Genomic DNA, 273,632 nt, shown 5'->3' with positions numbered 1-273,632 from the left:
GGTTTGCAGTGAATGAGCTGTCCTGCCCCCATTATCACGGCTACATGCTGTGGTAGCTTCCCAGCAAGGAAAGGTGGGGAGTGGTTGGGTCCTGCTTTGAGATCCAGGGTCCTGGGGAATCTGAGTTGTTTAAGTTCTTGTGGCTCTGAAGCTGGCACTGATCCCTGTTTGTTTGCTAAGTGTTTCTGACAAACAGAAAATAGCCGAAAAGGAACCACAGTAGCTACCTGTGAATGGGTGAGTCTGGTGAACACTGGCACTGAGGAAAAGTACAAGGCGGAGAGGCAAAGCTCCCAGAGTTTCTACTAGAATTGTTTCAGTGCAGTGCTGTCTATTTAAATGAGAAGCAGCAGAACAGTCTGAGGGTCTGTCTGCACTGCAATTAAAACCCGCGGCTGCTGGCCCAGGCCAGCTCACTTGGGCTACGGGGCCCAGGCGAAGGAGCTGTTTAATTGGGCTGGAGCTTGGGCTCGAGGACCTGGCAAGATGGATGTGTCCCAGAGCTCAGGCTGCAACCAGAACATCTACACCGCAATTGAACAACCTCTGAGCCGGTGTCCAACCTCAGCCGCCGGTGTCTAACTGCAGGGCAGACACACCTTGGCCTAAGGGACTTTCCAGTTAGGAATCAGGAGTTGTTCTCCTGATCCACCAAAGACATAGGTTGTAGTGCACTGGTCCAGCACAAGAGTGATGCTGGAGGAAACCAGCTCACCAGTTGGGAAGAGGCATTACAAGCCATCCAGAAAATGTCTCTGGAAGGCATAATAGAGCCTTCAGTCAGCCCTTGGGCTCACCAGAGGGGTGGGTAAGAATGGGGGGGCAGCACCAGATGCTGTGTGAGCCATAGAAAATTCAGTCAAGTCACTTTAAAGGATTCTTGTCCATTACCACGAATAGGTGATACCCTGGCCACTGTAGCAGGTTCGGTCTGGTTTTCCCACACTGGATCTTAGCAGTGGGTGCTGGCATGTGGAAATGGATCCAACAGAGAGGGAACAAGCTGCCTGCACAGCAGGGCGGGCCTGTGGCAATACAAAGTGATGGCTTTTGGTCTGTGGAAAGCAGCACATGTGAGAGGCTAATAGAGACTGTGACAGGGCAGGCCTCTCCCCGCCTGCCTGCCACACCTAGACGCTACATGACATCCTGGTGCTGCTGAAACCTGTGAACAGGACCCGGTACATTTATAAACGGTCTGTACAGGCTGGAAGCTGAGCATCTGAAATAGAGCCCCCGGTAGCCTACGGCAGGCACCCAACTGGTGAGGTGAGAATTTCCACAGACAAAAAGAAAACCAAAGCTGTACGGAACAACCAGTGCCTCAGCCACTCCCAGATGTGCTGAGTTTGACAGGACTCTGCTCCTATTACAGAAGATTTATTTGTGAGTTTGCCAGTATAGTAAAGCTGCTGCATAGGTGGAGTGAGAAAGGGAAACCATTCCAGCAGCCAGCACAGTGTGATCTGGCATCTGCAGAGCCAAAAAGGGCTCTTGTGACTGCTCCTGTCTTAGCTTAGCCATGTTTCAAAACCTCGTTCATGTTGGACACAGATGCTAGACTTTTGAGTTGGGGGTGGTATTGACACCAGAACACAAAAGACAGGAGAGGGTGGTGGCTTATCACAGCAAAAGACTAAATTCTCTTGGAAGAAATGATTGCACCAATTGAAGGACTGCCTGGCAACAATTACAACTATAGAACGTTTCCACCACTAGCTGTCTAGCAGAACTTAACACCTGTGGTCAGGCCAGACCAGGCATCCTTGCAATGGCTCTTTAGATTTAGGAGTCTTGAGGGGCCGCTTTCCAGGTGGCTGGAGAACCATCAATGTTGTGATTTCACAATCACACACAGGCTTGGACACAAGCATGGGAATGCTGATGCCTCGGTCCAGCTGGCCTTCTTGAGGGGCTAGTTGCAAACACTGCCCTTAGCAGGAGAGCAAGGAACTGGCCATTCAAGGGAAAGAGGGTGCTCAGTGAGAGACCCTCGCCTCGCTCTCTATGCTCCACAAAGTGCAAATGCTCCTGGCTCATCCCTGGGACGGTGGATGTAGGCTGCAGGAATGAACTCCAGAGCAGTGAAAAGCTTCCCAAAGAGACGACCCTGAAATCAGAATAGTGTGTGACTGGGAAAGCAAATGGCAAACGCAGCCACCCTGGAGCGTCTAGTATCCCCTCACTATGCTGGTCAGGATGGGAAAGCTTGGAGCTTAAAGATTAATTATGGTATAGAACATGGGAGAAATCAGTGGGTAACAAGTACAGGTATCAGCTGGTTATACATTGAAAAAGGAGGCGCTGATGTTATGTCAAGATTAAAAACTGCTGGACATTTTGGGGCTACCAAAGTTTTGGCAGAGCAAAGAGAGGGATGATGGGCAGAGCTGAGATGGGAGCTGGTGTTATGGCTGCCATTTGGCAGGTTGCTGAGCTATTGACAATCACAGATCTGGTTAAAGGCGATAGGTATTCTTCTAAGCACCTTCCTTTCAGGCTACATGGAGTGAGCAATTAAATGTCCGTTGTGTGGTAATATCTGGAAAACAATAAGCTACCATCCAAGGCACTGAGCCACATGGCAACGCCAAAGAAAGCTAAGCTCTGTGGTTTGAACAGCTTCCCTTGGACTGATTGCAAATGCAGTGGCTGGGGGATTGATTGGTTGAAGCTGTGTATGTCTGTGTGGGTGACTGAGAGGCAGAAAACCAGCAGGCAAAACGAGAAGCAGTCATGAGCATGGCCATGGGAGGGAGCAGAGAGACAGAGCTCCTGGGGGCATGGGACTGCTGGAGAGGCAGGCTTGGAAATTGTGAGCAAGGAAACTGCCGGCTGCTGTTTGTTTCTACTGTGTTTGGAGAAACCAGGCTTTGTGTGCATTCTTTGTAAATAAACAGAACTGCACCAAAGAAATACCCGACTTGTGGTACCAATTTTTCCTCCTAAAAATACCCTGTCCATCGGGGAGGATATTGCAGGAGCAGGCTTGGTTGCTTGACTGATCCAGGAATGGGGTGTGGCGGATGGGGCTGGCTGAGGTTTAGTTGCTTGATTGGTGCTGGGCTTACTCTGGGATCCTGAGTTGTTGGGTGTGGAAAGTGATTCTAACAAATCTTTCTACCTTCCAAAAACATCTTGCTTTATTTAACCCAGGCAAAAGAACTTCTCATTGTGAACATACCACTTGGAAGGTTTTGGACTTCACCCTCAGCAAGTTTGCAGATGACACTAAACTGGGAGGAGTGGTTGATACGCTGGAGGGTAGGGCTAGGATACAGAGGGACCTAGACAAATTAGAGGATTGGGCCAAAAGAAACCTGATGAGGTTCAACAAGGACAAGTGCAGAGTCCTGCACTTAGGACGGAAGAATCCCATGCACTGTTACAGACTAGGGACCGAATGGCTGGGCAGCAGTTCTGCAGAAAAGGACCTAGGGGTTACAGTGGACAAGAAGCTGGATATGAGTCAACAGTGTGCCCTTGTTGCCAAGAAGGCTAACGGCATTTTGGGCTGTATAAGTAGGGGCATTTCCAGCAGATCGAGGGACATGATCATTCCCCTCTATTCGACATTGGTGAGACTCATCTGGAGTACTGTGTCCAGTTTTGGGCCCTACACTACAAGAATGATGTGGAGAAACTGGAAAGAGTCCAGCGGAGGGCAACAAAAATGATTAGGGGGCTGGAGCACATGACTTATGAGGAGAGGCTGAGGGAACTGAGATTGTTTAGTCTGCAGAAGAGAAGAATGAGGGGGGATTTGATAGCTGCTTTCAACTACCTGAAAGGGGGTTCCAAAGAGGATGGATCTAGACTGTTCTCAGTGGTAGCAGATGACAGAACAAGGAGTAATGGTCTCAAGTTGCAGTGGGGAAGGTTTAGGTTGGATATTAGGAAAAACTTTTTCACTAGGAGGGTGGTGAAGCACTGGAATGGGTTACCTAGGGAGGTGGTGGAATCTCCTTCCTTGGAGGTTTTTAAGGCCCGGGTTGACAAAGCCCTGGCTGGGATGATTTAGTTGGGTTTGGTCCTGCTTTGAGCAGGGGGTTGGACTAGATACCTCCTGAGGTCCCTTCCAACCCTGATAGTCTATGATTCTATGACCCTGTATATTGGCTAACCACTTGAGCCAAAAGGAGTAGTGGGAAGCAGTGCCACCTAGTGGACAGAGCACTAGATGATGACTTGGATTCAATTCTTGGCTGTGCCACTGGCCTGCTGGGTAACCTTGGGCAAGTTGCTTCCTGTCTCTGTGCCTCAGTCCCCCCATCTGTAAAAGGGGGCAATGATACCAATGTCCCTTGTGAAATGCTATGAGAGCAGCAGATGAAAAGTGCTAGATAAGACCTAAGTATATTATAATTACCACGTGTGTGGGCTGCAGTTGACGAGGCTTGCACATGGAGAGTTCTCTTGGTTTAAGGCCTCTGCGTAGCTGTGACATGACGGGGAGGGATGCAAAGCTATTTGCAGACGCAAGATTCACTCCAGGTGAATGGTTTCCAGCACACAGAGCCTTATGCACCTAGCGCAGGCTCAGAGACCCCATCTCTGACCCCCGGCTGGTGATGGTTTGCCAGTACTCCACGGCCTTGGACTCCAGCCATGGGCACGTTGCTGTAAGTGTCCAATACACTCACGACTGGCCTGCCGGTGATTCACAATGGTGGGACCAGTGCCTGTCTTGCTTCCTAGAAGTGGTGACCCGGACAGGTGCCTATTATTAATTAATAATAATAATAAATTCCCTGGCCTCCGGGATGGATTCTGAGCAGGTGGCCAAGAAGGCGGCTTTGCGAGAGCCCAACACCTCTCACAGCAGTACCATCCCCAGCTCATGCCCCCAAGACCTTGGATTCCCTTGACTGGCATGGAGCAGTATGCCCCCATCCCCCACAAAGCACCCTGCTCTCAGGGTTCTGTTTCCCAAGTCCTATTGCATAGAGCAGCACGTACTTTCTGCTTCCTAGGAGATGTCCTTGGACACTAGACTAGGGTTAGCCTGGTGCAATCAAGTCATAAACAAAGGGTTTGATTCTGCTCCCACCTGTGCTGGTGCAACATCAACAGGATAGTGCTGCTGCAGAGCCGCGTACGGGAGAGCAGAATCCAGCCTGCAAGGGCAGGGGCATTCCTGAGCTATCAGAGGGGACATTGGCCTTCACGAGCCTGGAAATGCTGGTTGGGCAACAACCACCCCCCATCCCCACATGGGAGTACAAGTTCATGGAAAAGGCAAGTCTCCTGGCTTTGCCCTCCTCGCTTGACTAGCAGTTATCCCCCAGCCACTGTTCATTACCCTCCCTGGCCTATAAACACCACAGCAGAGACTATCTGAATGTTATTTTCCCAGGATCAGAAGCCAGCATATAAACATCTCTCATTAGTAGCAGTTAGCACTGACTGATTGGCTTGACAAACCCAGAGGGATTTGTCTTATCTATGCTGTTTGTTTAGTCTGCTCTCAGCAAGGTTAAGACCCTGAATATTCCCTGCAGACACATGTGTAATGGTAAAGTTGATGTTTTGTTCATATATCTAAAGGTCTTTAGTCGGAGATAAGGCAGAAGGCTGCTTGTAACAGAATGTGTATGTCATGGGTGGCTGTGCATTGGAACGGGAGTTTGCTGTGGCGTCGGTGAGCACGTGCGGATATCTGATGCATGGTAGGGAAGACACACGAGCTTAGGTCAGGATGGATGTTCATATGGCCTTAACTGGTGATCTCATGGAGTGTTATGGATTGCGTTAACTGGGAATGCACTTAGCTCTCAGCTGCCAATGTTTCTTATGTGGGAATTTTTGAAATGGCATGATATGTATCAGCCCAGATTCTAACCAACCACGTTGGCAGGATGCTTTTGTCAGGCCTTTATCAATGCTTTAAAAGACAAACTGCCAGGTTAAAACTCTTACTTTGAAAAGCAAAACAGGAGCCCCACTGAGAGGATTCAAAGGGAAGGTTTAAAACCTAATCCCCGTGTCACTTTTGACGCGGTTTGGTTACTCTGTATCCACTCAGCTCCAGTGATGAATCGAGACAGTTTCATTTGATATCTAGGTTTCCATGCACAAGCCCAGGGCTGCAGAGATTGCAAGGGGGAGAGTTGAGTTCTCTTTTCAAATAGTTTCTATAGGAGTTTAAATCATTAGACCATTTGTATTGTGAAAGGGTCATTTTTTTACATCACCTCACTGGGGGCTCAAATCTGACCTGATGGTACCTCTGGTGGGGAAATTTCTGGTGATGCTTAGTGGGGCTAAGGAGTTTGTCTTGCCTGAAATTCACTGCAGTGCAGAGGCGCCAATACAAAGTCTAGGCACAACTTACAGGGACAAGACTTAGGCTCCACTTAAGTTAGTCCCCCTTTGGCCCTTTGGGTTGAAACAGGACTTACAGATTCCAGGGCCAGAAGGAACCATCATCTTGTCTGATCTCCTGTCCAGCAACGGCCAGAGAACTGCCCCAAAGTAACTCCTGGGGAAGATCTTTTAGAAAAACCTCCAGTCTTGATTTCAATATTGTCAATGATGGAAAATCCACCACTTTGGTAAATTGCTCCAGTAATTAATTATTCTCCCTGTTAAGAATTTATGCCTTATTTCCAGTTTGAATTTGTCTAGTTTCAGCTTCCAGCCTTTGGCTCGTGTTAGACTGAAGAGCCCGTTATGAAATACTTGTTCCCCATATAACAAATTACAGACTGGGATCAAGTCACTTCTTAACCTTCTCTCTGTTAAGATAAACAGAGGGAGCTCTTTATAACTAGAAGGCAGGTTCTCTAATCTTTTAATCAATATTGTGCCTCTTCTCTGAATCCTCTCCAATTTATCAACATCTAGGGACCGAATGGCTGGGCAGCAGTTCTGCAGAAAAGGACCTAGGGGTTACGGTGGACGAAAAGCTGAATATGAGTCAACAGTGTGCCCTTGTTGCCAAGAAGGCTAATGGCATTTTGGGTTGTATAAGTAGGGGCATTTCCAGCAGATCGAGGGATGTGATCATCCCCCTCTACTCAGCACTGGTGAGGCCTCATCTGGAGTACTGTGTCCAGTTTTGGGCCTCACACTACAAGAAGGATGTGGATAAAGTGGAGAGAGTCCAGCGGAGGGCAACAAAAATGATTAGGGGGCTGGAGCACATGACTTATGAGGAGAGGCTGAGGGAACTGGGATTGTTTAGTCTGCAGAAGAGAAGAATGAGGGGGGATTTGATAGCTGCTTTCAACTACCTGAAAGGGGGTTCCAAAGAGGATGGATCTAGACTGTTCTCAGTGGTGGCAGATGACAGAACAAGGAGTAATGGTCTCAAGTTGCAGAGGGGGAGGTTTAGGTTGGACATTAGGAAAAACTTTTTCACTAGTAGGGTGGTGAAGAACTGGAATGGGTTACCTAGGGAGGTAGTGGAATCTCCTTCCTTAGAGGTTTTTAAGGTCAGGCTTGACAAAGCCCTGGCTGGAATGATTTAGTTGGGGGATTGGTCCTGCTTTGAGCAGGGGGTTGGACTAGATGACCTCCTGAGGTCCCTTCCAACCCTGAGATTCTATGATTCTATCCTTCTTGAATTGTGGACACCAGAATTGGACTCAGTGCCACAGCAGTCGCACCAGTGCTGAACACAGAGGTAAAATAACCTGCCTGCTCTGCCTCGAGGTTCTGATCCCAGCCTAACATTCGCTCTTTGGGCCTGTGTCACACTGGAAGCTCTAGTTCAGCTGATGCTTCACCACAACCACCAAATCTTTTCCAGAGTCCCTGCTTCCCAGGGCAGTGTCCCTCGTTCTATGACTATGGCTGCACTCTTTGTTCCTCAGTGTCTACATTTACACTTAGCCATATTAAAACGCATAGCGTTTGATTGCGCTCAGTTTACCAAGCAATCGAGATCACACTGAATCAGACACCTGCTGGCTCTTCGTTATTTACCACTCCCGCAGTTGGTGCATCATCTGCATACTTAATCGTGATGGTTTTATGTTTTCTTACATGTCATTGATAAAAATGTTGAATAGTGTAGGTCCAGCAATAGATTTCCATAGGACCCCACTGGAAACACACCTGCTCAATGACAATTCCCCCTTTACAATTATATTTGGAAACCTACCAGTTAGCCAATTTTTCATCAGTTTAATTCATTTTATATCATTCTAATTTTTTAATTAAAATGTTGTGCAGTACCTAACTCTTGTGCTTTGCCTCAGAACTCCCTGTAGTCAGTTGTTAAAAAACCCATAACTGTTCTCACTTCTTCCCCTTCAGTGTAGGCCACGTGCTTCTGTGTTCTGCAGGGAGATCACTGCCTCTGAATTCCAAGGTGACCTCTAAAACTCCTGCCAGGACATGTACAAACCTGCAATATCCAGGAATAATCTGTGCCCAGGGCAAGACAGAGGGAGTCTTGATGAAATGTTAAGCAGCAATTTCCTGCCTCCGAGCCAGTATAACAGGGCAGTACGTGCAGCACATCCAGTGCTCTACCTGACCATTCAAAATCAGTGCCGCTGCCCCCGTGGCTAATAATGACCTCGTTTTACAAGGGAGGCTACCAGGGCCATTTGCAGTACCCAGCTTTGCTTGGCCAGTTGGTTTGTTTGAAATTGTTGCGTCTGGCTTAGGAACAAGCGCAGTTAAAGGGGTTAGGGAGCTTCCCAAGCACTCAGGCCCAGATCTACAAAGGGACTCAGGCCTTGCCATGCTGAGCATCACGCCACCAACTCTTGGGTGTCTAGAAAACTCACAGGCACACCACGGCGATCTCCAAAGTCTGAGTTAAGCAGCCAGTGCGGGGAGGCAGGCGCCTTAAGTGGGATCCACAAAGCCAGCAAGCTAGGTGCAGAGCATCCTAAACTAGCCAATGAGCGGAGAGCAGCCTGAGTCCTCCTCCCGCTCCCCCACCCCTAGCTAGAAGCCTGCATCTGGGCCTGTTGCTGCTTAGTGATCAGCGCAAGTCAGGGGGCTTCTGAGCCACAGACATTTGTTGCAGGAATGAGACAGGGGCCACCTCACTCACACCACACAAAAGGCCGTGGCAGAGGAGGGGATGCCATGTTGTAACGTCTAGCGCACTCAGCGGGGCTGTGGGAGACCCAGGTTCTGCCTGTGGGGAGGAAGGATTTGAAGAGGGACTGCTCAGGAGCATGCTCTCCTAGGCGCAGACTCCACGGGTGCTCCAGGGCTGGAGTACCCACATGGGGAAAAAATGGTGGGTGCTGAGCACCCACTGGCAGCTCCCCATCAGCTTCCTCCCAGGCCCCAGTACCTCCTGCCCACCAGCAGGCCCAATGGATCAGCACCTCCCACAGGCCACAATCAGCTGTTTCACGGCATGCAGGCAGGAGGCTCTGGGGAGAGGGGGGGAGGAGCGGCGCACTCGAGGAGTGGGGCCGTGGGGGAAGGGGTGCAGTGGGGGGCCCGGCCTGGGCCAGAGCTGGGGGTTGAGCACCCCCCCGGCACTTTGGAAAGTCGGTGCCTGTGCATGCTCTAACCACTGAGCAATGGGGGATGGCTCCCTGGTTTCACCTCTCCTTCCACTGTGGATAGATAACGAGTGACTCTGGAGCCGAGTGGTGAGGGCACGCCCACAAAGCGGGAGACCCTGTGCCCAGTCCCCTGCTCCCGTCAATCAGCAGTAAGGCTAAGATTTTGTCCCGGGTATTTTTAGTAAAAGTCACCGACAGGTCACCGGCAAAACAGAAAAATTCACAGAAGCCGTGACCTGTCAGTGACTTTTACTAAAAATATCCCTGACAAAATGGGGCTCTGTGGATCCCCACATTGCCTGAAGGGGGGCAGCTGTGCAGGGCCTAGGAGCCACTGCAGCAGCTGGGGGCTGTGGAGTACCCCTGCCACCTGTAGCTCCAGAGGTCCCCCACTGCCCGTGGGGGCCAGGAGCTGTGGGATGCCCCCACCATCAGCTTATCAGTGATCAGTGCGAGCTTGCCAGGGGCTTGGGGTTTGCCCCCACTGCCCAAGAGCTCAGGGGCTCCCCTGCTGAACTTGAGGGGTTCCCCCGCTGCCAGCAGTTGCAAGCTGTAGGGTACCCCACCACGGGCAGCAGCGTATCCCACAGCTCCCCACCACTGAAGTCACGGAGGTTGCTAGAAGTCACAGATTCCGTGACTTAATCATCAGTTATCCCCAGTAGAACAGCAGACTGACAGCGCCATGTCAGACTCACCCCAGTGGTGCGAGGTGGGAGACCCCTCTTCATACCCTCTGCCCCCATCAGGCAGACTGGGGAATTGAGCTGAGGTCTCCCACACCTCCACAGAGTGCTCAAACCTCTGGGCTAGAAATGATAAGGGCAGCAGCAGTTCCTCAACCAGATTTTGAACTGGATCCAAGCCAGTAGGGGCCAACCTCTGAGCATGTCTTCGGTGTCAGGCTCCACCCATGCTTTGTGAATTGCTCTGGGATGGAGGTGGCAGGCGGGTGGGTGGATGCCTGGAGGGAAGCAGCAGGGCACAGGCCTAGAGGCAGAGTTTGGGTATGTGGGAACTCCAACCTTGAAACAACACAGGCACCAAGCAAGTTCAGATGTTTGTAGAGTGTAGTGGGGCTCATGTAGGGGCCAGCAGGCCTAGTGGGCAGGCTGCAGATGCAGCCCAGTCCCCAAAGTTCTGGGGTGGCCTTATCAGGCAATCTGGAGGCCAAGTTACAGTCTGTCTTTTTTCAGGTTCTCCCAATCAGACAAGGGGCAGAGGGTCAGGTATGGGGATGTGACACTTTGTACCTCAGGGGAACACCCAGCACCCCCATGTTCATCCTTGTAAAGTAATTGTGTGGTATCCAATGCAAAGTTTGTCATGTCGGGTGTCTTCGGAAGGCTCATGATGCACTGAGCATTGTTGTTATAGTAATGTTATAGGCTGTAATTTCATGTATATAGTTATGAGGCTGAAAATGTGTCTTCAAGTCTTAAAATAAGCCCAGGCAAAAACTCTCCAAGAGCAGAGAGGCAGTTCACACCTCATCAGGGCAGGTATGGGACAAACCCAGCCCAGCCTCACAGGAACAAAGGACACTGGCCTAGGCAGCAACAAAAGGATCTGTTAGACTCTGAACGAGTCACCCCCCTTGGTTTGGTCAGTTTTGGACTGTGAGGAGGTGATGCTCACCTGACCCTGAAGGGTGGGGGGGCGCAAAGCCAAGAGGGAAGAAAGAACATGATAAAAGGGAGAGACGTTGGCCAGGCTCTTCCTCTGTCTTCCACCTCCATCTACAGACACCACTCCAAGCGACTCAAGCGCTGATCACAAGGGAGAGCCTGGCTGAAGAGCAACCAGCCAGCCTATAGTGAGAAGCATCTAAGTTTATAAGGGCACTGAAAGTCTTACATCAACTTAGAATGCATTTCGCTTTTATTTCATTGACCAAATCTGACTTCTTGTGCTTTGACTTATAATCACTTAAAATCTATCTTTATAGTTAATAAATGTTTGTTTATTCTACCTGAAGCAGTGTGTTTGGTTGGAAGCCTCAGAGACTCCCCTTGGGAACTGTTAAATTGACGAACTCATATAAGCTTGCAGCATCCAGCGGGCATAACTGGCCCCTGTAAGACAGAGGTTCTTAGGGTTGTGTCTTGGACCGGAGATATTGGCTGGCATCATTCGGTTGCACAATCCAAGGAGCAGCTTACATGCTAGAGGCTGTGCATGAACAGCCCGGGAGTGGGGGTTCTCACAGCACAGCAGGGTAAGGCTGGCTCCCAGAGTCAAGGATTGGAGTGACCTAGCACATCACCAGCCCAGATAACACCATAATGTCACAGTGGTTCAGTGAGCAGGGTGTATGTGCAACTTGTTACTCCAAGTGAAGTTCACACTTTAAGCACTGATATTTGTGATTTTAAGTGAGTCTTAAGTGTAGTGGCTATGAACAGTCAGAAGGAGGTCACAGTTTTGTTATTTTCTGTTGGATTATTTTGGGAAAGGGAAGTAGGAACAGGAAAATGACTGAAAGCAGTGAAGCGATTGCAAAGTTGGAGCTTTTTAGGCTGCAGGTTGCAGAAAAGGTGAGGGAGCATCAGAGATTATTGCAACAGAAAGAACTGGAGATAAAAGAGAAAGAGAGAGAAAGAGAGAGTGCGTGAAAACACCAACTGGACCTGCTAGAGAAGCAGAACCAGAACCCCCCCCCACCCAACCCCAATGACTCCCATCACTCCAAAAATCCACAAGTGGGAACACTTATGTCCTGCATACAGTGAGGATGATGATATTGCTGCACAGCTGACTACCTTTGAAAGGCTGTGTATAATACATGAAATCCCTGATAAGAGAGTTCCTACCCTGATTGCAAAATTAACTGGTAAAGCTTGAAATGTATTCAATGGAATGGCTATTGAAGAGGCTTTAGACTATTGTAAATTGTAATTAGACTATTTAGACTATTGTAAATTTAAAGATACTGTTTAATTTTCACTGTAAACATTCAGGGAGAAGTCCTGGCTCCACTGAGATCAACGGGGCACCCCCCCGGTTTCACTGGGGCCAGGATTTCCACCACAGGCTTTGCTGCCCCTTCGCCAGATGCAGCTCAAGACTACAGCGCTGAGACAGTTCATGGATCCGAAGGGTGTGGAGGCTGGTGAATTCCCCATGCTCTAGGCTCGTCCCTCTCCTGTCAGAAGCTTCCCAGCAGAATGAACTCGCTTCCTCCATGAAGCTTCAGACACAAGGAAACTCAGTGGAGCCCAGGCAGCTTCAGAGCACTGGCCAGTGCAGGCTCTGCTCCCACAAGCCCAGCCAATGACCTGGCTTCTCAGTCCTAGGAAGAGGGAGCGATGTCCGCTGCTGTCGGAGTAGAGCCAGGTCAATAGCCTTCATCAGCCCAGGTGACCGCATAGTCTGGATACTCGTCTTTCAGGATCTTTGTGGACACAGAGTGTTTTGCTCGACCAAAGCCCTGGAAGAGGAAAAAGGCAGCGCTGTGAACTGCGAAGGGTTCAGGAAGAGTCCTGGGGACAGAGCCCTGAGCACTAAGAGAATCCGAGAGGATGATCTGGGTATGGAAGAGGCCACCAGCACTTTGCCTAAAACTCCCAAATGACCCCCATCTACACCTGGCAACAATCCACACTGAACGCACTGCAGCTCAGCACAAGGTGCCCAGAACTGGAGCATCAGGGCAGGGCAGTCCTGGCCCAACCATGTCCCTGCTCCTAGAGGAGATTAGGGTTGGGAAGACTCTGAAGAGTGGCAGCATCCTTGGGCCACACAAGGTACCTCTCTCTTACTGGGTTTATCTAGGGCAGGTCTGGGGATCTAGAGTGTTTCTGGCAGAGGCAGTGAAGGGAGAAAGTTTAATCTCCCTCCTGCAACTTATTCTGCACTATTTCCCAGAGCTGGGTGGGACCCATACAGTTCTCTCTGCTCCAAGAACGAACAGTGCCACGTGGTCACTGTTAGCCCTTTGAACTGCTCCTTGGCAACATCTGCTGCTCTGTGCCCAGTGTGATGAGCAGCAGTCCAAGAATTTATTTCAATTCGGCTTCTTTCTTTGCCCATTTGGCTTTTGCTCTCAAAATGGAAGCAGCCACAAGCACAAGCCTTAATTAGGTGGGTATACTTAAAGGAACACAATCCCCCAGGAGGAACACGGTCACACCAGCATAGATGTGCTTGTACTGGGATAGCTATTCCATAGGGAAGGCGTACAAGCTATACAAGTATAAGGCACCTTTATACAAACATTTCTGCATTCATATCAGGGGGATTGTACTGCTTTAACTATACTAATGTAGTTAAAAGCAATAAAGAGTGTACAAGAATAACTAGATCAGTAGAAAGTTACACCCCTAACTAACACAGTTATACTGGTACAAAAACTGTGTTTAGACCAGGCATTAGACTACAGCAGGTTAACAGGCAGCAGGTTTAAAAAAAAGCACATAAGGAAATACTTCTTCGCACAAGGCACAGAACCTGTGGAACTCCTTGCCACGGGCTGTGTGTAGTGAAGTATACGTGGGCTCCCAAAAGGAGACCAGTTCATGGAGGATCGGTCCATCAATGGCTGTTGGCCATGATAGTCACGGAAGCAACCCCACACTTTGGATGTTTTTTCGGTCTTATAGCCCCAGCCTTCAGGAAGGGCTATTGGTTACCAGCCTAACTAATAAGTCAATACCTTTAAAGCTTCACTACCTTATACCCATTAGACAGTGGTAAGATGCCAGCTTCCATGTCAAACCTGCACGGACTGTGAGTGGGGGGGTTCCAGGCTGGTGCTGTTGCTCAGATAGCAAAGATACCAGCATAGGTGAAATGAACCCCTCTCCACCCATTCCCTTCAAGGCTGGTTACAAGTTTCTCAATCAAACCAAGAGCACCCTCCCATGGCTCCTTGCTTACCACAGAATATCCATAAACGTGGATCTTCTTCTCCTTGCTCTGGTGGGAGATCCTGCCCCCGCCCAAGCACTCGCAGTCGTAGCCTTGCTTCTCCATTTCTGCCGCAGTCTTGTCATAAATATCAGCTAGGGTGGGAGACATTGTAGGATGAACGTAAACAAAAGTCTATTAAAGTTCCTTCCCTTGGGGATATTCTTGGTCCATATGGAATATATGGAACACAGAATTCACACATGTGCTACCTACCCCCACACATACAATTGCAGGTTGAAGACATGCTTCAACTCTACCCACAGTTAAAGGGATACAGAATTGGTAGGAACCACAATCTGATGGCTCAGCACTATAGGTCCCATTTCACAGTTCTCATCTTCAGACCGTTACCATGGATCAGATCTGAACAGACTGTTCCTAGGCTTTACAATAGCTGGGAAGAATCCCAGCCCATCAAACTCGTGATCAACTTTCTGCTCAGTTATCAACAGCACCATTTGCAACTATTTGTATTCAGCTGCACAGTGATGGGGGATCCCTCCATACACTAGCAGTCTCCTGAAAGGCAGGTACCATTACAAGGCAAATTGCGATCAGTTTGGTGCACTCAGATCTAAGTGAGGCCCTTTGGGAACCCTGCCGGCAGCCTCAGCATTGAGCCACATCCCGTGTGCACCTCAGCTATGTGGGGCCCTGGGCCCTGAGGTGGCCACTGTCCCCCCGGAGGAGAACACTTTGCTCATCCCCGGAGCTTCGCACACACCACTGCCCACAGCCTGCCAGGAGCCAGTCACGCTCCCCACATTGCAAACAGGGGCCCTCAGGGGCACGGGGGTGGAGGGAACAGGTCCCTGGTGAGTTTGAGGCGGAGCCAGGCATGGAACCCAGGAGTCCTGGCTAACGGTGCCACCTGTCTGCGCTGTGCTGAGTGCCCACAAGCCCAGCCTGCCTGGCGCCCCCTGAGGGCCCCAGCACTGGGGGCGGGCAACTGCCAAGTCACAGCCAGGCTGTGCTAGCCCTGGGGAGAGCGGGCAGCGGGAGCAGCCCCCGGGCAGGAGCCACCAGGTCACTGACAGCCCCGCCCCCACCCCGGTACGCGGGCCCGGTAGCCCCGCCCCCACCCCGGTACGCGGGCCCAGGTAACCCCGCCCCCCACGGTACGCGGGCCCGGTAACCCCGCCCCTCACCCCGGTATGCGACCCCGCCCCTCACCAAGGTACGCGGCCCAGGTAACCCCGCCCCCCCCGCGGTACGCAGCCCCGGTAACCCCGCCCCCAGCCCCGCCCCCCCGCGGTACGCAGCCCCGGTAACCCCGCCCCGCCCCACGGTACGCGGCCCCGGTAACCCCGCCCAAAGCCCCGCCCCTCACCGTGGTACGCGGCCCAGGTAACCCCGCCCCTCACCGTGGTACTCGGCCCAGGCGTGGCCCCGCACGATGTCCCTGGCGGGCCCAGGGCCCCCCGCCGGCCGCACGCGGATCAGCACGTACTTGAAGACGCCGTCGGGGTCGATGTCCACGCTGCGGATGCCGCCCAACTGCTCCGCCGCCATCTTGCCGGCCCCGCGCCCCGCTAGCAGCGTCGCCCTGCCTCCGCCCAATGACGACAAGGGGGCGGGGACTGCACAGCGCCACGGCCAATCACGCTGCACAGCCGTGAAGCTCTCGCCCAATTAGAGCAAAGGGCTCTTAAAGGGGACGCGAACAGTGTAATCCTTAAAGGTGAGGGCGGGCGCCTGCGATTTTGCCGACAGACTATGCCGGTCGCTGGGCCGATTGGAAGGGGCGGGGCGGGGCGGCCGGGCGAGCGCGGGGAGCTCCGGGCCGGCCGGGCTCAGCGGCGCCAGGGCAGCGCCGGCCTCCTCGGGGAGCAGCGGGAGGGGTCCCGGGGGCGGGGCCTGCTGGGCGCTGCAGGCCCGAGACACCAGGCGTTGTACGAACACCCACAGCCGGGCAAAGGCCCTGAGGCCCGGCCTGACACCCCCCCCCCACCCCGCTCCCTGCCAGAACCGCCCCCGCTCCCTGCCTCTCACCCACTCCCTGCCTGACACCCCCCCCACCCAGCCTGTCACCCACCCCGCTCCCCGCCTGTCCCCCAGCCCCGCCAGACACCCCCCCCACCCCACTCCCTGCCAGACACCCCCCCGCTCCCTGCCTCTCACCCACTCCCTGCCTGACACCCCCCCACCCAGCCTGTCACCCACCCCGCTCCCCGCCTGTCCCCCAGCCCCGCCAGACACCCCCCCACCCCACTCCCTGCCAGACACCCCCCCTGCTCCCTGCCTCTCACCCACTCCCTGCCTGACACCCACCCACCCCGCTCCCCGCCTGTCACCCAGGCCCGCCAGACACCCCCCCACCCCGCCTGTCCCGCACCCCGCTCCCTGCCTCTCACCCACTCCCGGCCTGACACCCCCCCCCCGCTCCCTGCCTGTCCCCCCCCCGCTCCCTGCCAGAACCGCCCCCCCTCCCCGCCTGTCACCCAGCCCCGCCAGACACCCCCTCCCCGCCAGACACCCCCCCACCCCACTCCCTGCCAGAACCGCCCCCACTCCCCGCCTGTCACCCAGCCCTGCCAGACACCCCCCTCCCCGCCAGACACCCACCCGCTCCCTGCCTCTCACCCACTCCCTGCCTGACACCCCCCCACCCGGCTCCCTGCCAGAACCACCCCCCCGCTCCCTGCCAGACACCCCCCCCGCTCCCTGCCAGAACCGCCCCCACTCCCTGCCTGTCCCCCAGCCCCACCCGTCCCCCATCCCGCTCCCTGCCTGTCACCCAGCCCTGCCAGACACCCACCCCACCCCCTGCCTGTCACTCACCCCACCCCGCTCCCCGCCAGAACCCCCCCACACTCCCTGCCTCTCACCCAGCCCTGCCTGTCACCCACCCTGCTCCCTGCCAGAAACCCAGCCCCACCTGTCCCCCAGCCTTGCCAGACACCCACCCCGCTCCCTGCCTCTCACCCAGCCCTGTCAGACACCCACCCCAGCCTGCTCCCTGCCTGTCACCCACCCCACTCCGCTCCCCACCTGTCGCCCAGCCCTGCCAGACACCCCCCCACTCCCTGCCTAACACCCCCCCGCTCCCCGCCAGAAACCCCCACTCCCTGCCTAACACCCACCCTGCTCCCCGCCAGAGCCCCCCCTCCCTGCCTAACACCCACCCCACCCCGCTCCCCGCCTGTCACCCAGCCCTGCCTGACACCCACCCTGCTCCCTGCCTGTCACCCAGCCCTGCCTGTCACTCACCCCACTCCCTGCCTGTCACCTACCCCGCACCCATACTGACACCCAGCCCTGCCTATCACCCAGCCCACTCCCTGCCTGTCACCCAATCCTGCCTCTCACCCAGCCTGCTCCCTGCCTGTCATCCACCGTGCTCCCTGCCCGTCACCCAGCCCTGCCAAACACCCACCCCACCCCACTCCCTGCCTGCCACCCAGCCCCACTCCCTGCCTGCCACACACTGGGCCCTGCCTGACACCCAACCCCTCTCCCTGACATGCAGCCCTGTTGCGGTGCCTGACACCCTGCCCTGCCGCCTGGGACCTGCTGGTCGTGTTTTCCAGCAAGCCGAGTGGCTGCCTACCCTGGGGAAAGGCTGGGGTGTGGCACCGGCAGAAAGAGCCCCATGTGCCCCGTCGATTAAGCCCCTGAGAACTTAAATGCGGTTCTCCCCGTACGCCAGTGTCGTGCTCCTTTATGTTTTTGCATTAATAACGGGGGCCTATAAAGCAAGTGCAGCCAGTGTAACGCAACCTGCTTCTGCCTGAGCCTCCTGCTGCTGCCGTTCAAAGAGTTAACGGTCCCAGGATGAGCACGAGGGAGCAGTGGGTGGGTGCATCACGCCAGGATTAGCTCTCATCATTTCTGTGCCCCCAAGGTGGGGGTCTCAACACTGGCGCCCCTTGCTGCCTCCCAGTCCCTCCCTGTGGCATAGACTGGTTTTGGGCCCTGGGGCTGTTACTTTGGTCTAATTTTGGTAGTTGGCAGGGGCATGCACAGGAATTTAAATCTGACCCCTTTTGAGGGGGCATGGAAGCTCCCTGCCCCCCCGACCCCGGGGGAGCTCGCTGCCCCCCTCCTCCCCTGGCCCGGGGAAGAGTATGCTTTCCCCCCTCGCCACCAGGTCCCGGCAGGAGATCGATCTTCTCTCCCTCCACCCAGCCCCAGCCCTGGCAGGAACTTGATCTTCGTGGCCCCAGGCGGGAGAAGTTCTGTGCCCCTCCCCCCCCCCATGCCTTTGGTAGCTGGGTTTGGTGGGGAGGTGCTGCGTGTGTCTGTGGCCTGTGATCTACAGGTGAAACTGGATGATCTGGTGGTCCCTCCTGGTCTGAAGCACTATGATAATATGGGAGGCCTGGGACAGCCTGGCTCCTCCTTGTTCCCCAGAACAGAGGGTCTGCACCTCTGCTCATCTGGGTAGCACAAACCGATTCACTCACTGAGGATGAACATCCCTCCTCTGCAACGGCCAACGCGTGGTTTGTGCATTGCTTAAGCCTTCAGAATAGAACTGACGATGATCCTCTGTACCTGGGCATTTTCTTGACAAGTTTGTGCTCTAGTCACTGGCATCACCTATATATGGGTAAGGATGGTGCTGTAGTGTACTGGCTTTTGGAGTCTGTATGGGGGATGCTGCCCTCTCGTGGCTGGCTACCACTTCTGCCAGCTTTTGGAGTTGCCTCCCACACAAGTAGCAGAGGCGTAGATGTTTGGGGTGGATGGACCAGGCTCTGATCCCCGCTCCCCAGGCATGTGTCGCTTCTGTCTGCAGCACGTCACTTTGTCACACTTACAAATGGTCACTCACCCATCACTCCTCTAATGTCCCAGAGCTTCTAATAGTTCCTTTTCTTTGTATCTCATTCCAGCTAAGTGTTTTTTGGCCCCAGGCGGACTCTGTCTTGATGTTAGCAGGAAAGGTTTCCCCTGCCTCCCTCACAAGATCAGCACCTTCCTCACAAAACTATTGCTGCCCAGTCAAGTCAGTAAAGGCAGACAACGGCTGTACATTCAAGTTATACTTTATGGATATTCAAAGTAAATAGGTCTCTCATAATAAGTTTACCTCAGAAACTTTGCCGTGGGACACCAGCAGGAATGATACAACGAAACGTGAGAAAATACAGACCTAGTTCTGCTCTGCACAAGAGGAGTCGTGATCCGACTCTTCAATATGATGCATAATTTTTAAAAAGGAAATAAATAGAACATGCATTTATCAAAGAATTCTGTCCCGTTTAGGTAAAACCCTCCAGGGAGCCCAGCTGAGAAGATGCAGTTTCAGTCTTTTTATTTATTGTTTGTTAGATTAGGAGGCTGCAGCTATCAGGATCCACCATGACCTTGAAGCTGTGTAGCTGGAGGAGCTGTTTGGATCTTGGCCATGAAACATGGTTAAAGCCTGGATAGGATCCCAGACAGTGCAAAACCAGGACAAAGATGCTCCCAGTTTCCCCTGCTGCCACAAGAGGAGGAAGTCACAGCTCTGCAGGTGAAATGGGGGAGGGAACTTACGATGACTGGGATGGTGTGGAGGAGAAAAGCCCACCTGGCCTTATGATGAAAGGCAGGAAGTCCCACTGACCGCAGCGCTGCTGGGGAGGAACTCAGCTGGCTGAGAGGCAGGAGTCCCTGACTTTTGCCCCAACTATTCAGCTTTTACAGAAGACAAACGCGCATCTACTCAGCTAATGGGCACTATCTAGCTGGTGCAGTGGGGTGGTAGCTCCCCACAACAGTGCTGTCGTTGAGGGTGCCGCCTCCCAGCGGTGGCATGGACACCCCTGGCTGACCCAGCAGCCTGGCACAGGAACTGATGGTTTCCATTCCAATGCTAGTTAATAACTTCAAGTGTTTTTGACTTGATCCCTTGATGCTGGGCAGGCCCAAACTCACTGCTCGTGGCTCTGGTGCATGGTCAGAAGTTCCCTGGCCAACAGGTGAAATCCTAGACTGATGCGCTCAGAATGGAGAAGGGCATGAACCAAAACCAGGGATCAGCATGCACAGCTGGATGTCTCTTTATAATGGGCACCACCTGAGCACCCTGCCACCTGGGGAGGTTTCCATTTGGCTCTGCATGTGGAACCTCCACCTTTGAATCAGGGGCTTGGGAGATAGGATGTTTGGATCCAGGGATGTAGTTCTGGTCCATCTCTCTAGATGGCAGCAACACTCGGTGGTTCCCTGTGGTCAAGGACAGAACATTCCCGTCACCCTCCATAGCAAGGTCATTTTCTCCCTCTGCTCCCCATATTGTAAGGTCAGAGGCCTTTTCTGCAGCCACAGTAGGACAGTTGCAGCCATGAGCGAAGAAGCAGAGAGTCACATCCTCGCATTGCCTCTAAATTACATCCAAACAATGTAATATGGGGCTGTGAAGAATGTGCTCCTGTCCTAACAGTGCCACCACCACCAGATAAAGAAACAGAGCTTAAAATGTTTAAAGAAAACGTTGACAGCATTCTGCCTCGCAAGGAGTCACTTCTCAACAGTTGTGTTGTGAAATCTCTACTTCTATTGTTTTGTCTTTACAATGCCCAGTTCTCTACTGTTTATCTGTAGGGTCTCTGTCTGGTTCTTTGATCGTTTCTGTCTGTGGCATAACTAGTTTTGCAAGATTTAAACCAACTCAGGTGCTGGGCTCTGACTGGGTAAAGAATGGTTTCGTAATGGGCTAGGATGGGTGAAAAATACTGTCTTGCAGCACTTCAGTTTACAATGGTTGGTGACGGTAGAGCTAAGCAGGACTCAAGTTTCACTGTATAAACTGGGGTCCAAAAGGAAGTTCGTTAGCACCTAACTCCAGGACACAACCCGAGATCAGAGCTGCCTGACCTCAACACCTGCCAATCAGACTGTGCAGAAGCTGGAACCCCAAATGACCTGATCCTGCCTGGCCACCAGGAAAAGTTTGTTTGCCTTATTGGGAGTGGTGAGCAGTGCCTGCTTAGCGAGTGTGTTCTGTTTTGGTAGCTGTTAATAAATAGAGACTATTGTTGTGTAAGGCTCCTTCACTGGTAAAAGACCCTGCAGACCCGCAGAAGATTATGTCCTGAGCCCTAGGAACTGGGTAAGGGTGGGTGCCTTTCGCCCAGAGCATTAGTCACTGGGTAAGGGCAGGTGCCTTTCGCCAGCGGCAGCTCCAGGCACCAGTGCTCCAAGCGCGTGCCTGGGGCAGCAAGCCGTGGGGGGTGCCCTGCCGGTCCCTGCGAATGCGGCAGTCAGGCAGCCTTCGGCGGCGCTCCTGTGGGAATTCCACTGGTCCCGTGGATTCGGCAGCAATTCAGCAGTGGGTACGCCAAGTCTGCGGGACCGGGGACCTCCCGCAGGCAAGCTGCTGAATCCAGATGACCGGGGACCTCCCGCAGGCAAGCCGCCGAATCCACGGGTCCAGGGACCTCCCGCAGGCACGTCGCCGAATCCGCGGGACTGGGGACCTCCTGCAGGCACGCCGCCGAATCCACGGGTCCAGGGACCTCCCGCAGGCACGCCGCCGAATCCACGGGTCCGGGGACCTCCCGCAGGCACGCTGCCGAATCCACGTGACCGGGAACCTCCTGCAGGCACACCGCTGAATCCACGGGTCCAGGGACTTCCCGCAGGCACGCCGCCGAATCCGCGGGACTGGGGACCTCCCACAGGCGCACCGCCGAAGGCAGCCTGCCTGCCGTGCTTGGGGCAGCAAAAAAGCTAGAGCCACCCCTGCCTTTCGCCCCGAGCATTGGGAACTGGGCAAGGGTGGGGGTGCCGGTGTTACATCTTGAGCCCATGGAAGTGCCTCGAGTGGGTAACAGAATTGTCCAGGGGAAAGGTCAGTTCTCAAACTCCCTTCTCCATTTCACATGGCCAGTAACACATCAGCAAATGGGGCTTATACCCCCCAGTTTACAACAACACCCCCCCCTTCACCTCCAGGGAGGCTCCAGGCACAGATCCAAGGCCACCTGTGGCTCCAAGCTTCGGGGGTCAAACCCTAACAGCCCCAGCATGAACCCCAGGGAGTTGAAAGGGTCAGAGTCAAACTTGGCCGCAAAAGAAGGGCTGGTAAGAAATGAGCATTGATGAGATGGCAGAGGACTGGGCGGTCCCAGGAAAGACAACAAAACGGACTGGTCTCTAAAGGCTGGCACACTTCCTTGGCAACCCAAACACAACAGCCCTCAGCTAGAGCATGGAAACTGACCCTGACCCGTGGGTTGCACGGCCTGTGCTGAAGGGAAGCCAACAGCATGGAGAGGGAAAGCTTTAGGATTCCCTCTAGGTCAGCGTTTCTCAAAGGGGTCTGCGAGGGCACTCCTGTGGGTCCTCCGCCCCTCTCAGTGCCTCCTGTTCCATGGCCTGCAGGAGGGCCTGGGAGGAAGGGGGAGGAGCGAGGACGGGCATGCTTGGGGGAGAGGGTGGAAAGAGGCAGGGGGCCTTGGGGGAAGGGATGGAGTGGAGGCGGGGCCCGGGGCTGAGTGGGTGGCTTGGGGGGCCCTTGGTTTGCTAACGTTTGGGAACCACTGCCTAGGTGAACCTCCCCAGTGCACCTGTAACACAGCAATGGGCACATGGTGTTCCCTGGGGCAGATCCTCGTCTGGTGTAAGTCAGCGTCTCTCACTTGACATGGATGCTGACTAGGGCAGCTGAGGGTATGGGCTGGGAATGCAGGAATTTGGTCTCAGCTCCTCGTGTCCAGTGTTTGGCAGCTGATCGGCGTCTCTGCACTGCTCCCCTCTTGCTGCTCACTTCACCTTTGCATTGTAAATGAGGCAGAACTTGTGCCCCCTTCTCTTGTTGGCTGAGGCAGCCCCAAAAGGTGGGGCTGCCCTGGCTCAGAACTCAAGCCCTAGGGACAAGGAGAATATTGCTAATACCTATCGCTCAGCAAACACAAACGTCTTTGCAGCCTCCCCCACCCCTCGGGGATAGGTAGGTGATTCTACCCCCAACTTATGGGGGAAACTGAGGCACAAAGTGGTTAAGTGATTTGTCCAAGGTCACGCACTGCATCAGTTTCAACTCAGGACTTAGAACTCCAGAGCACCTGACTCTGTCTCAGCTGCACTTTCCCGCGGCTCACTTGACCCCAGTCAGCGGCTTGACTAGGGGCAGCCCTGGGGGCACCATGCAGGGCCCATCTGCAGAGGGAAGAGCAGGGCTAGAGAGCAGACACGCTGCTACCCGTATCTGGGCCAGCAGCTCGCCCTAGAGCAGCAGCCTTGCGGAGGCGGCAGGGGCTCCCAGCAGCAAAGGGGCAGCAGTTCCCATGCACTGGAACCTGCTCAACTCCTCTCTCATTCCACCTCAATCAAAGGCGTGGGCCAGTTCACACCCAGCCCCCCCGAGCGCTGAAGGCAATGGAACTGCATCTGCCGCCAGCGGGGTTCAGGCTGGCCCCTGAGTACGCAACCAGCATGTGGCAGTACTAATGCTGCACAACAGGTCTCCTGCCCCTGGCTTTGCATGCTCACTGGGTGCCGATCCTTGTGCTCTCCCACCCGGGTCAGGTGGGAGCAGAACAGGAGCTGTTCTGTTCACAGGGTGCGCACTATGCCTGGGCACAAGGGGTGAGTGGATCCACCAGGGGACCTGTCGGCAGCTCCCTTTTGCTTCCCTAGGAAGCACCAGCTCCAGCATGCACCCAGAAGGGAGGGCTCTGAGGAGAGTCGCAGGTCTGGGAACCCTGCTGCCAGTGCGGTCAGTCTGGATTTACACCAGGCTGGCTTCCCTGTGCTCCCTGTGACATGCATCCGATGAGGTGGGGATTCACCCACGAAAGCGCATGCTGCAATACGTCTGTTAGTCTATAAGGTGCCACAGGACTCTTTGCTGCTTCCACTAGAGGACAACAGCCTCCTGCTGCTATCGGTAGTGGAGTTACTCCTCCAGCTCAAGCAGGCAAGGCTTGTGGGTTGAATCTAAAGGTCCTGCTCACAGCCCATGGCGGGGCGGGGCGGCATGGGCAGGGCCTGGCCTGGCCCGTGGAGGGTGGCTGCATTCACCAGGACTATCAAGCAGCGCGTTCAGCAGCATGAACTGGTGGCTGCACACCGTGGCCCAGTGGCTTGGCTTTGCCACGCAGGAGCTGGGCGCTGGATGCAGGGTCACTATGTGCTGGGACGGGCAACACCGCCCTGCCCGCTCAGTGAGGGGGCCCCCGGAGCCAGCCAGCCTTGTCACTGGGCAAAGAATGAAGAGCCAGGGCCGGCAGCCGCCTGAAACCCCAGGGGGTGACAGCAACAAAAAGCCCCCCCCCCCCCCCCGCTGGTGAGGTCAGGGCCCTAGAACGAACAAACGGGGGGGGGGGGATCCCAGCCGACCCAAACCTCAGCCAAGGGGGTGAAGCCACAGAACATGGGCCAATGACTGAAGCAACCAGGGCACACAGCGCTCCAAGATTGACAGCCCTGGAGGCTGCACCCCCAACCTGCAGGTGGGTGCTGTTCACAGGGCCCCCCCGGGGTGGGGAGGGCAATTCAACCTCGTCAACCCTCCGCCTCGGCCCGTGCCAGCAGAGGGATCACTTGGTGCTTTGGTTTTAAGCCCAGCTGATGTTACACTGTAGCCAAATGCTGGACTTGGCATCACGTCCGGGTTGTTGGAGTCCCACTGCATGAAAGAGACGACCCCCCGGCCTGCTTCTGCCATTACGTTCCCATCCGCCTGGAGAAGCTGAGATCGCCACAGAAAAGATGCCAGGGAGAGGGAAAGCTGCTGGCCTGGCACCTGTGGCTTTGCTGGGTGATTGCACAGCTGAGATGTTTGGAATCCAGGCCACCTCCCGCCGGCTCCACCTCGAATGCCCCCAGACAGGCGCTGCAGCAGGGGGCTGTTGCTAAGGTACATTGTCCTGGCCACGCTCGCTGGGCGGCTGGCATCTGACAGTCTGAGTGCACCCGAGAGACGCCAACACTCATAAAAGTCATTCGCCTTGTCCAATGGGATTACCCCCCCCCCGAATCCATATGTGGAGCTGCACCCGTCTTGGGCTCTGGCGCGAGGGCGAGCTGCAAACCCAGCAGAGACCCCATCTAAAACACGACTAGTGCCAGGACCCCACCAAAAGCAGGGGTGCGGAAGGCTCTCAGATGCATCCAGCCAGGGGAGGGGACCAGAGACAGCAAACCCACCATTTCACTTGGCACCGGTGGGCCCCCCGGCCCAGGAGCGAGTGGCCGTATCCCCGCAGGTCAGGGTGGGCTCTCTGGTCGAGGTGGGGCGTGGGGAGGGGCACCTGCTGCTTCCAGCCACATGGTGCAGCCCTGGGATGATGGTGGAGCTCAGCTGAGCAACAGGGGACGGGGCAAGGTGACAGCTCGTCCCTCGTCCTTTGGGACGGAGCAACAGGGGACGGGGCGAGGTGACGGCTCGTCCCTTGGGACAGAGCAACAGGGGACGGGGCGAGGTGACGGCTCGTCCCTCGTCCTTTGGGACGGAGCAACAGGGAACAGGGCGAGGTGACGGCTCGTCCCTCGTCCTTTGGGACGGAGCAACAGGGGACGGGGCGAGGTGACGGCTCGTCCCTCGTCCTTTGGGACGGAGCAACAGGGGACGGGGCGAGGTGACGGCTCGTCCCTCGTCCTTTGGGACGGAGCAACAGGGAACAGGGCGAGGTGACGGCTCGTCCCTCGTCCTTTGGGACGGAGCAACAGGGGACGGGGCGAGGTGACGGCTCGTCCCTCGTCCTTTGGGACGGAGCAACAGGGGACGGGGCGAGGTGACGGCTCGTCCCTCGTCCTTTGGGACGGAGCACAGAGGAGGAGCTCCCTGCCCAGGAACAACTGGGCCCAGAAGGGCTGGCGCATAGGCAGAGCCACGGCTCCCCACTGCCCCATTCTGGGCTTGGCTGACTGCATGGCAGGGGCTTGCTGCACCCAGGGGCGCTGGAACAACTTGTACAGTGGGGGTGCTGAGAGCTGTAAACCTAGATGATGGAAACCACTTCAAGCCAGCAGCCCCAGCCCCAGCGTACCTTAAACAGGCCCCCCACTTCTCCCCCTCGCCCATCCTCAGGTAGCTCTGGGCAGCTCCACCCCTCCTGCTCCAATGCAGCGCTCAGCCGGCTGGTCGCCTGCCAGCCCCTGGCTCTGGAGCTTGGGCGTTTGGGGGTAGGATGGGCAGGCCGACACCATGGGGAGCTCCAGCCACGGGAGCGGGTTTGCTGCATTGGGGGCAGTGCTGGAGTCTGAAGGAAGTAGCTGGGCTGAGCAGAAGCTCCCTGGACTCCAAAGAGACCACGACTCTTGTGTGGCCCCCGTCTCGGCCCGTCCCCGAGTGCAGGGCACTGCCACAGCCTGGGGTGCTTCGCTGGGACCCCGAGGCTGGTGTCATGGACACGCTAGCACACGAGGGCCCCTGCGGGAAATCCCGTGGCCCAGGCAGGCCGGACACGCCTTGGGAAGGTTAGGCAGCACCTGCTGCTGCTGCAGAGAACAGGAGGGGAGCTAGCCGAGCGCCTTGGGCTCTCAAGATGGCGGTGGGGGGCGGGAGATGGGGAACACACCGCAGGCAGCTGGCTTCAAACAGCAAGTTGGCTGGGCAGTGCCACAGCGGGGTAGGGGCTGAGGTTAGAGCTGCTAGGTTGCAAGGAATTCATTAGTCCTAAGGCTGGCAAGGGACCCAATCCGGAGATACCCGCCCTGGCTGCAGGGAGGGGCCTTCCGTGGCCCTCCATCCCTCAGCCTTCCCTCCATGAGCCCCGTTTTACGCCAGGGAGCACCCTGAGGAGAGGGAGGGAAGAGCTCCTCTGGCACACAGCCCTGCAGCATGTGCAGGGATCCTGCTAAGGGCAGGAGATGCTCCCAGGCAGGATTTGGCAGAGCCCAAGCTGGCAATCGTCCAAGCTCCTTTGCTGGGACAGAGGAGAAACAAGGATGGCAGCAGCTGTGAGCGTCCTCATGGGTCAGTCACCTGCTGCCTGGACCTGGCAGCGACTCCAGCACCAGCCCAATGGCAGGGAGGCCAGAGTGAGAGGTGCTCATCCCCCGTCTTCCGTGCCCTGCGCCTGCACCCTCTGGGAGAGGCTCATTGCTGCTCCCAGCCCACCAGCAGGGAGCTCCGGGGATGCCCTCTGCATGGCAGGGCGGGGGAGCTCCCACAGGACGCCTGGCTCCGGCCTGTGGGCAGGGGGCAGTCAGCGGGGCTGTATTTACACTAGGCCCAGCTGATTTCCAGCCCTGCGCACAAGCACAGCAGCCCCTCCAGAGAAACTGCAGCCTAAACCCAGCCTCTGCCGTAAGGACTGACCCAGCTGGGCAGCCCCTGGGAAACCCCCCTCAGCCCCCCTGCTTTAAAACACAGGCCACCCCTACCCCCACCCCTCAGAGCCAGGTTCCCCCAGCAGGTGTGTGCTGGCATAAACACCAATCCCACGAGCACGCGTAATCCATGCCTGTACCTCGCACGATCCCTGCCCCATGCACGTCCATGCCATGCCCCCTGCACGCCAGCGTTCACTCCCCTCCCCACTCAGCAGCTGCGCTGGACTTCGCCTAGAAGTGTAACCAGAAAACATTTGGCACTTTCCCTGAAAGCACGTGCGCCACCCCCCCAGGTGTCTGCACCCCCCAAACAGACCCCTCCCTTCACAACAGCTTTAACCCTTTGAACCATGGGGTGGCTGCTGCAGAGCGCAGCTGTCCCGCTAGCCCAGGCCTGTGGCACACTCAGAGATGGCAATAACAGGAGAGGTGGAAAAACAGCCCCCGGCTGGCACTGTGGCCATCCGATGCCAGGGAGGTGCAAAGGCACGTGGTGGGGTTAATTTAACCCTGGACTTGCTGGGCTGTTTGCAGCACCGGAAAGGGCCAGTCCAGCACTCCGATCTGCCTCCGGGATTGCTCTTTGGTGATCCCGCTGTTCGGGCCCTGGGGCCCTGCAGTAAGCAGTTCCCGTCACTCAGGAGTGGGGCCCGGCCTAGGGCAGTAGCTCCCTGGCAAAGATCACAGCCTCCCTTTGCTGGGCAGGGAGACACCTGCTCCCCCCGCCCAAGCCAGAGCGAGCGGAGCTCTCCCTGCAGCAGGCTGGTGGGTAAGGTGCCGGCTAGGACGGGGAGCGTCTGCTCGCTCTCTGCACGGCCCCACGAAGGAGCCTCCCCAAATAAACCCAAGGGCTGCTGGCGCGGTAAGTCCCGAAGCCAGAGCAAGGCCATAAGAAAGAGGCTGTTCCAGGAAGGTGGCCCCCGGAGAGCCGCGGAGAGCCGGGGCTGGCGTGCAGCAGGATAAATCCTGGCTCGGGACCCGCTGGCTCATTTACCGAGGAGCTGGGCAGGGGGCGGCAATGTCTGGGTGGGGCGGCTGAGGCCCTGCTTCCTGCCCCCTGCAGAGAGGTGCAGGGATGCCTGGCAGCGGCTGTCTCCGGGACAGAGCCCCCGCACGTGGCGCTGCTTACCCCTCCCCAACTGACATTAGCTGGCCTGTGGCCACCCTCTTCCACCACCACAGCTGCCTCCACCGGGCCGGGCCTGGGGCTCACTCCCGCCTTGGGCCATCAGAGAAAGAATTACTGGGCTGTGCAATGCTCTTGGCTCAGGCCCCACCTCAGCCCTGCACTAGGCTCAGCGCTCGTTAATACCATCAGTGAAGTTCAGGAGCGGGGAGCGGCAGCATGGCTTTGAATTCCACTAGGGACACCAAATTGGGCAAAACTCCAGATGGGTTTGAGCCCCTGGGGGACCCAGGTGGCATCGCAATGCCTGGAGAGGAGCAGCGGCGGAGACGCTACCAGAAACAGGCCACCCTTCTGCAGTGCTCCTCCGGCACGGGGTGCTGAGCCGCAAGCAAGGGCAGCCCAGGGGCAGGAGTTCTCCCGCTGGGCCTGTCTCAGGAGTTCTATTCTCGATGAGAATGCAGAGACCAACCTCGCTCTAGATCCTGCTGCAACATGGGCTGGCCCAGGATTCACTGGAAAGCCCTAGGCCCCATGGCTTCCAGGGCCCCCGCTCCCCCAGGATTCCTGCACTACGGGCAGCCAGCACCGGACCCACCTGGGCCTGGGGCCCCTCCATTCCCAGAGGAGCTGGCCACACACAACCCAGGGAGCGCAGCCCTCTCAGAGCTCTTCCTTGGCTTTGCACACAGGGCCAGGTGGGTACCAGGCTCCCTGCCCAGGTATGCTGGGAGGGGTGGGAATGCCCTGCTGCAATGGAGAAGAGGGAGGTGGGCTTGGGCCTTACTACTGGGGGGAGAACTGGGGGCGGCCGCTGCTGGCTTTGCCCTGGAAGTGGGTTATTGTCAGTTACAGATAAAGTGCATCAAGTGTCTTGGAACTTTTACGCCTCACGGCCTCCACCCTAAGTCAGGCACTAGCAGATTCCCATGCTGGCCTGGCACAGCAAGAGCGTCCTGCCCCAGTCTACACGGCGCTGCAGGGCCTGAGCACCCCACAGGACGGGGCCCTGGTGTGGGCAGCTGAGGCTGACTCAGCACTTGGGAGGGGCTGGAGAGGGACCAGGGGGATTTTGGCAAGTGGAAGCAGCATGTGGGGACAGGTGGGCAGCTGTGCACAGGCCTGAGGGGAGGGAATGCTACTGCCTAGAGACCACCTAGAGCCTCATACTGTATGGAGAGCTCCAGAGCCGCATGCCGCATAAAGACCAGCTCTGTGGCACACCGCAGAGACTCGTACTGTAGAGACACTGTCTAGCGTGCACTGGATTGAGCCTATTGGATAGCGCCCGTACCGAGCACACATTGTATGGAGACTCAGAGCGTATCGAGCCCACACTGGACAGCAGGGCTGTAGCCACGAGTGGACCTGGAGGGCCGTGGCCCACCCACGTAGCATCCCGGCCCATCCCCCAGCCCCAGCTCTGCTCCGGCCCCAGCTTGCCTCACTTTGCCTGCCCGCCCAGCACTCCAGCCGCGGAGCAGGGTTGGGGCGCAGGGGCTGGCTCTGCTCCACCTGCCTGGTGCTCCTGTGGGCAGTGGGGGGCTTTCCCCTTTGCCCGGCTGGAGAGCGGGGTTGGGGGTTTACCCCACTCTGCCCAGTGCTCCAGCCAGGGAGCAGGGTCGGGGGCTTGCTCTGCTCCGTCCGACGCTGCAGCCCCAGCGCCCCACTCCCCAGCTGGAGCACCCCCCCACCCCAATCCCGCTCCCCGGTGGCAGTGCCCATTTTTCTGGGGCCCTCCAATTGTTTGGGGCCCCTGGGCGTGCCCCTTTGGCCCAGTGGCTAATCCACCACTAGGAGGAGGGCGAGCTTCAGGCGACCCAGCGGAGGCAAAGGAGTCCTCAAAAAAGGTAGGTCTGCCACTTGCGGGGGCCAGGCCCGGCCTGGGGCGGTGACAGGAGCCATTGCCACTGGAGAGCAGAGTCTCCTCCCGGAGCTGGGTGCGCGCCTGGGGCCCCAGGGGGCCCCTGGCCAGAGCATCCATCACCCCCGGTAAGGTCCTCCCTCCCCGTCATTGCCCACCCACCCAAAGTTGGAACCCACCCAAATGTCCCATCCTGGCTACGCCACTGCGGTATAGAGCCTCATGCTGCATAGAGACCGTCTAGTGTTCACGCTGGTCTGAGACTCATCCCATATAGAGCCCACGTGGGGGCTCACTGTATAGAGACTCGTCCCATATAGAGCCCACGTGGGGGGCGCACTGTATAGAGACTCGTCCCATATAGAGCCCACGTGGGGGGCGCACTGTATAGAGACTCGTCCCATATAACGTGCTATATAGAGACTCAGACGCATAGGGCCAGATTTTCAAATGAGAGACACAAACGTGTCTGCATAATCCAAAGCCCCTGGCATGCTCCCAAGCCCCCTCTCCACTCACCCCCCGTGCCGAGGCATGGCCCCGAGCCCCCTTCCAGGTACAGTTATGCAGCCCTGCAGACAAATGGGAACCGCTGGGCTAAGACACTGGGGCTACTTGCAGAGGCCAGGTTGAAAACATGCCCCTTCCTGGCTGTCATCAGAATTAAACAAGGCGGCGAGGGGATGGGGGAGAGGAACTGGCCGCGTGGGAGTTTGGTGTCTAGGCAGTGGGATGGAGTGGGCATGGCAGGGAGCTCTGGCCACACTTGCTTAGAGGTAGCCGTGTTGTCGAGTGGTTAGATTTAGGAAGTAGGACCAGGCAGGGCCGCAGGTTCTAGGCTGAGCTGTTACTAGAACACCTGCAGGCCAGTCACTTGTTGCCCTGTGCCTTGGCCAAGCCCACCTGGGAATCAGGTTAAACAAAGAGAAGGCAGTGAAAGACCCTCACTGAGAGACAGACCTGTGGCACTGGAGTTACCCTCCACGGAGCAGCCCTCTCCTCATAGCACATCGCCCCACCCCTCTATCCCCACCAAGGCCAACCAGGATCTAGAGAGCACAGCAGATCCTGCCCTGACTAGTCAGTGGCCACAGAGGCAGGTGGCCTGAGTCCCATGGAGTCCATGGATCTGTGCCACCCCATCAGGACAGCAGCTTTCCCAGGCCTCCCCGGGACCCACGCACCAACAGTTATCTGCTAGAAAGGGTAGGAAGATTCTGACTGACCAGTTTAGTGCATCAATAATAAAATACCTGTCTACAAAGGGGACTAAACAGGAGGCCTGTGTGGTGCGGCAGCGCTGGTCACATGAGGTCGTCCAGGAGGTTGGGGCTGGCGACCCAGTCCAGGGTCCGTGGCTCAGAGGCGGCCATGATCATGCACATGAACTGCTTTCCGGTCCGCCTGTCAATGGGGTAGATGGTGGTGGGCGTGAACCTCTTGTTGCTCTCCACAAAGTCACACAGCTGCTCGTAGATTTTGGGGAACTCATGGCGCAGGAAGACGCCTCGGATCCGCAGCTCCCGCTGGATGTTGATGAAGCAGACCTCCCGGGCCTTCCGCCCTTCCTCCCCCTCCTTGTCGAGGTCCGCCGTGCCAGGCGGGGGGGTCAGGATCAAGGTCTCCATGTCCCGTTCCTTCTTCAGGATCTGCTTCTCGGGGCTGGAGGAGGCTAAGGCCATCTTGGCGTATTTCCTGACTGTCGGCACCTGGACCTTGGGGGATGGCCTCACAGGCACTTTTTGTCCAACGGCCACAGTTACATTCAAGAGGAAACATTCCTCAGGGTCGTACTGGCTGCCAGACACCCCCAACTCCCGGGCATAATCCCCCAGGCTCTCCGCGTAGCCCTCCAGCTCCCGCAGGGACAGGTAGGTGGGAGACATCAGCAGGCTCTCCAAGCCAAACTGGAGGAAGTTCTCGGCTGAGCCTGAGCTGGGGAAGCCCAGGAACAGCACCCCTCGCCCCCGGGAAAGGTACCCCACCTTGGCAATGCGCGAGAAGGCCTTGTGCACCTCGGCATTCTCCCGGCAGAACTGCAGCACGTGCCGGCAGATGCTCCCGATACGCCCATAGACGCAGCTCTCCTTGTGCGTGTCCCAGTCCTCGCGGCGGCAGCTCCGGGAGCAGTAGTATGTATAGCAGCTGTGGCAGGACTTGAAGTAGAGGCAGGCATTGAACATGGTCTCCGTGCGCTTGCACTTGGCATTCGAACACATCATCATGTCGTCCTCGTCCGCGCTCAGCTCCGGGGAGCAGCCATCCTGCTGCTTCTCAAAGCTGCTGCTGGAGGCAGACATGGCAAGCGAGCGGCCACCCTGCTCCCTGCGTACGTCTCTGTGGAAGGAACTCGGGCCCGGCTGCTCCTTGGTGGGCCTGGGACCACCCACCAATAAAGGCAGCGGCTTCCTGGCCTCCAGCTTCCTGGCAGGCCCGGGCGCGTCACTGTCGATCAGCCTCTTGAGCTGGTCTGTCAGGCTGTCCCCGTTGCTGGGGCGGCGGCTGGGCGGGGGCTTGGAGTCGATGACCAGGTCTGTGATCAGCTCGTCCAGCTGCTCCAGGCTGCGCTGGCGGGCGGAGCTGCTTTGGATGGTCTCTTTGGCAGTAGGATCCAAGTAGCAGTGTGCGGCGCGGGAGCGATGCCCATCCCGCCCGGCATCCAGCATATCCCAGCTGGCCGAGCGCTTCTCGCTCTTGCTCAGCCCATTGGCTTTGATGTCATTGTCGGTGATGGTGATTTCTGGGGTGACAAACCAGGAGCGGCCCAGGGGGCACCGCCCACCGTCTGCGTGCATCTTCTCCATGATGGAGTTCTCCGAGAGGGAGAGCGCGGCATAGCGCTTGGGGGAACTGGACAGATTGATCACCACGGGCTGCCGCCGGTCGTCAGGGGATAAGGCACGGTGCTGCTCCCGGGCGAGCAGGTTCTCATAGCTGCGCCCGCGGAACATGGGGTCCTCCCTGCGGACACTGGGCGCCAGGATGTTGTCCCAGGATTTGGAGTAATGCCGGGTGTCTGTGCCTAGGCGGGGCTGGTTGGCGCTGTAGCTGGCATGCCAAGAGGAAAGCAAGGCCTCCTGCCCAGAGGGATGAGGTGCAAAGCGGGACATCTGCAAGGTCTGGTAGGGCAGTGCACCCCGGTCCGGGCAGTACCAGTCGCTGAACTGCAAAGGCTGGGTGCTACGGGCATGAGGGTACGTCCGCGAAATGGATTCCCTCTCATGGTATTTGCCATAATCCTCAGTGTAGAACAACCGGGAGGAGGTGTTCAGAGCAGGGTACATCCTGGGGTCCTCTGCATAGAGGGGTTTGGTGGGCATGCCCCTGGAGGTGTAGAATCGAGGGTCTTCTCTGTAGAAGGTGCGGGCAGGGGCTTCCTGGATGGGGTAGGTCCGAGCTTCTTCCACGTAGAAAGTCCTGGGTGGGATGGTGTGGATATTACCTTTGGCTGGGTCCTCCGGGTAGAAGGGCTGTGGAGGGAGGTGGCGCCCTGGGTATGGGCGAGGACACGCCTCGTAGCCAGAGCTTTTCAGTGGAATGCCGAGGCCAGGGCACCCGGCTGGCTCCTCTGTGTAGAAGAACTTGGTGGGCACGTTAGGAGCGGAGAAGGTCACACAGCCCCTCTCGGGATAGTCCTGCGGGGAGGGCACGGCCTGGTAAACCTGGCCTCGGGGGTCACCTTCGTAGTACTCGTTGGGGTAGGGCAGCCTGTGCTCCCCGCTGTAGGAATCGCTGGGTGTGGGAGTGCGGGACACGGACACCTGCCTGCTGCTTGGGATGGTCAGGCTCCGGATAGCGCCAGGCGGCCTCGGCCAGGATGGCACCTCCATCCTGCTCTGGGCCTTCAGGCTGTGTGCCGCGTGCACCAGCACCGCCTCGTCTGGCTTCATGTCCATCCGGCACTTGACATGCAGGCTTGTGGCCGGCCTCCCACCTGGGGCCTCCTCCGGGCAGTTGCTGCTGACACATAGTGGGGAGATGCGGCTGGTGCTGCTCCGCTGGGGCTGCAGCTTGATGGGGTGCACCTCGTTCATTGGGGCCTTCATTGGTGCGTATCCGCTCCCCCTGCGCGGGGACGTCTCCGTCCTCGCAGGCTCCCTGGAGAGGCGCAGAGCCTCCCGTCCCCGCCTGGCCGGCATGGGGGGAGACGAGGACGACATCTGGATGGGAATGGGAGTGAAGGTGGATTTCACCCGAGGGGCGCTCTTGGACCTCGCTCGCCTCTTTGGCTCCGCCCGAGCCAATGGCTCCTTGGGGCCTTCCCTGCCATGAGGGGGTGGCCTGGTGTTCTGAACGTCCGGCCTGGGAGGAGCCTTCCTGCCTCCGGAGCCTGAGGAAGGCTCGGGGGTGCCCGGGTGCCGGCAGTGGCGCTCCATAGCAGGAGCAGGGGCCAGCTGGTCGTCGAGCAACTCAAGAAAGTCAAAGCTCCTACAGTGGCGCTTGTTGAAGGGCTGCGGGTCGCGCGGCAGAGACGCCGACATTAAGGCGTCACATTGTGTCAGTGGCTGGCAGACGATGGGATCCCTGGGTGCTGGGCACTTCACCTCTAGGTCTTGATACACTGTAGACACCAGTATGTCAGGTGGGTCGGTTCGTGTCATCTTAAACAAGCTCTTCCTTCTCCAGCTCCTCTTCAGATCATCTCAGGGGAAGCCAGCCAGCCCTGCAACAGGAGAGAGAAGGGACCTTGAGTCTCATTCTGCAGAGGCTGCTCTAAACAGGTTATTTTTGAAAGCTCCTGAATTTTAGCCAGACTCATGATCCCGCAATGCTTGGAGTTGGCAATGCTGGTGAGTCTAGTAGGCACATGTGCAAAAGTGTCCATGCTGGGGTAAGAACTGGAGCTGGCCGAATGGTGCAGAGACAGTGATGGGGAATTCCCTACAGCCACGGCCTGGTTCAGAATTGGCGAGAACAAGGCTTATTCACACGCCTGGTGGCGGGGGAGGGGGCTGTTGCTTTAGGAGTGCCCAGTCTGCTTGTGACCAAGGGCATCCAGTGCTCAGACACTACAGTGCCAGAGGCCAGGGCCATACCAGAGACACCACGAGCATGCATGGCCCAGGATTTACAGAGAGGATTGAAAATCTGAATTTTCATTCTGCAAGAAACTTCACTATTCCCACATTTGTTTAATTCTGAATCAGGCCACAGCAAAGTTGATGTATCAACATTTTTTGCCAAATAGAAAGTTTTGATTCAGAAATGTTGCCACATTTTGTTTCAGCTTAGTTTGACCTTAATCTGTGCCTATCTGAGGTGTCACAGTGACGCATGCTTCCATCCTCCCCTACTGGTTGAACTCCTTGACTGGACTACACCTCCCATGATGCACCATGGTTATGTGACTCCTATGATGCACACAGCAGTTCAATCAGAGGGAGGCTGTGATGCATCATGGGTGATGTACTCCCGCCAGAGAGCTTAACTCATAGAGAAGAAGTGGGGGGGCATGAGACACCACAACAGCTCCAGTGGACACAGATTAACATCAAACTGATCCAAAAGGAATTACTTTATTCTGATTTTTCTGAAAGCAAATTGGAAAGTTTCAGCAAAATTGAGATTTTCTTGTGGAAAATGTCAATATTTCAGGAAGTGCAGTTTTCATAAGAAAGAAAGAAATTCCCAGCCAGGTGAATTTATCAGTGCCCGTTCATTCCCTGCTGCCAACCCACCAAGAGGGAGTTGATAACAGAACATCCAGAGCAAAGAGAATCATGGAAACAGAGAGGCCCTGTCCTAGTTGCTCCCTCTCTGGCTTCCGGCCAGCCTGCTTTGAGCCCAATCCTCCTCTTGTTTGAACCGCAGAATGGCATGGACCACAGTGGAATTACTGCTGATTTACACCTGTCTGAGTCCCAGCTGGACCAGCCTTGTGCTGATCTGATTGCGCCCATGGGCTCTGGGGCAGGGAGTGGATCTCGTGCCCTATACAGCACCAAGCCCTTCTTGTACAAGTGCAGCAATTCCTTATTCTCCTTTTTGTAAGTTTCAGTCGCCCACTGAGGAAGCAAACACAGCACCATGTGACTTACGCAACCAGTGGTACATCACAGATAAACAGTGGCGAGTATGCAGACAACCCCAGCCAGCTGAGCAGAGGGCAGGGATTTGTTAAATCAGCTGGCCAAATTCCACACATCGCGTCTCTGCAACCAGTAATCTGACCAGCTCTACACAGACCCACACTGCCATGTGTAAACCAGCACCTGCATGCATGGGATAAACAACCACGGCTGTATCGGGGATGATGGGCATGGCTAATTACCTGCCTGGCATAGGCTTATGTAAACATAGGATGCTTGCAATGAAGCAGTGTTGGAGAGCTCAGCTCTGGGGGACCCCCCAGATCCCCCTAAGGTCTAAGCTCTCTGTCTAGGGCCTGTCAAAGCAACGTTATGCTGCTTGGGATACAGGGCTGGTGGTGTAGTCAGAAGTCCCTCCCCCTTGGTCTGGGCTTAGAGATCTGTCTGGTGGCACTAGGCAGCACAGACTGTGTTCGTCTGGAAGCTAAAGAGCCAGAGAGAACCACAGGGACCGTCTGTGTCCAGCAGCCTCAATCAAGAATCACCTTTATGGTCCTTGTGTAACCCGCTTCTGGGGGTGGGGTTCTGTCCCATCTAGTGGCACTGAGACCACGTAGCGAGAGAGAGTTAAACGAGTCTGCTCTGCCGCCTTAGCTAAGAGCCAGGTGGCTTTTAGCTCATGCGGTAGCGGCTCACACACTAAGCTCCAGAAGTCCCTGGTTCAATCCCACCCACCAGCAACCGGGGTCTGTCAGCATTACACTTGCAGCCCTGTCCTACCTCTCCCAAGAATCACCCCCAGGGCTGACAAGAAGAGCTCGGCAGGGTGGTCTGTACACAGCCCGGTCGAGGGATGTCCCAGATTTGTCTTGTGCACCTCACTTAAAAACTACTTGCTTACAAATCAGACATAAAAAGGGCCCCAGCACACTGTTACTGAAAAATTGCCGACTTTCTCATTTTACCATATAATTCTAAAATATCAATTGGAATATACATGTTGCACTTACATGTCAGTGTATAGTATATAGAGCAGTATAAACAAGTCATTGTCTGCATGAAATTTAAATTTTACTGACTTCGCTAGTCCTTTTATGTAGCCTGTTGTAAAACTAGACAAATCTCTACATGTACCCCCGGAAGACCTCGGAGTACCTGCGGGGGTACACATACCCCTGATTGAGAACCACTGTCCCAGACACCATGTGCATAGAAACCTTCCATTACAGTGCAGGTCCCTGAACCAGGTAGGATGAGAGCTTGCCACACACTCACAAGAGTTCTATTTCTGCAGGGTTGTTTTTGGCAGGGATACCCCAGGACGCAGACGTTCTCCTGGCTAGAGTTCTCCCCCGCCACAGGGAATCTCTCTCCACGTATCCCTGGGGCCAGATTTTCAGACCCAGGTGCCTGAATGGGGAACCCATGTGCAAAGATGTGGTTATGTGTGCAAAATAGGAGTGCCGCACTGCAGATTTTGCTCAGACGGTCACCTGCTTTGCGTACCCAGCTGTGCAGTTTGCACACCTAGTTATATGCCTGCGTCCATGTGTTTTGCATGAATGGCAGCATTTCTGCATGTGCAGACACCCTCTGGGCCTGTGCACACAGCATGGCTCAAGGGTGGCAGTGGTACTTTGCATTTTAAGCACAGGCATTTGTGTCTAAAATCTGGTCCCTGAGGATGTAGTGGGGCTTCTAGGGAATCAGCAGGGGACCCAATGCAGCTGGGAGCTCTGCTCCCTCCGGGGAGCAGGGTCATATGCACCATACACTGGTATGCTGTGGGCATATGCCTTGCTCTAGTGCTGGCCCCTGCAACTACTGCCCACAGCCTGCTCCTTACAGCTAGTTCTCGCTCAGCTCATGGGTCAGAGGCTGGTGCTTTGGAAGCTGACCCCATCGCAGATGGTGGTGCTGTGGGCAGATGGCCGTGGTTTGTAATGCCAGACCAGTGTGAGGGGCAGGGAGCCAGCTTGTGTTAGACTCCAGAGAACGTATTTGGTCTGAAGCCCTGGTAAAGGTTTGAATCATACGTTCAGTCCTGCTCTCCCCGTTATTACTGTGTTGGGGAGCAGGACAGTCTGGGACCAGGGGGACTAAAGAAATCAAAACTCGCCTCAGATGCCTGAGGCTGGGAAGGTTTCTGGAGCAGGAAGTGAGTTGGGGACAGCATTTTTGTTCCTACCTGGTCTGATGGCAGTGGTGTGTATTTGGATGGGCAAAGCTGGCACAGGCTGCTGTGTCAGCTCCATGCTGGGATCCATTCTGGGGCTGGAAAATAAAACACATCAAATGAATCCAGGAAGTTACTGCTCAGTCTCCTGAGGGCAGGAGCTGGGCCTTCCATGCACCAGCCCCGTTCAGCCCTGGGGTCCCTCCTCTGTGCCGGTCCACACTGCATCTCCCTGGGGAGCTCCGTACAGACACGGAGATCTTGTGGCACTTTACACCCCTGGGCGGAGAGAGGACCAAGCAGCTTAAAGTGACATGGCCACTATCCTGCCAGGAGTAAGAGCCTCTGCTCCAGAGTCCTGGGAAAGTGGAGAGAGCATGTCTCCCTCTAGGGGCCACAGCCAGCATAGAGGATATCAGCCTACTACTTGGTCACAGCAAGAGGAGTTTCCCCAGCCTCTGAAGGGGCAGCGGCTTGTGCCTTTGGTGTTGGAAAGCCCAGGTTCTTATCCTGGCTAGTGTCTCATGGTGGGTTATCAAAGACCTTTCCTGGTGGGTGCAAATCACTACAGCATGGCCTCCCCGGGGTGGGGTCAGAGCTGAGACTAGACACCCCCTTTTCCAGGCAGTGAATTAAGATACTGGCCCTCTCCCCCATCTCTGGGCTGTGACTGGCTTCAAGAGATCTGCTGCTTGCACCCCTTTGCCCTTCCTGCAACATCTATGCTGGATCTCTCCGTGGTGACTAGTGCTTCATTTGTAATGAAAGAGGAACCAGCCCGGAGGGGCCAGGGCTCTGAACTGCCAGGCCTCGGCACAAATTAAACACTGGTGGTGACGCTGCTGGGGAAAATAGTTCCCATTGACAAAAATCTTTCCTTCCTGCACCTCCCAGAGTGCTTTGCAAACTACACACCATCAGCTGTCACGTCAGCCAGCATTAGCAGGCAGCCACCTCTGGAGCAGAACACCAGAGCTGTTTCCCAGCTGTGCTATGGTGCATTCTAAGCAGCTGTCCAACTGGAAGTGCAGGGGAACTTTATGAAGAGGGAAGCTAAGTGAGCTGGAATTTGGAAGATTGCTGGGAGAAGTGCCAGGAGGAGTTTTCTGGTGACCAGTCCTTGATCTCGTGAAAGACAGCACGAGGAGAATGCCATCATCTCATGTTAGCTGTCCCTGGAAGTCTCCCAGCCAAGTGCTAACAAGGGTGACTCTGCTAGTCGGTGGCTAGTTGTAGAGACTAGCACTGCAGCGTGTGAGCCCTCATACAACACACCTGAGCAAGGGCTGATGAGTGGTGGAGTCAGAGCATGGGGCACAGCCCCTCAGCACCCAAGGCCAGCGAGTGCCTATGACTCAGCCCCCTGCCCTCTGCTCTCCAGATACGTGTGCCAGTGGCCCCTACAGATCACCCCACGTGCTCAGCCCCGGGGCTTGGATGGAGTTAAAAGGACCCCCCTCCCCCCAGCAGCACCTCTGCTGTGATGCACTGAAGCCCCCGAGGCCCTGAGCTCCCCTGCCCAGGGGCTGAGCAGAGCGAGACTGAAACCCAGCTGCCTGGCAAAGGCCAGTGAGTGGCACCCAGCCCAGCCGGGTCCTGGGGTCCTTGGGAGCAGGTGCTGAGCTCATGGTGCTGGCATCCCCGCTGGAGCACACAGTTGCCATGGTTTCGCTGTGCTATTTCTCTCTGTGGAGGAGCAGTGTGTGCGGGGGAGGCACAGGAGGAGGGCCTGGGTGTTGCAAGGAGAGGTTAACATTGCTCACAAGTGCGGCATTGATGTGGGGGGAGGCAAGGTCAGATTAACCCTCCTGTGGGCCGTGGCTATTAGATTTTGTGGGGCCCTGTATACGAGTCTTTTTCCTAATTTAAAACAAAATTATCACAATTATGGCATCGAGGCTATTAACGCTGTGCTGAACTTGCCTTTTAATTAACAAACACGTTCTGTGGTTACATTTCACTCTTAAAACATGTAGAATATAGTTAAGCTCATTCACAATAGCCTCCTTCTTACCTTAGAACAGCTGTTATATTAGTTTCTTTCTGGGAGGGAGTTTGGTGCAGGAGGGAATTCTGACCTGGGGCAGAGGGTTGGGGTCCAGGAGAGGGTGAGGGGTGCCGCTCTGGGATGGAGTTTGGTGCAGGAGGAGATTCTGACCTGGGGCAGAGGGTTGGGGTGCAGGAGAGGGTGAGGGGTGCAGGCTCTGGGATGCAGTTTGGTGCAGGAGGGGATTCTGACCTGGGGCAGAGGGTTGGGGTGCAGGAGAGGGTGAGGGGTGCAGGCTCTGGGAGGGAGTTTGCTGCAGGAGGGGATTCTGACCGGGCAGAGGGTTGGGGTGCAGGAGAGGGTGAGGGGTGCAGGCTCTGGGAGGGAGTTTGCTGCAGGAGGGGATTCTGACCTGGGGCAGAGGGTTGGGGTGCAGGAGAGGGTGAGGGGTGCAGGCTCTGGGAGGGAGTTTGCTGCAGGAGGGGATTCTGACCTGGGGCAGAGGGTTGGGGTGCAGGAGAGGGTGAGGGGTGCAGGCTCTGGGATGGAGTTTGCTGCAGGAGGGAATTCTGACCTGGGGCAGAGGGTTGGGGTGCAGGAGGGGGTGTGAGGTGCAGGCTTCGGCTGGCAGCACAGCAGAGCTCAGGCTGCCTGCCTGCATGCCGTGGCCCCACACCGCTCCCAGAACCAGCTGGCTGCTGCGTGCCCCTGGGGGGAGGGGGACAGTGTGTCTCCGTGCGCTGCCCATGCCTGCAAGCGCCACCCCCGCAGCTCCCATTGGGCAGTTCCCAGCCAATGGGAGCTGCGGGGATGGTACTGGGGGCGGAGGCAGCGCGCGGAGCTGCCTTCCTCCGCTCCCGCCAGGGGCCGCAGAGAAGTGCCAGCAGCCGCTGCTTCCGGGAGCAGTGTGGGGCCATGGCATGCAGGTAGCCTGCCTGAGCCCTGCTGCACCAGGGCCCCCCTTAGCCCGGGGCCCTGGGCTGCAGCCCCTAAAGCTCCTGCATTAATCCGGCCCGGGGGGGAGGCTAAGCGTTCACTGGGCAATGGGGATGGCATGGGCAGGGCCACAGGTGTGCCCCCCACACAAGCAGCGGCCATGCCACTGCCCCGGGGGCAGGACGGGAGCTGTGCTAAACCTGCCCGTGGTTTGGGGCTTAGATTGGGCAGATGCCCAAAGTGCTGGGCTGGGATCTGCTGACTCAGGGCACCAAGGCACTGAACAGAATTTCTCTCACCAGCCTGCCCGGGCAGTGGGCACTGGCGGGGGCAGGCTCTGTGGCTCACCCCCAAGCTTGCCAGGCCCCATGGGAATGATCGATAACTAAGCTGCTCAGAGAGGACACCCAGCTGTAATGCCAGGCCCAATCAATCAGCCCTGGGTGCCCACGCGAGAGAAGAGGGCCACATCCCTGGGAGGGACGGAGCTCATTACGCCCTCACCATACAGGGGCCATCGGGGAACTTTCCCTGCCGTGGCCATGGGTTCACGTGACCCTGAGTCTGGCTGGCAAAGGCTTTGCCGTGATTGCTATGGGCATGGCCACAGCTTTACACATCCCGGGTTGAGTGGGGTGCGGGCAAAGGGAAGCACAGATGCCAGCTGGGGCCCTCTGAACCCGCCCCCCCGAGGCCTGTCACAAAGGGGCTGGTGCGTCACTAACTCTATTCTACAGATGGGGAGGGGAGCGATGTGCTCAAAGCCACCCAGTACAAAACACTGGCACCTGGGTCAGAGCCTCCTCCAGCAGCCCAAAGGTCTCCCCTGGCACCTGAAATGGCCCTCAGTACCCCAAGGGCTCCCACTAGCTCCCTCCTCCCTTCAAGGCCAGCACAACCCCCAATCTGCCAACCCCCCAGCACAACCCCCAATCTGCCAACCCCCCAGCACCTCACAGCAGAACCCCTAACCTGCCCCTGAAACTGCCAACCCCCCAGTACCCCCCAGCACAACCCCGAAACTGCCAACCCCCCAGCACCCCCCAGCACAACCCCCAACCTGCCAACCCCCCAGCACAACCCCCAACCTGCCCATCCCCCAGAACAATTCCAGACCTGCCAACTCCCCTGCACCCCACAGCACAACCCCCAACCTGCCCATCCCCCAGCACAACCCCCAACCTGCCCATCCCCCAGAACAATTCCAGACCTGCCAACTCCCCTGCACCCCACAGCACAACCCCCAACCTGCCCATCCCCCAGCACAACCCCCAACCTGCCAACCCCCCAGCACCTCCCCCAACCTGCCCATCCCCCAGAACAATTCCTGACCTGCCAACTCCCCTGCACCCCACAGCACAACCCCCAACCTGCCCATCCCCCAGCACAACCCCCAACCTGCCAACCCCCCAGCACCCCACAGCACAACCCCCAACCTGCCCATCCCCCAGAACAATTCCTGACCTGCCAACTCCCCTGCACCCCACAGCACTGCCCTGACCTGCCAACTCCCCATCTAGGATGACCAGAGGGCCCGATTTTATAGGGACAATCCTGATATTCGGGACTTTGTCTTATAGGTGCGTATTGCCCCCCACCCCATCCCAATTTTTCACACCTGCTATCTGGTCACCCTGCCCCCAGAACCCCACAGCACAACCTGCCAACAGGGCCGTCTCTAGCTATTTTCTGGGGCCCTACGCAGCTCCCCTGTGGGGGGGAGGGCAGGCCTCTGCGGGGGGAGGCACTGGCTTGGGGGGCAGGGGGGAAGTACCCCCCAGCACTCACTGGTGGCACGGCTGGGGTGGGGTCCCCGCACTTCCTGCCACCGGGGAGTGCAGGCCTGGCCCTGCTGCAGTCCTCAGGGGCGGGGCTGGGGCGGAGCAGGCAGGAGTTTGGGGAAGGGGTGGAGTGGGGGTGGGGCTCCGGCAGAGCAGGGGTGGGAAGAGGTGGGGCAGGGCCGGGGCCATGGGGAAGAGGCGGGGCAGGGGCTGGAGCAGTATGCAGCTGCGAAGGGCAGCAGGAAATGTGGTGCCCTAAGTTTCCTGGTCCCCTACGCAGCTGTGTACTTTGCATATGGATAAGGACGGCCCTGCCTGCCAGCCCCCAGCACTCCCCATAGCACGAGCTCCAACCTGCCCCGACTCGAGTTGGTCCATCTTCCCGTGGGAAATGGGCCTGCCCATTCCACCTGCTCCAGCAGGAAAGCAAAGGCTGGCGGGCCCTGGGAGCAGGGCTTGAATTACAGGGGTCCCGTCCTGCAGCACTTCAACGCATCTCACCCCCGGGGAGGGCAGAGCGGCCCACGGAGCCCAGCCCACCAGCACGGCCACGGTGCCCGCTGCTGACAACCACCACAGCCCGCTCACCTTCCGGCTCACGTTATGGGATGCAGGGATTGGCAGTGCAGGGGCAGGCCAGGGGCTAGTGTTATGGGGTGAGGGAGGGGTTGGCAGGGCTAGTGCTATGAGGAGGTTGGTAGGGCAGGGGCAGGCCAGGCCCGGGACTAGTGTTATGGGGCAGGGAAGGCTTGGCAGGGCAGGGGCAGGCCAGGGCTACTATTATTGGAGGGGGGCGGGTTTGGCAGGCCGGGCCCGGGACTAGTGTTGTGGGGTGGGGGAGGGGTGGGCAGGTCGGGGGCTTGTGTTCCGAGGAGGTTGGTAGGGCAGGGGCAGAGCAGGGGCTAGTTTTATGGGGGGGGGGGGTAGGATGGCTGGGCAGGGGCAGGCCAGGGCTAGTGTTATGGGAGTGCAGGGGTGGGCTGGCAGTTTGAGGGGCAGATTAGGGCTGGGCATTTGACCAATCCAAAAATAATTGGTCACTTGATCTGTCAAATCACGTCATAAACAGTCACAGATTTTAAAGTGCTAATTTCTTAGAACAGTAACCAGAAAGAGCAGGACACTGGGCTCCTGCAGGCTCAGCCGTAGTTAGGTCCTTCCGCCTCCTTACAAAGGAACAAGTGACTTCTGGAGTGACGGTAATTCAGAACAACACAAAACAAGACTAAGGAAGCTGCAGGGCCCAAAGAACCCCGCCCAGTGTGATCAGAGCCGGAGGCTGCCGCCTGCAGCATCAGGCCATTCCATTGCATTCATCCTGGGACACTGGACAATGTCTGACCATGGACAAATAATAAGCTGTCAAGTGACATTATTTGACCAGTCAATTTAGTGACCTGCCAAGCCTAGGGCAGGTAATAACTTGTTAATATTTGGTATAAATAACTTGATAATACAGTAACTCCTCACTTAAAGTTGTCCCGGTTAACATTGTTTCATTATTAGGTTGCTGATCTATTCGAGAACATATCTGTTTAAAGTCGTGCAATGTTCCATTATAAGGTTGTCTGGCTTGCCCCATTCCACCTGCCTGGCACTCCTGCCAGGGAGCGGGGTCTGGGGCTTGCCCACTTCCCGGCTGGAATGCCGGGTGGGCGGAGTGGGGTAAGGCTGGAACACTGGCTGGAACACTGAGTGGGCGGAGCAGGGCAATCCCCCATGCTCCGACCCCGCTTGTCACGTTATTGATTTGAACTGGGGCTATACAGAACATGGTCGCAACCAAAGTCCTGTAGTGGCACCAAATCTTATGTAAAAGGGGTCATATAAGGTGTCTAAAACCAGGTTATATATTGCTGGTTATGATTATGCTGTCTGTATGCATGTGTCATTTTTGTAGTTGAAGTTATGAATATTGGCTCTATACTGTCTGTATTTCAAACTTATGCTGTGCTTCTGGATAACATCCCAGACAAGTTGGTGTTAGCTCTGCCTAGCCTGCTTGATGGCCCATTAAGGACCATTAGCTATACAACTGACCCATGGAGAGAAGGCAGATACGCCTTGCAACTCAGCAAAGTATGCAGGGATTTGCCCATGTGACTCCAGACTCCATTTTGCTGTAATTTTCCACAGTAAGAACAAAGAGGTTCTTACACCTGGAAAAGACTATAAAGGGCTGATGCCTCATCTCCATCTTGTCTTCAATCCTGCTTCTTACCTCTGGAGGGACTTTGCTACAAACTGAAGCTCTGAACAAAGGACTGAGGACCCATCCCAGCTGTGGATGTACTCCAGAGACTTGATTTGAACCTGCAGTTTATTCTATCACTGCTACAAGCCTGAACCAAGACTTTGCCATTACTGTATGTAATTGATTCCATTTAACCAATTCTAGCTCTCATCACTATCTTTTTCCTTTTATGAATAAACCTTTAGATTTTAGATTCTAAAGGATTGGCAACAGCGTGATTTGTGGGTAAGATCCAGGGGCGGCTCTAGGAATCCTGCCGCCCCAAGCAGGGCGGCGCGCCGCGGGGCGCGCTCTGGTGGTCGCTGGTTCCGCGGCTCCAGGGGACCTCTGGCAGGCATGCCTGCGGGAGGTCCACTGGTCCCGCTCCTCCGGTGGACCTCCCGCAGGCATGACTGCGGAAGGTCCGCCGGAGCCGGCTGCCGCCCTGCCGGCAAAATGCCGCCCCAAGCGCGCGCTTGGCGCGCTGGGGTCTGGAGCCGGCCCTGGTAAGATCTCATTTGTATATGGACCTGGGTCTGGGGCTTGGTCCTTTGGGATCGAGAGATCCTTTTTTCTTTTACTGGGGTACTGGTTTTCATAACCATTCGTCCCCATGATGAGTGGCACTGGTGGTAATACTGGGGAACTGGAGTGTCTAAGGGAATTGCTTATGTGACTTGTGGTTAGCCAGTGGGGTGAGACCAAAGTCCTCTGTCTGGCTGGTTTGGTTTGCCTTAGAGATGGAAAACCCCCAGCCTTGGGCTGTAACTGCCCTGCTTTAAGCAATTTGTCCCGAATTGGCACTCTCAGTTGGGTCCCGTCAGAACCAGCATCGTTACACTGCTTCACTCCTGCCTCAACCAAGCTTCACAATCATCATTGATGAGTACAGTATTAAATTGTTTGTTTAAAATTATTTAAACCTTATACTGTATATAATGGCCTTTGGCAAAAAAAAAATCCCTGGAACCTAACCCCCCCCCATTTACATCAATTCTTATGAGGAAATTGGATTTGCTTAATATCGTTTCGCTTAAAGTAGCATTTTTCAGGAACAGAACTACAACGTTAAGTGAGGAGTTACTGTATTTAAAAACCTGTCATACAGTGCTGAAACCTCCCCTGCCCCCCCTCTTCCCCGAGGCCCCACCCCCATCCACTCCTCTTCACCCGTCCTCCAGTTGCGAGTGGTGCTGAACAATTTGTAGAGTGGAGGTCCTGAGAGCCACTGAACCAAACTGTAAACCCTGCATATGATGGAAACCGCTTCAAGCCAGGGGGTGCTGCAGCAGCCCCCCCACCTCTAGTTCCAGAACCTATGCCCTGCAGCAAGGACTAGAGGAGCGGGTTCGAGGGCACAGCGGGCAGAACCTCCCGGACAGAGAGAATGAGGCTCCCTGGGCAGGAGCCGAGGGAGCAAGGCCAACCTGACTCCCCCCGCTGGGCCCTGAGGCAGGACCTGCTGGGAAGAGCCAGCACGGGGGGGGGGTGGGGGGGTGGACAGCGAGTGCCCAGGGTCACCGGCGGGGCCAGACCTCACAGCAAAGCTGCCTGCGACTCCCCTGTCTGCTCTCTTGGGGGGGAGAGTGGCACCTGCTGCTCCAGGGGAGACCCCCTGCAGGGCCCTAGGCACAGTCCCTCGCCCACCGCCCTCCCTCCAACCCCTCCTGAGCTGACCCACACACGAATGCCATCCCAGAGCCCAGCAGAGACCCCAGGCCAGCTCTCCTATGGAGCCCAGTCCTGGCAAGCCTCAAGACCTTGATTTAAGGGGCTCCCGTTCACCTGGGGTACACGGCCCCCCCACTGCCCTCCACACTCCCTCACTGACACCCACCCCTCACTGCCCCTACCCCCTTGCTGCCCCCACACTCCCTTCACTGCTCCCCCATACCCCCCACTGCTCCCACCCCTCACTGCCTCCACTCTCCTCACTGCTCCCTCCACACACCCCTATCGCCCCCCACCCCCTCACTGCCCTGCCCCCTCATTGCTCCCACACTCCCCTCACTACTCTCTCCACACCCCCTCGCTGCCCCCCAACCCGACCCCTCACTGCCCCCTGCCTCCACACTCTCACTGCTCCCTCCACACGCTCCATTGCCCCCACCCACTCACTGTTCCCTACACACTCCCTCACTGACAGCCACCCTCACTGCCCCCTACCCTCGCCCCTTCATTGCTCCCACACTCCCCTCACTACTCTCTCCACACTCCTCGCTGCTCCTATCCCGCCCCTTCACTTCCCTCACACTTCTCCCTCCACACCTTCTCACTGCCACCCCATCCCTGCCCCATCACTGCTCCCCACCCCACTCACTGCTCCCACACCCTCACTCTCCCATTGCTCCCAGCCCCTCACTGCCCTTCCACCCCTGCCCCCTCACTGCTCCGCCCACACCCCCTTGCTACCCTGTCCTCACCCCCTCACTGCCCCCAATACTCCCACTGCTCCCCCTGCCCCCACACCTCCTCACTGCTTCACATGTTCCCACACTGCCCCCTGCCCACAGCCCCCTCCCTGTTCCCCCACATCCCTCACTGCTCCCCCTGCCCCCACAATGCTTTCCCCAAACCCCTTCTCACTGCTCCCCCTGCCCCACACCCCTCTCACTGCTCCCCCTGCCCCCACAATCCTCTCACAGCTCCCCCTGCCCCCACAATCCTCTCACAGCTCCCCCCCACTCACAGGCATTGTGACATCCCCAGGGCACAGCTCACCTCCCACATTCCTCCAGTGCTCCTCTTGCTCACTAATGCACACACATCTCACACCTCCGGTCTTCCACAGGCACAACCTTGTTGCTCCCGTGCTCCCCACCCCTATCCACTGCAAAAAGACACATGAGATTCCTCTCACCTTGGCAGGGCAGATCCAGACAGCCCAATATAACTGCAGGCCTGGCCCCACAGCAGTGCAGGCTGGCTCCCCGGCCTGCTTGCTAAGCATGATTCCACTTGGATCCAGCCCCCCATGTCCCGTGCCCGCTGCCACTAGGTGCCATCCCCTCCTCGCAAGGCAGCTGTTCCGACAGCTGCACTGTGTCCCTCTGAGGCCAGCTTCAAGGCTGGGACAAGAGTTTCAGGGGAAATCTCCATTGATCATCAGGAATTCGGGGCTTGTCCCCGGTTCTCCGGCAGCTGATTTGTTACAGGCCCAGTCACTTTGAAGGTGTTCCTGGCTCTATCGATTCTGTTCCGGATGTCCTGGCTCGTTCCACCCTCCTGGCTGATGGTGCTTCCCAAGTATGTGACTGTTTCTACACTGGTGAGAACATGATCCTCTGTCCATATTGCTGATGGCGAGGCAATATTAAGGGTCATGATAGCTGTCTTATTGCAGCTGATTTAAATACAGTCTTGAAATCATCAAAATACAGCACCACAACCAAACTCAAGGTTTATCAGAGCTGTGTACTTTCAATGCTACTTTATAGAGCAGAATGCCGGGGAATGAGAAAGTACGACACGTCCAAACTGTCTTCATTCCATACCACCTGCCTCAGAAAATTCCTCCGTATCTTTTGGCCCAGAACAATCTCAAACCAAGACCTATTCACACAGTGCAGCCAAGAAGACAGGAGCACCACCATTAGTAGGAGGTGTTGGAGATGGATTGGCCATGTTCTTTGGATGGAAACTGATTCCATCACCAGAATAGCAATAAGATGGACACCTGAAGGCAAGCGAAAACAAGGCTGCCCAAAAGCAACATGGTGACAAGCTGTGGAAGCTGAGCTGAAAAACCTGGGGCACAGCTGGGGAACCATTGAAAGACTTGCCAGAAACAGACAGGAGTGGAGAAGCTTTATCACTGCCCTAAATGCCAGAGGCATAATGGGCACTAACTCACTAACTGCCACTTCTCCCCAGGTTACCAGCTTCAGTCTCAGCCTGCTCCTCGGGGGGCCGGGGCAAAACTGGACCAGAGGCATAAGAGTTCACACCAATCTCTCCCTCCCTAGTGTAAATGTACACACAAGAATATGCCCCCTCCACTCCCCCACCCACAAACACGTACTCCCCTCCCAGACACAAATACACACACACATATAAGAACACAAGAACAGCCATACTGGGTCAGACCAAAGGTCCATCTAGCCCAGTATCCTGTCTTCGGACAGTGGCCAGTGCCAGGTGCCCCAGAGACAATGAACAGAGCAGGGAATCCTCACGTGATCCATCCCCTGTCACCCATTCCCAGCTTCTGGCAAACAGAGGCTAGGGACACCATCCCTGCCCATCCTGGCTAATAGCCATTGATTGACCTATTGTCCATGAACTTACCTCTACCAGCACCTGTACTCTGACACACGGGCCTCCTCCTCCTCGCTACCAATTCCATACGCACACAGCTGAACACACAAACCCTCCCCTGCCCCCTACTCCCACAGCCCAATTCCAGGCACACAAGAAGGAACCGTGATGGGTGGGGGAATTCCTCAGAACTCAGAGCTGGGCCTTCCGCCTCCTGTGTGTGGGCAGGGAGATATGAGGAGCAAGGATCCAACAGGGATTCTGGTCTCTCATGCTGTGTCCTGCCTCCTGGGGGCTCAGACGGACAGACAGACTTAGGCCCTTTTCCACCACTTTGAGACACAGCCCATGCAAAGGGCCCAAACTAGCTATGGGGCTCAAAGCTGCAAACTTCTGAGCCCAGTTTCATCCCCTCTCCTGTCCCCCTTCAAGTTCAGGGGCATCAGATCTGGGCTTCCATCAATGACTGGCTGCTCCACAGAGAGGGGGCACCACAGGGCAGAGGCACACTGCCATGGAGGGGGTGCCACCGGTGGGTGCCACAGAGGGGGCAGTGGCACAGTAGGAGGGGCTGACACTACTGGGCAGGACAGGGGCAGGGCCTGGGACCACTCAGAGGTCACCAACAAGCTTTATGTCCTCAACCCTTTGCAGAACCCAGGCTGGCACTGACAAGCCCCCTGTTCCCAGCCATGCTAGCCTCTGCTGGACTCCTCCTAAACCAAACACTGCAACCTCCGAGCCTTGCTCTCCCCACCTGTCTGCAGGGAGCACTGAGGCCAGGCAGCAACTAGCACCTACCTCCCCCAAGAGACAGCCCATCCATAAAGGGAAGATGCAGCAGAGCCGGCTGAGCTGGGCTTGGCACAGGGACAGGGTGGGCTGGGTAGAGAGGCCACCTTTGTGCCTCCCGTTCAGCCTCTGGCACAAGTTAGAGCAGCCAAGGGGCTGCTCTATAGCTGAGAAAAGCAGGCATGCATCCGGCTCTAGCCATGCCCCTTCCCCACCTGCAGCCCAGTCCCTGCACCGGGGCACACCACCAGCCTGGCAGCTCTCTGACATAAGAGGGATGGTTCCCAGGAGCATTTCTGCCCCTTCACCCCACTGGAGCAGCACAAAGGGGATGGGGGAATGGAGCACTGGCCTCACAGGCCCCTGGAGAGGGCTTTGTACCTAGACACTCCAGCCATGGTCATTCAAGCGAAGGGCACAGCTGAGCCCCAGAACATCCTGGGCCATCTGGGGAACAGGCCCGGCTTGGAATGCTCCTGAGTGCTGGGCAGGGCTCAGCGAGCTGGGAGCCCAAAGACCCAGGCTGGCAGCACCCCTGCAGGGCTTGGCCCCAAACAGGGCCTGCCTCTCTGGCCTGGGTAACGAGAGCTCAGTGCTAGGGTCCCTTCGCAGCGGGCGCCTTCCTCACAGCCAGACTAGTCGCCTTTCCCTGTCTCTGCAGCTGCCCAGAGCTGGCCCACCACTTCCTGCCCTCAGCCCTCCACCAAACCCTAGTGCCAGGGCCCTGCCGCAATCAGGACACTCTCACGAGAGAGCCCCCTCCCCGTCTGAGCCGGCATCGACCCCGCTCCCACCCCCGGAGAGCCCCCTCCCCGTCTGAGCCGGCGCCGACCCCGGCTCCCACCCCCGGAGAGCCCCCTCCCCGTCTGAGCCGGCGCCGACCCCGGCTCCCACCCCCGGAGAGCCCCCTCCCCGTCTGAGCCGGCGCCGACCCCGGCTCCCACCCCCGGAGAGCCCCCTCCCCGTCTGAGCCAGCATCGACCCTGGCTCCCACCCCCAGAGGCCCCATGTCCATTTGACCCAGCACCAACCCTGCTACCTGGCCTCAGGGAGCCCCCTCCCCATCTGACCTAGCACCAACCCTGTTACCCCGACGCTAGGGAGCCCTCTCTCTATGTGAGCCTGGCATGGACCCCAATACTTCTGGGGACCTGCCCTCGGAAAGCAGAGAACCCCATAGTCCAAATGGGCCTAGTGCAATGGAGACAGAGGGACGTAGCACCCAGCACTGCCAATGGACTACATGCCCAGCCCCCATGCATTCACCCCCCCATAGCTCCCCTCCCTGCACTCACCCCCACACCCATGCATTGAGCCCCCCACCTCCACACGCTTAATCCCCCTCACATTCCCTACATCCCCCAAAACACTCACCCCTACTTCCTACACCCCCACCCCCTACACAGTCACCCCCACCCTATGTGCTGACTCCCCCACACCAGTTCTCTCAGACACATGCCCTATGCTGGGACACACACGCACTCTGTGCATCCCCCCCACACACACCCATAGACACACACATACACACACACTCCCTACACGTAGGCAGGCATCCAGCACATGCCCAGCCCTTCCCTCCCTCCATGCACACCTCACCACAGACTCCAGAAGTCACCGTCACACTCACAGCCACACCGGGTGAATTTTGTTCTGTTCAGCAGATAATACCCCAGATGACTCGGTTTCCCTGCTCACCCCGTTTAATGCTGTCCTGGCCCTGGGGGAGCTCATCATTCCCTGCACACAATTAGGGGGAGACACAATGAAACCGATCAGAGCTCAGGGGAGTTCTCCCCTAATTGAATTTCTGGCACTTTCCTGCTTCAGGAACGTGAGGCAGCTCCAGGAGCTGGCAGGGGAGGGGGTGCCCAGAGCCAAAGATCACATTTGGGTCAGCGTTGTCACAAGGCACATGGGGACTCAGAGGACAGAGGCCATAGGCCTGGGCCATGGTTCTGCCCCTCCCCGTGCTGACTCAGCAGCTCGTGGCAAGCCTTCAGCAGGGGGAGCAGAGGGGGTGGGACACTCACCTCCGAGCCCCCTCAGCCTGGTAGCTTGGGGTCTGACGAATGGGGCAGCGAAGTCTGTGTTAACCTGGAAGTGCATGGGGCTGTGGGGCGGCAGGTCCTGCCCAGAGCCTGGGGGGCGGGTGACTAGAGAACTGACTTCTCCCAGGAGGGGTGGCTGTGTCGATCCAAGGGAGGGGGGCGCACAGCTCCCTCCAGGGGTGGGGGGCAGAGCTCCACCAAGATGCAGAGGAAGGGGATGAAAGCCCATCTGCACAGAGTGGTGGAGGTGGTGGGAGGGAGCAGGGGGATTGTGAACAGCTCCCGTTAGACCCCTCCATGCAATTCAATCCATTCATTTCTGTAGCTGGTTATCACCCCAGTCATCTCCATCACCCCATAGCCTAGCATGGCACTGGGCACGCAGACCCCTCCCTGCCCAAAGAGCTGTGGGTGTCACTTGCCCCTACACCCTGTAAGCTCCAGTCCATCTGACCCTCAGCCCAGCAAGACTCAAAGACCCCAGGCCAGGGGACCCCAGAGAAGTAACAGCAGAGGCGGCTTGTAATGAGGGAAAGTCCGTCCCCTTAGCACAGATACCACCCGCCCCTGCAGCTCCGGGGCCCAGGCCTGCTGCAGCTTGTCATGTGGGGTGGAGTGAATCTGGGATAGCATGAAAGGCCACTGGCCCTTCGTTCCTGCCACCACAGTGCCAGCCACCGACCACCTGCTGAGCCACGCCAGGGCGCCGTGCCTCAGAGACACAAAACCACACACCCTGGCACCAGCTGCCCCCTGAGCCAAAAACAGCCTCCACCGGCACACCTGGGCCAGCCCAGAGACCCCTGGCCCCGCATGGGCCAGGAAAGCTGAGCTGTTTGTGCAACAGGGAGAGTCCATGTCACAGTATAGGCCCCCGGCCTTTGGTGCCATCCGCGAGGGGCAAGGGTCCAGCTGCGTGGATCCCACTGCAGGATTGGGCCATACAGCTCGGCCCAGCCTTAGCTTGGGATTTAAGCTGACATGCTGCAGGCCACATAATAAATCATCATCATCCCTGGAAATGGCCAGTGAATGGGGCAGGCTCCTCTCGGGCTGGGCAGGGCAGGCTGGGGGCAGGGCAGCCCTGGCAGGAAGCTGCCAAGCAGACGGGGGAGAAGCCCCGTTAATTTACTGGCAGCATCCTCTGGGAAGGGGCCCCCACCTGCCCCCCAGGTCCAGGGGGCTCGGCACTCAGGGGGACAGGCATGAGCCGCATCTCTCTCTCTCTCTCACACACACACACACATTTTTGGATCCCCCTAATATTTGCCATCGTCTCCCCCAGCTGCCGGAATCACGGCCCGGTCCTCCTGCCAAGCTTAACCCGTCTGCGGGAGCCTGGCTTCCCGGCGATGGCACAAACATGGCCCGGATGCCTGAAGGGAGGCCGGGCGGGGGCCCCCCAGAGCGCACCCGGGGGCCCGTCTCCGGGCCGTGCCCCCCCCCCCGGGCTGCAGGGTCAACTCCGCACTGGGCAGTGTCCTCCCGGTTCCCGCAGCCCCCAGCCCGGACACCCCCCCCGGTCCCTGCAGCCCCCAGCCCGGACCCCCTCCCGGTCCCTGCAGCCCCCAGCCCGGGTCCCGCAGCCCCCAGCCCGGACCCCCCCCCGGTTCCCGCAGCCCCCAGCCCGGACACCCCCCCCGGTTCCCGCAGCCCCCAGCCCGGACACCCCCCCCGGTTCCCGCAGCCCCCAGCCCGGACCCCCTCCCGGTCCCTGCAGCCCCCAGCCCGGTTCCTGCCGGCTGCAGCCCCCAGCCCGGACACCTCCCCCCCGGTTCCCGCAGCCCCCAGCCCGGGTCCCGCAGCCCCCAGCCCGGACCCCCGGTGCCCTCCGCCGGGGATGCCCGCAGGTGGCCGGAGCCTCCTCCCCGCATGCAGATGCGCCCGGCGCAGAGCCAGGGCAGGGGCTCCCCGTACCTCCGCCTCCTGCCGCTGCGCCCGCTCCAGCCCCAGCCCGAGGCCGGGGCGGCGACGCTGCAGCCGGCTCCATCCAGCGCCGGCCTGGCAGGGATCGTGCCCGGCTCCCCGCCTACCTGTCAGGCTGCGCCTGGCTCCTCGGCCGCTTCCAGCTCCTCATCGCCCCCAGCGGGCAGGCGCAGCCTTAAAGGGGCCGCGCCCGAGTCCCCGGCTTCTCCCCTGGCGCGGCGCCCGCGTCTGTCCGGGGCTGAGCAACGCGCCTCACAGGTGGCGCCTGGCCCTGGATGACCCCCAGCGCCGTCGCTCTGCCAGTGGCGGCGTCCCCGGCCCGTGGGATCCCCGCCCCCGCACGCACCAGCCCCCGCAGTTTTCCCCGGCAGGATTTTGTGACGAGCCGCCCGCTTTTCGCAGGGTGTTGCAGAGGCTGGTTTTCGCCTCCCCCCCCCTGGGTGCCGTACTCAGAGCAGCTTCCTCGGGGCGGGCCTTTTACAGCCCATCCCCTTTTCCGGAGGCCGGAAAGCGGGGGAGAGCTGCAGTATGGCTGAGACTTTGGGAACTGGGACTCTTCTGTCCATTGCAATAGAATCAATGTGTCTAAATCCCCTAGAATGCTTGGAACATGACCCCAGTCCCCTCCCCCCCTCGTTCTCCCTGGATGCAGCGCCGCCCTTGTTCGCATAAGGGAAGTGTCTGGGATTTGGGTCTGGCTGGGCACCAGATCTCCTGGTGGCCTTGGGAAAACGGGATGGGCCCAATGTTCAAATCTGGCTGTGACATTGCACCCCATATTCTCCCCAGTGATATTATCATGATATGATTATGGCCTAAGTCTGATGCATTTTGTACGAGATGGGGCATGTGAGGTGTCATTGGAAAAGTCACGATTTGCTGACTATGAGTATCCTATTTGTAGTCATGTATCATTTTTGTATCTGGGTATTGTCTAGGTATCTGTATTTCACATGTAGTCACATGTGAGTGACACCCACGAGGCAAGACACTTCCCGTCTAGAGAGCTAGTTGTGAAGGGCCCATTCAGGGTAATGGGCCATTAGGGAAAACAAGAGGCCTTGGGGAAAGCTTAGCCCCCACCCAGTGAGCTTCCTGTGGACATTTCAGACAGCCCCTAAGTAATGGCTGCTATGACTCTGCAAGGGCATGTGACCAGCCCACCTGACTCAGGACTCCATTTTGGGGAAGGGTTTTTGAACCAGAGGTTCCTGCCATATGCTGAAGCTATATAAGGCAGGGAGTGACATCATCTGTTGTGCTTCCCTCCCCACTCAAGAGAACTCCTGGAAACACCCGAGGAAGAAAAACTGAACTGGGGAAAGTGCTGGACCCAGGTGAAATGGATTTCTAGCCTGAGTATGGAAACCTGGGGATCTGAAGCTGCACAGAAAATGCAGTTTGTCCCTTAAGAATCTGCAGTCTGCTTGTATCATCAGCCAGGGAGAGAATTTGCTAATTCATATCTTATTTTTCTAGTATCTCAGGTTTAGTTTGTGGTTTTGTTTATTTGTTAGGTAATCTGCTTGATCTGTTTGCTATCATTTATAATAACTTAAAATTTACCTTTTTTGTAGCTAATAAACTTGTTTTATATTTTAACCTTAACCAGTGTGCCTTTAAGTGAAGTGTCTGGGGAAAAATCTCAGCTTGTTTGCCATAAGTGTGCATATTCCTCTCCACATTGAGGGAGGGGTGAACATATTAGTAAGTGTACACTGTACAGATCACTATGCAGTGCTCACCTTCAGTGAGCAGGCTGCTTTTATTTAGATGGCCCCAGCTTGGGAGATGTTGGCCTTACCCTCTCTGGTCCACTGTGCAGTGCAAGATGATATAATTTTGGGTTTATTCTCCAGTGGGGGTGGGAGGAGGTATGTGCCTGGGGAGCTGGGAAATTGGCTGGTGTCTGATGTTGGCACTCAGGTAGCCCAGTTTGGGTGAGTGGCACCACCTGCTGTCATGATAATAGGGCCTGAGTGAGGCTGGCTGTGTCCCCAACACAGTTGTGTGTCTGAGGGCTTGGCTACACTTGTGAATTACAGTGCATTAAAGCAGCCCCGAGCACACTAGCCAACACTGGCAAGGCACATAGAGCACTCTCAGACTCAGCGGCTACTGCACTGCTGGTACTCCACCTCGGTGAGTGGAATAACGTTTTCTGCACCCTGCTGGAGCGCTGCGGTGCCAGTGTGGATGAGGTGCTGCATTACTGTGCTCTGATCAGCCTCTGGAAATGTCCCATAATCCCCTTAAATCAAGTGGCCACTCCTCCATTGTTTTGAACTGGCTGTAGGAATGCGGATATGCTGTTTGAAAGCTCTGTGCTCTGTTTCTGACAGCCGGCTGCTTATCTGCTCAGAGACAGATAAGTGTGGAATGCTGTGTGTGAGAGAGCGGGTGGGGTGGGGGGGGCCTGCTGCTGTCTGAACTCACAAGACAGCATGCTGACATGCTCGCAGCCCCCCAAAAATCCACTCTGTCTCCCCCCACATACACACAACACACTCCCTGTCACATTCAACCCCCCCCCCAATTTGAAAAGCATGTTGCAGTCACTTGCATACTGGGATAGCTTCCCATAATGCACCGCTCCCAATGCCGCTGCAAATGTGGCCATGCCAGTGCGCAAGCAGCTGTCAGTGTGGACAGATTGCAGCACTTTCCCTACTGCGCTCTCTGAAGGCGGGTTTAACTCGCAGCGCTCTACATCGGCAAGTGTAGCCATGCCCTTAGAGAGGCACAGCAGTTCCCTGAGCTCCCAGTCTGCACCCCAGGGGTGACAACCCGTCACACTACTGGCTATCTCCAGTCAGGCACCTAAATGCACCTGGAAGTTCCCTGCTAAACAGGACCTGACTTCTGAGCTGCAGAGCACTGGCAGAGCACCTTCAGTGAGCAGGCTGCTTTTATTTAGATGGCCCCAGCTTGGGAGATGTTGGCCTTACCCTCTCTGGCCCAGATCCTCAAAGGCATTTAGACACCTCGCTCCCATTGATTTCACTGGAAGAGAAGAGCCCAAATAACTGTGAGGATCTGGAGGACCTTTGTGCCTTATAGTCCCCCCCTTTGTGAAACAGAGCTAGTGATCGTCACCGGTGGTGACATTCGGTTCACTAGCGCTCGTGAAGAACATTTCAGTCCATTGGCGAACGGTGCTGTAGGATTCCTAGGTGCAGAGGATTCTTTTCCATAGTTCTATTTTAAAGAGACACCATTAGGTTAACAATGATATGTTATAAAAAATATCTTTGTGTTTTAATAATGCCTTCAGTTATTAACAATGAAAAAATCAACCCTTTCCTGTCCATAACTATTCCTGTGTGTTTGATTATTACAGGCCATTGAGTTTCAGTGAAACCTAACTAGCCAGTTTCACTTTTGTTGGTAGCCAGTTTCACTTCCGGGCTCACTCCAGGACGTTTGGGTTGCAGACAATGCCGAGGAATGTTTACCTCTAAACAAAGCCTGTTTTTAATGGACTGGAAGAGGGAAAAAAATCACAGAAATAATTCTCGTGCTCTTTGATTGGGTAGAACCTTGTTGTTAAAATGTTGGTCTTAAGGCAACCTGACAGTTGCTCCACCATTGTTTGCGCTGCTCCCTGAGTGGTTGGAATGGGGGTCAGAAATGTTATTAATTATTAATTATTATTAATTATTAACGTTGTATTTATTCAGAGGTTTTCAGAATGTGACCTCCCAGCACCAGGCTGTGCCGTCTTGGCTCCCCTAAGCTCCTGACAGATTGAGAGAGACACGTGCAAAAAAGATTTCTTGCCCATGCTGCAGCCTAGCAGGCCGATCTTTGGAGAGCTCAGTTCATGCTAGAAACACTGTCAGTTTTGTGCACCTCAGTACCCAAAGCTGAAATTATAACGTATTCCAGGGATCCAACTTCTCTTATTAAGAGGCTGAAGTTGGCTTCTCTTATTCTAGAATTCAAATGATTCATTTTAAAACACTGATCACCCTACAGTGGCGTAGGATATTTATACTGTGTTCTCGGGCCTGATCCAAAGCCCACTGAAATCAATGAGAGTCTGGCTTCCATGGGCTTTGGATCACGCTCCATGTTGGCAGGGATACAGCTCTGAGACTAATCTGTAAAATGTCTTGAGTGAGCTGGGGGAGGTGACTATTAACAAAGTGTGATGAACTGTCTCCTTCCATTCCTCTTTGCATGGTGCATGCTTAAGAGGATCATGTCAATTTAAAAAATCATCTGTTGTAAACAAACATGTCTTTACTGCCTGATATGATACCAATAATACCTTTTAACTGCCTCTCTGCATTTATAGCACACAGAGCAGAGGAATGGCTGCTTAAAAACAATGTTTTCCACTGGAATAATATGAAAATAATATTAAAATGGAAATGTTAATTTCATAAAAGTTTGGGCTGCAGACTTTTAAAGCTCCCCAGAGGAATTTATATGCCCAATTTGCATCACAATTAATTGGAATTAAGTGTGCAAATCCCAGATGGGTCTTTGAAAATCTCCATTATGGTCTGCATATAATTTCAGTGTAAATTGACAGTGGTCCTGTAACAATATCACATCTTGGCTTTGGGGTAAGCCTCTAGCCTCTGTTTCTGAACAAGGTCCTGATTAAAGAACTGGGAGCTGGAAATAAATAACCAGCTTCAGTCACCTTCTTAATGGCAAACAATCCCTGGCTCCATTAGATGCCAGTGGAGTGTGTAATGCCATCAGATGGGCTGCCTCAGCCTTGTGATTCTCCGAGAGGGGTTAGACTGGGGTATGAGGTGCTCATGAGAAATCCTGTTGGCCAGCTCCCAAGTAACGTACATCGCTGAAGGCAAACAGGAGCTGGTAGCCACCAGAATGCCTTGCTGGGTCACCTTGGAATAGCTTGGAGGCTTGCCTTGCTCAGGGACACGTGGTCCCTGGGCTGTTACTAAATCCCCCAATAGTCCAATCATGGTGTTGTATCAGGCAGGCAAGGTACTAACAAGCTTCAACAGGACTTTATTTGGTTAAATTAACACCATCTTTCAAATGAGCTTGTTGCTTTAAAGTAGCTAAGTCTATATGGTGGGCTCTGTTGTGTGAGATTGAGAGCCCTCTGAGAAAATGCAATGATGTTCAACTTTGTTAACAGAGAGAGAAACTCCCTGAGCAGCTCTCCAGGGCAGTGTTTGCTTTCACAACTGCTGGTTCTCTTGGTAAGGAAAAAGCTGTACTGTTGCAGAGAATCCTGCAGAACGGAGTGGTCTCAGGACATGAACAGTGCAGCAGATTCATACTGCCCAATATTAATCCATTGGAACGTACGGAGAGTTCTGTTGCTGGGATAACTCGACCATTCCATGTGTAAAAGCAGCAAAGAGTCTTGTGGCACCTTATAGACTAACAGACGTTTTGGAGCATGAGCTTTTGTGGGTGAATGTCCACTTCGTCGGATGCCCATGAAAGCTCATGCTCCAAAACGTCTGTTAGTCTATAAGGTGCCACAAGACTCTTAGTCTGGATCTGTAAAAGCAGCAAACATGGCTACCCCTCTGATACTTCATTCCATGTGTGTTAGACTAATTGCTCAGCTAGAGCCAGGCATAGTGTATACTTCCACTACACCTCTCCGCCGATGCATCTCACTCCTAATCTGTTGAAGCCCCTGCTATTCCAATCCCACGTGGCTGTATCAGTGCACCCTGGTAATCTTGTTCTGAGCCCCAATCCAGCTCTCTCAATGCATTTCACCCCCTGCTATTCCAGTCCTGGGCTCCCCATGCATAACTCTGCTGATGCCCTGTCCTAGATCACTCTAGAGATGACTGTGGATCTGGCTACACTGCAATGTAAGCCCACGGTTAGCAGAACTCGAGTTATCAGACCCTGGGTTTGTTAACCTAGGACTTGAGCATCTACACTCATTTGTAACCCCAGGTTAGGAATTGTTGAACCCTGGGTCCCACCCTGGGATTCCAGCATCTACACTGCATTATGTAGGTGCAGGCCCAGCCGCCCGTACCCCAGACTTCCTAGCGCCCTTCCAAAATATGGCCACTCTAGCCCTTTGTTCGTGGTTCAGTGTGGAAAAACTTGACTGTCCACCAAACCTGACTGTCCTGGGGACAAAGAAAGTCAGCCCATGGGATTATGGGATACTTTTAGCTGGAGGGGACACCTGGGGGGGGCATGCGGGGTCACATGCCCCCCAGATTTTCTGCTCAGCTTGTACTGAGCATGCGTCACATGGACTGAGCATGCTCAGTAACACTGCTGAAGCTGGTTGCCCTCACTTTGCTCTCACTGTTGGCAGGCATTCTGCTTTTAGTGGACTCCCAGAGCATGGGTCCAGTGGAGCTGTGTCTACACTGCAAAGCAACAGGGCTTGAACCCTGGGTCCTGGCTTGGCTCAGACCTCCACCACTGTGGGGTCCTGGGACCCTGCATCTGAGCCCTGGGTTAGTGCGATTTGTGTGTATACATAAGTGGGGTTAGGCTTGAACCCGAGTTCGCACCCTGGGTATACATTGCATTGTAGACACACGCTAAGTGTGCTGATGTGCGTGGCAGTTTCCTGACGTGGACAGATAGCCACTGGGGACTGGATGGAGATCCTTCAACTCATTTCAATTGTATCCTAAGAGAAATACCCAGGGCCATAGCAGAGAAAGGTGAGGGCATTGGGCTCACCTCGCCAGCTGGTAACCTGCAGTACAAGCCAGGGACAGGGAGGGAGCTCTGCTGTCAGTTATTTTCCTTGGTACAAAATCTACAAACAAGCTTCTTTTCCAAAGCAAAGGGGCCGAGGGTTTCCCTACTGCCCTGGGGCACTGCACAGGGGCAACGATCCTGCCCCATCTCACAGGCTGTGAGGCCTTTGTGAAGATTGTACAGTGTGGGCAATATTCAGAGAGCCAAGGAGCCTCCAGCCAGACTCCTGGCTCTCATTATGCTTTCCCCTTGGAAGCACTGGTCCCACTGCCAGCAAGGTCATCCCTGCTGCTCAGCCTTCTCACTGCTTCCTGTTCCTGTCGCCCATGCTGCTCTGATCCATCTGTCCTGCCTGCTGCTGCTCCCAGCACAGTGTCCAGGATCTGAGTGCCAAGGGGGCATGGGTCGAGCTGTCCTCGCAGTGAGCAGGTTGTGCTGTCCCGGTGGTCTCGGGTGCTGCTGAAACACCATGGAGAAGGGCCCTGTGTCTGCTAATGGAAATTCACAGCAGAATGGGCTGGGTTCCAGCTTCGTGCGCCAGGTGCTGTACGGAGGGAACCTGCATCCCAAGGCTGCCTTATGTGCCAGGTGCATTGCAGCATCTCTGACATATTCTGTTGCTGCTCGGAGGCTGCAGCAGAAAGTAGTAGTAAAGGAGTTGACATTTGCTCTGGAGCGTGTAGTAAGAGCCTGTGAGGATCTCAACAGAGAGAGGTTCTGAATAGGAAGAGGGGTGACAGAGGGGTGCTGCCCCACCCAGGGGTTGGGTGGGGCTGATGGACTTTTGCTGTCTGTTTAAAAATACAAACCAGTCACTGCACTGGAGCCCCTACAAGAGCCAGAAGAGATTTAATAGCGCACACCAGTCTCAGGCCTTGTCTACACTACACGGTTTTGTCGACCAAAGTCAGCTTTCATGGACAAAACAATGGAAGTGCACACACCACAATGCTCCTTCCGCCAACAAAACTCTCCCTGCTTTGCCGACAAAATAAGCGCTGAGAGGTGTAGAGCTTTTTTGTGGCAAAGTTATACCGACAAAGTGTCAGTGTAGACACTGCGCTTGGTTATGTCACTGTAAATGGCCTCCAGGAGGTGTCCCACAGTGCCCATCCTGACCACTCTGGTCAGCAGTTCAAATTCTGCTGTCCTGCACCCAGGTACACTTCCTGTTTGCTCAGCATGGACAGCTCACATCGTATCTTCCCAGCTGACCATGGCGGCTCCATGCAGCAAATGCTCTCCCGCTCGGACCATACATGAGCTGTTGGATCTGCTGGGTCTGTGGGGAGAGGAGGCTATGCAGTCCCAGCTCTGCTCCAGCCATAGGAACTTTAATACCTATGGTCAGATTTCTTGTGGCATGTTGGAGAAGGGCTATAAAAGGGACACACATCATAGAATCTTAGAACTTAAGATCAGAAGGGACCATTATGATCATCTAGTCAGACCTCCCGCAAGATGCAGGCCACAAAAGCTGACCCACCCACTCCTGAAATAATTCTCTCCCTTGACTCTGCTGTTGAAGTCCCCAAATCCTGATTTAAAGACTTCAAGTAGCAGATAATCTTCCAGCAAGCGACCCCTGCCCCATGCTGCGGAGGAAGGCGAAAAACCTCCAGGGCCACTGCCAATCTACCCTGGAGGAAAATTCCTTCCCGACCCCAAATATGGCTATCAGCTGAACCCCGAGCATGTGGGCAAGACTCTCCAGCCAGACACTCAGGAAAAAGACTTTCAATATCCCAACATTGACCCTCGGTACTAATTACCAGTGGTGGCACGTTATTGACCTATTGACTAAATCACGTTATCCTATCAAACCATTCCCTCCATAAACTTATCAAGCTTAATCTTAAAGCCAGAGAGGTCCTTCGCCCCCACTGTTTCCCTCGGTAGGCTGTTCCAGAATTTCACTCCCCTGATGGTTAGAAACCTTCATCTAATTTCAAGCCTAAACTTCCCGACTGCCAATTTATATCCATTTGTTCTCGTGTCCACATTAGTACTGAGCTGAAATAATTCCTCTCCCTCCCTGGTATTTATCCCTCTGATATATTTAAAGGGAGCAATCATATCTCCTCTCAACCTTCTTTTGGTTAAGGAAAACAAACCGAGCTCCTCAAGTCTCCTTTCATACGACAGGCTTTCCATTCCTCGGATCATTCTAGTGGCCCTTCTTTGTACCCATTCCAGTTTGAATTCATCCTTCTTAAACATGGGAGACCAAAACTGCACACAGTACTCCAAATGAGGTCTCACCAATGTCTTGTATAACGGGACTAGCACCTCCTTATCTCTACTAGAAATACCTCGCCTAATGCATCCCAAGACCGCATTAGCTTTTTTTAACGGCCACATCACATTGCCGACTCATAGTCATCCTGCGATCAACCAGGACTCCGAGGTCCTTCTCCTCCTCCGTTACTTCCAACTGGTGTGTCCCCAGCTTATAACTAAAATTCCTGTTAGTCATCCCTAAATGCATAACCTTACACTTCTCACTATTGAATTTCATCCTGTTACTAATACTCCAGTTTACAAGGTCATCCAAATCTCCCTGGAGGATATCCCGATCCTTCTCCGAATTGGCAATACCTCCCAACTTCGTGTCATCCGCAAACTTTATCAGCCCACTCCTACTTTTGGTTCCAAGGTCAGTGATAAATAGATTGAATAAGATCGGACCCAAAACCGAATCTTGAGGAACTCCACTGGTAACCTCCCTCCAACCCAACAGATCACCTTTCAATACGACCCGCTGCAGTCTCCCCTTTAACCAGTTCCTTATCCACCTCTGGATTTTCATTTCGATCCCCATCTTTTCCAATTTAACCAGTAATTCTTCATGCGGTACCGTATCAAATGCCTTACTGAAATCATCAGGGCCATGCGAAGATAAAGGAGCTGAGGCAAGCATACCAGAAGGCAGGGAGTTGAACCATCATTCTGGTGCTGTGCCAAAGGCCTGCCCCTTCTATAAGGAGTTGGATACCATCCTTGGCAGCGACCCAACTTCCACCACCAAGAGCCCTGTGGATACTTCGGCAGGGCTGGAGGCAGCAGACAGTGTAATCAACCTCAAGGATTCATAGATTCATAGACTCTAGGACGGGAAGGGACCTCGAGAGGTCATCGAGTCCAGTCCCCTGCCCTCATGGCAGGACCAAATACTGTCTAGATGAAGTATCAGAGGGGTAGCCGTGTTAGTCTGGTTCTGTAGAAGCAGCAAAGAATCCTGTGGCACCTTATAGACTAACAGAAGTTTTGCAGCATGAGCTTTCGTGGGTGAATACCCACTTCTTCTCTGCTTGCATCCGAAGAAGTGGGTATTCACCCACGAAAGCTCATGCTGCAAAACTTCTGTTAGTCTATAAGGTGCCACAGGATTCTTTGCTGTCTAGATGAAGTTGTGGATGAGGAGATCGAGTTGGAGGATGACCTGGGACAGGCGACAGGGTCGTCCAGTATCGTGGTGAGTCACAACCTCGATCCAGAAGGGTTTGAGCCAGTCCCCGCACTCCGTCTCTGGCACGCAGGATGCAGGAGAGGGGAGCTTTAGGAAGTGATTTTTGGAGTTGATGCTGCTGTGTTATCTGAGGTAGAGCTGTCGTTGCTTTGTTACATTCTAGAAGTGGGTGAAGGAATAGAAATGTGCAAACCTAGCTGTGTGTGTGTGTGCGTCATGTTCCCCTGGGTCTGGGAGGGCAATGGCCAACCCACTTAGCATCCTGGCCCATCCCCCATTCCCAGCTCTGCTCCGGCCCCAGCTTGCCCCACTCTGCCCGCCTGCCGGGCACTCCAGCCACAGAGCTGGGTCGGAGTGCGGGGGCTTCCCCGCCCCACCTGCCTGGTGCTCCTGCAAGCAGCAGGGTGCTTGCCCCACTCTGCCCAGCGCTCAAGCCAGGGAGTGGGGTCAGGTGCTTGCTCAGCTCCACCTGCCCCCCCGGAGCACCAGCTGGGGAGCAGGGTTGGGCATTTGCTCAGCTCCATCCACTGGCCCGGTGCTCCAGCCTGGGAGTGGGGTTGGGGCACGGGAGCTTGCCCCACTCTGTCTGGCACTGTAGCTGGGGAGCGGGTCTGGGGCTCACCCCACACCACCTGCCCAGTGATCCAGCCGGGGAGCGGGCTCAGCGAAAGCCCCCGCACCCCACTTTTGCTCCCTGGTGGGGGCACCCATTTTTATGGGGCCTCCCAATTGTTTGGGGGCCCTGGGCATGCCCCTTTGGCCCAGTGGCTAATCCACCACTAGGAGGAGGGCAAGATTCAGGCGACCCAGTTGAGGCAGAGGAATCCTCAAAAAAGGTAGGTCTGCCACTTGCAGGGCCATGCCCGGCGTGTGATGTGGGACGCGGATGGGAGCCATTGCCTCGGGAGAGCGGAGTCTCCTCCTGGAGCTGGCCAGAGCGTCCATCGCCTCCACCAAGGCCGGCTAAATGGGGTAGGGTCCTGATCCCTCCTCCTCCCCCCCATCATTGCCTGCCCACCCAAATGTCCCGTCCTGGCGACACGACTGCCCTGTAGCAGCTAAGCGGTGCAGCAGAACGCTGTGTTAATGCACACTGAGATTTCATGGGAATCCTCCAGAGAAATCTCTAGAAACCTTTCCTGGAGGTACTCACCAATCCTTTGCTGAAGGTTCTGTGGCAGCTGCTTTTGTGGCAGCTGAGCACCCCCATATTTACCAGTCATATAATTCTGTTTTGTACAAAGTGTGCCTTCCGAGGCATCATTGAGCTGGTGAACATTAATATCTCATTGTATGTGAAGTTATAAAGTTTTGCTGTGTATGTGTTACTGAACGTGAAGTTGGAAACACCCACAACTAGCCTTTCAGGTACAACACTAAAGAAGCTAGACAGTGCTAATGGCCCATCAGCAAAGACAATGGACCATGGAAAAAGCTGGTATTCACCTGGGAATGCTTCCGGCAGCCCATGGATAATGGCAGGGGTGAATTTAGAGTTAGAGGGGCCCTGTGCGCAGCTTCATTTTTTGCCCCCCCTCCCCCCCTCGGGACCCAGCCAAGAAAAAGAGCATTCGCTCTTCTCCCCCACCCCCTGTTTTTCATTCTTTTTGTCTTCATCCTCCTCCTATATTATAAGTAATAGGAAATAAATGAAAATCAAGTGAGGTACCTTGATTGCTTTTGTAGTCTAACTTTTTTTTCACAGGCCACTTGAAAATTGCTGAGGGACTCGCCGGACCACTTAATGATCTTTCCAAATGTTGTTTGTACCGTTAGCTAACTATTGTAAAGTGCTTTGGATAAGAGCGCTTTATGGAAAAAAAACTTAATAACCTTTCATAGAATCATAGAATCTCAGGGTTGGAAGGGACCTCAGGAGGTCATCTAGTCCAACCCCCTGCTCAAAGCAGGACCAACACCAACTAAATCATCCCAGCCAGGGCTTTGTCAAGCCAGGCCTTAAAAACCTCTAAGGAAGGAGATTCCACCACCTCCCTAGGTAACCCATTCCAGTTCTTCACCACCCTACTAGTGAAAAAGTTTTTCCTAATATCCAGCCTAAACCTCCCCCTCTGCAACTTGAGACCATTACTCCTTGTTCTGTCATCTTCTACCACTGAGAACAGCCTAGATCCATCCTCTTTGGAACCCCCTTTCAGGTAGTTGAAAGCAGCTATCAAATCCCCCCTCATTCTTCTCTTCTGCAGACTAAACAATCCCAGTTCCCTCAGCCTCTCCTCATAAGTCATGTGCTCCAGCCCCCTAATCATTTTTGTTGCCCTCCGCTGGACTCTCTCCAATTTATCCACATCCTTCTTGTAGTGTGGGGCCCAAAACTGGACACAGTACTCCAGATGAGGCCTGACCCGTGCTGAGTAGAGGGGAATGATCACATCCCTTGATCTGCTGGAAATGCCCCTACTTATACAACCCAAAATGCCATTAGCCTTCTTGGCAACAAGAGCACACTGTTGACTCATATTCAGCTTTTCGTCCACCGTAACCCCTAGGTCCTTTTCTGCAGAACTGCTGCCCAGCCATTCGGTCCCTAGTCTGTAGCAGTGCATGGGATTCTTCCGTCCTAAGTGCAGGACTCTGCACTTGTCCTTGTTGAACCTCATCATATTTCTTTTGGCCCAATCCTCTAATTTGTCTAGGTCCCTCTGTATCCTAGCCCTACCCTCCAGCGTATCAACCACTCCTCCCAGTTTAGTGTCATCTGCAAACTTGCTAAGGGTGCAGTCCACACCATCCTCCAGATCGTTAATGAAGATATTGAATAAAACCGGCCCCAGCGCCGACCCTTGGGGCACTCCACTTGATACCGGCTGCCAACTAGACATGGAACCATTGATCACTACCCGTTGAGCCCGACCTAGCCAGCTTTCTATCCACCTTACTGTCCATTCATCCAGCCCATACTTCTTTAACTTGCTGGCAAGAATACTGTGGGAGACTGTATCAAAAGCTTTGCTAAAGTCCAGAAATAGCACATCCACTGCTTTCCCCTCATCCACAGAGCCGGTTATCTCGTCATAGAAGGCAATTAGGTTAGTCAGGCATGACTTGCCCTTGGTGAATCCATGCTGACTGTTCCTGATCACTTTCCCCTCCTTTAAGTGGTTCAGGATTGATTCCTTGAGGACCTGTTCCATGATTTTTCCAGGGACTGAGGTGAGACTGACTGGCCTGTAGTTCCCTGGATCTTCCTTCTTCCCTTTTTTAAAGATGGGCACTACATTAGCTTTTTTCCAGTCATCCGGGACCTCCCCCGATCGCCATGATTTTTCAAAGATAATGGCCAATGGCTCTGCAATCTCATCAGCCAACTCCTTTAGCACCCTCGGATGCAGCGCATCCGGCCCCAGGGACTTGTGCTCGTCCAGCTTTTCTAAATAGCCCCGAACTACTTCTTTCTCCACAGAGAGCTGGTCACCTCCTCCCCTTACCGTGCTGCAGAGTGCAGCTGTCTTTCCTCGGTCCATCTGAGTGGAGTTCTCAGACCACAGTTTGAGGACTTCTGGTCTAGATGAAAGCTTGTATTTGCATTATGCTAATGTGTAAAAATAAAAAGTATAAATGATGCATGCATGGAAAAATAAAAGTTAACTTCCTCTGAAGAAACTTATTCAATTTGAAAAAAAAATTTTATTCAGATAGGGTTTTTTTCTATACTTTTTCTTTACAAAATCCTCAATTAAGTCATTGTAAGTAATATTTTGTAGAGAGGCACTTTCAATTGTCAATATTGCTGACCTTGTGAAATGTTCCTGACTCATCATATTTTGCAAATAATTTTTTACTTGTTTCAATACAGAAAAAGAATGTTCACCAGAAGCACTTGTGACAGGTATTGTTAAAAATGTTTTCAGAATAGTTTTTATATTTGGAAAGGTTGCCTGCAAACCATCACATACAAATCAACTGGTGATCTCGAAACACAGACCGCATCATTTTCGATAAAATGAATGAAATGTTCATTTCATCTTCAAAAAGATTTGTGTCTACGTCCTCTCGGTAGAATTCACTTCATTTCGTACTGTCGTGGCTTTTAGCATTTTCATCGATACTTCTGTCAAAAAACACACACAATAAATAAACAGTTTTCTTTAGCGATTCACCTCTACTCTGCAATTACACTATTAGCGTGTCACAGATAACATTGATGGTCTCAAGGATGATCTTCTCTTTCTCTTTTAAATTGATTTGTCTCTAGTTTAATCGAACAATAACTTCCTGCTTTTTTTACGCTTCTCATCTGATATCAGAGAAACCTATATTTTCTGTTAATGTTAGTGCCTCTGCTTCCATTGAGCTATAATCATTTCGAACTTTCATGATCAAACTTTTAACTGAGGCAACAATTGTGCAGCATTCAATAAATTTGTATCAACCTTTTGCAGTGACTTGCTGATGGCATTACAGGTCTGTCTCATCTTACACTGGGGTTACGTTCTGCAGTCAGCAAGTAAAGCGAAAACCATGTATAGTCAAAATTATATTGAGTGTAATGGTGGGCAGAATCGCCCGCACTACAGGAGCAGTATTTAAATTGTTGTTTTTCTTTTTTTTTGTTTTTGTTTTTTGTTTTTTGCCAACCGCGTAAAGCTGAATTCGCGCATGTTAAATGCGTGTAAGATGCGACAGACCTGTAATTCTTTGAAGTAAATGGTAATTCTTTGAAGTAAAAGTCCTCTTTTTTTTTTTTTACTCCACAAAAGAGTAAGAACAGCAATATTGTACTTTTCAAACTTCTCTGCTAAGGATTTTGCTTCAGTTTTCGCACGTGGTTTTTCAGCATTTGATGTGGCTATGTCAAATAAGGTTTTCTTTACATCATCATAGCTCATTTTCAAAGCCAAAACAGCATCTGCATGAGCAGACCACTTGGTGTCACAAATTCTTTTGACTGTCAAATGTTTTTCATTTGCCTGCTCCAAGCGTGATTGTAGCATCCTCCATCTATGCGTGGAAACTGGAAAAAAGGCATACACGTTTTGAACAAAGTCAAAAAAATGTGTAGCTCCCTCAAGATTCGGCTTCAGCTTTGCAGATTAAATTTAAAGAATGACTGGAACATGGTATGAATAAAGCAGAGGGGCTTGCATCGTTCAGTCTTGCCTGTAGACCTCAATATTTTCCTGCCATATTTGTGGCGTTATCAAAGCTCTGCCCAGGACAATTTTTGATGTACCAACCTAAATTTGCAATTACCTCCAAAACAGTTGTCTCTAGACATTCAGAAGTGTGGAATTTTAGTGGGACAAAACAAAAAAATCCACTCTACAACTTCACCATTGCCGGTCATATATCTTAACATTAATGTTAACTGGGCTACATGACTCACATCTGGTGTTGAATTGACTATTATGGAATAGTACTTGGCATCCTTTACTTCATCAGTGAATTGGTTTCTGAGCCGCTCTGCCATTACACTGATGAATTCATCGTAGGTTTGGTGCATTAAAAGGTTGGTCTTCCCTGAGCCACAGTACTGATCATCTTGGGTCAGAGGCGCGGGGGCCTGCTGGGAGCAGGACTTCAGGACGACACCATGTCTGGGAGACTGTGGTCCAAAGCCATTTTCGCTGGCTATAAGCGTGGCCTCCGAAACCAGAGGGAGCACATGCCCTTCTGAAAATTGACGGAGTTTATGCCCGTGATGAGACATTTTTCAAATGTTCTTTGAGAAATCGTCAAATTCACTAACATATTCAAGGCAGGTTAAAAAATTACCTTTTTGATTTGACAGTGATGACTCATCGTGTCCTCTTAGAGGTAGTCCCAAAGAAGACAGCAGTTTGACCGTGGCAACAACACATCTCAGCACTTTCCTCCAACAAGAACACTTCTTTTCAAACTGAGCCGATAACACAGAATCAATTCGTCCAGATAATTTACACCTTTGAACAAACTTACACATAGCATTAATATGAGCTTTGGAAGTTTCATGATCGGCAATATGTCTTGCAACATTTCTCCAATTAGAGTGCCTGTCGAGAAATGTTTGTTTTCCTTCACTATGGTCAGGGAATAATTTGCAAACATAACAGTAGCCTGCCTCAGTGGTTTCTGAAAAAAATCAACCAAATTCTCATTTGTTGTTCCATTTTTCTTCCTCAGAAAATGGGACTCATGAAGACCTCTAAATTGCTTTTGTCCTGAAACCACACACACTCTTTTCTCAAATTTTCCATATTACCTATGTTTTTTCCGTTTATTTATTAAGAAATAGTCTATCATATCCAATGCAGCAGATTTTGGCCATAATGCAATGTCTTCAGGGTAGGTTTCTTCCCTTACTTTGATAAAATTACCAATATTTTGTAGTTCCATTGTCACTTCAGAGTTCACTTGTTCAACTTTTGCAGTCGTTGTGGTATCCCCACAACTTGGCAAGTGATCAGATAGTTCAGATGTTTCCTTGCCCATACTTTTGATGAATTTCCACTATTCAATACTTCAAGCTTTTTAAAATAAGATGACAAACTGTCTTTTTGCTTAGCTTTGTCTTCTTGCCTCGCCTTCATCTTTTTGCGTTTTTGACTGCCAGACTCAGTGTGTCACTTCATTATTGCTAAAAAACTGACCTTGAGTTTAGGCAGATTAAAAATGTCTGAAAGAGCAGGGGCCGAGCCACAGGTGGGGCTGGGTGGGCCATGGACCCATTTAGCTTTAACACCATTAATCTCGCGTTTTTATCAGGCTCTGTAAAAACAGGATTTTGGACCATTACATACTAGTGACAAATCACGGACGTTGTTTCAAAGTGCGGGGGAGGGTGCTTTTGTACAGATATTTTCTGTCTTATTATCTATCCCTTTCTTAATGATTCCCAACATTCTGTTAGCTTTTTTGACTCCCAGTGCACCTTAAGTGGATGTTTTCAGAGAACTATCCACAATGACTCCAAGATCTCTTTCTTGAGTGGTAACTGCTAATTTAGACCCCACCATTTTATATGTATAGTTGGGATTGTTTTCCCAATGTGCATCACTTTGCATCTATCAACATTGAATTTCAGCTGCCATTTTGTTGCCCAGTCACCCTGTCACTTGTGGCAGTCACCTGTGCAGGGACCAAAGCAGCACACAGGTGCGCAGCATAGGGACCAGGCCTGAAGCTGTATGCATATAGGAGATCCATCCTTGCTTACCCTCAGGAGTGTGATATCAACTTCAATGACCTCCTCCTGTGCAAAATGGTGGCAGAATTTACAATATTGTCCCTAGTCACCTGCAGTGATCCACTTAAAAAAACACCTGGCCCCTTTGCCCCATCTTGAGTGCCACCACTGCCCCCTGGCCCAAACCTACCATGTTTAGGGCGTTTGCCAACAGTGTGCTTGCCAAGGAACAGTGAGAAACTGATTTGTATTTAAAAAGAGGCGTATTTTACTATAGTGATTCGATGCTGTGAGTGCACTAACAATCATGCTTCTTTATTGTTTCTTGTGCTTCTGCATATGTGGCCTTCAGGGGAACCCCCTACATACCAGCAGAGCACCTCCGCCAGATAAGGAAGTGACTGAGGAGAAGCAAGGAAGACATGTTTCGAGAGATGATCCAGTCCTCAGAGGCCAAAAAACAAAAATGCAGGGCATGGAGAGAGACTTTAAATTAAAATTATAACAGACAGCAGGACAGAAAGGAGAGACAAATTAGAGGATTGGGCCAAAAGAAACCTGATGAATTCAACAAGGACAAGTGCAGAGTCCTGCACTTAGGATGGAAGAATCCCATTCACTGTTACAGACTAGGGACCGAGTGGCTAGGAAGCCGTTCTGCAGAAAAGGACCTAGGAGTTACAGTGGACAAGAAGCTGGATAGGAGTCGATAGTGTGCCCTTGTTGCCAAGAAGGCTAATGGCATTTTGGGCTGTATAAGCAGGGGCATTGTGAGCAGATCGAGGTACGTGAACATTCTCCTCTATTTGATATTGGTGAGGCCTCATCTGGAGTACTGTGTCCAGTTTTGGGCCCCACACTGCAAGAAGGATGTGGAGAAATTGGAGAGAGTCCAGCAGAGGGCAACAAAAATGATTAGGGGGCTGGAGCACATGACTTATGAGAAGAGGCTGAGGGAACTGGGATTGTTTAGTCTGCAGAAGAGAAAAATGAGGTGGGATTTGATAGCTGCTTTCAACTACCTGAAAGGGGGTTCCAAGGAGGATGTTCTCAGTGGTAGCAGATGACAGAACAAGGAGTAATGGTCTCAAGTTGCAGTGGGGGAGGTTTAGGTTGGATATTAGGAAAAACTTTTTCACTCAGAGAGTGGTGAAGCACTGGAATGGGTTCCCTAGGGAGGTGGTGGAATCTTCTTCCTTAGAGTTTTTAAGGTCAGGCTTGACAAAGCCCTGGCTGGGATGATTTAGTTAGGAATTAGTCCTGCTTTGAGCAGGGGGTTGGACTAGATGACCTCCTGAGGTCCCTTCCCACCCTGATGATTCTATGATTACATTTTAATGGGCTAGCAGTGGATGATAAAAGTGATGGAGGAGCAAAGAGAGGTGTTGGAGTCCCTAATCACACTGCAGGCAGAATACACGTGTGCGCTCTCTCTCCCCTGCAGCTGATACAGAACTGCTGGCCATGCCCTCCCCAAACTCCTCCCACACATTCCTTGCAAGCTCCTGGTCCGTCTCAGTATGCCATTGACTCCACCCCTTTGCACCGCTTCCAAAACGGGAGCTTGACTTACACACAGCTATTGGAACCTACACTGCCTGTCACTGTTATTTCCCTTCCCACCAAGCCTTTTGTATGTGTTGTTAATTGGTATTTAATAAAAACATACTCTCTGAAAGATAAATAAAGATTGATTGTCTCCTAACCACGGTGGTTGCTGGTGGAATTAATACACAGTGGCAACTGGATCATTTGCAGACTACAAATCAGTCATGAATCATCAAAATTCTCTTGCAAGCCAGTAAGTTAACAAAGCATAGCAGGGTGCTGTCTAGAAAGACACATTACTACTGCTCATTGTCAAAATGGTGCCTCAAAGCCTCCCTGATTCGAATAGCCCCCCATTGTGCCCTTCTAATAGCACTGATTGCTGGCTCCCCAAAATCAGCTGCCAAGCAATCTGCCTCTGCACTCCATCCTGGGGGAAACTTTTCACCCTTAGCCTCACAAATACTATAAAGTGCACAGCAGGTTGCTATGACCATGGGAATATTTTCCTCGTTTACACCAAACCTGCCAGAAAGGGAGCACCAGCGTGCTTTTAATCTGCCAAATACACATTCTACTGTCATTCTGCACCTGCTCAGCCTGTGGTCAAAGTGCTCCTTGCTGCTGTCCAGGTTTCTTGTGTAAGGCTTCATGAGCCGTTAGAGTAAGACGTAGGCTGGGTCTCCAAGGATCACTATGGGTATTTCAGCAGCCCCCATTGGAATCTCCTGGTCTGGAAAGAAGGTCCCTGCATACAGCTTTTTATACAGGTCAGTGTTTCTGAAGAGTCATGTGTCCTGCACCTTCCCTGACCACCACACACTGATGTCACGGGACCACCCCTGGTGATCCACAAGTGCCTGCAATACCATAGAGAAGTACCCCTTTCTACTGGTGTACTCTGTTGCAAGATAGTCCAGGGCCAAAATTGGGATATGTGTGCCATCTATCACCCTGACACAATTAGGGAATCCCATTGCTGCAAAGCCATCTGCTATTTCACACACATTTCCAAGAGTCAGAGTCCTACACAGCAGAATGCAATTAATGGCCCTGTAAATGTGTGTTAATGCAACCCTAATGACCTTCCTCACTCCAAACTGATTCACGACTGACTGGTAGCAGCCTGGAGTTGCCAGCTTTCACAGAGCCATCACCATGCGCTTTTCCACCGAGAAGGCAGCTCTCATTTTGGTGTTCTTAAGCCGCAGCGCTGGGGCGAGCTCTGCACACAGTTCTAGGAAGGCGGCTTTGCGCCTGTGTTCCCTGTAAGCTGCGCACTTGGGTGGCTCCACAAGAGAGATTCACACGCCGCCCAGCTGATAGAGGGGGAACAGCCAAGAGCATGTGCTCAGGTGCCCTTTCCCCCAAGTTGCTCTGTCCTGAAGCTGCTCCCGGGCCCCTGCTGCTGGCTGTGCCGAGTGGGGGTGGGAGGGGATGAAGGTGCTGATGTCAGGGGGTCCCCCTGCCCCCACCCCTGTACTCCAGTTCTGCAGAGCAGGGCAGAGGGGACAGCCTGGCTCAGGAGGACTCAGAACTGCTGCACTCTGAGGTCTGAATGGTGGGTGCTGGGTGCCTTTCTTAAAGAGACAGTGCACTGTTTCTGAGATTTCCCCAGCAGCCAGCTCACAGTCTGTGTCTCTCTCTCCTTCCCCCTGCCCATGTACCCCATCTCCGCAGAGCAGGGGAGGGGAGACAACAGGGCTCAGGTCAAAGCAGGAGACCTTTCAGTGAGTGTCTTAAAGAGACAGTGCACGGCTTTCCCCAGCAGCCAGCACACACACTGTGTCTGTCTCTAAAATGATGAGGGGGATGGAACGGCTTCCGTATGAGGAGAGATTAATAAGACTGGGACTTTTCAGCTTGGAAAAGAGGTGACTAAAGGGCCCGGGGGGATATGATAGAGGTCTACAAAATCATGACTGGTGTGGAGAAAGTAAATAAGGAAGTGTTATTTACTCCTTTTCATAACACAAGAACTAGGAGTCAGGAAATGAAGTCAATAGGCAGCAGGTTTAAAACAGAAGGAAGTATTTCTTCACACAACACAAAGTCAGCCTGTGGAACTCTTTGCCAGAGGATGTTGTGAAGGCCAAGACTATAACAGGGTTCAAAAAAAGAACTAGCTAAATTCATGGAGGATAGGTCCATCAATGGCTATTAGCCAGTATGGTCAGGAATGGTGTCCCTAGCCTCTGTTTGCCAGAAGCTGGGAATGGGCGACAGGGGATGGATCATCTGATGATTCCCTGTTCTGTTCATTTCCTCTGGGGCACCTGGCATTGGCCACTGTTGGAAGACAAGATACTGGGCTAGATGGACCTTTGGTCTGACCCAGTCTAGCTGTTCTAATGTGTTCTAATTCACGTCAGTTCTGATCCGTGCAAACGATGGATATGCGGATCAGGACCAATGTAAATCGGAAGACGTTCCCCTGTTGATAAGGGACAGATATCTAAAGCAATGGAGTAGGGGGAGATGTATACCAGGGACCCCCTGTACACCCCAGGCCTGTTTTCTGGCCCATCTGACCTGAGATTGGCGCTCTGAGCTGTGTCCCATGCCAGGCAGAATGGCAACCCTGACAGGGAAACCAAAATAGCAGCCCCTTTGGTAGCCACCAGGAGCAGGTTTTGCCATCACTGGACACAGCAGGCCCAGTTTCAAACTTGGCAGCCAAATACCTGTTTTAGGTGCCTAGCTGCTGATGTAAATGGCCAGGTAACACTCAGTGTGTTTATACAACACCCAGCCTGTCTGGGCCCTTGAGAGGCGACTCTCCTGGAATGTAAATAATAGCTAGCAATACTGATCATGCGAGCTGAGTTAATCGGACTGATTCTGGATTATCACTGAGGGAACTGAGACACGATCTGGCCCCCAAAAGCAGACCCAGGCTCAGATCTTGGAATCAATGGGAGTTAGGTGCCTAAACACCTTGAGGAGCTGGGCTCCTGTCCTCAGTTACACACCAGCAACCCAGCTAGCTTTGATGGGGTCACACAGGTGTAGCTGAGCACAGTACCTGGCCCCCACGGGGCAACTGAGCTCCCCATCTACAGCACAACACGCTGCCCATGCCACCTGCTAAACAGAGATGCCAGCCTGCACTTGTGTGACAATTCGGACTCCCCAGGAAGAGACTAGGGAGTCAGAACCCAAAGAACAAGCAACTGAGTCAACGGATCGTATACAACATTCTTATACTATAAAAGTGTATCAAGTGAGGTTCATGTAAAATTGGTGACATGCTGCTCAAGAGTATCATTGTGTAGTATATCTACGGGATGTGTACAAAGAGTGAGAGGTGTGTGCTGGAAATGTCTTCCTCCAGGTGTATGGGAGGCAGTGCAGGAACCCAGCCTGCCCTATACAAAGGAATGTAGATTTGCCAGTCTGCCAGAACGAGCCCAGGACACTGACAGTACATTGCTTACCTCATATGTCAATCATAGACTATCAGGGTTGGAAGGGACCTCAGGAGGTCATCTAGTCCAACCCCCTGCTCAAAGCAGGACCAATTCCCAACTAAATCACCCCAGCCAGGGCCTTGTCCATTCAGTCCACTGAGTCCATTCAGCCTTTTTCCCATTGTCACCGTATGTCTACTGGATGTTGCTAACAGACGCGGTGCTGCAGTGCTACACAGCAGCATCCCCTTGCCTTTTGCAAGTTAGCAAAGACGGTTACCAGTCACACTGTACCGTCTGCTGCTGTCATGGGTGCTCCTGGCCAGCCTCAGTGAGGTCGGTCGGGGGCACATGGACAAAAATGGGAATGACGCCCCAGGTCATTCTCTTCTTTAATTTTTGTCTAATGGAGAGTCAGTCCTGCCTAGAATATCAGGCAAGCCTACTAAAGAACCAGAGAGGCAAACGGCCGCCCTGGGTCAGAGCCCCAGACATCCTGCAGAAATGATGAGCTGCATGCCATTCTAGGGGGTGCCCCTGCAACAACCCCACCCGTTGCTTCCCTCCTCCCCAACCCCTCCTGGGCTACCGTGGCAGTTATCCCCCCATTTGTGTGATGAAGTAATAAAGAATGTATGAATAAGAAACAACACTGACTTTATTGCCTCGGCAAGCAGAGATCAAAGGGGGGAGGGGAGGGGAGCCTCCAGCTGCTATGATATTCCAGGCAGGAGTGAATCTCCAGGAGACAAAGCTTAAAGAAGAGAATGACCTGGGAGTCATTCCCATTTTTGCCCAGGCGCCCCCGGCCAACCTCACTGAGGCCAGCCAGGAGCACTCACAGGACGACGATGACAGCTATCAGTCCTACTGTACCATGTGCCGTCCGCAAGCAAGGGAAGGGAAGGGGATGCTGCTGTGTAGCACTGCAGCACCGCGTCTGCCAGCAGCATCCAGTGACATACGGTGACATCGAAAAAAGGTGAGAAAGGATTTTTTTCCCTTTGCTTTCATGGGGGGGGGGGGTGCGCAGGGGGGTGCTGACGACATATACCCTGAACCACCCGGACAATGTTTTTGACCCTTCAGGCTTTGGGAGCTCAGCCAAGAATTCAAATGGTTTTCGGAGAGTGCGGGAACTGTGGGATAGCTACAGTCATCAATCGCCCCTCCCTCCATGAGCGTCCATTTGATTCTTTGGCTTTCTGGTACACTTGTCTCAGCTCCTTAAGTTTCACGCAGCACTGTGTCGAGTCCCTGTTGTGGCCTCTGTCCATCATGGCCTTGGAGATTTTTTCAAATGTTTTGGCATTTCGTCTATTGGAACGTTCTGATAGAACAGATTCATCTCCCCATACAGAGATCAGATTCAGCATCTCCCGTACGGTCCATGCTGGAGCTCTTTTTTGATTCTGGGACTGCTTGGTCACCTGTGCTGATCAGCGCTCCACGCTGGGCAAACAGGAAATGAAATTCAGAAGTTCGCGGGGCTTTTCCCATCTACCTGGCCAGTGCATCCGAGTTCAGATTGCTGTCCAGAGCAATCACAATGGTGCACTGTGGGATAGCTCCCGGAGGTCAATACCGTCGAATTGCAGCCACACTAACCCTAATCCGAAATGGCAATACCGATTTCAGTGCTACTCCCCTCGTCGGGGAGGAGTACAAATATCGGTATTAAGAGCCCTTTATATTGAAATAAAGGGCTTCATTGTGTGGACGGGTGCAGGTTAATTTGGTTTAACGCTGCTAAATTCGAGATAAACTCGTAGTGTAGACCAGGCCAAAGTCATCAGGCTGTGTCCAGCGACTGACGAGAACCCACTGGCCTCTCCCACGTGGCCTGTACTGCAATCCTTGTTTGTTACCCCTTAGGCAGATGGGGAAACTAAGGGACAGAGTGGGGAAGTGGCTTGTCCAGGGTGACACCGTGAGTCACTGGTAGGAGTAGAACCCAGAGCTCATGCTGCCTAGAACGCACACTACACAGCAACCCTGGCCATCCCCGATTACTGAAGGGAGGCACGAGGGGAGGAAAGGGTGAGACCTTGGCTCAAGGCTGTACGGCTCGGGGGCCGCAAGCTAGGGCTCACCCAGTATGTGTCTGTGACATGCTAGCAAGGTGTGTGTGCGCCCCCTAGTGGCAGCTTCACAGAGTGGATAAAAGCCTAATAGCAGAGAGCTGACACCTTAACTATGGTGCTGGCTGCCAGCACTGAAGAGCCTAAGTTCAGACTCATGGTGGGTCTGTCATGTCTCCATCCCACTGTCCTGCCTTGCACTGCTCACCCCTGTATGCCCCACAGCACTGAAGCCATTTCAAAGCGTCTCTGAGCTGCCCCATTTCTCTGGTTCCTGATCGAAAGGCAGCTGTGGCTCCTGAACATTGTTACAGCCCAGGGGATCTTTCCATTCACTCATATATATAAATATCCTTTGTGATATTTATACATCCCTCAGCTGCTGGCTTGGGCAGTGGGTTCAAAACGCTGCCCTGGGCTCAGTGCTGAGCCCCTCCCCTATTGCTCCTTGGGCCCGTGGGGGAGGTTTTAGAGATCACAGAGCTGTGAACTGAGAAATACACAGACCAGCTGGTGTGTCCAGCTGAGTTTGAACAAGAATGGAGGGGCTTACCCGGCACAGACAGCAGGGCCTGGCTGCTGCAGGGCCACTGGGAACGTGCAGGTTCAGTACTGCTCTGCTGGAAGGTGTGAATGGCTGCCATCACGTGGGTCTCTGATCTCTAGACAATGGCAGGCCTAGGTAAAGCTGGTGAGTGTGCTAAGCACCCTTCATTCAGCAGTTAAGGTCCCTTGATGCAGTGATAGCTGGAAACAATAGAAACCACCACCCAAGGCACTCGGCTGCATGGCAAGGCCTGATTAGCACTACACCTTGTATCAAGTTGCACGTATGAATGAGGCAGAACACCAGGAGACAGGGAGCAAAGCAGCGGTGAGTGTGCATGAGACAGAGCTGAGACACAACGCTCTTTGGGAACAGAACACGCTGGACAGGCAGGCTTGGGGATCTGAGAAAAAGGAAGCTGCTGCTGCTGTTTGTTTCCACTGTGCTCAGGACCCAGGACTTTGTACGTTCTTTGTAACTGAACAGCCCTGCACCAATGAAAGCCCCAACTCATGCCAGCCAGTTCTCCTCCTGACAGGAACAACTGGCTTCACCCTGGGCAGGGCCATTAAAATATTTCTGGTACCAACTAAATGAGTCCAGGGACCAGCTGGGCCTGCCAGAGCCCTGGATCCGGTCACTCCACAGCAGAGTTAAGGGAGCAGCTGGCCCCAGGGAGATCTGGATCAACTCAAAAGTCAGAGGAGCAGGATTTTCAGATAGATCAACTTCCTTGGCAGGGGGAAGGGTGGCCAGGGGCTCCACGTTGAACCCTTCAGGACTGTCCTTCTTCTGGCATCTTGGTCCTCTGACCTCTTCTTGGACCTTCGCTCTCCTTCCCTGACCCATTTGGGTTTGTTCATAGAATTCAAGATCAGAAGGGATCATTATGATCATCTAGTCTGACCTCCTGCAAGATGCAGGCCACATAAGCCGATCCACCCACTCCTGAAATAATTCTCTCCCTTGACTCTGCTGTTGAATGCTCCAAATCATGATTTAAAGACTTCTAGTAGCAGATAATCCACCAGCAAGCGACCCCTGCCCCATGCTTTGGAGGAAGGCGAAAAACCTCCAGGGCCACTGCCAATCTACCCTGGAGGAAAATTCCTTCCCGACCCCAAATATGGCGATCAGCTGAACCCCGAGCATGCGGGCAAGACTCTCCAGCCAGACCCTCTGGAAAAAGGCTAACAATATCCTATCATTGACCCTTTGTACTAATTACCATTGTGGCATGTTATTGACCTATTGACTAAACCCGTTATCCTATCATACCATCCCCTCCATAAACTTATCTAGCTTAATCTTAAAGTCATGGAGGTCCTTTGCCCCCACTGTTTCCCTCGGTAGGCTGTTCCAGAATTGCACTCCTCTGATAGTTAGAAACCTTCGTCTAATTTCAAGCCTAAATTTCCTGACTGACAATTTATATCCATTTGTCCTCGTGTCCACATTAGCACTGAGCTGAAATAATTCCTCTCCTTCCCTGGTATTTATCCCTCTGATATATTTAAAGAGTGCAATCATATCTCCTCTTATCCTTCTTTTGGTTAAGGAAAACAAACCGAGCTCCTCAAGTCTCCTTTCATACGACAGGCTTTCCATTCCTCGGATCATTCTAGTGGCCTTTCTTTGTACCCGTTCCAGTTTGAATTCATCCTTCTTAAACATGGGAGACCAAAACTGCACACAATACTCCAAATGAGGTCTCACCAACGCCTTATATAACGGGACTAGCACCTCCTTATCTCTACTAGAAATACCTCGCCTAATGCATCCCAAGACCGCATTAGCTTTTTTAGCGGCCACATCACATTGCCTACTCATAGTCATCCTACAATCAACCAGGACTCCTAGGTCCTTCTCCTCCTCCGTTACTTCCAACTGGTGCGTCCCCAGCTTATAACTAAAATTCTTGTTAGTCATCCCTAAATGCATAACCTTACACTTCTCACTATTGAATTTCATCCTATTACTAATACTCCAGTTTACAAGGTCATCCAAATCTCCCTGGAGGATATCCCGATCCTTCTCCGAATTGGCAATTCCTCCCAACTTCGTGTCATCCACAAACTTTATCAGCCCACTCCTACTTTTGGTTCCAAGGTCAGTGATAAATAGATTGAATAAGATCGGACCCAAAACCGAACCTTGAGGAACTCCACTGGTAACCTCCCTCCAACCCGACAGATCACCTTTCAATATGACCCACTGCAGTCTCCCCTTTAACCAGTTCCTTATCCACCTCTGGATTTTCATTTCGATCCCCATCTTTTCCAATTTAACCAGTAATTCCTCATGCGGTACTGTATCAAACGCCTTACTGAAATCAAGATATATTAGATCCACCGCATTTCCCTTGTCTAAAAAATCTGTTACTTTCTCAAAGAAGGAGATCAGGTTGGTTTGGCACGATCTACCTTTCGTAAAACCATGCTGTAATTTGTCCCAGTTGCCATCGGCCTCAAGGTCCGTAACCACTCTCTCCTTTAAAAAATTTTCCATGACTTTGCATACTACAGATGTTAAACTAACAGGCCTGTAGTTACCCAGGTCACTTTTTTTCCCCTTCTTGAATATAGGAACTATATTAGCTAATCTCCAGTCAAACGGTACAACCCCCGAGTTTAAAGATTTATTAAAAATCATCGCTAACGGGCTTGCAATTTCACTCGCCAATTCCCTTAATATTCTAGGATGAAGATTATCCGGGCCCCCCGATTTACTTCCGTTAAGCTGTTCACGTTTGGCTTCCACCTCAGATAATACGTAATAAAAACGTACAAAGTAAAAGTATTTGCAGCCTGTCCCCGAAGGTGGCCACAGCCCCTTCTCTCCCGGAGCTCCTGGGTTCTTCTCTTAAGGGCACCTGGGGCCTCTTCTATGCTGCAGGTGTGAGTGGAACAGTCACCCCATCCAGGGGCCTCGTTCATTGGCCCCAGTCCCTGTGGAGCTCTCTGATTGCTGGCCAGAGCTCGTGGGAGGCGTCAGACCTGCATTTCCTGCAGGAGCTGAGAACTCCAAGAGGGTTCCACAGAAAAACACTTGGGGCCACAGCCAGTCGTATGACATCTTTGTACTTCAGGGTGTGGCAACACTGCTCACAAGCCCCCCCCCCCCCCCCGCTGGCTCCTGCTGGTATTTCTAGTGATCCCATCCTGCCATGAATCTTGCTTTCGCAACAAGCACCAGGAAGGATTGTTAAATGTAAAAATTGTAATTATCACCGGAGTCACCATGGTGAAAAGGTAACATACTTTCTCTGCTGCCTGGGAAGAAGAACTGAAATTCATGTGAAGAAGTAGGAAAGGCGATAGCTATGCATTTTGCAGCTCTGTGATACTGATGTTTCGACTCATGGTAAAGGTAATGTAATACAGCATGTTGAAACAGCCAAACACAATGGATGTTACAAAAAGTTCAAATAGGCACCGTTTTTTCAGAAGTTCATGTACTGCCATTGACGACAGCGGTACTGCAGCAGAACTCACCAAAACATTTCATGCTGTTAAGCACCGCGACTTCGAGTGATGTTCACAGCAAAAACTGATAGGACTATTTTCAGACATTCCGAATCTGCTAAAAGTGTATCCTGTGGCGAACATAAATCAAAAGCACTTTGGAAAATGCACTAGCCCCATATCCTGTTTCTAAGCTTACAGATGTCATTCTCTTGAAGGTAATTTATTATCCGATAGCCACTGATGCACCAACAAAGGCTACTTTAAATGCTCCCCACTTGCCACAGGCAGGATTCACAAACATTAAACCATGAGCAAAAGACCCACCCCAGACAACTTTAGGAAGTGTCCTTTTGCCTCAGGATCTTGAATCCTACAACCAATGTTCCTTCAATGTGCTCCTCCCTTCTTTCTCACAGTTGTCGTCATTGGTCAGTGAAGACCCAGAATTCAGAAGTGCATCTGCATGAGTTCACCTCCCACCATAGCAAGGTGTTGGGGAAGAAGGTATCTTGCTCTCTCCGCCATCCAGGTGCTTGCTCTGACATTAGCTGTCCTGCCGGCCGGCCCAGGACCACCACTCTGCTGTGTCCAACAGTCACTGCTCCACTCTGTCTGGCAGTCAGCCGCTTTGCCAGCCACCTGCCCCTTTGCCAGTCAGTCTCTTGACGTTCCACCCAACTGTCAGTGGTTTTCAATTAGCCCTAATTAGCTCTATCTTTGAACAGTGGGTAAGGGCGGGTTAAACAATGCCTAGGACTCTTAGGCAGAGTCCACACCTCCCCACAGAGACATGTGTCCCCACCCCCCGTACTTTTCATAGGAGTCTGGCATCTGAGCCCCCTGATTTGTGAGTTCAGTTCAGCTGAGGGTGCCCCCCTCGATCAGGACTATCTAAGCACAGTTCTGCTGCCCTTTACTTCTACAATAAGGATAAGAACATTTCATTACCCTGCATTCCATGCTAAAGTGATTTGTAACCCAACACCAGCCAACATTGTTACCCGCACACTTTAGGGCACCCACCTTTATTCAGTTCCTAGGGCTCAAGACGTAACCCAGTTCATTTACGTACCCACCCTTGCCAAGGGCTCAGGGCATATGCTTCTGTGGGTTTGCAGGACCTTTTGCCTCACACAGTAGTATCTTTAACGTCTAATTATTAACAATCACCAAGCATACAATGCTCTGCTCACCAATCCTGATCATGCAGGAGGACTTTCCCTGTTGGCCTGGCAAGGTCAGGCTCATCTAGGTTCTGGTTGCTGCATGTCACGGTTGTGCGGAAGATTCTAGCAGCTCTGCTCTCGAGCTGTGTCTTAGAGGTGAGTTCTTCTTCTTCCAGGTCTTTTTTTCCTTTCTCCTCCATTTTCTTTCTTACTCTTCTTCTCCTTTTCCTTTCTTTCCCAGCTGGTCTCCTTCTTGGACCTCAGTTTAATAGTGAAACTTAAGTCCTGCTTAGCTCTACCATAACCAGTCATTTTACTAAAATAATGAAAAATAATTATTTGACCAATCCTAACATATTGTGAAACCATTCTTTAACCAATCACACCCCACCCCCTTAGTTGATTTAAATCTTGCAGAAGTGGGGCCCACAAGGATTTTAAAAATTAATACTGGCCACTCCGGGCTTGTATTGAACTCCCAGGGTTACAGTTTCTCTCTGACCTTGGCTTGGTAAACACTGCCACCACCCAAATGCAAAAAACCCCAGGAAGGAGCACATGGGAATTCCTCCCTGTGGGGTACCCTGAAGCCCTTTCACCCCCCTCCTGGGAAGAGCTGCAAAAGAAAACAAAGGAAATTAGCTGTGGCTACCAGCTAATCAAACAACATGCACAGCCCTCTTAGGACACCAAAAGTCCAATTCTGTTCTTAAAAAAGGTAATTTTTATTACAAACAAAAAGGGAAAAAATACATCTGGAACTTAGGCTTTTGCTAGATCTTAAAAGAAACAATTCCAAAAATCAAGCACCCAAAACAGCTTTCTTGGGGGTTCAGCTTAAAGGTTACAAGCAAACAAAAGCATCTGGGGTTAGCACAGAGGAGTCCACAAGCCTTAAAAAAACAAACAGAAATAACCCTGATCGTGTCTAGCTAAACAGTCTGACCTACGTACACAGGGGAGTTCAGATACGTCGTTCTAGGCACGATCGGACGATTTATGATCAGACCTGGCTTAGCTGCGTGTAGCATGGCTGCTCTGTCCCGCCAGCCCAGAGAACAACCGACAAAGGGAAAGTTTCTTTCCCATTTTAAAAAGTTCTACCTTCCCATTGGCTCTTTTGGTCAGGTGCCACTTTTTTTTCTTTACCTGGGGGGCTTTTTAACCCTTTACAGGTAAAGCAAGCAGAGAACAGCTACCAAGAGGGATCTTACAGCTAACTGGCTGGGTGCCCATCAAAGGGAGCTACCCCCCACTTTATGTATCTCAGGACCAGAGTCCCTTCTTCACAGCCTGCTATTACACTGCTTTGATATAATTTCAGTGGAATGTGAGGATGTGACTTTCTGCTTCTTGGATCATAGACAAAGCGCCTTCTTCCCCAGGTGGCAGGTTAACATGGGCGGCACATGAACGGCTGGCTGGGGCAGGCTAGCCCTCAGCCCCTCCCCTTCCGCCCCTTCCACATGCCCTGGAACCCAGAGCCCCCCAGCCATGGCCATCAGCCCCCACCCCCGGCTGGCTAGTGCCTGCAGCCCTTCCAGAGTGCAGGGAGGCAGAGCGTGCAGCCCCCACCCCCAGCCCTGGAGCACCAGGAGGGAGCATGCACGGTGCTGCTGTGGCCTCCCAGCCCCGCGAAGGTGGACAGTGTGGCCCCAGCCCCTGAAGCCCAGCAGCACCACCGAAGCGGGACCCTGGGGGTGGAATGGAGGGGGCCACGCCTGGGCGCAGCCTCCCCTACCGCTGCCCATGGAGATGAACTCACAGAGATGCACCTCTGAGCCCTGGATCTGCACTGGTCAAGGCCAAACTCTGTGCGTGGGGTGGGGTGAGGGAGCAGAGAGCGGCCCGGTGCTCGTGTAGAACTCAAGCCCGTGAGGCAGGAGACACGGCCCCGAGCACTCTGAGCTGGGTGCTCACAGCTTTATGGTTCTGAATCAGGCTTGTGATATTTCCCCTAATTAATGTCAGGTGACTTCCCTCCTCTCATGAAGTTTCCTACACTCAGACTCTGCTTGCGAGTGGGGAAGTGTCGCCTCTCAGAGGCACCCAGGGGTGGGGTGTTTGTCCCAGGTGGCTGGGTGGGGGCTCGAGCCGGTTCTGTGTTGAATTGTAGATATTGAACCTGGCCCTGGTTGCTGCCGACTACACCTGGCAGAAGGTTACCTGGGCAAATCCTGCTCCAAGGAGTCACGGTGGGAAGCCCCAGCACCATATCGCTCTAACCCCTGAGGCTCTTCCTGCCAGCGCTCAGCACCCGGGGGATGCCCCGGAGGAATCTGGGGAGCGGTGTTTGCCACACTGAGATCCCAGGGACTGGGCTCAGTTCAGCTGCTCACTGCTAGCTATTCCATTGGGCCAAAGCCGTAGCCCTGACCGGGGTGACCTGAACACCGGAGTCCTGGGCAGGGGCAGGGCCTCCAGCTGCGGCTGGGAGCCCCAGGGCCTTTAAATCACCCCTGGAGCTGTCACCTGCAGAGGCAGCTGGGAGTCCCGGGACTCTGGAGAGATTTAAAGGGCCCGGGGCTCTGGCTGCTGCTATTGCAGCGGAGCTCCGGGCCCTTTAAATCTCCAACGGAGCCCTGCCACCACTACCCCAGGGCCCCAGCAGCCGGGCTCGGGCGGCGCTTTAAAGGGCCCTGGGCTCCGGCCGCTGCAAGGAGCCCCAAGCCCTTTAAATCGCCAGCCTGGGGAAGCCGGTTCAGTTCGGCACAGCGCACTGGCTTACTTTCACCTCTGGCCCTGACTCAGAGGCAGTGCTGTGGGACTCTGCCGGCTCTGGGTCTGCCCTGATCAGCACATACAGCAGGTGTAGAACGTGCCCATGCCATTGGGGGCACTTACCTCCACTCTGCCTCCCTTGGCCGTGGGTAAATGATGGCCTCAGGCCCATTCTGCCTCTGTCTTCCCCTGGGGTTTTGACTAGATGAGATTTACGTCCTGTCGGAAATGATTGTGTGGCACTGCTGAGCTCTTTGAACAGCTGCCGTATCCCAGCAGCGTGGGAAGGAATCAGTATGTATGGAATCCAGAACAGAAAATATTTACTCCAAACCACTTTTCACAATATTCCCTGATTTACAACCTGTTGAACATTCATTTGCATGAACCAATCACTGTTTTAGTTCTAGTGCAGGGCAGCACTGAGCAGCGGCCCCAGGCGCATTCCAGAGGGTTTTGTACCCAACCTGCACCTGGCCAAAGAGCCAAAGACTTGTCAGCATTTCGCTGGACATGTTTGGCAGAACCGTGGCCATTTTTGAATGTGTCTAACTGGTTACAGCGAAGAGGAACCATCTGGCTGGGCGTTTGCAGAGGAGCTTGGGGGTTTTCAGGAGGAGCTAAACCACTACCATGGCCACATCAACCACCCCCCAAGTTCCAGTCTCTTCAGCTCCTCCTCTTGGGGTCCCTCAGTCCCCACACTTCACCACAGCCCACTCAACGGGAGCCCATCACTGCTAGCCCTGCTCACCGTCCAGCCCTTTCCCACCTGGGTGGGGCGGCTCCTGGTCCCAGCTGCCGTGGTTCTGCCTGGCTCTCAGTGCTCACTGGACCTTCTTTCGGGTGCACTGCAGTGTGACCCAGCAGCTCCTGCAGCTTTCCCCTTTTACCAGGGATTTCCCTGCCTCAAGCACCGTCCCCCCCACACCCTGAATGTCCCAGGCCCCCTTCCTCAGGGCCCCCTGCTGGGGCTCAGCCTCATGACCACAGAGGGTGTTTCTGTCTGTAATTCAAAGTGCTGCCCCCCATCCCTAGGGCTCCCCCAGGAGCCTTGTCCACCCTCTGCAGTCACCCCCCCCTCCCCCGGCTTTCCCAGCCCTGCCTTTTGGGCATGCTGCCCCCGCCTCTCCACCTGCCTCCTGGCTCAGGATCCCCTGGGGCTGGCTCCAGGCCGCCCAGGTTTTCTCAGCTGTTAGCTCTAGAGCGGGACCTCCCAGCACCTGCTCACTGGGTCTCCTGTCTCTGCCCCTCCCCAGCTGGCTTTGATAGCCAGCTGCGCCTGACACCCTGCCAGGTGCCACCCACTGGGCCAGGTGCGCTCAGGTGCCTCCTAACCCTGGTGAGCCAGTGCAGGGTTCAAACCACCCATCACAGCCTGTTAAAGGGAACTCACGAGCGCATCAGGGCCCCAGTGGCCTCGCCTTTGGGGCCCTCTCTGCCATTTGATCTCCCAGCCCCATTGCTGGACCCCACGGCGAGCACCAGCCTCTTTGGCTGGGATCTCACCCGCTGCTGCGAGATGCTGGCCAAGGCACGATGGGGCGCAGCAGAGGGTGACCCTAGGGCTGGGCTGGCTCAGGGCACTGTGGGGCGAGGCAATGGGGGGCTGTGTGGGTGGATGACTCTGGGTCTGCGGCAGGAATGTTTTTCCCTGAAGCCTGTTGGTTGGTGCCAGGAGCAGCCTAAGGCCAACAGCTCCACGAGGGCAGCGGGAGGTGGTAAAGGAGCAGCTCCCTTCAGACCATCACCAGCAGGTTGGCCAGGGCCTCTGCGGGCTGGATGGGAGGGGGGCCGAGAAGGAGTGACCTGGCCATAGGGGAGAGATGGGAGAGGAGGTGCTGGACATGGATTTGGCTGGGCTGAGGGGGAGCAGGGGAAGGGGCTGGAGAGACAGTGACTGCTGGAGTCCAGAGGCCAGCTGGCCCAAAGGAGAGGGGGGCCCTTTGAAGGTCTCAGTGTAGCTACATCACAGGCACTCAGATACCTCAGGGACAGGCACCACAGGAGCAGCACAGCTTGGCAAGTTGGTTTTAGGAGAAACTCCAGGGCTGAAAAAAATGTGGGTTGGGATTCAGGCGCAGCAGCAGAGTTGCCTGGGTGTGTGGGACGACAGGGTGGGATGGGGGGAGGAGCCTGCGGGTCGGGACTGAGGGGCACCGGCAGAGCTGGGAGTGTGGGACGGAGGGCACCGGCAGAGCTGTGAGTGTGGGCCGGCAGAGCGGGGAGTGTGGGGATCCCAGGGCCGGGCTAGCGGGGCTGCGGGTCGGGACTGAGGGGCACCGGCAGAGCTGTGAGTGTGGGGAGCCCAGGGCTGGGATAGTGGGGCTGCGGGTCAGGACTGAGGGGCACCAGCAGAGCTGTGAGTGTGGGGAGCCCAGGGCTGCGATAGTGGGGCTGCGGGTCAGGACGGAGGGGCACCAGCAGAGCTGTGAGTGTGGGGAGCCCAGGGCCGGGCTAGCAGGGGCTGTGGGTTGGGACTGAGGGGCACCAGCAGAGCTGTGAGTGTGGGGAGCCCAGGGCTGGGATAGTGGGGGCTGCGGGTCGGGACTGAGGGGCACCAGCAGAGCTGGGAGTTGTTTTGCCACAGAAGGCTCAGAAATGAATCTCTCCCATGCCGTGTTATCCCCCTCTCCAGCTCAGACGCCACAGGACTCCTGGCAGGGGTTTCAGTTGCACCAAGGCCTCCTCACACAGGCTGTGCCATCTCCCCACAGGACGTTGTGTGGGGGCGGGGGAGGCCGTGGGGCAGAGCCACTCCCACCAGCCTCATCTGCTTTGATCTCCAACCAAACAGCACATGTCTCTTTTCCTGGGCGATGACTCAGCCTGGTTGCCATGGTGAGCACTCGGGGCTGCAGTGATAATGCTGGGGCTGTGGCGCACGGGCACCCCAATGGGCTCTCACCGCCCCACATTGGCCTGGGCCATGGATGCGGGGACCCCCAGGCCATGCCCCAGCTGAGCAAGGGCAGACATGGGCAGAGAGCCAGGGCTGCAGCCGCTCGCTGGGTGCAGCATCCCCGGAAGGCCTGGAGCCTCTCAGCAGGACAGGGGGCTCCAATAGGCCACCTGGGTGAGCTCCTGCACTGGGATAGGGATGCCTTGTTCCAAGGCTGGCCCCAGGCAGGAGGCAGAGGGCGGTGCAAGCAGCGCCTGTCACCCAGGGGAGAGGGGAGGAAGGGAGCACTAAAGGGAGCAAGGCTCAGGCAGCCCCCAGGCGGCGACACTGGGGCCCTGGAGATCTGGTGCAGGGCATCTCTGCAGGGCAGTGCTCTTGCCACTGGCCCGGCTGCCTTGCCGTGAGCCACAGCCCCTTCTAATCGCAGGGCGCTTGGGGCGGCATTTTGCCGGCAGGGCGGCAGCCGGCTCCGGCGGACCTCCCGCAGGCATGACTGTGGAGGGTTCGCTGGTCCCGCGGCTCGGGTGGCCCTCCCGCAGACGTGCCTGCGGAAGCTCCACCGGAGCCGCGGGACCAGCGGAACCTCCACAGGCACGTCTGCCAGAGGTCCCCCGGAGCCGCGGGACCGGCACCGCCAGAGCGCGCCCTGCGGCGTGCCGCCCTGCTTGGGGCAGCGGGATTCTTAGAGCCGCCCCTGCCCTGGGCACTGGCTCCCTTCGTCCCACTGTTGTCGCCAAACCAGCTGGGTTCTACGTGTTCCTGAGTCAGGCTGGGCTCGGGCCTGGGGACTCAGGAGAGAGCCCTGGAGAAGGGGCAGCTCTAGAGAGAGTGAGGTGTCGCCAGGCGGCGATCTGCTGGGGCGGCCCAGTGCGGGGCGGCTGGGGTCCTGCAGGAGCAGGTCAGCAGCCAGCAGGGGGATTTTGCAGCGAATCGCCAAGGCACTTGCTTCCCCCTGCAGAAGAGAGGGGCCAAGATGCTGCAGGACGGAGCTATGAGCCCCCTCAGCCCCGGGGCCAGGGTGCAGGCTTGGCTCGGTCACTGGAGGAGCCCGTCTGAGCTGATTGTGTGTCAGGGAGCAGGACCTAGTAGTGAAAGCACAGGATCCGCAGACTCTGCCAGGGACTTGGGGTGACCCGGGATGCTGGAATCGAGGCCCAGCAGGGGGCGCTAGGGTAGGGTTACATCTAGGCACTTGGAGAACTCACCTGCAGTGTTTGGCGAGAAAACGGCATGTGTGTGTGGTGGTGGTGGTGGGGGGGGGGAAACAAGACCCCGGGTGGCGCACTGTCTGGGCTCTCACTCCTTTCATACTGACCCGGCCAAGTCGTGTTGTGCTCTGTTCCTCAGTTCCCCAGCACTGACAATGGGGATAATGCTAGTCACAGCGCTGCTGAAGGCAGGGGTATGTCCTAGGCACCACGTGCTGGGTGTGAGTTCTGGCACCAAGCTGGTGCGGAGTTCTGAGATTCCAGCCCCTAAGGCTCATCGGTTACAAAACTCCCAACACACCGAGGGGAGCCCTTGTTTGCCTGGTTAATGTTTCCTGTTGTGTTGGTGACACAAGCTTACATCTGGTCCCTGCCTCCCCCCAGCCTCGCGGGGGACTGGAGAACATGAGAACCAGGGGTCACCCAATGATATAGGCAGCAGGTTTAAAACAAAGAAAAGGAAGTATTTCTTCACACAAGGCTCAGTCAACCTGTGGAACTCCTTGCCAGGGGATGTTGTGAAGGCCAAAAGTATAACTGGGTTCAAAAAAGACCTAGGTAAGTTAATGGAGGACAGGTCCATCAGTGGCTATAAGCCAGGATGGGCAGGGATGCAACCCCATGCCTGAGTGTCCCAGGCTCTGATTGCCAGCTGCTGGGACTGGACGACAGGGGTTGGATCACTCGATAATTACCCTGTTTTGTTCATCCAGCATTGGCCACTGTCAGAGGACAGGATACTGGGCTAGATGGACCATTGGTCTGACCCAGTCTGGCTGTTCTTATGTTCTGTTTGCAATTTTCCTGGTGTCTCTTTAAAAACCCTTCTGTATCAGGCAGGGTTAACCCTACAACGGCTTCTTCTGCACAGTGTGGGGCTGCATGTTAACTAACAGCTGAGGACTCAAGCAGCATATTCTATCGCCCCTGGAAAGACAGAGGTTTAAGGCCAATCATCTGGTCTGGTGATGCCTGGATCACTTTAGGATCAAATCAACAAATAGCAGCAAAAGCCAAACTGAGTCCCCTCCTAGACTGTGAGAACTTCCACCAGCAGCCAAGCCTCGGCAGCTCAGTTTATAGGGGATTTACATAGGCACGGTTGGCGGCAAAGTGCCCGAAGGGGACAAGGACACTGTCAGGTCGATTTCAATTTCCAAAGGGAAGGTTTTGTAATAACTAGGAGCCTGAGTGTCCTCTGATATCGGTGTAAATCAGGAGTGACTCCACTGGTGTCCCTGGAGTTGAACCGGTATAAATTTGGGGTGAGAGGAGAATCAGGCTCTAGGAATCCCAAACGCCAGAGATCCAGTTGGATAACTTTAAAAAATAATAATTCTAATGAAAACAGTAATTTGGTGTCACCTGCCCCAGGGGTTCAAAGTCTTGAGTCTGGCCCCAACAATTCATGAGATCAACTTAAAAATCACAAGGTTTTTAAAAGCTCCTGGGTGGGGGGGTCTGTTTATTTGTCTTCTGAGCCTTTGCGGGTCACATTGTCCAGCTTGTCAACACCCCCACCTTTGGAAAATGGAAGCAGAGATTCCCACCTGATCCCATGACTCCAGGAACTGGGGCTTGAACCCCTCCAAATATGGCAAGACTTGGGCTAAAATGACCAGGGTGAACTGCAGTGGTTATTTCATTTGGTTCCTCCAGTCCAGCTGGATCTCTGCAAAGAGGGGTCTGGCATCCCAAAGGGAAACTGACTACAAATACCTGAGCTGAGAGAAATGCAGCCCCCGAGGCTGGGTGGCTGTGCTGTCATCCTGGGCAGAGACGGCACAGAGGTGAGGGGCTGGTGGCTCCTGTGCAGGGCGCTGCCAGCTGGCTCTGTGGGTCACAAGCACTGAGAGAGAGGCAGAACCTAGGGGGCTGAGAAAGGAATTGGAGGCACTGGCCGATGCGCTCTGTTTCCTGCAGTGCCAGGTGCCTCCCCCTGGCACAGCCCCTCCACGATCAGTCACAACGCGGGGCCTGGCAGCAAAGGCTGCAGGACTCTGGCACCGACACCATTGCAATGCAACAGCAGCTGCTCTGCAGCCCAGCAGGGCTTTCGCCAGCTCTTCTGCCAGGGGCTGCCTCGCCGAGCCAGCACCGCCCCAGTCACAGCAGGCAGAACATTGGGCTAATGAACGACAGTGGGAAGTGTCCACTGGGGAGGATCCCAGCCCCTGGGCCGGTGCAGCACTGCAGGGAGTCGCTTCCCTTTGAAACGGGGCTTCGGCTGCTGGGAGACATTGGGCTCAAAGTCAGTTCCTTCTGGGACCGTCCCCCTCCCAGGCCAGACTGGGTCAGGCAGGTTCTTCAGGGGAGGCTGCCAGGCAAAGACAGCCATGGCCACCGGGGGGGAACCTGCGGCCCAGCCCAGAGACAAAGCGCTTCACTGGGGCGGCCCCGTGAGCCAGGGCCTGAGGGTGGCCCCGGGCGTCTCCTGGGGCATGAGAGAGCTGGGGGCTCCCTGGGCAGGGCACTGCCCGCTGGCTCTGTGGGCACCACGTCTGGGCAGTAAGTCAGTCAGGACTCTCTCCATTGGCTCCCTGCCCAAGAAGGAAGATTTCTAAAACCCCGTGAAGGGAAAGGCAGGTGCTGAGTCCAGGCTGAGACAGGGGCCCAGTCTGTAGAGAGAAATAACTGGAACTCTAAGCTACGGAAACTCTGCAACCTGCCTAAAGCAACATTTAGGGTGAGAAATTACGTTATGTCACCTGTTTCTTGAGTGTATTAAGCTTAGTTTGCATGTTTTGTTTTATTTGCTTAGTAATCTGCTTTGTTCTGTTTGCTACCCCTTAGAATCACTTAAAATTTACCTTTTGTAGTTAATGAACTTATTTCTTAGTTATTTCAAAACCGTTTGTGCAGTGGGTGGGGGAGGATGGGGGGGAAGCTGTGCATATCTCTCTTCTCCTTGAGGGAGAGGGCGATTTTTATGAGCTTGTGCTGTGCAGATCTTTCTATACTGCTCAAGACAGTATTTGCGTTTACACTCCAAAGGAGGTGTGCATATGAGTGCTGAGTAAATTCCCGAGCTGAATCTTCCCACACGGAGCTGATTTCAGTCTGTGTCTGCAGCTGGGTGTGGCCTTACCTGTGTGTGTTAAGGAGAATGAAAGGCTCAGGGAAAGAGAGCAGTCAACGGGAGCAGAGGGAAATCTTCCCATAGTTGGGACCCTCCTTCCAGATGGTGCTGGGGTTGCCTCTCGCACTGAGGTTGCCTCTCCGGGGGAGGGAACTCCAGTTTCTAGGAAAAGGCAGGTGTTAGTAATGGGAGATTCGATCATTAGAAACATAGATAGCTGGGTTTGTGATGACCGGGAGAACCGTATGGTGACTTGCCTGCCTGGTGCGAAGGTTGCGGATCTCTCGAGGCATCTAGATAGACTTATGTGTAGTGCTGGGGAGGAGCCGGTGGTCGTGGTACATGTAGGTACCAATGACATAGGGAAGGGTAGGAGAGACATCCTGGAGGCCAAATTTAGGCTGCTAGGGAAGAGACTGAAATCCAGGACCTCTATGGTGGCATTCTCAGAAATGCTTCCAGTCCCATGCGCAGGGCCAGGTAGGCAGGCAGAGCTTCAGAGTCTCAATGCATGGATGAGACGATGGTGTAGGGAGAAGGGGGTTAGATTTATTAGGAACGGGGAGACTTTGGGGATAGGGGAGCCTATACAGGAAGGATGGGCTCCACCTAAACCAAAGTGGAACCAGACTCTGGCACTTGACATTAAAAAGGTTGCAGAGCAGTTTTTAAACTAAGAGATGGGGGAAAGCCAATTGCTGCAGCGGAGCACATGGATTGGACAGAGACTTCTCTTAGAGGAGAGTCTATTGATAGAGATTCTCTAGGTTTTCGTCAGGAGCAGAGGATGGGAGAGGATAATGTAAGGGCCAGATCAGATGAGAAACATTCACATAAAAAAGAATCTGGCACATCAGAAAAGGGCAGACAACTAAACAGTAACGAATTTTTAAAGTGCTTGTACACAAATGCTAGGAGTCTAAATAATAAGATGGGTGAACTAGAGTGCCTTGTGTTAAAGGGGGATATTGATATAATTGGCATCACAGAAACCTGGTGGAGTGAGGACAATCAATGGGACACAATCATTCCGGGGTACAAAATATATCGGAAGGACAGAACAGGTCATGCGGGGGGAGAGGAGGGGAGTGGCACTATATGTGAAAGAAAATGTAGAATCAAATGAAGTACAAGTCTTAAATGAATTCTCATGTTCCATAGAATCTCTATGGATAGTAATTCCATGCTCTAATAAGAATATAACAGTAGGGATCTATTATCGACCACCTGACCAGGACAGTGATAGTGATGAAATGCTAAGGGAGATTAGAGAGGCTATCAAAATAAAGAACTCAATAATAGTTGGGGATTTCAATTATCTCCATATTGACTGGGTACATGTCACCTCAGGACGAAATGCAGAGACAAAATTTCTTGATACTTTAAATGACTGCTGCTTGGAGCAGCTGGTACAGGAACCCACAAGGGGAGAGGCAATTCTCGATTTAGTCCTGAGTGGAGCTCAGGATCTGGTTCAAGAGGTAACTATAACAGGACCGCTTGGAAATAGTGACCATAATACAATAGCATTCAACATCCCTGTGGTGGGAAGAACACCTCAACACCCAACACTGTGGCATTTAACTTCAGAAAGCGGAACTATGCAAAAATGAGGGGGTTAGTTAAACAGAAATTAAAAGGTACAGTGATTAGAGTGAAATCCCTGCAAGTTGCGTGAACACTTTTCAAAGACACCATAATAGAGGCCCAACTTAAATGTATACCCCAAATTAAAAAACACAGTTAAAGAACTAAAAAAGAGCCACTGCGGCTTAACAACCATGTAAAAGAAGCAGTGGGAGATAAAAAGGCATCTTTTAAAAAGTGGAAATCAAATCGTAGTGAGGTAAATAGAAAGGAGCATAAACACTGCCAAATTAAGTGTAAAAATGTAATAAGAAAAGCCAAAGAGGCGTTTGAAGAACAGCTAGCCAGAAACTCCAAAGGTAATAACAAAATGTTTTTAAAGTACATCAGAAGCAGGAAGCCTGCTAAACAACCAGTGGGGCCCCTGGACGATCGAAATACAAAAGGAGCGCTTAAAGACGATAAAGTCATTGCGGAGAAACTAAATGAATTCTTTGCTTCAGTCTTCACGGCTGAGGATGTTAGGGAGATTCTCAAACCTGAGCCGTCCTTTGTAGGTGACAAATCTGAGGAATTGTCACAGATTGAAGTGTCACTAGAGGTGGTTTTGGAATTAATTGATAAACTTAACATTTACAAGTCACCAGGACCAGATGGCATTCACCCAAGAGTTCTGAAAGAACTCAGATGTGAAATTGAAGAACTACTAACTGTGGTTTGTAACCTGTCCTTTAAATCAGCTTCTGTACTCGGTGACTGGAAGTTAGCTAATGTAACGCCAATATTTAAAAAGGGCTCTAGAGGTGATCCTGGCAATTACAGACCGGTAAGTCTAACGTCAGTACTGGGCAAATTAGTTGAAACAATCGTAAAGAATAAAATTGTCAGACACACAGAAGAACATAAACTGTTGGGCAATAGTCAACATGGTTTCTGTAAAGGGAAATTGTGTCTTACTAATCTATTAGAGTTCCTTGAAGGGGTCAACAAACATGTGGACAAGGAGGATCCAGCAGACATAGTGTATTTAGATTTCCAGAAAGCCTTTGACAAGCAGGGACGGCTCTAGCCATTTCACCGCCCCAAGCATGGCGTTATGCCGCGAGGGGCGCTCTGCCGGTCGCCGGTCCCGCGGCTCTGGTGGACCTCCCGCAGGTGTACCTGCGGATGCTCCACCGAAGCCGCGGCACCAGCGGACCCTCCGCAGGCACGTCTGCGGGAGGTCCACTGGAGCCGCCTGCCGCCCTCCCGGCGACCGGCAGAGCGCCCCCCGTGGTGTGCCACCCCAAGTACGCGCTTGGCGTGCTGGGGCCTGGAGCTGCCCCTGTTGACAAGGTCCCTCACCAAAGGCTCTTACATAAATTAAGCTGTCATGGGATAAGAGGGAAGAGCCTTTCATGGACGGAGAATGGTTAAAAGACAGGGAACAAAGGGTAGGAATAAATGGTAAATTTTCAGAATTGAGAGGGGTAACTAGTGGTGTTCCCCAAGGGTCAGTCCTAGGACCAATCCTATTCAACTTACCGGTATTCATAAATGATCTGGAGAAAGGGGTAAACAGTGAGGTGGCAAAGTTTGCAGATGATACTAAACTGCTCAAGGCAGTTAAGACCAAAGCAGACTGTGAAGAACTTCAGAAAGATCTCACAAAACTAAGTGATTGGGCAACAAATTGGCAAATGAAATTTAATGTGGTTAAATGTAAAGTAATGCACATTGGGAAAAATAACCCCAACTGTACATACAATTTGATGGGGGCTAATTTAGCTACAACTAATCAGGAAAGAGATCTTGGAGTCATCGTGGATAGTTCTCTGAAGACGTCAACGCAGTGTGCAGAGGCGGTCAAAAAAGCAAACAGGATGTTAGGAATCATTCAAAAAGGGATAGAAAATAAGACGGAGAATATCTTATTGCCCTTATATAAATCCATGGTACGCCCACATCTTGAGTACTGCTTACAGGTGTGATCTCATCATCTCAAAAAAGCTATACTGGTATTAGAAAAGGTTCAGAGAAGGGCAACAAAAATGATTAGGGGTTTGGAACGGGTCCCATTAAAGAGAGATTAAAGAGGCTAGGACTTTTCAGCTTGGAAAAGAGGAGACGAAGGGGGTTATGATAGAGGTATATAAAATCATGAGTGGTGTGGAGAAAGTGAATAAGGAAAAGTTATTTACTTGTTCCCATAAGAACTAGGGGCCGCCAAATGAAATTAATGGGCAGCAGGTTTAAAACAAATAAAAGGAAGTTCTTCTTCACACAGCGCAGTCAACTTGTGGAACTCCTTGCCTGAGGAGGTTGTGAAGGCTAGGACTATAACAGGGTTTAAAAGAGAATTAGATAAATGCATGGAGGTTAAGTCCATTAATGACTATTAGCCAGGATGGGTAAGAATGGTGTCCCTAGCCTCTGTTTGTCAGAGGGTGGAGATGGATGGCAGGAGAGAGATCACTTGATCATTGCCTGTTAGGTTCACTCCCTCTGGGGCACCTGGCATTGGCCACTGTCGGCAGACAGGATACTGGGCTAGATGGACCTTTGGTCTGACCCAGTATGGCCGGTCTTATGTTCCTTTGTGTGCTGGAGAAGGCTTGAGAGCCTGGCACAGCAAGAACAGGTTGCAGAAACCCAGGCTGGTGGAAAGGTCAGGCTCAGTGGGACCCCAGCACATCAAGTGGCACCCCAGGAGGGGTCCTACCCACCACAATGGGAGCTACGGGGGAAGTGGCAGGGGCAACTGAGTCAGGGCATGCAGGGAGCCTGCCTTAGCCCCGCTGCGCCGCCACCCGAGGTAAGTGCACCCCTCACCCCCTTCCGCACCCCAACCCCCTGCCCCAGTCCTGACCTCCCTCCTGGAGTCAGCACCCCAAATCCCCTCCCACACCCCAACCCCCTGCCCCAGACCTGAGCCCCCTCCCAGAGTCAGCACCCCAAATCCCCTCCCGCACCTCAACCCCCTACCCCAGCCCTGACCTCCCTCCCGGAGTCAGCACCCCTCACCCCCTCCCGCACCTCAACCCCCTACCCCAGACCTGACCTCCCTCCCAGAGTCAGCACCCCAAATCCCCTCCCACGCCCCAACCCCCTGCCCCAGCCCTGACCTCCCTCCCGGAGTCAGCACCCCAAATCCCCTCCCACACCCCAACCCCCTACCCCAGACCTGAGCCCCCTCCTGCACCCAAACTCCCTCCCAGAGTTTTCACCCCATACCCCGTCTGCACCCCAACTCCCTATGCTAGGCTCAGCCTGGAGACCATCCTGCACCCCAAGGCCCTGCCCCAGCCTGGTGAAAGAAAGTGACTGCGGGAGTGGGGATGGTACGAGCAGGGCAGGGCCTCAGAGTAGGGGCAGGGCAGTGGACAGGGAAAGGGTGTTTGGGTTTGTGTGATTAGACACTTGGCCACCCTAGTTCTGACGACTCAGGCCAGGCTGTGCAAGAGGCAGATCCCAGCTTTGGCTAGTTGCTCAGGGGCAGCAGGTCGGGGGGCTGACTCCCCCCCACATCCCATTCCCCGTGTGTGTAGGCCAGGCCCCAGCACCATGTGGGGGTGGCAGGTGCATGAGCCCGGGGCACCCCTGCTGCCCAGTCCCAGCGTCTCCCTGCCAGAACCAGCACAGGCAGCTCCAGGCTCCCCCAGTGCATGCTGGGGAGGAGACAAGCCTGGGGGGGCCACATCCCCCTCCAAAGAGTTCACACGCTGCCTTGTTCTCTCCTCTTCTCAGCGCTTGCACCGGGGACACTCCCTGCCCGCTAGGGCCTGGGCCCAGCACGGCCCTGAAAGGCCAGGGCCCCACAGCCAGCGGCGGCTCCGGCTCCGGCTCTGGCTCCTGGGCTCCGGGGCTGTTTCACTGCTGTGTAGACGTTCGGGGTTAGGCCTGGGGGAGAGCCAGTGTCAGGCTGCTGCCACAATGCAGAGCTGGGGTCGAAGGGCCCAGCACCATGTGGCTGTGGCACCAGGGCCGGCCAAGCTCCGGCTCCCCTGAGAAGGGAGCAGGGCTGGTGTGGGGCTGGCAGGTGAAAGGAGGTTAACGGGCTGGGGAGGAGCCACAGGTAGGTGGGGGGCTGGACAGACCCAGCTCCATCCCCCAGCCAGGGCGTTGGGTTTGGGGAGCCCCATCGTGGCCAGGCCCGGCCCAAGCCCCCAGCGTTGCTGCCCTCTCCAGCAACGCAGGCCACCAAGTGCCCGCCCAGAAACCCATCTCTTTCCAAGGTAACGGGGGGAGTGGGGGAGCCAGCCACATGGAGCAGCGCGGTGGGGAACGCATAGCTGGCTGCTCAGCCTGCTTCCACCCCCCAGTCCCTCGCCTCTCTGCCACTGCTGGCCTGCCATGGCTTCCCCTGCTCCTCGCACACACTGACAGCCAGGGAGTCACCCAGGGTGCAAGCTATTGCTCTGAGGGGCTGATGGCAGCCATCTGTACAGCTCTCCTCGCTGGCTGGGGCCAGGCTCCTGGGAACAGGCAGTGGGGCCAATGGCACCATTCACTGACACTAACAGCCGCTTCCACATCTCTGGGCGCGTGGGCGGGAGGGTCCTCGCAGAGGTGTCGGGGTTGAAGGTCAGGCCCTGAGGAGCTTGCGCTAAGTTTGCAGAGCTGAGCTAGACCCATTTGGAACTGACTCGCGCCTCCTCTTCCCTGGGCCCTGCGTGTTCACACCTACCAGCGGTTCCTGCCGTACCAGCTGGTAACAATAACTCCTGCCGCTCAACGGCACTTTTCAGCCAGTGATTTCAAGGTGCAACATGGGGATGGGTCGGTATCATCCTCATTGTACAGGTGGGAAAACTGAAGTGCAGAGAGGGGACAGGCCTCCCCCGGGTCTCACAGGACTTTCGAGGCCAAGCACAGTAAAGAAATCAGACCTTCCGCCTCCCTCCCTGCTGCTGCGGCCATTGGGGGAGGGTGGTTGCTATCCAGGCCTTCCTAAACACCGTACCACTGTACGTGTCCTGCCCTTGGGCGTGACCTCACCACCCTGCCCCACCTCACTCCCCCCTCAGACATCTGCAGAGGAGAACGTAGGATGGATCTGCCCAGGCCCCCTGCCATGACTCTGCAGGACACTCACTGAGAGTGCTGCAGAATGACGGGGGGGTGACAGGAGCTGTCCCAGACACCAGAGCTGCATGGAAGTGGCACAGGCTCCCACATGGACAAGCTCTTTCCCAGTCTGGGGGCTTTGGCTGGGACCCTTTGTTCGTCCTTCTGCAGGCCCAGGTACTGTGCAGCCTCAGCTCCACAGCTCCATGCGCAGCAGCGAATGACAAAGAACACGGCCAATGCAAGTCAGCACAGTGTCATTCCAATCAGCCAAGACTCCCATTTCCATGGAAGGGGGCTCCAAAATCCATGGAAATGGGAGTCTTGGCTGATTTGAATGACACTGTACTGGGGCAGACGTCACCAGTATGGGCTGGTGGACAGGGAACCAGACTGGAGAGCCAGAGATCTCATCTGTCTTCCTAGCTTAGCTACTGCCTGGCTGGGTGGCCACAGGCAAATCCCCTCCCCTCACCGAGGCTTGTTCGCCACCTGTAACATGGGATAATGAAAGTGACCTGCCTTTGTAGGATGCTCGGAGCCGGAGGGAGGCAGAGAAGCTCCATGCGAAGCAGCGCCCTCACTTCAGCCTCTACGGTACATCAGGAAAAGACAAAACGCCTTAAGCCCCACACCCAGCCTGCGCTCTGCTCCCGTTGCGCGCACTCCCATGGAAGCGTTTGCATTTGCTACGGTTTCCTTGCACCCTGCCAGCCCCTAACTCCCCCCTGCCCTTCCAGGCACTGCCTAGGAAAGCCAGAGTCCATTGTTTGCACCCAGTGGTGAGCTCTGGCCCAGATGTTAGGCACAGCACCCTGCCTGTACTCTTGTATCTCCCAGAACACACACAGGTCAGTTAGTGAGAGCTGCTTGTCAGCAGAAGATAGAGGTGAGCAGCCAGGAGCTAGGGCCTCGGAAGCTATAGCCAAGACTTTGACACTGCTGCTGTGTGGTCAGACCCAGGAGAACCAGACACAGGGTGGGGCTGAGAGATGTGAAGGGTCCGAACAACATCCAGCCTCACAGAGAGTCGTCAGTTACAGCTTTGGGCAAAGGTTCAGCGGGATCTTATTCCATCTCAAGCAGTTCTCTGCCCTATTGGGCTAGAGCTGCTGGAGTGTGAGACCTCTCAACCTCCCCTCCACTCCCAAAACTCTCACACCCTGACAGAGATCAAACCACACAACTACGGTCCAGGTTGAGTTACATGGAAATCAATGTCCTGTGGTGAACAGTTCCTGAGGCTGGAGGGTAAATTCCTTTTAATAACACTGGTCTACAATTTTTGAGAAGTCGTCTGCTTCAGAGATAAAATGTGCTATTTATTATGTATTTTGATGTGCTGAATTCAAATATGACAATTAAAACAACTGATTGGCTACTGTTTCTAAGTTATTCAAGTTTTTACATTTTATGTCTATGTATATTGTGTAGATAGTAGAGTTTTAATCATAAATTGTAAACCTAGGTCTTTTCATGTGTTTATGGTTGCTTTACATGATAATATTTCACCTGTTCTGTTTATGTAACACTTTAAAAATCAGCAAAAGGGTTATATAAAATTTATTATGAAACAAAAGGCAAAAAACTATTATGTACATAGTTTAGTCCTATGCAGTGTCTACTCGGCGCTTCTTGGCTTGTCTCTTGTATTCATTAAATGGAGCATCTCTTGTCACTGTCCAGCAATAGTCTGCCAGCATTGATGGGCTCCATTTGCCCTGATAGCGTTTCTCCATTGTTGCAATGTGCTGGTGAAATCGCTCGCCATGCTCGTCGCTCACTGCTCTGCAGTTCGGTGGAAAAAAATCTAGATGAGAGTGCAAAAAATGTATCTTTAGTGACATGTTGCAACCAAGGCTTTTGTATGCCTTGAGGAGGTTTTCCACCAACAACCTGTAGCTGTCTGCCTTGTTGTTTCCGAGAAAATTTATTGCCACTAACTGGAAGGCTTTCCATGCCGTCTTTTCCTTGCCACGCAGTGCATGGTCAAATGCATCATCTTGAAGAAGTTCACGAATCTGAGGACCAACAAAGACACCTTCCTTTATCTTAGCTTCACTTAACCTTGGAAATTTTCCTCGGAGTTACTTGAAAGCTGCTTGTGTTTTGTCAATGGCCTTGACAAAGTTCTTCATCAGACCCAGCTTGATGTGTAAGGGTGGTAACAAAATCTTCTTTGATTCAACAAGTGGTGGATGCTGAACACTTTTCCTCCCAGGCTCCAATGACTGTCGGAGTGGCCAATCTTTCTTGATGTAGTGGGAATCTCTTGCACGGCTATCCCATTCGCAGAGAAAACAGCAGTACTTTGTGTATCCAGTCTGCAGCCCAAGCAAGAGAGCAACAACCTTCAAATCGCCACAAAGCTGCCACTGATGTTGGTCATAGTTTATGCACCTCAAAAGTTGTTTCATGTTGTTGTCATAGGTTTCCTTCATATGGACTGCATGACCAACTGGAATTGATGGCAAAACATTGCCATTATGCAGTAAAACAGCTTTAAGACTCGTCTTCGATGAATCAATGAACAGTCTCCACTCATCTGGATCGTGAACGATGTTGAGGGCTGCCATCACACCATCGATGTTGTTGCAGGCTACAAGATCACCTTCCATGAAGAAGAATGGGACAAGATCCTTTTGACGGTCACGGAACATGGAAACTCTAACATCACCTGCCAGGAGATTTCACTGCTGTAGTCTGGAGCCCAACAGCTCTGCCTTACTCTTGGGTAGTTCCAAATCCCTGACAAGGTCATTCAGTTCACCTTGTGTTATGAGGTGTGGTTCAGAGGAGGATGGGAGAAAATGTGGGTCCTGTGACATTGATGGTTCAGGACCAGAAGTTTCATCCTCTTCCTCATCTGACTCAAGTGAGAATGATTCTGGTGCATCAGGAACCGGCAGTCCTTCTCCGTGGGGTACTGGGCGTATAGCTGATGGAATGTTTGGATAATGCACAGTCCACTTTTTCTTCTTTGACACACCTTTCCCAACTGGAGGCACCATGCAGAAGTAACAATTGCTGGTATGATCTGTTGGTTCTCTCCAAATCATTGGCACTGCAAAAGGCATAGATTTCCTTTTCCTGTTCAACCACTGGCGAAGATTTGTTGCACAAGTGTTGCAGCATATGTGTGGGGCCCACCTCTTGTCCTGATCTCCAATTTTGCAGCCAAAATAAAGGTGATAGGCTTTCTTAACCATAGTGGTTATACTGCACTTTTGTGATGCAAAAGTCACTTCACCACAAACATAGCAGAAGTTATCTGCACTGTTCACACAAGTACGAGGCATCTCTGCTCACTTTGGCTAAACAGAAATGTGTCCCTTTGCAAAATCAAACACTGACAAATAAGAGAGCACGACACTGTATGATTTCTAGAGCTGATATAGGGCAATTTGTTCAGCAGAGTGATGTAAAAGACGGTTACTCACCTGTAGTAACTGGTGTTCTTCGAGATGTGTTGCTCCTATCCATTCCATTGTAGGTGTGCGCGCCGCGCGTGCACGGTTGTTCGGAACAGTTTTAGCCTAGCAACTCCGGCGGGCCGGCTGGCGCCCCCTGGAGTGGCGCCGCCATGGCGGCGCATATATACCCCAGCCGGCCCGTCCGCTCCTCAGTTCCTTCTTGCCGGCTATTCCGACAGTGGGGAAGGAGGGCGGGTCTGGAATGGATAGGAGCAACACATCTCGAAGAACACCAGTTACTACAGGTGAGTAACCGTCTTTTCTTCTTCGAGTGATTGCTCCTATCCATTCCATTGTAGGTGATTCCCAAGCCTTACCTTAGGCGGTGGGGTCGGAATGAGACGTGGCGGAGTGTAATACCGCAGAGCCGAAGGCTGCGTCGTCTCGAGATTGCTGCACCAACGCGTAGTGGGAGGCGAAGGTGTGGACAGAAGACCAGGTGGCCGCTCTACAGATGTCCTGGATGGGGACATGGGCCAGGAAAGCGGCCGATGAGGCGTGTGCCCTCGTCGAGTGTGCGGTGAGTCGGCACGGGGGAACGCGAGCAAGCTCGTAACACGTTCTGATGCAGGACGTCACCCAGGAAGAAATCCGCTGCGAGGAAACTGGCTCGCCTTTCATGCGGTCGGCTATTGCCACAAACAGCTGGGTCGAACGCCGAAAGGGCTTCGTGCGGTCGATGTAGAATGCGAGTGCTCTGCGGACGTCAAGGGTATGCAGCTGTTGTTCCCGAGGCGAGGCATGCGGCTTCGGGAAGAAGACCGGGAGGAAGATCTCCTGGTTGAGATGGAAGGCCGACACCACCTTGGGGAGGAAGGCCGGGTGTGGTCGGAGCTGCACCTTGTCCCCGTGAAAGACGGTATACGGGGGACCCGCCGTTAGGGCGCGGAGCTCTGAGACCCGTCTGGCGGATGTGATTGCCACGAGGAAGGCCACCTTCCAGGTAAGGTGGAGGAGAGAGCACGTAGCGAGGGGCTCGAAAGGTGGGCCCATGAGCTGGGCGAGGACCAGGTTCAGATCCCATGTCGGAGCAGGAGGACGCACCTGCGGGTAGAGACGGTCTAACCCTTTAAGGAATCTTGATACCATCGGGTTGGAGAAGATAGAGCGACCTCCTATAGCTGGTCGAAATGCTGACAGCGCTGCCAGGTGCACCCTGAGGGACGAGATTGCAAGACCTTGACCTTTCAGGTACCAAAGGTAGTCGAGGATAGTTTGGATGGGGGCCGAGAAAGGGTTGATACCTCTCTGGTCGCACCAGAGGGCAAAGCGCTTCCACTTGGCGAGGTAAGTAGTTCGCGTTGAAGGTTTCCTGCTTTCGAGCAGAACTCGCTGCACCGCTGCGGAGCAATCTCTCTCTGCGTCGGTCAACCACTCAGGAACCAAGCTGTAAGATGTAGCGATTGCAGGTTCGGGTGACGAAGCCTGCCGAGGTCCTGGGTTATGAGGTCCGGCCACAGCGGAAGGGGAATGGGTTCCCGAACCGACAGCTCGAGCAGCAGGGTATACCAGTGCTGCCTCGGCCAGGCCGGAGCGACGAGTATGATGCGGGCGCTGTCTCTCCGGATCTTGAGTAACACTCGGTGGACGAGCGGAAACAGAGGAAACGCGTAGAGAAGAGGCTCTGTCCATGACAGGAGAAACGCATCCGAGAGGGAGCCTGGAGCTTGACCTTGGAAGGAGCAGAACCTGTGGCATTTGCGGTTGGTCCGTGAAGCAAAGAGGTCTATCTGGGGAAAGCCCCACCTCTGGAAGATGGAATAAGCGACATCTGGGCGAAGGGACCACTCGTGAGAGGCGAAGGACCTGCTCAGGCGGTCGGCCAACGTGTTCTGCGCTCCTGGCAGAAAAAACGCTTCGAGGCGAATCGAGTGGGCTACACAGAAGTCCCAGAGGAGCAATGCCTCGTTGCAAAGTGGGGAGGACCGTGCTCCGCCCTGCTTGTTGACATAAAACATGGCTGTGGTGTTGTCCGTGTAGACCGCTACGCAGCGGTTCTGCAGGTGAGCCCGAAAGGCGAGACAAGCTAAGCGGATGGCTCTCAGCTCCCGGACGTTGATATGGAGGGAGAGCTCCTGGGGTGACCAGAGACCCTGGGTGTGTCGGTCTCCTACGTGAGCCCCCCAGCCGAGTGCCGAGGCGTCCGTCGTCAGGGTGATCGACGGACGAGGTGGGCGGAACGGAACTCCCTCGCATACCGTTTCCGGGTCCAGCCACCAGGTGAGCATCTGGAGAGCGGGCCTTGCCACCGTTACCACCATGTCTAGGGGATCGCGATGAGGGCGGTACACCGACGCCAGCCACATTTGGAATGGGCGAAGTCGCAGCCTGGCGTGTGCGGTCACAAATGTGGCCGCTGCCATGTGACCCAGGAGGCGGAGGCAGGATCGTACCGTCGTCGTCGGAAAAGCCTGCAGTGCCCGAATGAGGGAGGCCAACGTCTCGTGCCGAGTGCGAGGGAGGCACGCTCTGGCCAGATTGGAGTCCAGGACCGCTCCTATAAACTCCACTCTTTGTGCTGGAACTAGGAGGGACTTCTCGGTATTGACCAGCAGGCCGAGAGACCGGAACAGATGTAGAATCTCGGTCACCTGATGCGCCACCAGCTCGTGGGAGTGGCCCTGAATAAGCCAGTCGTCGAGATATGGGTAGACGTGGATGCGACGACGGCGGAGGGCTGCGGCGACGACCGCCATGCACTTGGTGAATACCCTCGGCGCGGTGGAGAGGCCGAAGGGGAGCACTGTGAACTGGTAATGAGCTCCGTTGACCATGAAGCGCAGGAAGCGTCTGTGGGGGGGGTAGATTGCCACATGAAAGTAGGCATCCCTCATGTCGAGGGCAGCAAACCAGTCTCCCGGATCCAAGGACGGGATAATGGACCCCAAGGTTACCATTCGGAACTTGAGCTTGCACAGGTATCTGTTGAGCTCCCGGAGGTCTAAGATGGGACGAAGGCCTCCTGTCGCCTTGGGGATGAGGAAGTATCTGGAATAGAATCCCCTGCCCCGCCTGCTGGGAGGCACCTCCTCGATGGCACCCACGCTCAACAGAGATTGGACCTCCTGTAAGAGGACTTGCTCGTGAGAGGGGTCCCTGAAGAGGGACAGGGAGGGTGGGTGGGAGGGAGGGGGCGAGATGAACTGTAGGCGGTAGCCGTATTGGACCGTGCTGAGGACCCAGCTGTCTGATGTTACAGATGACCACGCCTGGAGGAAGTGGGAAAGGCGATCGGAAAACAGAAGGGGTGGATCCTGATTGGAGAGAGGTTGGCGGCCCTCGGGCGACCCATCAAAAGGGCGTCTTTGGGCCTTGAGGGGCCTTGGACGATCCCTGGGCTTGGTTACGCCGCCCGCCCGATGGTCTGCGGCGGAAGGGGGCTGAGCGCCGATTGTTAGGCGGACGAGGTCTGTTATACTGATAGGGCCGATAAGGTTGACGCCGGAAGGAGCGCCTCTGGGTGGCCGGCGTGTGCATCCCTAATGTGCGGATCGCCACTCTGCCGTCCTTTAGGGTCTGAATGCGAGTATCAGTTTTTTCTGAGAATAGACCCTGCGTCTCAAAAGGAAGGTCCTGGAGCGTATATTGGACCTCCGGCGGCAGGGTAGAGGACTGAAGCCATGCAATGCGACGCATGGTTACCCCTGATGCTATGGTCCTGGCCCCCGAGTCCGCTGCATCTACCGCTGCCTTAATCAAGGTACGGGAAGCCAGCTTTCCTTCCTCCAGCAGCGCCGAGAATTCTCAGCGGGAATCCTGCGGGGTGAGCTCTGTAAATTTCCCTAGGCAGCCCAAGATGTTGAATGTATATCTTGAGAGCAGGGCCATTTGATTGGCGATGCGGAGTTGGAGTCCGCCCGCTGAGTAAATTTTTCGGCCTAACAAGTCCATGCGCTTGGACTCTTTCGACTTTGGCGCAGCGGCGGGCTGTCCGTGTCGCTCCCGGTCATTAACAGAATGGACCACGAGAGAGTCCGGAGCCGGGTGAACATAAAGGTATTCGTACCCCCTCGGGGGGACCGAATACTTTCTCTCAACTCCGCGTGCCGTAGGCAGGACAGAGGAGGGCGACTGCCAGATAGCGGCATTGTTCTTTTGTATTGTCCGGATGAAGGGGAGTGCTACCCTCACGGGGGCCTCCGCACCCACCACGTCTGTGATGGGGTCATCCACCTCCTGGACTTCTTCCACGGGTAGGTTGATGGCCTTAGCTACCCTTCTGAGAAGGTCCTGGTGTGCCTTGATGTCGAGCGGCGGAGGTTCCGACGGTGCCGCCCCTGCCACCGCCTCATCGGGGGAGGAGGATGAGGAAGGACCGGGTAGCACTTCTTCCGGTGCCTGCTCCGTGTCTGCGGGAATAGGTGCCCGCGTTTCATGGCCTAAGTGCGTGCCGTGGGCGGCGGCCTGTGGAGTGGGGGACGGAGGCGGCCTGCTGACCGTGGCTACCGGTACCGACCGCACCGAGCCTGGCTGTCGCGGCGGAAGGGGAGGACCCAGTTCATGTTCGGCCCAAGGCACCCAAAATCCCCACTGCTGAGGTCCCTGCTCTGGCGGGAGGGACCCCGCCCGGAAGTCAATGGCGCTGCCCTCAGGGGACGCGACTGAGGGCTCTCTTGATGGCCAGGGGGGGGCCGACGCGGTGGCCGGGCGGACGTCCGGTGCCGGAGTGAAGCGCCCCCGCGGTGCCGCCGGGCGGTGCCGGTCGTCATGTGGTGTAGCCGGCGAACGGGACCTGCGCGTGGCTCGGTGCTGGGAGGTCGACCGGCGGTGCCGGGAGCTCGACCTACGGCCCCTGGAGGTTGACCTGCGGGCCCGGGAGCTCGACCGGCGGCCCCGGGAGCTCGACCGACGGTGCCGGGATGCGGATCTGGACCGCGTGCGGCGGCGCCTGGAGCGGCTTCGTGACTCTCGACGCCTCTCGCGGTGCCTGGAGCCGGACCTGGTGCGGTGCCGGCGAGTCGGCGACCGGGACTTGGAACGTCGTCGGGAGTGCGACCGGTACCGCGACTGGGAGCGGTACCGGGACTGCGACCGGCGAGGGGACGGGGAGCGTCGTCTCGACGTGGATCGCCGTGCCCGGTGTGGTGGGGAGCGGTGCCGTGAGCGAGATCGGGACCGAGATCTGGCGGCGGTGCTGCGATCAGCTCGGAGGCCCGGGGACGGGGGGCGCATCATAAGTGGCTTCCCCATCGACTTGAGAGTCCGCACCGGTGGCACCGGCAGCTGAGCGCTTGCATCAGCGGTCAGGTCAATCAAATGTCTTGCCGTCGCGAACGCCTCGGGCGTGGACGGCAGCCTCAGCTCCTCCTCGGTAGGTACCGGGGAGCCGGGCGGTGCCGGACTCGACGGGCCTTGCGGCGCCGGAGTCGACAGCACGGTGCACGTTTTGTGCACAGCCTCAGCCTGCACCGTTACAGTCGGAGGCGGCTGGGCTAACGGTCTCTTGTGCTTGTCCGAGACCGTCTTCGGCACTTTGCGCTTCTTTCCCGGGGAGATGGAGCGGTGCCGGGTCTTCGGTGCCGGGTGCCGAGATGCATCATCGGCACCGGGGCGGCTGGGTGCGGTCGGCGCGCTGCTAGCTGAGGCAGTCTTTGGCGCCGCCGGTGCTGGTGCCGGAGGTTGGAGGGCCGACTCCATGAGGAGTTGTTTCAACCTTGAGTCCCGCTCCTTCCTCGTGCGAGGCCTGAAAGCGAAGCAAATGGGGCACTTGTCCGACCGGTGCGCCTCTCCAAGACAGCGGAGGCAGGAGTCGTGCGGGTCACTCACCGGCATAGACCGCTGGCAAGCCGCGCAGGGCTTGAAACCCGCCGGTCCGGGCATAAGCCCGCACCGGGGCGGAAGAAGAGGGCTAACCCCTCTAATTCCCTAATGACTATCGTAACACTAACTATAGACTAACTATAGAACTATTAACAAAACTTAACAACTATGATAACTATATACTCTAAGGATTCGGAGAACGCTAAGGCTGTGGAGGAGAGCAGATCACTCCACTGTTCCTACTAGCCATCACGGGCGGAAAGAAGGAACTGAGGAGCGGATGGGCCGGCTGGGGTATATATGCGCCGCCATGGCGGCGCCACTCCAGGGGGCGCCAGCCGGCCCGCCGGAGTTGCTAGGCTAAAAATGTTCCGAACAACCGTGCACGCGCGGCGCGCACACCTACAATGGAATGGATAGGAGCAATCACTCGAAGAAGAAGCTTCGTTATGATTGCATCATCCATGACTTCTAGGAATAACATGATGCAATTCATATCACGTATGACGCAATACCAGCTTCAGATTGCATCATTCATTGTTTTGCCTAAAAAGCAAGTACTGTCCAAACCCAGTCATAGATTTATTCATAGATCCAGTCAAAGATGTATTTTAGTCATTTCTGGTTTAAATTGAGATCCCTTCCCTTTATAACTCACTTATCCTCCGCTATTCCCAAGTCAAGGGTCGTATATACTGACCCAATAGCATAACTTGAAAACTAGAGCCAATCAACAATTTTAAGCATCATTTTCGTTCTCAGTGACCCAGAATTAGTAAAGTTTGACTACATTTATTTCAGAAGCGTTTTGGCTGTAGAGCAGTGTAACCAGCAGGCTCCCTCTGGTGGCTTAGAGAAATTTCACATTGCAGCAGATGTGTGAACAGAGCCCTCTAATCATCTCTAGGCTCCATTTCTGTGCCAGGCATAGACTCATATAATCGACGTGAGGCAAATCTGAAGAGCCCGGGAGAGCCACCGTGATATAAATGCTTTTCTGGCCTCTAATGCGCTGCTCCTGCCATCTGGAATAGCCTTCCCTGCATCTCCACAGAATGAAACAGAGGCTCTTGCTGTCTCTGCGAACTAGCCTTATGCCAGAATGGTTTGTTTTTCACACAATGGTTCTGTAACGTACACCATGCTGCCTGCTCTTTGATATTTCAGTCAATAAACTGTGGATTGCAGCTGCTATAAGCAGACTATAAGACAAAGTCAGTGTGACAGACTATACCTGTATGTTCATCACTTTTACAAAACTATGATAGATTTGTACAACGTATGCCTTCTGAGATATCATTTGAAAACTCATAATTCACTGATCATTATTGTTCTGGTAAAATATGTGTGGCAACACTGTCTGTAAAGTTATAAGATTCTACTGTATGATGTTACTGAGGCACATTCCAAATCTGGGAACGTATCCCAAACCAGTTCCTCAGAGACAAATGGCAAACAGACACCTCAGCCAGGTGTCACAAAATCAACTGGACAGCCACCTAGATAAGTGGCTTTTTTTTGGCAGGAAGAGGGGTGTGGATGAGAAATGTACATCTTGGCAAACAGACTTGCTGTTGTCTAACCCCAGATGATTCTCAAAGAAGAAAAATGCTACAAGAACGGAGAACAGAGGTCACAAATCACCTCTCTCCCCCACAATCTCTACTCATGGCATCAACAACGTTTGAAAGACAAAGACAGTATAACTGAACTGGGGGAGGGGTCCTGGCTGAAAGACCCAGCCAGACTGCTGAGAGCATGGCGAGAGAAATCTTTGCTTTGAATTCACTTAGCTTGTTAAGTTAGGTATTAATTTGCATTTTACCTTTTATTTCTGCGTAACCAAGTCTGACTTTTATGCCTCATTACTTGTAATCACTTAAAATCTATCTTTCTGTAGTTAATAAAGTTCTTTTATTGTTTTATCTAGACCAGTGTGTGTTTGGAAAACTTCATTTGGGATAACAGGGTTTGTGCATGTCATTTTCTATTAATGAAATGATGGACTTTTGATGAGCTTGTATTGTCCAGAAGGAAAGAGCTGGGCAATACAAGATGCACATTTCTAGGGCCAGGTCTGGACCTGGGAATTTGCTGGTATCACTCTGCAATACAATCCAGGAATGGCTGGCTAGGGTACTCGTATCTAACATTCAGCTGGGAGTGATTTTGCACGCTAGAGGCTGTCTGAGAACAGGGCAGGAGTAGCTGTTCTCACAGCCAGGAAGTGCAAAAGGCCCCCCAGGTTGGAGGGTTGAGAGGACACAGGTGTCCAACCATCCAGACTGTACCCTGGGGAGTGTCAGCCAGGTTTCATGCGGGTGACCAATTGTGACTGCTTTGGGCAAGGCCAGCTCCCATACGGCACCAAGCACGCTGCATCGAAGTGAAAGTAGAGCCGTGATGCCATGTTCCCAGGTTAGCCAAGACCCCAGAGCCCTGCTTGTAGCTGGAGCTGGGGAAAGTTTTTCAGACCAATAGTTTATTCAGTGAAAAATGCAGTTTTGATCAACCTGAAACTATTCCCTAATGGGACACAAGTAGTACTGGCCCTTCCCAAACCGGGGGGCGATGGAGAAGGGGTTGCTTCCCCTTGTATAACTTCAGCCCAGCGGTCAGGGCTTTCATGCAGCACGTGGGAGACCCACCCCTGCTGCCCGGCTCTACAATAGACACAAAAGGGACTTTTTTAATTCACAGAAAATTCCCACACCGATTTTTTTTTTAAACTGCTGCCAGACTGAAAAATCAACGAATGCCCAGCACTGCTCAGTGCTTGGCAGCTCCCCGACCCCAGAGCCCAGGCAGCGCCAGAAGCCTAAGCTTTAAACAACCGCACAGGGAGTGAAGCACCTGAAATTAACCCCCCCACACACCAGATCTCTTACTTGAAAGATAACTCGTTTGACATGGCAGCCAAGCGCATTTGATCTTTCCTGTCATTTGACATCAGTCTGGATTAGTGGCTCTTGGTCTGTGGGCCACTTGGGGCCAATCAGCACAGAGATGCAGCCCATGTGACATCCTCAAGCCATGCAGGTAGTATAGATAGTGTGTGGATAAGGCCCATGTAACACAGAAAGCTGCATCTGCAGCCCATGATGACAACCAGGTTGAGAAGCACTGGTCTGGCCCCTGAAGTGATGGAGTTGCTATGACTGTTTAAAGGCTGTAAGAAGGGGTTATTCCTCTTTGCTCAAGAGCCTCCATGGAGGTTGGTTGAAATGGATGCATTAAACATAGATTAAGCATCTACTGTGTCACATATTTAGGGCCCTTCATTTTCAATTTTTATTTTATTTAACTGTTCCCAGGAATTTATCAATGTTTCTTACCACAACAACAAAAACAGGTGAAAATCACAGCAAAAATATGAATAATTTTTCTGGGTAAATATTGTAGTTTATTTTGGTGGAGAGAAAGATGGGGGCGGGGGAAGTATTCAGGAGCTTCATGCTTTGAATTCTGTTTCAATCAGATTTGCTGAGGAACCAAAACAGAACTCAAAACACAAGGCCACCTCTGAGTTTAAGAAAACAACGCATCGCTAATCCCCAAGTAAAACTTTTCATTTGAGCGAACAGTTACTGCTGTAGACTTAGAACTATTAGCCCATAAATAGTTACATTTAATAATTGGGCCCCACCATTTGCAACACATACACTCAACTTCATCCTTTTCTCATGTTTTTTATTTTTTTAAACTTTTGTTCTGAAATGTTCTGATACAGGTTTTCGTTTTCTTCCCACCTTAGTGTATCATCATTAAACCATTATCTGCTAACAGTTTGAAATCTGTCTGTGGTGGGCGTGAGAGTCATCAGTACGTTCAGATGTGCACACACTTCAGAGCTTGTGTGCGTGCCTGGTGGTTTAGTGTATGTATCTTCTAGACTAACACAGAGTCTTACAGCTTTGCATATCCACAGACTCACTAATGTATTATTGTAATACATCTCTCTCATGCAATATAGTGTATTTTCCTAATAAACAAGTTATTTTTTATATATTTGAATGATACAAAAGTAGGGTGAACATCGGAAAACAAGGAATAACGCCTTCTGTAAAATCTGGGGATTTTTAGATAAAAATCAGTTTAAACTGAAAATGAAGGGGCTTACACATACTAGAGCTTCCATAGCTTGCAACTCAGCTGGAGATGCTCAAGGGATTATTTTTGAGGCAAATCCAGCTAAGATTGTCAAACAACTGGCTGTGGCTTCCTCAAGTAACAGATGAGCTGGCATCAGATCAGAGAAGTCACTTCTGAAATGCTGCTGCCAGCTGACAAAGGCTTGGCTACTGCAGAATTTTGTGATGGGCATGCTGGCATCACAGTACAGTAAGAGACGGTTACTCACCTTGTGAAGTAACTGAGACTCTTTGAGATGTGCCCTTGTGGGTGCTGCACGTTAGGTGTCTGCGGGTATGGTAGCAGTGTCTGCGGGTATGGTAGCAGTGTCTGCACGGGTCGCAAATGTGCAGCAAGTGTCTCACGGTTCCATTGGTGCCGCTTCTAACGTGCGCACGACCTGAGCCCACCAGTTCCTTCTCTACTGCAGAGTCCCCACTGCGAACTCCAAAGTAGAGGGGAGAAGGATGGGGAGTGGAGCACCCACAGGGACACCCATCTTGAAGAACCTCAGTTACTGCACAAAGCGAGTAACCTTCTCTTCTTCTTCAAGTGCTGTCCCTGTGGGTGCTCTTTAGGTGACCTCAGAAGGCAGGAGGGACTTTGGATTCGTTTGAGTCATTGAGGTGAGTCCGGTTAGGCCCACTATGGCATTGGCCCTGGAGTTGTGAGCGACTGCATAGTGCTTAGTGAATGTGTGGACAGAGGCCCAAGTGGCTGCCTTACAAATCTCTAGTATTGGAACATTATGTAGGAACACTATTGAGGTTGAAACAGATTGAGTAGAATACGCTCTGATGTGCGCAGGAGGGTCTGTACTCCAAATGCGAGAGCAATTCTGAATGCATGTGGAGAACCATTTAGACAATCTCTGAGTGGATATTGCGTCTCCTTTCGAACGCTCGGTAGTAAAGACAAAAAGTCTAGGGGATTTCCGGAAAGGTTTGGTCCTTTCAAGATAAAACACTAGCACATGCCTAATGTCCAACATGTGCAGGACAGCTTTTGTTGGAGTACTGTGAGGCTTAGGATAGAAGGTAGGAAGATGGATTGTTTGGTTCACGTGAAAGGCTGATGTTACCTTCATTAGGAATTTTGGGTATGGATGTAGCATGACCTTGTCTTTAAGGACTATTGTGTAGGGATGGATAGCTCAGTGGTTTGAGCATTGGTCTGCTAAACCCACGGTTATGAGTTCAATCCTTGAGAGGGCCATTTGGGGATTGATTTTGCTTTTGCTTTGAGCAGGGGGTTGGACTAGATGACCTCCTGAGGTCCCTTCCAACCCTGATATTCTATGATTCTATCTCGCTCACCTGTCTGGCAGGAGTAATAGCGACCAGAAAGGTCACTTTCATGGATAAAGGGAGCAGGTAGCTAAGGGTTTGAATAGAAATACCACACCAGATTGAGGTCCCAGGCAGGGGTAGGTTGGCGAACTGGAGACCGGTGAGGAAGCGTTTAGTGATTGGGTGTGCAAAGATCAAGGTTCCATCAATTTCATGATGGAAGGCAGTAATGGCCACCGGATGGACTTTGATTGAGCTCGTTGCTAAACCCAAACGTTTCAATTCCAGCACTAATGGTCGTGGTGTTGTAGGGGCTGTCAAGTGTTTTTCTTGACACCAGGAGGAGAACTTCTCCATTTTTGGAGGTAAGTATTATGCGTGGTCACCTTTATGCTGTTTAGTAACACATTTAACTTGTTCCAAGCAGGCTAGTTCATCATAATGGAACCATGTAGGAGCCACGTTTGTAGGTGGGGTATCTCCAGATTTGGGTGAAGGGTGCGACTGTTGTGCTGTGACAATAGGTCCGGACAATGAGGGAGAGCTTGAGGGGCGCATGTCGCCATGCGCATCAGGTACCATGCTTGTCTGGGCCATGTCGGGACTATGGGGATAACCTTGGCCATGTCTGTTTGTATCTTGTGTATCACATGTGCTATCAGTGGAATCAGTGGGAATGCATACATGAGTTGTGCATCCCATTTGATGAGAAAGGTGTCCCCCAGTGATCGGGGTCCCATTGCCACTCTCGAGCAGAACATTGCACATTTGCGGGTTGTTGGTGCTACGAACAAGTCAATGAGGGGAGTGCCCCACCGGTGTAAAATGGATCTCAAAACTCCCCCCTTCATCTCCCATTCGTGATCTCGGGAGAAGTACCCACTGAGCGTGTCTGCCATCGCATTCTGACAGCAGGGCATATATGGAGGCCAAAATGTATATGGTGTGTTGTATTCATTGTGATATTCTATACCTTGGGGGAGCACCCTGTAACCCCCATATTCCTCATTTATATATAATTGTGATCTTGCATATAAAGCAGGCCATGTGAGGCATCAGGGGAAAGGTTATGATCTGCTGAAAGTCATTTCTCTATCATAGATGTGTATCATTAATGCATGTGAAGTTATGAGAATTGTGTTGTATGGTTGTCACTAAAACATGCTGTAAGTTGGGGAATCAGCCAGATATTCGCTCCCCAGAGGCAACAGCAAGGAAAGTAACCAACACCCGGATGGGGTGTGAAACAACCATCTCCAGCCATTGTCCAGCAAGGGAGCTACAATGCAATGACTCACCTGCATGAGGCCACACCAGGGGAACTGCTCAACCTTGCCTGGAGACTCAGCAATGCCCCCAGGCATGCCTGGACTTGTGCTCCCGAAGCGCATGGTCTGAGGGTATAAAACAGACACAGTGGTCACATGCTTGGCCTTTCTCCTGCCCCCACCTGTGCTGCAAGCAACAAGGATACTGAGAAGCAGGCCCGGGCAGCACAGTCAGTTCCCCCGGGCAGAACAGTCAATGGGCCCCCTAGAAAGGGATGGCTGAGGTCTGAGTCATGCAGGGCAGCCTGGAGCTGGACCACGTGTGGCGGCTGGTGAACGCATGCACACAAGCCCTGACATTCGGGTGGTGCTGCGCCTGTGCTGGCTGGTGCTCAGTGAGCTGCCAGCTACACTGCTGAGCACGCTCACTGAGCATGGCCAGGGCTTCCACATGCCTGCCCGGCTGCCTTCGCCGCTGCCAGTACCACCCCGCACAGGCGTTAACTCCATGGGTGCTCTGGGGCTGGAGCGCTCAGGGGAAAAAAATAGTGGGTGCTGAGCACCCATCAGCAGCCTCCCTACCAGAACCTCCCCCTCCCCCCAGCGCCTCCTGCCCACTGGCTGGCCCTGCCATCAGTGTCTCCCCCTCCCTCCCTCCCACCTGCAATAGATCAGCTGTTTCATGACATCTGGAGGCACTGGCAGGGAGTGGGGGAGGAGCAAGGACACAGTGTGGTTGGGGGAGGGGGCAGAACTGGGCAGAGAAGGGGAGGGAAGGGGCGGGGCAGGGCCTTGGGGAAGGGGTGGAGTGGGAATGGGGCCTGGGCAAAGCCGGCGGGGGGAGCATCCCCCAGCAGATTAGAAACTTGGCTCAGACCCCGTGCATGCCTGGGAGCCCTGTGGCCCACCCAGGTGATATAAAAGGGCCCGGGGCTCCTGGCCGCAGCCACCACTACCGCTTAATCCCTTGAAATCTCTTTTGTAGTCAATAAATGTGTTTAACTGTTTATCTTTACCAAACACTTCAGGTAATCTGCTCAGGTTTGCAAAGGCTGGTGTACGTCCACTTTCCATTGCTGAAGTGGTGAACTGCTCATCTCGAGCTGTGCACGGTGGTATATTCCTGGGGTACAGTGCTGGGAGCTGGGGGGATTTGGCCGGTGCCTTTCTCTGTGTGATTCGTAAGTGGCTCGGGGAACATTCATGCAATCTAGGTGGGTGTGGAGCTCCACCTGCAGTTGTGCTGAGGGATCACAGCGCCTGGAGGGGTTTGCTGCTGGTCACTAGCAAGGCATTGTGAGAGACAGCCCAGGCTGGGGAGAGCTCAGGGGGCGCAGAGGACCCACAGTCCCAGGCTGCACTCTGGGGATCCCCTCACATGCACCAGTTCCGTAGCTTCATGGCTTTGGTACATAGCGAGTGTGAACAAGCGTCTCCTTGGCGGCTGATGTAAAACATGCATGCAAGGGTGTCGGTCACAATGCAAACGGATTTGTTCTTCATATGAGATAGGAAATGCCTGCAGGCATTGCGGACTGCATATAGCTCTAGTAGATTGATGTGTAACTGAGTCTGCACAGGAGACCATTTGACTTGAACTGTGTTGACGCATATGGGCGCCCCATCCTATCAGTGAGGCATCTGTGGTGATCACACTTGATGGAGCTGCCTGTTGGAATGGGATGCCCATACAAACATTTTCAGGTCTTGTTGACCAGTGTAGAGTCCAGGACACTGGGTGGTACTCTGAGTCATGTGTGTAGGCTGTGCTTGCTGGGTATGTGTACCCGTGCTTAATCAGCCCTGTTGGTAGCACATATGTATTCTTGCGTGTCACACCACGAACATTGTGGCTGCCATGTGCCTAACAGTATGAGCCAGTATTTGAGGGCTGACTCAGACCTCTGAGATAAGATTTGTCAGAGTTGTGAATCTGGTCGAGATGTGCCCCAATGAAGACCAGCCGTTGGACTGGGATTAAAGTGATAGTGGTTTGGATTGTGTCCATTGTTTCTTGTTGAGTTGGTCCTTTGAGAAGGCAATTGTCCAGGTAAGGGAAGATCATTATTCCCTGTTTGTGTAAATGTGCTGCACCTACTGCTAGGATTTTGGAGAAAACTCTTGGAGCAGTAGGTAGGCCGAATGGTAGAACTCGGTACTGAAAGTGTTCGTGTCCTACTGTGAATTGCAGGTGTTTTCTGTGAGCGGGATGAATAGTGATATGGAAATAAGCATCTTGGATGTCAAGGGCTGAAAACCAGTCCCCCTGTTGCAGCACTGGAAAGGACAGTTACCTGTTCTGTAACTGGCGTTCTTCGAGATGTGTTGCTCAGGTGTATTCCACAGCAGGTGTGCGTGCTCGCCACGTGCACCGGTGCCCAGAAGTTTTTCCCTTAGCAGTACCTGTGGGGGGGGGGGGAGCACCAGTGCGATCCCTGGAGTGGGGCCTCTATATCACGCTATAAGGGGAGCTGCGCGCTCCCCCCCACCCTCGGTTCCTTCTTGCCAGAGAACTTCAACAGAGGGGAAGGAGGGTGGGGTGTAGAATACACCTGAGCAACAGATCTCGAAGAACGCCAGTTACGGAACAGGTAACTGTCCTTTCTTCTTCGAGTGATTGCTCATGTGTATTCCACAGTAGGTGACTCCAAGCTATGTCTGATGGAGGTGGGTAGGAGTTTCTGGGTTTCCGGGTCACAGTACCGCCATACCAAACCCGGCATCATCCCGAGCTTGGGAGATGATCGCATAATGCGAAGAAAAGGTGTGGACAGAGGACCACGTGACAGCTCTGCATATGTCCTGGATAGGGATGTGAGCTACATAGGTGGCCGATGAGGCCTGAGCTCTCGTAGAATGCACCTTAATGATAGGCAGCGGGGAAACCCCTGCCAGGCCATAACACATGCGTATGCACGCGGTGATCCCGTGGGAAAGGTGCTGGGTGGAAATCGCTTGTTCCCTCATCCGTTTGGCCGATGCAACGAACAGCTGCAAGGATTTCAGGAATGGCCTGGTTTGGTCCAGGTAAAAAGCCAGTGTCCTATGCATATCTAGCATGGGTAGGCGGCGCTCCTCATTGGAAGAATGGGGCTTAGGACAGAGTACCGGTAGGAAAATGTCCTGATCCATAGGAAGGCAGAGACCACCTTCAGGAGAAGAGCAGGGTGTGGGCAAAGCTGGACCTTATCTTTGTGGAAGACTGTATACGGGGGTTCCGAGGTCAAGGCCCTAAGCTCCGAGACATGTCGCACTGATGTGATAGCAACAAGGAATGCTACCTTCCATGACAGGTGGGACCAGGAACACGTGGCCAAGGGTTCAAAGGGAGGACCCGTGAGGCGGGATAACCCTAGGTTTAGATCCCATTGCGACACGGGGGGGCCTAGCATACGGGAATGAATGATCCAAGCCCTTTAGAAAGTGGGAAAAGACCAAGTGGCCCTGTACCAGCGGGTGGAAGGCCGATATGGCCGCCAAATGCACCCTGACGGAGGCGGGCATTAGCCCTTGGGTCCTAAGGGACAGGAGGTAATCGAGAATGAGTTGGAGCGATGCGGACGATGGGGAAGTTCCCTGCTCCCCCGCCCACCTAGAGAACCTGAACCATTTGGATAGGTACGTCCGTCATGGGGACGGCTTTCTGCTTTCCAACAGAACTCGTTTGACGTTCTCCGAACACCTCTCCTCCTCCTCCTCATCTAACCACGGAGCAACCACACTGTCAGGTGAAGCGCGGCCAGGTTGGGGTGGAAGAGGCATTCCCCTTCCTGGGAGAGGAGATCCGGGCAGAGCGGCAGCCTCCGTGGGGGAGCCACTAGGAGTTGCAGGAGGGTCCCGTACCAGTGTTGATGGACCCAATCCAGGGCTATGAGGATGACCCGCGTCCTGTCTGCTTTTACTTTTTGCAGGACTTTGCCTATCAGGGGGAAAGGTGGGAAGGCATAGAAAAGTTGGCCCAAACACCGAAGGAGGAAGGCGTCCGAGATCGCCCCCCTTCCTGCCCCTCCCCTGGAGCAGAACTGGGGGCAGTGTCAGTTCTGGGGGGTTGCAAAGAGGTCGACCCGGGAAACTCCCCACTCTCAGAAGAGCTGTAGGGTGACCTCCCAGTGTAGTGACCACTTGTACTGGTGGGAAAAAACCCTGCTGAGGTGATCGGCTCGCATATTGCGAATGCCGGGAAGGTGGAAGGCTCGCAGGGAGATATCGTGGGCTATACAGAACTCCCATAGGCTCAGGGCTTCCAGGCATAGGGCCAAGGAGCGCGTTCCTCCCTGTCTGTTGATGTAATACATCGCAGCCGTATTGTCCGTGAGGACGCTGATCACCTTCCCATGAAGGTGCCGCTGATGGCCACCCATGCCAGCCGTATCGCCTTGAGCTCCCTGACGTTTCTGTGTAGGGATAACTCTGAGGCCGACCATCTCCCTTGGGTTTGAATGTTCTCTATATGAGCTCCCCAGCCCAGGTCCGAGACATCCGACATCAGGTCTAGTGAGGGGGAGATTTCTCAGAAGGGGAAAGAGATTTCTCTTGCAGCATGTTGAGCGGGAGGGACCACCACTGTAGGGCAGCAACTACCTGGGATGGTATCGTGACAACCTTGTCCAGCCCGTCCCGGGCCTAGGAATACTGGGAGGCCAGCCAGAGCTGGAGGGGCCTCATTCTGAGCCTGGCATGGGGCACCACGGACGTGCATGCCGCCATGTTACCGAGGATCTGAAGGCACACCCTCGCCGTTGTCACTGGGAAGGCCATGACTGAGGCGATGAGACCTTTTAGGGTCTCGAACCAGTCCCGGGGAAGAGAGGCTGTGGCCTCTAATGAGTCCAGTAGAGCTCCTATGAACTGTATGCGTTGAACCGGGACTAACGTAGACTTGGCCTCGTTTACCACTAGGCCGAGATCTGCGCATGTGGGCAGAAGTCCCACCTGGGCCTGTACCTGGAACCGAGAATTGCCCCTGAGAAGCCAATCGTCCAGGTAAGGGAAAATTTGTACCCCTTTCCTCCGGAGATAGGCTGCTACCACCGCCAGGCATTTGGTGAAAACTCTGGGGGCCGGAGAAAGGCCAAACGGGAGGACCGTGAACTGGTAATGGTCCTCCCTCACCAGGAATCGGAGGAAACGCCTGTGTCCCTCAAAAATATGGATATGGAAGTACACGTCCTGGAGGTCCAATCTCCCGGGTCCAGGGAGGGGATGATAGAGGCCAGGGATACCATATGGAGCCTGTAGCGGACCATAAAACTGTTGAGATCCCGGAGGTCTAAGATGGGCCTGAGCCCCCATTTTGCCTTCAGGATCAGGAAATACCGAGAATAGAAGCCCTTATTCTGGAATTCTACCGGTCCCTTTTCCACCGCCCCCAGGTGGAGGAGGGGCATCACCTCCTGTTCTAGGAGGTGGGCATGCTCCGGGTCCCTGAGGCTCACCTTGCGCAGGGTGGGGGGGCAGCGATGAGCTGCCAAAATATTAACAGCCGGTTCCCTCCTCACCCCACGAGGGGGTGGTGCCCCTCCTGCCCCGAGGGGGTCGTGCCCCATCCAAGCCCCCCACGTTCCTTGACACTCCCAGGACCCCTGCCCCATCCACCCCCTTCCCTGTCCCCTAACTGCCCCCTGCTGCCCCATCCAACCCCTCCTCTTATTCCTGATGGCCCCCCAGGACCCCTTCCCCATCCAACCACCCCTTCTCTCTGTCCCTGACTGCCCCCACCACCTCATCCAACCCCTGCTCCTTCCTGACTGCCCCCTGGGACCCTTGCCCCCATTCAATCCCCGTGTTCCCTGCCCTCTGACCGCCCTGACCCCTATCCACCCCCCCCAACCCCCCGAACACCCCCTCCCAGCTCCCTGCCCCCTTACCACACTGCCTGGGGCCGGGACCGGATCCGCTCCGCTGGGACTGCAACCGGTGCGGCAGGGCCCGACTCCCCGAGCTCGGCTGGCACCAGGACCAGTGCCGCGGGGCCCAGACTCCCCGAGCATGGCCAGGCCGGAGCCGCTCGGCCGGCACCGGAACCGGCGCCGAGGGGCCCAGGCTCCCTGAGCCCGGCCGGCACCGGAACCGGCGCCGAGGGGCCCAGACTCCCCGAGCCCGGCCAGGCCGGAGCCGCTCGGCCAGCACTGGGACTGGCGCCGCGGGGCCCAGACTCCCCAAGCCGGGCTGAAGCCACTCGGCCAGGACCAGCCCGAGCCGGGGGCGCTCGGCCAGGGGCAGGGGAAGCCGGACTGAGCCGCGTGTGCCGTGCCTCTCTAGAGCCCTCCACACGTCCGCCCCCCCCCCCCGCCCGGCTTACCTGCCTTCTCCTTGTTTCAGGCTTCCCGTGAACATTTGATTTGCGGGAAGCAGGGGAGCGGGAGGAGAAGGAGGGCGGAGCGTTCAGGGGAGAGGGGGAGGTGAGCTGGGGCCGGGTGCACAGCTGCCCGAGCCTTTGTTAAATTTAAAAGCTTTTTTAGAACCAGTTGTCCTGGAACAACCGGTTCTAAAAAGGCTTCTAAATTTAACAACCAGTTCCTGCGAACCAGTGCAAACCGTCTGGAGCTCGCCACTGGGGTGGGGATGAAGTGAACTACAACGTGTAGCCCTTGGAAATAGTGTTGAAGACCCACTGGTCAACGTTATCCGGGACCACTCCACTCGGAAGGCAAATAAACGGTTGCAGAACACAAACTTTATTAACTGGGGGGTCTCCTTGGCAACAGGCCCGGTGGCCTCCTACAGAGTCAAAACCGACTCTTTCCTTGCCTTTTGCCCGTCGAGGGGCCAGGCCATGGGGCCGAGCGGGACTGATGCTGGGACCTGCGTCTCTGTTCCCTCGGTCTCTTAGGCGGAGGCTCTTATCTGCCCCTAGCAGGAGGAGCCGAAGTTTGTGGCCTAGGTTTGTCCTTCGCCGGAGGGATGAACAGGCCCAAGGTTTGCAGGGTTGTACGGAAATCTTTCATCCCATGCAGGCGGACGTCAGTTTGGTCTGCAAACAACGCTTTCCCGTCAAAGGGAAGGTCCTGCATCAAGGACTGGGACTCTGTGGACAGTCCGGACAGGAGAAGCCACGACGCCCTGTGCAGGGATATGGCGGAGGCCATGGAACGGGCTGCTGTGTCTGCCGCGTCTGATGCCGCCTGGAGGGGTGCTTTCGCCGCTGACGCTCCTTCCTCTACCAGAGCCCTGAACTCCTTTTTGTCCCACTCCGGGAGGAGAGGTTCGAACTTTGGTAGGGACCCCCAGAAACTGAAGTCATAGCGACTTAGAAGGGCTTGGTGAGTGGCCACTCTGAGCTGGAAACTCGCCGAGGAATAAACCTTCCTGCCAAATGTGTCCAGTCTCCTGGCATCTTTGTCCTTAGGGGTGGGCAAGGGCTGACCGTGACGTTCCCGGTGGTTTACTGACTCTCCCACCAGGGAGTTTGTGCCGGCTAAGGGCCATGAATACCTGTACTCCCACCTGGCACCTAAGTATTTCCTCTCCGCTTTCTTAGAGATATGGGCCAAGGAAGCTGGGGTTTGCCACAGGGTAGTCAAGAGATTGGCTACCCCCCGGTGGAGAGGTAGGGCCACACGGCCCGGTGCCGAGGATGACAGTACATTAAAGAGATTCAGACGGCTCCTCCATCTCCTCAGCCTGGAGCTGGAGATTGGACGTCACCCGCTTGAGGAGCTCTTGGTGAGCCTTGAAGTCCTTTTGTGGGATAGGCAATGGTGCCGCTATTGCATCCTCTGGTGCCAGTGAGGGGACCGGCACAGAGCCTAGGGGGTCGGACGGTATCGGTGGGTCAATCCCCGGTCAGAGTCCAGGCGCGGTGCCGTCGGCTCAGGACCTGTTGATTTCTCCCTCTGTCATGGAGGGGAGGCCGAAGGAGCCTGAGACGCTCCGGCCTCCGAGCAGGGTCTCGCCTGGGGGGGGGGGGGGATCTGCGGCCACGGAGCCCATTGAGACCACTGCCCTTGCCATGGTGTTCCGTGCCACAGATCGATTTGGGTGCCGGGCAGTGCAGATCGCTCTCGCAGAGCCGCATGACTTGGAGATGGGCAGCTGGGTGCCAATGCGGACGTCGCCGTCAACCGCACGGTACCGTAGGAGCGACATGAGTGACGGTGCCGTCCATGTGACCGGGACCTTGAGAACAAAGATCGGTACCCGTCCGAGGTGCTGCTCCTGTACTCACCCCAATGGCCGGAGCTACGACGCTTTGGTGCCGGTGAATCACGAGATGAGTCCCATGCACGATGTCTGGTAAAGCAGAAGCTGGAGTCGGAGTGTCTACATCAGTGGTGATGGGATCAGCTTCGGTAGCTTCAATGCGAGGAGCGTCGGCGCTGCTTATCCCGGTGCCTGTGTCCCCGGTCGCAGGCCATAGAGGAGCCCAGAGTCTGTTGCAGCAGTGACTGTGTTGGTGTCAATGCCTGGACCGTCAGTGCCGTGGGGTCTGCTCTTGCCGGCGCCGATTGATGCTGTGAATGTTTGGTCGATGTGGTCTTGGTTTTCTCCACTGGTGCCGACTGCGCTGTCAGTGCCGGGGGCACAGGCATGATGCCGGAGGAGAAACTCGGTGGTAAGTCCCTTATGGGTGAATTAGGTGCCATGGAGGAGGCATGTCTTTGTCTGTGCCTCAACTCCGTCTCCTTTGCTCAGGCCTTGGCGATGCTGGCGCCCCGGAGCATCGTAGCTGCTCACCCAAGCATATGTTGGCATCGGGGGTAGCGACTTAGCAGGAGACTGCTGATGTTTTTGCAGTGCTCTCTGAGAACTCTAAGCCCTCTTTGCTCTTTTAGAAGGTACGTCTCCTTTTCAGTTGGAGGAGTGCCTAGGGAGGCAGTCTGCTTGCCCAAGTCGAGTTGCAGGGATTTTTCCATTAAAATCATTTTTAGCCTGAGAGCCTAGTCACGTCAGGCTCTGGCTTTCAAATTGCTACAATAGGCACATTTTGGGGGGATATGCACCTCTCCCAGACAGCGTATGCACAATGAAACGGGCAGAGCTTTGCGGCAGGAGCAGCAGCATTTGAAGCCTAGGGAGCCAGGCATCTTAACAGCTAACCGCCCCCCATGGGGAGACAGCTAAAGAAACTAAACCATTTTTTTTCAGTAAAACTAACACTAACTATAACTTTTGAACTAACAAGCTATTTAAAATATTTTTCTAACTGTTGTAGGGAAGAGCGCCAACACTGCCTCCGAGCTCCGTCTTCAGCCGAGGATGGCTGAGAAGGAACTTGAGGGCCCGGGTTGTGTGCACACTAGAAGTGGCATCAATCACACTGCAAGACACCTACTGTGCACACGTGACCCGTGCAGACACTGCTACCGTAAATCTCCAATCGACGGCACCGGGACGCACCGACACCTAAAGTGGAGCACTCGAAGAGCTTTGGGTGGCAAGAGGAAGGAGCCCATTATAACAGGCTACCACTGCATCGTCTCCCCCAGCCTGGGATCCCTGGTGGCTTTGGTGGGAGGTGTGTCCATTAGAAACTGCACCCAACAAAGCATTATTTTTCAGAGGGGCTGCATGGATCTACCCTCTGCTTCCTCAGATCCTTCCTGCGAAGTCCTTCTGCCACAAACCTTTTCTACATGAGTGTTCACATTGATCTCTCCATACCCTCCTCTGCTTGACTTGTCCTGCCCGTGCTGAGTTCTTCAGCAAGACCTCACCATGTTCTGTACAGTGCCATGTCCATTTCAGGAGCTCCCCCACTACTAGTGCAGTTGCTTGGTAACTAGCATTGCATGATAACTAAGCATTACTCACGGGTTTTGGCACAATCCCTCTCGTCTTTCATCCTACCACCAGGGACAGCTAAGGACATGCAGTATTACAGCTCCCCTCTACCAGGGAACAAGAGGAAAAAAGGAACCATGGCCCAGTCCACCCCTTCTCTGCCGACAGAGAAGATGGCAAAGAGCATTGAAAGGAGGGAAGGAAGTGCCAGGCTGGATGGCAGCACCTCTCCTTCCGGGGGAGGAGGGCAGGATGGGAAAAGAGAATTACTAGGGAGGGTGGGGGGTAGCTCCCTTTGATGGGCACCCAGCCAGCCAGTTAGCTGTAAAATCCCTCTTGGTAGCTGTTCTCTGCTTGCTTTACCTGTAAAGGGTTAAAAAGTCCCCCAGGTAAAGAAAAAAAAAGTGGCACCTGACCAAAAGAGCCAATGAGAAGGTAGAACTTTTTAAAATGGGAAAGAAACTTTCCCTTTGTCGGTTGTTCTCTGGGCTGGCAGGACAGAGCAGCCATGCTACACGCAGCTAAGCCAGGTCTGATCATAAATCGTCCGATCGTGCCTAGAACGACGTATCTGAACTCCCCCTGTGTACGTAGATCAGACTGTTTAGCTAGACACGATCAGGGTTATTTCTGTTTCTTTTTTTAAGGCTTGTAGACTCCTCTGTGCTAACCCCAGATGCTTTTGTTTGCTTGTAACCTTTAAGCTGAACCCCCAAGAAAGCTGTTTTGGGTGCTTGATTTTTGGAATGGCTTTTAAAATCTAGCAAAAGCCTAAATTCCAGATGTATTTTTCCCCTTTTTGTTTTTAATAAAATTTACCTTTTTTAAGGACAGAATTGGATTTTTGGTGTCCTAAGAGGGCTGTGCATGTTTGATTAGCTGGTAGCCACAGCTAATTTCCTTTGTTTTCTTTTGCAGCTCTTCCCAGGAGGGGGGTGAAAGGGCTTCAGGGTACCCCACAGGGAGGAATTCCCACATGCTCCTTCCTGGTTCTAAAGTTTTTGTTTGTTCGTTTGTTTTTTTGCATTTGGGTGGTGGCAGCGTTTACCAAGCCAAGGTCAGAGAGAAGCTGTAAACTGGAGTGGCCAGTATTAATTTTTAGAATCCTTGTGGGCCCCACTTCTGCACTCAGAGTGACAAAGTGGGGATTCAGCATTGACAGAGGGGCTTGCCTCTCACTTTCTCCCACCTATCAGCAGCTGGAGGAAGCAGCTTTACCTGGCAACCCTAGTAGGGAAGGAGGCTCTCTTGGATGAGAAAAGATCCAGAACTTTATGAGCAAGTGTGGAGAGCACCATGATTGTTGCTTTCTGCTCCTCAGGAATGGAAACCAGATCCCCTGCTTCCAGGAATCTCAGCACAGAGACACTTGTCCTGTGGTTCTTGGCTCACCCATAAGCAAGGAAGCAGAGTGATGTACCCTCTTGCAACAGCAGATGATTACCAAAGCTTCCTGAGAAGGTACATCGAACCCCAGCACCCTTAGTGCTCAGAGGCAATCACCCCAGCCCACGGAGAAACAGGGTTTGGGACAGGATGGCGGATACGGAATTAGGTGTTCACCTTCCGGATTACTGCTGATGAGAGATGGAATGTCATCTCAGGGAACAGCTGAAGACGGAGTTGGGGCTTGGGAGATAAAGTGAGCCCAATTCTTACATCTGTCTGGGCAGATGTCACTGCAGCTAAACTTGCCACCTTAAACAAAGACGTCTTGAGGGCTCAAAGGGGGTGTAGGAATGTGAGTATGGACAGAACTAGAGACTGCTCTATACAACTGACAAAAGGATTTGGCCTGTGGTCAGCCTGACTCAGTTAGGATGCTCTCCCTGGGACTGTGGAACGATGCAGTGATGGCCGTGTGTGTGGAAAGACCCTGTGAAATCAGAGATTAAGGTTTTAATCTCAACAGATTTAAATGCAAAAATCTTGTCAACATGATCACATCAAGTCAGAAGTCAGGCACTGAAATTAAGGTTTCCATGGTAACCTTGGCTCCCCCCAGGCTGGACATAGGGAGTATTCTGATTTAGTAAAAGCAGCAAAGAATCCGGTGGCACCTTATAGACTAACAGACGTGTTGGAGCATGAGCTTTCGTGGGTAAATACCCACTTCGTCGGATGCAAGTAGTGGAAATTTCCAGGGGCAGGTATATATATGCAAGCAAGAAGCAGGCTAGAGATAACGAGGTTAGTTCAATCAGGGAGGATGAGGCCCTGTTCTAGCAGTTGAGGTGTGAAAACCAAGGGAGGAGAAACTGGTTCTGTAGTTGGCAAGCCATTCAGAGTCTTTGTTTAATCCTGAGCTGATTGTGTCAAATTTGCAGATGAACTGAAGCTCAGCAGTTTCAGTTCATCTGCAAATTTGACACAATGATGGGGAGTCTCTCCCCCTTTTCATCATCCTGCATTAACACTGCCCTCTGCCCCGTGTCTGAGGCGTCGGTGAACACCATAAAGGCCTTGTCAAAGTCTGGGTTTGTCAGAACTGGGCCACTGCTAAGAGCCTCCTTCAGCGCACAGAGAGCCCTGTGGCACTGCTCGGTCCAGACCACCTTGTCTGGCTTCCCCTTCTTGCATAGCTCAGTGATGGGGGTGGCTATGGAGCTAAAGTGGGACACAAATCTTTGATAGTACCCCGCCATCCCAATAAAGGCCTGGAACGCTTTTTGGTTTGGGGAGAAGGCCAGTCTCGGATCACCTCCCCCTTGGCTGGTTCTGGCTTTAGGCAGCTGTTCCCCACCCGGTGGCCCAGGTAAGATACGTCCACCATCCCCACCTTGCACTCTCCGCTTGCTGGGCAGGGGTCAGCTGATCAGAGAAGGGAATTGGTTCCAGGGGGAACCAGATCCTGGCTCAGGGAACAGATCTACTAAATGGTCTTCTCCCTGCCCCTCCCAATGTCCACACACGGCTAACACCACATTCCCCCTATCATAATATGGCTTCATCCTATTCACATGGTACACCCGGTGGTGGTGCGCCTGGTTAGACAGCTCCATTACATAGTTTACTTCATGTAGTTGCTTAACAACCTTAAAAAGACCTTCCCAGGCAGCCTGGAGGTTGTTCTCTCTCACGGGGATGAGAACCATCACCTAGTCTCTGGTGGCAAAGGTGCAGGCCTGTGCCGTGCGGTAATACCAGACCTTCTGCTTCTTCTGAGCCCTGGCCAGATTCCCCTTGGCCAGGCCCGAGCTCAGCAAGTCTTTCTTGGAAGGTCAGGACATACTCCACCACTGATTCTCCATTGGGAGTGGCCTGCCCCTCCCATTTGTCTCGCATCAGATCCAGGGGCCCCCTTACCCTCCTTCCATATAGCAGTTTGAAAGGCAAAAACCCAGTAGACCCCTGGGGTACTTCCCTGTATGTGAACAACAGGTGAAGTAAATACTTGTCCTAGTCCTGCGTGTGCTGGTTCATAAAGGTTTTCAGCATCATCTTTCGCGTTCCGTTGAACTTCTCCACCAGCCCACTGGGGTGGTACACTGAGGCCCAGCTGTGCCGGACTCCACATTTCTCCCACAGGCACCGGAGCAGGGCCGACATGAAGTTGGATCCTTGGTCTGTTAAGACTTCTTTGGGGAACCCCACTCGGCTGAAAATAGTCAGCAGCGCATCTGCCATGGTGTCTGCTTCAATGGATGATAAGGGCACTACCTCGGGTTAGCAGGTAGTGAAATCTACCACCACCCAAATGTATTTCTTCCCCGACTGCGTCATCTTGCTGAGAGGTCCCACTATGTCCATAGCCACCTTCTGGAAAGGCTCCTCTATGATGGGAAACGGTCTCAAAGCCGCTTTCCCCTTGTCCTGGGCCTTCCCCACCCTCTCTCTCACCTGCTGGGTCTGAAGCTGCAGCCTCCCTGAGTCTTGCTCCTGGGCACTCTCTCCCCACTGGGGTAGGGTCCTGAGCCTCTGGTAAGGTACCCGTCCCAGGGTTAGGGTGCAGTGCCCCTCACCAGTGCTGGCTACGGGTCACGACCAGGCTGTTCTGGGGGGTGCTTGCCCAGTCCTCTAGGTCCCCCTCCATCAACACTTGGGTGGGCAAATGGTGGTGCACCCCCACATCCTTGGGGCCCTCCTTGCCCCCATTTCAGATGTACCCTCACCATGGGCACTTTGAATGGGGTCCCGCCCACCCCCATCAGGGTCAGGTAGGTGTTGGGCATCACCTCCGCACCCATATCCCAGTATCCATTGACCTTCCTCCCATCCACCTCCAGGGGAACAAGGCACTTGCTCTACAGGGACTGCCCTGCCCCAACCCTGTAAACCGAGAACCTTGAGTCCAGAGCATCCAGCCCCCCGGAGGAGCTGGTCTGGGAAACTCCTCCCTCCTGAGCCATTGGAAAGCTGTCAGCCCCCCTTGCCTGGGAAGTGTGCCCCTCCTCCCTACCCAGTTAACCCTGTGTGGGTTGGGTCTGCTCAGTCTGTCCTTGAGCTTGGGGCACTGGGTCCGTATGTGGCCTCTTTGGCGAAGGTAATAGCAGCTCATGTCCCGCTGGTCTCGTCGAGCGGGTCGGTTGGTCCTGACGCTGGATGTTCCCCATTGGAGGGTATTCTTCACATTCCCCCTTTGGGGAATCCAAGGGTGACACTCTCTCTGCATCACAGTGGACCTATTCCTTTGGGACTCCTGTCCCCGGTCCACAAAGTCATCGGCCAGCTGCCCTGCACACTGCAGGTCCTCTGGCCTTTTGTCCCCCAACCGCATCATCAGGTCCGTTGGGCAGTGTTCATAGAGTTGCTCCAGTACAATCAGTTTAACCATGTCCTCCTCAGTCTAGGCCCCATCCGCCCACTTGTGAACGTATCCCTGCATGCAGAAGATCAGTTCCAGATGTGTGACCTCAGGGACTTTACGCAGGCTCCGGAACTTTTCCGGTATGCCTCGGGATTCTTCCCAAACTCACGTAGCAGGGCCTTTTTGAACAGTTCATAGTCTCCTGCCTCCACCCCTTCCATTCGGCTGTATAGCCCCACGGCTTTGGGGTCCAGTAAGGGGGTGAGAAATCAGAGCCTGTCTGCATGGTCAACCCTGTCCAACTCACAGGCCTTCTCAAAGGCAATCAGGAATTCATCTATGTCCTATCCTTCCTTATGCTGGGACAGGATGCACTTATCAAAGTTCCATGCAGTCCTGGGTCCCCCCTCACTCACCGCAGCAGGGGGCTTGCTGCTCCTCAGACTTTGTCCAGTTTCCCAGGCAAAAGGTGTCACCAGGCCCCAACCCCCCTCCTGGGCTCAGGTTACATGCTCAGGTATCCTCACTCTGGTATCCCATCACTAATGCAGACAGTCTCAATAAAACTCCCACGCAACATTCCCAGGTCAATCTGCCCCACTCCCTACTCCGTCACAGGTCGGTCCTGTTCTGAGCAGGGGGTTGGTCTACATGACCTCCTGAGGTCTCTTCCAACCTCAATCTTCTGTGAAATGCAGCAATCTTCTCAGAAGACGCTGATGTAGCCAAAAGAACAAATGGTTCTAGTGAATCTTGACCCATTTTTTGATTAGGAAGCTATGGTAGGTGGGAACAAAGCACCTCAGCTCTTGCTTACATAGGACTTTAGGCCTAGATGCCATACTACCTATTCTGTACTATTTGATGGTATGTCTATGCAGTAATGCAAGTTACGCAGTGGAGACCAAGGTCTGATCTTAGTGTGTCAAACTCCACGTTGTTTCCAAATGGTAACATGGAGGGCGGGGGAAGTGTTGAGTGAGGTTTTATGATGTGCGAGTCTATCAGCAGCAAGTAACAAGTGGATAATGGCTCCAGAATGGCCGCTGTTCTGCTTGGAAAATTTGCCTTTTAAATTGACACTACAAAAATATAGTGCTACCATGTAGCTTAACAAATGGATCTACAGCAATTTACAAAAGACATAATCCACAAGCAGCCTAGGGTGGCTTTGGCTCCAAGAAATAGCTGCTGCTACCAGCCATGAGTTGGCTGATTGTGTTTATCAGCCATCCAAAAAATCAAGTGGATTGCCACCTCCTGAAATACAAAACCAAAGCTCGAGTAAACGTGCTTCTGCAGAAGCTTCTGTACTAACACAAACGGCTACGCCATGCTTCGTTTAATCCAAAGGCTGCATACTGGAGGTGCTAGCTATAAACCTTCAGAAACAAATTTTCAAAGAGAAAGCCAAGTCCACAGATTAACTGCTTCTGACAGGCATAATCCTGTATGTTCCGCACTGGTAGCTGGGGCATTTCCTAGGTGCATACTCAGAGAACTGGGGGAAGAGGGATTTAATTCAGTCACAGGCTAGCGAGTGTCTTCTGGATCAACATGGGCCACTGCACCTTGTTAGAGTGGAACAATCCTGTCGGCAATACAGCTTCTCGGTGGGGGTTCCCCAGCTGGCCTCCCAACACAAGCTCCTGGCACACTAGACTTCAGAGATGAAGGGCTACTCCTGAGGCTGAATTCGCCATAGTATCATGAATGCTTAGAAGGTGCTCAGCATTGATCCTCATCTTCCCCGTGAGAGAGAACGAGCATCCACTCCCTACAGGGGGAGAACCGAGACTCCAATTAATGCAGCAGAGACAAGAACTGAACCCCAATCTCAGATCCCAGTCCAGTCCATTAACCACAAGGCCAGCTTTCCTCAAAGCTGCTTCAAAGGTGTGTGTGTGTGCATGAGAGAGAGAGCGTGTGTGTGTGTGTGTGTGTGGTAGCGGGGGGTGTCTCTATAGGCCCGTTTCTCTTTAGAGGAATGTTTAGGAAAGCAATGACTACCATTATTGTTCTTTGTTCCAGCCATTCCCGTGCTGACTGTTTTGGGCTGAGAAATCCAAGCCCTCAGGAACATACAAGGGACCATGTCAGTCAAATTTCGGCCAATGTTTGGGTTTGGGAAAATCTCAAAAATGCTGCCCCCCCCCAAAATTAAAATAAAATAAAATTTGATGGATCCCAGTAGAAAGTTTTGATGAGATTTACAGAGATGGTGCAGCTTTGTACTAGCTGGAAAGTGAAACCATCTAGGAAGTAACTATAAACAGGAACAAAACCAATGACTATTACTGGCAGCCCAGGTGACACAAATGTAATACTTGAATAAACCATAGAAGGGGAGAAGAATTCAGATTATTTAAAGTTTTCAACTTGAACAATCTTCTGGTGTTTACTAAACACACAAGGAATTTTTTTTTAAGCTACGGTTTGTTCCTGACAGGATCCCTTTAAGGAAACAGCTGCTAAGTCATCAGGAAGGTTTGAGAGCACTCGCCTCTTGTGAAACTGTCCTGGAAGGCGATGCAGTCTCCTGAGTTCAAGCAAGTGTTTGCAATGGTTAAGCTGTGTACATAAGAAAGGTGCAGAGGCAGTTGTGTACAATAGAGAGCTTTATAGTCAGAATGGAGTGCACTAGGTTTTCCAATGCAAAATGGAACATGATCCAAAATCTTTACAGAGCAGAAGCACTTTCAAAAACACTTGGCCAGCTGTAGCACAAATGTCTTGTTTCCTTTTTGGAGCAGAGGCTGCAAACTGGTTTGCAATCTGGTATTCCTCCCTAGTGTGTGAAGTTTGAAATGTTCCATGCAAATTCTCTAAAGGGTCACATGAAACAAAATACTTTGACCAGGCAACTGCTAATGGAAAACGTACCTGAAATGGTACTCCGCTCATGCAGCAAGACCCCAGTTTGTTGTATATAGAAAGTTACAAGTGCATTTCTCAGGAAAAAAATGGAGCAACAGTCTATAGTTCAAGGCAACTCTGAAGTGAGGATGGATCCAAAGCAGTATCCCACTGACTGGGGAAGTGGAAGGAAACCCGAGTTTGGATTTCATCTAGTTTCCTTCAGACAGTCCACCTTTCACAACTAAAAAGATAAAAACAACCCACACGAATATGGGCTATTTAATAAATGCACAAAAATGTGAATGGGCTTCCTAGGGCTGAGCCTCAGAGGGAATACAGCACACTGGGTTCTGAGTATTAACAAGTATCGGGGGGTGGCCGTGTTAGTCGGTATCCACAAGAACGAGGAGTCCGGTGGCACCTTAAAGACTAACAGATTTATTTGGGCAAAAGCTTTCGTGGGTAAAAAACCCACTTCTTCAAATGCAACTGAACAAGTGGGTTTTTTACCCACGAAAGCTTATGCCCAAATAAATCTGTCAGTCTTTAAGGTGCCACCGGACTCCTCGTTGTTTTTGAGTATTAACAGACCCTTTAAAGATGGGGGGGGGGGCACTCACCAAGACAGTGGAAGGCATGAATGGCAGGGCAAAGGTGTCAATAACCATCCATGACCTATGCCGCTGAACATGCACTGATACATGGTTCTTTGATATCAGAGCCAAAATTAAAAGGCTTTCAAAGCTCCTGTGACAAGAGGAGGTTCTGCACTCTACTCTGGGGCAGGACGTGCCCCGCACTAAGTGCTAGGCGACCTGGCTTTCAGTGTCTGCAGACCTTGAGGGACACTCTCCCCAGCCCGAGTGGTGCAGAGGCAGCCTTTGTTTTACAGCATGCCCTGAGAAGCGAAGGCCTCGCCATGCTAATGCATTTCTGTAAACCCTCCTGAAATTCTGGTATCTCCATTTCCATCCAGCAGTCATGTCCCTGAGAGGTGCTGGAGGGCTGAATTGCTAGTGTATTCAAATTCAAGGCCAGGGTGCCAGGGAGTGTTTAAGGGAAAGTGTCAATTTAGTTTCTTTTCTCAAAGATAACTTTGCATTGTCTTCCCAACTGCACAGCGGCTTACATGTAGTGCCAGAGACAAGGGGGCCGTGGGAATCAATGAGGCTACATGGATTCCAAAAGAGCACCACAGGGTTAATTATGCTGCTGTGCAGAAATATCCCCAAATTACACTCACTCTTATTTCAGGCCCTGCAGCTGCTTCATTAAGAGCCATACAAGATGATATTTTGCTAATTTAAAAGCTTGTCGATTGCCTTATGGGGCAAAGGCCAATAACACCTTTCTCATTAAAAAAATAGGAAGGATAAAAAGTTAAAGACTTGATTATTCACAAGGTGACAGCACGATGCATTCAGGTGGCATGTTTTGCTGCATTCATTTATTTATCAAAACAGGAATTTCAGGGGTGCAGCAGTGGAATATGGTGGGGATGGGAGCAGGTCCACTCACCTTTCCATCCCCACACCATGCCAACTACCAGATTGGAACTCTCTGAAGAAAGGAAAGAGGGCTAGACATTGGTAGGGGGAAATGATAACTCATTGCCACGATACCATACCATGATCTTTAACCTTCAAACCTTCCTCAAGTATCCCACGGCTGTGTTTTCCTTCCACACGACTGCACCAGAACAGCATACACAGATGTAAAGCTTTTTTGTTCCACCATCTCTGTTTCGACAGTACTTATGGCAGACAGCCAAAGCTTTACACATCTGTACCCGTCCTGGCGTGGCTCGTATGGAGAGTTGGTGGCAGCCACCAACCAATGGAGTCCGCTGATTGTACCCACTGCAGGCCTAGAGCTCCTCATAGTCCCCGCCCCCTTGCTGCTTGCTGGCGCTGGCTCCTCCTCCCAGAAAGGCCTCCAGTTCATCTATCTCATTGTTTTTCTCCTTGATTCTTTTTTTCTTTTTCTTCTTCTCATCTTTGCTCTCCTCCTTCTCCCTGCACTTCTTGTGTTTGCTTTTCTTCTTTATAGACTTCTCTTCTTCCTGCAAGATGCGAAGGCAATTAAGAAGGGTTACTGGTACCATTAGAAAAAACCTATCATGCATCATCCTGAAAATGGGACCCTCGGGAGGAAGCCTATCTATCATGGGAATTTTATATGGAAGGAATAAAGTCCAATGTCTAGGAGGGACAGGGTTAGTGATGTCGGAACAGTCTGCTATTATATACTGGGAGCATGTGAAGCAATGTTCGGTTTACACTAGCCGTCCTGTCAGATAAGGATGGCTAGTCAGAATGCCAGCAAGTTGAGAGAGAGAGAAGGTGGGTGTGGCAATATCTTTTATTAGACCAATTTCCATTGGTGAGAGAGAAGCTTTTGAGCTACACAGAGCTGGGAAAGTTTAGAACTGATGCACCTCATTGAAGAACAAATCTGCTGATGATCTCTGGTTAGCTCTTAACACTTATTCTTTCTTGGACACTGCTGAATTGAGAGAGAATTCTGTTGCCAGATAGCACATATGCTGTCTGTTCTATAGGCATGCTCTGTACAATCAAATCCTGTGTATTACAGCTCTGATTTTAACTTTTAAACTTAAGTCTTACAAGTTTCCTTGTAAGTTGGAAAGTGGCTAACAGCCTGGAGACTTGGGGACTGCAGACCCCCTTGCCTCTCCGGGGTTGGAATATGGAAGAGAAACCAGTCGCTAACAGAGCCAGCCACACTTCCCTGTAGCACGCCAGCCCCCCTCTGGCTGACTGGCAGAGAACATGCTGATGGAGTCTACCCCGGGGAATGACGCTGTACCTCTTTGCTCTTCTTCTTCTTCTTCTTCTCCTTGGAAGGATGTTTTGCTTTATCTGTTCAAACAAAAAACCCAAAAAGTTGTTTTCTCTACAAAAATTAAATGGCTAATGATGCATTTTCCACAAAAAAGCTCTGCTCCTAAGGAGGATACTGTATACAGTGCATTAGAGCTGAATGGAGGGGAGATCCTGATTCACACCACCAAACTGCATGGCCTCTTCCATCATTATCAGTAATCTATCAGACCCAACACAACAGGGCAGCGTCGGTTATGGGAAATCAAACAGTTAAAAGCAAGGCAAAATTACATGTGAGTTATTGATAGAGCTTGAATAGGGTTTGACATCTTAGTCATAATTTTAGAACTAATCAATGTCAAATCCCTTCTCCCCCTCTTACAGCTTCCCCCACCCCTCCAATCATGAAGAGTCTTTAACGTCCCATAATTCCAGGTTACTTCCCAGGCAGATCAATAGGAAACAGTCACGTGGTCATGCCAATCCATCCACAGAACCCTCTCTGCATAAGCTACGGTTGGCTCTTGGGATGGGGAGGACCCACAATAATAGACTCGGATTCATAGATTCTGAAGCATGCAAAACTGGACAGGAAATCTCAAGAAAAGGCTCTCAAGAAGCACCCCTACTTCTAGCAGGGCAGGAAAAAGCCCAGTAGTCTCTCCCAAGGCATCAGCAAGTGCTCCCCCAGCTGAGGTTAGTCAGGGCAGGCATGGGAGAAAGTGAAAGAAAGTTAGTTATGCTTCTGCAAAGCTCATTAAATGCTCACACTGGGCGGTGGGTGAAGTTGGGGGTGTTTTACTTAATGCAAAATTGATTTGCTTAACGTTGGACCTATTCAGTGCAGTGAAAAACCCAGCAGGACAATCACAGTCAGGAGTGGCTCAGTGACCTGCTTTTACCTTCATCACTGCTCTCTTTGGGGCCTGTTTCTTCCAAACCCAAGCCAAAGAGATCAGAGTCATTTTTCAGCTTGAAGGAGTGGATTGTAGGCTTCATGGGCTGTGGAGGCTTTGCTAACGAGGTGTCTTCATCGGAGATGTCAGAGGGGTCTTCCCGGACTGGGAATTCACCCTAGAGAATGAAAGTAGACACATCATGGACCCAATCTCAGCTACCAAGGAGTCTAAACTGATCGCTCAAGCAAAAGCCCCATCTCCTCTCTACTTAGGATACATTTCTGCTCTCTAAAGGGGAGCTGGGGGGGTGGTAGAACTGAGCTATTTTCAAGAAGCTGTCACAGTTTTATACTATTTTATGCCACGATGGAAGTGCCTAGACAGCACTGGAACTGTAGCTCTGGTGTGAAATGCCCTATGGTGCTTAACATTTGTACTCCAAAGGCCAGCCTCTTGGTGCTGTGGGGTTAAACATGAGCCCCAGATGCATCAGGCTTCCCAACTGCACTAACAGGCACTGCCATCCTGGAAAACCTTCAAATACAATGAACTCAAACCCATATTGTGCCCTGGCAGAGTCACATGCCATCCTGGGGTCAAAAGGAAGTACGCACCCAGGGGAATCACTTCATGGGGCTGGAGCAAACCCCTCTGTTCAAGGAAAGAGGGAGCTGCATCTCCCATGATACAGAGGCCGAAAGCTGGGAAATTGCAGGGGCCAGGTAAAGCCTCAGAAGGCTCCTCTCACCCTGCAAGAGGGGAAAAGGAGACAGCTGTGCCCCAATCCTGGAGCACAGACACCTCACCATCTTTGCCACTTGACACTTAAGGAGTTAACTTTGTTCCTGTACAATATTCTTAGCACTAGTCCAAACGTGATCTGCCTCTTTTGCTGAGCTGCCTTTCCGGCTCTGTATGCAGCCCTCCCCCTGTTAGTGGAGGGGGCACAGCTTCTTTCACTGCTCAACCTGGCCAAAACATTGTGCACTGAAGAAGAGTTTTTCTGTGGAGGAATATCTCCCTGACGCTGCTACAACGCAGCACTTCTCAGCAAATCCTGCTGTCTAATCAGGCACAAGGAGTCATAACCTTGCTCAGAAAGCCACTGTTTTTACAGTGAAATGCTTGGAACGGCGAGCATTGGCCATGCTAAGAGAACGGAATGTTACTGAATGAGGCCAGTATGATACATGGCCATGGTCATGGACAAACTAGGACAGTGACTCTCCCCATACAACCATGGGGCAAGGTGAACACACCAAACCAACTCTACAGGAGCCCTCTACAGTTACTGGCTCAGTATACAGTGCTTTGTCTGCAAGCATAGGGGCTTCTTTACACAGTCAATCATGGCTAGTTGTTTCTGTACAGATGGGCCTAGTGGTTCTAACTGTGGACTAAGGCAGGAACATCCAGAATTTGCTCAGGTAAAGGCCACAACAGCGAACAGTAGGATCTCAAATAATTCACTGAATTCCCTCATCTTTAATATGGAGGAAGGCCTGGAGGAGATGCCAGGTCCTCTCTGATCTAGGCAGCCTTTTGCAGGTTGTGTCTATGCTAAAGCTGAGCAGCTGCAGCCTATCTTGTCAATGTTGTGGATATGCTATGGATACCCCAACTTCAGCTGTATGTTGGACTGCCCCTCTATAATGGCATTTGGGGCTTCAATAGGCTTTGACAAGCAAAGGAAAGTTTCAACACAACTTCACCCTGGCTTTTCAATTCTTGGGTTGAAAACAGGGAACTGTGCATACACATTCACTCTCCCTCCCTCCGCTTTCCCCATTCTCTCCCTGCCAAGCTTTAGTACACTAAGCTCCAGATGAAAAATCCTCAGCATTTGGGTTTCATACGTTCCATGCGGCTGCTTGAGCTCAGAGGTTATCTGCAGTTACTGAGAATAATCTGTATTAGGGCTGTCGATTAATCACAGTTAACTCTCACGATTTACCCCAAAAAATTAACTGCAATTAAAAAAATTAATCACAATTAATCACACTGTTAAACAATAGAATACCAATTTAAATTTATTAAAATTTTGGATTTTTTCTACATTTTCAAATTTATTGATTTATTGTACACTGCTCACTTTATATTATAATTTTTATTACAAATATTTGCACCGTAAAAATAATAAAAACAGTATTTTTCAATTCACCTCATAAAAGAACTGTAGTGCAATCTCTATCGTGAAGGTGTAACTTACAAATGTAGATTTTTTTTTGTTACATAAACTGCACTCAAAAACAATGTAAAACTTTAGAGTCTACAAGTCCACTCAGTCCTACTTCTTGTTCATCCAATTGCTAGGACAAACAAGTTTGTTTGCATTTACAGTAGATACTGCGGACTGCTTCTTATTTACAATGTCACCCGAGAGTGAGAACAGGCATTTGCATGGCATTTTTGTAGCCGGCGTTGCAAGGTATTTATGTGCCAGATGTGCTAAACATTCATATGCCCCTTCATGCTTCGGCCACCATTCCAGAGGACATGCTTCCATGCTGATGATGCTTGTTAAAAAAATAATGCATTAATTAAATTTGTGACTGAACTCCTTGGGGGAGAATTGTATGACTCCTGTTCTGTTTGACCCGCATTCCGCCATATACTTCATATTATATCAGTCTCGGATGATGACCCAGCACATGTTTGTTTTAAGAACACTTTCACAGCAGATTTGACAAAATGCAAAGAAGGTACTAATGTGAGATTTCTAAGGCTAGATACAGCACTAAACCCAAAGTTTAAGAATCTAAACTGCTTTCCAAAATCTGAGAGGGACGAGGTGTGGAGCATGCTTTCAGATGTCTTAAAAGAGCAACACTCCGATACGGAAACTACAGAACCCAAACCACCAAAAAAGAAAAATCAACCTTCTGCTTGTTGCATCTGACTCAGATGATGAAAATGAACATATGTCGGTCTGCTCTGCTTTGGATCGTTATCGAGCAGAACCCATCATCAGCATGGATGCATATATTCTGGAATGGTGGGTGAAGCATGAAGGGACACATTAATCTTTTGTGCATCTGGCATGTAAATATCTTGCGATGCCTGCTACAACAGTGCCATGCAAGTGCCTATTCTCACTTTCAGGTGACATTGTAAACAAGATGTGGGCAGCATTATCTCCTGCAAATTGTAACCAAACTTGTTTATCTGAGAGATTGGCTGAAGTAGGACTGAGTGGACTTGTAGATTATAAAGTTTACATTGTTTTATTTTTGAATGCAGTTATTTTTTGTACACAATTCTACATTTGTAAATTCAACTTTCATTATAAAGCGATTGCACTACAGTACTTGTATGAGGAACTGAAATATACTATTTCTTTTGCTTTTTACAGTGCAAATATTTGTAATCGAAAATATAAAGTGAGCACTGTACACTTTGTATTCTGTGTTGTAACTGAAATCAAAATATTTGAAAATATAGAAAACATCAAAAAATATTTAAATAAACGGTGTTCTATTATTGTTTAATGGTGTGATTAATCGTGATTAATTTTTTTACTTGCTTGACAGCCCTAATCTGTATACTTAAAAATGCAACTGAGACATGCTATCATTCGGCTTCAGCAATGAGAAGAACATTAGTGGCCTGTGTTTGAACAATAGTGCTCTTCAGATTGTTTAACCCTGCTGCTCTTGGGATACTGGAAGATCAGATAAGAGCTCTCATCACTCCATTGCTGCTTCTAGGCTGAGCTAGAAAGCAGGGACACATGCATGTTATTTACCACTTTCTTCCTTTGGCTATCAGACTCCTCGCTTTCAAAGTCCGGGTCATCCATCACAAATGAGAGCATCTGGGTGGCTATCGGTCCCTCCTGATCACTGTCAGACTCCTCAGGCATTTCTTCTTTGCTTCCCTTCAGTTTGGAAGCTGAGCCCTTGTTCTGGGAAGTGGTCGTTTGTGCCTGGACTGATGCTGTAGCTGTAGGAGCAGCAGCTCCAGTGGCTGGCAGATCTGTGGGGAGCTTTGTGCTGATGTGTTTCTCAAATCCAGAATGCGGAGGCAAGCTGCCTGGAGGCTTCTGGTCAGATGCTTTGGTGGAAGAGGCTCTCTTTTGTGGTTTCATTGAATTTTTGGAAGACCTTTAAAAAAGGAAACAAGCTGTCAGCTACAACTCTAACAATCATGAAAGGGTGAGCTTGGAGCCCTCCCATCACATCCCAGGTGTGAAGGGGCTGTGGGCCCACTTAGTCACAAGGAGCTGGGTGTGGGGGAAACAAAGAGGGAACTGTCTGCCTTGGATCCATCAGGAGGGGTCTCACCACACAATTAAGCTGCCCCAATGGGCTGTTTCAGAGGGTTGGACAACTGGAGTAAGGAAGATGGAATCTGCCAGACTCCAGCAGGGGCACTGGAATGTTAATGTCTGACTAACATTTTTCTCCATTACAATTGAGGCCTCCAGAAAGGAGGAAGCAAAACTAGTTGATCATGTTAGAAACGGCGTTTATCTAGACGAATATCTCCTCGTTCAGATCCTCTAAAGAGGCAGCACTGGACAGGAGAGAGGAACGTGGATTAAAAGCTGAGGATTTATACAGTCACAGTCTTAGCAAGTTGGAACCCATGGCTTCGGTCCTAGGAGCTCATTCCAAACCACTTCTCCTGCATGCTCTTTCACCAGGACTAACTGGGAGCCCTTGCGAGACTGGCGGTATCTTAACACATGCGTTATCTTTCTTATGACACTCAGATAGTGACAGTGTTCAAGGAAAACCAAGAGGTTCCACCTCTTTTCTATACTCTTCCATGTCTACTCTCCTCATCTCCCACATTGCATAAGTGAAGCAAAGTGACTAATGGTAACTAACCAGGTAGGTGAACCTATTCTAGGGGGTTTCCTCTAATCTACACCTAAGCAGTGATGAGGCTCTAATACATAGCACTCAGACCCTGGCAGTCTTTCTGGCAGTAAGCCAATGCTGAATGCCAGCCCAGACATCCCTGAGGGGCACAGACTTGAGATCAATACATTTGCGTGTGGCCCAAGCCCTGTTGCATTATTTATGACTGCTCACGTCACATTCCATGCAACACACCATGTTCTGTGGGCTCCATTCTCCAGCGAGAGCAGCACTGCCAGTCCCCCTGTGCCAAGTGCGGCTTGTTGTGGTGCACAAGCCCCCTCCGTGCCCTACGCAGTGAGGCTTGAGACCCACCCACACCCACTATGAAAAAGTGCCCGACGGCTTACTTACAACTCCTCTTCTTCAAATTCTGGAAGAAGGCTGGGCCGCTCCCTCATCAAGAGGGGAAGGATTGCTTGATATGACAAATCAAGTTAGCCTTTTGGCTGCATGTGTGTGTTACAATTTCATCCAAACTGAAAAATGTGGATGGTGATTAGTAATACTACTATTCACTTCCACAGCATCTTCCATCAGAGAATCTGTAGTTTGTGAACACTTGCAAAGTTGGTGAGGCACAGATAACCCCATTTTACAGCTAGGAAAACAGGCTCAGTGAGACTAAGTGAGCTGCTTAAGGTCACAGCGAGTCAGTGGCAGGACTGAAAAAAGACCTACATCTCCCAACTCCCAGTTCCATACTTTAGCTAGTAGACTATACTCCTTCATACCATTGTGTCTCGTAGTCCATGTCAATGTCTTCATCAGCCACGATGGTGACCATAGCATCCTCCATTTCCGCCTCCTCCTCACTTGACAAAGTAATATTTTTGCTTGGTACAAGTTCTGCTGCCAATGAGGGTTTGCTGGGCACTTTGTCATCTAGATCCAGATCATCTTGGAAACCGGCTACCATAGGATTCCCTTCAAGCGCCTCTCCATCACTGTAAGATACAGAAGTGTTAACCAGAGCCCCTCAGGGCGCATTGGGATGCGTACACTCCTACTTCTAGAATGCAAATGCAGCACTGGTGTTCCAGACTAATGCAACTTGAGTTCTAGGATCTCTTCCCTACCTTAATGAGGGCCATGTGTGGTTAATCCGGGTCAGCTGAAGTTACCAGTGTCCTATTTGACTGTGCACTCCCTGACCTGCCATGGAGCTGGCAGTGCCTGATCACCAGAGCCAAGGGCCTGGCACGGCCCAAGTTCCACAATGGATTATAACCCCGGGGTGGGGGGAGGACATCAAGTAGTGGTTAGTACAACCAAGATCTGAGACGAGGCCTCACAGCTGCAGAGCGCGTTTCTGACTCAGTGAGGTCTTTATGGGAACATTTCCAGTACACTGTGCATAGTATTAGTCCATTAAAAACCAATAGGAATTGCATGCTTTAATCCCCATGCCCTGGGATTCAAAAATATCCCATATTGACCCAGTGGCAGGAAGATACCTTCAGCGCTTGGGCTCCTCTATGTTATTTCTTTTCTATAGTGTGTCCTGAAGTAGGCAGCTACCCAGACACCATAACAAGGCTGAACATTCCCCAAATTAAGTTAACCTAAGGACACATTTTAGAATGCAAGAGGCCTTAAGGCTCCCTCAGCTGAACAGGATTATGCCTTCTGAGACATCTTGACAGGGAGTTTCACTGCAGAATTATAAACTGGGAATTCTTGGCTTGATTTCCCAAGGCCCTGCCATATTAATGCTTTCCTCGAGATCTGCTCACGTCAGGAATAGAGATTATTTCACAATTCAGACTCAGGAGGCTTTCCTTATCCTGCCTGCTTTCTCTATTAAGTACTTTTTATTCAGAGAAGATCGTTTGCTTCTTGATAAATGGATGTATTATGCTGGTGTCCAACACACACAGAGCATTCGCCTTCCTTTTAATGACCTGTTAAGGATTACATCAACTCATTTCATTTACTTCCAAATACAAAAAAATGACATTCATGGCATGTGATGGTTAACACTTTAGAGGGTTAAAGGAAGGAGCTGGGACTGACTAATCGTACCTCAAGCTTCAGACCTGGTTTTCTAGTAGGTGTCTATCATCACTCTGATTCTCACTGGCCAATGTCCAGCATGACGCTGACCAGTTGTGGATGGTGGAAGCTGCCCCACATGCTTGCTAAAGGACCAGGATGTTCAAAGGTCTTTAGTTGATTCCATGTCAACTCACCCAGCCATTTTTGACAGCCTATCGTTCCCAAGTGGATGTTCTAAGAAATTTGTACCTTTACCAACCGAGTGTGTTTGATGGAGAGAGCTCATTTCAAATTTGACACTGCAGTAAGTGTTGATTTCAACTGAACATTTGCCTAGATCATCATGCCACGTTCAGGTTTTACATGCAATCCCCTTGGGGATTCCTCTGCCTCCCTTCTGGAGTGCTAAAGAGACCCTCTGCTTTCAAAACACTGCAGCCCCCAATGCTCCAGCTGAGGCAGCCTGCCCAGGACTCCCTTTAGAGCTCAACACTGCTGCTGCCACAATGAACCAAAAAGATGCTGGCTGCTGAGCATTAGGGACATGCTATCTGCCCAGGCTGAGTGGGCTGCCCCTGCAGCCCTCACCGTCCACACCAGACTCATGAACCAGAGACTGGAATTGGCTCCTAAACCCTGATCTCCCATATAACAGGGCACAGCCTCACCCCAGGCTAGCCCTACAAAAACTAGCTAAAACATGGCACTGGGGTTGGGGGGGGGAAGAGGGGGGGATTTAAAAAAGAGGTTTCTGGTTATTAAAAAGAATGTCTTGCCCGCATGCTCGGGGTTCAGCTGATTGCCATATTTGGGGTCGGGAAGGAATTTTCCTCCAGGGTAGATTGGCAGTGGCCCTGAAGGTTTTTCGCCTTCCTCCGAAGCATGGGGCAGGGGTCGCTTGCTGGTGGATTATCTGCTACTAGAAGTCTTTAAATCATGATTTGGAGCATTCAACAGCAGAGTCAAGGGAGAGAATTATTTCAGGAGTGGGTGGGTCGGCTTATGTGGCCTGCATCTTGCAGGAGATCAGACTAGATGATCATAATGGTCCCTTCTGATCTTGAATTCTATGATTCTATGTGAGTGGACGTCCCCTTGAAATGCATCAAAAAGAAAATGGAAACGTCCTAGAAACAATGCTGCGGGTGGCTTTATTTTAAAATGCTATCGGTGGTGTGACATGCTCTAGAAACCTCACTCTCTAGATTACAGTATTGTCTTGAATAAACAGCAGTAGCTTAATTAATGCAACTATAGCTATCACCTGTGTTAGTGCAATTATCCTCCCACCAATCAGCACACACACTAGACTTAGGCACGGATCTCTAAAATGTCCTCAGTCTGGATAGAATGTGGATGTACACACAGAGGCTCATCTCTACATGCAGCGTATATGTAAAGACACTGACTGCCTCCATCCCTAGCTTCTACACAAATCACCTAGCTGCAGCTTAACAGCAAAACAATGAAGTGAAAATACATCAGGAAACACACTCCTGCAATACAAACAAGGTCTGACAATGCAAAATTAGTATCACCTTGTGGCACTGACACTGCAGTTGGAAGGAACTTGCAAAGAATGCAAAAATAAGCACACTGCACCAGTCTCAACCTGCATTAATCCTGAGCCAATGTGGTCCCCAGTATGGGCACCTAGCACCAAAGAGCTATGTGATTTAAGGTTAATCCTGCTGACGTTACACCAAAGAACATGCTATCGAGGTCTCTAAGGGCAAACTCCATTTCAAATCCTGAGTGTACTGCTTTCAGTTCAGAAGAAACAGCTCAGCCTTAGCTCTTTCCCTAATGTACCTTCCCCTACAGAGCGAGTGAACACATTCCCCTGCCACTGTAATTTAGGTGCTAGAGAAACAGAGGGGAAGGAACTAAAATCTAGTTCAGCAAGGAAGCTGGAGGGAACTTGTGCTGTGGGAGAGGGGTGGTGAGAGCAGGCGCCAGGGGAGCCCCAGAGTGTGAAGGAAACCCAGTCCTCAATTCCCCTCACTCAGCACAGCTGGGTGACACTACTGAAGCAGCTGTCCATGAAGATGTGTGTGGCGGGGGGGGGGGGGGGGGAGAAAATGACAGACAAGTTCAGAGTTATGCAGATTTAAGCATATGGAAAGATAACTGGATGGTTAGTAAAGATAAAAGTCTAGTGAGGTGGTGAAAACAGATCCACAGGCTCACACAGAACTCACCTTTCTAATCCTGTACCCTATCCATACGCATAACCTAGCTACTTCTGGCAAGGCCAGGAACAGAAGAAATGAGGACACCTATTTTGAGTCTGATAAGCTTCTTAATACCCTTCAAATACACCTTAGCACAGTGCATCAGACTAAGGGTAAGCCAGGCAAGCCCTGTGGCCGGGAAATAGGCAATATAACTGTCTCAATGAGCTGCTCAAGGAACATATATTTCAAGGAGGGAGGGATAGCTCAGTGGTTTATGCTAAACCCAGGGTTGTGAGTTCAATCCTTGAGGGAGCCACTTAGGGATCTGGGGCAAAAATCAGTACTTGGTCCTGCTAGTAAAGGCAGGGGGCTGGACTCAATGACCTTTCAGGGTCCCTTCCAGTTCTAGGAGATAAATAAATAATAATAATTGGGGAGATACCTATTTATTAAGAGTTCTTCTTGTACGCTACAGGACAGAAACAGGCCTTAAAAAACCAACATCAACAAAAATGGAGCTTGGGACACACAACCCCATAAATGTTCAAAGACCTGTGCTAGTTATTAGCCATGTGATGCCAATTGACTTTAAATAGGAATTACATAGCTCAGCCGTTCTCAGCCTGTGGTCTCTGAACAACCCACTTTCCTCCCATGGTGCTGGCTCACTTCTAGCAGCTAGGCCACATTTCAAGACTGATAAAGTACACAAATATATTGCTCACCATTACTTTCCATGTCAGTAATTGGTGCAGGGGCCAAAGGGATATTATGGGATCACAAGGGGGTGGAAGAGGTCCACAAAGCATAATCAAGATATGGACAACACTGAAATCATTTGAGAATCCCTGATAGCAAAAACCATGTAACATCCTAATGCCAGCTTGATGTCACTGCTATAGCGCAGAAAGAAAACAGGTTGAGGCAAAGCAAGAGTGTTCTTCTGAATGAAGTCACCACACTAGTAATCCTCATGAAGAGCACAATTAGAACAGATCCTGCTCCACTGTATTCAGGATGGGCATCTAAGGCTATGTCTACACTAGCACTTTTGTCAGTAAAAAACTGTTACCTACCTTCTCGTAACTGTTGCTCTTTGAGATGTGTTGCTCATGTCCATTCCAAATAGGTGTATGCACGCTGTGTGCATGGTCACCTAGCGGTACCCATCAGGTTGGCCTGAGTGCCCCCTGGAGTTGCGTCTTCAAGGTGCCGCATATAGGGCCCTGCCAACCCACTGCCTCTTCAGTTCCTTCTTGCTGGAGGCTCCGTTTGAGGGAAAGGTGGATGGGTCTTGGAATGGACATGAGCAACACATCTCGAAGAACAATAGTTATGAGAAGCTAGGTAACCGTTTTTGCTTCTTCTAGTGCTTGATCATGTCAATCCCAAGTAGGTGACTCCCAAGCAGACCATTGGAAGAGGGGTCAGAGCTCAGGGTTCACTGACTGAAGCACTGCTCTGCCCAAAACTGCGTCGTCCCTGGCATGCTGGATGATGGCATAATGTGAAGTGAACATGTGGATCGACAACTAGGTCACTGCCCTGAAAATCTCCTGTATAGGGACTTGTGCCAGGAATGTGGCCAAGGAGGCAAGCACCCTTGTAGAATGTGCTGTTAGCGTCAGAGCTGGCACTTTCGCCAGGTCATAAGAAGTCCGAATGCAGGACATGATCCACAATGAAATTCTTTGGGACGATACTGGGAGGCCCTTCATCCTGTTTGCTATAATGAATAGCTAGACAGACTTCCAGAATGGTCCTTTCAATATAGAAGGCCAGAGCCTGCCTCACGTCCAGGGAATGGAGTCTTTGTTCCCTGCTGTTGGCATGTGGCTTAGGGCAAAACACTGGGAGGAAGATGTCCTGACTTGTGTGAAATTGAGATACCACCTTTGGCAGGAAGGCTGGATGAGGCTGCGACTGGACCTTGTCCTTATAGAAGGCTGGGTATGGAGGTTCAGATGTCAAGGCTTTGATCCCAGACACCATCCTGGCTGAAGTTACTGCCACCTGAAATGCTACTGTCCACAAGAGGTAGAGGAGCAAGTATGTTGCTACGGGCTTGAAGGGAGGTCCCATTAACCTGGTGCTCTCCAGGTTAAGATCCCATGCTGGTATCAGATGCCTGACTGGAGGGTATAACCTGTCCAAGCCCTTGAGAAAACGACCTACCACTGGGCTAGTGAAGACCAAATCGACCATCCACGCCTGGGTATAATGCCAAGATGGCTGCTAGGTAAACCTTTACAGATGACACTGTCAGATCTGACTGCTTCAAGTGCAGTAGATAGTCTAAGTTGAAGGGTATTGATGCTTGAGTTGGAGACATGGCCCTTTGCGTCGCCCAGATCGAAAATCTCTTCCATTTAGCTAAGTAAGTGGCTCTAGTGGATGGCTTTTGGCTGCCGAGGAGGTCCTCTCTGACAGGTTCAGAGCATGCGAACTCCATAGGATTTAGTCATGAAGCTTCCATGCTGTGAGGTGGAGAGACTCGAGGTTGAGGTGCTGGAGGTGACCATGGTCTTGGGTGATTGGAGTGGCTGACAGTTCCAGGAGCGATGTGTACCAGTGTTGGCGGGGACAGGCAGGTGCTATTAGATTGACGGACGCCCTGTACCTTCTGATCTTGAGCAGGGCCTTATGAACGAGTGGAAAGGATGGGAACACAGAGAACAGACAGTCCTTCCCAAGGAGGACAAACACGTTCATGGTCAAGCCCGGGCTGTGATTCAGGAAGGAGCAAAACTGCTGATATTTACTGTTCATTTTCATTGTGAACACGTCCACCTGGGGAACTCCCCACCGTTGGAAGATGCTGTTCATGATGTCCGGGCAGATGGACCACTCGTGGCCATGGAATGATCTGCTGAGATGGTCTGCCAACTTGTTCTGGGATACCGGAAGATAAGACCGCCCCTAGATGTATTGAGTGAGCTATGCAGAAGTCCCACAGCTTGAGGGCTTCCTGGAATAGGGAAGAGGCGCATGCTCCACCTTGTCTGTTTTATATAAAATATCGCTGTTGTATTGTCCGTCATGACTGATCCAATCCTACTTGGAGGGCAGGTGTGTAAGGTTTGACAGGCTAAACGAACCGCCTTCAACTCTCCGACGTTGATATGGAGCGAGAGTTCTGTTTGGGACCAGAAGCCTCGCGTCCTGAGCTAAGTTCCCGCTAAGCCGTGCAGCAGTCTTTCAAGGGCTGTGCAGGCGCTCAGGGCTGTGGCGGGGAGAGGCGCCTCCCCCGCAGCCCCAACCTGCTGCAGCGACTCCGAGCTGGGGCCGCAGGAGAGGTACCTCTCCCCGCTGCTGTGGCTTTGGGACGGGTTTGTATTTTGCATTCCAGCCCTTCATTCTCTCTAGCAACTCAAAGCAAAGCTCAGCTGCAGCCAGAGTTCCTATTGTTCCCGTTTCACTGAGTTTTGAACGGACAGTTTCCTCACAGAACCCAGCAAGCAGCCCCAGATTCACACAAAAGGGTCACAACAAACCCTTTCAGCGAAGCTGGCCTGAGCTTGAGGTTTGTAACAAAACTTACGTCCAGGTGAGTCGTGTGCAGTTTGGCCTTTGCTGTGAATTTCCTCCCCTAGCACATCAGCTTTGAGGTCTCATGTTATTTACTAGTGTCAAAATGGTATTATGGGCACTGACACTTCTTATAGCTGATGAAAATTTTAACAGCTTTCTTACCTAGGGAGTGAAATCTTGCTGTCCAAATCCAGTGTAACTCCATTAATATCCATGGTGTAACTGAACGCTGAATTTGGCCCATAGTCTGTTATTCAGCTGTGACATTTTCTGCTTGATATTAATCCCAGAAGAACCCAAGTCTTCCTCCTGAGCAGAGGCTACCGGGGGAGAGGTGCCTCTCCCCACCACAGTAGGGCCAGGGCTGCTGTGGTGAGAGGGCTGGGGGAGACCTCTCTCCCCACTGCAGCCCTGGGGCAGCCTGCACCCCAAATCCCTCATCCCCATCCCAGACCCACATCCCCAACGAGAGCCCTCACCCCCATTGCCCCAGCCCTGAGCCCCCTCCCACAACCTGAACCCTTTGGTCCCACCCCCACCACACATCACACCTTCATATTGATGCACATAACAAAATTCATTCTGCACATAGGTGTAAAACATTAGAGGGAACAGTGGTCCCGAGGGCCCCTCGATGCACACCCCACCACAGTGCTGAAGCTTCCGTGACTAGTGACATCGATGGTTGCAATCTGGAGAAGGGCACTTTTGTGCAAACTGCTGGAGGGTTCGACAATCTGAGGACGAAACGAAACTACCTTGTCCAAGCTGTGTCTGCTTGTATGGTATACTGAAGTCAGCCAGACCTGAAGTGCTGGATTACAGATGTGCAAGTGGCCATGTGACCAAGCGGTTTCGGGCAGCTCCGTGCCGTCGTGGTGGGGAAAAGCTGAAAGTACTCTATGATGGAGCACATGGTTTGAAAGCACACCTCTGGCAGAATGCCCTGGCTTGGGTGGAGCCTAGTACTGCTGTGAACTCTATCCTCTGGGTGGGGGTAAGGCAGACTTGGGCACATTAAGCAATGGACCCAGACTGTCGAAGATTGATCGTATCAGATGTACGTGTGCTTCTACCTGTGCCCTGGAGCAGCCCTTGACAAGCCAGTCATCAAGATACGGGAACACCGGCATCTGCCGTCTCCTTAGAAAGGCGGCCACAACCGACTTGCACTTGGTGAACACCTGAGGGGCCACTGACAGGCCGAAGGGAAGGACCGTAAACTGGTAATGGTTGTGGTTCACTACGAACCTGAGAAAACGTCCGGGGGCCGGGACTATCGATACGTGGAAGTACGCATCCTTCAAGCTGAGGGCGGCATACTAGTCCCCCAGATCCTGGGAGTGGATGATGGCAGCCTCCTTTGGCGTTGGGGATTAGGAAGTATCAGGAGTAAAAACCCTTTCCCCTTAGCTCCTGAGGGACCTTCTCTACTGTTCCTGCGGCTAGGAGCATTTGCACCGCCTGCATGAGATGTTGCTCGTGAGACGAGTCCCTGAAGAGGGCTGAGTGGAGCAGAAATGAAGAGAATATCCCATGCCTACTATGTGGAGAACCAGCAGTCTGAGGTTATCTGGGCCAATGCACGACAGGAGATTCAGAAAACAAGGGGAAGGATCCGGTTACTGGACTGGTGCATCGTCCCCGGGTGCACCCTCAAAAGGCGTGCTTGGAGACAGAGGACTGCTTTGCTGAGCCCTGGCGTTGACTGGGTGGCAGATGGGGAGGTTTGCACCTGTTATTCCTGCCCCACTTCCTGAAGAAATCCTGTGTAGGCTGGGGAGGGTAGAAACACGAAGGAGGTTGGGGCTTAAAATGCTTCATCTGAGTAGTGAGAATATGCAGGCCCAGAGAGTTCAGTGTTGCCCTTGAACCCTTTACGCTATGGAGTTTGGAGTCTGTCTGCTCTAAAAACAACCCCAACCCACCAAAGGCAGGTCTTGTATTGTCTGCTGGACCTCTGGGGGGAGGTCTGTCACTTGGAGCCATGAACTTCTCCTCATGTATATGGCAGAGGACACGGTTCGTGTGGCCAAGTCCACCGTGTCTATTGAGGCCTGCAAAGAGGTCCGTGCCACTGCCTTGCTGTCCTCCACCACAGCTGCAAACTTTGATCTAGAGTCTGCAGGAATCAGCTCCTTAAACTTCATCCGGGTATTCCACCAATTGAAGTTATATTTGCTCAAAATTGCTTGCTGGTTAGCAATCCGAAGCCGGAGCCCCCCAGTGGAGGACACATTCCTGCCGAAGAGGTCCAGCTTCTTTGAGTCCTTGGATTTTGGGGTTGGGCCCTGCTGCCCCTGCCTCTCTCTCTCATTCACAAAATATTTCCTTTCTACCCCCTTAGCTGTAGGGGGGATAGAGGCAGGAGTCTGCCACAAGGTCTTCGTGGTGGTCTGAATGGTTTTTATGAGGGGTAATGCTACCCTTGAGAGCCCCTCAGGGGCTAAGATGTCCACCATGGGGTCTACTGACTTGACCACCTCCTCGACCTGGAGCCCCAGGTTTTGAGCCACCCTGCGCAACAGCTCCTGATGGGCTGTACTGTCAATTGGGGGCGGAGCAGAAGATGACCATCCTGCCACTGCCTTATCGGGAGAAGACGACGATGACACCCTAGGCGGTACCGGACCCTCCTGCGGTAAGGCCTCTGCCCAGTGCCTTATTGTTTGGTGCCAGGCTGGTCCCGGTGCCAGCCACGGCGTTGGTATCTAGAAAGGGCTCTGCACCAGGGTCTGAAGCTGTCTCGGTGCCTCATGGTGGGAGATGGTTCAGGGGTGGTGGAGGGGCATGCTCTTCTGAAATTACTGACTGTGGGCCTGTGGAATAGGTACCCTGGGCCTGATGGTATGCCCATGACATGGGCTCCTGACACTGTGTCAGCCCCGGGGGGGCCCCTCAGTCTCCTGTCTACAGCAGCGCTGTTCCAACCGGTACCGGCTGTGTCTTGAGTAATAGGACTCTGCCTCTGAGTCCGATGATTGTGACGCCAAGCACTGTCAGTCCCAGCTGCTCTCACTGTGGGCGAGCGCCCTCTATTGTTCTTCTTGTGCCTCTTGTGTGGCAGCGGTGAGTGTGAGCAGTGCCGAGTTGCTGCCACGGACTTTGGCACCGGGAAATGATGATGCCGAGGCTCTCTAAGTATAGAGTCCTTCCTCGGTGCCATAGCTTCTCTAACGGAGGCTGGCGTGCTCCGCACAGAGGTGCTGGGTGCCATGTCCTGCTTGCCCAGAGCCAGCTGGGGATGGAGAACTGCCTCCATAAGGAGCTGTTTGAGCCTGAAGTCCCTTCCCTTTTTAGTTCTAGGGCAAAACCCTTTGCAGATCCTGCAACAATCTGTTTGACGTGCTTCCCCCAGGTACTTTAGGCAGGAGTCATGGGGATCGCCCTTTGGCACCTTTGGGATCGAGGCCTTGAACATCAAGAGGGGAACGAACTGGGTTTGGGGAACCCCCAAACGCTAACTAGCTACTAGCTAACTGCAACTTATACTATTTAAATATTTACAGGTTGAAGATACAGAAATCACTAGAGGAAACGCTTGCTGAAGCAAGAGACACTCAGCTCCAACAACCATCACTAGTGGTAAGATGGAACTGAGGAGGCAGTGGGTCAGCAAGGACCTATATTCAGCGACTTGAAGGCATGACTCCAGGGTGCACCCAGGCCGATCCGATGGGTACCACTAGGGGAAAAACCTTCTGAAGACTGTGCAAGTGGCGCGCACACACCTACTTGGAATTGATATGAACAAGCACTTGAACTTATGTGAAAAAAACGCCCTCCTGATCAACGTAAGTTACACCAACAGAAGGACTGGTGTGGACAGCGCTATGTCAGTGGGAGATGCTCTCCCGCCAACATAGCTACCGCTGCTTGTTGGGCATGGTTTAATTATGTCAATGGGAGAGCTCTCTCTTGTCAGTATAAAGTGGTTACATGGGAGATCTTACAGCAATGCAACTGCATCGGTACAGCTGTGCCACTGTAAGGTCTCTAGAGTAGACATGGAAGCATGTCCTCTGGAATGGTGGCCGAAGCACAAAGGGGCATACGAATGTTTAGCATGTCTGGCACATAAGTACCTTGCAGTGCCAGCTACAGAAGTGCCATGTGAATGTCTGTTCTTACTTTCAGGTGACATTGTAAATAAGCAGGCAGCATTATCTCCTGGAAATGTAAACAAACTTGTTCAGCAAATTGCTAAGACAAACAAGAAGTAGGACTGAGTGGACTTGTGAGCTCTAAAGCTTTACATTGTTTTGGAGTGCAGTTATGTTACAAAAATAATTGACATCTATAAGTTGCGCTTTCACGACAAAGAGCTGCACTACAGCACCTGCACGAGGTGAACCGAAAAATACTAGTTCTTTTATCATTCTACAGTGCAAATATTTATAATAAAAAATATAAAGTGAGCACTGTACACTTTCTATTCTATGTTGTAATTAAAATCAATATATTTGAAAATGTAGAAAAATATCCAAAATATGTAATAAATGTCAGTTGGTATTCTATTGTTTAACAGTGCCATTAAAGCTGTGATTAATCACTATTACTTTTTTTTTAGTTAATTGTGTGAGTTAACTGCGATTAATCAACAGCCCTATTTGCAATACACACTTTCAAGCAAGAATCTCAGTTAAAGTCATATAGTGATGTAGCCTTTCAGTTTTGGAAGCACAATCAAAGCCAGAAAAAAAAAATTAGGCTAAACTGGTGGCACCACAGCTTTCTGGCCTTCAAAGGGTATCAGGAAGAACAATGCTTTGGCAATGACAAACTCATCCTGCTAATGCAGTAAATGGGATTCTTCAAGCATCTGCTGCCAGGGCAATTTACAGAAGAGCAGCAGCCAGAGCTAACAGATGACAATAGTAGGAGAGGCTAGAAAGCAATCAGGGAGAAGTGGGGGGGGGAGGGGATTTGGAAATTATATAATTCACTCTCAGCCGCTGCTTCCATCATCTGCTCTGGATGACAGTAAATTCCTGTGTGGAGTTCAAGGTAGTGGTTCTAAGTGGCTTTGGGACCTGGCTAATGGGAGAGAGACCCACCCTCTCTTCCTATGAGTGATACTATAATTACGGCAAGCAGACCTGCTCGAGTTGGCAGGGATAGGTGTTGCTAGCAGGGCATGCATCAAGCTGTCTGACTTCTTGGGTGTTCAGGAAAGGAAGAGAAAGTCTCTGAGGTGAGGCTACCATTACTGGGACACACACACACCCTTTGGGGGTTTGCACTGTGTAGCATACTGTGTGTATTAAGAGCTAAAGGAAAATGCTGGAGTCTCACAAGTTCCCTCAGTCACCCAGACTGCACTTCCAAATGCTATTTCTATCCCGTTCCTCTTCCCCCACCCCCAGTTCCTTTCCTCCTTACCTGTCACTTTCATTGTGGTCCTTAGTCTTAGTTATCCCCTTGTCTCTCTGAGGGATCGTATCTTCCAGAAAGCTGTGGTCCAGGCTGTCATCGGGAATAAAGTCCTCCACACTCTGCACTTTTGCAGGGACTTCACTGGGGAGAACAGTAGCAGCATCTGTAGATGGAACAGTGATCAGTTTGGCATAAATGATGCCCAGCTGGTGTGACAGAGAATTTACTCCCCTAAGCATCTCAAACCCAATGCTTCTCTAGCATGTGGACGGTCAGCTACATGTCTGCACACACAAGTAACAGCCACAACAGTCTCGGACATTTGCTGTGTAGCAGAAGGAATGCAACAGGCCATTCAGATCAAACCACTGCTTCGCAAGAAGGTAGCCATGAGCTGCCTTTTCCTACTGCTGGTTTAGCATGTACCAAGCTCAACTTATCTTTTCCTCTGTAAAACTCACGTATGTCACTGTAACGTACAGAGTGCTGCCAGCTAATAACGGGGGTTGTGATTACAGCCAGGACTGGCTTTTTACACTTATGAACCATGCACAAAGCTAGTTCACATTAAAAAAAGACGGTTACTATTCCCTTGTCTTTCACCTGGCTTTTTCACACATATGTGAGCTTGTCATTTAAACTGTAAACCTTTTGGGGCAAGGACTGCCACTTACTCTAGCTTTGTAAGGTACCTAGCAAGAGGCCTCCAACAGGTCAATGCCCCTATGTGTTACGTAAAATAAAAGTTGCTTTAAAAGGGTCTTATTTGTAGAGCAATCTTTACTCTTCTCCTAGGTTAATCTGCATCCCAGATTCTTAAGAAACACAAAGAAAAGCTGTTCTCAAACAGACACATGAAAAGTGTGACTATCTGCACTTTTGTTTGCAGCATCCTCTAAGATGAACAATGACTTTTTCCTGATTGCCCTCGTGCCAAGTTTTCCCAACAGAGCAGCACCTAACATGGCTTTTTGTTCACTTCCTTGCTTGGGTAACAGCATCATCGACATCAGGGAATAACTTTTTTTTTTTTTAAATTACTGCTGCAGAATTTGTACGTATAGCTCAAGCTTTCTTTTGCAGATCTTATAAAAACACACTGGCTTTCTGAAAGTTATTCTGACAAAGCAATGGATAGAAAGGTTATAGCACTGGGGTTGGATTGTGTCCATTTTTCTTAGTGAAGCCATTGCTTCTCTGCATTCAGGTCTATGTGATATTGTTTCCAGTGTAAATTGTGAAACAGACTGGCCACATCTTGCTGTCCATTAGCATTTTCACTTTTTTGTTTCTTTGGACAAAGCATAAAGAGACGTGCAGATCAGGAGTTTCCAACTTTCCTCTCTTCTCTCTGTGTCCTGCTTGCAGGGAACTGGCCCAGGTAAGAAGACTTATGAAACTGCAATTGGTGGGTTTTGTCACAAATGATCATAGATCCAGGAGATAGGACATTATGTAGAGAAGAGGTGGGCAAACTACAGCCCGCGGGACCATCCTGCCCAGCCCCTGAGCTCCTGTCCGGAGAGGCTAGCCCCCGGCCTCTCCCCTGCTGTCCCGTTCCCCCCGTAGCAACGCTGCTGCATGGGCAGCATGGCTGGCTCCGCCCAGGCAGCAGGGCTGTGAGCCTGAGCGGCATGGTAAGGGAGTGGGGGGTTGCGAGGGGCAGTTAGGGGACAGGGAGCGGTTGGATGGGGCGGAGGTTCGGGGGGAAATGGTCAGGGGACAGGGGGGATTGGATAGGCATGGGAGTCCCAGGGGGCCTGTCAGGAGGCGGGGGTGTGGATAAGGGTCAGGGCAGTCAGGGGACAGGGGGGGTGGGGTCCCGGGGGGGGGGCAGTTAAGGGCAGGGATCCTGGGAGGGGGCGGGCAGGGGACAAGGAGCAGCGGGGTTGGATGGGTCAGGAGTTCTGAGGGGGGTAGTCAGGGAGCGAGGGGTGGGAAGGGGCGGATGGGGCAGGGGCCAGGCTGTTTGGGGGGCACAGCCTTCCCTACCTGGCCCTCCATACAGTTTTGCAACCCCAGTGTGGCCCTCGGGCCAAAAAGTTTGCCCACCCCTGATGGAGAATTACAACTGAACTTGAGTGTGCATTTTGAGCGCCTCCCCTTTCTGTGGGTGTCTTGATAGCTTTCTGAACTCCGGAGAGTGGCAGTTTGAAGGAGGAGGTTATTTAGCAAGGGTGACTCAAACCCCTGTCATGCTAATCGCTAGGCAGAGGCAGCTCCAGTCAGCTTTGTAAGTAAAGTGAATGTGATGGGCAAATTAAGGTCTAGCTCAGCAGAAATGAAAGCAATGAACAGCCCTGGATGTCTCTGCACTGGGACTCTCTCTGTCTGATACTAGTTCTCCATGACCTTTACATTACTTTGCTCTGCTGCTTACCATGGGCCACTCTCCCCCTCACGCCAGCTCTGCTGGTGCATATTTCCCCAGAGGGGAATCTACTGCAGAGCTAGCACAGTGCTGCAGTTGTGTGACCACTTCACATTTCTGGCTGAATGATTATGTTCCTTAAATACAAACAGCAGACTGCTCTTTGTTAACATGCAAGTGTGCTTTGCAGCTGCCATGGTTACAAACAGGCCGCGGCTGCATGGCTTTCCATTACCATTTGGATTTTTATGCGAGTGGCACAGGCCCAGCAGTGGGGAAGGGGACACTCCTATTCAGAAACTGACAGTTTATTACTTTCCCCAGGAGCCCTCTACATCTAACCCCTCCCAGCCTTGAAGTTCAACATCAGAGCAACCATCCTGCTGCTGGAGGGGGGTCCCTGCCAGAGGCAAGCGTGAGCGCTGCTGGAGGCACAAGGCAAATCAAGCAAGGCAGCTGAAAGAAAAGAATGAAGCAACTGCACTACTCTTTGGATTTATACTGAACAAATATAAGCCTGGCACTGCTAAGACATGAGGGCTGCCTGCTCTGCCTCCCACAGGGAACAGGAGGGGTACAGCAAAGAAACTGGGACAGCGGGGAAGTGCAATATTGTAAGTATGCCCATGCACCCGCTACCAGACAGCAAAATCCAGATTCTCTCTGCATCAGCACCTACCTGGCAGGGGAGGAGACATCTCTGGTGCCGGAGAAGTTCCGAAGAGGCGGGAGATAATGCTGCGCTTTTGCAGTGGGACTACAACAGGCGTTGCTGGAGAGGCTGTAGCTGGGGACGATGTGTGTGGTAGCTGAGCCTCTAGTGGAGGCACTGGTGACAAGGAGGATGGAGGCTCAGGGGACGTTGCATTGGCAGGCGGCTGCTGAGGTGGTGGTGGCTGGGGGGTACCAGGACTGGAACTGTCTGTTGATGTGCAGCTGGGAGGTACTATGGGTGACTGGGAGCCGGAGGAAGGGCTCTGTCCATTAGTCGCCATTGGGGATGCGTGTCCTCGATTTCGGGCTTCCATCATTTCAAGGAAGCTGCAGGAAAGAATGGATTGCAGACATAAGGCCTGGCCCAGCACACTCCATGGAGCCCCTCATTAACAACACAGTTTCTCTAGCTGCAGCCCAGGACTAGGAGCCAGGAGAGCAGGGTTCCAGGCCCAGTGCTGCCAATGACTTCCTGGGCAACCTTAGACAAGTCACTTTACCTCTCCGTGCCTAGCTCACCCCAAATGCAAACCTAGCACACAATGGGGACTGACGGTTAATCAGTGTTTGAAAAAGTGCAATGAGCTCCTTGGATGGAAGGCACCAAGATACGCAAAGGGTTAGTATCTACAGGTCATCACTCCATGTTTGTGCAGTAAGTTCTCTGGCACAAGTTTCTGGGAGGAAGCCCTGTACAGCAACTCAACAGTCACGTCACTCTCAGACCATGGTTCCCAACCTTTTCTCTGCTGCAGCACACCTTGATACCTTTAATTATTTGAGGCACATCCCAATTAATAATTAATCATTTCTTCTCAGTCCCAAAATAGTCTTCCCAAGGGTGTGTAACTTTTTTGGTGTTTTTAAATGCAATATAATTAAGTCCCACTCATAGTATCACCAAACTCAAGAGATCAAAAAATAAATGAGTCAGACCCCTACACATTTGGAGATTGTAAATAACCACATATTTTGGGGGCCAAAGAGATATTGTTTTTTCAGTCTAACAATTGGTGAACTGCTCCTGACCTTCCCCAAAGAGTGTTAGTGCTGCCCATGTTCCCAAATATATTGGGTACAAGGATTTTGGCCACTGCTGCAGGAGTTCTCACCCCCACATCTACCCATCCCCTGCCCAGCAATGAATTCTGCCCCCCAACTTCCAAATCAATCCTGTGCCTCTAGTATCCAAATCAGTTCTCCAGCCCCCATCAGTTCTGTACTCATCCTTCCCCAGTCCAGCCCCCATCTCACCCCAATTCTGCCCCCCCAGCTCCCCACCTCACAAATAGCCCCCTAGCCCCCAGTTCAGCTCCCCCAACCTCATGTCTGCTTCTCCTGAAGAAGAAGAGGAAGGTGATGAAGAACAGTCAACATAGATTCACCAAGGGCAAGTCATGCCTGACCAACCTGATTGCCTTCTATATGAGATAACTGGCTCTGTGGATATGGGGAAAGCGGTGGATGTGATGTATCTTGACTTTAGCAAAGCTTCTGATATGGTTTCCCACAGTATTCTTGCCAGCAAAAGTTAAAGTCTGGGCTGGACGAATGGACTATAAGGTGGATAGAAAGCTGGCTAGATCGTCGGGCTCAACGCGTAGAGATCAATGGCTCCATGTCCAGTTGGCAGCCGGTTGGGGCTGGTTTTGTTCAACATCTTTATTGATGATCAGGATGATGGGATGAATTGCACCCTCAGCAAGTTCGCAGATGACACTAAGCTGAGGGGGAGAGGTAGATATACTGGAGGGTAGGGATAGGGTCCAGAGTGATCTAGAGGAATTGGAGGATTGGGCCAAAAGAAATCTGATGAGGTTCAACAAGGACAAGTGCAGAGTCCTTCACTTTGGACGGAAGAATCCCATGCACTGCTACAGGCTGGGGACCGACTGGCAGTTCTGCAGAAAAGGACCTGGGGATTGCAGTGAACGAGAAGCTGGATGAGAGTCAGCAGTGTGCCCTTGTTGCCAAGATGGACAATGGCATATTGGGCTGTATTAGGAGCATTGCCAGCAGATTGAGGGAAGTGATTATTCCCCTCTATTCGGCACTGGTGAGGCCACATCTGGAGTAGTGTGTCCAGTTTTGTGGCCCCCACTACAGAAAGGATGTGGACAAATTGGAGAGAGTCCAGCGGAGGGCAACGAAAATGATTAGGGGGCTGGGGCACATGACTTATGAGGAAAGGCTGAGGGAACTGGGCTTGTTTAGTCTGCAGAAGAGAAGACTGGGTGGAGATTTGATAGCAGCCTTCAACTACCTGAAGGGTGGTTCCAAAGAGGACGGAGCTCGGCTGTTCTCAGTGGTAGCAGATGACAAAACAAGAAGCAGCAGTCTCAAGTTGCTGTGGGGGCAGGTCTAGGTTGGATATTAGGAAACACTATTTCACTAAGAGGGTGGTGACGCACTGGAATCGGTTACATAGGGAAGTGGGGGAATCTGGTTTTTAAGGCCCGGCTTGACAAAGCCCTAGCTGGGATGATTTAGTTGGTGTTGGTCCTGCTTTGAGCAGGGGGTTGGACTAGATGACCTTCTGAGGTCTCTTCCAACCCTAATATTCTATGATTCTATGTTGGGAAATTGGCAACAGGGATGGATCAGTTGATGATTACCTGTTTTGTTCATTCCCTCTGGGGCACCGGCATTGGTCACTGTCAGAAGCCAGGATACTGGGCTAGATGGACCTTTTGTCTGACCCAGTGTGGCCATATTTATGTTCTTATGTTAACAGAAAGGTTTTAAATGGCAATAGCTTCTGCTAAACTATGAAATGGTCACAGAATAAGGTAGAGCAGCCATATGAAGTAAAGCTGAAAGATGCAAGGATGATCCCTAAATGAGAACTTTCACCTAGAAGTTCCAACAGATGATATGGACACTGCTTATATTTCACTAAGCTTAACTAGGTCTCATGTGCAGAAGCTATGAATTTAAATGCATCCCTTATAACATCAGCAGCCTCAGCAATAACTTTGTGCAGCAAACAGACAGTGAATATACCAAAACAGTGAATACTACCTGATATAGATCACCACAACATCCTTTGGGAGACCAAAGCCAGCCCACCTTCTCCAGCAGAGATATTCCCAGTTGTGAAATAGCAGCTTGATCTAAAACCCCTCAAGGCCCCTTTGAAGAGAGGATTTCATGGGGTCAGGAGGGCGATCATGTGCTTTATAATCAGTAACTGTGGAGCCTTCGTGAACAGCCAAAGAACAGGCTTGCCTCACAAGGAGACAACGCTCATGTTAAGTTACAACCTGCTAGGAATCCAGCTTTTGCTGGAGCAAAAGTGCTCCATTTCATAGTATCAGGGCTGGAACGGACCTCAGGAGGTCATCTAGTCCCATCCCCTGCTCAAAGCAGAACCAACCCCAACTTAAATCATCCCAGCCAGGGCTTTGTCAAGCCAGGCCTTAAAAACCTCTAAGGATGGAGATTCCACCACTTCCCTAGGGAACCCATTCCAGTACTTCACTACTCTCCTAGTGACATTTTTTTTCCTAATATCCAACCTAAACCTCCCCCACTGCAACTTGAGACCATTACTCCTCGTTCTGTCATCTGCCACCACTGAGAACAGTCTAGATCCAGCCTCTCTGGAACCCCCTTTCAGGTAGTTGAAAGCAGCTATCAAATCCCCCCTCATTCTTCTCTTCTGCAGACTAAAGAAGCCCCGTTCCCTCAGCCTCTCCTCATAAGTCATGTGCTCCAGCCCCCTAATCATTTCTGTTGATCTCCGCTGGACTCTTTCCAATTTTTCCACATTCTTCTTGTAGTTTGGGGCCCAAAACTGGACACAGTACTCCAGATGAGGCCTCACCAATGCCAAATAGAGGGAAAAGACGGTTACTCACCGTTGTAACTGTTGTTCTTCGAGATGTGTTGCTCCTATCCATTCCAGTCAGGTGTGCGCGCTGCGCGTGCACGGCTCTTCGGAAGATTTTTACCCTAGCAACACCGGCGGGCCGGCTGGGCGCCCCCTGGAGTGGCGCCGTTATAGCGCTAGATATATACCTCAGCCGGCCCGTCTGCTCCTCAGTTCCTTCTTGCCGGCTACTCCGACAGTGGGGAAGGAGGGCGGGTCTGGAATGGATAGGAGCAACACATCTCGAAGAACAGTTACAACGGTGAGTAACCGTCTTTTCTTCTTCGAGTGATTGCTCCTATGCATTCCAGTCAGGTGATTCCCAAGCCTTACCTAGGCGGTGGGGTCGGAGTGAGACGTGGCAGAGTGCAAGACTGCTGAGCCGAAGGCTGCATCGTCTCGAGATTGTTGCACCAACGCGTAGTGGGAAGCGAAGGTGTGGACAGAAGACCAGGCGGCCGCTCTACAGATGTCCTGGATGGGGACATGGGCCAGGAAGGCGGCAGACGAGGCTTGTGCTCTCATAGAGTGAGCGGTGAGGCGGTTAGCTGGTATACAAGCAAGCTCGTAGCATGTTCGGATACATGCAGTGACCCAGGAGGAAATCCTCTGAGAGGAGACCGGCTTGCCTTTCACACGATCCGCCACCGCTACGAACAGTTGGGGCGAGCGTCGGAAGGATTTTGTTCGCTCTATGTAGAAAGCAAGGGCCCTGCGGACATCCAGGGCGTGAAGCTGTTGTTCCCGACTTGAGGCGTGAGGCTTCGGGAAAAAAACAGGAAGAAAAATGTCCTGGTTCAAATGGAAGGCCGACACCACCTTAGGGAGGAAGGCCGGGTGTGGCCGAAGCTGAACTTTGTCTGCATGAAAGATGGTATACGGTGGACCAGCCGTCAGGGCATGAAGCTCGGAAACTCACCTCGCTGAGGTTATGGCGACGAGGAAAGCTGTTTTCCACGACAGATGGACCAGGGAACACGTGGCCAAGGGCTCAAAGGGGGCTCTCATGAGTCTGGTCAAAACTAGATTCAGATCCCAGGACGGGGTAGGACGCCGTACTGGCGGGAACAAGCGATCTAGGCCTTTGAGGAAGTGGGAAACCGTCGGATCGGAGAAGATGGACCGGTGACCGACGGGTTGCCGAAAGGCGGATATGGCCGCTAGGTGCACTTTCAACGATGAGACCACGAGACCTTGCTCCTTAAGTGACCAGAGGTAGTCCAGGATCGTTGGTATAGGGACGACAAACAGATTCAGGTCTCTCTGATCGCACCAGAGTGCGAAACGCTTCCATTTTGCGAGGTAAGTCGAGCGAGTGGAGGGCTTCCTGCTCCCTAGCAGGACTCGCTGGACCGCCACCGAACAGGCACGCTCCACGTGGGTCAACCACTCAGGCACCAGGCTGTAAGATGGAGGGACTGCAGGTCCGGATGGCGGAGCCTGCCGAAGTCCTGCGTTATCAGATCCGGCCACAACGGGAGGGGAATGGGATCCCGGACGGAGAGCTCGAGCAGCAGAGTGTACCAGTGCTGCCTCGGCCAGGCCGGAGCGACGAGTATGAGGTGGGCCCTGTCCCTCCGAAGCTTGAGAAGCACCCGATGTACGAGCGGGAATGGAGGGAAGGCATATAGGAGGTGACCCGTCCAGGAGCAGAGGAATGCGTCCGACAGGGAGCCCGGGGCGCGACCCTGGTAAGAACAGAACTGGTGGCACTTCCTGTTCTCTCTGGAGGCAAACAGGTCTATTTGGGGAAACCCCCACCTGCGGAAAATTGTGTACACCACATCTGGACGAAGCGACCACTCGTGTGAAAGGAACGACCTGCTGAGACGGTCGGCCAGCGTGTTCTGCACCCCTGGAAGATAGGACGCTACCAGGTGAATCGAGTGGGTTATGCAGAAGTCCCACAGGAGCATCGCTTCCATGCAAAGCGGGGAGGATCGGGCCCCACCCTGCTTGTTGACATAAAACATCGCCGTTGTGTTGTCCGTCAACACCGCGACACAACGCCCTTGGAGACGGGAGCGGAAGGTTTGACATGCGAGGCGAATAGCCCGCAGTTCCCTGACACTGATATGTAAGGAGAGCTCTCGGGGCGACCAGAGACCTTGGGTGTGCAGGTCGGCTAGGTGTGCACCCCACCCTAGCTCTGAAGCATCCGTGGTCAGAGTGACGGATGGTTGAGGAGGGCGGAATGGGACTCCGGCACACACCACTTCTGGGTCCAGCCACCAGGTGAGCGAAGCGAGGATCGGCTTCGTGGGCGTGACTACCATATCCATGGAGTCGCGGTGGGGCCGGTACACTGACGCAAGCCAAGTTTGAAACGGGCGAAGGTGCAACCTCGCGTACGGAGTGACGAACGTGCACGAAGCCATGTGGCCCAGAAGGCGGAGGCAGGAACGCACCATTGTTGTTGGAAAGGATTGTAGGCCCCGAACTAGGGAGACCAGAGACTGATGCCGAGGTTGGGGCAGGCAGGCCCTGGCCAAATTGGAATCCAGGACCGCTCCGATGAACTCCACCCTTTGCGATGGAGACAATGTTGACTTCTCGGCATTTATCATAAGTCCTAGGCGCTGAAACAGGGCTAGGATCGTGGTCATGTGACTCGCTACCAGTTGGCGGGATGGTCCACGGACCAGCCAATCGTCGAGATACGGATAGACGTGTATCCGACGACGGCGGAGGGCCGCGGCAACCACTGCCATACACTTGGTGAAGACCCTCGGCGCTGTGGAGAGGCCGAAGGGTAGCACCGCAAACTGGTAGTGTGTGCTGTTGACAATGAAACGCAGGTAGCGTCGATGGGGAGGGTAAATCGCGATATGGAAATACGCGTCCTTCATGTCGAGGGCGGCAAACCAGTCTCCCGGATCCAGGGAGGGAATGATAGTCCCCAGGGTTACCATGCGAAACTTGAGCTTGAGCAGGTACCTGTTGAACTCTCGGAGGTCAAGTATGGGTCGTAGACCTCCCTTCGCCTTGGGGATTAGGAAATATCGGGAATAAAATCCCCTGCCTCGCATATCGTTCGGCACCTCCTCTATGGCACCCAAGCTCAGCAGAGACTCGACCTCTTGTAAGAGGACTTGCTCGTGAGAGGGGTCCCTGAAGAGGGACGGGGCGAAACAAACTGAAGACGGTAACCGGACTCTACCGTGCATAGCACCCAGTTGTCCGTTGTAATCTGGGACCACGCTGGGAGGAAGCGGGAAAGACGGTTGAAAAATAACGGGGAAGGATCCAGTGAAGAGACTGATGGGCCGTCCTCGGGCGTCCCATCAATATGCCTGCTTCGGCCCTTGCGGGGCTTTAGAGGGTGCCTGGGACTGGGTACGCCGGTTGCCCGATGGTCTACGGCGGTTCAGTCTGCCTCTGCGTCCATTATCAGGCCGCGACCTGGACTGATTAAACGGCCGATAGGGCTGCTGCCTGAAGGACCTCCACTGGGTAGCAGGCGTGTGCATGCCCAGGGTGAGGATGGCAATACGGCCATCCTTAAGGGTCTGGATTCTGGAGTCTGTCTTCTCCGAGAATAGGCCCTTGGTATCGAAGGGCAGGTCCTGCAAGGTATACTGGACTTCTGGCAGCAAGGTGGACGATTGCAGCCAGGAGATCCTCCTCATGGTCACTCCTGATGCCAAAGTCCTGGCTCCGGAATCTGCAGAGTCCAGCGAGGCCTGGATGGAGGACCTGGAGGCTTTCTTGCCCTCTTCTAGCAGGGCTGAGAACTCCTGCCTGGAGGATGTGGGAATCAACTCCGTAAACTTAGAGAGGGCCATGAAGTTGTCGTAGGCATAGCGGCCAAGGAGAGCCAACTGATTGGCTATCCGTAGTTGAAGGCCACCAGCCGAATAGACCTTCCGGCCCAACAGGTCCATCCTGCGCGCATCCTTGGACTTTGGCGCTGGCGCGGGCTGCCCATTTCTCTCCCGGTCATTCACCGACTGCACAACGAGGGAGTCTGGGGCCGGGTGCGTGTACAGGTACTCGTACCCGGACGGGGGCACGGAGTACTTTCGCTCTACGCCTCGAGCCGTGGGAGGGATGGACGCAGGTGATTGCCAGATTGTAGTGGCATTTTTCTGAATAGTGCGAATGAAGGGCAGGGCCACTCGCATCGGGGCCTCAGCTCCAATCACATTAGTAACCGGATCCTCGTCCTCAGTGACCTCTGCGACCGGGAGGTTGATGGCTTGTGCCACCCGACGGAGGAGGTCCTGATGGGCACGCAAGTCAATCGGTGGGGGATCCGATGATGAGGACCCCGCCACCGCCTCGTCTGGTGAGGAAGACGAGGAATGGCCTTGACCCATGGCTGGTAGCTGTGGTTCGTCCATGGGGTATGAAGCTTCCGCCTCTACGGGATGTTCCGCCGGTACAGGTGGCGGCGGAACCTCAACCGGAGGTGATGGAGAGGGCCTGCTGACAGTGGCTTCCGGCACCCTGTGGTCGGAGGGCCTGGGTCGCTGGAGGGAGGGGGTGCCTTGAGCCTCGTGAAAGGCCCAGGGGGTCCAGAAGCCCCATTGCTGTGGACCGTGGTCCTGTCCTTGGGGGTCTGCCCGGTGATCTCCACCACTGCCCTCGTGCGAGGCGACCGACAGTTGGCGGGAAGGCCACGGGGGGGGCAGAGGCGCTCATGGACTGCGCCGTCGATGCCGCTAGTCTGTCCGTGGACGGTGCCGGGGGCCGGTGCCGATCGTCGCGGTACTGGGAGCGAGAGCGGGACCATCGACCGCGTGAGTACCGGGAGGTAGACCGTGATCTCAACCGTCGTCGATGGGAGCGGTGCCGGGATCCGGACCTTCTTCAGTGCCGACGGTCCGGAGACCGGGACCGGGATTGCCTCCGGGAGTGCGACCGGTACCGCGATGAGGAGCGGTACCGGGACTGCGACCGGCGCCGAGACGGAGAGCAGTACCGGGATGGTGACCGGTGCCGGGACCTGGATCGGCGTGAAGGTGACCGTCTCCGGGATCGGGAGCGGGACCTGGATCGCCTTCTATCCCGTCTGTCAGGGGAAGGAGGCCGTATCATGGCCGGCTTGCCCACTGACTGCACAGCCCGCACCGGCGGTGCCGGGGGCTCGGTGCCTCTGTTAGCTCTATGAGCTCCCTCGCCGTCGAGAACGTCTCGGGCGTGGACGGGAGAGGCAGCTCGACCACGGTTCGCACCGGGGAGCACGGAGGTACCGGACTCAACGGCCCTGTCGGCGCCGGAGTCGACGGTACTGCGCACAGTCCGTGCGCTGTCGAGGTCGGTACCGAGGGGGCCGACACTGGCTGCTGGACAAGCGGTCTCGATGCAGCAGTCTTCCCAGACTTTGGCTGCGGCTTCCGTTTCCCCGATGGTGAGAGGGAACGGTGCCGGGGCTTCGGTGCCGGTTGCTTCTTAAGAGTCTCGGTACCGGACCGGTCGGGGACCACTGGAGCGCTCCGTGCCGAGGACGACGGCGGAACTGATGGTGTCGGCACCGCAGGGGTAAGCGCCGATTCCATTAGGAGCTGCCTCAATCTAATGTCCCGCTCCTTTTTCGTTCTAGGCTTGAACGGTCTGCAAATGGGGCACTTATCTGGTCGATGGGCCTCACCAAGACAACGCAGGCAGGAGTCGTGAGGGTCTCCAATCGGCATGTGCCGCTGGCAAGCCGCACAGGGCTTAAACCCCGGTGTCTTGGGCATACGCCCGCACCGGACGGGAAAAGAGGGGCTAAGCCCCCCTAATTCCCCTCAATCTACCTAATAACTTACTTAACTATTTTAACTACTATATACACTAACTACAAAACTAGAACCGAGGTGAGCTAGGGATGTGGAGGTCAAAGGAGCACTCCACTGTTCCAACGGCCGTCATGGGCGGGAAGAAGGAACTGAGGAGCGGACAGGCCAGCTGGGGTATATATCTAGCGCTATAATGGCGCCACTCCAGGGGGCGCCCAGCCGGCCCGCCAGTGTTGCTAGAGTAAAAATCTTCTGAAGAGCCATGCATGCGCGGCACGCACACCTGACTGGAATGCATAGGAGCAATCACTCGAAGAAGAAATGATCACATCCCTCGATCTGCTGGCAATGCCTCTACTTATTCAGCCCAAAATGCCGCTAGCCTTCTTGGCAACAAGGGCCCACTGTTGACTCATATTCAGCTTCTCATCCACTGTAACCCCTAGGTCCTTTTCTGCAGAACTGCTGCCTAGCTACTAGGTCCCTAGTCTGTAGCAGTGCATGGGATTCTTCCGTCCGAAGTGCAGGACTCTGCACTTGTCCTTGTTGAACCTCATCAGATTTCTTGTGGCCCAGTCCTCTAATTTGCCTAGGTCCCTCTGTATCCTATCCCTACCCTCCAGCGTATCGACCACTCCTCCCAGTTTAGTGTCATCTGCAAACTTGCTGAGGGTGCAGTCCACACCATCCTCCAGTTCATTAATGAAGATACTGAACAAAACCGGCCCCAGGACCGACACTTGGGGCACTCTAGTTGGCAGCCAGCATCAAGCAGACATGGAGCAATTGATCACTACCCATTGAGCCTGATGATCTAGCCAGCTTTCTATCCACCTTACAGCCCAAGAGCTGAATAGCTCAGCATTAACAACCTCAGACAGTTATGAAAGCTGAACAGTTCACAAGCAATCCAGTAAGCAGGGGGCTCATCTGCAGATATCCGTAGACCATGTTTGCGGATCACAGATCAACTGCGGATACAAATTTTGGGATGACAAGCAATTAATTGTTTCTTCTCATTCCCAAAATAATCTTCCCAAGGTTGTGCAACTTTCGCCGCTGTTTTAAAATGCAGTATAATTAAGTGCCACTCACAGTATCACCAACCTCAAGAGATCAAAAATAAATGAGACAGACCCCAACAAATCATCAGATTGGCCCCCAAAATAGGCTTTACTCATCTGACCACGTACAACAGCAACCTGTGGAGGTTTCCTAACAGGCTCCACATCAAATCTGGGGCAGGATGGAGATTCCTTAAAGAAACACAAGGGACACCTGACTATCTGACCTCATCCCCCTGCCACCCAATATGGCCCTGTCAGCTGGCTATCTGGGGTGACAGCCCCCCACTGATGTGGACTGCACCTTGGAATATCATATCCTCCCTCTGCAATGAACTTTTCTGAACTTGCTTGTAGCGGATCACTTGCTACGAGCAAGATGGCAAACATAAGCCAGCACAGAACCAGACCTGATTATATGGAAGGTTAAAGGCAACAAGACTAGGACTAGGACCAGGACCAGAGGGTTTCCTGAATATGCTTTTATACCCCAGAGAGCCAGCTGCCAGGGCCATTGCCTCTGCTGAGACTGCTATCAAGGAGGCTAGTTAGCACCACACTGTGGTGGCTATATGAATACATCTATTGTGAAGTCCTCCTATATCCCCACTCAGCATTAAGGATTTTTGCCTTGAATTAGCCCTCGACTCCAACAAGGAGATTTGAACCTAGAGGATAACTTCTGGGGGAATTCTGCGCCACTTGCACATCTGCAGAATTCATGTCCGCCGCAGAATAACAGAGTGACACAGAGGCCGCAAAAGGGGTCACGGGCTCCTCTCCGGCAGCAGTCCCAAGTGGGTGCATCAGTTCGGCTGTTGGGAGCAGCCAGGAGAAACGTAACTCACCACCTCGTGGGGATGGGGGCTGAGCATGTGTGACTCGGTCCCTCTCGCTTGCTATTGTGGTGCACCTGGCACAGAGAGGAAGGAGGCCTGGCCCTTGCACTGTGTGAGGGTTGGGTGCAGCCTCGTCACAGAGTCCGTGTCCCGAGGGGAGAGGGGCTGCAGGGTGATCCCCCACCACTGTGCAAGCCAGTGGGTTGTGCTCCCCACTTGGAGGCATCCCCAGTGTGCACCCCTTGTCCCTGTCACGGTGCCCACCCTGCAGAGGCATGGGGCTGACGCAAGCAGCTGTGGAGAAGCCGCAGGGAGCCCTGGCCAGGGGCACCATTTATGGAAAGCAAGGGGGGGCACCTGGAGGTCTGCTTGCGGTGCACACCCCAGCCCCAGACAGAGCTCTTACTTGCAGCGCCAAACAGGCAGGTGCCCTCCTCCAGGAGCAGGGTTTCTCCAGCTGTGGCTCCCATGGTCAATTTCCTCCACTGTGCTAGGGCCTTTCGGGGTGGGGCAGGCAAGGAAAGAGTCAGTCAAGTGGGGAGGGGGAAGTACAGAGTCCCCAGTGATGGTGGTGGAGGAACAGAGGGAGTACATGGCCCCCCAGCGGCGAGGGGCCCTTCACTCACTGCGGGTCTTCGGCAGCACTGAATGACCTGCCACCAACATGCCGCCAAAAAACCGGTAGGGAACCAGTTCTTAAGAGTTTGGCAGCTCATCACTGCCCAGGAGTAAGGATCAGTGATTCTGGTGAAAGCTCAAAGACTAATGTTGGGGCTGCGTCAGAGGCAAAGGCTGGGATAATGCCATCTCTGCACACTTTTACAGCCTCTGACAGTAAGAGTCTCTGGAATGGTTAAGCAGCGCACATCTGGTCTGCATAAGCACCTGGAACACCTCCAAATCACTATGAGCAACTGCAATGAAAAAAATTTGAGAGCCATCGGGTGACTGGCTGCACACACCTCAGGAAAGTTGGAAGCTTCCATGAAACAATCAGACTACTGTTGTACTGCTGGAGGATCTAAGATCTTACAAGCATCATATAGAGCAGGGGTTCTCACAACAAAATTTTTGGTGGCCTCAGAGCGTGGCCATCAACTCTTGCTGGGGGTTGCTCTCACCATTTTTCCTAAAATTCGTAATTAACTTTACAATGATTTTTGGCACATATATGTGCATATTTATTTGTTTTTCGTAATTTATTTCTGTAGGATTTTTTTTTGCAGACTCAATATTAAAAATAATGTACAGTTGTCTCTATTTTTTACTAGACCTAAACAGAATAGAAACACAAATAAGGTGCTTTGCATGTTCTTGTCTTTTTTCTTGTTGTTTCTTTTGCTTTTTTTTAAAGACTTGCTAGAGTACGTCTGTTGTGAAAAGTGATCTGAGCAAACATACAAATATCACTTTTCACAGCAGACTTACTCAGTCCCGGCAAGCCTGGGGACAAATTAAGCCCTGGATGGGGAGGTGGGTTCAGAGACAATGGGAGCACTGTGAGAGGTAGCAAGGGCCACGGTGATGGAGGAGAGGGGTGAGACTGGGGCCAGAGCCTGCCACCGCGCGGCCAGGGAATGGAGCCTGAAGCACCATGGCTGAAGCCTGCCACCCACCACCCAAGGGCTGAACCCTGACCCCACCGACCCTAGGAAGGTGAGGAACTCACTGGCTCCCTGCTCCTCCAGCTTTTGTCTCTCCAGATGGGGGCAGGGCCCAACCACTACTGAAAGCTCCTCCTCCCTCTCATCACAGCCCAGGCAGCAGTGGCCACAAGAAAAGCCTTCTGGTGGCTGTATGCAGCCACGCTGGCCGCATTTGAGAAACGCTGAAGAGAAACTAGAGAGTCATTTCAGGATCCAGAAGATTAGAATCAATTAGAACTTTAAAAAGATGAGATGCCAGAGTAAGAACAGGACACTGTTAGTTGGGTACTTGAAGCCCTATCTGTATTTTGTTCTGTCAAAGCTGCTTCATTCTGGGCAGGAGGCCAACTCCTGAGGGACATCAGAGAGGAGGGATTGAAAATACCATCTGTTTCTGCTGCACGAACACAAGAATTTTAAAAGCAGCAGCGAAAGTGAGATGGCATTAAATATAATGACTCACCTTTGTTGGTACCCTGACTATAAAGGGGGTGGATTCATGTGCAAGGTTACGTTTCATATGTACATATCTGTTCATCTATACATAGGCTGAAGCCTTTTCACTGTACAAAGGGTATATGCATAAGAAGATACAGTAAGTTATTTTCGGTATACAGATGTGAAACACACTGTATGAACAAAGTCAATGGGACTTGTCGTCCTCACTCACTCAGGTGCTACTGAATATCCCACCCTATGAACTTAAGCTTATGAACTGAACGGTGCCTGGTCCTCCCCAGTCTCACTTGGCACAGGTGCTCCCATCCGAAAGCAAGTGTGAAGTTGAGATCCATGCAATGCAGTGCTTGAAAGCTGGGTAGGGTCTCACATTAGTCTTACAGGCACTGCACAGACTGGTTGTGCTGAGCTTTCAAGTTGTGTCATCAGCCCCCAGGATCTGAGACACGCAGTATATCCTTGGGACAAGGACATGGGTTTGTCTGGGGAGAAGAATGGCAACAGGAAGGTCAGTATGTGCAGAAGGTGTTTCCTGTCATTATGCTGGGCAGAAAAAGCTCTCCATGCCAGAGTTCTGATGTCGACAACTTTCCATACCAGAGTGTAGCACTAGATTGTCAACAGCAGCTTCCAGAGAGGAGACACCCATCAAGGCATTTCTTTTCCTTACTTTTAAGAAACTACACTATGAACAACTGTGTCTCTACAGCTTTAGACGTGCTCTTTGTAGATGTGTAAACCTGTCTGTTTCAGAGCTACGGGGAGGCAAAAAACTCATCACTCCTCTTTTGTTTTGCTTGCAACATCACCACAACACTCTTGCCTCTCTTCTCACTCATGAGTAAAGCAGCCACCCTGAAATTATGCTCATAAAATCCTAATATCAAACTATCCAAAACTGAAGTAAAGTAAAGACATCTTAGAGTGAATACAAACTATGATTTGAAGTACATTTGCTCTATATGAGATTTGACTTTGGCAGAGGAGAGCTTCTCTCTAGTACATATCATCCTTGTGCTCCTTCCTGTGTTCCTCTTCTGTATTTCAATCCTTCCATTCTGGTCTGGATAAAAATGTCCACACTGTCCAACAAAAAGCTGGCCCTGACTAATTCACTGTGAGTTAGGCCTGAATAGAAGAGGGGGGTTTTCTGCAACTTTAAAGAGGAATGGGCTCTGCAGGGAACAGAAATGCAACAGGAGTCGCCAACAGAGCAAGCAAAAAGTGGAAAACAAAGGCCTATTAACAGCCTGCTCCTAAACCTCCAGTATTTGTGTTTATTTACAACTGAATAGGAGAACCTAGTCTGAGGCCTTTCTGCTTTTTGTCTCTAACATAGTGTGATCTGTTTTTCAAACAGATTTTTCATGTGAGAAGTGCCTTTTTTAATTGTTAAAAAGGAGAATGTAGCATGAATCCTGTGACAACACTCTACAGTCTCATTTCACTTATTTGCATTAAGATTCTTTACTTTAAATTGAATGCAGGGCTGCTGAAAGGCACTGGATTGAAATCACAGAGACCCCTCCACTCCTGGCACCCAATTCCTACTGACTGCAAGTTAGCTGGGAGTTTGGTGCCTGTCTTTGACAATATCCCCCAAGTGTCTTAAGTTCTCCAGTTTATCCACAGAACAGGTACGGCAAAGGCCCCTCCTATATACATCAACCCTGACTGACAGTATCATCATCATCAAGGTATTGGAGGGGAGTTCAGGACCAGGTCAGTTGTGATTTTTTTTTTTTAAATGCAGACCTGTCCACCACTAGGAAGTGGACTGAGACCCCCCCACTCCTCTGCCCCCAAGTTTCAAATATGCCACCAATAATCTCATGGTAATAACTTTTGATTCATACCAACCTGTATCAAGAAATACTAAGATTTATTTTTGGGGTGAGGTCGGAGAGAGTTACATGGCTTTCCCAATGGGCAACAGCCAACTCAATCAGCTTATGTAGTTTAGAGAATTTACTTCGGGTTGCTGTTAAAGATGATCTAGGAATGGACAAATGTTTCCCTACAGAACTTTGAGACTGGCACTCAGTAGCATACTCTGAGCAAAATTCTGAGCTACAGTCTATGCATAAGGAAAGGAAATGACTCCCTCAATCATGAGCAGAGCTAATAGCACTGAGAGTTTGTGTCAATGAGAATGCCTCATTAAGAGATTGCTGGGGCCTTATCTACAGGCTTCACTTCATCTTGTGCCCTCTATGGAAGACAGCCCTTGGCTGAATGGGTTAACCCAAGTGTATGGATCACAGCTACACAGCAGTTTTGATACAGTATGCAGAGGAATACTTTCATCTAATGGGAACCTTGGAAACAGGTCCTTAATTGTAGAAGTCTTTGCAATAGGAAATTTTAATCAGAAGTTCAACTGCTGAGGATACATCCTGAAATAAAGTCTTTTTTTCAAAGCCTGGTTAACAGTCTGCTCAAGAACTCTCAAACACTAGAAGTATTCAGGGTGTGTATGTGTGTGTGTGTTCACTCCCTGTCAGCTATCTTCCCCCCAAAAGAGCTGACTATGGTTTGTCAAAGGGGCACATGTTAAGACCAAGCAATGATTTTTTTTTTTTTTGCGTAAAACACTTTGAGATCTGATCTTTTTCTTCTGTCCTTCCACCACAAACATAGCTTTTTCCAGTGTTGGGCATGTGATATGGCGCGGTCTGTAGCCCTAACAAGATCTTTCATGGTGCTTGGTTCCTCCAGAGGCCAGAAGACGAACCGATGTTCCATGGTTTGTGTTTCACCGAAGTCACGTGTCTGGTCATTGGAATAGCCCTCACTTCCACATATTGACTTTTTACCTGCCAACTCTTGTTCGAAGGTGATTTAAACACCTCCACCTTGACCAATCCTTTTCTGTGCTTGTGGGAAGGCATTCGGCAACATCGATGCACTCTGATGTTCTTCGAGTATTTCCAGCCATGTGCGTCACACTTCCAGTCATGTACCTGTCAGTGATTTTCTAAGTGGTTCCGTTGCAGCTAGGAAACTTTTTCTCAATTTTAGGCAGCTAACTCGTGCAGTGTGACCATGTAGCAGATGTTTGGTATCTTTGACCCATCATAATTGTTCATTTTGCTTGTGACCGGTCTCCTAATATCTAGTGGAGCAATTCCAGCAAACACAAAGGCTGTTCAGGTTTGTTGGTTTTAGGACATCCAGTGATGTAGCAGCAGCTGTCATTCAGCACAGAGTTCAGCTTCTTTGCATGACCTAATCTTTCCCACAGCAGATGTGTATTTGGCTATCAAATAGCAAAGTGAAACTGCGGTGCCTGTCAGTGTTGCTGAGTTGGTTCCCCATTTTGAATTTGCAAGTTTCCTGAGTATGTTGTTCTAGGTACTAGTTTTGCCTTTTCTCTTCTCCATGTATGCCTTGAAAGAAAGTGTGGTCTAGCATCACTCCAAGGTAGACAGGATTCCAGCAGTGGGCAATACCCCATTCCAGATGAGTTGTCTATGGGCTTCATGATTCGAGTGATAGAAAAGGACTCACTTGCATTTTGGCTGGGTTGGTACACACAATTAGTTCTTGCTGTAATAGACCGAGAACCCAGAGAGTGCCAATGTTAACATAGCTTCGATCTGAGAGACACCTTTGGCTTGGGCGGGAGAATGTAAATACATCAGGAGCAGGAAGCCTGATGAACAACCAGTGGGGCCACTGGACAATCAAGATGCTAAAGGAGCACTCAAGGACGATCAGGCCATTGCGGAGAAACTAAAAGAATTCTTTGCATCAGTCTTCATGACTGAGGATGTAAGGGAGATTTCCAAACCTGAGATTCTTTTTATGTGACAGATCTGAGGAATTCTCCCAGATTGAGGTGTCATTAGAGGAAGTTTTGGAACAAACTGATACTACTGTTTAATTTAAGTCACCAGTACCAGATGGTATTCACCCAAGAATTCTGAAGGAACTCAAATGTGAAATTACAAACCCCAGTTAATTTAAATCGGCCTCTGTACCAAATGACTGAAGGATAGCTAATGTGATGCCAATTTTTAAAAAGGGCTCCAGAGGTGATTCTGGCACTTACAGGCCAGTAAGCCTGACTTCAGTACCTGGCAAACTGGTTGAAACTATAGTAAAGAACAAAATCGTCAGACACATAGATGAACATAATTTTTTGTGGAACAGTCAACACATCTTTTGTATAGGGAAATCATGCCTCACCAATCTACTAGAATTCTTTGAGGGGGGTCACTAAGCATATGGACAAGGGGGATCCAGTGGATACAGTGTACGTATATTTTCAGAAAGCCTTTGACAAGGTCCCTCACCAAACACTCAAACAAAATAAGCTGTCATGGGATAAGAGGGAAGATACTCTCATAGATCAGTAACTGGTTAAAAGATAGGAAACCAAGGGTATGAATAAATGGTCAGTTTTCAGAATGGAGAGAGGTAAATAGTAGTGTTCCCCCCATGGGTCTGTACTGGGACCAGTACTACTCAACATATTCATAAATGATCTAGAAAAAGGGGTAAACAGCGAGGTGGCAAAATTTGCAGATGATACAAAACTACTCAAGATAGTTAAGTCCAAAGCAGACTGCAAAGAGCTACAAAGTGATCTCATAAAACTGGGTGACTAGGCAACAAAATGGCAGATGAAATTCAATGTTGATAAATGCAAAGTAATGCAGATTGGAAAACCAAATCCCAACTATATGTATAAAACAATGGGGTGTAAATTACCTGTTACCACTCAAGAAAGATCATGGAGTCATTGTGGATAGTTCTCTGAAAACATCCACTCAGTGTGCGGCAGCAGAAAAGTGAACAGAATGTTGGGAATCATTAAGAAAGGGACAGAAGACATAAAATATCATATTGCCTTTATATAAATCCATGGTACACCCACATCTTGAATACTGCGTACAGATGTGGTTGCCCCATCTCAAAAAAAGATATACAGGAATCAGAAAAGTGCAAAAAAAAAAAAAAAGGGCAAAAAAAATTGATTAGGGGGATAGAACCACTTCCGTATAAGGAGAGATTAGTAAGATTGGGACTTTTCAGCTTGACTAAAAGGGGGGAAATGATAGATGTCTATAAAATCATGATGGGTATGGAAAAAGTAAATAAGGAAGTGTTCTTTACTCCTTCTCTTAACACAAAAATTAGGGGTCACCAAATGAAATTAATAGGCAACAGGTTTAAAACAAGTGCACGGTCAACCTGTGGAACTCTTTGCCAGAGGATGTTGTGACGGCTAAGACCACAACAGGGTTCAAAACAAAAGAACTAGATACATTCATGGAGGATAGGTCCATCAATAGCTATCAGCCAGGATGGGCAGGGATGGTGTCTCTAGCCTCTGTTTGCCAGAAGCTGGGAATGGGCGACAGGGATGGATCACTTGATTACCTATTCTGTTCATTCTCTCTGGGGCACCTGGCATTGGCCAATGTCAGAAGACAGAATACTGGAGTAGATGGACCTTTGGTCTGACCCAGTATGGCCATTCTTATGTTGGCATACAGAAAACCTCTTGTGCTGAAATCGATTAGTTGATCATTTGTGTAGATACTGAATAGTATTGGCGGGAGTGCACTCCCTTGCAGTTAGCCATTTCTCTGTGGCCACCATCAGCTGTATCTCCCGCATAGTTGGATGTAAAAACAACATCAGTTCTCTAATGGTGATTGTATCAGCTCTATGGGGTGGTGATCTTTTATCATGTTGAATATTTGTGTCATTCAACTGATAGATCGACAAACACTGTACCTGTTACCGTACCCTTTTCAAATCTATCTTTGGTGTATTGAATGATGTTCAGCCGCACCTGACTGGTGCCTGACTTGCCAAGACAGAATCCATCTTGCTCTGGGATTAGGTGCTTTTCAATGCATGGTGATAGGTGGTTTAAGGTTCTGAAATCTTTGATGTTTGAGTCATCCAATGAGGAAGCAGACATTCCATGTTTCTTAGCTAGCTAATCACAACACAAATAGCAAATTCTCAATGTCTCAGAAAATAGTCCACAAGCACCCCATAGGCTGAAATATGTGCAGATAAATTGAATAATTCAAAATGAACAGATACAGAATACAGGTTTCAGAGGGGTAGCCGTGTTAGTCTGTATCAGCAAAAACAACGAGGAGTCCTTGTGGCACCTTAGAGACTAACTAGTTTATTTGGACATAAGCTTTTGTGGGCTAAAACCCACTTCATCAGCTGCATGGAGTGGAAAATACAGTAGGCAGGTATAAATACACAGCACATGAAAAGATGGGAGTAACCTTACCAAGTGTGGGGTCAGTGCTAACGAGCCAATTCATATAATGTGGAAGTGGCCTATTCTCGACAGTTGACAAGAAGGTGAATATCAAGGGAGAGAAAAATCACTTTTGTAGTGCTAATGAGGCCAATGCAACCAAGGTGGCCCATTTCAAACAGCTGACAAGAAGATGTGAGTATCAGCAGAGGGAAATTAGTTTTTGTAGTGACCCATCCACTCCTAGTCTTTATTCAGGCCTAATTTGATGGTGTCCAGTTTGCAAATTAATTCCAGTTCTGCAGTTTCTCATTGGAGTCTGTTTTTGAAGATTTTTTTGTTGAAGAAGAACAGCCACTTTTAAGTTTGTAATTAAGTGTCCGGGGAGATTGAAGTGGTCTCCTACTGGTTTTTGAATGTTATAATTCTTGATGTCTGATTTGTGTCCATTTATTCTTTTGCATGGAGACTATCCAGTCTGGCCAATAGGGGCACTGCTGGCACATGATGGCATATCGTCTTTTCAAGGATAATTTAGGAACAGAAAAAGTGGCCAGACCCAACCCTGATAGTACTGGGAAGTGTAAAGTCAGGAAGCAATCAAGGGGCGGAGTGGTGGGGAGTAGGTGTAACAACAGACAGAAAAGAGACAGGACAGAAGGAGACATGCAAATCCATATTTATCTGGTAAGTCAAAGCCATTCATTCTCTAGGGCAGTGGTTCTCAACCAGGGGTCCGGGGTCTCCTGGGGGGCCACAAGCAGCTTTCGGAGGGATCACTCTGGACCCTATCCCTACCCTCCAATGTCTCTACCTCTCCCCGCAGCTTAGTGTCATCTGCAAACTTGCTGAGGGTGCAACCCATCCCATCATCCAAATCATTAATAAAGATGTTGAACAAAACTGGCGTCAGCACCGACCTCTGGGGTACTCTGTTTGATACCAGCTGCCAACTAGACATTGAGCCGTAGATCAACCATCGAGCCCGACAATCTAGCCAGCTCTCTCTCCACCTTATAGTCCATTCATCCAATCCATACTTTAACTTGTTAGCAAGAATACTGTGGGAGACCATATCAAAAGCTTTGCTAAAGTCAAGATATATCACACCCACTGCTTTCCCCATATCCACAGAGCCAGTTATCTCATCATAGAAGGCAATCGGGTTGGTCAGGCATTACTTGCCCTTGGTGAATCCATGTTGACTGTTCCCGATCACCTTCCTCTCCTCCAAGTGCTTCAAAATGGATTCCTTGAGAACCTGCTCCATGATTTTTCTGGGGACTGAGGTGAGGCTGTAGTTCCCCGAGTTCTCCTCCTTCCTTTTTTTAAAGATGGACACTATTTGCCTTTTTCCAATCGTCCGGGACCTCCCCCGATCGCCACGAGTTTTCAAAGACAATGGCCAATGGCTCTGCCATCACATCAGCCAATTCCCTTAGCACCTTTGGATGCATTAGATCTGGCCCCATGGACTTGTGCATGTCCAGCTTTTCTAAACAGTCCTTAACCTGTTCTTTCACCACTGAGGGCTGCTCACCTCCTCCCCATACTGCACTGACCAGGACAGCAGTGTGGGAGCTGACCTTATCTGTGAAGACCAAGACAAAAAAAGCATTGAGTACTTCAGCTTTTTCCACGTCATATGTAAGGGTCCTACACTTTCTCTGACCTTTTTCTTGTTGCTAACATACCTTTCAAAACCCTTCTTGTTACCCTTCACTGGGTAACTGGGTTACTCTGGATTTACACCCATATCAATGAGAGCAGAGTTTGGCTACCTATATATAAAATTTGACTTACTTGCTAATCCAGAATCATAGTAAGAGATTGTTTTACTTTTAGTATTTTATTCACATAAGGAATCACCAAAAGAACCCTGCTGAGCAGCCCCAATTATTGGTTAAAACATTTCAAAGTCACATTAAGTACAATTACACAGGCGAAGGGTAGTCAGCGTGGGCCCTTCTTGGCTGTTGAGAGGCAGCACTGGCCATACCACCCGAGTGCAGTTATTCTACCTGGCCAGGCAGCATTACTGACTACGAACATTCGGGATACTGAGCAAAAAAGGGCCTCTGTATTTTCAGTGGCTGCCAACTGTTTGGAAGAGGGAATGGCAAAGGTGTTAATACACAGACTGAGTGGTTGTCTAGATTCATGGAGTTTCTGCAAGTGTCTGTGGCTTCTACTGAAGTGTTTTTTCAACTTCCTACCACAAGATATTAGACGTTTGTAAACAAACCTGGCAGCTCTTTGGGGCACGGATCATCTTTTTTGTCTGTCCATACAGCACCCAGTACAATGGGGACCTGGTCTGGGGCCAAGGCTTTTAGGTGCTACCACAACACAAATAATTAATAATAATCTTCAGGGAAAGGCAATATCCCTACAGCTCCTGTTACTATGACACTAGAGTACTCTCTCTAGCCCTGGAAACACACCAGTTATAAAATACAGCAGGATGCTTGCTCCCTCTAGACTGATACCAGTTATGGACAGAGTACACAGACCCCACCCCCCAAAAAACAGGAAAGGAACTGGTAGCACAGACACCATAAATGAGTCCTTCGACCATGGACAATACTGTAGCTTCTGCCCAGAAGAAAACAAGTGGCTAAGTGGGTCTCATTCAGCATCACTGGTTTTCCCTATAGCGATCTGTCCTGCTTTGAGCAGGGGGTTGGACTAGATGATCTCCTGAGGTCCCTTCCAACCCCTATGATTGTATGATAGGAATGCAGTATTTGGGAAATACTGTTTTACACGTATATGGTTGCCTTTTAGTTGAGCGACTGAAGGTGCTTTACGAACAAAAACAAAAAACACTGACCAAGGTTATGTAACTTAAAGCTTGATTCTATTTTGAAAAGCAACTGTAAAATGGCATGGTGGAGGGCAGTTATGGTTTCCATGATTACCAAATAAATCTGCTTGTTTTACAAGAGATTTTTTCTGACTACCAGTGCTTCAAATTCATTCCAGAACCTGAAAGCCAAGCTGTGTTCTGTCTGGCTTGCACATTACCACAATAAATACTCTGCAATTGGAAGTTATTGAACACAACTGTTGATACGCCCAAGTTTGAACAGAATCCAACTCATTCTCCAGAGCTGTACTGGCTCTACAATGCTAACAGTAGAAACTCACTCCAAGCAGGGAATTAAGTGAATATGACACTGAACACACAGGATACACGCTCTGAAATATGACCACATTTTAATAAGCTTCTAGAACTACTGAAGAGATTAACAAAAAATATCCTAGTATCTCAAAGACTAAATGAGAGCAAAAGTGATTAGCCAGAAGACACGTACAACAAGCCTACTGCCAAAAGAACGTGATTGTTTCGCTGCTGAAGCACTAGAGTGCACTGTGAGCATTCTCTTCCACCATTAGAGGCTGTGACATACTCCTCTATAATCCTTGTAGCATGTGCCTCATTACTGCTCTGCCATTTCATCTTATCCAGCTCCACCTCCATTTCTCTCCCCTCCCATAGGTCACATGTCTGAAGGGAATCCAAAGAACAAGCTTTGCATTGGAGAATCTCCTACACCTCTACCCCAATATAACGCTGTCCTCGGGAGCCAAAAAAAAATCTTACTGCGTTATAGGTGAAACTGCGTTATATCGAACTTGCTTTGATCTGTCGGAGTGCGCAGCCCCCTCCCCCCCCCCGCCGGAGTGCTGCTTTACCGCGTTCTATCCGAATCCGTGTTATATCGGGGTAGAGGTGCATTTTACATGAGAAATGAAATATCCAAACAAATACTAAATGATATCCATTGGACCTCCCATGGTTGATGTGAAGTGTAGTGCTGCCCAACAGACAAGAGCTACATAGATTCCAGCAAAAAGGTTAGAAAGGAGGGCTCAATGACATACATTTCGTAGTTTTGGTCCTCTGTCTCCTGCTGCACTGAGAGCTCTTCCAACGTCGCGTCAATATCTAGCTGATTCGTCTCCAGCTGCCGTAGCAATGTCTCCCTCTGAAGAAAGGAAAAGAAAACAGAAGTCTGAGCAGGAAAGGTCACTGTACAAGATATCTGGGAGCTTGCCGGTACAGAGAGATCTTGTATCAGCACTAATGTCACCACTCTACCCATCATAATGAATTAAACAGCAGCTAGGGCTCCCAGCAAAGGAATACAATGGAAAGCAGAGGGGCAGAAACAAGGTGTTCATCCTGAAAGTCAGCATCCTCTGTTGCAAGGATGAGTGTGTGTCACAAACAGCGCTGTGCGTAGGAAAGTGCTGTTCACAAAGCAGCACTATAATAGGCTACAGAGCAATAATATAACAATTTCAAATAAAGAATTGCTTATAAGTCCCTTTGTGAAAGTATACACAAAATTATGCACCTCAGTGATATCAGTACTTTGCACCAACAGTGTTTGCAGATTCTCTGGATACAAGAACGCTCCATTAGGCAGTGTTCAGCTGGTGCAGTGAGTCACACATTTGCTTTCTAATGGGACTTAAGTCAGTCATCCAGCTGGATGACTATAAAAGAACGATGCTCCTATTAGTGTACAGATGCTCTGAAGATACTGACACCAAGGAATTCATTTGCCTTTACAGCAGACATTTTGGCTGCTTAAGCGAAGACTCATTTCTAAGCCATCCCAGCACCTATCTACCTGGCCTTTCTTCTTTATAGTCAGGGCCCTATTTAATCTGCAGCCAAGCAATTTGCCACAGAACTGTGATTTGGAATCAAACCTTGGATTTTAGAAAGCTATGTTTCTAGTCAACATGGTTGTGAAAATAACCCTGTAAACACAAATTGAATGTAAACCAGTGTGGCCAACTCTGAAATTTTACTTAGGAGAGTCAAATATTTGATATTTTATTTACAGTCACACCCCCCTCCCCCTCCCAGAATCAAATTATTTAAGAATTTCAGCTTTCATTAAAAAAATAAAATAAAGAGTGTCTAGCCCTCAGGGTTGCAGAGGAGAGATTGAAACTATGACCTCAAGAACCAGAGGGCAAAGAAAAAAGAACCCAACATTTATGTATTTGTTTGTATTTGTCATGCATCCGACGAAGTGGGTATTCACCCACGAAAGCTCCCAAACGTCTGTTAGTCTATAAGGTGCCACAAGACTCTTTGCTGCTTTTATGATTTTTAAGTCAGTCATGAATTTCAACACCTGGTTCATGCGTTTCCAACATTTGGGGGTGGCAATATGAGATAAACCAATGCAGTGTTGTCTTCCTGAATGTGGACAGCCTGAGGCCGTGTCTAAACTAGCAAGCTTACAGCTGAATGGATGCAGCTGCGCTGCCGTGAGATCGCTCATGAAGCCGCTCTGTGCCAGCAGGAGAGAGCTCTCCCGTTGACATAATAAAACCACCTCCACTATCGGCGGTAGCAGATCTCCCAGAGATACAGCCTATGCACACTACCATTTATGCCAGCAAAACTTATGTTGCTCAGGGGGGTGTTTTTTCACACCCCTGAGCGACATAAGTTACGCCAACAACAGTGGTATAGAATCATAGAATTTCAGGGTTGGAAGGGACCTCAGGAGATCATCTAGTCCAACCCCCTGCTCAAAGCAGGGCCAATCCCCAGACAGATTTTTGCCCCAAATCCCTAAATGGCCCCCTCAAGGATTGAACTCAACCCTGGGTTTAGCATAGATATGGCCTGAAACAATGGTTTGGAGGGGTGAACAGCCCTACTTAACCCAGTGGTTTCTTAGCTCTGAAACAGAAAGACAACACTTTAAAATGTCATATTAACTATTTCACTGCTGACTTCTTAGAAGAAACATCTTGCTAATGTGCTTGGTGAACAATCCCAGACTGCCACTGCAGGGGTTAAAGTCTCAACTGTCCCATACCCAGATGCTAAAACCTTCAGCTTCTGACTCCATATCATATGGGAAAATTCACCACCAGCAGCCTGCTTGCCTTCCCTCACAAACAAAATCAACCAAAAGCATCCCACACTGGGCTAGGTTTTGATAGTGACTGTTCAAACATGGGCTTCATCCATAATGCACACGATTGGAATGTTGGTGTGGATGGGTACAGCTTGCTCAGGAAGGACAGATGGGGAAAAAGGGAGGAGGCGTTGCCTTATATATTAAAAATGTACACACTTGGACTGAGGTGGAGATGGACATAGGAGACGGAAGTATTGAGAGAGTCTCTGGGTTAGGCTAAAAGGGGTAAAAAACAAGGGTGATGTCATGCTAGGAGTCTACTACAGGCCACCTAACCAGGTGGAAGAGGTGGATGAGGCTTTTTTTAAACAACTAACAAAATCATCCAAAGCCCAAGATTTGGTGGTGATGGGGGACTTCAACTATCCAGATATATGCTGGGAAAATAACACAGCGGTCACAGACTATCCAATAAGTTCTTGGACTGCATTGCAGACAACTTTTTATTTCAGAAGGTTGAAAAAGCTACTAGGTGGGAAGCTGTTCTAGACTTGATTTTAACAAATAGGGAGGAACTTGTTGAGGATTTGCAAGTAGAAGGCAGCTTGGGTGAAAGTATCCTGAAATCAGAGTTCACTATTCTAAGGAAGGGTAGAAGGGAGTACAGCAAAATAGAGACAATGGATTTCAGGAAGGCGGATTTTGGTAAGCTCAGAGAGCTGACAGGTAAGGTCCCATGGGAATCAAGACTGGGGGGAAAAACAACTGAGGAGAGTTGGCAGTTTTTCAAAGGGACACTATTAAGGGCCCAAAAGCAAGCTATTGCGCTGGGTAGGAGAGAGAGAAAATACGGCAAAAGACCAGCTTGGCTTAACCAGGAGATCTTGCATGATCTAAAAAATAAAAAGGAGCCATATAAAAAATGGAAACTTGGTCAGATTACAAAGGATGAATATAGGCAAACACAGGAATGCAGGGGCAAGATTAGAAAGGCAAAGGCACAAAATGAGCTCAAACTAGCTAAGGGAATAAAGGGAAACAGGAAGACTTTTTATCAGTACATTAGAAGCAAGAGGAAGACCAAGGACAGGGTAGGCCCACTGCTCAGTGAGGAGGGAGAAACAGTAACAGGAAACTTGGAAATGGCAGAGATGCTTAATGACTCCTTTGTTTCGGTCTGCACCGAGAAGTCTGAAGGAATGCCTAACAGAGTGAATGCTAATGGGAAGGGGGTAGGTTTAGAGGATAAAATAAAAAAAGAACAAGTTAAAAATCACTTAGAAAAGTTAGATGCCTGCAAGTCACCAGGGCCTGATGAAATGCATCCTAGAACACTCAAGGAGCTAACAGAGGAGGTATCTGAGCCTCTAGCTATTATCTTTGGAAAATCATGGGAGACAGGAGTGATTCCAGAAGACTGGAAAAGGGTAAATATAGTGCCCACCTATAAAAAGGGAAATAAAAACAACCCAAGAAACTACAGACCAGTTAGTTTAACTTCTGTGTCAGGGAAGATAATGGAGCAAGTAATTAAGGAAATCATCTACAAATACTTGGAAGGTGGTAAGGTGATAGGGAATAGCCAGCATGGATTTGTAAAGAACAAATCGTGTCAACCCAATCTGATAGCTTTCTTTGATAGGATAACGAGTCTTGTGGATAAAGGAGAAGCGGTGAATGTGGTATACCTAGACTGTAGTAAGGCATTTGATACGGTCTCGCATGATATTCTTATCAATAAACTAGGCAAATACAACTTAGATGGGGCTACTATAAGGTGGGTGCATAACTGGCTGGATAACCGTACTCAGAGAGTAGTTATTAATGGTTCCCAATCCTGCTGGAAAGGTATAACAAGTGGGGTTCTGCAGGGGTCTGTTTTGGGACCGGCTCTGTTCAATATCTTCATCAATGACTTAGCTATTGGCAGATGATACCAAACTGGGAGGCATTGCAACTGCTTTGGAGGACAGGGTCATAATTCAAAATGATCTGGACACATTGGAGAAATGGTCTGAGGTAAACAGGATGAAGTTTAACACAGACAAATACGAAGTGCTCCACTTAGGAAGGAACAATCAGTTTCACACATACAGAATGGGAAGAGACTGTCTAGGAAGGAGTACGGCAGAAAGGGATGTAGGGGTTATAGTGGACCACAAGCTAAATATGAGTCAACAGTGTGATGCTGTTGCCAAAAAAAAAAAAAAAAAAAAAAAAAAAGCAAACGTGATTCTGGGATGCATTAACAGGTGTGTTGTGAGCAAGACACGAAAAGTCATTCTTCCGCTCTACTCTGTGCTGGTTAGGCCTCAGCTGGAGTATTGTGTCCAGTTCTGGGCACCGCATTTCAAGAAAGATGTGGAGAAATTGGAGAGGGTCCAGGGAAGAGCAACAAGAATGATTAAAGGTCTTGAGAACATGACCTATGAAGGAAGGCTGAAAGAATTGGGTTTGTTTAGTTTGGAAAAGAGAAGACAGAGGGGACATGAGAGCAGTTTTCAGGTATCTAAAAGGGTGTCATCAGGAGGAGGGAGAAAACTTGTTCACCTTAGCCTCTAAGGATAGAACAAGAAGCAATGGGCTTAAACTGCAGCAAGGGAGGTTCAGGTTGGACATTAGGGTAATGTCAGTTCCTAACTGTCAGGGTAGTTAAACACTGGAATAAATTGCCTAGGGAGGTTGTGGAATCTCCATCTCTGGAGATATTTAAGAGTAGGTTAGATAAATGTCTATCCGGGATGGTCTAGACAGTATTTGGTCCTGCCATGAGGGCAGGGGACTGGACTCGATGACCTCGAGGTCCCTTCCAGTCCTAGAATCTATGAATAGTTTTCTGATGTAGTCAGGCCTCTTGGGGAGGCTCATGCAACAAACTACACAGATTGATGACGACATAGTAACAGCCAGGAAATTCAGCGTCTGGAGTGGCACCATCCACATCTCACATAGGCTAGGGACCAAGAGGTGCAGGAAGTGGCCATCTGTGCCTGAGCACAAACATGTCCTGATTATTACTTGTACCATGGCAGTGCCCCTTTCGATGAGGGCCCACTTGTGCCAGGGACTATAGATATACAATTCCTACCCCAACGAGCTTACAGTCAATTTGAAGCATGAGAAGAAGGGGGGAGGGAGAAAGATGTCCCAAGTTTTACCCTGAACTGTGAAGTCTTGTTTTAATAATTCCCTAACTTTCAACATGCCTTCAAGTTGTCTGCTATGAGAACCAACTTGAGGTTTATTTTTAATAATCCATGGGCTATTTTTACTTCACATATTAGAACAGGGTGGGGAATGTTGCATCATTCAGTGCAGGACAATCTCTAATAGCCTAAAATGCAAGCGAGTGTAGTCTACAGACCAAAAACCTAGTGAGAAGGCAAACATTTTGTGAACAGTGAAATTTGGTCAGCCAGCACACATGCTGTTGTTGCACACAGACACAGACTAAACCAGGGGTCTCAAACTCAAATGACCACAAGGGCCTCATGAGGACTAGTACATTGGCCCGAGGGCCGCATTACTGACACCCCCCCCCCCCCCGCCGCCCTCGGCCCCGCCCCCACTCCACCCCTTTCATGAGGCCCTACCCCCTACCCCCTCTTCCCACCCTTTCCCTGCCCCCATTCCAACCCTTACCCTGAAATCCCCACCCCAACTCCGCCCCCTCCCTGCTCCCAGGGGATGCAGGAGGGGTATGGCAGGGGCTCAGGGCAGGGAGTTGGGGTGTGGAGTGCAGGAGGGATGAGGGGTGCAGCAGGGGGTCGGGGTGCAGGGTGCAGCAGAGGGCTCAGGGCAGGGGGGTCAGGGTGCAGGAGGGGCGCAGGGTGCAGCAGAGGGCTCAGGGAAGGGGGTCAGGGTGCAGGGTACAGCACGGGTCGGGGTGCAGCCCCCCTGCTCAGGGCAATGGGTTGGTGCAGGAGGGGTGTGGCAGGGGCTCAGGGCAGGGAGTTGGGGTGTGGGGTGCAGGAGGGATGAGGGGTGCGGCAGGGGGTCAGGGTGCAGGAGGGGCGCAGGGTGCAGCAGAGGGCTCAGGGAAGGGGGTCAGGGTGCAGGGTACAGCACGGGTCGGGGTGCAGCAGGGGGCTCAGGGCAATGGGTTGGTGCAGGAGGGGTGTGGCAGGGGGTCGGGGTGCAGGATGTGGCAAGGGGCTCAGGGCAGGGGGTTCAACTACAGGAGGGGCTCGGGGGGTGGGCTCCGGCCCGGCGCACACTCAGGGCAGGGCAGGCTCCCTGACTGCCTGCCCCCCGTGCTGCTCCGGGTAGTGGCTGGAACATGGGGGAGCAAGGGCACAGGGGCGTGTTGCTGTTACTTCAGGCACCGCCCCCAGCATCTCCCATTGGCCAGGAATGGGGAACCGCGGCCAATGGGAGCTGCTGGGGGCAGTGCCTGAAGCAACAGCAACACACGCCCCTGCACCCGTCTTCCCCCACCTTCTTACCGCTTCCCGGAGCGGCACGGGGGTAGGGCAGGCAGGGAGCCTGGGGGACTGAACTGCTTTCTAGAGTTAATCAGTCCAGCTCATGGCAGGCAGCTGATAAATAAGTGAGGAGACTGGGCTGTTGGAGGGGACTTGCTTTATATTCAGAGTACGAGTTTCATCCTCCGCTCTCTTGATACAAAATTCATGAGTAAGATGAAGACAGGGAAGAGTAATTTAAGACTAAGCCACACCACCACATACCAGACTGGAAGAACACTGGTCCTGTGAGAGAGAGAGGGCAACCTGGGATATGAGATACAATTAACTAATCCACCAAGAGCTGTGGGATGTTATGTTTAGGTACAGGACAAAACTAGTCACTATCAGGCAGAATGGCTGACTAAACTGTATTTGCCTTTTGCACCTGAGAGATTTCCTCTCCTTTACCCTTACTTTGTAAGGCAGAGAAAGGGCAGCTAGTTTTTTTTGGAGACTTTGAGTCTCTATGAAAGCAAGGACAGCATCACCATGGGCTAGCTCTAGTGCACACTCATCACACACTGTTCTCCAACGTGTTACACTTCCTCTCTATAGTGACCCAAAAGGGCCCACTCCCACTGAATCCAAAAGCAAGATTCCCATTAGCACAGCAGGAGACTTGGACTGACTGAGCCACATAATTTAGTGGTTTGTTTTGGAACGGTTCCAACCTTTCCCAAGAGACCGGTTACAAATATAGGTGACAAAGGAAACACTCACTGTGTGGTCTCTGAGCTTTGGGACAGGAAGTGCTGCATTCAAAACCCTGCATGTGTTTGTGAGAGGTAGCTGGAGAGCACGTCAGTGGCCTGACAGACTCTGACAAGCACTGAGAAACAAATTCAGGGCTGAGGAAAGTGAAATTCCAAGTACCTTCGTAACATGGCATCAACTGGAGTCTGTCCATCTTAGCCTTTTAATGACAGGGAGAGGTCAAAGTTGATCAGCTGCAGGCTTTTAGTGCAGGATCCAAAGATATCTGCATGCATTTTTACCTAACAATGATGCAAGTGTGTATGCCAATCAAAGTCCTGCCTCTAGCCCAGTGTTTCTCAAACTGGGGTCGCCGCTTGTGTAGGCAAAGCCCCTGGCAGGCCGGGCCGGTTTGTTTACCTGCCGTGTCCGCAGGTCCGGTCGATCGCGGCTCCCACTGGCCGCGGTTCGCTGCTCCAGGCCAATGGGGACTGCTGGAAGCAGCACAGGCCGAGGGACTTACTGGCCGCGATCGACCGGACCTGCAGACAGGGCAAGTAAACAAACCGGCCCGACCCGCCAGGGGCTTTCCCTACACAAGCAGTGGCCCCAGTTTGAGAAACACTGCTCCAGCCCTCGTGACAGAGCAGGATCCTGCTTGAATTTTCCCCCACCCTCAGCGTGGAGCTAATAGCTGAGGCAAAGAGTCTAGAGTAGCTGGTAAAACATTAACTTGTTTCACCTCTTCATACATTAACTCTGGATTTGTGTTTCAGGTATTGCTGCAGCCAACTGCACCCAGTACCACACTCAGTGAACTGTACTGGATGACATCTCTAGTGAACAGAGGAGACTCGGAATGCAAGTAGGTCGTCTCAAGCACATCACCCATCTGAGCAATGGCTACTCAATCTTAGCCCCACAGGGACACTGACAATCACATTCTGTGAGCTTCCATGTAAACAGACATTAATTGCCTCTTGGTTCGGTTCAGTTATTTTATTACACTGGATTGTTTAAAGATTGTTATTAAGCAACCTTATTTGCTTTAATTCTCAGTTACATAAATCACGTACATTAAGTTTTTTCTCAGCATTTGTAAATGAAAGGTCCCTTAAGATCCCCTCTCACTAAAGCAGCTGTTAAGCACAGACAAAGCTATGCAAAACTTGAGCACTTTCTGGTAATGCCTCCATTTAAGACAATCATTCCACATATTGACAGGGAAGAGTATCATTATGAACTGTGATCAGAAGCCCAGCGAGGCTGGCAGAAAGCCCGTGCTGGTGCTCCAGATCTATCTGAGGAGAAAGGGGAGACCCGTAAGAGTGCATCTCCAGCAGTAACGTGGGAACAGGTTATTCTGCGTGGGTTTTGGCAGGATGGCACTTTATTGTAGAAACGGAGGCTACGAACCCCAAATATCTGTACCACCAGACTGCAGCTTTAGGGATTTGGACATTCTCTACTGAGTGCAGAGATGAGTGCAAGTGTCAGATTTATACAGCTTCTCCTGGGAGAATTTACTATCTAGCTGGATTTCACTGTGTTTTTATATCAAGGTCTCTTTCTTTGCTGTGTTTGCTTTACAGACCACTGAATTGATGACAGACATTAATTGAGCTTTAGTCAGTCTAGACTAGCATTTGAGCTATGTTTGTTCTTCTAGATACACATATATGTACACAAAATGTGTTCTTTAAAGTGTATGTAGTGCTGATGAAAGATGCTAGAGTATGATCTGAAGTCCTCTGACCATGGAGAGAGTACAGCAGTAGCAGTGCCACCAGAACACACACTTCCCCTCACTATGCCATCAGGACCACAGTCCCTGTGGGATACAAGATATTTCACCCACCATGGCCCATTCAGTCCTTGCCTCTCTGATGAGACTGCCAACAAGGTGGAAGAGATTTCCAAGATCCAGGTACCTGTCCAAAGGAATCAGACAGACCACTGAACCACCATCTCAGAGTCAAGATCAGTGGCTACCACCAAAGTGGGCTTAATTTCAATTGATAATCAGGACACAAACAACTCTTCATGCATCCCATAAGCCACTCAGTTCACTGGTGGACATTTTCTTAATTGAGTTTTAATTAATTGGCCACATAAGAAAAGTTTGTATATTAGCAAAAATACATGTGTGTGTGTAACAGTTTAGATTCCATTTTGACTTGGTGGCCTATTAACACTGCAATGTACATATTTATTCCTGCACATCCTGTTCATTGCACGGTACTGACCCTTGGAACCTTTATACATTGATAAGAGTATGCTCAGGTAAATAAGGAAGAGCACGCACTTCGCCAGCAGTGACACGTTGCAATCATGGGAAACAAAATGCCCAGTCACTTTTGTTAACAACGCTCTCCTGAAAGCAACAATCTGTCCAGGCTCCTTTGACAACTGAAAAGCAGAACATCACAGGAAAAGGATCCCCACATGAGTTCCTTGGAAAAGGTAGTTCTCCCCACCATGTAAATCCCGGACTCTTACCTGCAGTTGCAAGAATGGGATGTTGAAGAATTTGTGCAGGTACTTGAGGCCAAAACTGTTCTTCATGGAAGATTCAGCATAGCGAAAATAAGACGAGCCAGGAGGTCTGTTCCCAATCAGATGAGTAGAGAAAAGAAAATTACACAGAGACCAACTGACTACACACACACAGCAGAGGCACGTGCTGACTTCTATCCCATGAGCAATCCTCATCTCCCAGGCAAATCTTCAACCGCAAGACTTAGGCTGACAGTTCATCCTGCTGGGGGCTCATTATTTTGCTTACAGCTCATAAGGAGCCAAATTAACTCTTTCCCCCTTTAGAAGGCTGATAGGGAAAGGCTTGCGTGCAGCTGTTGTTGTGCTATCATGTCATGCAACTGACAATATGAACTGTTCTGCTGGGACACTAGGCCAATGTTTTACTGAATCGAGTATTTCACAGCTGTACAAGTGCGTTTCTTACAGCACGTTTTTATTTCTAATACTATAAACAGACCTAAATGAAGCTATTAAAAACCTCAGCACTGGGCATTAAACTTACATTAGTTCACCTTGGATAATGGTGTGTATAACATGAATAAACGTGGCTGTAAAAGAACTGGTACGAAGCCATTCTTTGTGATGGATTCCATTTCTACATGTCTGATGTACGCATGAGTGAGTGAGAGACTTTGCAAGAAAACCTGTTACACAAAAAAGCTTTTGTAAAAACCACTCTCAGAAGGAGAAAGGCAGGATGAGGTCGACTGATCAATTCCTGCCCAACAAGGGCAAGAGCTATAATTAAAGAGAGAGCTCGGGGACAGATTCAGAGAAATGCCAGAGTACAGGCTTGGCAGGCAGTTGGAGAACACAGCCTGGAAGTGATCAGGATCTGTATGTAGTCTTGCAGTGGGGATGCTCAATCTCTAGGGTGTGGGAGAGAGGGAGGAAAAGCTAGCGGCACTATGCTGGTTTCGGAGCATGGGTGTTCATGGAACAGCTGGGGGGGGAGGGGGAAGTAACATACAAAATCTTTCAGCAAGAAAAAAAAAAAGACACCCAAAAGGAAGGGCTGAAGTACAATTCCACTTGGACAGAGCTGTTCTTGAAGGCCTGCACCACAGGGACTCCCTGCTATTCACTGGCTCTAGGAACTGAGAATTCCCCCCCACCCCCCACCCCCCAGTGCAGGCCTTTTAGGTTCGGTAAGAACACCATAGAGTGAGCAGAAAGCCCAGTATAAAGCGACAATATACAGGATATCAAACCCAACCGGATGAGCAGGGGTTTGGATGACCAGGGAAGGGAGCAATTCAATGGCGCACACATGTCTGGAAGAGAACAGCAATGCTGTTACCTGGGGCTGGATTGCATGGAAAAGAAGGGGTGGAGTGCTGCTCTCCCAGGAAGCCAGTATGGTGCCAGCCCTGTTTACCTGTTCAGATTATCAATGAACGCCCGCATGTCATCTGGCAGGATGACCCTGTGCTCTCCCATATCACGGTAATTCCCAAGCACACAAACTGGAACATGGTTGGGCACTTTAGGAAGCTCCCTCAATATGTAGTTAAATGTCCTTTACCAAATAAAAGGTGAAACAAATAATTAGTGTGAGCACACTTGATGGGTTAGGTGTTCTCTAAGCAATATTACTGCATTTACAGCTTACATGCACACAACGGAAACTAGCACATAGTCAGAAAAGTTGCAAAGCAAACAGAAAAATCCAAAATACAAATCCCACATGTGAGTTTCCTCTGAGGCCCACCTACAGACAACACTGAGACACATTCTGAGGTAATATTGTTATTTCCACAGCGATTCATTCAGAAGCAAACAGTCCAATTACCTCAGGCCTGTACCTTGAGCAGGGACCCACATAAAACATTCTAGGAGAAGGCTACACTCTGCACTGTTGTGTGAGGATAGGGAGAATATTCTCCTCACCCTGTTGGTGATTTGGATTATGCCCTTATTTTCATCAAAGCTAGTACAAGTTACTCCAGGGGGAATTCTGCACCACTGTGCGCAGGAGGAAAACATGTCCCCACTGCAGATTTCTTTGCTTCCCTGCAGAAAGTGACAGGGAAGCTGCACTGGGGCTGGGGAGGGGGTGGGGCTGGGAATGCCCATGGGTGTAGCTTGGAGGGGCACTGCCCCCGAAACAGAGGCAAAGTGTGTGGGGGGCACACGGAGTCATGTGCTACTGCCCACCCACCCACCTTAATTTCTGCGAGCGCAGAGCTGCCTGGATGCTGTCTCCCGAGTCCTAGTGCCGGTTGTGCTCGCCTTCTGAGTGCTGGGATCCATCCTGTTTTCTGTACAATAGCGAGTGCCCATGGTGGGGAAGGTCAAGGGGGGGCATGGTGAGGCTGGAGGAAAGAGGCAGTGGGAAAGGAAGAGGGATAAGAGGGGAGAGGGTGGGGTAGGGGCAGTAGGGAAGGGGGAAGAGGATAGGGAAGCAGGAGCCTAATATGCGGCATCCCCTCAGCAGCAGCAGCAGTTGGGGCTCCCCCATTAAGTAGGTACATTGAACCCCCACCCAATAGTGGACACACAGCCCCTGGACCACCCTGATGAGCCCCCCAGACACCCACCCCACTGAGCCCCACCTCCCTCACATCCAGACCACCCCCTGCTGAGTCCCAACCCCCTTCACCTGGACCACCTGCAAAGTCCCATTGCCCCTGCACCTGGGACCCCCCAACAAACCCCTGTGTATTCAGATCCCCACACTGAGCCATCCACACCCAGACTCCCTCCCACAGAACCCTCTTCCCCACACTAAGCCCCTCTACACTTGGATCCTGCTAGGCTGAGCCTGCCTCCCACCCACACCTGGTGTGCCCGGTGCAGAGCCCAGGTTGTTTCTGAGACAGGCTTGGCTCTTGCACTGTGTTATAGTCAGGTGTAGCTTCACCGCCGAGTCCCTGTTTGGGGGTGGGGGGGCTGCAGGATGATCTCCCACCTCAGTGCAACCAGTGGCCTGTGCACCTCACTGCTAGGCTGGAGCCTCCATGTTTATTTATTGACAAATAAATTTGCAGAATTTTAAAATATTGTACTCAGAATTTTTAATTTTCTGGTGCAGAATACCCTCAGGAATAGGAAGTGCAATTCTTATACACAGAATCAGCAAGTGTGCCAAGCTATTTGCCTTGACAATTCTCTGTGGTAGTAAGTTCCACAGGTTATATGCTACATACAGAAATATTTCCTTTGATCCACTTCAGGTTTATCATTTTAACTGAGGGCCCTCCTTGTCTTGTCCTACTAAGGAAATTGTGTTTAAGTATCCCTGTCTTGCAGACATACAAGCCAGTACACACTGTACCAATACAGAGAGTCTAAAGTTGCATGATCTATATCCCAGTGTCTAGACAGGCTGATCTATTATACTGATGAGCAAGATGGCTTTAGTGCCTGTTCTTCATTTACTTTGAAGTGCTGGGAGTGCCGAAGTCTGCCAAGAGCTCTAATGAAATTAAAGAACATACCAAAGCACACTGCATCTGGAGGTGAGGCCTACGGAAGAGAGTTCCAGCAATGGGTAACCCTCTCCCATTAGGGCTTCACGTATTACTGCCTGTAGGGTTCATGGCACCTTTTCAGCCAAAGGACAGCAATTCTCCCCTGTAAGCTGAAGGCGCCAGTGGTAGTAGTTTGGGCCAATCAATGCCCCTGACATACCAGGACTACTCTGTTTTCCCCTTCCCCAGTTCCTGCCACCCCTGCACTCCTCACTTTCACCTTCCCTTCCTATCCCCTCTTCCATGATTCCTCTCCCTTAGCAGAGGGGATAAAAAGAGCCCAACAAATGAAGTCCCAAGCTGTGTCCACAGAGCACCTACAAACCCACATTTCCCTATTGCCCTTGGGCTCTCTTCCATGTTCCCAGCTTTCACCTCTCCCATTAGATATTATGCCTACACTTGAGACTGGAAGCTCCTTGGAGCAGGTACTTTGTCATCTACCTTTGGAGGTGCTCCGCATACTCTGGGTGCTGGATGAATAACGTCTGCAAAAGGCATTTTCTAATTGTTTCCCTCAGTCTGCTGCACAGTGGGGATTACAGATCAGTGGACATGGAGGGAGACAGCTAGTTTAGAACAGATCTGAATTGTGTTTTACAGGGGAATAGATTAAAAACAGGCCAGAAAATAAAGCAAAATTATTTTAGGTGCCAGGAACCTGTTTCAGCTCATTGGACTGTTGTGTGTCTAGAAATCACAGGATCTAAAACTCATTTGTTTTGATTAAACAAGCAAGACTCAAGCTGCCTATATCACTGCTCCTCTCTTACCACTGCTTGGTGATGTCAAACATCATCACTACTCCATTGCAGTTTTTATACACATCAAGAAACTCCGCATCCAGAGCCATCTCTGACTCTGCCTGGAAACAGAAAGACACAAACTGTAAATACTCCAGTTCTTACAGCTTCAGACTTGTACAAAAAACAATTGGTCTAATGAAGAGTCCCAAAGTTTCCAATGGGAGTATTCCCACACAAAAGAGCACCACTGGATTTTACAACATCACTAGAACAAGGCTTCTCCAATAGTTCACTGTTCACACCGCCTGAGTAGGCAGGATCTGAGAGCTGCCAGTGTTCTGTGAAAAGCCACATATTTGATTAAAGAGAGCAGGAGTATTTTAGCACTTGCAATCTCATTCTCCTCTCCAGCCCATCACCCCAGATCCCCTCTTGACAAGCTGATTCCATAGACAGCTACAGGATACAAAAGGCAAAACATATCTAGAGTAAAGCAACTCCCTTTCTTGCTCCTTTCCAAACCTGAATGTTTGCTGTGCACTGCTGATCTGTATAGCCAGAGAGTGTCTTCTGCTGCACCTCCCTCCCCTCTGTAGTGAGGCTGGCATTTTCTAGCAGCAGTATTGATTTTTATCAATAGTACATTTTACCGCATTAAGATTGTTTTCAAAATTCAGTATTTGCCATCCTAATTGCAAATTCGCAGGGTCTCATTACAGTCTTGTACCTACAGCATGGCTACATTTTAATGTGAAATTACCCTCCACTCTAATGGCACAGCAGCTGTATGATTCGCTTTCATACATAGCTTCACACTTGGAATGTGGGCTTAGAATTTATGACTGAGCATTTCATGGGGGAACACCTGAATCAGAGGAAGTCTCTTTCTCTATGTGCTAGCAGGGAAGTCACTAGATTGGGAACAAATTAACCCCTTCTACACACCACCCATATTGGCCCACTGATTTCAACAGAATGGTTAAAGAGCATAAAGTGGGACACTTCTAATTCACTGGGCCCTGCAGGGCACCATCACATGACCAAGAGCAACGAAGCATTTAAAGAATTACAAGAGACTAAGTGAGCAGACTTCAAACCAGCCTTTCCTGAAAGGGGAACACAATGGGATTTTTGTGAAAGAAGCTCTGTAAGTGCATCTGGGATCAAAATGCTGTCTGGGGAGGCAGGCATCACATGTTCTGTCTTCATGTTTATACATGTTGTGCACAACAGCAATGCTGCTGTGAAGAGGGCATACGCTCCCTTCAGTGTGCTCCCATTACAATATTTGGCAGTGATACTTCCCTTTCCACCCGCAGATTTCAAAGTTCTTTAAAAAGGTGTGTGATCATTTTCCCTATTGTACAGATGATCAACTAAAGGCATCACATTAAGTGATTTGCCTCAGATCACACAGTGAGTCAATGACAAGCCCTGGAAAGGAACCTTGGTCTTCCTGTGCTGGTTCTATCATAACCCAACAGATACAATGCCACACAGGGAACAATGGAGGAATTTCACCCCAAAGGAAGGGTGGAAACTGCTGAGTCAGATTCTCAGTGCAATGCACTGGAATAAAAAAAAAACAAACCTGGAGCAGCTTAGTGTCTCAGACTGGGCGCAAGTTGAGGCCGATGTGTCAGCTGATCACCCTGACTGCAGATATGAGTGCAAACTACATCCGAACTTTTACACAAGAGATTGACAGCTGACAACATGCAATCACTTAACAAGAACAACCGGGAGACATACTTGTATCTCAAAGGTGGCTCACCTCCTGAGGGTCATTCTCCAGTTTCAAACCATCTCCACGTTTCTTGCATTTTCCTTAGAAAGGAGAGATAAAGTAATATAGTTAAGCCAACCTAACCCCCGGTGTAGACAGCACTAAGTCAAGGGGAGAATTCTTCTGCTGACCTAGCTACCACCTCTTGGGAAGGTGACACGAAAACCCTTCCCATCGCTGAAGTGAGTGTCTACACTGAGGCACTAAGCTGCACAGCCGGAGCATTTCTAGTGAAGAGACAGACTCAGTAGACTATGCGTGTTTGATGGTGATTTCCCAGTCGCAGGTTTGTCCTTGGACAGGATACAGTGTTTTGCATCCTACATTTAAAGGAGACCCACTTCTTTCTATAAGCTTGGTAGAGGGGGAGTCAGCCAGCCTTGAGGGGAAATACTATCAATAGAAGGAAAGCCTACTGCAGCCCTCCTGGCAAACAACCAAAAATGAGTGAAAGAACAAAGCCTGGGGCCTGCTCTCTGTAAAGAAAGAGAAGAGGCTCTGACTGTTCCACCTTTTGTTCTTGCTTGCATTGGAGAAGCACAGTGCAACAATACCTGACAACTGAATTGCACAATATAGCCAACTGCAAAAAGGCAAAGATTTCAGCATGCAACCTTCCCAGGAAAGACTGAGAGCTCAGTGCTGTTGCACAAACCTGAAGCAAACAGTATTATGAATGCTTTAAATGTGGTTTTAGAGAATCCATTAGGTGCTTTGGTTTGAACTGCTGTAAGTGAATTTAACAACCAAAATAATTAGGGGCAAATGAGAGACTCCTGAGGAAAGACAAAAAAGCTAAAACTTGCTTAAATCCTAAAGGATGATTGTGGTGGGGAGAGGGGGGAAGGAGAAATATGAAATATGTGAAGGTGTTAGGCTTGAATAGAGATATAGCACAAAACCAATTATGCCAACCTGACCGAAGTCAGGCTAACAAGGGCTTCTGGGTAATCCTGGAGTGGAAAATACTGAGAAGCAGCATGTTTCACAAAGCGCTGGGAAAAAGTGAGATAAGTGAGGGGCTGGATTCCTGGCATAGTACCATCTGTGCTGTGTTAGGAACAGTTCGTTTGAAGAACTGATAAGAAAGCCCAGCCTCCCAGCGTCCTTACTCTCACTCCCTGGTTTAGTTTTCGGTTTGTTTTGAACTCCCTTACATTCCTAACTTTTGGTGCTTGTTAAGATATTATTAACAATCTAATGCTGTAAACATAGGGAACTAGGCATGCGTGTATATTTAAGGTGTCTAGTTTCTAGTTGTTAGAAAAGAGGGGTGGGTTGCTCAAGTGAATGATCTATGACGTAATAAAACTGTCTATATAGGCTGATACTAAGATGTAAAGAGCCAGCTGGTTCTCTCTGGAGACGAGCTGCTCTCTATTGATGCGTGCACTTGTCAATAAAGAGCTTTTGATCGGACCTTGCTGGTGTTGCCTGTCTCTCTGCGGTCAGACAATGAACCTCACCGTCTGGGTTCGAGTCCCTGACAAAGGGAAGGCTGGGAAGAGACTGCGCAAAGGGAATCTTATGGCAATTTATAAGATGCACCAATCTAAAGGTCTGAACACACTCTAGAACAGGGGTCAGCAACTTTTCAGAAGTGCTGTGCCGAGTCTTCATTTATTCACACTCTGATTTAAGGTTTCGTGTGCCAGTCATACATTTTAATGTTTTTAGAAGATCTCTTTCTATAAGTCTATAATATATAACTAAATTATTGTTGTATGTAAAGTAAATAAGAGTTTTAAAATGTTTAAGAAACTTCATTTAAAATTAAATTAAAATGCAGAACAGATGAAGAACCCCATCCATATGCCATTTTATACCTAATAAATGTAAGTGATAGGGCAGGAAAAGCTAAACAATAAGGCCTGGTCTACACTACAGAGTTAAGTTGACACAGGGACAGCTCATGGTGGCTGTGGGGTGGGAGGGTCGCTCCAGCAGTGAGCCCCGTGGCAGCGGGTAGGGGTGGGGGGTTGCAGAGGTGATCCTCACGGGGGGAAAAGGGCCTGCAGTGGTGAGCCCTGCAGCGGGGCTGACAGCCCCCACACTGCCCCACTTAAGTTACTGCAACCATTCCTGGTGAGGACATGCATCACCAGGGCCAGCTTTAGGCCAATTCCCCGGAATCGGGCCCCGTGCTGAAGAGGGCCCCGCGCCTGCACCGATGGGGGCCCCGCTCCAGGGGTCTTCGGCGGCATTTCGGCAGCGGGGGGTCCTTCGGTGCCACAGAAGACCTGGAATGGACCCCCTGCCGCTGAAGTGCCACCGAAGCCCCAGACAGCAGCTGGGTATTCCAATCGGGCCCAGCGGGTCATAAAGCCGGCTCCGCGCATCACCTGCAGAAGGAGGGTAGTGCAGACATCAAAAACCACAGTAATTACTGTGGTGGCTATAAGTCAACCTAACTTGCGTCGATATAATTCCGTAGTGTAGACAAAGCCTAAGATCTATTGGGCTGTGGAATCATCTCACAAGAGAAGGGAAGACACAGCATTCGACATTTCAGAATTCGACTGGACAAAAAACTAGGAAGTGTACTACAGACGCCCCCCGGCTTACGCAAACCTGACTTATGCAAATCCGCACTTACGGAAAAAGTTCCATAAGCTAGAAATAGGTTTTTTTGTTTTTAGTGTAATAGTCGGGTATACGTTTCTGACTTATGCAAATTTTGAGTTATGCAAGGTGTTCCGGAGCGCAAGTCGGGGAGCATCTGTACCAAAAACCAGTCCTTCAGTACATTGACTCATCTAGATTAGCCTTTGGCCAAACAGTCTTCTTATTGAGGAAGGTCACAGAAGTTAGAGAGTACTCCCAAAATACAATTTTTGTATACCAAACCCCCCCCCAAAAAACCAAAAAACCTCAGCCTCTGTGTGTCTTGGATAATATACAAACATCCTTATAGGAATTCATCCCTTTACACTCGCTCAACATTCACTTTTTAAAAAGCTGTTAAAACTGTTGCACATATCCTGAGAGGAATGTGAACATTAGGGCTTGTCTACACATGGACACTATTGCAAAGTTAGCCAGTGTGAATTTAAAACACAAAAGCTATTCTATACTGGCTCCTAGCCTGGATACTCTTATTCTGCACTAAGACTGCTTTTGCGTGGTTGAGCTTAATCTAGCTATTCTAGGTATTTCCCCATGTAGAAAAGCCCTTACAGGAACTCTCAGAAACCAGGAAATGCTTAGTTAAGAAACTGCTTCATACACTGTAACTCTGCCCCATAGGGATGACAGCACCTTGCTGTATTGTTCTTTTGAGTGTGGGGAACATATGCCTCAATTGCAGGAACCAAATGGCATGGAATCCTCCAATGCATTGTTAGTGTCTATTTGCAATTGTGCAGCTCAAAACTAAGAGGCAGGTTTATGTGACACAAAAGCAATTAGCTCCCATATCAAAGCTGCTACGCAGGCCATGTTAAGGGTCCCATAGGACTGTATTTAAAAGGAATCGTTTGGCATTGTGCGGTGTACTGAGAGAAGGGCATTTTTTGCTAGGGAGAGAGACGGTACCTGTGATGTTCCTAGCTCCCACTGCCCAAGGATTAAACCAGCATTACCTCAAGTGACAAAGTTCCTCCTCTGCCTTGGGGGGGTTCTGTGCTTCCTGGCAGATGTGTCGCCTCAGAGGTTTTCAGCAGTCCTCAGTTTGGCTCCTTTTGTTAGTGGCACAAACCTGCGGTTCACTTGGCTAACCTCATCACTGGCCAGCATGGGGAAAAGGAGGAGAACAATCCCCGCAGTCTCTGCTGGCCCACCTAATGGGTCGGGGGACAGGCCAGAGACCTTCCCCTCTGGTGGGACCCACAGTCCAGATGAACTCCTCTCATTTCAAACGGAGTTGGGGGGGGGGGGGTGACCACTACTCCGGGTTCCAGCCCAGGGCCCTGTGGACTGCAGCTGTCTTTAGTGTCTCCTGTAACAGCTGCATGACAGCTACAACTCCCTGGGCTACTTCCCCATGGCCTCCTCCCAACATCTTCTATCACGCTCCTGTACCTGGATCCCAATAGGACAGTACTTCTCAAACTTCTGTACTGGTGATCCCTTTCACATAACAAGCCTTTGAGTGCGACCCCCCTTAGAAATTAAAAACACTTTTTAATATATTTAACACCATTATAAATGCTGGATGCAAGGATAGGCTCCTGGCTTAGTGTTTTTGTTGTGTGGTTGCTGGTGAGTGTATTTGCTTCAGGTTGGGGGGCTGTCTGTCAGGACTGGTCTGTCTCCCGAGATCTCTCTCACAGATATATCCTTGCAACAAAGCCCGATGCCAGCTCTGTCCACATATCTATTCAAGTGACACCATCATAGGACCTAATCACATCAGCCATACCATCAGGGGCTCGTTCACCTGCACATCTACCTATGTTATATATGCCATCATGTGCCAGCAATGCCCCTCTGCCATGTACATTGGCCAAACTGGACAGTCTCTACGCAAAAGAATAAATGGACACAAATCTGACATCAGGAATCATAACATTCAAAAACCAGTAGGATAACACTTCAACCTCTCTGGTCACTCAGTAACAGACTTAAAGGTGGCAATTTTGCAACAGAAAAGCTTCAAAAACAGACTCCAACGAGAAACTGTTGAGCTTGAATTAATATGCAAACTAGATACCATTAATTTAGGCTTGAATAGAGACTGGGAATGCTGAGTCATTACATAGATTGAATTTATTTCCTTATGTTAAGTATCCTCACACCTCTTGTCAACTGTCTGAAATGGGCCATCTTGATTATCACTACAAAAGTTTTTTTCCTCCTGCTTATAATTGCTCATCTTAATTAATTAGCTTCTTAGAATTGATATGGCTACTTCCACCTTTTCATGTTCTGTATGTACATATATCGCCTTATTATATGTTCCATTCTATGCATCCGATGAAGTAAGCTGTAGCCCACGAAAGCTTATGCTCAAATAAATTTGTTAGTCTAAGGTGCCACAAGTACTCCTGTTCTTTTTGTTCCAGATGTTCATGACCAAAAAGGGTTAATGGAATTGTAGAACTGCAGAATCTAACATTGAAATTCCTTACTGCAATCTATAGATCAATCTATCCTCAACAGAACCTATTCTGACAGTTTCAATGCTCCTGCTACTCATTTCTGTTGATTGAAAAAGCCTCCAATGCCAGCCCAACAGCAAAGAAATGAAATGCTTTTATAACCATTTTATTTTCAGTATTTAATCCATCTGAAAAACACAGAATGAATGCTTGTAAAATACGCTTTTTTGGCAGATGTGGATGTAAAACCAATCAGGGCAACAGGAAATGTGTTTAATCTTTTCTTTGTTGAGGTAGAGGACAAAACAGAGCAGTTACCCAATAAATGCTCTCCTCAGAGGATTTAACAACATCATAGTGCTTCTCCTGTGAAATCAGAGCAAAGGAAGTCTGCAGTTCAGGAATTCTTCCATGAAACAGTCTGGCCCATCAAAAACTGCTCAGCAGGTTTACTAGAAAATATTAATCCATAAGTGTTCACACTCAAAATGGCACTCCCATGATGAGCAGTCCTTATGGAATTCCAGTATTGGACTACTGAAATAATTTCTGTTGCTATTGACTGGTTACAAAAGGTTTAACCCAAAACAGCAATGGAGGTATGGTTATTCATTGGAAAGCTTCAGTTTGATTCCTATGGCGTCAATGCTGCCCCAAATCATAGGCAGCAGAATGGCGGTCAACCACGCTTCCCAGCTGGTAGCTATCAAGAAACTAATGTTAGCTTTAAAAAAAAAAAGTTTGGGGCACTTTCTGAACAATTTAATTGGTGTTGCATAACATTCACGCCTCACAGTATCAGACCTCAGCTATGCCAGGGTCAAAGGGAGCTGCAGTGGCTTCCAAGCCTGATACTCTTCAACAGAGTGTTTGGGTAGATGTTATTTCAACTCCATTTAATGAAACGTCTTTCACTCTCCTCCAAGATACTCATGTCTCCAGGTCCTTCTCAGGTTTTTAAACTTTGAAAATGTCAGGAATGTCAATTCTGCTCTTCACCCAGCTTTGCTGGAGGTCTTCCTGGATGACTTGGGTGTGGATTGGAAGCTCTCACAACTCAGCTGAAGCTGTGAAGGCACCCCCCACCCACCACCACTGTGTTAAAGAAGATTTGAGACATGGAAGTGACTCTCAGTCAAACTCACAATCAGGTTTCCCTCGTATGATTTCTCCAGTATCATAATCCCACCTCTTCTCCACTCTCTTCTTCTGGCAGATTGTATACACAAGAGCTGAATCTCTAATGTTAAAGTATAAAAACCAAGAAAGTTCAAACACCCACCTGTCCTACTCACACATTTCCATTCTCACCCTGGACAGTCCGTGTGTAGCTTTAACTTGACCATGTTTACAGTTACATGGTCATGTTTTCATGATGGATATATGATTGGTGTGGCTTTCACAGATTTCACTGTGCACAATTCTGTATGTGGCTTTGTGCAATGTGAGAGATTTAGGTTAGCTATAGTTCTAAGTGTGCTAATTTGTCAAGATGACAACACTGAAACGTGCATGTATGTACACATGAACATATTGTGAATACTGCTGGAATTAATGCTGCAGGTTGGTTGTTTAAGATAACAACAAAGATGTGTGTGTAGCAGTGATGTTGTTCAGGCTCAGAAGGCAAATGATGAGTGAAGGCCAGGTGAATGACCCAACTGCTTATTCCCTTTCTTTTTACGGTTTACAGTGGTGGGCCATACCATCTGCCAACTTTCAATCGAACACCAAGGACTTTTATGTGGGAATTTTCCTAGTTTTTTTCAACTAGAATGTTAACACACATTCTTCACATGAGCAGCTATCAATATTGAAACATTTTATCTGCTGCATGGCCCCTTTTCAGAGTCCCAATATTTACTATGCTGCTTCCTCTTCCTGGACCCTGTAGAGCTGGGTTTCAGTCAGCTACTTGACACCCTTATGCATATCCAAATAGTACAGACTTAGGGGAGCTCTGCTGCACATGCTGTTCCTGGACTGCTCTGTGTTGGAGACAGACATTCTCCATTGTCGGGGACAGTGGTTTACATCAGTAGTTCTCAACCAGTGTACACGTGCCCCTGGGGTACATCAACTCATCTAGATATCTGCCTAATTTTACAACAGGCTATATAAAAATCACTAGTTAAGTCAGTACAAACTAAAATTTCATACAATGGCTTGTTTATACTGCATTATACTATAATGCAAGTAAAATATTTATATTCCAATTTATTTTTATAATTATATGGTAAAAATGAGAAAGTAAGCAGTTTTTTCTAGCAATAGTGTGCTGTGACACTTTTGTATTTTTATGTCTGATTTTGTAAGCAAGTAGTTTTTAAGTGAGGTAGCTTGGGGGAACGCAAGACAATAGACTCTTGAAAGGGATACGGTAGTCTGGGAAGGTTGAGAGCCATTGGTTTACATTACTCTGGGATGCATAGATTAATACTGTTTTGAAACAAGTTGTGACCTGACCCTACCATTACCATAAAAGGGATGACTTAGGAACTAGTAATGAATGGCAGGAGTTACAAATAGGTGACTACAGCTCTTGAAACATCTGGACTCAAGTAGCTGCCTTGCATTCAGATTCTGTAAAAGCTGTCTGATTTGCATCAGTTCTACAACTCACCCAAAGCTGAGAGAGGAGTCAGGACTGCATGGATTGTACTGCTACAGTGGTAGGCAAAACACTGCCTAGTGAAATGAAGCTGCAGCAAGTTCTCACAACCACACACTGCACAACTCTATGTATGCACATTACATAGGATCCTCTAGGAGAGGGTAAAGCAAGGATCAGATCCCACCAGCATTCAACTGCAACAGCACTGGAGGCTTTGCTAATAAATGGCTATGGTCTAGACTAGTGTCACTCTCACCCAAAGCATCATGCAGAAGGATTTTTTGGCCTGAGTGCACAGGAAGCAAAATTAAATGAGATCATATTAAAGGATGAAACAGTGAGGTATGAACAATTCCTTAACGGATAGTTTGCATTTTTCTTGAGGTGCGTATCATCACAGAATTGCACTACTGTCAGAGTTAGATTGCATTAAACTACACTAACTAAGCCCATGAACCTGTAACTACATAAAAAAAACTTGAGTTTGTTTATTCCATAAACAGGGATTCTAACAAAATGACATTTCCCCTCTCTGGGAATGGGGTGGAAGAGGACAGACCCTTTAAATTCCAGGCACACTCCACCCCCGGAAGTCAGTGTGACTGAACTGTTATTAACTTCTGCAAATGCCAGGTTTGTCTTAGCCTGTTTTGCCACCAGGATGACAAATCTTTGGAGTTTAAAGTGCAGCTCTGCTCTGAGAAGCAACTCTAAAATAAAATACTGGCATCACAGGGTCACATGTTCACGGTCTCAATTACTTCATACTAGATTTGTCTATCGGTAAGTAAAAAAGATGGAACTCCTGGATGCCAGCCCTGCATGCTTAGGGTAAGTTTTGAAAGTCAAGCTGGGATCTGGCTCGCACTTCACCAGTAACCCTGATCCAACTGAGCTCTAATAAAGAGTAGGTTAGAGTGCACGAGTGGCACACTTCTGTATACTTTGAGATAAAAAACAGTGCTCCTGGAATTTAATTCATAGTTCTGTTGAGGGTACGAAAGCCAGAACAGATTCCAGCTGAGTCTCCCAAGCTCTAAAGATTCTGCAGGAATGGAAACAAGAGTATGATGATAAAAATGTAAATTTTCATCACTAGTCAGCAGATCTGACCCAGATCACCTATAGGATTACATAAAGGGGCAGATCTGCAGAGTGCTATATTTACGAAGTCACTTTTCTAACCATTACAGCACTTCTAAAAGGATATATGTCCAATTCATTTTCCCAAAATCAAATTAACTTCAGTTCATGCAAAAAAGAGTGTGCTGTTCATCAGGGCCGGCTCCAGGCACCAGCCTACCAAGCACGTGCTTGGGGCGGCACCTTGGGAGGGGGCGGCGATCGGGGTTTGTTTTTGGTTTGGCCAGGCGGCGCTGGGGGAGGGGGAGAGAAACTTGGGCGGCGTGACGCTGAGGGAAGGGTCGGGCGGCACTCGCGGGGGCAGGGCGGCGCTCTTTTTTTTTTTTTTTTTGCTTGGGGCAGCAAAAATGTTAGAGCCGGCCCTGCTGTTAATAGTTACATATGAATTCCATTCATTTCTACCAACGGCTTCCACCTGTGTGTTTGGTAGAGCTTTTGGCTTCCTAAGAACTAGAAATATACAGTTCTCTTTCTGATCTGCTCTCATGTTTTAAAAGCTACATTGTGTCATCACATGCAAATACTCAGCTCCCAAAGACTTTGTTCAGAATGTCTATACACCTCTACCCCGATAGAACGCTGTCCTCGGGAGCCAAAAAAAAAAAAATCTTACCGCGTTATAGGTGAAACCGCATTATATCGAACTTGCTTTGATCTGCCGAAGTGCGCAGCCCTGTCCCCTGGGAGTGCTGCTTTACCGCGTTATATCCGAATTCGTGTTATATTGGGTCGCATTATATCGGGGTAGAGGTGTATTTTTAAACACATGCTGATTGTTTTCCCAGTAAGCATGTTACAAAAAGGTTTTAGATTAGCACACAGAAAATGGAATAATTTAAGTGGATCTAAGTAATTCACTTAAAAAAAAAAAAAACCACTATTTTGCACTGCAAAACTATCCTTTTAACAAGAATATTCCTTCAAAAAGACAGTTTGATGGGTACTACTATAAACAGAATGAACTAGTGGCCTAAAAAAGGGAGAGGAAATGAAGTTCACCAAACACAGTAGGAATCAAATCATTTGGTCCATTTTTGAATGAATGAAGCCAACTTGGTGAGAAGTTCAGGCTTCTTGCAACTGATTCTAAATTATTTGTTCACCCTGGAGTTAAGATGGCAAATCTGAGCCATCTGAGCCTCTCTGGTAATGAGGGAGAACTCCCAGCCCTGTCAGGTTACCTCCGGAAATTAACACAAACATTTCTACCAAAGGAAGGAAAGCAAATAGTTTCTAAATTTCACATAAATACTTCTAATTTAAGTTTTAAAAAAAGGACCTAAGTAGCATTAGAAAGGAAACAGTAAGTCTTTACCTTTGTCAACTACGTCCCAGACTTCAACCTTTACGATATCATCAGTGGCTAGAAAGGAGGGGAAGGCAAATATGTTACAAAAACAAAGAAAACCAGAATATTTAAGTGCAAATAAAAAAAGACAAAAACCCCAGAGCATTCCCTCTCTGATGTATTTCAAATGCTGCTCTCTTTAAAGAACCCCTTGAAAATTCCTGTTAATAAAAAGTGAGATTTATGGACAAATTTTTAATTAAGTTGCAAATTTGGAACACATTACATCATGAGCTCTTCAAAACCTCATTTGAATTTTTTTTGGTATCATACTAGAAGTTAATTAAAAGCTGAGAACAAAGATCTTTGTGACAGAAAACTTCAGAGTAGAGGTATTCTAAGGGAGATCAACTTTACTAATATTTTTAAAACCCTCACACAAATGCACCAAGCAGGAATTGAAACATACATCAAACAAGTCACACACACAAGGTCTGTTCCTGTGCGAATTCCAAGTCACATTAGCTTACTCTGACAAAAAATAAGATTTTTACTCCTGAAGGCATGACAGAGCCACCAGCTATAGGAGAGTAACCTGGATTTGTCTGACTCAGATTTATTAACCAAGTTCCAACTTAGTTGGAACTTTATTACTGATGATGCATGAGCCAGAAACGGCTCAGCTTCATAGTGCAGGGAAAGCAGTTGCAGTTAGAAAGCCATATTTTTACTCAATCTGAGTAAGTGATCTGATATCATAAGTAACAGAGACCCCCACAATGCCTTTGTTAGAGAGATTATTTTCAGAGAAGTGCCACACTAGGGACTGAAAAACAATTTGTATTGGCAACACCTACAAGCAAACAGTGACTGAGCAAAGATTGAGCAATTGAGCACAATGGCCCAAGTAAAAAAAAATATTCCCCAATCACACTGCGATTGAAATTAACCAACTATTACTTTCAATCCAGGAAACCATGCACTGTTGGTTTAGCTAACAAGTCTGAAAATCCTGTAAAAAAAGAGTAACCAGTACAAATAGAAGAGGTTTCTTCGAACTTATGCATGATTGCACCTGATCTTTGGCTAAGTCTGGTTCTGAAAAGCAATTCCTGCTCTGCATCCAATTTTCCAGCTTGACTGATTGAGGCACAAGGTGATCAAGTGACTTGCCCAAAAAGAAAGTGCCACAGGCCTCGCTGGACTAAAAACCACAATCTGAGTTCTGAGCCTTTTGCTTCAGCCAACTAGACGACACAGTCCTTTGTCTCTATCGCAATACATTTCTAAAGTCATCCATTCATAAGGCCAGATTTTGCCACCCTTGCTCATACTGAGTAGTATCTTACTCTACAAGTAGTTCCACTAAAATCAACAGGGCTACTTTCAGGGTACTACTCACTGTGGCTACATCTACACTACATACCACTTCCGGCAGCTTGTAAGGTATTCAGCTATATGCTGCCAAGAAAAACAAGCTATGTCCATATTGCAGTGTGTAGCTACACATGTCAATGAAAGGTTTTGGAAGGGGGGGAAAAACAGTGGGGAAAGGTTCCCCCCACCAGAGCTTTTCCCTATTGCTGGAGTCCTTGCAGGGAAATAACCTTGTAGACACAAAACAAATGTAGATTGTACATACAGTACTGTCTTCTTGAGCCTGCAGACAGAGCTAGTGCCTCTGTTCCTGATCTAGCTAAGCAGCATGAGAGTGAAATTAATGAGACTGATCAGTTTTAGTACCAGAACCCTGGGTCTGAATACAATTGTGTCAATTTCATACTCCTGCAGAAGGCTGTGGAGACAGTGGAGTGATTCAGGACTTGGCTCCACTTGCGAGTTAGTGCGCAATAAAGGAGCCCCATGCGCACTAGCTCACTCCCCGTCCACACTGGCAAGGCACGTAGAGTGCTCTGACTCCACAGGTACAGCGCTCCTGGTACTCCGCCTCGGCAAGTGGAATAACGTTTGCTGTGCCCCCGCTGGAGTGCCGCGGCGCCAGTGTGGATGACCTGTCCTGTTAATGACAGGCCTCCAGATTGGCTCTGATCAGCCTCCAGAAGTGTCCCACAATGCCTGTTCTAGCCACTCTGGTCATCACTTTGACCTCTACTGCCCTTCCCGCAGGTGACCAACCGTCAGACCCGCCCTTTAAATTCTCTGGGAATTTTGAAAATCCCCTTCCTGTTTGCTCAGCCAAGCGTGGAGTGCTCTCAGCGAATCTTTCCAGGTGGCCATGCCTCCATGCGCCAGGCAATTCCCAGTATGGAGCAATGGCGAGGTGCTGGACCTCATCAGTGTTTGGGGGGAGGAGGCTGACCAGTCCCAACTGCGCCCCAGCCGCAGGAATTACGATACCGTCGGGCAGATATCAAGGGCCATGATGGAAAGGGGCCAGGACCAGGATACACTGTAGTGCAGGATTAAAGTGAAGGAGCTGTGGAATGCTGAACACAAAGCCCACGAGGCAAACACCGCTCCGGTGCTACCCCCGCAACCTGCCATTTCTACAAAGAGCTGGACACGATACTTGGGGGTGACCCCACCTCCACTCCAAGTACTACCATGGACACTTCAGAGCTCAGTTCAACAAGGCAGAAGGAGGACCAGCAGCAAGGGGGAGTGTGTGCTGAGGTGGAGGAAGGCACCCCAGAATCCCTAGAGGCATGCAGCCAGGAGCTGTTCTCAAGCCGGGAGGAAGGTAGCCAGTTGCAGCGGCCAGTGCTTGGGGAAGGACAAACACCAGAGGAGGTTCCCGGTAAGCAGCTTTTATTTTGGGAAGGAAGTTACTCGGTGCGGGCTCTTGGGGCGAGGAGGATTAGGGCTGCATGCATGCCTAGATAGGGCGCTGATGTGCTCTCACATATCGCGGTAATTGGCCTTAGTGATCTCTTCAAAGGTCTCATCCCGAACTTGGACAATGCACTTGCGCAGGTTTCTCGGGAGAGCCACTTTGGTCTATGTCCCAGTAAGGCTAATTTGTCCACACCACTGTGCTGTGAGGGGCTAGGGGACCATTACTGCACACAGGCAAGCTGCGTATGGGCCAGGGCGGAAGCCGCATTGCAATAGAAGACCCTCCCTTGCTTCCCAGGTCACCCTCAGCAGCGAGGTATCTTCCAGGATGAACTCCTGTGGAAAATGTGGGGACAATGTTCAGTGTAGGTGCCCCCTGCAGCTGTTGGCTCTCCCCATGGCACAGAAACCTAGAGGACAGTACAGCCGTGAAACAATCAGTCACGCTTGACCCTGTGCTTACTCACCATTTTGGGGCTCCCGTGGGTTTCTGCGCGCTCGCTTTGGGATGGGCAAATTATGCTATTGTGTAGACTGTGCTTGCCCTTAAGTATGGGGGAATCATTGCTCTGTCTGGTGTGAACAATGCTGCCTCTGTTAAGTGTTGCATTTTGCCTTTACAGATGTAACCTTGAGATCTCAGCCATCCGTGTTACCACCGTCCGAAAGACTCCAAAGAATCAGAAAGAGGCCACGTAGAAGCAAGAAAGACATGTTGCATGAAGTAATGCAGCACTGAAGTAATGAAAATCAAAAAGTGCACGAGTGGCGGGAGAGTGAAAGGAGGAGCCGCTAGCAGAATGAGGAGTGCCGGCATAAACGTGCGGTGCTCTGGCAAAAAAGCACGGAGCGGCTGATAAGCATAATGGAGCACCAGGCAGACTCTATCCAGGCACCTGTAGCCATGCAGGCAGAGCACTACCGCACCCGCCCTCGTCCCAAAACTCTTTCCCTTGTGCCCCCATTTCACCTCCAACCCACTTTCCCCAACATCCGGGTTCTTACTGCCACCAGCTGCCCTCTGTAGCTTCACCACCTAGGCCTGAAAACTACGACCCTTACCCACTGCACTCAACCCCCATCACCATGCAGTATAGCCATCCTGAAGTGCAGCAGTCATTGCACAGCACTCTAGACAGGACACATGCAAATCTGTGATTGTACCATTCCCATGCCACCCCCTTGCCCTTTTTGTTTCCCAAGCAGTTGGGAGGGAACAGAGGGAGCCGAGCTCAGCCTGGAGCTCCCAGTCCCGCCCCCTTACCACACGGCTCTGAGCGGGACGGAGCCCAGGCTCTGTCGAGGAAAGCTGCTGGATGGGCTGAGGCTCCGGGTGAGAGGGGAGCCGGGGGTAAGGGGCCAGGGAGGTTGGCTAAGGGGCAGGAAGTCCCAGGACAGTCAGGGGATAGGGAGAGGGCAGAGGTTGGGGGGGGGGGGGGTCGGTCAGGGGACAGGGAACAGAGGGGGGTTGGATTGTGGCCTTCTGGGGGTCTGTCAGGACTCATTGGGGGTCTGGATAGGGGTTGGGGCAGTCAGGGGACATGGAGCAGCGGTGGGGTCTCTGGGGGATGGTGAGGGGACCAGGAGCAGGATGGGTCAGGGATTCTGAGGGGGGCGGGCAGTTGGGGGGCAGGAAGTGGGTGGGGGTCAGATAGGGGGCAGGGCCAGGCTGTCTGGGAGGCACAGCCTTCCCTACCCTGAAGCTCATTCAGCAGTTTGAAGCTTGCAGAAGAGCCAAGCTGTTAGCTTTTCCATTAGGGCTACCATCCCTTTCACTTCTCAAATGCCAAATTATAGCCTATATTTAAATTTCAGTGCCATAGGGAGATTCATGTCAGGGGAGGGGAGCTTCATTTAAAATTAGCCACTGGGGGAGGGATCACATGAGAAGAGCAATATCCTTCCCAACGCTACCAAGGGAGACCCCCACACACATTCCCTGAGGCTCCAGAGGGGTTAATTCAGTGGTTCTCAAAACTTTTATACTGGTGACCCCTTTCACATAGCAAACCTCTGAGTGCAACCCCACCTCCTTATAAATTAAAAACACTTTTTAATATATTTAACACTATTATAAATGCTGGAGGCAAAGCAGGGTTTGAGGCTGAGGCTGACAGCTCACAACCCCCAGTAATAACCTCGTGACCCCCTGAGGGGTCCTGACCCCCAGTTTGAGAACCCCTGGGTTAATTTAATTTTAGCACCCTGTGTCCATTCACATGCATGTGCTATTTTGAGCATGTCAGTTTTCACAACATAGGTTCATCCCAGATTCTGGAACAAGCTCAAATGCTCAGTTTGTGGAGTATGTACATAAGCTATACTAAAGACAAACCCACAGTAACCGTCTCCAGTTTGTGAGGGACCCCATGGAGCCAGTCTCTAGGAAACAGATAAATGCATGGAGGTTAAGTGCATTAATGGCTATTAGCCAGGATGGGTAAGGAATGGTGTCCCTGGCCTGTTTGTCAGAGGGTGGAGATGGATGGCAGGAGACAGATCACTTGACCATTACCTGTTAGGTTTATTCCCTCTGGGGCATGTGTCATTGGCCATTGTCGGTACACAGGATATTGGGCTGGATGGACCTTTGGTTTGACCCAGTATGGCTGTTCTTATGTTCTAACCTAAATGAACTCAAAGTTATGGAGACAGATATGAGTCAAGGAAGCCAGCAGAGTATCAGAAACCTGGGAAAATCTCTGACTGGATGGGCTCAGGCGTTTGATCACAAGCTGAGATGGTTCAAAAGTTTTGGATTTTTTTTTTTTTTTTAAGAAGAATTTTTTTTTTATTGTTTCTTTAAACAATCAAACACAGCAAGCAGCAAATATTTGGCCACACACTTCTGAAACCCCAAACCATATTCAGGTTTTGGCAGACTAATTTCAGCTTTTCAATTAAAAAAAAAAACACACAAATTTTGAAGGAAAGCAGACATTGTCCGTGATTTTTTTCTGCTTTTTAAAAACCCCTAGTTTTCAATCCAGAAAAAGTTGACAGAAAATATTTGTCCAACCCTTTTAATGAGCTTTAGTGCCTTTTAGCACTAGCTGATGCTGAGAACCAGTGATACCTTGTAAAGAAGTTCTCTCAAAACTGGGTTTGTGCCGAGATGCAGGTGGTTTATTTTTCCCAGGGCCGCCCATGGGGGGGAGCAAGTGGGGCAATTTGTGCCGGGCCCGCAGGGGCCCCCCCATGAGAATATAGTATTGCATAGTATTGCCATTTTTTTTTTAATGGAAGGGGCCCCCGAAATTGCTTTGCCCCAGGCCCCCTGAATCCTCTGGGCGGCCCTGGGTAAGCAGGGTCTCCAAGGATCACAACGGGCATTTCAACTTCCCCTAGGATGATCTTCTAGTCTGGGAAAAAAGTCCCGGCTTGCAGCTTCCTGAACAGGCCAGTGTTCCAAAAGATGCATGTGTCATGCACCTTTCCGGGCCAGCCTGCATCAATGTCAATGAAATGCCCACGGTGATCCACCAGTGCTTGGAGAACCCTAGAGAAATACCCCTTTCGATTAATGTACTTGGAGGCTAGGTGGGCTGGTGCCAGAATTGGAATGTGTGTGCCATCTATCGCCCCTCCGCAGTTAGGGAAACTCATTTGTGCAAAGCCAGCCACAATGTCCTGCACTTTACCCAGAGTCACGTTTCTTCTGAGCAGGATGCGATTAATGGCCCTGCGATTCCAACGGTTGACTTTCCCACTCCAGACTGGTTAGCAACCAATCGGTAGCTGTCTGGAGTTGCCAGTTTCCAGATTGCAATAGCCACCTGCTTCTCCACCTTTCAATCTCGTGTCCTTGAGCTGCAGGGTGGGGGCGAGCTCCTCACAGTCCCGTGAAAGTGGCTTTTCTCATCCAAAAGTTCTGCAGCCACTGCTCGTCATCCCAGACTTGCAGGACGATGTGATCCCACCACTCAGTGCTTGTTTCCCTGAGCCCAAAAGCGGCATTCCACGGTGGTGAACGTGTCCGTGAATGCCACAAGCAAACTCGTGTCGTATGCGTTACTCAAGTCAATATCGTCGTCGGAGCCCTCACGGTCACTTTGGATCCTAAGGAATAACTCGACTGCCAAACGTGACGTGCTGGCGAGACTCATCAGCACACTCCTCAGCAGTTTGGGCTCCATTCCCGCAGACCAAAAGGGAAGACAGAAGCGCGAAGTACAAAAAATGTTGAAAGATGGCACCAAATGTGGACAGAAGCACAGGGAATGCTGGGATGTGAACCAATGCATCATGGGGCATTGGGACAGGACCCAGAATGCCCCGCAGCCTCCACACCCTTCCCACAAGCCACAGCACCAGAATGGGAAGAGGTGCTCTGTGGGATAGCTGCCCATAATGCATCGCTCCCGATGCTGCTGCAAGTGCTGCAAATGCAGCCATGCCAGTGCGCAAGCAGCTGTCAGTGTAGACAGACTGCAGCGCTTTCCCTACTGCGCTCTCCGAAGGCGGGTTTAACTCACAGCACTCTACATCGGCAAGTGTAGCCATACCCTCAGAGAAAGACAACACATCAGACTTGCACACAGTTAGGAGGAACACAGCACAAATCTGTCTCCAAACACACTTACAGCAGCCAGAAGGCTGAGAGGAGAGGCACAGTAATAGAGACACCCTCTGCCCCATGCAGCAGCCAAGATACTTTGTTAGAGAGGTAAAGTTAGTGAGACCCTCCACCCTCTCAACAGGCAAGAGGCTCTGGGAGGGGAGAGGAGAGAGGGGAGGGAAGAGAGAGGAAGCTCCTCTTCCCTTCCAGCAGCTAAGGGGAACTGAGCTTCACATTTATAAAGACAACTACTAGCCAGAGACTAAATACAAGATAGAGCCCCCCAGCCCCAGCAGGATCCAGGTACAATTCCCAGTGTCCTCCCTCCTGCTTCTCATTAGCTAGAGTATCAGTGGGGCTGGACTTCTCACCAAGACCCTGCCCTACCCCAAGGAGCCTTACTCTTATGTACATATCTGCTGCTAAGGACACGGCATGGATCACTTGATGATAACCTGCCTGTTCAATCCCTTTGGGGCACCTGCCATTGGCCACTGTCAGAGGACAGGATACTGGGCTTAATGGACCTTTGGTCTGACCCAGTATGGCCATTCTTATGTTCTTATGAGGTTAAGTCACCTAGAAGATGTATCAATAATTGCTCAAGCCTTACTCAAAGTCAACAGTAACCCTTCCAGTTAGCTTAAGAGCAAGCCGACTGGCCTAGAAAGGAGAGAAACATTAAATTATTTTTGACAGGGCCTTAGAAGCAGGAGAGAGAATAGCATGGCATATAGAAGCGGGTAAGTATTTGCGATCCAAACGATCCAAGGGAAAATGATTTTCATAAGTACTTATTGGGTTAAATGTTCTTTTCCTATGCTAAAAGTGAACAGTAGTTATACCAATTGTTATATCCAACAAAGTCTAGTTTTTAAATCAGTCATTGCATTCCTGACTATATCATGAACATACAAGCAGATGATTAGCTTTTAGTGCCACTGGGTTAGCTTTATGACACAGAAGACATTATGGGCAGCATTCCACCTAAATTGCTTCTGAAAGCAAATATCTGAACAATAGTGTCAGATCACAGGTTAATCCAAATCACAGATTTGAAACTAATAGCCCCGTATTTCAAGCCTACCCATAGCATGGCTCAAACCTACACAAATATCTCTGTTCAATAAATTACTTAGCATAGCATTCTGCAGCCATTTCCACACTAAAGGCATTGTTTACTCCCAAAGAAAGGGTAGTGGAAAAGTCAGTAAGGCCTTTGATTACAAAGAATAACCCATTTGCTGGTTGATTTCATCACGGACTCCCAGTCTACGAGACAGACAGACTCACTCCTATACTCCTAGGCAAACTACTTCACATGCTTAGGACTGTCAAACATAGACAGCACAGTGGCTGTTAAACTTGATTATTCATACATGCATAGGGTGTCAAACAAAGATCATGCAATGTTTACTAGTATTACATTTAGGCTTTCTTGTGGCACTGTCCAGAGCAGAATGAAACTGATGAGGATCATGTAATCATAATTGTACATTGGACTCCAGAAAGTCAATTGCTTAAACTCTTAACTTCCTTAAAAAAACCCAAAGCAAACCAAACAAAAAACCAGAAACTCATTGTGATGGTAACATATCTCCGTAAAGGTTATGATCTACTGAATATATTAATCCTATTTGTATGCATGTATCATTTTTATATTAAAAGTTATGATTGTTGGCAGCATGCTGGCTTGATTTCTAAATAACCTTAGGCTGTGGCTACACTTAGCACTTCAAAGCGCTGCCGCGGTAGCGCTGCCGCGGCAGCGCTTTGAAGCGCTAAGTGTAGTCAAAGCACCAGCGCTGGGAGAGAGCTCTCCCAGCGCTGTCCGTACTCCACCTCCCTGTGGGGAATAACGGACAGCGCTGGGGCTTTGACCACACTGGCGCTTTGCAGCACCGCAATTTGCAGCGCTGGAGCGGGTGTGTTTTCACACCCTGCTGCAGCGCTGCAAATTTGTAAGTGTAGCCAAGCCCTTAGTTGAGCATTTAGTCAGTTTCTGGAGAAAGGAATGTTGAAATTAAGCACCTAATCAAGAAACACTTAAAGGACAATGGATCTTGGCATGCTCCAATCCACATTAAGAAGTCTACTTGAGGACTTTCAAGGTAGCATGTAAACAATGGATGCTACCTATAAAAACTGAGTCATGCATGGACATGTAACTTGCGCAGGTGACTCCAAAAGTCCATCTTGGAGCTGGACTTTGCATAGGAGTGAGTCTCCACCCACAAGAGAAAGTCTATTTAAACCCTTGGGAGACCCCTCCATTTTGGTCCTCAGCTGGCTAAGGAGAGAGCCATCATGAAGAATCCCCAAGCTACCACCTGAGCTGGAACAAGAGCTGTACCAGGGGAAAGGGTTGTGCCCAGGCTTGAAAGGGGTCCAGTCTGAGGAAAAAACGTACTGAAGCATCTCTGAGGGTAACATTATCTGTATTCAGTTTCATTAGACAGAGATTTGTGCATTTTATTTTACTTTGCTTGGTGACTTACTTTGTTCTGTCTGTTACTACTTGGAACCACTTAAATCCTACTTTCTGTATTTAATAAAATCACTTTTTACTTATTAACTCAGTATGTATTAATACCTGGGGGAGCAAACAACTGTGAATCTCTCTCTCTCAGTGTTATAGAAGGCAAACAATGTATGGGTTAACCCTGTATAACCTTTATACCAGGTAAAATGGATTTATTTGGATTTAGACCCCATTGGGAGTTGGGCATCTGAGTGTTAGAGACAAGCACACTTCTGTGAGCTGCTTTCAGGTAAACCTGCAGCTTTGGGGAAAGTAATTCAGACCCTGGGTCTGTGTTGGAGCAGACAGAAGTGTCCGGCTCAGCAAGACAGGGTGCTGGAGTCCGGAGCTGGCAGGGAAGGCAGGCGTAGAAGTAATCTGGGCACATCCAGTGGCAGCTCCCAAGGGGGTTTCTGCGATCCAACCCATCACACTCCTGACTAAGGGCAGTCTACACTGGCAGAGTTACAGTGCCGTTCAGACAGCGCTGAAGGGAAACAGCCGTTGTGTGTTCGCAAAGTTAGCTGCCTGCACAATAGCGTGTTCACACTTGCAGCAGTATTTGGAGCAGTGCACTCAGGGCAGCACAGAGCACTTCTTTCTCTTCTGCTGCTAACACTTGTGTGAAGGTGTAAGGGGTCGCAGGGCATCCTGGGTCCTGTGCCAGAGCCCCGTGATACATTACTTCTCATCTCAACAATCCCTGTGCTTCTGTCCGCATTTGGCGCCATTTTTCAACAGTTTGTGTACTGTGAGCCCTACCTCTTCGGGCTGCAGGAATGGATCCCAATCTGCTGACCAGTATGCTGCTCACTCTGACCAACACGTCACGAGTGGCAGCAAAGTTATTCCTTAAACTACAAAAGCAAGAGGAATGAGACATTGGTCTCGCCACGCATAGTAGCTATGACACAAGATTGCCTGTGGAATTCAGAGGAGCTGACCACAGTGGAACACTAATCTGAGTGACACTAAACTGGGAGGAGTGGTAGATACAGGATACAGAGGGACCTAGACAAATTAGAGGATTGGGCCAAAAGAAAGTTCAACAAGGACAAGTGCAGAGTCTTGCACTTAGGACGGAAGAATCCCATGCACTGCTACAGACTAGGGACCAAGTGGCCAGGAAGCAGTTCTGCAGAAAAGGACCTAGGGGTTACAGTGGACGAAAAGCTGGATATGAGTCGACAGTGTGCCCTTGTTGCCAAGAAGGCTAATGGCATTTTGGGATGCATTAGGAGGAGCATTGCCAGCCGATCGAGGAAAGTGATTATTCCCCTCTATTCGATATTGGTGAGGCCTCATCTGAAGTACTGTGTCCAGTTTTGGGCCCCAAACTACAAGGATGTGGAAAGAGTCCAGGGAGGGTAACAAAAATGATTAGGGGGCTGGAGCACATAACTTATGAGGAGAGGCTGAGGGAACTGGGATTGTTTAGTCTGCAGAAGAGAAGAATGGGGGGGGAGGGTTGATAGCTGCTTTCAACTACCTGAAAGGGGGTTCCAAAGAGGATGGATCTAGACTGTTCTCAGTGGTACCAGATGACAGAACAAGTAGTAATGGTCTCAAGTTGCAGTGGGGGAGGTTTAGGTTGGGTATTAGGAAAAACTTTTTCACTAGGAGGGTGGTGAAGCACTGGAATGGGTTACCTAGGGAGGTGGTGGAATCTCCTTCCTTAGAGGTTTTTAAGGTCAGGCTTGACAAAGCCCTGGCTGGGATGATTTAGTTGGGGATTGGTGTTGCTTTGAGCAGAGGTTGGACCAGATGACCTCCTGAGGTCCCTTCCAACCCTGATATTCTATGAACGCCGCTTTTGGGCTTGGGAAACAAGCACTGAGTGGTGGGATCACATTGTGATGCACCTCTGGGATGACGAGCAGTGGCTGCAAAACTTTCGGATGAGGAAAGCCACATTCATGGGACTGTGAGATGAGCTCACACCACCTCTGTGGTGCAAGGACACGAGAATGAGAGCTGCCCTGCCATTGGAGAATTCTGAGGGAGAGTCTCAGACTACGCATGCGGTGGGATACAAGGCTGCTTTCTGCAACCCTCCTACCCACAACTCACTTCAGCGATTCCCAAAATCAAATCCACTTACCAGGGGCCTCCTCTCCTATTTGCACTTTGCCAACATCTGACAGCTGTGCATGGCTAGCCTCCTTTGGGGTAGAAAAGAGCTCCTGGCTGCATGCATCTCTGGCCTCTGAGTCATCCTCTGCCTCTGGATCCCCACCCTGGTCCAAGATCTCCTCCTCCTGGCTTGATCCACTTTTGACTAGCATGTGAGCCACTGAAGTATGCACAGTGGTCTTCACAGTGGAGATGGGGTCGCTGCAGAATATCGTGTCCAGCTTTTTATAGAGCCAGCAGCTCATGGGCGCAGCACCAGAGCAGCAGTTTGCCTCCTGTGTCTTGTGGTAGGCGTTCCACAGGTCCTTCACTTTGACCCTGCACTGCAATGTGTCCCGGTCATGGCCCCTTTCTGTTATGGATTGTGAAATCTGTCCGTAGGTATCATAATTCCTACGGCTGGAGCGCAGCTGGGACTGGACAGCCTCCTCTCCCCAAATGCTGACGAGGTCCAGCAGCTCGGCACTGCTCTCAGCGGGGAATTGCCTGATGCATGGAGCAGGCATGGCGACCTGGAAAGATGCCCTGAGACCACTTCATGCATCACCGAGCAAAGAGGAAGGGGACTTTCAAAATTCCAAAGGAATTTACAGGGTGGGGATGACAGTTGGTCACCTGAGGTCAGGGCAGTAGAGTTCAACCCGATGACCAGAGAGGCAAAAACAGGCATTGTGGGACACCTACTGGAGGCCAATCACAGCGCTGTAATTGACCATGGTATCTACTCTGGCACCACAGAACAGTAGCCCCGCCGCAGAAAGCTGTATGCCTCTCGTTGGGGTGGGGGGGTTTTGATTTGTTTTTTTGTTTTTTTAAAAACAGCGCTACAACGGCAAAGTTTCTGCACACTAAGTGGCTTAGCAGTGTGTACACCTCGGGAGTTACAGCGCAGAAAGCTGCTTTACTGCGTAGAAACTTACCAGGGCAGACAGGGCCTAAAGCTTACCAAATTCCACAGACAGGAGACCAGTGGATCAGAGAAACAAGCTGGTTCATTCTCAGAAGAAAAAAATCCACATCCCTCTAATAATGAATTCCTTGCCAGCACGCTGAGATTTCAGAATAATTACAAAGAGCTGACAAGTTGTATATTCCATCTCTTCATTTAAAATCTTAATACTGAGCAACCGAAGGATCCCAGAATATTTGATTGAAATTTAATTAGTCTTGGGAAATGGCTGACACAGTCTACCTCAGTATCTTTATTCAAACACCATGAGTGTGGCACAGGCAAAATAAATTGTAGTCTTCCCCCTAACAGAAGAAGTCAGTCAGCAAGACTGTAATTAGGTCTGGGCTGACCTCTCAAAATGCCCACGTCTTGTCTATCATCAATGGGAAGTTTTTCACAGCAGGAAACATCTATGATGTTTGTTAAAAGTGGTGAGGGTTTTTTTTTATAGCACTGAGTAATTTTTAATAAGATCAATTGAAATTCTGTCCCATTAATTATTTTTAACAGTACAAAACTCTTATTTTCTTTAAAGTGAAACAAACTGACAGCAAAAGACAGAATGTCAGCTCTGTAATCTCTCAAGTGTCCATCACTCCAGACCCTCCCCTCCCCCTGTACATATTTCACCTTGAGGAAAGCCCTTCACCTTGCAATACACAAGGTTGTCATTTCCAAACACCAAATTCTGTTATGACAGAGCATTACATTAACTTTGGCCTTACGCAAAAATTGCCTTCGGTTACTGGATTACCAGCAAAACCAGCCTGCTAAATGGGCTGCCTCTATACTGGAAAAAATGGAACCTGAGATCCAACAAGTACAGATGCAATCCAATGTTTGGAAACAGCATAAACTGCCTGACTTCCCTCTACTTACGGAGCACAGTTTTCAAACATTTTTGTGCATGTAATTTGACGAGGGAGGATTGGGTGCCTGGCTGGCTAGATGAGCCGCAGGCCATGGACAGCTCACTGCAGAGAGCTCACCAGGCAGAACTGAGCCCAGTGAAGGCTGCCAAAGACTGGATGCCTGGCTGGCTAGAGTAGCAGCAGGACCATGAAAAGATCAGTGCAGGCAGGCTGAGCCCTGGGGACTGAGCCCAGGACCAGGCCAAACCAGGCGAGGGTACAGAGATCATAGAATCACAGGACTGGAAGGGACCTCGAGAGGTCATCTAGTCCAGTCCCCTGCACTTATGACAGAACTATATTATTTAGATCATCCCTGACAGGTGTTTGTCTAACCTGCTCTTAAAAATCTCCAACAATGGAGATCCCACAACCTCCCGAGGCAATTTACTCCAGTGCTTAACCACCCTGACAGTTAGGAAGTTGTTCCTAATGTCCAACCTAAACGTCCCTTGCTGCAATTTAAGCCCATTGCTTCTTGTCCTAGCCTCACAGGTTAAGAGCAACAATTTTTCCCCCTCCTCCTTTTAAGAACCTTTTATGTACTTGAAAACTGTTACCATGTCCCCTCTCGGTCTTCTTTTCTCCAGACTAAACCCAATTTTTTCAATCTTCCCTCATAGCTCATGTTTTCTAGACCTTTCATCATTTTTGTTGCTCTTCTCTGGACTTTCTCCAATTTGTCCCACATCTTTCCTGAAATATGGTGCCCAGAACTGGACACAATACTCCAGTTGAGGCCTAACCAGCGTGGAGTAGAGCCAAGAATTACTTCTCGTGTCTTGCTTACAACACTCCTGCTAATACATCCCACAATGATGTTCGCTTCTTTTGCAACAGCGTCACACCACTGACTCATATTTAGCTTGTGGTCCACTATGACCCTCAGATCCCTTTCCGCAGTGCTCCTTCCTAGGCAGTCATTGCCCATTTTGTATGCGAACTGATTTTTCCTTCCTAAATGGACTGCATTTGTCCTTACTGAATTTCATCCTATTTACTTCAGACCATTTGCCCAGATCATTTTGAATTTTAATCCCATCCTCCAAAGCACTTGCAACCCCTTCCACTTGGTATCATCTGCAAACTTTATAAGTGTACTATGCCATTAACTAAATCATTGAAGATATTGAACAGAACCAGACCCAGAACTGATCCCTGCAGGACCCCACTCATTATGCCCTTCCAGCATGACTGTGAATCACTGATAACTATTCTCTGGGAACTGTTTTGCAACCAGTTATGCACCCACTAGTTCCATCTAGGTTACATTTCCCTAGTTTGTTCATGAGGTCATTCAAGACAGTATCAAAAGCTTTATTAAAGTCAAGATATATCCCGTCTATCACTTCCCCCCCATCCACAAGGCTTGTTACCCTGTCAAAGAAAGCTATCAGGTTGGTTTGATACAATTTGTTTTTGACAAATCCATGCTCACTTTACTTATCACCTTATTATCTTCTAGATGTTTGCAAACTGATTGCTTAATTATTTGCTCCATTATCTTTCTGGGTACAGAAGATAAGCTGACAGGTTTGTAATTCCCCAGTTGTCCTTATTTCCCTTTTTATAGGTGCCATTTTCCAGTCATCTGGAATCTCTCCAGTCTTCCATGATTATTCAAAGATAATCGCTAATGGCTCAGGGCTTGGCTACACTTGAAAGTTGCAGCGCTGGGAGTTACAGCGCTGGTCGTGCAGCTGTGTAGGGACAACGCTGGTGTGTGGCCACACTCACAGCTACCAGCGCTGGTGTGTGGCCACATTTGCAGCGCTGTTGGGAGTGATGCATTATGGGCAGCTATCCCAGCGTTCAAGTGGCAGCAACATGCTTTTCAAAAGAGGGGGGTGGTGTAGTGTGACAGGGAGCGGGGGGAGAGAGAGAGAGAGTGGATTTTTGGAGCCAACACTGTGTGTTTAGCTTCCTGCCTTGAAAAATCAGAAAATGTTCGCGGCCCCTTAGTCTTAACTCTTAATTGCAAACAGCCTGCATCCAAACTGACTCCCAGCTGTTTCTCTGTCAAGCAAACACTCACTCCCTTCCTGCCTCATCTCATTTGATTGTTCACAGCCAGGTACAGATTGATCAAAGCAAACAGGAGCTGTGTTATAAGCAGTTATAAGCTCCGGAGCTCCGAGTTCACAACAAAACAAAGAGAGGCTGCATAACAAAACAAAGAGTAATTTATAAAAGCATTCTGGGATATCTGCTAATACCCTGGAGGCCAATAACAGCGCTGGTGTGTGTCCACACTTGACGAGCAGCGCTGGATCACCAGCGCTGCAATCGTTACACTCCAACCAGACCAGGTGTACAGCCAGCGCTGCAGCCAGGGAGTTGCAGCGCTGATGTGCCTTGCAGGTGTGGACGGTTACTAATTGCAGTGCTGGAAAGCCTCCACCAGCACTGCAACTTTCAAGTGTAGCCAAGCCCTCAGATATCTCCTCAGTCAGCTCCTTAAGTATTATACAATGCATTTCATCATGCCCTGGTGACTTGAAGACATCTAACTTGTCTAAGTAATTTTTAACTTCTTTTCCTATTTTAGCCTCTGGATCCTACCTCATTTTCACTAACACTCACTATGTTAGACGGCCAATCACCACCAACCTTTTTAGTGAAAACCAAAACCAAAGTCATTAAGCACCTCTGCCATTTTCACATTTTCTGTTATTATTTCTCCCTCTCTCCCCCCCCCCCCCACACACACACAGTGTAACAGGTCTACCCTGTCCTTGGTCTTCCTCTTGCTTCAAAAGAATTTGTAGAATATTTTCTTATTACCCTTTATGTCTCTAGCTAGTTTGATCTAGTCAGAGAAGGGCACTGTTGGTCTGGTTGCAGACTGAGCCAAGGGAGGGCTGCTGAAAAGGACACCAGCTGAGGGTACTTAGATGGGCCCCAGCTGGGTGGCTGAAGGTAGGGCCTCGGGGAAGAAGCCTTAGAGCAGGGGTCTGCAACCTTTCAGAAGTGCTGGGCCGAGTCTTCATTTATTCACTTTAATTTAAGGTTTCGCCTGCCGGTCGTACATTTTAATGTTTTTAGAAGGTCTCTCTCTATAAGTCTATATATTATATAACTAAACTAGTGTTGCATCATAAAATAAACAAGGTTTTCAAAATGTTTAAGAAGCTTCATTTAAAATTAAATTAAAATGTTGATCTTACACCGCCAGCCGGCTCAGCCCGCTGCTGGTCTGGGGTTCAGTTCACCTAGGCCGGCAGCGGGCTGAGCGGGGCCTGCGGCCAGGACTCCGGCGGGCAAGGGTCCGGCAGCCAGAACCCCAGACCAGCAGTGGGCTGAGTAGCTCAGCCCACTGCCACTCAGGGGTTCCACCCGCCAGCTCCTGCCAGCCGGGATCCCAGCTGCCAGAACTGCTCAGACTGCTGCCAGTCTGGGGTCCCGGCCCTGCCCACATACAGTGGGTAGCTACCTTCTCCCTGGTTCTGGCCCATTCTTTTCCTCTCTCTGCACTGAGCTGAGGGTGGGAGTGCACTGAGCACAGGGCTGGGGGTGAAGGATCTAGCCAGGAGCTAGAATGAGGGAGGGGGCTCAGGGTTGGGGCAGGAGGTTTGGGTGTGGGGCACTTACCTGGGCAGCTCCCATTTGGTGCGAGGGGTGCAGGTGGGAATGGGAGGGAGGGGTATGCAGGAGCTTCCATTTGGTGCTCAGGGTGGGGATGGGGGGGTGCAAGAGTCAGGGCTGGGGTCATGGCGTGGGTGAAGGAGTCAAGCAGAGGGCTGAGTGTGTGGGGGGGAGGAGGGGGTCGGGGGATATGCTCCTATTCCACCCACCCCTTCCCCAAGGCCCATCCCCTATTTCTTCTCTGCAGACCCCGGGACTCCCATGCCCCATCCAAGCCCCCCCTGCTCCCTGACTGCCCCCTCCAGAGACCCCCCCCGCCCAGGATCCCACCCCCTATCCAACCCACTCTGCTCCCTGTCCCCTGACTGCCCCCCTTATCCAACCCTCCCAGCCCCGGACCCCTTACCACGAGGCTCCTAGCAGCATGTTCTGCTCCACGCAGAGCCAGGCAGGCTGTCCCACGGGAGCGGGTAGCCTCAGCCCCCAGAGCGCTGCTCGTGCAGCAGCATGGCTCCAGGGGAATGGGTAAGGCGGGGGCGGGGCCGGTGGCTTGTTGCGCTCGGCCGGGCGCTCCAGCCCGGGAGCACGGACCCCGCGGCTTGCCGCGCCGGGAGAGTGGGGCCATTTGCCCAGCCCTGCATTAGGGTGTGCCTGGCCACACCCGGCACACGTCTATGCTTCTGCTCCCTGCCCCCGTGGGGGGTGGGGGGGTGGAGGGCACAGAAGAGCGGGCCGGGCAGGATTTTTAATGGCACACTGCCCCGGTGTGCCATAGGTTGCCGACCCCTGCCTTAGAGCTACGGCCCCATACAAGGGCAGAGAAAGAACTTGGACTATGCACCCCAAAGGGGGGGGCAGCATGTGTGGCTGGGCCAGAGGGCTGAGCTGCCGAAGACCAGCTGAGAGAACCAGCTGCTGGGGGGTGCTTGCGAGAGGCAGGCGCCACCCTGATGTAAAATCAAAGCAGGCTCACACCTAACCGAGAGAAAGGACGCCTGTGAAAAGACTGTTTGCTGGCACAACTGGCCAGAGAAAAGGGGGCACACATGAAGCGAGTGCTGACCCCATTACAGGCATGCACCATGACCCTGCTCCCTCTGGCCTCCTATGATTGATCTTATGAAGAGGGTCTCCTAAAATAATAGGCTTTTGTCATGCTGTAAAAATCTCAGGGCCAGTTCCTTTATGTTGCCATAGCAGGAAGAAGACTTCCACCCCAGCTCTGCAACTCAAGCAAGAGTCTTAGAGCATCATTGACAAGATACAGTAATTCTGTTTTTCAATACCTTATCAATACAAATATCTCCACCTAAGATTATTACAACTACAAGCATTTTAAAAATCTAATTCACTTTTCACCACGTCCAGGATGCATTTACTCTCCAACTGCAGAGTGAGACTAGACTGCTCCATGTCACTTGCTGGTATTAAATGTACTAACACAGGACTGCTGTACTTCAGATCCAGTCCTCCAGGGACACATTTCACTAATAAAATCTGTTTCCATTGAAACAAGAAAATATAATGAGCATTTCAATTCATATTTTGTTAAATTTCTTCCTGTGATTTTAACTACTGAGGACATCTGTTTAAATGGTTGGTAATGTAATTACTAAGTGAAAGGATTAAAAAACAGGATTATTTGAATAATCAAGTATGAGTGATGAGTACCTATTTTAAATCTAAACTGGATAAAGCTGAAAGAGACAGCTGAGGCTACAGAGGAATTCCTGCCTCCATGGCACAGACTGTTCCTTCCCCCAGGCACCCTTCATTCCCTCTCCCTTCTTACTTTTATAGTTCCAGTGGATGCTGGTGACTTGGATCTCCTGAGTAGGAATATATTCCTCAACAAACTTCTTCCCCTGGAGTCGGTGCCAAAGTGTGGTTTTCCCTGTGTTCCTGTCCCCTCGGATTACAATTTTCACTGGGGGGAGAAGAGCAAGCACAAAAATAAAGTTGATTAAAACAAATCTTGGGAATGCTTGGAAAAGTGTTAATATTTTGAAAGTGTTATTCTGATGTAGATCTTTCATGTTACACATGCAGCGTATTTCATTACAAGATATGAGCACCAGTCACTCAAATTCCTGCTTACTCAGCTGCATAGTTAAGTTCAGCAGGAAGAACCAACTTCAAGATCAAGCCACTTATCCTTGCCCTTGGGGCCTTGCACAACTTCCCTCAGTCTATGCCTCTGCTCTCATTTCTGCCTAGTTCCCATCCTGGTGCCTTCCCTCCTCACCACCCTGGGTAACCTTAACCCCTGCTCACATTTCAACAAGTTCTTCCACACCTATCTTTGAGCTTGCATCCCCCTCCTCCTACCCACATGCCAAATGCCCTCCTGTAGCGTTCAAGTTTTCCTTAAATAATTTTCTTATCCTCAAGAAAATAATGATCTCCTGAAGCTATCTGCACCACTTGGAAACTGGCTGATCAGCTTGGATACCCGAATTGCCCTGCCTGAGGGCTTGCCTACTTGAGAAGGTTGCGCCAGTTTAAATTAAAAGATGTAAATTTAAACTGACAGAATTACATTGGTGCAAATGGCTGTGTGGACACTCTTTGGTTTAAGCATTGCCTATTTTAATTTAATTTAACTTAAGTTGTTTAGGAGCAGGTTTAAGCTAAAAACAAGCATGGGCCCACAGGGATTTGCACTGGTTTAACTATATCCCTGTAAACACCAATTTAAATTAAAACAACGCATCTTATTTCTGTAGTGGAGCCCTCTCTCATTTAGGGCATGTCTACACAGGAAAAGTTACAGTGCCGCTCAGAGCGCGCTGAAGGGAAACCGCTGTTGTGCGTTCGCACTGTCAGCTGCCTGCACAATAGCATGTTCACACTTGCAGTGGTATTTGGAGCAGTGCACTCAGGGCAGCTATCCCACGGAGCACCTCTTTCTCTTCTGCTGCTAAGCCTTGTGGGAAGGCGTGGGGCGTGATGGGGCATTCCAGCAATCCCTGTGCATCCATCCGCATTTGGTGCCATCTTTCAACCATTTGAGTACTGCACGCCCAGCCTCTTCAAGCTGCAGGAATGGCTCCTGAGCTGTTGACCAGAATGCTACTCGCTCTGACCAACAAGTCACGCGTGGCAGTGGAGTTATTCTTTAAACTACAAAGGCAAGAGGAGTGAGACATTCATCTCACTACGCATAATAGTGATGACACTAGAGTGCCACAGTGGAATACCGCTTTTGGGCTCGGGAAGTAAGCACTGAGTGGTGGGATCATATTGTGATGCATGTCTGGGATGACAAGCAGTGGCTGCAGTACTTTTCGGATGAGGAAAGTCACATTCATGGGACTGTGTGATGAGCTCACACCAGCCCTGTGGCACAAGGACACGAGAATGAGAGCTGCCCTGCCATTGAAGAAGCGCATAGCAATTGCAATGTGGAAGCTAGCTACTCCAGACTGCTACCCATCGGTTACTAACCAGTTTGGAGTGGGAAATTGGACCACTGGACTTGTGTGGATGAAAGTCTGCAGGGCCATGAATCGCATCCTGCTCTGAAAGACCGTGACTCTGGGCAACATGCGTGACATTGTGGATGGCTTTGCACAAATGGGCTTCCCTAACTGCGGATGGCATGCACATTCCAATTCTGGCACCAGACCACCTAGCCACCGAGTACATTAATCAGAAGGGGTATTTCTCAATGGTTCTCCAGACGCTTGTGGATCACTGCGGGCGTTTCACGGACATTAATACAGGCTGGTCCAGAAAGTTGCATGACACACGCATCTTTCGGAACACTGACCTGTTCAGGAAGCTGCAAGCCGGGACTTTCTTCCTGGACCAGAAGATCACCATAGGGAAAGTCGAAATGCCCACTGTGATCCTAGGAGACCCTGCCTACCCCTTAACCCCATGCCTTATAAAGCCATACACGGGGCAACTTGACAGCAACAAGGAGTGGTTCAACAACAGGCTGAGCAAGTGCAGAATGACTGTTGAGTGTGCTTTTGGCCGTTTAAAAGCCCGCTGGTTCTGCCTCTATGGGAAACCAGAGCTGGCCGATGAAAATATTCCTATGCTTATAGCCGTGTGTGGTATGCTCCATAATATTTGTGAAAGGACGGGTGAAAGCTTCACTCAGGGCTGGACTGCAGAGGCTCAGCACCTGGAGGCTGAGTTTGAACAGCCAAAGACCAGGGCTATTAGAGGGGTGCAGTGTAGGGCTATAAGGATCAGGAATGCCATGAGGCAGCAATTTGAAGCTGAAAGCCACTAATATTTGTTGCTATGCTCAGGAGTGCAGTGCTTGTAATGCTAGGAGGTGATTGGTGTAAACAATGCAATATGTGGGTTTACCATAATTGTATGTTGGTTTGCAGGGCTCTTTTTGCTTTCAATTAATATAATAAAGATTGCTTTCAAACCAACACAATTCTTTTATTTAAAAACAACCACCTGAGGAGAGAGAGAAAGGAAAAAAATATCAGGAGGGAGGGGGATGGGGGAAGGGAAGGTCCCAGGAGGAGGAGGTGTCCCGGGATGGCTAGCGATTTGTGTATGTCCAGGGATCGTATCCAACCTTCTCCTTTGGAGTACAATGCAGCAGGTACTTCAGCAGGGCCATACTGCAGAGGAATGGGCGTTGAGTGCAGTGGCTAGTGGGAGTCCACAGTGCTGAACTGTGAGGAGGGAGGAGTGGAATGCTGCGGGTAGAGACTGGAGCCAGGAGATTGATAAGAGCGTGTTGGCGGTGTCTGGGGGGCACATGGGAAAGTTTTGTGACAGCGGCTGCAGGGGAGGGCGGGCGCAGAGCTGCTCAGTTTGAAGAGCTAGTACCGCCTGGAGCACGTCTGTCCTGCCACTCCTTCAATTCCTGTTTCTCGGCGGCAGAGTGCATCATAACATCACGCAGAAAGTCCTTAGTTCTTCTTGGCCACTTTCTAATTCTGCACAGCCGTTCAGCCGCCAGTAACAAAGAGGGAGGCTGGGACCCCAAGGTCATCTCTGTGAAGTTTAAACGCAACATTTTACAGAAGCAGTATTGTTTGCAACATAGACAACACCGATTCAGTGCTTTAAAACACAGCCAGTACTCACACCTGTCACTAACCGGCTAACTGCAGGTAAGCAAACATGAGTCACCAAAATGGTGAACAGCTGCAGGGCAGGGTAAATTACTCTTCCTGGACCCTGTTGTACACTGGGCATGTGGCTCCTGTGGACAGCCAGCACTGGGGGGGTGGAGGGGAATGGGAAGGCTGATAATCATTCCTGTCCCCACACTTTCCAGAGGATGCAATTATGGAAGATGTCTCGCTGCTGAGGGTGAGTAGGGAATCAAGGGAGGGTCTTCTCCAAGACTGCAGCTTCTGCCCTGGTCCCTATGTGGCTCGCCTGTGTGCAGGAATGGTTCCCCTTGTGATGGCACAGTTGCCGTTAATGGGGCAAGAAGCACAGCAGCTCTGTCGAAGAACCTGCAGCAGCGGATTGCCCAGTATCTCCAAGAGAGTTTCCTGGAGACCTCTGAGGGACAGTCCCATGAAGTGAGGGAGTCAAATCAACAGCCTGTTCTGCCACTCAGACTAGGCATGCAGTGAGAGACAACCCTCCTGCCCTCCTACCCCCAACAACTCGCTTCTGTGATTCCCAAAAATCACATCCACTTACCGGGGCCTCCTGTCCTGTTTCCGCTTCACCAGACTCCGACAGCTGTGTCTGGCTAGCCTCCTCTGGGGTAGAAAAGAGCTCCTGGCCTCCAATCATCCTCTGCCTCACATCCTCATCCAAGATTTCCTCCTCCTGGCTTCGTCCACTCTTGACTGGCACACGACCCAACGAAGTATCCACAGTGGCCTTTGCAGTGGGAGGTGCGGTCGCCGCGGAGTATCGTGTCCAGCTCTTTGTTGAACTGGCAGCTTGTGGGCGCAGCACTGGAACAGCAGTTTGCTTCCCACGCCTTGTGGGAGGCGTTCCGCAGCTCCTTCACTTTGACCCTACATTGCAATGTGTCCCGGTCATGGCCCCTTTCTGTCACGCATTGTGAAGTCTGTCCGTAAGTATCATAATTCTTATGCTGGAGCACAGTTGGGATGGGACAGCCTTTCCTCCTCAAATGCTGATGAGGTCCAGCAGCTCAGCATTGCTCCAAGAGGCAGCAATGGTGCGTGGAGCAGGCATGGCCACCTGGAAAGATGCCCTGAGACCACTTCACACATCACCAAGCAAAGAGGAAGGGGACTTTCAAATTTCCAAAGGAATTTACGGGGTGGGGATGACGGTTGGTCACTTGAAGGCAGTGCAGCAGAGTTCAAACCGATGGCCAGAGAGGTGAGAACGGGCATTATGGGACACCTCACTGAGGCCAATGGCTGCACTGTAATCGCCACGGTGTCTACACTGGCACCACAGAGAAGCAGCCCCGATGCAGAAAGCTGTACACCTCTCATTGGGGTGGTTTTTTTACAGCGCTACAATTGCGCAGTTTCTGTGCACTAAGTGGCTTGGCAGTGCGTACGCCTTAGGAGTTACAGCGCAGAGAGCTGCTTCACCGCGCAGAAACTTGACAATGTAGACAGGGCCTTCGAGTGCAAGTGCCTTGCAGCAGGGACCACATTTTCTATTATACTCTTACTGGAAACAGAGCACAGCAGTGATGCTCAGCAAAGTAATACAGAAAAACTGGCAGCTAGTTGTGACAGTCTGGACTCACTGTGGAAGGTATATGTGCCTGAGGCAAAAATCAGACAATCCTAATATAATCAAATGCATTTGTAATGACTGGTAACCAATGGCACAGACACCAGGCTCCTCTAGTGCAGATTCAGAGACTACACACTCCATCTCTCTTCCCCCCCCCCATCCCTCCAAAATCAAGGAACCTAACTGTGTGTGAAGAAAAAACACACATTCAAAGGATAAGAAGTGTCCAAAATATACTGAAAAGCTAATATAAATGGGATTCGCCACAGTTTCATCCGGCACATGACCTTAACAACTCAAAGATAAGCAATGTATTCTGTGTTATTTCTAGAAGCTTGCTCTCAACTTCAGAATGTGCAGAAATAGCAGCAAATAAGGCAGGCAACCAGCTTGGCTTAACAGAGAAATCTTCAGTGAGCTTAAACACAAAAAGGAAGCTCACAGTGGAAACTTGGACAGATGACTAGGGAGGAGTATAAAAATATTGCTCGAGCATGCAGGGGTGTAATCAGGAAGGCCAAAGCCCAATTGGAGTTGCAGCTAGCAAGGGATGTGAAGGGTAACAAGAAGGGTTTCTACAGGTATATTAGCAACAAGAATGTGGTCAAGGAAAGTGTGGGACCCTTACTGAATGGGAGAGGCAACCTAGTGACAGATGTGGAAAAAGCTGAAGTATTCAATGCTTTTTTTGCCTCAGTCTTCACAGACAAGGTCAGCTCCCACACTGCTGCACTGGGCAGCACAGTATGGGGAGGTTGTGAGCAACCCTCAGTGGTGAAAGAACAGGTTAAGGACTATTTAGAAAAGCTGGACATGCACTAGTCCATGGGGTGAGATGAACTGCACCCGAGGGTGCTGAGGAAGTTGGCTGATATGATTGCAGAGCCATTGGCCATGATCTTTGAAAACTCATGGTGATTGGGGGAGGTCCTGGAGAACTGGGAAAAGGCAAACAGTGCCCATCTTTTAAAAGGGGGAAGAAGGAGAATCCTGGGAACTATAGTCCAGTCAACCTCACCTCAGTCCCTGGAAAAATCACGGAGCAGTTCCTCAAGGAATCCATTTTGAAGCACTTGGAGGAGAGGAAGGTGATCAGGAACAGTCAACATAGATTCACCAAGGGCAAGTCATGCCTGACCAACCTGATTGCCTTCTATGATGAGATAACTGGCTCTGTGGATATGGGGAAAGCAGTGGACGTGATATACCTTGACTTTAGCAAAGCTTTTGATATGGTCTCCCACAGTATTCTTGCCAGCAAGTTAAAAAAGTACTGATTGGATGAATGGACTATAAGGTGGATAGAAAACTGGCTAAATCGTCAGGCTCAACGGGTAGTAATCAACAACTCAATGTCTAGTTGGCAGCTGGTATCAAGCGGAGTGTCCCAAGGATCGGTCCTGGGGCCGGTTTTGTTCAACATCTTCATTAATGATCTGGATGATGGGATGGATTGCACCCTCAGTAAGTTCGCGGATGATACTAAGCTGTGGGGAGAGCTAGATACACTGGAGGGTAGGGATAGGGTCCAGAGTGACCTAGACAAATTGGAAGATTGAGCCAAAAGAAATCCAAGGACAGAAGAATACCAAACACTGCTACAGGCTGGGGACCGACTGGCTAAGTGGCAGTACTGCAGAAAAGGACCTGGGGATTACAGTGGATGAGAAACTGGATATGGGTTAGTATGTCCTTGTTGCCAAGAAGGACAATGGCATATTGGGCTGCATTCGTAGGTGCACTGCCAGCAGATCGAGGGAAGTGATTGTTCCCCTCTATTCGGCACTGGTGAGGTCTCATCTGAAGAGATGTGTCCAGTTTTGGGCCCCCCACTACAGAAAGGCTGTGGACAAATTGGAGAGTTCAGCGGAGGGCAACGAAAATGATTAGGGGGCTGTAGCACATGACTTATGAGGAGAGGCTGAGGGAACTTGGCTTATTTAGTCTGCAAAAGAGAAGAGGGGTGATTTCATAGCAACCTTCAATTACCTGAAGGGTTCCAAAGAGGATGGAGCTAGGCTGTTCTCAGTGGTGGCAGATAACAGAACAAGGAGCAGTGGTCTCAAGTTGCAGTGGGGGAGGTCTAGGTTGGATAGTAGGAAAAACTTTCACTAGGAGGGTGGTGAAGCACTGGAATGGGTTACTTAGGGAGGTGTTGGAATCTCCTTCCTTAAAGGTTTTTATGGCCCAGCTTGACAAGCCCTGGCTGGGATGATTTAGTTTGGATTGGTCCTGCTTTGAGCAGGGGGTTGGACTAGATGACCTCCTGAGGTCTCTTCCAACCCCAATCTTCTACGATTCATCATCAGGGTCTTCTTCTTTTAGACATTGGCCAAATTTTCTAAGTTTGATCATCTTGTCAGATTAGATCAGAAATCATTAGGTGAAATCCTGGCTCCACTGAAGTCAATGGGAGTTTTGCCACTGACCGCAATGGGGCTAGGATTTCACACATCATTTTGAGACACGGAATTTGTTCTTCCTTAGGAAATGGACTGCCCTAAAGTGATTTCTCACCCTTGAAACTCGAACAAGTGATTAGCATTAAATTCTGCATCACTTTGCCAAAGTAGCCTAATAACAAAAGGCAGCCCTTCGTCCGATGTTCATGATGTATCTAAAACAGAGATACAAGTGGAGGACTGCTATTGCTTGGTTTCAAGATGTTTGTACCATGCACTTACCATATATACTTGTTCATTAGCCCGTTTGTTTATAAGCCGACCTCCCAAGAAGGTTAGGTAAAAATAACAAAAACTGTATGACCCTTTCATAAGCCGACCCTATATTTCAGGGGTTGGCAAACATTGGCTCCCAGCCCATCAGGGTAAGCTGCTGGCGGGTTGGGACATTTTGTTTACTTGGAGCATCTGCTGGCACGGAGTCCCTCAGCTCCCAGTGCCCGCAGTTTGCCGTTCCCTGCTATATTTTAAAAGCTGGCATCACAAGAAACACTCAAAACTTTTGCTATAATTATTTTAATGTAATCTAACAAAAACCTGTTTTAATAACTGAACAAATATGTATTCACCTTCAAAATTAGTCAATATTTAAAATCAGTAAATGGATATTTAAAACAAGTAACTTAGAACAATATAATACTTTAAAAAAAGTCTTAAAATCCTTCAAAGTCTGAATCAGTCTCTGATTCACCAAACAGTTAATTAAACTCGGCTTCAGTCACAGCTACACCTGCATTGTCATTGTAGATGTCAGCAGTGTCGTCTTCAGAGTCAGATTCCTTCTCATCATCAGCCTCTGTTATGTCATCATCAAATATGCCATCATCTTCTGACACGTTGAGTGCATTGCTGATACAGCATTTCCTAAACGATTTTTCTACCATTTCTGACTGAATGGTCACCCTTGATCCACTGGGCGACCAGATTGATTTCGGGCTTCATAAGAGTCCTGCCTTTTGTCAACTTCGCCGTGCCTGAACACATCCACTCAGACCACATTTAGCGTAGCCTGTCTTTAAAGGGTTTGTTCAGTTCTACAACCGCTTGATGTCTGCCTGAAGTTATGCCTCCAGGTATTACAGCCAAAGTAGTTTTCATATTTTTGGCCACATTTTTCATCCGCCTTTTGTGCCCTGAACACGTCCCAAATGAGCAGGGCAGATTTCTTGATAAGTGCTCCTGGTCTCTTATTCCACGCTTTTTCCAGCAATTCAATAGTCCCACTTTCATCCATCCATCCCTTTTCGTGTGCACGTACAATGAAACCAGCAGGAAATTTCATGTTTTTAGGCAAGCTTTTTCTTTTAAAAATAACAGGAGGGAGCTTTGATCCATTTGCCAAACATGATAAAACCACCGTAAAATGGATTTTTTCATGGCCAGTGGTTTTAATTCAAACTGTTTTTTCACCAACAGTGGTTACCGTTCTGTTGCTTGGGAGATCGAATGTCATTGGTGTTTCATCCATATTTCCTATTTGTGACAGTTCAAATGCATATTCCTTTCGATATTTTATAATAAACCTTTGTAAAGATTCGATTTTTTCTTCCAGTTCTCTAGGCAGCTTTTTTGTCTTCTGCATATGCAGCAACTTTAAGTTTGAACGCTGCATGATAAGATCTTTTTCTTTTGATTTGACCATTGTTCATTTTAAATACTAGTATAAAATAGATTATTATTGTAATTATAGATTTTGTAGGATTTTATATAGGAAAGTCACCTGTTTTATCACTGCCAAATTATTGTTCTTTGTTTATTTCAAAGCAGCCCTGTAGATTGGCATGTCTGTAGGGATAACAGGCTATTTCAATTTTATTAGAGATTCCATTGATTCTGCACGTTATATTTTCATATTGGCTTGAGACTTATGAGGTCCATTTCAAGCCAATTTAGTCCACTAAACAACTTTGCAACTTTAAAAGGCTGCAGTATTGACATCAATAAATGGGTCGGCAAACGTCGGCTCCTGGCCTGTCAGGGTAAGCCGCTGGCGGGATGTTTTATTTACCTGGAGCATCTGCAGGCATGGAGCCCCTCAGCTCCCTGTGGCCAGGTACAGCGACCTGCGGCTACATGGGGCTGAGGGGCACCATGCCTGCAGACGCTCCATGTAAACAGAATGACAATGTATTAGATATTCAATTCAATGATTCCATAGAGTTTAAAATCATCAAATTTTGGTGTAGACCCGTTTATAAGCCACCCCCGCTCTTTGATGCGTCATCTTTTTACCAAAAATATTTGGCTTATGAACAAGTATATACAGTAAATATTTTAAGTAATGTACAATATATAAGCAGCCATTAAAAATGTTAGTTAAAATTATAGTTGTCGATAATTGCTTTTCTTTTTGGACTATTTGCTGAGTGGTATTCATGTTTCTATAATACATAACTTTAAGAGACCAAAAATAAGGTTAAAATAATATGTAGTACTTACAGTGTTTTGTACCTATAGATGTGACAGAATCCTTAAAGAGGTAGGTAAGCATTATCTCCATTTTCAGATGGAGAAATACATACCGAAAGGTGACTGCTTACTTAAAAAAAAAAAAGAGCCTATTTTCCTAAAAGCATGCAGCAAGTCAGCAGTAGGGCTGGAACAGGAGCCCAGGTCTGCTGCCTCAGAGCTATGCCCTACCCAAAGGATCAGACTGCCTCCCATGGAGAGTCCTTTAAAAAAATCTATGTCCATTATTAAATTACAGCTTAGGTTATTAAAAGGAAAAGAGACTTAGAAGTCAGATGTATCTTTCACCATTTATGCTGTTCACGCATTCCTCAGTTTGAAAAAGGTAATTACACTGGTCAGTTTAATTGCTTATAATTTGTATCAATTTCTGCTTCTCTTGAACTATGCTGCTGGGTTTGGGTTAACTCTTCAACTGTGTGTTAAAACAGAAAAAGTTTAGTTCCAAAGGCTTAGAAGTCAGGTCTACTTAACCACTTTAAACAACATACAAAAACCTACATTTGAAACCTCCACTAAGTTGAGAAGGACACCTTTTTGTTAACTTAAAATACCTTTCATTTGCTGGTTAAGAGCTCAATTCCTATCTCTCTTGTGGTGCCTACTGCTTGTAACAGTAGGGGAGGGATCACTGAAAAACTGACCTGTTCTATTCATTCCCTCTCAAGTACCTGGCCTTGGCTACCTTCAGAAGACAGGATATTGGGCTAGATGGACCGTTGGTTTGACCCAGTATGGTCATTCTTATGCTGTGCAACCTGTGTCAAGACACTCAAAATAACCACTCAAGTAACAATAGGGTGAATTTAACACTGCCTTTGTTTGTTTTGTAATTACAGTCACACCCTTAAAGGTAATAATTGGAGATATACCAATCTCCTAGAACTGGAAGGGACCTTGAAAGGTCATTGAGTCCAGCCCCCTGCCTTCACTAGCAGGACCAATTTTTGCCCCAGATCCCTAAGTGGCCCCCTCAAGGATTGAACTCACAACCCTGGGTTTAGCAGGCCAATGCTCAAACCACTGAGCTATCCCTCCCTCCTCCTCCTCATTATAGGGTAGGTTTTTTAAATTTAATATGCCAAGGCTGCTCTCTTACTTCATTTATCATATGCCAAACACTCTTACCACTGCTGCATGTACGTAACTCCGATAAGGTCCTGGATATCATTTAAAAAAATGACATACAGCATCATCAGTAACTCAACACTCACTACAAGCCCACTCATGATTACCTGACTGTCCCTGGTCAACAGCCCTTTAGATACTCCTAAGTTTGAAATGAGGAGCATCAGTAAGGTACACATAAGTATTACCATTTATGATAACGATAGGCTTGCAGCTTTAATTTGATAGTAAATAGTGATTTAAATTAAAGCAACACCCACAGGTTTGCATAACAAGCATCAGAAGTTATTTGTGGGGGACAGAAAAATGTGAGGAAAGAAAGTAACAAGTCATTTGGTATATAGTACACTTTTCATCCACATCATTAAAATCCTCTACAAAAGGTGGAGAGATTCCACTCATTATTACAGATAGAGAAACTGAGGAAGAGGCAAAGGTCCAAGGCCACAGATTGTAGTTAGCCACAGACTCAATTAGACATCAGGAGCTCCTGACCCCCAACTCTGTCCTTGCTCCTCCAGAATGTTAAACTGAGGTGTGTTTATAGTTGCTACAATACTACAAATAATAATCTATAACAATACAGAAGATCAGGTTTTAAAACTTCATAAAAGGATACAATATATCCATGAGAACATTTTTCTATTTTCAAGGGGAGAAAAGCAGAAGACTGGTAGAATATTTGATTTCCCAGAACCACTGACCTCAGTATTTCCTACTAGTGGTTGATTTTTAGGCAGTGTCTACACATGTTTGTGTCAGTATTATAGTGATTATGTCCAAAGCCATCTGAAAGGAACACAGACTTCCTTCTGTTTTGTGACATGCCTGCCCTGTCAAACAGTTTGAGGAAGGTAGCACAGTGGGCTCCCATCTCCAGGCAAGAAAGAGAATATGACAGCTGGATCTTTCAAACCGCCTAACATCTTTTGCTCTGATCAGTTACCATCAATGGGTAGTTTCAAGGGAATCCTCAGACATATAATCCCAGAAAGGCCTTCAGCCACATTCATTAATTTCTTCCTCTCCCAGCCTATCACCACCTTATGTAAACTTTCAGTTTGTAGTTTGGCAGTGCTTATAGCTTATTTTCTTCTCTGCTACTAAAAAGCCAAGTATGGTGGTAAGCCCACAAGGCACAGTGAGGATGAGGAGTACATGAAAAAACACATGTGTTAAGATACAAGTATGAAAATTTATTTTGAAATATGATTCTCCATTGAATACTAGTGGCTGCTGCTATTAGGCCTTGCCCTCTTCTGAAATCATACCCTACAAACAAGCCAACCTCTTCTCTTCTGTTTGAAAGGTCTATATTATCTGGCAGGGAGTGGATGGGGTTCCCTCAACAAAGTGCTTCAATGCATTTTTTTCTGTAACTCATGCCAGCTGTCCAGAATTCATAAGCATAACACTCAGCACTTAATATAGTTAAACTATCTACCTGAGGGTTTTCTTCCACTTCTTTTCTTAAATATACTACACAGACACGGAAACTGGCACAAAGAGGTGGCACCCAAAACCACACAAATCAGTATCAGAGCCAGATTTAGAATGTAGAAATTCCTGGCTGCCAGCCCATTAGCTATAGCTCTTATGAGCAATCCTTCAACAAGTCAGTGTCTGAGCTGAGCTAAATAAATGTGTGGTAAGGAAACAGATTTCAGTTTCATGTTTTGAATGGATCATCAAAAAAGTGAGTGACCATTTTTGTAACAGTCATGACAGCGAACCCTAAATTTGGATTTGTGCAAATGTAGGGGAAAAAGGGGGTTAAAGGCATGACACTTATTTGTATACAATGGCTATGAAAAGCATTTTCATCTTTCCCCTTGAATTTTTTTTTTTTTTAATTTACAAAGGCGCATTGGTGAAATAAAGTAAGAGCTACAGCCTTGTCTTCCCCACAGTGACACCCTTTCTGCCTGACATCCCTTACTATCCCATATCCCACTCATGTTATAACTAAGGCTAAGATTGTATCGTGGTTATTTTTAGTAAAAGTCACGGACAGGTGACGGCAAGCCGTCACCTGTCTGTGACTTTTAATGCTGCAGCTCCATGGTTTCCCCCGCCACCAGGGTGTGGGGTTCCCCCTCTGCCCACCGCAGCTGGAAGCTCCCCTCCGCCCATGGTGGCTGGGAGCTGCATGGTGACCATATTGCCTAAAGAGAAAACGGGACACCCCCAACCACTTACCCAAGGCATCCCCCTGCCTCCCACCCCACGCAAGGCTGTTGCCTGTTGCTGGAATCCTGAGGGCCCCCTCGGATGTCTGTCACCTGTCACTGGAACCCTGCAGGGGACCCCCCCTGTCGCCTGTCACTGGAACCCTTCCAGGGCCCCACTAGCTGCCAGCTCCAGAGTCCGCAGCCCCTGAGGCTGAAGCACAGAATGTCTGGAAGTCACCTTAGTTATAACTCCTCATGCCAAGACCTGTCCAACCTCGAAGGGTCACACATGCATGGCATTCAAAAATAAATACACCATGCATGTCTTAGTAGACCACCTCCAAAACCCTTTCACAAGCTGGCCTGCATCTTCTGTAAATATCATATAACAGCAACCCTGAGAGAAGAGTTACTATGGCAATTGGAAAGCTTTCCCCAAGACAATGACAGAATACTGTTTTTAATAATTTATGATAGAATTGAAGCTATCAGTACACAAGTACTGTCAAGTCAAGGCACCAAACAAAACCCTTCCACAGGCTTTTAGCAATGTGACAAAGTTAAAAATGGATGTACTTGCTAAGGAATCAATGGGACTATGCTTGGTGGCTTTAGTGTTTGCATTTTTGACCCAGCTGTATTAATCTTAAAAATGGATATCGCTCCACACAATTGCTACACTTTCTAAATTACACACTATTCTTAGTGTACCTAACGGATGTGAACCAAATGCTTCCTCTGGTATAACAAAGAAACACACATACACCCCCTCACAAGCACTGCTGACCATCCTTTCTACATTTCTAATGCTAGCCTTTCCCTTCCCCTCAACTATGGTTCCTAGCCCCCTCACACCTCCCCAGCTGCACACACGTGCATAGAAAATCATTCAAGTCCAATATTTACAAATCAGACACATTATTCCACACTGCTGATCTCCTCTTAACCCTTCTGCACTCTGACTTCACTACCTACACAGATCCATACAGATGAGCTAATACTCACTGTGATGGTGTGTGTCTATTTTCAGAGCTATCACCTGATGTCAGCATTTCCCAAAAGTGTGTCTCAACCCACCACTGGGTCACGGGAAGGTTTAGGTGGGCTACAGGCCAGATGTGGAGAGGAAGAGACTGGAGAGGAAGCCCACAAGGCTGGGCCCAGCTCCCTATTCTGGGCATTGGAGACCAAGCCTGCTCCACTCTCACCCCCACAGCAGCAGTCCCTGTCCTATGGGCTGGACCTGGCTCTCTGCTCCAGGCATTGTGATCTGCTGCACAACATTGCAACACCACTCAGGTTTGACCCAGCTGTGGAGGGAGGCCTGGTCCAGCCCATAGGACAGGGGCTGCTGCTGTGGGGGTGAGAGTGGAGCAGGCTCGGTCTCCAATGCCTCTGCAGGACCTCGCCTCTGCACCAGAATTAGGGTTGTAGTGCTAAGGCAGAGGGTACTGCTGTAGATGGTCAGTGTCACAGCCTCAGAGGGGCAAGGAGAAGGCAACAGCAGCAGGGGACACAGCTGACTTATGGTTTTGGGCCCCTGAGTGGGTCGCAAAAAAAGAGATAAAATGCAGTTGCTGAATTGCTTAAGTAAAACATTTTGGAACCACTGCCCTGTGTGTCATGATTATTACTTGTTCATGTATTTCACCTACTTACAGTGACCCTGAGTCTCAAGGAATATTTTCCTACTAGGAATAAGAGATGCTGCAATTATCCATGAGAAAACATTTCTTAAAATGCCTATTGAAAAAGAATTCTAAAAAATGTACTTGCATAAACTGATACCCAATATGAGACTAATGGCACCATATCTAGTTTTATTAGGTCCACCTTTACCTTTCACTAACATTTACCGTGGCAAAATTCCACAATAGTCACTTAATAACAAACAGCCATTAACACCTGATGAGAAAGTACCATTTTCCTGGGATGTAGCAAAGTCCATCCAAATATCAGGGAGGGGGGTAATTTTCCTAGCATCTTAATGGACTAATCTTGAGAAATGGTGTGCTCCTACAACTGCCAACGAAATCAGTAGAGGTGTGGGGGGATGTAGGCATTCAGAACCACCCAGCCCCTAAAACAGGAAGTATTCGAAACAAGCATTAAAGATTTGAGTTTTCTGTCTTTCAACTAGGTCTGTCTCCCTTTCCTATCACTCCATCTCCCACGCATAGTGGAACTATTTAATGCCACAAACCGTTCCGGGGACAGTTTGTGAGAGTAACAGCACACAAAACAAAGGGCTAGTATCATATGGTTACAGTTTCATTCCGCTGCACACACCAGCAGGAATGAGCCAGCTCTCAGGGCATGGACGTTTGCAACCCGAGAGCTTATGCCCCACCCCTGTATTTCTGCCCCACGAAACTTTCAAGCTCCTACTCACTGTTATACTGGACTCCCTTGGCAAACCTCCTCTGCAGAGCCTGGTTCATAGACTGCAGCCCTGCGGGGATGTTCTTGTCGCGGACGGGAGCCTGGTCCGAGCCCACGAGTTTCTTCAGGGCCGAGAACATCTTCCTCGCCCCCGCCTTCCCGGGCACGGAGCTCTAACCGCGCGTGGGAAACGCGCCTCCCGCCGGCGCTCAGCCGCAGCCCCGGGCAGGGCGGCGCAGGGGCGGGGGGCGGTTTACGTGGCCATCGGGGGCGCTGACGAGCCCGAGCAGACGCGCCGCTGTGCCCCGGCGGAGGAAAGCGCCCAAGCCCCAGCACCGCGGCTGCTCTCCCAGGGCCTGTCCCCCGGCGCGGCTGCAGCTCCGGGGCTGGTCCCGGCGCGGGAGGTTAACGCGGCATCGCCCGGTCCCGGGGCAGAGAGCGGCGGGTCCGGGTCTCGACGCTGCCCAGGCTCCTGTGGGTCGGGCTCAGCCCCGCCAGGCCCTCGCAGGTGCCGCCGGCCGCCGAGCTAAGAGACACCGCTCAGCCCCGCGCGCCGCCGCCATCTTGGTCCTTTCGCTTTAAGGCGAGAGGGACGCACGCAGAAAGCGCAGCTACGGAACCGCGCGCGGGACAAGAGAGTGAAACTCACTCACACCTGCTCCCTAGCCCGCCCCGCCCCGCCGCATGGCTCCGCCCATCCCCCGCGCGAAGGCAGGCTGGAGCGGCGCAGGGGCGCTCAGCGCTGGGGTTACCGCACCCGGCACCTGGCCAGTATCTCACGGGCCTGGCGGGTTTTTTAAGGGATTTTCCAGTTGTCAGAAAAATAAGTGAATCCCTTAAAAAAACGGTTTTTTTTAACGTGGGTCTAAAGATTTGCAATATTATCACAGTACATTGGGCTCGTGCCTGGTCCAAGTGTCTGTGTCCAGCGAACGGTGCTGCAGGTTTCCCACTGCCACAGGTTCAGTGACAACAGCTGAAAACACAGCAGCTGCCTGCCCAGCAAGACGCGAGTGCCCTGCGTGGGTGTGTGAGAGAGGGCTTGAGTCACACGCAGTGTTATCAATCTCTCTCTGTGGCATCTGTCTAGATCAGGGCTAGGCACCCTATGGCACGGGTGCCGAAGGCGGCACGCGAGCTGATTTTCAGTGGCACTCACACTGCCCAGGTCCTGGCCACCAGTCCAGGGGGCTCTGCATTTTAATTTAATTTTAAATGAAGCTTCTTAAACATTTTAAAAGCCTTATTTACTTTACATACAACAATAGTTTAGTTATATATTATAGACTTATAGAAAGAGACCTTCTAAAAACGTTACAATGTATGACTGGCACGCGAAACCTTAAATTAGAGTGAATAAATGAAGACTCGGCACAGCACTTCTGAAAGGTTGCCGACCCCTGGTCTAGATACTGTAACTGGCTGTTGAAGGGAGCAGGGTTGTGGAATTCCCTTGTGATTGGGAGTTGGGGTTGCAGTAGGCTTGCCTTGTGGAGAGGGCTTTTTTTCCCCTGCATTTCAAAGGTGAGCACCTGACAGGATTGGGCCCTCACCAGCCTGGCCCTGGCACCCTACGACAGCTTCTCATGGCACTGAGTGGGCCTGGGCAGCACGACACCAGCCGAGGAAAGTGAAGTGCTTTATTGAGTCTGAAATAAAGTTGCTTTTGGTGTGAGATGGTGGTACTGGGCCTTAGGTGCCTTTCCGGCCTCCTCGCTGCTTCTTCTTGGCAGCCTTGGTCATGGTTTCAATCAGGCGCACACCCTGCTTTTTGATCTCGTCCCGGTTGGGCACGTAGCTGTGGTCAATGTCAGCAAAATCAAAGGCATCTGCAAAAGACAAAGCCTAGTGAAGCAGACTGGGAAAGCACATGGCACTGGAGCTGCTGCTGCTTTTCAACTGCAACACCTGGGGGCTAAATCCCCAGCAGAGGCCACTAGTATTAGGGCTGATGGCATCTTTGTAGGCCTCAAGCCAGCAGTGGGCAGCACAATCACGTCTGCTTAAAGAAATCTGGTGCTATCCAGCAGAGTGCAGTTACCAGTACATTCCTTGCAAGCTACATTCCCATTCCCAGTTCCTCAGACTCTAAGTTGTCAGGACTCAGCTCACTAAAATAATTGCAGTGTTGCTATTTCTCACTCCATATGATGTTTTCTATAACACTCCAGCTCCTGGAGCCATGTGATTAGGTTTCTTTTAAATGAAAGCTGAGATTCACACATAAGTTTCTAGCTGTAGTGGTTGCAGAATAAAGCTCAAAAACTTGAGGTTCCAACAGCAGAAAGTGAATAAACAGAGCTCAACATGAATTAGTCTTTAAAATTGCATGAGGTTTAAGCCAATCTGATGCCTTTGGAGAACTGACTCCTCGTTTTTGATGGGGTTAGCAATGCTATAACTAGGCAGGAGAATGGCGAGGATGTACATAGATAAAAGGTGAGAGATATTTACACTTGACTGGAGGTTGCTGATGGAGGGTTCAGAGGAGTAGCCCATAGGCTTTGTCCATTTCTTACTCTCCTACCATCCTGAAATCCCCTAGACTGTAGTGAGAACCCTTGGCCTTAAAGGAAGGGATGTGGCTTCTCACACACAAACTCTGTGAGCCACAGGAGTAACCGGCAACTACAGATTTCTAGACCAGCACCAGTTTTATGTTAGCCAATGGGGGTCCATGTCTGACCCTTCAGTGGAATGCAGCTGACGGGACCCTGAAGTTACAGAGGATGGAGAGGCTGTTGCGAATGTTGCTGAAAGCTGTCCCCAGCAGCTGGCTGAGATCTCCATTCTAACTACAGGTCCTCAGTGCTCTCCCAATTCCAAGATCTTCATACCTCTAACAGCATCTTCTTCATCCTCAAAAGAAATCTTCAGGTTCTGATGCTCATTCCTTGTACTTTCCTCCAGGAAATTCCTAACTTTCACATAGGTCTGTAAAAAAGCACTTCAGGTTAAATATTGTATAGGTGGGGAGGGGGACAAGACGGGGGCAAGGGACACAGGGTATGTCTACATTTCCAGCAGAAGAAGTAATTTCCAGCTCAAGGAGACATACCCATGTTAGCTCTGATCAAGCTAGCATGCTAAACATGGAGCATAGCCGCAGAGGTGCGAGCAGTGGGTCAGGCTAGCCACTGGAGTACAAGCCCATCCAAGGCATGAGGCATGTACTCAGTGTGGCTAGCTTTAGCCTATAGGCCAGGATGGGTCAGCTAACCTGGGTGTAAAGCACCACTAAACTCTGGAGGCTGCTGGGATCATGATGGTGCAATCCATGGCTGGGACACAGAGTCTCTGGTTGCTAGATATTGCTTCTTGAGTTCCTGATTTGCACTATTTTTACTGCACAGTGCTCAGATGCTGCTTTACACATGAAACAAGTGAAAGACGAGGGCAGCTGCAATGTGCCCGGGAGTTCCTGGCAAATTACCAGTGCAGCCCCTTTGGCTGGGCAAAGTTTGGGTATCTCCAGCCCATCAGCACGACTGTGTTCTGGGACCTCCTCCAGGCTTTAGAGAGAGGAGACCTGCTGCCCAGGGACTTCAGTAGCAGTGCAGCTGTATATGCAGCCTGGGCCCAGCCTCTCAGGGGAAGGCCCCCGAGCCTGTCAGGGAGGAATAGCACACCTCATTGTTCTCCTCCCTGCTGAAGTTGTAGGATGGAAGGTTGGTCATGACCTTTGTCAAGTGCAGCAGCTTTGTCTCACAGAACTGCAGCTTGTCGTAAGTGTCACTGGTGTCCACGTGAATGTCACCCTAGAGGCAAGGAGACAAAGTGATATAGATGATGCCGCCTCCAGAGATTCCTTCCAGGGGCACTGTCTGGAGTGCAGAGGGAGCCAGCAAGTGGGAACAAACACCCAGGAGGTTCAGGACGGGGTGAGAGGCCTCAGCAATTGGGGAATTGCCTGTCCAGACTGAGTGCTGGGCAGAGGGACATTTATAAAGTGCCTTTCCCCACCTGGCTGCAGCCCAACCGACTGGGATGTGTTTAGCATCCGAAAAGCATGTTGGATTTGTGCCCAAACAATGAGAATGGGGCATTCGCCACCCAGCTCCAGCCACACACTGAGCTCGGCCACCCAGTTTCAGCACTAGGCTCTGCTGAGATCCTGAGCCTCCCATGACCTTTGGCCTCTCCGGTTCATTCCGAGGGGAAATGAAAGCTTGTTCTGCCATGGTTGCACACAGTGAGAGTCCATGGCCATGCACAGGCTGCAGTGCCTTCTCTGTCTGCAACTGCCACATTACTGAACTCCAGAACCCCAGCCTCAGAGAAAGCAAAGGAGGCCTGGAGCCCTCCTGCTGCAGAGCAACCGTTGGGATAGGTACGGTATATCTATCGGTTCTTTGCCTTTGTTTACTAGGCCTTCTACCCGCACAATTCCAAAGATATATATATTGGGGCTGTTGATTAATCGCAGTTAACTCACACGATTAACTCAAAAAAATTAATCGCGATTAATTGCAGTTTTAATCTCACAAACAATAGAATACCAATTGAAATGTATTAAATACACCTCTATCCCGATATAACGCGGTCCTCGGGAGACAAAAAATCTTAACGCGTTATAGGTGAGACCACATTCTATCAAACTTGCTTTGCACCCCCGTTCCTTGTTCCCTGACCGCCCCCTCCAGAGACCCCCATCCCTAATCACCACCAGGACCCCACCCCCTACCCAACCCCCCTGTCCCCTGACTGCTCCGACCCCTATCCACCCCCACCCTCCGACATGCACTCACCGGCAGCGGCGGGAAGCGGAGCAGCCAGGCCCCAGTCCGCTCCACTCCGCCAGCTCCCAGCCGCGGTGCTCCGCTTCCTGCCGTCGGTGAGTGCAGGGAGGTTGGGGAAAGGATGCCCCCCCGTCCCCCTCCGCACTCACCTGCGGTGGGAAGCAGAGCGACGCGGCCCCAGCCTGTTCCGCTTTCCTTGCCCCGGCCCCAGCCATGTCGCTGGGGGGCAGTTGGGGAAAGGTCTGGCACTCACCTGCGGCGGGAAGTGGAGCACCACGGCTGGGAGCTGGCGGAGTGGAGCTGGCTGTGGCTAGGCTGCTCTGCTTCCTGCTGCCGGTGAGTGCAGGGAGGTTGGGGAAAGGACACCCCCCTTACTCACCTGTGGTGGGAAGCAGAGCGCTGCGGCTGGGAGCTGGCGGAGTGGAGGGGTTGGGGCAGGGCTGCTCCGCTTCCGCCGCTGCTGGTGAGTGTGGGGGGGATCCCTTCCCCCAAGCCCGCTCCCCTGAGCGACATGGCTGGGGTCGGGGTGAGGGAAGCAGAGCGGGCTGCTCCCGGCCCCCCACTAATCCCCCGGGCCACTCTGGGACTGCAGGGCCCCCAAAAGTGCCCTCCCACAGCTCCTGCCCCCCAGACCCTGGGGGGGAGCCCCTGACCTCCCTCGAGACCCTCTGCCCCTTATCAAACCCCTCAGCCCCAGCCTGGCCCGACACCCTTAACACGCTGCTCAGAGCAGCGTGTCAGAGCTTTACCGTCTTGTATGCGAACCCGCGTCCTATCGGGTCGCGTTTTATCGGGGTAGAGGTGTATTTGGGATGTTTTTCTAAATTTTCATATATACTGTATTCTGTTCTGTAATTGAAATCAAAGTGTATATTATTTTTTATTACAAATATTTGCACTGTAAAAATGATAAACAAAATAAATAGTATTTTTCAATTCTCCTCATACAAGTACTGTTGTGCAATCTCTTTGTCCTGAGAGTGCAACGTACAAATGTAGGGTTTTTTTGTTACATAACTGCACTCAAAAATAAAACAATGTAAAACTTCAGAGCCTACAAGTCCACTCAGTCCTACTTCTTGTTCAGCCAATCGCTAATACTAACAAGTTTGTTTACTTTTATAGGAGATAATGCTGCCCTCTTCTTATTTACAATGTCACCAAAAAGTGAGAATAGGCACTTGCATGGGACTTTTGCAGCTGGCATTGCAAGGTATTTACGTGCCAGATATGCTAAACATTCATATGCCCTTTCATGTTTTGGCCACCATTCCAGAGGACATGCTTCCATGCTGCTGACACTTGTTAAAAAAATAATGCATTAATTACATTTGTGACTGAACTCCTTGGGGGAGAAATATGTCCCCTACTCTGTTTTACCTGCATTCTGCCATATATTTCATGTTATAGCAGTCTCTGATGAAGGGACACGTGAATCTTTAGTGCATCTGGCACGTAAATATCTTGTGATGCCTGCTACAACAGTGCCATGAGAATGTCTGTTCTCACTTTCAGGTGACATTGTAAACAAGAAGCAGGCAGCATTATCTCCTGCAAATGTAAACAAACTTGTTTGTCTGAGCAATTGGCTGAACAAGAAGTAGAACTGACTGAACCAGCAGGCTCTAAAATTTTACATTGTTTTATTTTTAATGCAGTTTTTTTTTTACATAATTCTACATTTGTAAGTTCAACTTTCATGATAGAGATTGCACTACAGTACTTGTATGAGGTGAATTGAAAAATACTATTTATTTTGTTTTTATACAGAGCAAATACTTGTCAAAAATAAAGTGAGCACTGTACACTTTGTATTCTGTGTTGTAATTCAAATCAATCTGTTTGAAAATGTAGAAAACACCCAAAAATATTTAAATAAATGGTATTCTATTATTGTTTAACAGTGCGATTAATCTCATGATTAATCGTGATTTTTTTAATCACCTGACAGCTCTAATATATATATATATATATATATATATATACACACACACTAGGCCTTCTACCCAAACAATTGCGAAGATATAGATAGATATATAGATGATATAGATATAACTATACCGTATATACTCGATCATAAGCCGTTCGTTTATAAGCTGACCCCCTCAAGATGGATAAGTAAAAATGGAAATTTTTTATGACCCATTCATAAGCCGACCGTATAATTCAGGGGTTGGGAAACTTTGTCTCCCAGGCCATCAGGATAAGCTGCTGGTGGGCCGAGATGGTTTGTTTACCTTGAGCGTCCGCAGGCCTGGAGGTAAACCTAAGTAGACAAAGTGTCCCAGCGCGCCAGCGGCTTACCCTGACGGGCCGGGACAGCAACTGGTGGGGAAATTTTGGGGGGGGAAGCTGGGGGTCAGGGGAGTAACCCCTGTGACCACCCCCCACATGACCCCACCCCTAGCCCAGGACCCCCACGCTCTCCCCATCCCATCCCTTCCCACTTTATCTGGGGCAGGCCAGGGGAGGATGTCTCTGGCCTGGCTGGAGCTGCTCCGGCAGGCTGGACAGCACGTTCCAGTGGGCTGGGCCAGGTGGCACGGCGCAGAGTGCTCCGGCGGTGTGGCCACAGCCTGCTCTGGGGGGCGGGGCCGAGCGGCACGGCTGCAGCCTGCCAGCCCTGGAGCTGCAGCTGCTTCGGAGGCTGGGGGGGAGCAGCGGGGCCAGAAGCAGCGAGACTCTGGCCCCGCCTCTTCCCTTCTGGCTCTGCTGGCTGTGCTGCCTCTCCCTGCTCCCTCTGTTGGGGGGAGGGGCTGCGTCCCACCTCCCTCTCTATACCCGTTCATGAGCCGATCCCCTTCTCTGGTGCTTCCCTTTTCTACTAAAAAAATTCAGCTTATGAACGAGTACAGACAGTATCTTTGGAATTGTGTGGGTAGAAGGCCTAGTAAACAAAGGCAAACAACCGAGGGCGCGATGGAACGGACTATAAATGGTGCCTATGATTTCTGCAAATCAGGGTCGTTTATTGATCCAGAGTCCCGTGTGGATATAGATGTGGTTTTCGCTGGCTCCCCGCATCTTATGATCAGAAGGAATCTCGACTGGCCATCGGGACCATTCTGACCTTTGGACTCTAGTATAGTATGTTTGGGGTGTGAATGTGGAGTGAGTAAGGTTTGTTTTATAATCAATAAAGAGCATTTAGAGTATTATATACCGACGCTGCGTCCAGTATCTGCCTGCTCCCCATCCCGTAGGCAGACCTTTATTGCAGGTCTAACAAAACCCTTCAAAATATGACCCAGACATAAACTGATGCAGGGGAGATCTGCCTGAGTCTGCAGCCAGCCAGCATGAAGCAGGTGTTCTGAGTGGAGTGAACTGCCCCATTAATCTTTAGGAGGGGACTTTCTATTTGAGTGGCGGGGACGAGAGCCCTTTCAGGTGACGACTGCATTGCTTGCAAACCCATTCTCTCATCGAGCTAGTTCACGTACAAATAGCTACGTAGCAGTGGCTAAGTCAATGCCAGGTGCTTCAGAGGGAATGAACTGCACAGGCAATCATCAAGTGATCCATCCCTGCCATCCAATCCAAGCTGTCAGAGGCTAGGAACACCCAGATTGGGGCGCCGGAACGGGGAGGCCAAGAGGCCATGGTCCGTCCACTTTTCGCCATGGCCCTGGTCCCCTACACCTTCTCTTCTCCACGAGGCCCCGTCCCCCGGCCAGCTGAAACCCGGCTTGGGCAGCTGTGGGGAGCTGCGGACCATCCATCTACCCGGGGGGGGAGGCCCGAGTGCAGCTTCCGGCCTGTGTCCCAGGCCCCCCACGCCAGGCAGATGGCGGCTCTGCAGCTCCCCACAGCAGCACAGACGGCTCTTACTGTGACCCAGCTGCAGCTCTTTGGCCCCCAGGGCCCCACCCTCAGGCCAGGCCTGAAGCCGGAGTCAGGTTGGAGTAAGAGCTGCATGGACAGCTATGCCCCTCCGCCCCCCACACTTTTAGGAAGAATCTGTCACCCCTGCACCCAGAGCATGGGGTTGAATCCCTGCCCATCCTGGCTATTAGCCACTGATGGACCTCAGCCCCCTAAACTTAGCTCATTCTTTTTTGAACCCTGCTATAGGTTTGGCCTTTGGAAATGGAAAGAGCATGCAATCCGCTGTGTCTGAGCGTGTGATGGGGTCTACAGGCCCCGCACTGAACCGGGTCTGAGAGCAGGGCAGTGCTGGACGAGGCAGGTGCAGGGCACATTCCCAGTGGAGGAACACTGGTAGCCCAGAAAAGCGGGGAGACAGGGGTGGGCACACCAGGCTGATGCTGAGAGCTGTACCAGCAGTGGCAACAGCTTTGTGACGGCTGCTGTAGCAGCACGGAGAGCGAGCATGCAATACACTGCCCACGAGTGAGGGAGAGAACCGCTTCTCTGTGGGACTGACAAGGTGGCGATGATGATGGAGTGGGTTTGGGGGTGAGCCTAGTTACAAGCTCCCAAAGCAAATGACATGATGCTGAAGAGGCAGGAGCAGAGAGCCCTCTCCGGCCCAGCCCAGCTCTGCACAGTGACAGGAAGGGCAGGAGGGGGGGGATTTAGGGCACATACATGGCCAGGCACAGTGATCCCGCACAGGCGAATTAGGAGGTTGTCGATGCCATTTTCAAAGCTGAGCAGAAGCTCCTGATTCTTCAGCATTTGGGTGTGCACTTGGTGTAGCCGGACCTCTTCTGCCTCCAAATTCTTCTTCAGTTCTTCCGCCAGTTTCCTAGAGCTAGAGGGTGCACACACACACACACACACACACACACACACACACACACACACACACACACAGAGGCACACCCACACACATACACACACACCCACACACATATACACACATACACACACACACACACAGGGCCAAGGGAGGCTGTTATTCATTCGGATTATACTTATGGAGCCCCATCCACACAGCATCTGGATGCTCTTTACATGGCTTAGATAAGCGCTATCAGACACTGTACAGGAGCACACACGCCACAGATCCTGCCCCACAGCAACGTTAAAGGGCAGGCATGGAGGAAATCTAACCAGTGGGCCCCTTGCCTGGGATTCTGGAGCCTACAGCTGGTGGCAGCCTGGGCTGTGAAGTGCATCTTACAAGGCCTGGCTTTCATGTGTCTCCAGGAGGGGCAAATTCTGGAAGTGAAGGCCTGCTGCTGAGAATGCCCTGCTCCCTCCAAGAGGGACCTTGGTTCTGCACAGCTATGTGCAGTAGCACTTGTGGGTCTCGGACACATACCAGAATCCTTTGCCATGTCATCTTTTTTGAAGCACTGCTGCAAACAGTGCATAGGATTCCAGGGGAATTAAAGATGGGCCCTGCAGAAATGCAGAGGACCAAGTGCGTTGGTGGGGGGAAGGGAGCAGGCTGTGAGTATTTACAGGACATTAGATCCCATCCTCACACCCAGAGCACCAGTAAATATGGGGCTGGCACCAACCATGGTAGAAAATGCACTCTATGAGCCTGAATTACAACATGTGTCCTGTCAGAAGCTAAGTCATCAGGGTGAAGACCCAGGAGCAGGGGTGAAGACCCAATGTGCAGGGGTAAATACGTACCTTATGGAGCTTGGGGTCTGGTGGAATTTCAGCTCAGCACGTTCCAGTTCCAGCTCCTTCAGCTTGGCCTCCAGCTCCTCACGCTTCTGCTCACACTCCACTATCTGCTGTTGCAGGTTCTCCCCAGTCTTCTGCTGGGCCAGGAACCTCCCTGCAATGTCCTGGCCAGGAGGGAGGAGGAGCAGGAGGCATCAGACCAGGAAGAATACAGGACCTATGAGATCCCAGCTCCACTTTCGGAGTGCGGGGAGCTTACACCAGGCACAGCCAGCCATGCAGGCCACACCCTGGAGTATGTGAGATCAGCATTCAGCACTGCCCAGTTACAGGGATATTATCACTATTTTGGGGGCTCATTGGAGGGACTTCTCAGTCGGAGCAGCGCAGCAACAGGCTGTGGCCTTGGGGTCCCACATTAGACCCCGGCAAAGCCCCTTAGATGTTGCAGGTGGCTTCTTAGCCCTTGTCTAAGACCATCCTTGCCTACTGGGGCCTGGCATCAGTGGGCCAGATCCTGAGCACTGGACTCACTCCTCAGTCCTTAATCAGGCAACAGTTCCAATTCAGAGCTGAGTCAGGAGCTTGGATCTGACTCTCTGATGCCTCTTTTCTCTTGGCGCATGTCCCAAGGATCTCGTCCCCTCACGACACAGTGTCTGCTGCTTCCTTAGCTCTGCAAATCAAACTGCTCTGGTAAGCTGGAGCAAACGGGGAAGGAAAGGAGCCACTCTGTCCAGCCACTCTGTGCCAAGGCAGAAGCAGGCTCAGACAGCAGCTCCCAGCACACAGGATGCCCTGAGAGAGTCGCCAGGACACTCTCAGCAGTCAGGGCTGTTGAGAGAGAGACAAGCACTCAGCTCTGGGCGAGTCTGCTCAGGCTTCTGGGGATACCACTCCCTAGACACTTCAGAGGGTCAACAAGGGCATAAGCATAGTCACCCTGGTATGAATATTACATTACATTTCCTTAGCAAAGGCACATCCATGCTCTTAGCTGATCCCTGGCCTGGCGGCCAGGACAGGACAAGGACATGGGCATGGCATGGGGGAAGCTATCCACACCCCAGGGTGATGGAACAATTTGTAGAGTGGAGGTGCTGAGACCCATTGAACCAAATGGTAAACGCTGTATATGATGGAAACCACTTCAAGCCAGGGGGTGCAGCAGCAAACCCTGCACCCCTAGTTCCAGCACCTATGTCCACACAGGACAGGAGCTTTCAGCCTCCAGGGCTGACAATCTGGCATTACCTCCCTTGAAGCAAAGCACCCAAGCCACGTAGCCCTGAGTGCCTTACCCAGAGGTGTGAGCACTGCACTGCACACTTTATCTTGTCTACCTCAGACGTCACTTGGGCCTGATACTCAATCTGGGCTTTGGAGGCCTCCAGCTTTGCACCTAGGCGTGGGGAGGAAGTAGCAGAGAGAAGACCAGTTATATCCCCCAGTCTGGGGCAGGCTTGGTGGCCAGAGGAGGGGGTGGAACGGGGCAGGCGTGCAGGGGGGTCACAGAATAACATCTGAATGACGGCCAGGGGTTGGAGCAGCAGGAATGAAGAGTCTATGGGCAAGGTATAAAATAACAACTGAGTTCAGATAAGAGCTAGAGAGACATTCCCTAAAACCTCCCAGAACTCCCCCACACAAATCTACAGCAACATGGCCAGGGACAACCCACTTGACCAATGAAACACTAGGTTAAGCATTCGAATAAAAGACAGGCTCTCATTAGCTAATCATGCCCTGCTCCTAGCAAGGTCTGTCTCCCACATTAATGCCACCCTTAAGCCAGGTCCCTCTGTCCGTTCCCATGCAGGGCCAAAGAAGAAAACCCCTTCCTGGTATGCAGGGGCCCAGAGGCAGCTCCCCGAGTTGTATTGACAACCGTGTCAAAAGGACCGAGTATCACTGTTAAATTTGTACAGGGTTTCCTGGTTCTGCTTGCAGGCTAGCTAGGTAAGGAGGCTCTGTGCAAGGGAAGTGTGCAATCTGGCCCTTGAGTGGCCAGTCTGCAGCCAGCCAGCCTAGAGTGAGGTGGAGTAAGTTGCATCTCGCTGCTGTAGGAAGCAGCCTGCTTTGTCTCTCTCTGGTTTTGGTTCTTGTGTGTTATTGTTCTGGAATCTAAGACATAAAGTTGTTTGATGTTACAACTTCTAGCAAGAATATTTATGTTTTTTATCTAACTTCTCTCTGTGTGTTCCATGAACATAACACTGCCCACACAGTGGTGCCCCACTAAGAGGCTTAAGTGGTGCAGGGAGCCTTGGGTTGGGCTGAATTTTACCCAGGCTTGGGGTCAGTGCTGTCCCCATTGACCTCAACAAGAGCAGGATGAGGTCGCATGGGACCAGATGTCTCCCACCCGGAGCTGCCAGTGATGAATACCCATTGAGTGTGTTCTCTGGGAAAAGACCCCAGGCAGAAGAGAAATAGCCACTCCCAGAAACCAGGATTGTCCATCTCCAGGCTGGATATTCATACCCCACCGCCTTATACCCTGCCTCAGGCCGTGGCCAACACCTATTTTCAGTGGACTTGGGATGCTGCCTGAGCCTTCACCAGGCTACACCCTGGAGCAGCTCCCGGCGTTACGAACGCTGCACCCTGGAGCAGCTCCCGGCATTACGAACGCTGCACCCTGGAGCAGCTCCCGGGCAGCTCCTGGCGTTATGAATGCTACACCCTGGAACAGCTCCCGGCGTTATGAACGCTGCACCCTGGAGCAGCTCCCGGGCAGCTCCTGGCGTTATGAACGCTACACCCTGGAACAGCTCCCGGCGTTATGAACGCTGCACCCTGGAGCAGCTCCCGGGCAGCTCCTGGCGTTATGAACGCTACACCCTGGAACAGCTCCCGGCGTTATGAACGCTGCACCCTGGAGCAGCTCCCGGGCAGCTCCTGGCGTTATGAACACTACACCCTGGAACAGCTCCCGGCGTTATGAACGCTGCACCGTGGAGCAGCTCCTGGTGTTACGAACGCTGCACCCTGGAGCAGCTCCTGGAGTTAGAAACTCTGCATCCTGGAGCAGCTCCCGGAATTACAAACTCTAACCCCTCAGGGTACTGGGCTCCAGTCCCTCCTCTCCATCAGCATGTGCACAGCACAGGAAGCTTCCAGTAGCAGGCCTGGCCGAAATGCACCCTCATGATCCCACACTTTCACAGGCCTTGGGTGGCAGGCCAGTCCTCGCCCACAGACAACCTGCCAACCTGAAGCATATTCTCACCAGTAACTGCACACCGCACCATAGTAACTCTAGCTCAGGAACCAATCCATGCAACAAACCTCGATGCCAACTCTGCCCACATATCTACACCAGCGACACCATCACAGGACCTAACCAGATCAGCCACACCATCACCGGTTCATTCACCTGCACGTCCACCAATGTAATATATGCCATCATATGCCAGCAATGCCCCTCTGCTATGTACATCGGCCAAACTGGACAGTCTCTAAGGAAAAGGATAAATGGACACAAATCAAATATTAGGAATGGCAATATACAAAAACCTGTAGGAGAACACTTCAACCTCCCTGGACACACAATAGCAGATCTTAAGGTGGCCATCCTCCAGCAAAAAAAGTTTAGGACCAGACTTCTAAGAGAAACTGCTGAGCTTCAGTTCATTTGCAAATTTGACACCATCAGTTTAGGATTAAACAAAGACTGTGAATGACTTGCCAACTACAGAACCAGTTTCTCCTCCCTTGGTTTTCACACCTCAACTGCTAGAACAGGGCCTCATCCTCCCTGATTGATCTAACCTCGTTATCTCTAGCTTGCTTCTTGCTTGCTTATATTTACCTGCCCCTGGAAATTTCCACTCTTGCATCCGACGAAGTGGTTATTCACCCACGAAAGCTCATGCTGCAAAACGTCTGTTAGTCTATAAGGTGCCACAGGAGTCTTTGCTGCTTTTACAGAACCAGACTAACACGGCTACCCCTCTGATACTCCTCACCTTTCAGCGACTCACGTGATATCAGCACTGGGAAATCCACAGTGAGGTCTCGCCTGGCCTGCTGCAAGGGAATTAGAAGCAACCCAATGAGTCATAGAAAAGCATGGGAGGAAATGAGGTACCTGGACCACACCAAGCCAAACTGGCCTCAGGGCAGAGCCAACCCAAGAAGTCGGGTCCCTGGTAATGATCCGGAGATGGAGCTTCTCTCAACCGGGGGATCCCAAAGCACTTTATACACAGGGGCCAGGTTCTGGCTAGATTAGGTGCTTATCTGGCCCCCATCACCACCAGGTCTGGCTGCCTCCCAATCTCTAATGTCTTTATCCTGTACAGCAGTGCAGTGGTATTAGCCCCATTGTACAGATGGGGAGCTGAGGCCCAGGGACTTGCCTAAGGTCACCCAGGGCATCTGTGGAGGAGCAGGCAGGTGAATGCAGGTCTTACAAGTCCTAGGTCAGCACCTGAACCACTGGACAATCCTTCTCCTCTGATCTCATGTCCACCAGTGTAACTCCAGAGTAAGTCCACTGACGCCTCCCGGCCTGAGGCCCCAGGCCGTGTACCTTGCATTGTCGCAAGCTCCAGGGAGGAGAAACTGTAAAACACCACAGTTGTGTTTCACACCCACTCTGCCAAGGTGTCAGCCATGACACAAGTGTAGGGTCACAGGGATCAGGCCCAGCACATGTAGGTCATCACTCATTGAGCCAATGCTGCCATGTGGCCACCTCTGGGGTGGGATATAGCACCCATCCTGCACCAGCGACCTCCTATTGCTCTCTGGCTAGGGAGAGAAGGACAATTTCTCCAAGTGACCCTGAAGGGGGAGCCTTAAGTAGGTGAATGTCATTACCCAAGCTGGGGCCTGGCTGGCACTGGGGATAACAACTCTTTTCTTGTCTGAGGAAGAGGATGGTTCTGCAGTTATAGTACAGCGCTAGGACTCCTGGGTCCTAGTCCCAGCTCTGCCACAGGCTCATTTTATGACCTGGCAGAAGTCACTGCCCCGCTCTGTGCCTCAGTTTCCACACCTGTAAAGTGGGGATAATGGTACTGATCTACCTCACGGGAGGTTGAGAGGCTTCATTCTTTCTGTTTGATGACCCATGGCTGGAAGGATTGATGGGGGCAAAGGACGATTGTAACCAAGAGCCAGGCCTTGGGTTTCTGGCTCATCCAAAGAGCCATTTCCAGCAGTGACCCTGCTGACTTAAAGGAGAGAATCGCCTAGGACAGGTCCATCTGCAGCAGCTGGAGTCAGGGCAAGGGCTCCATCACCCACACTGCTGCTCATGGAGATCCCTCTCCCACCCAAGCACTGGCTGTGCTTAGCTTCTGGGAGCCAAGGAGACCCCAGCCCAGGGCTGCACTTCACACTGGATTCCATAAGTCAAGCCACAGGAGCTGATGATCACTGGGCAGCTGCAGCTCACCCCCAAAGCATCCCGTGCTAGCGGCTGTCAGGGTCGAGAAGGCTGTCAACATTCCCCTGCTGGGGCGAACTTCCCAGTCATCATCCCCAAGCCAGGCCCACAGGGTGAGCTCACTCGCCCTTCTGCGCCCAGAGCTCACGTGGACTCACCACTCTCCTGTGCCGCTCGCTCGCCTCCTTCACCCGGATCCTGTCAATCTGCTTCTTTTGGAAGTTTAGGGAATTCTCCCTGAACCTTCTCTCTGCAATGAACTCAGTTTCCATATTGGTCATGTCCGTCTGGAGCATGGCACAGCCAGGGAAGGGAATAACAATCATGAAATCAATAAAGCCCCTTCCATGCCAAAGTACTGCACAAGCTGCATCCCCACAGCGCTGCTCCAATGCAGCCACCTCTGGGGCAGAGGGTGGCAGACAACTGGCCCATAGCGCACTGCACAGCGGGGTGTGGGGTTGGGGGGTAATTTTGGCCAAGGATGCCTCGGCAAGCCCCTACATCATATGAAATATTCCCTGGGATCTTTAGTGCCTGTGCAGAGCAGGCAGGGCCTCAGCTTTTAAGGTCTTTTCCAAAAGACTCTCCACAAAATAAACTGCCTGGGATGCTAGAGCAGCCAGGGCTTGAACCTGCCTGGGTTTTTCATACCTAGTGCTTTCAGCAAGCTGTCCCCAGCACCCAGGTGTGGGATGGCTCTAGGGGCAGGAGGAGCCTGGTGGGCACTGGGATCCGCAGTTCTGCTCTTTATGGCAAGAAAATTAACCAGAGAAGGAGCCTAAGTCATCCCTGGAAAGATCACTGCATGCAACAGACGCTGCAGCCCTTGAACCAGGGCCTCTCCCAACATACCCAGTACCTGATTCCCAAGCAGAGTTCTCACCTTGGCTGCTTCTGTTGCTTCGGTGGCATCCACAGCCATCAGTCTCATGCCCTTCAGCTCCACCTGGTAGACTTCTACCATGTGCTGAAGGACGTTCAGCTGCAAAGGGAGCTGGGCTAATTCCTAGGGCACAGAGACACAGACAGCAATTCTCACCACCTATAGGACATGCATGCTGGTGCAGTACAACTCTGTGCCCCACCCCTCCCCAGTGAGATTCAGCATAATGGAGAATGGGGGGACCACCTCTGGAATCAACAAGGAACTCAACGGCAAAAATCCTGGGCCAGGTTATCTCCTGCACAATACGGGTACGGGGAGGGGGCATTGGATGCTAAGGGACCATAGGCCAACTAAGAACAACTGTAGGGGAGCAAAGTTTACCCCATCCGATTCTGCCTCCCCCCACTGCCATTACATCTCCTCTCTCTCCTGACACAGCCCTTATGTTGGTGGGGCAGAGCCGGCTCCAAAGAAATTCCCAACTGGCCAGATCATACTCCACCTAGTACCACTCATGTCATGGGTGTAGCGAACAGGGGCTTGGGGTGCTTTTAGCTCCCCAGAATTTAGGGCTTACATTAATAAATCAAGGAGGCACAGAGTTTGGAACCACGCTCGTTTAGCTCACAAATTTAGTCATGTATCAGAGGGGTAGCCGTGTTAGTCTGGATCTGTAAAAGCAGCAAAGAATCCTGTGGCACCTTATAGACTAACAGACGTTTTGCAGCATGAGCTTTCGTGGGTGAATACCCATGCACTTGCATCCGAAGAAGTGGGTATTCACCCACGAAAGCTCATGCTGCAAAACGTCTGTTAGTCTATAAGGTGCCACAGGATTCTTTGCTGCTTTTACAAATTTAGTCATGGCACAAAACTGCTCATGAAAACATAAAACAGGAATAAAAAGAACAATTTACAAATGTTAAAAAGTTGCAAACAATGATCTTTGCCCTGCGTTGCTTGCAATGAATTCTTCTGCAACATCTGTAAGTTATCAGCTTTGTCCTTGTGTACATGTAAAAAATCACACACCAGCTGAGCTATGATTGTCCCATTGTGGATCAAAGCCATGGTTTAATACACTGAAGAGTGCAGAAACAGCCTTCACTTCACTATTGGTTGCTGTTCCATCAAAATCAGGTATATCAACTTCACCACTTTGGAAAACAGCCAATGTTTGGTTTGGCAGAGCAAGCTGAGATATTTATGAACAGCTTTCACTGATCTTTCTGTACGCTGACAGCTGGCTTGAAATAGATGAGGCAGAGTAACCAGTTGATCATGGTTGAGATCGAAACCATACACCTGTAGCACATCTTGAAATCGCATTCCTGTTACATTTTGTGTTGTTATGAGTGTATTATTTTTAGTAATTTGTAGCCTCTCTGTTCAAATCTTGATTGAACACTAGACATTGTCAAATGAATTACTTTGAAGTAGATGTACTTACCAAATTCCTATGCTGTATTTGGGTAGCTGAGTTCACCTGTTCCTATTTGCATTTCCTTAGGAACTTTTCTCTTTCTTGGAAGCTCATGCCTTCTATCTTCAATTTCAAACTTCTCTGGCAGATTTGCTCCCAGAGTAAGTTGTAGTTTTCATCCGATTGGACGGAATGAAGTGAATTCAGTGTCATTTCCATAAGAGATTGACCTTCTATGGCTGAAAGGTCTGACCCTTGCAGAATATGACACATTGTCTACTGTTTTTAGGACTTCTCAACCTAGTTCAATACTGTGACGTTTCTCTGGTGTTATCCGGACTGGTGATGTGCTAGGTCACTCCAATCCTTGACTCTGGGAGCCAGCCTTACCCTGCTGTGCTGTAAGAACCCCCACTCCTGGGCTGTTCATGCACAGCCTCTAGCACAGGGGTCGGCAACCTTTCAGAAGTGCTGTGCCGAGTCTTCATTTATTCACTCTAATTTAAGGTTTCGCGTGCCAGTAATACATTTTAACGTTTTTAGAAGGTCTCTTTCTATAAGTCTATAATATATAACTAAACTATTGTTGTATGTAAAGCAAATAAGGTTTTTAAAATGTTTAAGATGCTTCATTTAAAATTAAATTAAAATGCAGAGCCCCTCGGACTGGTGGCCAGGACCCTGGCAGTGAGAGTGCCACTGAAAATCAGCTTGTGTGCTGCCTTTGGCACATGTGCCATAGGTTGCCTACCCCTGCTCTAGCATGTAAGCTGCTCCCAGCTACTTGCAACTGAATGACACTAGCCAATATCTCCAGTCCCAGACACAACCCTAGGAACCTCTGTCTTGCAGGGTCCAGTTATGCCCGCTGGATGCTGCAAGCTTATAGAGTTCGTCAGTTTAACAAAGAAATTGATATGCCCCAGGCTTCTTATCCCAAGTATCTCTGACACACTTCAAACCAAATGCGCTGCTTCAGGTAGAATAAACAAACAGATTAATTAACTATAAAGATAGATTTTAAGTGACTATAAGTCAAAGCAAAACAAGTCAGATTTGCTCAAATGAAATAAAAGCAAAACGCATTCTAAACTGATCTTAACACTTTCGATGCCCTTACAAACTTAGATGCTTCTCAGCACAGGCTGGCTGGCTGCCCTTCAGCCAGGCTCTCCCCTGTGATCAGCACTTCAGTCGCTTGGTGTAGTGTCTGTAGATGTAGGTAGAAGAGAGCGCAAGCATGGCAAATGTCTCTCCCTTTTGTCATGGTCTTTCTTCCTTCTTTGCTTTGTCTCCTCCCCTTGAGAGTCAGGTGAGCATTACCTCATCGCCGTCCCAAACTGGCCAAAGGAAGGGGGTGACTCACTCGAAGTCCAAAAGATTCTTTTGTTGCTGCCTAGGCCAGTGTCCTTTGTTCCTGTGAGGCTGGGCTGGGTTTGTCCCATACCTGCCCTGATGAGGTGTGAACTGCCTCTCTGCTCTTGGAGAGTTTTTGCCTGGGCTTATTTTAAGACTTGAAGACACATTTTCAGCCTCATAACTATATACATGAAATTACAGCCTATAACATTACTGTAACAATGACTATAACAACAATGCTCAGTGCATCATGAGCCTTCCGAAGACACCCGACATGACAAACTTTGCATTGGATACCACACAATTATTTTACAAGGATGAACATGGGGGTGCTGGGTGTTCCCCCGAGGTACAGAACATCACAGATACCAAGAGGAAGTTTAACTTTTCCATTTAAATTCTGAGCTCTAATTTCAGGATCTTTCATTGCATCCTTTGCAACCTCTCAAGTTGCCCACGGTGAAAGGTAGCTCTCAAATGCTTCTGCACTGAGAGTCCATTGCTGGACAGAGGACATCGATGTTTGGTGGTGTACTGAACACTTCATATTTTATGTCCTGAAGTACAGCATCTTGTTTGGGTGAGTTTTTTACTTCATTCTGTAATTTTCTAAATGGTTTCAAGAGTATCTTGCAGGATAGAATTGTGACAGACATTGCAACCCCATGCAGTAGCTTTGGGGACCATTGTATTAAACGTATGAATGGTTTCTATAAGATTGTGTTATTCCCCAGGGAGGGTTACCACAGCGCCTCCAGGAACTAAAAACAGTGGAGGTGGTTACTCCTGGGGATTGGAAACAACCCCAGAGAAGCACCACCCCGGGGTGATTTGCACATACTGGCTCAAGCTGGATTTCCCACAGATTAGAAAACAAAGAAATGGCTTTCGGTGTAAAAGGATGAGCTTGAACTGATCCAGGGCCTTCTCTCCAATCCAGCAAATGGATGTGAATTTTTGTCCTAGGGGCCCCAATCCTGCTAAAGGGTTGGGAGGGCCTTGACCTTGGCCCCATAAGACTGAGGGTGACTCCTGGTATGTTTAGTGCGTGTTTACATCTGTTTATTGTTTTTATACGTTTTCTCTGTGATGCTTTTACCTCAAGAATAAAGGTGCTTGCCTAGCAAGAACTAGGTTATAGCTTGTAAGTGTTGGCAATACACTGGTCATCACCTTCAGAGACAAAGCAAAGCACAGGCACTGGCCTGCAGGCAGACTGGCTTGCTGGGGATATCACAGCGTAAGGCAGGGAGCTGTGCAGCATTAAACCCCCACCCCCCAGGCAGAAGGGAGTGGGACAAAGGCCCCTGCCCAGAGACAGATGATGGCTGGAAGCCTGAAACTTTAAGTGCATGCCCTCAAGGGGGAATATAGGTGCAGTTACTCCTGAAATTGCAACAAGTATTATTTTTAATAGCATCCAGACATGCTCGTGATTCCTCCTATTGCAATCTGGTTGCTGCACCCGATATAATCTGCCATATTAATGGCACCATCTCAGCATTGTCCATGACATTTGTTGATCCTCAGATTTAGGCACACTAATACCTTTAATGAGTGATACCATTACCTCTGTCAATGTGGAAGCCACATTGTACAATCCAATGAACTCTTCATGCACAGTCGGCTCATCACTCACATATTGTAGGCATAAAAACCACTTGCTCTCTGTTGGAGAAATCTGTTGTTTCATCCATCACCACTGTATACCACTGCCCAGAAACCCTCTCAGAAATCTCCCTCCCCACTTTAAGAGCCACCATGTCCATTATCTCATTTTGAATAACTTGGCTTGGGAATTTGTCTTGACTCTTTTTCAGCCCCTTTGAAATTCAGTCTGCAAGCAAAGCAGCTGAATACAACTGCAACTGAACTCTCCAGGTAAGGCCCATTTTCAGCTTGTTCAGTATAATGGTCTTCCAGTGCAAGTCCCTGTCTGGCAAGATATTACGTACGACTGAGTATTTCCATTAGAATCTTCCTGGTTTATTCTTTCTTCTGAGAGTACTGAGAACTTAGCACGATCCCGACATTCTCAGGGGTCTTTTGAAGAACATCAACCACTGAGCCACTGAAAGCCATGAAACCAGGATGAACAGAGAGAACAGCCTTTTTCCCCAAAGGGATCTGCAGCGAAAGACTTATGTCATGGCTGACAAGGTGTCTCAGAAATGCTAACGGGCATTTGGTTTCTATTACAGACGATAGAGACAGCTTAGTTTTATAACCAGCAGGGACTGATCCACACTTTGGTTGGAAGCGTTGTTTCCTCCTGTTTTAAATTATTTCATTTCAGCCTTGAAAATATCCACTTTGTTTCTGTGTTTCATGCAGTCACTGCTCACTTAGTGAGAATGACAAAGGATTGCAGAATTGAAACACACACACACACAATCTCTCCGGGTAAATTGAAACATTTAGCTGGCCTCTTGGTTTCAGAGTCACTGTGTACTTTAGAGATCCGTCTAGAAGGAGGCAGAAGGAAGAAAGGGAACAGCCTACAACTGAGCTGTTGGTTACTGAATATAAGGGGACTGTTGGTCCCTTACCAAAACTCCTGGGTTTTTTTGGTTGGCTAGCTCCCAGTACCAAAAGGAAAAGGGACAGGTCGATGGGAAATCAGGACCCTGAGACTGACAGTCCCTAGGAGCAATGGGGAGAGGCCAACGCTCCAGGTCAGCCTGATTGACAGGGAGGGCAGGCTAATGAGGGAGTCAGGAGACCAGGGGGGTCCCGTCCTCTGGGTGAGCTGGAATTGCCTGGGTCAGACAGTGGGGCTGAGCTAAGGAGAGAGCAGGAGCCTGAGCTGAGCTGGGGAGCAGGGCTGGGCCAGCCAGAGAGAACCAGAGAAGCACATAACATCATAAGAACGGCCGTACCGGGTCAGACCAAAGGTCCATCTAGCCCAGTATCTGTCTACCGACAGTGGCCAATGCCAGGTGCCCCAGAGGGAGTGAACCTAACAGGCAATGATCAAGTGATCTCTCTCCTGCCATCCATCTCCATCCTCTGACAAACAGAGGCTAGGGACACCATTCCTCACCCATCCTGGCTAATAGCCATTTATGGACTTAACCACCATGAATTTATCCAGTTCTCTTTTAAACGCTGTTATAGTCCTGGCCTTCACAACCTCCTCAGGCAAGGAGCACCCCAGGGAGCAGGTCAGTGCTGGGAGCAGAGCCACAGAAGCAGCCCAGAGAGCAGACCTGTGCTGGGAGCAGAGCTGCAGCAACCAGAGCCAGAGGGGACAGAGGAGCAGCCCAGGAAGCTGCACTGGAGGCAGAGTAGCCGCCGTGCTGTGGCACAGTGGAGCTGGGCTGGAGCTGGAGCCAGGTGCGGTGAGCAGATGGGAAGAGTGATGGGGGACCCCGAGCAGGGGGCCCAGTGCAGGGAGACACCCCCACCAAGAGGCTTTGCAGGCCAGCTGAGGGAGATTGTAACCCCCACGAGGGAGGTGATGCTGGGAAGAGGGGTCCTGCTACCTACAGCCTGAGGATGTGCAGCCACCACCAGAGCAAGTGTCGGACCCACAGCATCCTTGCAGCACAGCCAGGGCCTGGGCAGGGGCCTTGGCCGTGTGAGGGACAGACTGTGAACTGCCCTGAAGTTCCAGAGATGCTGGTTGTGACGTCCCCGGGCCACAGAGCAGGGTGACGGGTTTTCCTTTCACCTTCCCATTTTTTCCTGATTTTTTTACTTAGTTACTGTTTAATAAATTGTATTTGTTTGAACTGTATGGGAAGATCAGTGGGTCACTGAAGCATCCAGAGCAGAGAGAGCATCCCGGAGTGGGGACACCCTAACCCCTGCCCTAAGTGACCATGACAAGGTGGGGGGTCGAGCTCCCCAGAAATCCTAGGCCCAGCCTAGGACTCTGCCACCCAGGAGAGTGGAAGGGGAGCCCTCAAGGTCAGGCAGCCTCTGGGTAAAGGGAGTGGGAGCGAGGACTCAGATCCTTTCACTAGCCCATTTCACCGGGGTCGTGTATAAGCCAGGAAAGTTCCCCACACTAGTGGGACCATTCCCCCGCTTACATGTAGCAGGCGTCACTCAGTGGTCAGTCTTCAGGCAGCCTCTCCGAGCCTGGAGGCAGCTCTTCCAGGCACTTGGGGGGCCCAGCAGCCAACCCACAGTTTGTCACCTGCCACCCAGGAGGCCAGGGGAAGAGAGATGGAAGCATAGGAGGACCCAGCCCCTCCCTGTTCCCCAGGTCCGGCCCCAGGCCCAAGGAGAGAGAGGCAAGGGGTGACAGTCCCTTCTGGCTGCCACGGCAGCTCAGTCTCCCCTGGGCCACTTCCTACCTTCCCTGTTTCCCTTCAGTTTGGGGCATGGCTCCAGCCTTAGGTCTAAACAGTCTCGCTAGTTGAGGGCTTCAGTTAGGGTGACCAATCAGCAAGTGTGAAAAATCAGGACGGGGGTGGGGGGTAATAGGAGCCCATATAAAAAAAAGCCCCAAATATCAGGACTGTCCCTATAAAATCGGGACATCTGGTCACCTTAGCTTCAGTTGAGGTGTGTGTGGGGGGGGGCTTCCCACTCACCCACAAAGTCCAGGTGTCCCCCCTTAGTCACAGGAAGGGGATCCCAGGTGAGTCTGACTCCCAGTCCCCAACCTTCCCCGATCCATTGCTCTGTCTGCCATCATGCAGCCAGTCTTTCCTCCATGCACGTCCCCCCTCCCTCCCTCCCTCCCGCCGGACTGCCAGGGCTCCATGCCCAACAGCTGTGGGGGCAAGGTCTTCTTGGCCCCATACTGCTCCCCCACTCCGCTGCCCTTAGTGGGGGGCTGTCTTACGCTGCGAAGCCACTTTTCTGTTCTCTTTACGTGGTCCTTGGGTGCCTCCTCAGCCAGCAACTCTGACAAGAAAAGGGCAGCTGGCGCCCTTTGCCCCCCGGGCATGATGGCACTGGGCCAGAGGCTGCACAAGGACAGGCGAAGGATCCTAGCACTTAGACGTCTGGCCTGGCCTCCCCTATCCCTTTGTGAAAAGAGCACATGCAACTCAGCACAGGGCAGGAAAAAGAGAAGAGCCAGTCAGGTGGCTCTGGGAGCCAGCCCCAGGGGAATGGCCACTGGATGGACCTGTCTCAGGTCTCCTTCATGAGAGAGCATCTGGATTCCCAAGTCCTTGTGCGCCGAAGAAGAGAGAAGAGAGCTGCAGGAAGAGGGGGAGAAGCACAGATGGGGGTCTCACCCAGGCACTCAGAATTTCCCCTCACAAGAAGAAGAGGCCCTGCTTGCTGAGCCATTTCCCAGCCAGGGAAGAAAGGAGCCAGAGCCTGGGACAGGAGAAACCTTCCCCATCCCTGATGACCAAGAGCCAGCTAATACCAAGGGACATGAAGCAACCCTTAGAGTCCCCCCTGGACTCAAGAGAACAGACAGGTATCAGTGGACTGCATCTACTACAATAATTACATCATGGCAGAATGAGAATCTGCAGCTGTTTGATTATTTTTTCATTCTACCCCTCTTCCCTTCTCCCTGCAAATAAATAAGCTGTCTCTACCCCTGCAGATGGTGCAGAACTGGAGCGGAGACTCTGGAGCTTCAAAATACAGCTGTGTTTTCCAAACAGCTCCATACAGCATGCTCTGTTGTCTTCTCCTTGGAGCGTTACCCCCCGCCATGCTGTACACCATCTGCTTCTGGTTTCTCAATGCCCGACTGCAAATCACACCCTCAACAGCCCCTGGCTTTCTCACTGCAGCATTGCCCAGCCCAGGCTTTGCAATAACATACACTACAGCAGAGGTTCTCAGACTGTGGTCCGTGGCCGAGCTCCATTCAGGTGGAGTTCCCTGCAAGGTGTGCGCCTGGACGGCAGCACATGACAGAATGAAGGGCCACCCACCTAATGAGTGGAGCCGTGCAGGCGTGGTCTGGTTGTGTCTCTGGTTACCAGCCATTAGAAAGGTGGCAACCCTCCAAAGAGGGCCAGGGTGGGGCTTGGAAAGGGAAGCCATCTCACATATCTGGGCCTGTAAATCCCAGAGCCAGCTCCCAGGGATAAGGCTGTGTCCAGGAGGCAGAGCTGGTCTCAGTGCCAGGGCTGGCTCCAGGCACCAGCCCAGCAAGCAGCTGCTTGGGGTGGCCAACGGTGAGGGGCGGCACATCCGGGTCTTCGGCGGCAATTCGGCGGCGGATCCCTCGGTCCCTCTCGGAGGGAAGGACCAGCTGCTGAATTGCCACCAAAGACTGAAGCAGCGGCGGTAGAGCTGCAGATCGCGATTGCAGGGTTGTTTTTTTTTGCTGCTTGGGGCGGCAAAAACCCTGGAGCCGGCCCTGCTCAGTGAGACGATTCCAGGCAGAGACTGGCTTGAGCCATGACTCTGGATCCAAACACCCAGGAGCTGTGGGGAAGTTGCAGTTTACAGCTGAACACTGTGACTGGTTTAGCTCTAGCCCCAAAGCAGACCCAGCACAACACGCTCATTCGTGCAATCGGCTTCTGTTAACAATGCACCTAGCGCCCCATTTCCAGATGGACAAGGGGTCGCCTTGAGTGATCCCCTCTGGCCAATGCCTGGAGCTGCTCCTTTGTCTACTCCATGGGCTGTGAGTTGGGGTCTAGTCCCATCCCACAACTCTTTTGCTCTAAATTAATGAATTAGAGCCTGGCCCTGCCCACACCAGTGGGAAAGGGTGGGGCCCTAAACTGGCATTATACCCCTGTTGGGGGGAGGAGACTCACATCCTTCAGGAAATCCACCATCTTCAGATACAGATAATAAATCTTTTCACCAGTCCTGATTTTCACCAACATTTTCTCTATGTTATTCTCCAGCTGACGAATCACCTGCAACAGAGAAGGATCTTGTGTCACTTCACTGGGCTGCCTGGGACATGAGAATGCTCCTGGGGACCGGACAGGCTGACTCAGAGCCCCGGGGCTGGCTGGCTAGAGCTCCAGAGCCCTCGGGAATGGGGAGGGTGAATTGGTTTGGTGCTCCAGTAGCCTTTGTGACACAGGCCCGGGACTCTCCTTGGGTAGGACAGGATTCTTCCAAGTTATATTGCCCTTAGCCACGGATGTGAAGCCCAGCATCCTCCCCATGATAGGCCACTGACTGCGTGAGCTCCTTTCTTCTGGCGGGTACAGGGGACGGGAGGGACGCTGCTAATGGATTCCAGCTGGGGGTGGTGGCGGGAAGGCCATGTGCTGCTGGTGCACAGAGCAGGGCAGCCAACCTGGGAACTCCTGGATCCATGAGCCCAGGAAATGGGGTTTCAGACCTGCCTCTCATCTGCTCTTTGCTGCTCCTGCCCAGTAGCTTTAGTAGTTTGGTTTGTACTGGGCCCAGGTTCTCTTCCGCTGCAGATGTTTGGGTACTAGGGGGGCAGTGGAAGGAGTGGGGTCAGTCTCTGCCGGCAGGGAAGGTCTGGGATCACTCTGTGGCCACCTCTCTGGCTGAACTAGAATTGAAGATGGACTCCTCAGGGGGTTCCTCATCCAGGCCTCTGCAGCTGGAACAAGGTCCCTGTGATCTGGGCCTTCAGGGGGCAGAAGTGCAAGTGAGCACACAGGTGCATGTACGGGCCAAGTATGCACATGCATGGGTGTGAGTGCCCATGCAAACTGGGGAGGACATGGGGACTGTCCAGAGCTAACCCTCATCCAAAACAAGCCACATCTTGGGCTGGTTCCAGAGATGCCCAGGCCCCTGCAGGTCCAGCTGAAGTCAGTTGGACCAGCAAGTTCTCAGCCCTTCCCAGGACTATGGCCACGGATTTCTGGCATGCACAGTCTTCTGCTGGAGCTGAGCCCTTGTCACCTGCAGCTGTATCTGGCCCTGTCTGTCTGCTCCTTCCATGTCTGCCAGGTGTTGCAGCTTCCTCTGCAGACCCTCCAGCATCCCGCCCCGCCTCTTCACCTCGTACAGCAGCACATTGTGCACGTTCATCCTGTTAAAGATGAAGTTTTGCAGCTTCTCTCGGGCGGCCTGAAAGAGACACAGTGGTACTGGGTGGGCTCACCCACAAGCAGCCTGCAGAGGGTTCTGCCCCAAGTGAGCTTCTGAACCACCTCACCCTCAGCCAGCCCAAAGGCAGAGACGATGGCCAGGATAGCAGCTGATGGTGCATGGATACCACAGTGACAGGCAGCAGGATAAGCCCTAAGATAGATGTCAGACTGAGCCTTGAGCTGGAGTCCTGTGGGGTGCAGGCTGGGAGATCAGGGCTCGGCCCAGTGTAAAGAGTGGGACCTGTCACTGGAGTCCATGCAAGCTGTGCTGACACACCATACAGGGGCTCTTTGCAGAATGCAGATCTGGGTCTGAAAGTCATAGAATCTCAGGGTTGGAAGGGACCTCAGGACGGCTCTAGTCCAACCCCCTGCTCGAAGAAGGACCAACCCCCAACCTTTTTTTTTTTTTTTGCCCCACATCCCTAAGTGGCCCCCTCAAGGATTGAACTCATGACCCCAGGTTTAGCAAGCCAACACTCAAACCACTGAGCTATCCCTCCCCCATAAAGTCAATAAAAGAGTCTGTTGCTCTAATCCCACGAAAGCCTGGACATCAGTAGCACATCCCTGTGCCCACAGAGCCCCCCTCCTTTCCCTGGTGCTGCTCCTGCCAAAGGACAACAGGGCCGAGGGGCCAGCTGAGCTGATGCTGTAGCCCCGCTGCTCCCAGGCTAACCTCTGGCATGTCCTGAATCCAGCAGGAAGGGAAGGTCCCTGGCTAGGGTGAGGACAGCACTGGGCAGCACTTCCCAGTGAGGAGCCTCTGAACTGCTAGTAGCTGGTGTGGCTGGCAGGAAGGGAGCCACATGAACCTTCTCTGAGGTCTCTGCTGCACTGTTCAGATCTTCTCTGTAACAACAGCACAGACCCTCCTACTCCAGAAACAAAGGCTCTGCCAGCTGAGCTAGAGGAGAATCTCCAGTAACTATTAGCAGTATAGGATCTATGGCACACAGCCGAGCAGTTCTGATTCCATCCAGCACAGGGTGGTGGGACACACACACACACACACACACTACACTACAGTACAGAGCCCCGGAGCAGAGGAGCGCCGACATATCACCAAGAGGGGCAATTTCCTTTAGAGCCTCCTCCAGCCCCCCCCCTTCCTCCCCCATTTTCTCTGCTCTGTCGCTGGGCAGTAAATGCCAGAGATTGGGTGTCTGCTTTGCCAATTACCTCCACGGTGCTCCTGGCTAAATGCATCTTCAAGTGCTTTTGATCCCAGCATGCCTGGGAAATCGTCACCTGGTCGTACTGTGGGCAGGAGAGGAGCAGAGAGAAACTTGGGATCGAAGTTCTACAACTACTAATCTGTGAGTGCATCTGCACACAGTAATTGTTAGTGCGTTATTCCCAGCCACGGGCTGACCCGCTCCCAGCTACCGATGGCTGAAAGCAAGGCAGGGTGAGGCGAAGGTGTCTACACATCTTGGCAGCCTCCAATTTTGGCTTCCCTTCCTGAGCCATCTAGAACCTGCCTTGCAGCAGGGCTGACTTGCATGGGTGCTCTCAGCGCTCAGGGCCTCTGGTCCAGGAGGAAACAGCCCTGCCCCACGGAGCTCACACTGCACTGCAGAGCCAGTGGGAGAACACAAGGGGCACTGCTGGGGGAGGTCAGCCTGGGGGCAGGGGGCCTGGAAGGCAGCACAAGGGTGATGGGGAGAAGGATCCAAAGGGGGCGAGGAGGGAGCTGGGCTGGGCCTCCCTGGGAGGAGCAGCCTGCCTCTGCTGGGGGGCCCAGTGGGGGCAGTGCCTGGAGCTGGGGAAGTGAGTGACCTGGGCAGAATGGGGGTGAATAGCAGCCCTGGCTGGTCAGCGAGGCAGCTGAGGGAGTCCAGGGGAGCAGGGTTGGGGGGGATGGAGAGCAGAGAGGCAAGCTGGGCCGTGGGGCAGGCGAACAGGGACCAAGGGGGCAGAAGGGGATCCAGGCAGCTGTACCAGGACTGCTGGCCCTGGGAGCGGCAGGTGAATCCCCTCAGAGCTGCCCAGCGTTGGAGAGCCTCAGCTGGGCGTGGTTATGGGTGCTGGGGCTCAGGGATTGCGCACACCCTGGCGGCTCTCCAGGTTAGGGTTAGCAAACTTGCCCCTTGGTGTGAGGGCAGAGCCAGGCGCTAGCAGAGCAGTGCCCCAGCGGGGGCGCGGGTACCTTCTGAGCCACGCCCAGGGTGCACATCTCGTCGTGCACATTCCCGCGCAGGAAGCTGATGAGCCCTTTGTTCTGAGTGAGCTTCTCCTCTGTCGAATGTGCAAAAAGCTTCTTCCCTTGTTCTAGAGGTAAACAGGGGATTTCAGTCAAAGGGCAGAACCAGGTCCCTCCCCGCGATGCTCCAGGCTCTGACAGGGCAGGCCTGGCACTGCTCGCTCTGCTGCGAGTGGGTGGAACTCACCATCACACCATTGGTGCCCATGGCACGTCACTGAGGTGACCAGCTGAGGATCTGGCTCCACATTTACCCCCCGCCCCTTCTGGATATGATAATCCTATGGAAACATTGTTGAGGGTTGTTGGTCATTAGACCTCCATGCCCAACCCCCTCTCCCAGCCCATCAGTATCAGTGGGGTTTCCTTCTCCCCCATCTCATCTGAGCCCTCTCTGAAGCCTGTTGCAAACCCAGCTACAATCTCATCAGCCCTGCCGCCTAGGATTGCACTTGGCTCCTGGGTCCCGGCAGCTCAGGGGGCTCAGGAAGGCTTTTCACTCCAGCCTGTCACAGCCCGGCCAAGAGAGAGAGCATCACCTTGCAGTGAGATTATGGCACGCAGCTCCCGGATCTGCTGCTTGATATCCCTCTTCCTCTGGAACTTCATGGTGGCAGAACAAGGAGAGTATCCTGTCACAGTCACTCAGACTTTGGGTCCCTGCCCAGAGACACTTCTAGCCCTCTCCTCCCACCAGCCGCTGAGCAGGAGAGAGATCTGCCTTTGGAATCAGCTTTTCTATTGTCCTTGTACTGTGACATCAGGAAGATCTTTGTGACTCAGTCATGCATCACTGGGTTCTCAGTGGTGGCAGTTGGGTGCATGTGTGTTCTCTCCATGTGCTGTCCCAGCCCCGCACAGGTAGCTGGCCCAGAAAACCTCGATAGCACTACCTACAAAGACCACAAACTTGGTTCGGTGGCAAAGGCCCTTGGCCAGGTTTCTTGTCGACCAAGCACGGTCCTAGAACCCTGGCTCCCTGGTTACATGTACACTAGCAC

At 51.1% G+C, this 273,632-nt stretch overlaps 4 protein-coding genes across 15 annotated transcripts; all 4 read right to left on the bottom strand.

Moving 5' to 3' along the window:
• Positions 1 to 12,400: 12,400 nt before the first annotated feature.
• PHPT1 (phosphohistidine phosphatase 1) lies at positions 12,401 to 15,970 on the bottom strand. The gene is made up of 3 exons (XM_044992451.1): positions 15,758 to 15,970; positions 14,361 to 14,485; positions 12,401 to 12,912 (listed from the first exon to the last, which is right to left on the bottom strand). Exons 1-3 carry the CDS (start codon positions 15,903 to 15,905, stop codon positions 12,820 to 12,822), a joined length of 366 nt encoding a protein of 121 aa, XP_044848386.1. The 5' UTR covers positions 15,906 to 15,970; the 3' UTR covers positions 12,401 to 12,819.
• A 3,474-nt stretch (positions 15,971 to 19,444) lies between these two features.
• On the bottom strand, positions 19,445 to 55,219 carry AJM1 (apical junction component 1 homolog). Of its 10 annotated transcripts, none has more exons than XR_006574161.1 (4): positions 54,871 to 55,048; positions 38,816 to 38,901; positions 31,852 to 35,261; positions 19,445 to 20,549 (listed from the first exon to the last, which is right to left on the bottom strand). XR_006574161.1 is itself a non-coding variant. In XM_044992446.1 (4 exons), the coding sequence occupies exon 4, from the start codon at positions 35,197 to 35,199 to the stop codon at positions 31,903 to 31,905; it is 3,297 nt and encodes a 1,098-aa protein (XP_044848381.1). In that variant the 5' UTR covers positions 35,200 to 35,261; positions 37,903 to 38,037; positions 38,816 to 38,901; positions 54,755 to 55,048; the 3' UTR covers positions 31,809 to 31,902. The 10 variants fall into 10 exon arrangements, 8 of the variants coding, with proteins under 8 accessions (XP_044848381.1, XP_044848382.1, XP_044848380.1 ...); XR_006574162.1 differs by lacking the exon at positions 19,445 to 20,549 and adding an exon at positions 21,960 to 23,194; XM_044992446.1 differs by lacking the exon at positions 19,445 to 20,549 and adding an exon at positions 37,903 to 38,037 and having other exon boundaries at positions 31,809 to 35,261; positions 54,755 to 55,048.
• An 80,267-nt stretch (positions 55,220 to 135,486) lies between these two features.
• Positions 135,487 to 243,685, bottom strand: RABL6 (RAB, member RAS oncogene family like 6). Of its 2 annotated transcripts, XM_044992617.1 has the most exons (15): positions 243,108 to 243,685; positions 227,609 to 227,743; positions 208,388 to 208,435; positions 198,265 to 198,317; positions 196,518 to 196,609; positions 193,650 to 193,790; positions 192,230 to 192,335; positions 182,560 to 182,663; positions 158,797 to 159,158; positions 155,753 to 155,909; positions 143,399 to 143,611; positions 141,545 to 141,902; positions 137,803 to 137,974; positions 136,884 to 136,936; positions 135,487 to 136,116 (listed from the first exon to the last, which is right to left on the bottom strand). In XM_044992617.1, exons 1-15 carry the CDS (start codon positions 243,235 to 243,237, stop codon positions 135,922 to 135,924), a joined length of 2,319 nt encoding a protein of 772 aa, XP_044848552.1. In that variant the 5' UTR covers positions 243,238 to 243,685; the 3' UTR covers positions 135,487 to 135,921. The 2 variants fall into 2 exon arrangements, with proteins under 2 accessions (XP_044848552.1, XP_044848553.1); XM_044992618.1 differs by lacking the exon at positions 227,609 to 227,743.
• Positions 243,686 to 244,723: 1,038 nt separating this feature from the next.
• Positions 244,724 to 273,367, bottom strand: CCDC183 (coiled-coil domain containing 183). 2 transcript variants are annotated; one of them, XM_044992932.1, is made up of 14 exons: positions 273,171 to 273,367; positions 272,578 to 272,699; positions 271,608 to 271,685; positions 270,235 to 270,402; positions 269,154 to 269,258; positions 259,671 to 259,793; positions 258,943 to 259,071; positions 257,358 to 257,418; positions 254,688 to 254,788; positions 253,390 to 253,550; positions 252,388 to 252,553; positions 246,727 to 246,855; positions 245,935 to 246,031; positions 244,724 to 244,926 (listed from the first exon to the last, which is right to left on the bottom strand). In XM_044992932.1, the coding sequence occupies exons 1-14, from the start codon at positions 273,238 to 273,240 to the stop codon at positions 244,790 to 244,792; spliced, it is 1,647 nt and encodes a 548-aa protein (XP_044848867.1). In that variant the 5' UTR covers positions 273,241 to 273,367; the 3' UTR covers positions 244,724 to 244,789. The 2 variants fall into 2 exon arrangements, with proteins under 2 accessions (XP_044848867.1, XP_044848868.1); XM_044992933.1 differs by having other exon boundaries at positions 257,373 to 257,418.
• Positions 273,368 to 273,632: the final 265 nt, after the last annotated feature.

Source organism: Mauremys mutica, chromosome 18 (genome assembly GCF_020497125.1).
Source record: "Mauremys mutica isolate MM-2020 ecotype Southern chromosome 18, ASM2049712v1, whole genome shotgun sequence".
NCBI lineage: Eukaryota > Metazoa > Chordata > Testudines > Geoemydidae > Mauremys > Mauremys mutica.
The sequence above is the reverse complement of the archived record's forward strand: the minus strand, read 5'-3'. Positions and strand labels throughout refer to the sequence as shown.

Coding starts and splice junctions, on each gene's coding strand:
- PHPT1 (XM_044992451.1), bottom strand. CDS start 15,905: ATGGCGGCGGAGCAGTTGGGCGGCATCCGCAGCGTGGACATCGACCCC. Junction 14,486..15,757: donor CGCCTGGGCCGAGTACCACG/GTGAGGGGCGGG, acceptor CTCCCACCCTAG/CTGATATTTATGACAAGACT. Junction 12,913..14,360: donor ACGTTTATGGATATTCTGTG/GTAAGCAAGGAG, acceptor TTCCTCTTCCAG/GGCTTTGGTCGAGCAAAACA.
- AJM1 (XM_044992449.1), bottom strand. CDS start 35,199: ATGACACGAACCGACCCACCTGACATACTGGTGTCTACAGTGTATCAA.
- RABL6 (XM_044992617.1), bottom strand. CDS start 243,237: ATGTTCTCGGCCCTGAAGAAACTCGTGGGCTCGGACCAGGCTCCCGTC. Junction 192,336..193,649: donor TTCATTGATAATCTGAACAG/GTAAACAGGGCT, acceptor GATTGGGAACAG/ACCTCCTGGCTCGTCTTATT. Junction 137,975..141,544: donor ATAGCCAAAGGAAGAAAGTG/GTAAATAACATG, acceptor TTCATTCTCTAG/GGTGAATTCCCAGTCCGGGA.
- CCDC183 (XM_044992932.1), bottom strand. CDS start 273,240: ATGAAGTTCCAGAGGAAGAGGGATATCAAGCAGCAGATCCGGGAGCTG. Junction 272,700..273,170: donor TGCCATAATCTCACTGCAAG/GTGATGCTCTCT, acceptor GTTTACCTCTAG/AACAAGGGAAGAAGCTTTTT. Junction 259,794..269,153: donor TGGTGGATTTCCTGAAGGAT/GTGAGTCTCCTC, acceptor TCTGTGCCCTAG/GAATTAGCCCAGCTCCCTTT.